The 251,480-nt window shown below is 37.3% G+C and overlaps 2 protein-coding genes across 4 annotated transcripts; both read right to left on the reverse strand.

Moving 5' to 3' along the window:
* Window positions 1–28,722: 28,722 nt before the first annotated feature.
* Window positions 28,723–163,151, reverse strand: LOC131038929 (V-type proton ATPase subunit a1). 3 transcript variants are annotated; one of them, XM_057971532.2, is made up of 18 exons: window positions 162,719–163,151; window positions 146,489–146,533; window positions 145,783–145,905; window positions 145,581–145,688; window positions 111,489–111,602; window positions 111,236–111,400; window positions 93,790–93,927; window positions 86,396–86,503; window positions 86,092–86,199; window positions 85,730–85,878; window positions 75,757–75,910; window positions 37,630–37,790; window positions 31,548–31,754; window positions 31,238–31,421; window positions 30,735–30,818; window positions 29,703–29,896; window positions 29,548–29,607; window positions 28,723–29,309 (listed from the first exon to the last, which is right to left on the reverse strand). In XM_057971532.2, exons 1-18 carry the CDS (start codon window positions 162,920–162,922, stop codon window positions 29,105–29,107), a joined length of 2,511 nt encoding a protein of 836 aa, XP_057827515.1. In that variant the 5' UTR covers window positions 162,923–163,151; the 3' UTR covers window positions 28,723–29,104. The 3 variants fall into 3 exon arrangements, with proteins under 3 accessions (XP_057827515.1, XP_057827514.1, XP_057827516.1); XM_057971531.2 differs by having other exon boundaries at window positions 111,236–111,409; window positions 162,719–163,150; XM_057971533.1 differs by having other exon boundaries at window positions 111,236–111,409; window positions 145,783–145,918; window positions 162,719–162,822.
* LOC131873914 (uncharacterized) lies at window positions 129,753–130,925 on the reverse strand. The gene is made up of 2 exons (XM_059217046.1): window positions 130,413–130,925; window positions 129,753–130,297 (listed from the first exon to the last, which is right to left on the reverse strand). The coding sequence occupies exons 1-2, from the start codon at window positions 130,902–130,904 to the stop codon at window positions 129,914–129,916; spliced, it is 876 nt and encodes a 291-aa protein (XP_059073029.1). The 5' UTR covers window positions 130,905–130,925; the 3' UTR covers window positions 129,753–129,913.
* Window positions 163,152–251,480: the final 88,329 nt, after the last annotated feature.

The following is a 251,480-nucleotide window of genomic DNA, read 5'->3' on the forward strand; positions in this document are numbered from 1 at the left end:
AGAAAGATAGCAATTATTTCTTTACCTCACGAGCATCCATTAATGATTGCTGGTAGACCAATGTTGGGAAGATGTCAATTTGAGAGCAATTGTTCTCATGCTCAATCACTCCTTGAAAAAAACTCTCTAGATTGCTTTTACAATGTAGTCATCATATAATGACACTATCATATTTGCTAATATGGTTGTATTCAATTAACCAGTGTTGGGAAGATGTCAATTTGAGAGCAATTGTTCTCATGCTCAATCACTCCTTGAAAAAAACTCTCTAGATTGCTTTTACAATGTAGTCATCATATAACGACTTTATCATATTTGCTATATGGTTGTATTCAATTATGTATTAATTGGTTGTCGGCTTTTGTGTAATTATAGGAATTAGTTGATAGACAACTGTATTGTGCTTGGCGAGTGTTGGGCTCTTTAAATAAATTGTGCATAGTTAGGGAAAGTAGTATGATCCTTGGTTCACCATCTTTGGTCTAGTTTTGTAAGAACTTAATGTGTGAATAAAGATATATTTCCTATATTTTTCATTATTCACGTATCAGTTTTATCAGAAAGGAGTAAACATTTGACACCATTGCTTTAAAAGAAATCAGGTTTGATATAAGATGTTCATGCCCATTAGACTCCAATAAAGGTAGGAAAAGACCGCAATGTGGTCAAGACTAAGAGATCAAGTGATTTTTAAGATTTATGTAAAATGTAAGAGAAGAAATGAGAGGCAATCAAAGAAGCTCTAGTAGTACAAATTTGAAGCCAAAGTCCTCAAAGCAAACATTCATAGTCAAAATGGTAGTCAAAGTTGTAGTTAGGAAAAAATATATCAAAACATTCAACCCGCTACAAATAACCATATGAATGAAGAGTGGATGGCAATAGCAAGAAACCTTACATTATTAGATGAAGTGTGGGTTGACCTTGAAGACCAAGTTTGGTGTGAAGAATCCATACAAGCGTTTTGTAGAGGTGGATTTAAGTACAAAATTGTATCACACTTTAGGCCAACTTATCAGCACAAGTGAATTTGAATATTTTTAACTAAAAATCAATTTTCATTAAACATATGAGTTAGCTAAATTCATTTAAGTTAGATACCTCTGCAACTTTTCCAACCAACTTTTTTTGGTACATGAATATGTAACACCACATTAAGGTCAATTTTCCAAATAAAAGTTTTTTTTTGTTCAAAAAATTTGGTGTTTCAACAATTCTTATTCATGTAACAATATTCAAATATTATTCAAGAAGAAAAATATAATGCATTAGTTAAAAATATTCATGTCAAGATGGTATGAATTTATTTCATTTTAGATAAATTCTTAAGTCAAAAGATGACGTCAAATGGAAACAATTTATTTTCAATACATACAAAATTTAATATTTATTTTAAAAATGTATTTATCAAAACTAAAAAAAGAATTATAAGTAAAGTTGGATGGATGAGCTTTGAAAATGAATATAGTTGACCTTTGATGTTTCAACAATGTATCTAAAAGCAATTGACAATCACAAAATTAATGAAAGTAAGACTCAAAATAATTATATTAGAAAAACATTTGATTTAGAGCAAATGAATACTTGTATCCTATTTGAGTTGCATATTTTGCCATTACATCAAAGTTAGATTAGTTAGATTAGAGTAGACTTAACAAGAAAATTTTAGAAAAGGTAAAAAATATCTTATAGTAGGTTGAATAGAAAAATAATGAAAGGAAAAAAGGAAAAAGAATTTTGAAATTGGAGAGGAATATCTAAGGTGGGCCTCACATAAGCAAAATAAAAATAATATTAAAAAAAGTTTAAAGCTCATTTTAATTTGGTAGAAAAAGAATAAATTGGAAAAATAATAATACCAAAGCCCCTTTATTTGTTGTTGTATGGCAACCCATAAGAAAAATAAGAGAAAAGGTAATTTTTTTTTTAAATCACCAATTTCCATTGGACAAGATATGCTAGAAGAGATTTCCAACCCCTTTTCATATAATTGTACAATCATTAGAGAGAAAAATCAAAAGATTATGATGATAAAATTCCTTGCTCTAATATCGTACATGTAATTTTTGGTCCTAAGGGCCAAGGCAAACCTTGATGGAGCAATTGGTTTTTGAAATAATAACAATCAAACTACAACACCACAAAATGACATGTCACACTTGCACCACAATGTGCACACTAGAGTCACATAGGACATGACAACATGAAGGTAATGACAAGAGGAACAACCTCACCAATGCATAAGAATGGTGGCACCAACAAAAGATAAACAATAATAAGGCAACTCAACCATGATGAACTGTCATGAGACAAAACAATACTCAAAGAACAATCAAGATTGATTGTTCTCGCATACATTGCAAAAAGATGGGACATGATAATCATCAACCTCCAATTCATACCTAGACACACTTCACACACAACACACTTAGAAGATTAACCCAACTAAGGACGCCTAGGAGACAACATTGCTTGACTAGATGAGAACACTATCCATTTATGAGACAAGGGGATATGATGAGGGCACAAGCTCCTCTAATCCACTCAACATGACCAAGGACAACTTCGAACGCCCAGGGGCTAAACTACACAAAGGTTGCCTAGTCAGAAGACGTAAAATATCGAAAGTCTATTTTTTTGGTATTTTCTACATCTCAAAAAATTACATTCTTAGAGCTCCTATGAGAAAAATTTGGGGTCCACACTATCATCGGTCACTTCAAATTGTTGCTATATGCAAGATTCGGAGGGAAATGATCTAGATCTATTTGAGCTCTTTTCAACAATATAAAGAAGTTTAATTTTCGACCATTTGACTAGGAGTTATGACCTTATGAAGATGGGGTAATAAAATACATTAGCTTGATAATTCAGTTTTGATTGTTTGGCTTTGATGGTTGGGGGTTTGGCTTAACTATTACCCCAAAGAATGGTAAGAGTTAGGGTGAATGCTGAACCTCTGACCTTAGATGCATTGTTTGTTTTTTGGACTTTGGTTGTTGGGGGTTTAGATTAACTCTTGCCCCCAAAGAGTTATGCTGGAGGCCTAACCAACATTTGATGCACCTTTGGCGTTTGGGGTATTGGGGGTTGGCCTCCAACCTTACCCTTGAGATTGTGAGGTATTATGAGTTGGCCTTCAACCTTACCCCTATCACTATGTGGGTGTCTGGGGTAGGCCCTTAACGTTTTCCCCAATGCTACATGAGTTGTTGGGGGTAGGCCCTTGACCTTTTCCTTGATACTACATGCGGTGTTAGGGTTAGGCCCTCAGTCTTTCCCCCAAACCTTAGGTGTCAAGGGTTAGCCAGAGGCCCAAACCCCAACCCCCAAAACATTTAACGAAAATTTTATTTTTAGAAGAAAGACTTTTCAGTGGTCGAGGTTCAACGATAAGCCTTACCCCTTCCACAAGTCTAACAAAGTCTTAAAGGTGATGAACCAATCCGTGAAGCATAGAACACTTAGAGTTTTTGTAATTTTGCACAACTTCGTGAGTTCCAAGCATGCACCTAACTCAAGCAAAATAACAAGTTTATTTTAATTAAGCCCTATTAAAGATTCCTATGTTCATTTTACCATTGCAAAATTCAAGAGTGAAAGTTAGGTATAAGGCCATTGTGCTTGGTACCAACATTGAGTCATGTAACTACTTCTAAAAAAGCCAATTTTCATTTATTTCAATTAGATTCCCTCTATGAGAGAGGCGGAGAGAGTTTCAATAATCAATATTACAATTACATTGTTTAGGACTCAAATGTCCTTGAACAAACAATTTACTTTAAAGAAGCTATCTAAAGTGCATAAGGGAAAGTGAAGAATAGAAGAAGCCAATGCCATCTTTGGTCCATAGTCCTTTGATCCCCTGTGGTGGTTTCCATGCTACCCTATCATGCTAAACTTGAAGGTTCACCCCACCATGCTAGGAGATAGTTACATGACCCAAACACTTACATAAAACACATGGGGAGATGGTACACACTCACATCATACACAAAGAATACACAACATCCATACAAGAAATTAAATCAACACCAACATAGAAAGGCATAATTCATCTTTTCATTGCTACTCAAACTACACTAAGATTATATGTTTGAGAGCCAGTTAGGCAGTGTCATCACATATGCTTGAAGGTATGGCATCACGCAAATTGAGTACACCTCTCATATGAACGAAGATATTTGATCTTACAAGTCCCACACTCCATGAGTAGGCATGTCTTTGTTGGCATGATTGGGATAACTGATGTAGATGAAGAATGATGACTGAACCGGTAAAGGACTGTTTGTGATGACATTGTGATGAAGAGATTGAGATTGCATGATTGGATGACTTTGATCAGTTATTTGTGTTGTCATTGATGACAACTGATGTTTACTATGTTGTATTTTGTCATCTAAGACTTTTTGGCCTACCAAAAATGCTTTACCGGTATTGAAGACAGTGAGCTAAGAGTTAAGACCTTAACCAGTAAACGAGGAAATGTTTTGATTAGATCTGACATTTGGTGATGATTGAAGTGTTGCGATTTGGAATGTGAATTTGTATCATTGTAATATGTATCTGACCGAAACCACATCATGTTTTGGTTATCGAAAATCATGTTTATGATTTCTGTTATATTTTTGCTAGGGTTTAAGAAGGGTTCAAGGACTGGTAAATAATTCTCTTATCTGGTAATGATTTTTGGTTTGGCGGTGATATACATCAAGTTCAAATGTTGGAGGTGACGTGGCACAAACCATGTGAAGTGTTTGAATGATGTTTTGGCGTGTTTGAAGATGGAATTTCTTGGGAATGTGCAAAGCGCTTAGAAGAGTGTTCTAAGGGTTTGACTTTGTATCAGATCAAGATGCAATGATCATTCAACGGTTGTAATTGATTTTTAATTGATTGTAATGATCCATATGATGATCAATGATGATCTGTAATGAGTTGTAAAGATCTGTGATGATCTATGTTGTAAGTCTTGGGTTTTGTAACCGATTAAGTTGTAAAGGTTATTTAGGTCAATACAGTTGATTTTTGTTGTGTCAGTGGTTTTGAGAAGAGTGTGAAGCTGAAACAGAGTATGAGATCTGCTAGAGTGTAGTAGATTTGGAGCAAGAATTGGATCTGATTAAGAAAACAGTTAAGTGCTATACCCAGATCATTCACTGTTGTTCCCTAACAGTTGCACTAGACAAAATCCCTTAATCGGGTAGGTCCTACCATGCCTTACCTTGTAAATCCTTTAACCGGGTAGCTCAACATTTGAGTGTTAAATCCTCTTGCGAGGTTGATCCTAACAACAGGTCAAAGCTCCTAACAGGGCTCATCATCTAAATCCCTTAACCTGGTGACTCCTAACAGGATCTGCTCCTAATAAGGCATCTTTGTAAGCTTCTAACTGGTCTAGGCTCCTAACAGGGCGCATTCCGAAAGAGTGCCCAATTTTTGTGGGTACCAATTCCCACTGTGGTTTTTCCCTATTTGGGTTTCCACGTGAAAAACATGGTGTTCATATGGTGAATGTTTTTATGTGTTGTTATGTTTTGCTTTCAATTTATGCATGTTGATGAACACTTAATGAGCAGTTCTGATAAATCGGTTTAACAGTTGGTTATCAGTGATTATCGGTAATGCTAAAGAGTTTATTACTGGTTTATGATTGATTTGGTGAAGTTTTGTAAGTTCAAGTTTTAAGTTTGAAATTGTTGTTAATACTGATTCACCCCCCTCCCCAGTATTAACCGGATCCTTTAAGATTAACAGTATTCCACCAATCATTTTTTAGCCTTTACAAGCACACAAGGCGTGAGAGTAGGCATAGATTATCTTGGTTAATTTATTACCCATGTTTCATTAGTTTCTAGTTTATTAAAGAGACTCTTCAGTGTGATTGCCTCTATCATATCACTTTGGGTTGGAAACACATTGGGGTCCACTCCCATAACCCTCTCCAGTACCTACATACTAAGCACATTTCCTTTTCCAATGAATGTGGCATAAAACCAACACAATTCACAATTTTCCCAAAACAAATATAATACAATTTCTTGTTTTTACATTTTTTTCACATCATAAGCCCAACATATTTCCTTCTGCAGTTTACAAAGTATACCATCATTCTCACATTATAAATCATCAAAATCCATCACAATTTTCCATAGTTCTCTGTTTCAAGTGCAGATTTTTTTCAAAAGTTTTTAGGCTCCTTTCTGTAAGTTTTCAAATCTAAATATCTTTAAACCTTCTTGGCTTCATTCATGTTTTGAAATATGATTTTCCCTTGTATCCTATAGTTCTCATGGTTGCCTTAAAAATCTACAACACACAACTTAATTTTTCTCTTCTTCTATGTAACAACCCAATCCACTATATGTAAAATTATTGTTATTTTTAAAAATTATTTTGAGTTATTAAGTGTTCATTCTCTTGTATGCTCTTACAATCACCCATGCACCAAAATAGGATGTTAATCTATCATCTATTCATCAAATCATGCTAGACATCCATCCACAAAAACATGATAGAGATTCATTCATCAAATTAGGATGAGAATGTGATGTTCCCAATTAGGAGCTAGGTCGGCTCTTTTTTTTTAGTGTTTGTTTTTTAAACAATTGATTAAAGCATTAAATAAAATTATCAATAAATATAATCATTTAATAATTTATAATAATGATTTTCCCTCAAGCCAACCTCCTAGAGCTGTTGCCCCCATATTTGGCCTACATAAAATTTGAACTTCAAATCGGTCTCAGTGTCGAGTAAAGATCCAATAGGTGTTTTTTCGAAAGCAGTGAGCATGTTGTCCAAGGTCATTGCTAGTCAAAATATGAAAAATGGAAGAATTTTGAAAATTACCACAAATTGAGGGAAATCAGTTGACAGTCGAGATCTAAACGTCATTTTGTATCATGTGGCCAACTTTCACTTGAACCCAGTTCATACTTTGTCATATTTTAAACCTTCAATTTTTGGTGTCTGTTGCCTAGAAATGATTAAAATCTCTCATTTTAGGATTTGTCATGAGGAGTAAATAAATTTGTTGGCTCGTTTCCCTATCATCAACGCCTGTTTCAAATTTCAGGACTTAACTCCCTAGCGTTTGGAAGATATGGTCATTTTTCTCAAGCCTGTGCATTAAATTTAAAATATATTAATTATTTTTCAAATAAATAATTTAATATTTAAGACTATTTTAATATTGTGGCCATTTCAGGGAAAAAGTTGTCTAGAATGTCATTTTCACCTATCCTTTATTCTCCTCCGTGGTCCATGGTTTCTGGAGGTCAAGGTCATAATCTTTCAAAGTAATGGTTAGAAATGCTCCATTTTGGAGCATTCTTAACCCATAATCATAACCTTTGTAAAAGAAGGTTATAAATGCTCCGTTTTGCAGCACTCTTAACCCATATTTCTAACCTCTCACAAAAAAAAAGGTTAGGAATGCTCCAAAACAGAGCATCTCTAACCTCATTTCGTAACCTTGTGAGCCCGCTTTGTCAAAAAGGTTAGAAATGCTCCGTTTTGGAGCATTCTTAACCTCCTCCATAAGAGTTATAAAAAAATGCTTCAAACAACAATATGGGCATTCATCAAGGCAACACTGGAAAACATGAATGCACGTCATGAAAGCACATACACTACATGTGAAGTGTTTGACAAAATGTTGCAGAATGCAGATCGTGGGACATCACCAATACACAAAGACATGCTGTGAAATGCGGATATGTGTGCAAAATGTGGAAGGTGTAGATAAGGAGAACAAGGAATGCTGTGAATTGCTTGACTGAATGCCTCACAGAAATGTGGTCTCATGGAAAGCGATGATCTCAAGATATTAGAAACTTCAAGCAAATGCAATGTGAAGGTTTAAATTCAAACTCCGCAACCTTTATCATCATTATGCCAGCTTGTGCTAAAATGGGAACTTTGGAACATGACATTGACACTCATCAAAGCATAACGGATAGTAATATTTTATCATATCTTATACTGACAATTATTGTTGTAGATGTATGCTAGATATGAAGGTATCGACAAGGTGTTTGAACCATCTGATGAAATATCTCAAAGTAATGGAGATTCATGGAATAGAATGACAGCTCTGTTGAAGAATTTTTGAAAACATTAAAGCAGATGCAATTGGCAAATATTAAGTGAAATTCCTCCACGCCCTCGCCTATTCCTTACCTATGCAAAATGGGAAAAATCGAACTAGGTTGAAGATACATTGGTTTTTGTTAAACGTTGGAGTTTGATATGCATGTAAACTGTAGAGGCAAAAGAAATATACCACGAGGTGTTTGGGAAAGCTTGTGTGTAGAACGAGGAGCAAATTTGTGGCATGCAAATCGTTTGACAGAATGCCTTAAAGAGATGTCACCTCATCACGGTGAGCAAAGACTGCAGGATGAACACCAAACGGACTTAGCATGGAATCTGCACGTTAAGCACTAACTGCAATAATCGCAGGATATACACTGAAATGTCGTAGACACTCATCAAGGTGTAAACGTTAGAAGAGTTTTCGTCAGCTGTTATCGTTGTAACTGCTTGGCTGGCCTGTACTCAAATCTGCTTGCCGTGAAAACCAAATCGATATAAATTGCAGAAAATGAAGGCATCGTTGGCACGTGAACTGCTTTGACATAATTTGCATGATAAATATTTGTCAAAAGACATGTGCATCATGGAGTAAGCATAACAAATGGCAGAATTACAACAGATGTAGTTGCAGGTGTTTTGGTAGATATGCATGCATTGTGGAACATAATCACAATGCATTGAACTGTTTGACAAAATATTTCAAAGAATGTCATCTCACGACATGGCATGTTTGACAAACTACAGAGGTGGAAGCATGGCCAATACCGTGAAGTGTTTGTAGAGCTGCCGAATATGGAAGCACAATGAATGCTACAAAATGTGGAAGTATAGACATGGCAAGTGAACTGGTTGACAAATACCTCAGATCGATGCCATCTCATATAATGTCATGACTGCATGATATACATTGGAAATGATGCAAAGGCTTTATAAATTTCAAACTAATACAATTAACAAGTTTAAAGCCCAATTCTGCATCATTCCCTGTGCCAGCGTGAGAATGGGAGGCTTAGAACATGTTATAAACATCCACAGAGGCTTGTCGATGGGAATATTTGTGTTAGATATTATAGTCGGAGATGCTCTGGTAGATATGAATGCAAAATGCGGAATCATAGACAACACGTGAATTGTTTGGCAGGATGTTTCAAAGAGATATCATCTTATGTAATGCAACGATTGTAGGAGAAGAACACAATATTTTGGTGAAAAAGATTTCGAAGCTTTTAATAAAATGCAAGTGGCGGGTATAAAGCCAAATTCCACAAACTTCGCTAGCATCCTTCTTGTTGCAGGTTAATGTCGCCATCTTTCTTGCCATACAAAATGGAAGCTTTAGAACAACGGTATGGGCATTCGTCAAAGAATAATGTACCGGTTTTTGTCATAGATTATTAAACTGGCCATTTCAATGGTAAACACATTCAAATGTGGAGGCATAGCCAAGGCACGTGAATTGTCTGATAGAGTGCTTCAAAGAATGTGGCCGCATAGGCAATGCACGTTAATGTTTGACAAGATACCTAAGAAATGTCATTTCATGAAATGCAATGGATGCAAATAGAGAAGATAGGCAGGATAAATGAACTATTTGGCAAGGTCCCTCAATATACCAAATTCATGGCCTTTGGAAGAGAAGTGGCATACACGTGAAGTATTTTACAGAATGTTGCAAATTGTGAGAGCATAAACAATACTGCAAAATGTGGAAGTATAGCCAGTGTCGTATATTGCTTGATAGAATGTCGTGTTTATAGAATGAAGATCGTGGAAGCACAGACTAGGCACATGAAGGTTCAAATGTCATCTTATGGAGTGCATTACATATGCAGTTTGATCATTATGCGTGTCAGATTGACCTTCATGCCCCAGTGGCTATTTTAAAAATGTCCTCAACTTTACTTTATGATAATAGTGACAGCGCAGTTGCAATTTGTCGGAAAGACATTAAATGGTATATGTTTTTTGTATAGGAGACAAGTCACACCTACAAAGATACATAGTCTTTCAGAGACTAGATTAAAATAAGAGGTACCTAAGGCTCATATGATAATGGTATGAAGAATGTCGAGTTGTATTTGATACCTAAGATAGGAGCCAAGGAAGACGGCTTCAAGATCTATTTACTCTTAATGGTAGAGGTGAAACAGGGGAAATAACACTCATCTTAGAAATCTTAATTTTCTTAAAAGGTGAACAAACATTGCATTTCATAACCAATCATGATATGAGAAGAATGAATCATCAAAATCACTTCGACTAATGCAGATGACAAGTTAAAGAGGATCACTTTAATTTCAGAGGATGCTCAAAGCAAATGATTGATATATTGTTACATCACACATACAATGTGCATGTCTAAGTGTAATGAAGTAGCAGTGTATGTCCTTAAAAGAAAGATGTTGGTGAAAGAATAATTTATGTCAATGATGGATATAGCTCAAGTTATGGATATTTGCAACACATTATCTTTTTCCATTCTTATGAAGAGGCTCAAAGTTTTATTTTCCTTTCAAATGAATATATATGCTTTGTATCCTTAAGTGACTAGATTCCAAGATGATTACAAGTGCGAATGAAGCAAATGATGATGGAGAACTACTTCAGCAAGATCCATAACTTGAAAATTACAATGTTTCAAGTTGTTCTTTTTGTAAATGTGACTTTTGTCACTCATTGTAACTAAAGGTTAGAAAGTAGACCTTATTTACGCAAAAGTAAAGTAGTTTCTAACTAAGCTCTTTTAGCATAAAAATGAGTTAGTTATTAACCTTTCCAAAGTTAGTTACAAAGGTGGTTATTCTGAGAAGCCTATAAAGGCAAGGCTATTTGGAATGTGAGGTTGGAATTCTAGGAGAAACTTGTAATGACAGTTTGATTTGCACTATGTATAGAAAGGATTTTGGACTTGTATATTTCCAAAAGGATAATGAAGAATACATCTTAGTTCGTGTGTTCTAAATGTATTCATGTGTTATCATTGCTGATTTCTCATATGTCAAATTGGTAGTCTTTTTATGCATATGTGATTTGTACAATTGATGTGATGATGCACAAGCAACCTTTGGTATCTCAGTTTGAATGTGTTGAAGTATCTTATCTCTTAGTATGTTGAGATTTGTCATTCTTCTTTATCATCATCTCATGGCTAAGCATATTATCTTATAAACTCCCCTTGTAATTTTTTGCTAATGTTGAGAAATCTTAGTTGATGGTCGTATGTCTATTGTTGGAGTTTCTATCTTTATTTCTTTTTAGTTTTATGTTTTCTCCTTTATGTACTTTCAGGTTAAAAGTACACAAAAATCCTAAATACCCCTATCATACGAGGGAGCTGCCCCTCTCAAACACAAAGGAAGATTGTGGTTTTACTCCAATCTCTCCAACTGTTGGAACGTTTGTCATTGCTCATCGAGCAAATATGGTTAGTTTCAGATAAACGACCACAGTGACAAATCTGTTTACCAACAAGACTGAATTTGAAAGAAACTATCTATATCTATATCTATATATATGAATCGAAATAGTAACTAAAGCATAGTGTGTTGCCTTCATGCTTCTCATCTGTGAGGCTAAGCAAGCAGATATCTAGAAATCAACATGACAAGGGGTCATCAGTGGTAAGGCTTGCGCCACACAACACAAGCAACTAACTAGTTATCGACTCCTTGTGGAGACTAGTATACAACATGTGAACACCAAGGATACAATGGTACTGCAAATTTGGAAGAGGTTATATTGAGTTGTGTGGAGGAGGCATGAGTTTCTTATATCAAAACATATCCTTGCAGCTAAGTTGAGTAGTGCTCTAGTAGGTACACATTGGGCATTCAATCATCCAAGGCATCAGGCAATACAAGGACACCAATATGAATATGCTCATATTTTCCTATATGTATTTATGAGTTTGACTATGTTTACTCTACCCTTTGCAAAAAATAAGACCTGCTCAGATTGTGTATGTGAGCTACATTAATGCTATGAATCAAGTGACTAGTTATGTTATTCTGAGTATTATATTAATCTGAAGAATTGATTTGAGTCTGAGAAAACTTAAATCCACCTTGAAATTTTGGCCTAAGCCCTCGGGGGATCAGACAATCCTTCTTGGACCCTTTGGAGTATACATATAATATATTTTATCTTGACATTTATGTTAAGAGTTTTCTTCCATTTCCTTAAATTAATAGTTCTTATTGAATGATTGAATTTTGTATTATTTATCAATTTAAGATAATACTTTTTGGACACACTCTAAGTTCCATTCTCGTAAGAACTGTGAAAATATATTTTGTTTTCATATTATCTATATGCCCTACTTTCAAACAAGATCAAGAAGTAAAATAAGTAGTTTTGTTTTGTACTTAAATTTGATGTTAATAATTGAAGTATGAAACCCTTTTTAATGCCCATTTCCCCAAACATTTTTATTGCTATTGTTACCCATAAAGGGAAGGAATAATCATGAGTAATTAGTCGCTATGATTGTTGCTTGTTTCCTAAATCAAATAATGGCTACTGCCAAATAACATCATCCTTGAAATTGATTGTAATTATAATTTCATTACGATGATTTAATATCAAATGAATTATCAACAAAATGATATGAAAGTCTATTGAATCTTACATTGGAGTTTTTTAAGTTTGAACTAACGTGTTTTGGTTCATTTGATTAATCTTTTTAGATTATCAATGTAAAGGAGATTATTTGATCCTTAGATTTATTATCAACAAGATGTTTCTTATTTTTTTTCTAACAAATTGAAGGGATGATGTCACAAACGTCGTTATTGCAGTCATTATTGTAGTTGTATTAGACTATAGATATAATAGCTCAAATGTGATGAAATTCTCTGCAAAATGAACTAGAGACACCATTTATAATAAACATTACTAATTTTAGTTTTAAAATTCTTGTTTAAAGTTATCTAAGAAATGAAAATAAAATAATAACTATTTTACAAAGTAAATTAAATTTATAGTAGTTACTTTAAAAATGAAATTATTTACTATTTATAAAATAAAATAAAACTAATATCTATTACTAAACTTAAATTATATTGAAAATAATCCCTAATTCACTACTCTCCATCTCCATCTCCATCTCTCCCAACAAGGATATGCTTAAATATTTCAAGGAATCTAGGCTCATAAGCATTGCAATTTTCTTTGCGTACTTAGACTTCAATTTGCTTCTTTCTCGTAGTTTTTTTGATGATTGGATTTCTTCTATTTGGGTTAAAAAGATGGGAATACATATTTCTTTTTGTCTAGAATGATATATAGAAAGGATTATTTAGGATTATTTCTGGTATTCTTTAAAAATCACAATATGCAAGATAAAGTTGTTTTAAAAGAATACTGAAATATTAATTAGTCTATGTTTCAAACCCTTATTGGGCTCCCAAGGAGAATTGTGAGGAAGTCTTGGCCAAGTCGACACCAAATTGGTTCGAAATAAAGAACTTTTCGCCTCAATTGTAAAAATTCATTACTAACACCTTCAAGCCCATTGGTAACGTCCTGCAAATTGAAGAGTTTAGAATGACTCTTTCCCATATCAATGCTAGAGTTCTAATTTCACTGAATCCAAATGTTGAGATTCCTAATATAGTTAATGTTCATATTGAAAACAACACTATAAATGTGAGGTAGAAGTTCTACGCACACTAAATGCATGCTTTTTGGGCAAAATAAATGGGCATCTTAGAAAAGATTGCCCAAAAACAAAAAACCAGGCCTCCAGGGGTGTTTAAAACCTCCAATGATAACCCACTAAAAATTACTCTTTGGTCATGGAGAACTATTCTACTCAAGTAAAGGACTCTAATATTAGAGATAAAATGGAACCCCAACCAATTCAAACTTACTATAATAACCTAGTGTTACCAAATGTTAATATGGAAGGTGATGATAAAGTTTCCTTGGAAGATCTGCAATTTGCTAGGGAGATAGAGGTCATCAAATCCCAGGGCTCAATTGTTCCCAAATCTAACTCGGAGGTTGCCTCTAGAAGGAACAAATATTATTATCCCTTGGGTCCAAAATAGACCCAAAAAATCACTCTAGAAACCCTACAAGAGAGGGCATGTAAAGTCAGACAAGCTTTAAGACCTTCCAACCAAGGTTTGATTGACTCAACACATGTCAAGGGCTCTAATCTCAAATTGGGGGATGAGGCTTTTGGAAGGGATTTGTTAATTTCATGTGTTAACCCTCTATACTCAAGATCTGATATTGGGGCATAAAATCCTCTACAAATCAACCTCCATTAAAGATGACTCTAAGAAGAGGAAGTTAAATAATATGCCCAAGACCTCTAATTTTAGCTTAGTTAATAAAATTCCTAAGTGTTTTGACAGGGTCTACAAGAACTAGAAGAACCCTCTTTCTCCCAATCCCTAATGAACTTGAAAATCAGTAGTTGGAATCCTCATATATAGAAGTATGTAGTGAGAGCCTTTTGCAGAGATGGGCCCTATTTAGATATTCTTTTCTTGCAAGAGATAAAGGTTGTTGACTTTCAAGGAGAAAGTGTCCTCAATTTTGTCTAGAATAATGTAGAAAGGTTTTGCCAAATCATGATAAGGGGAAAGGTGGCATTACCATTCTTGTCCACCCTAGATGGAATACTAATATTGCAAAATGGGGATCAGCTCCTTATAATAGACTGGTTTGGGTTATTCTAAATTTTGGTACTAAAACTATTGGTGTGTGTTATTTGAAAGCCTCAAACGACTATAGAGAAAGAAATGAACCATGGAATTGGATGTCAGATATTCTTCCTAGGATCCCATGATTGCACACTAGGGATTTCAACATGGTTGAAAATACGCATGACAAAAAGGGTGGAAAGGACTATATGTGAAAAGGAGTTGAATTGTTTTTGTGTGCTAGAATGAATAGAATTCTAAATCTAGTGGATCCCCTTAAAAGGTTAAGGGCATATTCTAACTCCATATGGTGTATATGGTGTAACAAGTGTTGGAAAATGTGCAAAATGTTGTCATTGATATCATCCTTTCATATGTGTATGGTGATGGATTAGTGCAGTCAAAGAGGTTGAGAAATGATAGATTGGTGTAGTTGAAGAGGTTGAGAAATAGTTTGAGATCAACATGTTTGGTAGAGATGGTTTGACAAAAATAGAGTCATGGGAACAACATGATTAAGCACAAGCAAGATATTCTAGAAGACAAGTTGATGTATTCATGACCTAAGATGACAATAAGATAGTCCATAAGCAAGGTATGTACATGGTTAAGCTAATTACACATTGTTCATGCTTTGGATGGGGGATGCAATCACATTTACTAGTGTCTACATGTTTCAAGAAGTTAATGAATATCAAGTGATTCTTCGTCCATACTTGTTGAGAAAAGTTGTCTATGGCTCAAAAAGTATATCTTCCTAAGGTAGAGTAACTGTATTTTTTGGTTTGCATTCCTTTGCATTGCAAGATTCAGTCTTACTGATTTGGAGTTAAGCTTGTCAATCTCTAAGAATCTTATTTCTAAGTTTTCATGTCATTGACCTTTCTATAGTAAGAGTTAGAATTGATTGTTCTCTGAATTGCAATATAATAGAGTTAAGTGTCCCAATAGTTCACCAAAATTCTCTGCATTCTTTCGACATGATACATATGATTATGCAAACATGGTGATATGATCAAAGAGGTACAAGGGTTCATCCATGCAAGTTTAAGATGTTTTGGTGTACCGTATTGAAATAGCCTAAGTGTTTAAGTGTCATAGTCAATCTAGGATGCTCTACCTTCATCAATTTAGTGGGTTTCTTCACTTGTGCCAACACTTAATGATCAGATACTTCATTAGAATGTGGATAGTCTACATTGCTCATATCTTGATCCACATGGTGTTTTTGATCTCTCCCTAATGGTATATAGGTGTATAGTTGGTAGTTTTGGTGGTGTTGTTGTTGATTGGGTGTATGGTTTGGTTTCCTTCATTTATAGTTTGATCCTGACTAGTTACAATTGCTTTGGATAATGTGTTGTGATTTTTGTGGGCTTGGTTATGCTTTAAGTTGACTCGTAACTCATTTTATACTATGGTTCATGTGTTTGAAGCTGACCTATGTTGCATCACATGTTTCATCTAAAGGTCATCTTAGAGCCAATCTAATTGGTGTTTTGAGATGTTGTGAAGGATATAAATAGAAGAGTAAATCATTTACGATAAGTGTCAAGTAAGAAGGATGGAGTAAGTGTGTGAAAAAGGGACCACCACATCCACATATGCCAAATGTATCTTTTATAGCAGTTCATGTTCTTGTTTTTCATTGCAATATTCATGTATCCTACTTCATATAATGAATCTCCTCAATAGGTCTATGTAACTTTGTATCTTTCTCAATAAGTCCATCAAGGAGAAGTGACCTCCCTTATGCAATGAGCCTTAAAACAATATTTTAATAAAGTGTTCATATAGTGTGAGTTAACTCTCATTGTGGTTTTCCCTCACTAGGGTTTAGACGTAAAAAAATTGGTGTCCTTGTGTGAAATGTTGTAGTGCATTCTTTCCTTTCTGTTCTTTTTTTCAGAAAATATGTTTTGATGTTTAACTTGAAAATGGAATTAATTAAGTTTAAGTAATAACTAATTTACCCTCCCTCTCAGTCGCCAAGTGTGTTCAACAACAACCAATCATTAGGTAAAAAGATTTATTGCATACTAGATAAATTCTATGGCAATAAGGAACATGTTTCTTTCACTAGAAATCATAATGGGGCTCTTGTCTCAATGTTCCCCTCCTTTATGTTTGACCACTCCCCCATTGAGATGTCCATTTGTGTTGACTTCTCTCTGTCTGCCCTTGCGTAGACCAACCCTTTTTCCTTTAAATTGAACTAGTCCTTGCTAAATGATCAAGTTTTTCTTGGGGCTATCAAAATTGCTATTACTCTATCCAAAACTTTGAATAAGAACCTCAATTCCATTAAAAAATGGTAGGGCCTTGCCATTATTTGGAAAAATATTTGTGGTATAGTTGGTAAGAAGAAGGATAAAGACAAAAACAAGGTTAAGCATCTCTTGCACCATAAACTACTTCTATCGGAAAGTCAATTACAATATACTTTTCCTAACATTCTAGGTGAAGCTATGTTAATAAGTTGTAAATCTCTCCTCGGGAAGATTCAAAAATTAATAATTTTAAGGTCAAAGAATTAGATCTAAGATGAATTGGTTGAAGGAAGGAGACATGGGTTCAAAATATTTTTTCAATCTGATTAAGTATAAGCAAAACAAATATGCAATTGGGCCAATTGATGTGAATGGGGAGGCCTTAGATGACACTTTCTTCATGAAACAAGCATTCCATTCTTTTTTTTAGAACCTTTTCTCTAGTGAGGTAGACTAAAGAGCTCTTGAAGAAAGGGAGTTTTGTATCATAGTGATCCCAGATAGATCTCTCCTAAAGATTCTTGGAAGCATGCGTTGATGTGTTGTTGTGGTTGTCATTGATGTCAAATTTGTTGTTCTAGACTGGTCTGAAATGTCTGTGGTGCAGATTTATCTTGTTGTGTTGTTGATGTTGTAGTTGTTCTATTGGTTGTTCCGGAAGTTTTTGGGTTTGGAATCTGTTGTTGATGTTGAGTGTTGTTGTTATCTTCATTGGATATAGTTTCAGTATTATGGATATGATTTTTATGTGGTCTGAAAACATCTTTGTCTTCTCCAGGTGTTGTGGCATTGATTATTGCTAGTTGTGAGATTCTATGTTAGACCTATCCTTAGGTCCGGATATAATTTATCGAAGCATGTTTGATATGTTATGGGTCTCACTGTAGTGTGGTGGAGATCCGGATTTGAGTTATGTCCATTGGAGAGTATGTTCTTGACCATTAATTTATCATATGGATGCGTAGCGTGTGGATATGTTGTTGGTTATTGTCTGGTGATTGCGGAGTGGTGAATTGATCTTTGGAAGATGTGTTTTGTTCCCCTCTTTCTCATGGAGTGGATCAATGTGTGTATTTTTTGCTCGGAAAGTGTATTTTGATTCAAGCCGACTTGGTTTAAGCTTTGATGATCTATCTTGTATATAAGGATCTTTATGATTGAGTTGTGCAAGAGGTGTGGAAGGAAAGTGTGATGAATATAGATGCAAGGATAATCAGTTTGGTAAAGAGAAGAAGAAGAGTTGTGTTCGAATGATATGCAAGTTGTGCTGAGACTATGACAGAGATTTGAGATAGAGTGTTGGTAGTTGAGATCAGAGTCGTGTGTGTTGATGTTGGTCGCTTGATGCAAAGTTCGAGGACAACTTCATGATCAGGAGATCCTTCTTTTCATATCATTTTTGTATCTTGCGCCATGAGCAGTTAGCCTTGGTGTGCAAGTCCGAAGTAGTGAGCTCTTTTCTTTGTAATCTAATATACATAGTGGATATATTTTGTGGGCAGGTTGTTGGCCATTCAGAGGAATTGATTATGTGTTGCATTGATGTCAATACTAGTTGTTTGGATGCTTTACCGACATACTTCTGGTCCTGGTAGGTTGAGTGGTTTCTGGTTAACTTGGATCCGACATGATCTGGTTAACTCCGGTATAATTTGGTGATAGAATTGGCTTGCACATAATGCCTATACTCATATTTGGTCAATTGGTTTCAGTCTGGTGATTGGATGATTATCCAGGTTACAAAAAAGATTGGTTTCTAGTTCCAGCGATGGTTTCACCGACAAATGTTTTTGTGGAGATCTTTGATGCATTGCGTAATTGGTGTTGGTGCAGCTTCTGATGGAGTTTCAGGATGATGTTGGTAATCTTGTTCAAGGCTTGGCATTTGGAGATCATTGCTGAAGCGTGTGGACCTATACTTGGTCCTGGTTGATCTAGGTTATGGACTGGCATTAATGTAAGGTTTGGACAAGAAATTATTGTTGTATTTTTGAGATGTCTTATGTGTTGGATATTATTTGTTTTAGTTTAAGGCCGACATGGTTTGTAATAATGTAATTGGTTTATTGTCTGGTAGCTGACCTGATTGTTTATGGCCGAGGGTTTGTATATATAAGATGTAAGATCTCATTGTAGATCATCATGGTTATTGTAAGAGGTCATGGTCAAGGAATGTAGTGTGCGAATATTGTAATATCATTCAAACAGAGGAGTTGGTCGATCAATGGAGATCGAATTGGGTTTGTAAGAGGATTTAATCCTCCGATATTGAGCTTAACCGGAACTGTACTCAGGCATAGGAGATGCTATCTTTTGCAGTTCAACACTTCTCTGGATTGTAAATTCACATACTTACTGCAAAAGTATCATTTGACTGTGGGTAGGCTTTCAACCATGGTTTTTCCCTTTACCGGGTTTTCCACGTACAAATCTTGGTGTTGTGTGGATGGCTTTTGTTCCATGATTATTGTCTATGCTTAATTGGATTAACTGTTATTCTAGTATTATTGTTTTAAATAGATAATGCTTTCGTAATCCGTGACAACTGATTCACCCCCCCCTCTCAATTGTCTTCCGGTTATCTAAACTGTCTAACAGTGCTCACCATGGTTTTTCCCTGTTTGGGATTTCCACATATAAATCTTAGTGTTCATTTGTTGGATGGGTGTTGTTGATTAATTGTTTATGTGTTGTATTTAATTTTTGTTTTTGAAAAATTCACCCACTCTCAGTCCTGCCTTGGGTTCAACAAAGATGTTAGGATTCTTGAGAAAAATACATCCCTTTAGGAGATTGATTGTACCAATTAGATCCATGGCTAATGGCAAGTAACCTTGGGCAAAATTACTAGAGGTGTTTGATGCTGCCTTTCACAACAACTCCATGGACTACAATATGAATAGGTGAATCATCAAGATGATTCCTAAAGAGGGGGATAGAACTTAAAGAAAAAACTGAAGGCCAATTACACTCTTAAATGTTTCATATAAAATCCAGGCCAAAATCCTTGCTAGTAGGTTGGCAGAGATTTTTCGGAAGAGTTGTTTCAGTTACCCAATCAAGTTTTATAAAAGGACGATACACCTTAGAAAAATTGATCACTAGATGGGAAGGAATGAATTAGGCCAAGCATGAAAATCAAAATGTAGCTATGATTCTACTAGATTTTGAAAAGGCCTATGATAGAATTGAATGACCCTTTGTGCTTGAAATGGTGAAAGATTTTGGTTTTCCCTCCAAATTTTGTAAGTGGATCAACATTCTTTTTAATGACTCCTCGACTCAAGTTGATGTGAATGGTGAACTCTCGGACCCCATATTTATTTATATATCTATTAAACAGGGATACCCTATAGCCCAAACCATTTTTGTAATCACTTCTAATGCATTCCATTATGTGTTAAAACCAACTTGATTTCTCCACCTATAAATGTCATAAGACTTCCTAATAATCAACAGTTATTGAATGCTTAGTTCGTTGATGATACTACACTTTTCATTGCACTCACCAAATCTAATTTTAACAATACAATCAAGAGATTGGAGGTGTTTTGTGCTACCTCGAGCTCCAAAATTGCTTCCCACAAATCCAATATCATTGGGTGGGCTAAGTATCTTATTTGGCTAGCTATAAAGGGTTGATAATGAGAATATTCCCATAAGGTGGTTAGATACTTGGGGATACCATTTTCTATTTACCCTTCTCTTGAAAACATGGGGGAATGGATCTTCTAGAAGATTGAGAAGAATCGCATCATGGCAAACTCATTTTCTCCCCTTAGCTAGTAGAGTTCAGGTGGTGCCTCCCATGCAATATCCATTCATCCACACGACTATTCGCTAATTGTTAGTTTTATAAAATTTAGAAAATCATGAGAGTTCTTGTTGTCTGATGGTAAACGTGGTAGGAAAATACATAATGTGAACTAGGGGTTGTGTTGCTTGTGAAAGAATTTTGGTGGTTTATGTTTGAAAGATTTGAAACTACAAGGTCTTGCCTTAGTTGCCAAATGGATATTTAGAGCCATAGAAGAGAATGAGCCTTGAAAAAATTTAATGAACAATAATTTGACCCTCTCCAAACCAAAAAAGGGAAAATAGTGGGGCCCCATACATCTACATGACATCTACTTTGACCAATTTGAGCTTAGAGCCTTTGGCCTTTTTGTTTTTACCTCCCTTTTCAACATCTAATTGTAAATGGGGAAGTCTTGGGAAAATCTCCCCCTTATTGTGCTCTTTACAAATCTCTCTAGTGGAACATTGCTCCTAATGGTAAACCTTTTGCTTTATCTCAAAGCTACTCTAGAAAAAAATGGTTCTAATTGGAGGTCTCTAGAATTCAAGATATTATGGAAAATAGTAGTCTGAATTATTTGGAATAGTTGAGGACCAAGTTTTCTTTGCCTACTACTCATTAAAATACCTACTCAATGATCCTAAAGGACCTGGAAGACTAGTTTCCTAGTAAATTCTTAACATAGGCAAATTTGGTTAAGTAGGGAAGATGAAAAGATGGAACTAAGCTTCATGATATTTTTGCTAATAAAATATACATGATGTTAATGGGTTCGAGACAAGTAATCAAATGCCTTAATTAGACTTGGAATTTGAATTGGTTTGACACCCACTGGTCCTATATTCTTTGACACATTTGGCAAAACTCTATAGAACCTAAAATTGCATGTTTTGTTGGTTATTTATTCTTAAAATAATTATTGTCAATAATATCTCGCATAAGTATGGTATTCCCACTACAATTTATGATCTTTGTGACTTGATGAAACTGAGCATCTATTTTTTTATTGCAAATTTGCTAACAGTCTATAGTCTCTTTTTTCTTAGGCAAATTATTGTTTGGAATGATAATGTGAGCTTTTCTTAGCATGAGATTTCAGCCAGTTATGTTGATGCATTTAATTTTGAATTGAACAAATTTTGGCTTATTCTTTCTAATCAAATTTTATGGTTTTTTTGGAAGAAGAGGAATGATGAGGTCTTCCAGGGCAAAACAAGACATCTTATTGAGTTCTATACTGAGCTCACTTTTCTCATTATCATGTTTCAAGGTTTTGTTGCTATGAAAATTCCAAAGGACCAATTTATGATTCTATTGAAAGAAGGTATTACTATAGTGTATAAAACTGAGATGAAATTTGCACACCTCTTTCTACAAGGAAGAAACAACTTGAACAAGGAGCTTGATTTGTTGAATAAGTATTTGGAGGAGAAGAAATTCACTAAACCCAAACTTGAAGATTGAAGTGGTTCATAGTCAATGTGGAGGGCATTGTGCAATGGAGTTTTTTTTGCCTTCTAGGCTATTTTGGAAAGTCTTCATTATAATTATATGTTGGTTTTATCTTTGAGGTTTTTGAAGAATCATTATAGTTGAAAATGGGGTTTTCTTTGGAGAGGGCGAACTATAGGCAATGGAGCGATTTCATAATCACTCATCTTATCGAGCTTCATTTATTACCATATTTGTATAATCTTGTTCCTTTTCCTAGCACACCTCGTGAGAATCTTATTTGGAAAGGCTATAGGGGTAAAGTCTTAGGAGTTATTTTTTATCATGTAGATGATGACATTTTGGAGTCACTTATTCATTTTGAGTGTTCTCATGCTCTTTGGATTCAAATTCAGGAGTTATATGGCGATCATGATACTCAACCATTCCTTGATGATCCTATTTATGATTCCGTTATGCCTCTTCATTCTTCAGAGAAGATAACCCATGTTTGTGTTCCTTTGGAAGATTTTGAAACTTCAGATGAGGTTGCAGTTGCTTCAAAGGTTCCCGATTCTTTGTCGGAGATAGTTGATCAGCCTTCACTTTCATTGACTCCTTATCCAAAGTCATTTGAAACCCACATCATTCCTGATCAACGAGATTATCATTGTCTTTCATATTTGGGAGAAACATTTGAGGTTTTAACTCTCCTATTTGACAATAGTTGTGACACATCAGTTGTCACTTCATCTTTGTCTTTGGAGCTTGTTCAAGTTCAGTTTCCATTGGTTTCTTGTTTGTCACCTTCTATTGTGATTGGGTATGCACCTGATTAGTTTTTAGTATCTTCATATTTTAAGGATTTGGCGACATATGAGTAGATTTCATGGACATCATCTTCTACATTTGGATTCCACTTCCTAATTCCTATCCAGAATGAGAAGCATTCTTGCATCTGTACTTGGTTTATCTTATTCCCAATGGGAGAATTGGTGTTTGTAGACATTGGACTATGTTTTCTTTTCAAGCACTCACCATTTTTCCAAGGCATTGTTCATTATGGCGAGTGGCGAGGGGGGGTGGAGGATGGGCGGGGAGTGGCTGGGGGAAGGGGCTATGTAGTATCCTTCTTTCCTTCTTATGGAGGGATCATTGCTTGTAAATACATGATGAATGTAGTCCTTGGGGGGTGTGATTGAGTCCTCCATCCATGCATCTTGTTTCTTTCTCTCATTTGAAGACGAGTTTTCTCCCATCCGGTTTTCTTTGTTTCTCCACTTATGAGAGATTTTTTTGCATTTGCATTGTACACAGGCACCTAAAATAGTTTTCGTAGTCAATACCCATATTGCATCTTGTTCATATTACATAATAATCTTCTCCTTAATTTGGACTTAAGGGGGGGTGTTGGAGTATATACGTGTTTTACCATTTACCTATGCTTAAGTTTACTTAGGCATTCAACATTTAATAATTAGATAAGTAAATATTATTTACCAATGTTTTCCTTGCATTTAATAATTATTGTTGGGTAGTTGTTGGTAATTGAACTCTATGATCAAGACATGTGTCCATATCATGTGATCTCCTACCTATCGCCTTTGGCTTTATAAGCAAGGCCTATGCACATTATTTCTCATCTCAATACAATCCATTATTTGGTGAAATAGCTTTGCTCCTCTCTTTTTGTGAAGGTTATATCGCAAGTTGTGTTCTTAGCAATGCATTTTTGCTCCAACACCTTTAGCTCCGACCAATTGTTCTTGAGGCTATCATGGAGAATGCTACAAACAAATTCACAACCTTACATCTTCCCTTTACCCACTGTGTGTGCCCATTTCTATCACTCCAATGTCTTTGTCTTAGCCTTTGGATGCTCCATGTTCGAGTGATTACTCTTTGCCTTTTGTGGAGTCAAGCTTGAATGGTTGTGCTTGCTTTTGATCTTCAAGGGATCCTTATTCAAATGATGGTGCGATAATGAGCTAACTTATGTGGTGCTCACATTCATATTCTGCATTTTTTCTAATACTCTTCATCCTATTTGAATTTTTTGCATAGTCTATGTCATCTCCTTGTAATTGGTAGCTTTTGATGTTTGACGGGTTCATGTAATTGGATGGGGGTTTTATGGTTCTGACAAACAATTATTTTGACTTTATGCCACAATGGGTATCAAAAGTCTAATGTATTAGGGATTGGCAACCTTCTATGAGTCTTTTGCTACTAAATATATCAGAGACAAAAAAATGGCATCATTTCATTTGAATTTTGAAGTCTTTAACAGTAGGGGTAATTTTTATAGGCACACGACAACTTCAAGAAAAGAAGAAATACCATTATTTTCATTGAGAGTTTTATGCTCATGTATTTGTCTATTTAAGAAAATCAATTTTAAAAGTTTTTATCATCTCAATCCTAATGGATCGGATCAACTCCTTCATAATGAGGGGTTATATATTTTGTCTGCTCTTAGCTCGAATTACTAAAACATGAAAACAAAATAAAAATTTCTAAAAATAAGAAATGGCAAAACCCTAGGTGGATTTGATTTGCAAAGGATCACCAAAATAATTCATTGAAAAAAACATTTATAAGTTCGAGATGGGTGTATAATTTATGAGGTAATAGGAATCTCACAACAAAATTATTTTTTTACTAGGACAAATGTAGGTGATTACAAAGCTTCACCATCCAAACCTTCATAAAGATTGAAAGAAAAAGAAACAACATTAAAAATGGATTAACAGTTAGATTAAATTGCATTCAATGAACAAATCATTTATAATTCATGGGATAATTGAAATTCTCACATAAAAGAAAAAATCTTTTTACTAGATATGGCCACATGTAGGTAATGATAAGCTTTCACCATCCAAATGTTGGGATCATAAAGAATGAAAGAGAAAGAAGATGTTACACAAATAAAATGGTTTGACAATTATGATTAAATTTTGTTCAACAAACAAAAAATAAATAAATTATAATGACGCGAACATGTCTACTCATCACAAACAACTCTATAATGCTGAAATTTACATTCAATTAACACTAACAAAAAGTTGTAGCAACAAACCAAGTGGCATATTCTTGCTAGAGAAGAAAAAAGACCATACTTAAACATGAGATTAAAACTCTTACAATAAATATTACATCACATTTCTATTTGTTTAATTACATTGAACAATGTAAATAATTGCAAGACAATTTTCATCTTTTTGTCTAGTCATAACCTCCAATTGTTTTGATTATATACTGGATTTAATTTGCCTTAAAATGTTAATAATTTGTAATTAATTATGAGGATTTGTATTTTATTAACAAAATTTGCAAACTAGGGTGCCAACTCTTTACAATCAAAAGCCCCAAAGGCAAAGAAACACAAGCCAAAAACATGCCTACTTATCATTTTACACAAGCCATTAACATACCACTAAATAGGCCACAAACAAATCACACGCAGTTACAAACAACCCATATCAAAAGTGGGTAGGACTTAAGCCCACAACTCGAGGAAGAGTTTGGGAAGAGGAAGAAAAGGCATTTTTCTATTGACTAACAACAATCCAAGCAATACTATCATCATGAACAACAATCCAAGGGGAAGCATGAGGTAAGACCCCCACAGATAACTTGTCAGCACATGAAGCAAAAAGTGGTAGAGAAAGAGCATCCTCCAACAAAGGTTGGCGTTGAACAGGGGTAACAAGCAAAGTAGGAAGCATGGATCAAATAGGAGGTTCCCCAACAAGGACCAAAAGCCATGAAGAGGTCATGTCAGCAACAAGAGGCACATCAACATCTTAGGAGGAATCATCATCATCTTAGGATGTCATCATAATCCTATGAAGAGTCATTAAAAGAAGAATCAAAAGCTTGGATAGTCAAGTGGTCACCATTAGTGTCCTTCCACCAAGTAGTGGCACCTTTACGACATGAGAGAACAATTAATTCATGACCAAGTGTCCATTAGAGAAGCATCAACAAGAAGAAGAGGCGTGGAGATGTCAATATTGATCAAAATGCATACAAATGTAGAATGACCCATGAAGGGAGTGGTATCATCAACCTTCAAGAAGCAACCAATAGAGTTGTCAATGGCCTTATAACAAGAATTCTCCCAAAAATGAAGGGGAAGATTGGGAAGACAAACCCACATCAGACACACATTGAGTGTTTTAGCAAGAGGATTAAAAGAAATTGCCCAAGGTTTGACTGAGAGAGAGTTTACTCCCCGAGACTGCAACTTGCTTAACACCGTCACAATCATCAGACAAAGCAAAAACAATGAAAAATCCCTTAGCACAAGGGAAGAGCTCATTGTTACCAAAAATTAAGAGGTTTGAAAAATCCATCACCCAACGATGAAGATTCGAGAGAGAAGGCCAAAGACCGACCAACACATCCACACACCAACCCGTAGTGTTTGTAGAAATCCACATTTTCCACATCTTGGCCACAAACCAGAACAAGGGAGGTCTTGGCACAAGGAAGAGGACAAAATTTTCCCATGGGAGGATGAGTAGTTGCAAATTTGGTAACACAAGAAAAGCTTCATCCACCAACTATAGAAAATGTCCTTGGAGGGGGGGACCCCAATACCCATAGCACCAGCCACAACTAAAGACTCAAGACCAACAAGAGCTAAAAACCCCTCACATGCAAGAGTCATAGCGATAGTATCACCAAAGAGGAAAGGGCCAACACCCACCGACAAAGAAAGTGAAGCCACCACCAAATCCATAGGGGTCCCATGCATCACAATCGTAAAGAAACCAATTGGGGTAGACCCAATGAGAGAAGCAGTCAAAGCGGAGCAAGGAGCAGCCACACCCAATGCAAGTGCACCTGCAAAGCGACGCAAGGGAGGCACAGGAAGACCCATAGCTAGAGCAAATGACCCAATCCCCACTAAACCGTGAGAAACCCCCACACAAGAGTGTGCAAGAGCAGCAAGCACATTTAGAGGGACATTATCCAAAACAAAGCCCACAGTCATAGCTGGAAGTGGAGTAGAAGTCGATGCAGGAGCAAGAGCTTTTTTCAAATTTGTCACAGGAGTGAGAGCCATCACAAGAGTAAGTGATATGAGATTATAATGACGATTTGTTACATTGCACGACTTACAAAATTTTATTGTGGGACAACCTTTACCCATTTAATTACTAATTAATTCTAAGAAAAATTAAATAACCTACTACATACTGATGTTAATACAACTTAATAGTGGCCACTTTTATCGGACCCAAAGAATGTAACTAGACCTTCCTAGACACTAGATCAACCTAACATGACAATATCACTCTAAGATCAAATGCAAACTCAATGCCTTGTCAATTGGGTAGCAATGTCCATAAAAAATGTCAAAATATCTCATTATTGGTAGATCAAATGCACAAACCATAGTTATGCCAAGATCCCACAAAGGACAAATTTAGCCATGATAAAAGGAAAAAAAAATGGAAAAGGTAATTTCCTCCTAGGGAGTGCATAAATGATGAAGCTGTGAGCAAATGCACAAACCATAGTTATGCCAAGATCCCATAAAGGACAACTTTAACCATGACAAGGTGATTCCTATAGGGAGTTCATAAATGATGAAGCTGTAAGCTAGCAATTCAAGAACCATCTATGTAGAAGCATTTTTTACGGTGCTATATATTGTCCCTTGGGACAAAATTTCTAGTACACCATTGAAAAGAGGTAATCTATGCCTCTATTCTTCTAAATTGGTTGTCTAAAAATTGATTACCCACAAAACCAAAACAAAACAATTATCGCCATGACATCTTCCAAAAATTGGTTGCTAGATTACTCAATCTAACTTATTTCATCTCATGCTAAAACGGTATCGCAAACTTCTACTCTAAAAGAAATGTGTTCTCAAACAGATAAAGCAATAATAAAGATATTCTATGTTTGAATAACTAATTGGAAACTCAAAATGTATCTTGAATAATAAAATTTTAATCCCTTTCTCAATGAGGTAAGTATGGTAGAGAAGCTGTTTACTTGAAAATTGGATAGCGTTCCCAGCTTAAGGATGTAATATTCTTTCTGCCCTGGTCATTTCTTCACTTACTTCATCCTAGGTCCTATCAAGAATGGAAGAAGAAAAATAAACATGGCCCAAGGAAAAAACAGGCTTAAATCTTCAAAACACATGCTCAGAATCAAAGTTTCCTGCATAAATCAACCACCCAAAACTGCAAAATGCTGACTACATACAAATTGTTTTAAGCTCGAATATCATCTAATAACAAGCATAAAACATTGGCAAGGAAAGTTATACATAGATTCAACACTATTTTAGATCAATTTATTGAGTCAGATTATAGGAGGCTATGTTAGTCCACATGTTGAAGAACATAGCTTTTGACAACTGTGCTCGGCATTGTATCCTATTATCATATAAAACTTATCTAATTTTGAAGAATATACATAAAACTCCGTTATACTCAGCATAGGAAAAATCAAATTAATAAAAAAAGAAATAAAATATGAAAATTGGTGAATACAATTTGTTTGATTACACGTGTGAGATATACTACAATCCGTCAAGTGCAACTCAAGGATGGAAGGTGAATAGCTCTTGTGAAGTCAGAATAGGACTTCACACTTTGAAATGTACTTTTCTCCGATTGAAGTTCCGATGAACAGTTAGAATTGGTTAGCAAGAATCCAGCAGACTTTCCCAACAAATGCTGGATCAAGGAAAAGAGAACAGCAACATCGACATAGGGCTTTTCACTTCTTATAGTAAAGAACTATTTTCTTGTGCCAAAATTACAAGAGTGAATAATACTTCAAAGGACACTGAAGATGCTAGTTATAATACAGCTAATGCATTACTCGTTCTCTTCACCAAGGGAAGTGAAAGAGAATGGATTGAACTTGTAACCATCCCCTTCATAAAATTTATTCTGAAACTCAACCCAGTGAAGACGCAATGAATGAAGAAGTGCACTAAGTGTTTCCATAAGAAGCAACACAACAACTGTTGCACAAGCAAACACAGCAAATCCAGCTATACGAATAAAGATGTTATCATAGCTGCAAATCATCACAAACAAAAAAAAATTTCTATGATTCCAAGGATGTCGATTAGGAGAAAAATTCTACCAGATTCAAATACAAATTACCTCCCATTAACCATATTCCTGTGATTTTAAAGATAGACTTTAAAAAGTATTTAAGTTCTTATGATTAATCAGCATATATTTAAGGCAATTTATCATCTGAAATGCAATGGACATGTTATATGCATAAGACAACTCATTCATTTACTCACCCCCAGGCAGATTGAAGCACTTTCTCATAGAAAACAGCTGACAACTCTGAGTGTGCCAAGCTGCAAGACACCTTATATCAGCCCAGGTACTCATGAAATATCTCCTTTCAGATACATGTTATTGCAAGTTTACTAATTAACAAATAGAGAGATACCTGAGGGCCCAAAGCCGAAGATAAGATGCAGTGTTTGATACAGCACCTAATACAAATTCGATTGTATGGATCATTTGGTGGACACAAATTTCACTGAAGTTGAAATCTTCATGTTCAACATCAAAGTCACGTTCCATGTCAAATGAATCTGTGTCTGAGCTGTCAAGAATGCCATATGCACGACCTTGAAGCCTCTGTATGAAATCAATAAAAAAAATTGGTATCCATTCTGGCTGGGACGGAAAATTACTCCCCCAAAATTAGCATTTTCCAAACCACATGTTGATGGATCTATTGACAATTTGACACACCATGAGGAGCAATATTTGCTCTTTATGAGGAAAAGATTCCCCTAAGGCTCAAGATTCTAGTTAGAGTTCTAACTTTATACTTAAAATGTTTAATGTAGTTGTTCCTACGAGGGCATACTAGAAACTGGCATTAGGAAATTAACGACCCTGAATCCAGTCACAAGTCTCCCTCATAGGAGCAAATACATTAAACATTCTGGGTATGTAGTCAAAACCCCAATGGAAATCTCAAGTCTTGGGCAAATCTTTATCTTTCAAGATAGCAAATATTACACACATTGGTGTTTCAAAAAACCACCAACTTCACTTTAAAAAAAAAAAAAAAAAAGTTAACTAGATCACACTAACCATTAATGGTGGTATTGGTCTTTTTTCTGCCATCACTTATACAGACTAAAAAATCTTGTATGTGCTAATAAAAACTCAGTATTCTGAACTTGCAAGAGAAATGAACTAGTTGACTACAAAGTACGGCATAATCTAACTTATTTATTTATCTATTCTATGACTTGCACATGCTGAATTAAGGACCTGTTTTTCTCAGAAAACAGCAAATTCCTCCTGTTTGCAAGAAAAGAAAATTCCTAATTGAAACATTCTTCTAAGAGAACAAGTGAAGAAGATCACCTAAAGAAATCATCAGAAAGGGGAAGGAAGGATATGATGAAAAAAAAAATTGCATAAGGTATTATTTGAAAATGCTTAGTCGATCAAAACGTACCAGAAGATGTTGCTTCCTTAAAAGAAAAGGTTTTGGAAGGAGCATCCAAGGCACTGCAACAAAAGCCAACAGTAGCAACAGGATCTGACAAGAATAAAATGATTCATTTAAAACGTCAAACAACCAATACAATTTTAAATTGACAGGAAATGTTTCAAAAAGCTTAATATCAGCCAACAGTAGCAAAAGGATCTGACAAGAATAAATGGACTGTGTTTGATGCAAAAAAGTCCTACACAGTTGAATCCAGAAGCAAAAGATACGAATCTCAATGGACTGGAAATCTAATCTCTCTAAAAGAATAAATGATTCATTTAAAATGTCAAACAGCCAACACAATTAAAATTGATGGGAAATGTTTCAAAAACCTTAATATCATGAGGAAAAATGATGAAATTATTTTGTAACTTGCTATCATCTCCATGCATACAGCTTTTTATCTCTAAACATATTTTATATTTGAGATATGTAATACCTGTGCTTTCCTGAGATATAAACTATACCTGTATGGGTCTCTGACCCCAAAAGAGTTGATTTTCACCAAGATCATCAGTAGGACTTAAGAACATGTATATCATTACATGATAAAGATCAGCTTTACTACCAGTGCACCACTTAATTAAAATGAGGAGACAGAGATATCCAAAGAGGCTATTCAGAAAAATCATCTGAGGAACAAATTGGTACCTGTAACATGGACGAGGGCATAAGTTTAAAGTTTGTAATGCCTCATGTTGCAATAGCTCAGAAAATTGTTTAAAATTTTAAATGATAAAAATGAAAAAGCAGAAACTATGTCCATATCATTCTTACCAAATATTAAGTGAATTGGCAAAGAACTTAGCATTGAAATAGCTCAGAATGATTCCTAAATTCATGTGAGCAACGCCCAACAAAATAGACATCTTCATTTTTAATGAATTTAGGAATGGCAGTTCTGTTCGACTACCACGCCACTGAGGATCAACACCAAAGGGATATGGATCACGATACTTAACCAAACCACGACTTGAAGCATCACTGCAGGATACAATAGTAATTAGCTTAAAAAAAACATGTAGTCAGCATTTCCATATGTATTGGCAATATGATAAAAAGTCCCACAAAATACTTACAGTATGACAGAGAAGTTTCAATAAATATATTTATCTTGGACTTGACATTTATCCAATACACAAACTAATTACCTTACAATGGATAATGGAAGGATTACAATGCCAAAGACCAAGTATCAAAGAGAGTGACTAAGGATGTCTTAAAGAACAGGTTGGCTGGTCATATATTCCATATGATGATTAGTCCTACAATTACAGGTCTAGACTATAAAGAAATGTGGCATATACCATCAGAGATTTGATGCTGCTATATCATATCATTTTTAAAATATCACATGATGACAAAAGATGGGAAGAATAAAAAGAAATGTTCAATAAAGAAAAACATTTATATACTATTTTTTATTTTTACAATTTGATGTCTATCGACAACTACTTTCAACAAACAAAACAAACAGAGACTACACTAGTCTCTATTATGATGCTTCCCTTCACTCTCCAGCCTCCCACCAGAATGAATTACGGGGTTTCTAGGACAAGGTCATCCCCAAGACTTTGGGACTAGGAGAAGCACTATCACCTACTACCATAAACATTCCTAGGATGCTCTCACACTACAAGGGCTGTTCTCCCCAACAAAGGGTGATCGTGTCCCTCTACCCTCAAAACAGAAACTATCAATTTATAAAAGAGCACTTTTTCAAAAATTGTAAGTGCAAACCCTCACCCTAATGTGCAAGGGGGGGTCACCAAGACCCCACATCCCCCAAAAGTTATAAATATAATAACCCTCACTTGAAATTGCCACTAACCAATTTGGAATTTCCATTGAGCAAGAGGAAGAGTCTCCGTCCACTTCAATCATCTTTGTCAATCATCATTCATCTAAGTTCGTTCAAAACTCAACTTTACATTCACCTTTTAAGTTCGATTGCTGTTTTTTTAGGGTTGCAATATTTAAATATCAACAAATGAAACATGTTTTTTTTTCAGTTTTTTGTTTTAAAATGCTGTTTTTATGTTTAAGGTTGCAAGTTCTTCTTTAGCTGAATGGAATTGAAGTACATACTCCATTATCTACTCAATAAAGCATAACCAATTGGCTAAAAAAAACCAAATGATGTTTTATATCCATTTCAACTTGCCTCCTATCACATATGTAAGATGATTGTTCAAGCAAAGGGGCAACAAAGAATTGGGATACAGCCCATGAGTCTACCAACTTGGATGCATCTATTATAGAACTTGTTAGAATCAATATAGATGATGCACATGATTTGCCTAATGGGAGTGGCACTCCATATGCTTGTGGTTCAAATGATGTTGAACCAAACGATGACCTTGATCTAGATCCTTTTGATGAGCATTCAAGACCAATGTACAATTTTGTTATTGCATTCATTTCAAATTTTGTAATTGTAATGTTTTTCATTTAACTCACCCTAGACACAGATGATAGACGACATAATGTTAAAATTTTGAACTATCAATTGACAGTTGTTATCACTTATCACTACCATTGTGATGAAATATCATACTATCAAATGCATTTACAATTCTATATATTTTTTAAAAGATTGCACACACACACAATACAACTGTCCCCAAATGCACCATACCCAAGAAAAAAAAATCATCATATCAGCCTACCAAAACTCTGTATCTGTACCTGACCCTATACCAAAACTGGCAACTTAGATTAAAATTTAAAACACTAACAAAATGAACAAGAAGACATACACAAAAGACTTGTCATTGAGAGTTTCAGATGGGTGCATCAATTTTGATGGGGCTGCCCCATTGATCTTGAGATGTCTCTAATGAGCAGAAGGTTATACTAAGAAGGGGGAAAGAATCAGTTATAACAACAATCTTTACTTTTTCAACTTAATAAAATGAGCATATTAATTGCATAACAACAACAACGTAGGATGCAACACACAATTTACATGGAAACCCTTAGAGGAGAAAAACACGGCAAATTACTTGCTTATATATAATAACCTTTGACATTAAGTTTGTAGGCTCTAACCCACATGAGACACAGATTCCCTCCACTCTTTGTACGCACCAACCTACTAGAGACACCAATCCCCCACCAAGAGTTTGTAGGCACCAACCTACTAGAGACACCAATCCTCGCACCTCAGCACCAACTCAGCAAGAGATTCCAAACTCTTTCACTGAGAGGCACCAACCTCTTGATCTATTAGAATAGAAGGCTCCGACCTTTGAAGTATAATATGATAGAAGGCTCCAACCTTCAAAGTACAATATGATAGATGTATGCAAACTTCCTCTTCAAAATTTCTGCACAAATCTGCTCATACCCCTGCTGAAGTCTTCATAGTACTCTTTCACAAATCATGCATAAGTTCGTTCCAATGTCTTCACAAAATGAGATCAAAAGAATCTCATGAATCTTCTCATGCATTTGATATATATATCTGTCATTACCTCTTCTTAATCCAGCCCTTCATGCACACAAATAATCCTTCATATGTTGCTCATAAGTCTGTTGTAGCATATCATAAATTTTTCTCTTAAATCTTCTCTTAAAATCTTCCATAAATCTGCTCACAAGCTCTCATAGATCTACTCACATACTCTCATAGGTCTGCTTAGATGATCTTCAATAAATGTGCTTATAAACTCTTATAAGTCTACTTATAAAATCTTCTAGAATATTGCACATAAATCGTTCACAAATTCCACATATATACTTCTTAAAAGTCTGATCTTCGTATGTTTGGATCTGCTGCTGTGTAGATGATATCACTCTTTGTTCAATCCACACTTTCCATCTCTCACACAATGCTCTCTTTATATCTTCCCAAAAGAGGCAATTTCATTTAGAGACATGTTTCACCTTTCAAACATAATTCTTCATTCCACTTGCTAATTGCATCTCTTCATTAATAAATCTGATTATGTTTGAATGATATATCTTTATTCTCCACTCACATCTCTTATTCCATTTCAATAAACTCAATTTATCTTCACAAGTCATACCCAAATCTTATATCTCTATGTCTTCATGAAAAGATGCAACTCTTAGGAAAGAGACAACCCTTTGAATGGGTATGTTCTTTGATAACAAACATCTAATGCTAATCACTACCTTCAAACATTTAATTTATCTTCGAATATTTCTTATGCCAATATATATCTTCACATTCCTATGAAGAGATGTGATCCTTCTTAAAGGAGATGACCACTTGAATAGTCATGACTTCTTAAAATTCTACTATAAATGCTTCTTAAACCTGCATAATCTCCTGTTCCTAAAAGCTTCACAAATCTGCATAAAACTCTTCTTTATAAATCTGCCATAAGTGCTTCACAAATCTGCATTTCTTTCTTCTAGATCTGCAATATTCTTCATATTATTTCATAATTTTCATCTTATTCTTCTTCAAGGGTGTGTTGTTCAAATCTGAATGATATTCTTTTCTTGCTACTCACTCATCTTCCTCTCCACATTTCACTATTGCCATTTATATCTACATATCCTTATGCCTCTTCATAAAAACAGACATCTCTTTGAATAGAGTTGACCTTTTGAAAAGACATCACCTTTTGTTAACAATTCTTTATGATGTTTGCTTTTATAATTGCTTTTGTTTATCTTCAAATCAATCTGATTTTATATCTTCTTAAATTTGAATTATCTTCATTGCAAAAAAGTTATTTTATTTCCCATTCATCTTCTATTTTTACCACTGAAAGATCCCCAGTTAGGTTATACTGAATTTTTCTGAATCTTATGCTGCTGTTTAGAGGTTTTAAGACTGATTTTCTAAAGGTTTTTGCTTAAGTTTGTTACCAGTAGATTGCATAGGGTTTACACATGAACAAATGCCAATGATCCAACACTTTTGAAAGCAATATGCAGAAATATAATTGACTGTATATTAATTTCAAAATTCTGATTTCTATTTCAGCAATATAACAACTTTCAGAATCAAGAAATTTATTTCACCAAAGCATAATGAGCATACCAGGAGTCCAACGCCTAGCTAGGAGAGGGTGTTTATTGAAGAATCTTGAATAGAACACAAAGGATGAGCGTCCAATGATGTCCAATGACTCCAATGGAGTTTATTTGCATCAACTATAATTAATAAAAACAAATATACTGAAACTGCTAAGATTTGTGCCTGGCCACCAGGCAAGATTGTTAAATTTACTAAGTTTTCCTCAATGAATGACTGATCTGAAGCCCATTTGTCATTTGTAGCCTGAAGAATGCATCAAATCTCTCTTGGAAAGTGTTGACAATGAAGAATACTCCAATTTCAAACCCTCTACTGAGATGTACGGCCCAATTTGTGCACCTAGAGGCCTGCAAGTGATACAGCCAGCAAGGAGAAGGTATGGCTGGCCCAAGGAATGGTACATCAGCCTTTAGGGGTTTCCAAACCCTCTTCAATCTGCAATGTGAAGTTTGAATCTGCTGATAGTACCCTCAATTGAAGCACAAATAGGAATCCTGTATGAATTCCCCACAATTATGAATTGGGTTGCCGTCCAATTCACTGATCCCCAAGGACTTTTCATTCCCTGAAGGCTGGTCTGCTGCTGAAAGCCATTTGCAGAGCTCAATTCTAAAATAGTTGATGTAAAAATGATTGAATGAATGACCAAAGAATGCCCAACATGTTACTTTAATAACCTCCAACCCTAGCCGTACCAAATAGGGTTCTCTTTATTGACATTTAAATGAATTTATTAAAATAAATTCCCATTTAGAGAGTTCGACCCCTTGAGGGTCTTATTCCTCATTAAATAAAAAACCACCTTTTTAAAACAACATTAAGTTGTCTAGGTGGGCGCCAAGGGGGTACTTTATGTTTTAATTTAACTTTATAATTCTTTCTTATAAAGTCACTTTATAATTTTATGATAAAATAACATGTACTTATAAAGTAAGCAATCCAAGCCCAAAAAATGGCTATGTAAAACCCCTTGCTAGCGCTGACATCTCCTAACCACAAGATTTGTCTACGGAGATGGAAATAGACAAATCTCTGCAATTGAGTGATCATCTAGGAAAGAGGGGACATTACACTTCTTAAATTTGAATAATCTTCGTTGCCAAAAAGTTACTTATTTTATTTCCCATTCATCTTCTATATATACCATTGCATGGTCTTATAAGAGAAGCATCCCATGCATGTAGAAAAGCACTTCTTCAAGGGAAACATCCTTTGTTAACTAATTGCAATAAGCTTATCAACAATCTTCAATACACCTTTGACATCAATGACAACCTTCTAATAATCTCATCCATACATCAATGATAATATACTTGGAAAACAAAATCCTTGACATGACTTCGACATCAATGACAACTTCATCTTTGTACCTTCCAACAGTCTCTCTCAGGTGGATGAGTCAGTTCACTTAGGAATCTAGGATGTCAAAACAGAAATATTTAATGCAGGTTATCCAGAATTAATACATGCAAAAACCTTTGACTATAAAAATGGTGCTTATACCATCCAAAATTTAAGATGTCTAGGATTAAGCTTCTAGAAGAACAATACAAGCTTGCTATTGGAAATGCTCATAGTAATGGAAATGGATATAGTAAAACCAGAAAATATTTGACATATTCTCGTCTACTACACCAAAGAAATACATGCACTTGTCCAAATGGATTGTATGTCAGTGTCAACCTTCAAAATGTTTCTTGTGCAATTAATAACTTTTAATCAGAAATAAACATTGATTGCAAAAATGGAGTTGTTGAAATATTTGAGGCATTTTAAGAGAAGAGAAGATATCATATGATACTAGAATAATCCATTAGAGACAGCTCAACATGCATGCTTTACCTGCAGGAAAGATCGTGACATCTATATGAAGATGGTCCAAATATATGGAAAGGAATTGAAAAGAATTCATTGTAGATAATCCCACAATAAATTGAGAACAATGCCATCATCAAAAGAATATAGCGGCCAGCAAATGCCATCTCCATAATGTCTCCAAGTTTCTGCCATACAAGAAAAAAGGTAACATACATTCACAAATTAGTAATAATAAACATGTGAGAGCAATCATATTTGTTATCATTTCAATCTACAAACTGAAATTATGACATAATTGATGAATTTAACCTAATATGCAATTTATAAATTATTCATGTTGCAAATTCATTAAAATTGACCAAAACAAAGATCCCATTGGCAAGAAATCTCTAGTTCAGAAACTGGAAATGGAAAATATAACACCTCAGGGAACCATGGAATCGGGAGGAAAACAATATCAAGGAATGGTTCTATTAGCCTAGTTTGTTGAAATTATTATAAAACCATTTTACCAGAATAGAATATGGTCATCATACCAAACGTTTGTCCATTGGCCATCTAACATTTTGGTATTCGTCTAACATTAATTCCTAACATGATCGAAGATTTGCCAAGAAAGTTTGGACACCTTGTATTTGGAAGGGAATGACGTTGAAGAAGTATTCATTGCCAGGCGCCTTCTTTATCAGTGAATACTTGGAATGATTATTGGGAAATATTGTTGGTGTTTGTTAGATTGTGCCCTAGGCGTTGGATTCCAGTTTATTTATTTATTTTCTAATGCATGCTTTCATGTAGGCATGGGATTGTGTTGCTGGGTGTGGGATTAATATTCAGGCCATTTTCCCTTTTCCCTTTATCATTGGCATGGGACTTGGAATAGTTGGGTGAATTTATATGCAGATATATTATATCATATGGTGGACATTTTATCTTTATACACAGCAACTAGCATATTTCAGTGGGGCGTTGGAAAGGCAAAGGTCAATTCAGATTTTTGAAGAAAAGGGAACTCTTTCTAGCTGCCATTGTTCTCTTGCTCAGGTGTGGAACTTCCTACTGCTGTATATGGTATATATTTCTGCACAAAGATAGACTACCTTGCTGATTGCTGTTATGAGAGTTTGGATGCTTGCTGGTAAGGAGAACAATAAAATATTATAGATTGAAAGGTTAGGCATGAAGGACCCTGTGCACTAGCAAGGATGTGGATAGGTGTTAGTTTCATTTGCTGTTGAAGATTGGAGCAATCTTTCACATCCTTTGCATGATAACTGAGGCAGTTCATCTTCAGATTTAATATGTCATCTCTGCAATGTAATCTTGCTGCTGTAGTTGTGTAATGCATTCATTTGGCTTCATCAAAAGAAAAAATATTAAAGCTAAGTCTGTGTATGTATTGGTGGAAACTCAACAATTAAAGGTCAGATCGAAATACTTTAACTGTTTCTCTTAACTTGCTATTTACATTTCACAGCTTATGTGTTGTTAAGTGAATAAATGCATATCTAGGCAATACTTGCATCTTGGCTTTCCAACTCAAGGCAAATTGATAACAAATGATTGGAGTCAAACATTCAAACTGAAACATCCCATAAATCAGAATAAGTAAACTCTTTGACAAATACCCAGTGGAAAGAGTTGAAGAAAATTTGGGTTTAAATCAGGGTTGCATATTACAGTGCATAGGTTGAATGATCTAGATTATGTTCATTACAACCTTCGTCTTCGCCAGACAGATTTTGGGCAATTACTTATCACCTATCACACTAGAGAAGGTTGATCCACAATCAGATTGGATCGCCAAGTCTGAAGATCCTATCTTTAGTGATAAGGACCTTGATTGGGTTGACCAGGTGGACAGAGAGGCAGAAATAGTAGCCTTGTCAAAGGAGACGGATAGAGCACAAGTACACACCTTGGATATTGGTATAAGTGTCACTGAGACAGGCAAATATGATTGCTGCACCATCATCCAAGACCTATTTTAGACACCCATGCAAGAGGGCCAAGTAATGGAGGCTCCTTTGAGTCATATACTTCTAGCTTTTGTTTTGATATTTGTTTGGAACTTTTCATGCCATGGAATTCATATACCATGAATTTTGTATGCATTTCACACTATTTATACTTATGTGATCACTGTATACATCTGTATGTCATCAGTAGCTTCTATTTGATGAGGTTATTGTGTCTTTAAGGTTTATTTATTAAAGGGTGCATGAAACAAGATTTTAATCCTTAAAAATCTTTGAATTTCCTGAGTTTTTCAATTTGTCGAATCTGGGTCAATAATCAATTTACCGAGTTTGAGGCGAGGAAGAGGATAAGTTTCTGATTGTTAATCTGGTTCTTGTAACACTAGCATACTTGACGGAGCTGATCATCTATGACAGACAATTTGATGAGCATGACAACCTCTCAATTTTTCACATCATGCTTGTCTTGGTCTTCCCCTGTAGCGGCAAGACGAGAAGCCGTGCCCAAAACAATCTAATCAAGGCAACGATACTCAAAAATTGCAAGCATCCTCTGCTTTGAGGTATTGTAGTTCTAGCCGGTGAACTTTTGGCTGCTTTCCAACATGATGTTGGTCAAAGATGCCATTCCGGAAACTGAGGTCAACTCTTGGTCAACCCTGTGAAGACACAAAAATCGAGGTAGAAGCTGCTGATGAAAAATCAGAACATAAATTTTTGGCACAAAGTTTGAGCACAGAACCAAAGTCGCAAAATTCTAGAAAATCTAGAAAACAAATGTTCTGAAAACCTAGAATAGTTTGCATGAAAACCCTGATTTTTCGATAAAAATCTGCAAAAAACCCTTATTGTTTGAGAAAAATTAGAAAAGATTATTGGTAGAGAAAAAATGGTTGATTTTTCTTGAAACCCAAAGCCAAATCAAGAACCAGAAAATCCCACCAAAAATCACGAAACCCAGAACGACGTCGTCGCAGGTTTAAACGTCAAAAAACTAGCCAAAACGTGGAATTTGAAATCCACGAAATCACGAACAAAAAATCGCGAAAATAATTTGCAGGTGTTTGCGAGAATCGCGTGTCGCAGAGACTGAAAGCGCCCAGAAAAAAAAACCACGTCACCCAGAATCCGAAATACAGAGAAAGTTGCTGCCAAAAACGAAGCCGGAGTTTTAAAATCACAAAAAAATCACGCAGTCGACAACACGGAAATGCAGATCAAGCCCAAAAAAATTGCAAACTTTGCATTTCAGCTAAAAATCACGTCGTGTTTTTGTCGCAAAATTTGTAGAAGAAAACAGTGCTCCCTAACCTACGATTTAAAACAAAATCGTGAAAAACCCTTTTTCTACATGCGAAAAAACCTTCACAAAATCGTGTGCCCTAGCCGCACAGGCACAACACACGAACACGACCTGCAAAAGAATAAATTTGCCCAAAAAAGAAACGCTCAATTCAGAAAAAAAAAAAATCATAAAAAAAATCTCTTAAATTTTATTTTTCTGGAAATTAAATCCAGGTAGGAGGGCATGAAAATTTTGAATGGCTCATCACCCGCTCTGATACCATGAAAAATAATTGAAAGAATTAATTACAAATATATAACTGTATATAAAGGAATTACAAGACTGTGTTCTAAAAGGAACGAACCGTTAATCTAAAGCTTCAACATGAAGCTAAAACGCTTAAAGCGCTAAATAAAGCTAAAAAGCTAAAATCTAAAAAGCAAACTACGTGTTCTTATAAAAGAAGCAATAGTATCACTTAACGAACAAAAAAGCTAAAAAGCTAAATGACCATTAATAAAAGAACTAAATATAAGTGACTAAAATATAATTAAATATTCTAATAGGATCAGTGATCAAATTTTGTTTCTAATTTAAGTTGTTGCAAGTTAATAACAATGTTTACTAACTATGGATTCAAAAAAATTCATTGATAAATTGTTGTGCAATGTCCTATTGCTATTTGATCGGAAGACATACATTTTTTCATGCACATTTAATCATTCGAGATTTTGAACCCTAACTTTGTAGTTTTAAAGTTGGTTAATTCGCTTACAAACCCTAGGCTCATTTCAGTGGTATTAGAGCCTTTGTTTCTGCCAATCTATGGGTGTGGAGCAGATTTATGTAGAGTGAACGTAAAATCAAGTACCAACAAAGAGAAAAGAGAAAGGAAAAAGCCATGGAGGAATGAGGAAATCAACATCTAAGAGGTCATTGGGAATGAAAGTAAAGAGTTGACCAGAGAATTTCAATCTGTAAGAGAGTCTACGGCAAAATATTGTGAGGACCTTGAGAGGAATGAATCAACAACGAAGTGTTGGGAGGCCTAATTCCAATGGTGCTAAAGGAAGTCACTCAACTAAAGATGGAGTTTCAATTCATCGTCTAGCCAAGGCATTCAAAGCCAATCTTTTGCATAAAGGAGACCCACTTGAAGAAGAGCTGTAAGTACCACCTAATTCCAATAATGGGATGGCAAGGTACCATGCTAATTGTAATGCTATGAGTCCAATCATCCACCATGACATGAAATGACATTCATGGAGTATTATGACATGAAAACATTGTAGTCGGCATGAATTGCCTATTGTTATGTTTGATAATATTTGTTATCTGCCAATGTATTAATTAATTGTATTGAGTGGGTTGTCATTCTCGGGTAGTTAATGTGTCGGTTGGTCAACGGTTGTGCTCCTCTCGGCAACCGTTGGGCCCTTTAAATATGTTGTGTACTGCCAAGGAAGGTAGTACGATATAGTTGAGTGAATTATAATCCTTGGCCGACCATCTCTAGTCTTCTTCTCTGTAATAATTGAATGTGCGAATAAAGATATATTTGATTGCCGTGTCTGGTATGCATTGTCATGAATATTATTATTTCCTATATTTGGTTTATCAAATTTAATAGCAAACATTTTGACGTCGTTGTCGTAAAAGAAATCAAGTCAGCCTCGAGTGTTTGATGCCCATAGACTGCAATAAAGGTGAGAAGAGGCTACAAGGTGGTCAAGACCAAGCTATTAGGTGATTTGTCGACCCTTGGCCAGAGGGAGCACAGGATGAGTTAGAGCCTGGAAGTACCAGAGTGTTGGGACACTGGAGGTGGACGTGTAGAGGGCGTGCGTGGCCGAGAGTGCAAGGAAAGCACCGAAACGTGGCGGTCGGAACAGTCCACCCAAGTCTGACACACCTGGAAGTACCTAGAGTGCTGGGGACGTTGGAGGTGGACGTGTATAAGGGGGCTTGAGCCGAAGAATCCTTCGGTACCTTCCGAGTGAAAACAATGATGAACACCTAGGAGAAGCAGAAACTTCGTAAATTTAAAGGGGATGGATCGGAGGATCCCGTACGACATTATAAGACATGTATAACAATATGTTGAGAATGATGAAAGAATTGAATGCTGAGAAAGGAACCAATAAAGAAAGTAATGAACTATGGTGTACTGAATGCAAAAGCAAGGGGCACACGAAAGGTAATTGTCCTAGAAATATGTTTTGTGAGATTTGTCAAGTGCTGGAGCATTCAATCAAGGAGTGCCCATACAATTTGAAGACGAGAAGTACACAAGTACTCTTCACACAAGGAGAGTCCACTCCATCGAAACCACATGATGCATTGTCAGGCAGTTATTGAGGGCAAAATCAAATGCAATATGACTCCAAAGGAAGGACATCCTATCATATAGTGCCAACAATGTAGTGAATAGGGACACTTTGTGAGAGTCTGTCAAAATAAGAAAGACAACATACAACTATTGTGCAAATGGTGTGGACCCAGAAATCATGAAGACACTAACTGCCCGAAGCAAAAGGGTATTAATATGTTGGATGTAGAGGAACAAGACAAGGCAATTTTGGCAATCACGAGAGCACAAATGAAGAAGATGATGTACCTAGATGCTTGTACGAAGAAGGAACAACTCCGAGAAGCCAAAGCCAAAGGAGAACAAGTGTCGTTGAAGGAACAAGTAATCTCTAATGAAACTGCAGGTACGTCATTGCGAGAATCAGAGAAGAACATAGTTCGGCAAGTGCTACAAACAACCATACCCATCAAGGTGGCAAACCTTCTTCAAATTATGCCATAACTGAGAATGGTAATTGCCAACATAGTCATCCAGAAACAATGTAAGCCACAAGAGGAGGAACTAATGGGAAAACCACCACCTGAAAGGAATGAGGCCAGTGATCCAATGTTGCTGACAGTGAACATTGGGAGGAAGCCCGCTGTTGTCGAGATGGAAATAATGGGCCAAAGGTTGGCAAACACCATTGTTGATGGTAGCTCAAGAGTTAATGTGTTGTTGGAGGACACTTGGAAATGTTTGGGAAAGCCGACACTCCAGCTCGACCTTCCACTTGGTAGGTGTCGTCCAGCATGACATCAAGTCGTTGGGAACATTGATGGCACAAAAAGTAATGATTGGGACACAACAATTTTTCTTGGACTTTGTAGTCATCCCATTACAAAAGAAGGCGTACGATGCACTCCTCGAGAGGGGATGGTTGATTACTGCCAAGGCAAATCATAATTGGAAGCATAATACACTCTCGACCGAGAGTAATGGGAGGAAGCACATCATCAACTTAAGGAACCAGGCGGTGAGTAAAGAATTGGCATCCTCTGTTTCAGAGTCTAAGGGTGGAGATTTTGGGATTGAGGGAGGACGAGAAACGATGGAACCTAATGACAAAGGGGTGCTCAAACTGGAAGATTGCTCTGAAGATGAGACACGTTCTCTAAATGGATTATTTCCCTGGCAGATGGAGGATTACGAAGTTTTCCACCCTGACTATAACATGCTACAGATTGGCGAAATTGAGGAAATGCAAAGTCCGTACACAGGCCAAGTTCGAACATTATGTACAAGAACAAGCTCGAGGGAATTGTATGGGGTTAGGCTATATGAGAAGGAGAAGAGAAGTTGGAGGAAGTTGTACGAGAGTGGAGGTGAGTTGTACGGACGAGGGAAGGGAAGAACGTACATGAGCAACATCAAAATGTCGTATGAAGGGAAACCGTACGAGTTGAAGTTGTATGCCACAAATGTCCATAGGGTAACTTGCAGTCCGTACAAAGAATGATCGTATGAGATGGTTGAGGAATCGTCAAGACAGTATGGGGAAGAAGTGTCAAGATCGTACGAGAACTTTACACCGTACAAGAAGCAGACTGGAAGGTTGTATGACAAGAAGAGAATGAAACCGTACAAGGAAAGGAGGAAGTCATACAGACGGGGACGAGTTGAGACCAAATCATATGCTGAAGGGATCGAGCAACTTGCCAGACCTGTCAACCTATACAAAGGGATATAGAAGTTTGAATCGACAAAAGTGTGAAACACTCTGTATGTAAGGAAGTCATACGGGAGAAGGGTAGTGTATGGAGGTGTGACACCGTACGTAAGGAAAAGCTTTCAGTTGTATGGTAAGAAAACCAACATGTCCTACGAAACAGGAATATACCCAAGCCGTAAGTGGAACCAAATGTGCTATGCCTACATCCTACCAAATTGTACGAAAGACAACCGTACGGAAGACAAAAGGTGGGAGAACCCATATAGGATGAGGAGTGGGTGGTCGTACGTGAACACCATCAACTCGTACATGAACAACAAAGTCGTACGAACATGGGCACGGGTGGAAGGTACTCCGTACGTGAGGAACATCAAACCCTATGAAGAGTGCATCTAGAATTGGTCGTACGTAAGGACAAGCCTAGGTCGTACGGGTCAGCCATTGAACCGTACAGGGACATAGGTGTGCAAGTCGTACATGGCGAAGAGCGGACCGTAAGTGTTATGTTTCAGACCGTACGTGATGCATACAAAGCTGTACTTGAGGTGAAGGGAGTCGTACATGGTCAAAAGCATGTGGTAGGAGCGAAATCTCTATTTTTTGGCTTCATCAACAATGTTTTTGGCGTCTTAAAAAATCACAAAAATCATGTGCACCATGGTGTTGCCCCTTGACCCCGCTGGGGGCGCTGCCCCCAAACCCCCATTTGATTTGCACATAGGAGAAGGTGTGAACAACATATTACAAACATGAAATGGACATAGGAGGAGAAGGTGTGAACAACAACCCGGTAGAGATATACAATAGTGTTTGGGGAAAATTACAATACCTACTTTTGATGGATTGGTAGGTTGTTTAACTAGAGCTTGGGTACAAAAATTGGATACACACTTCTCTTTGCACCCCATGTTTGAAGAAGAAGCCATCAAGTTCACCACCTTGCATCTTGAGGGTGTAAATCATGAGTGGTGGTACCATGGTATAGTGACCCAAGAACATGACTCAAACACTATCTTAGAAGAGTTAAGTCAAATTTTGATGGAGAGATTTACTAGGAAGGACCCAGAGACTCACTCTAGAGAGCTAGCACTGTTGGTTGAAAATTTTGTACACCTGGGGGATGTGCAAAATTGTGGCTTCAGCCACAGTGTGCGAGTATGATACTCTCCTAATTTAGGGAAGGCTCCCCCTATCTACAAACTAAACTAATCTAATATGGGTGAGACAACAGCCTTTCTTCTTCTTTCAAGAAAAACTATACTCTTTTCTCTTCACAAAAAAACAATAGCAATTGGAAATAAATAACAGCAAATACAGAAATGAGACATTTTTGTAGGATTTTTGAAACATAAAGGGCAGCAAAGTTTCCATGAAGGCACAAAGACCACCATCACTTCCCCGGAACGAGAAAACATAAATGAGAGCACAAAGTCTTCAACTATCTATTCTCCTATCAACCTTTTTAGATGATTTTCTACTAACTAAGAACAATATGTAGCAACTCAAAGTCTAACTACATGATGCACTTCACCTTGCATGCACAAGTCTTAAAAATAGAAGCAGCACAAAGTCTACAAGTTATCTTCCCACTTGAGCTTTTCACACTAGCTTCAAATCTGATAAGCAGCGCAAAGTCTGCAAGACCAAATATGAAAACCAAACATATAACTCTAAATACAATTAGCAACTCAAAGTCTGCAAGATTGAATTTAAATCCCTCTTGAACAATAGAAAAAAACTCACAATCAACTCCAGAAAATGTCGTCACATAACAACTTGAATTGGCACAAAGTCTCAACACAACTTGCCTCTTTTATTGAAAGCAATTTGATTTACATCTAAACTCAAAGACTTAGAGTGCACATACAAACTGGCAGAATTTTGTTGTATTGCCAAAAGATATCAATTACAATAGACCCCCTCAAGTATTTATATGAGAGGAGCCTTGAGAAAAAGGTGGGAGGATCCCAACTAACTTGAGAAATTCTCTCAACCACAATGACTTATTCAAACTACTAACTAAGACTTATTCAAAATTACAAGTCCTATTCTAAATTGACTTGTAATCAGCTTACTTGTAATTACAAAAGTGCAAGTGATAAACTTGCAATTACAAAATTGTTTTTTTACATGTAAACTTGTCGAAAGGAAAACTACAATTCTAAAACTTTTCTATGTGTTCGAAGACACGACTAAAATCATCCTCTGTTTTGAAAATTTTCATGCTGCTACAAGACACTCTGTGATCGAGGTGAATGACATCTTGAACTGGAACGAGAACTTGCACCTTTGATAGTCTTTGGGTCTTTAACCAATGAACTCCAACCTTTCAGATGCTTGGGGTAGTACTGGCTTTTCAGGAGAGAAGTTCTTTGCAAGGTTCAAGTAAGAAGCCTATCTTTATCTTTGTTAGCGGCATTATTGTACATGGGAATAACATTAGTTAATTATGTGTAATTGTTTTGGTTAGTTGGCAACCGAGGGGTGGAAGTTGCGGTGCGACGGTTGGCGCTCGCACCCCCTCGGTACCCTTTTATACTTCGGAATGTAACTTGTAAAATACACTTATTATGAATAGAACATCTGATATACTTTGTCTGATATTTACGGCATTATTCTGCATTAGGTTCTTTATGCCTTAAGTTATTCACCCGAGAGGGCAAACAGTCTTGAAAGCATTCTATGCTCTCAACCATTCATGTCACTTATTCATCTCCTTGTGTGGCTCCGTCATGATGTTTTTCTTTCTTTGTATCATCCTCCAATCTTGGAATCTGCTTGCAAAATAAGGCCCATGCCTTAATCCATTGATTTGGTAGGTCATTTGTGCAAACAAGATTGACAAAGGAAGGGATAAATTGATACAAAGATGGGCTCACAAGTGAATTTCGGGTTCTGGAAACTGCATTACATGTGTGGGAAAAACAAGAGCATTAACTTGCAATTGTGAAGAACAAACATGCAACTTCATTTGTGTAATGGAAAAACACAAGTTTGCACTTGTAATTGCATGCTAGAGACTCATTTTCAAGTGTTTTTTAGTACATTTTGGACCAATTTCGGGTTCTGGAAGGCTGACTACAAGTGAAGACACAACTGCAACCGGGTTTTAAAATTCCGACTGCAAGTAGACTTTAAATGGGAAAAATGAATAAAGGTGTAAAATGAATAGATGAAATGGAGTTTTGACATGAGGGGAAAATGGAAAGAATGATTTTGACCAGTAATGGCAAAATTTATGTGACAAGGAAAGACACATTTTCAGCTTGACAACTTTGGAAGAGGGGAAAAACTTCAATTTGTAATCAGATTTATAAAACCTGAAATCTTGCTTGGTCAAAACAAATGAGCTTAGGAGAAACTATAATGCTCCTATAAATAGATGAAGAAGCCAACACGTTGGTATTCCTTGGCAGCTAAAAACGGATTTCCATTCATCCAACTCCACAAAAAACGGCTTGGAAGGAGAGATACGTTTGATGTCAAACACTCTTTAATGAATGAAGGATGCAAAACGTGTTGCAAATGTAGCAACAATGGCGGAATATGGGCACCCAAAATGTGGAGCTTACACAGCAAAAAACGGAGTAAAAAATCCCCACATTTATGCACAACGTGTTTGCCAAAATTGTTGAATCCCAAAAACGTGGCACCAACCATCGATCTCCAGCAGCAAAGCAAGAATGTGGGATGGATTCAAGGGAATAATGCCACAAAAATCAGATTTGTGAGAGAAAGAATGCAGATCGGGTTTTTCATCCCCAACTACAAACAAATGTACCCTCCAAAGATGCAATTGGGTTTTTAAAACCCCTTTACAAGTTTTAAATTGCATTACTTTTCCTTCACTTGGGCAATTTCAGCTTTGAAAGGAAGAAAAGCAAAAAGAAATAACAAAACAACTTGTAATAGAGAAATAAAATCCCCATTACAAGTTTTAAAAACATAATGGTACATAAAGACTTGTAATAGGGAAATAAAATCTCCACTACAAGTTTAAAATAACAGATAAAAACTTGTAATAGGGAAATAAAATCCCTATTACAACTAAAAGGAATAAAAACATAAAAACTTGTAATAGGGAAATAAAATTCCCATTACAAGTAAACATAAGACCAAAAAAAACACTTTAAAAACTTAAAAAAACTTGTAATAGGGAAATAAAACCCCTATTACAACTTAAAATCACAAGGTAGGAACTTTTATGAGAAGCTACAAGTTCTCTAACTTCTCATAAAACTTGTAATTTTAAATTCACTTGTGATTTGTCCAAAAAGTTCCTACAAACAACTTAAAAGACATAAAAAGCAAGGGGGAAATAAAAAGTAAGTTACAAGTTTTAAATAAAGTGCACTTGTAACTGTTTAAAAATTTCCCTACAACACAAAAACAGAAGAAAACTCCTAAACCTACAATAGAAGGAAAATTTCCCACCTACAGTCAAGAAGAAAAAACCCGAAATTGAAGGAAAGACATAGCAAACGAACTCAAAACGCGATGAAATTTGGAACGTGAATCAAGGATAGACCAAAGATCAGTTCAGTTCACCAAGGAACAAAATTTTTGCATTGGGAAGCGTGCCTTAAAAGTGAAATCTTCAACTTGTAGTGACTGCTCGGAAACCCGAAATTGCACAAAAAGCTAGGAAAATGAAGACCAAAACTCACCAAAACTTGGACAATGATGGCAAAGACACCCCCCAATGATTTGACACTAACAAATGTGAGTTTTGTAACTCGTAAAACATGCCTTGGAGACAAAAAAAACACATTTAAACCCAAATTTTGTAAGGGTTGTCACATTTTTTAAAATTCAAAATTGAGGACAAGCAGCACAACTAAGGCAAAAAGGCACAGTGGAGCACTATATGGCAGAATTTCAAAGGCTATTAGTGATGGTTCCAAATGTAATAGAAAAGAAGCTTGTGGTTTGTTTTGTAGAGGGCCTATCTAAACCACTCAAGGGTTTGGTAAGGGCATTTGATCCAAATTCCTTGCAAGAGGCCATCAAGAGAGCCATAAATTTGGAAGATTTGGTGACCAAAAACAAATTCTATTCCAAGAATGCACCACTGATATAGCATAGGATCCTCAAAAAAGTTTCACTCCACCTAAGGCACTACCCCCAAAACAAACAAGGTTGAGGAGTCCAAGAACAAGCTACAAAGGAAAAAGAATATGCTTCACTTGTAGAGAGCCACGACAACCAAGGCACAAGCATTTGGGAAAAGGGACAAATACATTACATAGAACTAGTTTTCAATGAGGAGTCAAAGATGAGCTTGAGCTTAAGGTTGTTCTGGATGAGGTTGAGCATGAGGACCAAGGAGGAGAGCATCCTGGTAGCACAATTGCAGCATTTGCAAGAGCACCTAGATATCACTCTTTTCATGTTAAAAGAGTTTTACAAGGACAAAGGGTGACAGTTTTGATTGATAGTGGTGCCACCCACAACGTCATTGATGAAGGTTGGTGGATAAGATGGGTTTGAGGATGGAATATTTTGAAGGGTTTAATGTTATAATGGCAAACTGATATATTGTTCCATGCAACCAAAGGATTCAGCAGTTGGAGTTGACTTTAGAAGGGCATAATAATGTGCAAGATGACTTCTATGTGATTGTCATTGGTGAGATGGAGTTGGTTTTGAGAGTGCATTGGTTGCACTCACTTGATGAATACACACAGAATTATCAGACCTAGGAGTCTAAGTACATATCTAATGGGAAGAAGGTAGTTCTTTGTGGCCTTTCCAATGGGGGTCCTATTGTTGGTTTCAGCCAAGAGGATGAAGAAACCTTTCTGAAGAGACCAAGTGGCTTGGGAAGTAGAGTGGTTGATTGTAGATACAAGTCCATCCAAGAATGGCAGGTCCTACTATGTTATTTAGTCCATCTTGGATAAACATAGCAAGGTGTTTTGTGAAATTTCTCTTAGTTAACCACCGAATAGGGGCTTTTAGCATTTGATTGAGCTCGAGGAAGGAGCGAAAACCCTCGCCACTACTTACCAACACCCTAGGAGATACAAGGAGGAGATTGAGAAGGCGATTGAGGAATTATTGGACATGAGGCACTTATGATCTGGTTCTAGCCCATTTGCTTCATCCATAGTGTTGGTTAAGAAAAAAAATGGGATAATGAGGATGTGCTTTGATAATAGAGCACTCAGCAAAAAGACAATCAAGAAGTGCTATCCCATACCCAAGCTCGATGAATTGATAGATGAGCTCCAAGGTGCGGTGTGTATCATAACAGCTTGAATTTTCTCCTTAATCAAAATGATTTGAATGATAGGTAGCAAAAATACGTAAGTTGGAAGCCTATGATCTTATCGTTGATTAAGTTAAGGGAAAGAATAATGTGGCGACTGATGCACTGTCTAGGAAACCTTATTTCTGCTCTATGACTGATGTCTGCTGGGAAGGTTTCTAAAATTGCTAAATATGCCAAGAATGCTTTTACTATTGACATTTTGGATGGGAAGCTACAAGACGACAACTACAAAGTGGTTAATGAGCTCATCCTATAAGGATAGGGTGTATCTTATACCAAAATTGATAGTAAAGGAGAGAATTTGAGGGCATGTCATGACACACCACTTGTTGATCATCCAAGGTACTTCAAGACATATAAGCAAGTGACGGAGTGTTTTTCATGGAATGGGCTCAAAGGTGATGTTTTGAGGCATATTAGAGAATGTTCAGCTTGTCCACAAAACAAAACATATTATGCATTTCCAATTGGTTTGTTGCAGCCCCTACCCATTCCCAACTAAAAATGGGAGAGTACCTCCATGGATTTCATCAAAGGACTCCCAAAGGTGCAAGGTAAGGATTGTATCTACGAAGTTGTTGATAGACAAGGCTCATTTTCATGCTATATCTTCGAAGTACAAGGCTCCGCAAATGAACTATTTATTCTTTAGTGAGAATTTTAGATTTCATGGGCTGCCAAGGAACATCGTGAGTGATAGGGACAGAAGATTTATCAACTTGTTCTAGCAAAATATCTTTTGATCAAAAAGCATTAAATTGAGCCTGAGCACTAGCTCTCAACTCAAACAAATGGTCAAACAAATATTATGAACAAATGGATAAAAGGTTACTTGAAAAACTATGTTATAGGATAGCGAACAACATGGGTCAAGTGGCTACATCTTGGGGAATATTGCTAAAATTCTACTCACCACAAGCCCATAGCTATGACTCCTTTCAAGGCATTTTATGGTTATGACGCTATATCATTCATGGAATTGATTCTTTTGGATAGTAGAGTTCCAAGGGCTAAAAATTTGATTCAACAAAACTTGGATATTGTGAAAGCACTCAAGGAAAAGTTACAATAATATTCTGATTGCCACTGAACTAAAAGGGTTTTTGAAGTGGGAGACATGGTATTCTTGAGGTCACAGCCCTACAGACAATCTTCCCTCAAGGGAAGTGGAGCTGAGAAGTTGAAGCTCTCATTTTACAGACTTTATAAGATCATAAGGAGGGTTGGTGAAGTTGCATATGAGCTGGAACTCCCAAAGCACAACAGAATTCATAACATGTCCATGTGTCATGCCTTACCACTGCTGGATGACAAAGGAAAATTGATTTTGGAACCTGAGGCAATTATTCATATGAAGAAGAAGAGGTTTCGAAATAAAACATTCTAGAATAATGGTGATGTGGAAGAACTCACCCTGTAATGATGCCACATGGGAAGGAGCTCAGATCTTTGCTCACCTGAATCCAGTATTGCTTAAGGAGAAGAAATATTTTTGGTGGGAGGACTGTCATGTTCCCTACACCACCACACTCCAGTGACGTCTTATTTAAATCAAATAAAAGTGTTTTAAAATTTTTAAAAACTATAATAATAATATTAATTATTTTCTAAAAAATTATTTTTGTTGGGGCCGACCTAATTTTGCATGTGTTTTGGGTGCCAATGCTTTTGAGGCCGACCTATCTTGTTAGAGTGAACAAGTAGATAAGATGAGTCTTCACTCATTGGAAGGAAGGAAAAATCAGTTAAATCAGTTTATGAACATGGGCATATTTTCTCTAAGTAAATTGAGACAAAACCCTCAAGAATAACTCCAACAGGTCGGGATAAAGCCCTCAACCTGCTCTTTATCATTTGTTCATGTTTAAACTTTACCTTCTGTAATGTCCCCTTATGTAAATTCTATTGAATAAGGGACTGTTAACTCTCAAATTCAATTGCAAGAGACTTCTTTCCAATCAAAGACTCTAAAAATCCTTTATAAAACTTATATTGATGATAATTGATACCACTTAGTATAAAAATAATATATTATGAATTTATGATCTTCTTACAAATGATTATCCTTAGGAGATACAATTGATACCACTTGTCAATGAATATCTTATTGTGATAATCTTACTCACTTTATAGTAATCAAGTATTATGGGATGCAATGAATATCTTTGATATTCTTGTTGATGAAATAAGATGGAGTATCTTGCTGTCTCTAATATGAATATGGAAATTATGCAATGATGTTCTCTGATATACTCTGATCTGAAATTATGGAGCTATCTATGCTATTTCTGATATGATAATGTGAACTGTGCTCCAAGCCTCCTTTCAACACTTATAGCTGTTCCTGATATGGTGATATGAATGTGCTGTTGGGCGATACACATGCTGATAACATCATTATGCCTGCTGACTGTTATGCCATGGTTGACATAGCCATTTATTGCAGATTGACTTGCTTATCAAATCTATTTAATCCTTCTTTCAAAATGATGGTAATCGATGCTTGATCATGCTCCTTTTGTTATCTCCTCTTCGTATGATGGAATCATCACACAGTGATGATAACTGATGGATGATTGTTTGACTATATTACCCGCTATCTCTGTTATCTTCTCTTTGTATGATGGACATTATAGTGATGATATCAATAGGGATTTGTCTTCATATATGATCGATCCATATAAGAGTTCTTCATGAATAGCTGCTACGATATAAGTTTCTGTGTGACATCCACATTATGATCTATATGTAGATAAGATGAGTTATCAGCAAGGTTGTCATACTCAACATCATGTGGGCTCAATATATGAAAACATATACTTCTTAAAGTCTTCATTCCTTGATCATGTGAATGGGTGGATAGTAACTAAGCATATCAAATCACTTGCCCTCACTACTGCACCTTATTCTATGTGCTTACTTTGATGATTGATAGGAAAATCGTGAAGTCTTATGAATGAGATGATTTTCCTTGATAAGATCTTTATACCGATCTTCATAGCCACTGACTTTATTGATGCAAAACTAACTATTTGAACTTCTAGTTGTTGTGTCTAAAATGTGTAGATCTATTTACTAACTACTTGGAAGTGTTCAAGGTCTGCCACCCCTCAATCACACATATTTACTAATTTGCTTGTCATTTTAAGGATGGGGACATCACACCTGCATAAGGAAATAGAGTGGCATTAGGCAATTTTATTGGCTGATGGCAAGTAAGAAATTATCTAAATCATTCACCAGAGGATGGAAAAGTTGTTATTGTTGATTTATTCTCTAACCTGTGACATGGGACGAAAACCCTAGCTTGCAGCCCACCTCAGGATAGCACACAATCAGAGACAGCTTAAGGAGGCTGACTGGATAATCAGATCTACGACTGAAACAATCTCCTATTATCCACAGCTCAGAAGCAACCCTAAAGTTCTAAAACAATAGCAAATCAGATCTTAAATCTGCAATGTGAAAGCCTTATACCAAAAGCAGCCACCAGGTCCTAAAATAGCAATCAATTAGATTTTAAATATGCAACGTGAAAGCCCTGTACCAGAAGTAACCACCAGGTTCTAAAACTGCAGCAAATGAGATCTTAAGACTACAACATGAAGGCCTAATATGGTTCACCAGACCCAAACACCTACAGTAATAACAATAAGGAGGATTCCCGGAGCATAACCATTAGATCTCGACATCTACAGCGATTATTGAAGGGTATACACATAATTTTAGCCGAGGTCCATGAACTTGGGAAAGAGTATCACAGCAATGATCAACCCTAGTAGGTGTGATGACATCCAAGACACTCCATTCATGTAATAGAAAGATTTCAATCTTGACAACCTTGTATGATCTGGGAAATACATTTATTTCGTGCACACTGTGGTTAACTGCAACATACTTATGATTTGCACACTTTATTATTTGGGATTTTAAACCCTAGCTCTGCAGTTTTGAAGTTGGTTAATTAGCTTACAAACCCTAGGGTCATTTCATACGCCTTGAAATTCCTAATGTTCACATTTATTGTTTATTTTTTATTATTTAAGTACCCACATGGAAAAGGGCATACCACTTAAGGAGGCACTTTATGACAAATAAATCAGATGGAAAATTGATGCACCCCACATGGAAAATTGCATCCTAGTTGAAGTGGCACTTTATGCCATATTTAAATTGTATAATGATGTCATGTAAAAATATCTATTGTCATGTCAGATGTGTAAGAGCATTTATGACATGGTCAGATGTAAGGGATTCTCTGATGCATAAGAACATGAAAAAAGGGAGTTGATTGTGGGCTGAAAATATTGCAAAAAAATCTTAAGCAGCTTATGACACATCATAAAACATCTTTCCAAAGGAAGAATGAGTCCAACATCAAGCATCCAAATTTAGTGGAGTTCTGACATAAGATTTCATTGTATTTGAGGTTTGTTGGCGCACTATGATTAGTAGGCATTGGATTTTGCCATCATTTGGGTGCCATATTTTCCCATAGTTTTACTTTTAGCTAATGGTTTTGGAAACCATTTGTGGTTTTTTCTTTTGGGCTTCATCTATTTAAGAGATGCTTGAGATGCATTTGCAAGGGATTATGCTGCCAAAAGTTTTCCAAACATAGTTAGTGCTTGGGTGAAGAATTGGATACTGAGATATCATATTGTAACCACAGTGTTAATGTTCACTGAGAGTACACTGGGTGCTCCTTTGTTGTTGAGTTTTTTTTACAAAAGGGTTTTACCCAGGGATATACTATGTCATGTGTGATATGTATATGTTGCATGTTATTGCATGTTTGATCATCTTTCTAAAATCATTTAGATCCTAGCCTATTGATGCAGAGCATCATGGAAAACCAACTCACAACCAAGGATCTTACTGATCCAATCTGCATTCCAATTTGTTTATCACCAATTTCTTTATAATAGAGGCATAATCAATAGCCAATCAACCATATCAAACCCATCATACATTAGTTTCAAATAAACTCCTTCAATATCAACATAAACATCATCATTTCCAAGCAATAAATAACTCAACACCTTTGAAGCTATCCTCATAACAAAATGTTATCAATGCCACAACTCACAAAGCAACAACTTACCAATTACCTTCAAGCATTACCACATCTTACCACAACAATCACAAATTCCCCAAGATTCCTTTCACAACATCTCCACATGCTCATTGATTGTCACAAACAGCAACTTTAGACCATTGGTCAAAACAACAATATCCAACCATAAGACAACAAAATACACATCATTATCTTTGTTCTTGCACCATAAGAAACTTTATGGGTCTCATTAAAGCGCCCTCTGATCACCATCTCCAAGTTTAAGCCATCATCAACCTGTCCCTTCATTGTAGACTATCATTTCATGACAGTTTGGACTGTGAATCACATAATATCAATGCCAAACCTTCAAAGATCATCTACCATTCATGTTACGGGTAATATTTACTGTCCTTTTCACCAAATCAAATCTTTCATATCATCTTACAACCCTTTAAACATTAATCAAGACCCAAACAATGTATTATGATGTCCCAATTATGACAGTCTGATAGACCAGTACTCTGTTATTAATAACTTGCAAACCCAAAAATATTTTGAAGATTGCTTCAGTGAGACTGTAGCAAACTAGGTTTCTCAAATCATTTCAAAAAATCATCAAGATCCAATGGTTCATTTTCGAGTTATGCCCCCCGTATTGAGACCTATTTTTACTGTCATAAACAACTCAGAAAATTCAACATTTATCTTGCTAGGGCATAAGATTTCTTGTAATTTATACAACCAATCAAGATGAAACCAACTTCATATGCAAGAGAACTGAATTGACTATTAGAATCTAAAATATGAGAAAAATTGATCGGTTACATTAAGGGTTATTGTTGGTGTAATTAATTATTCATGTTAGATATTATTACACCTTACTCAAGTTTACTTAGGTACATGCATTTCGTAGTAGTTTGGGTATGAGACACTTGGGTGTTTGTGCCACATTGGGATAGTGTGTGTAGGAGAATTTCCACCTTTTATGGTGTGATCTTGTTACTACTTTATCATATCCACTTATTGTCGACTGATAATTCCACCTTCGGTGGGTGATCCACCTCATGTGGAATATTTTATTGTTTCTCCTACCTACCACACCTATTTCCTACCTACTCTTGTTTCTTATTGAGCCACATGTCATGTTTGTGTGCTCACATATCCATATAGCCTTGCCTATATAAGCAGGCTCATCTACATTGTTTGTACGGGCATTCATTGAACATCTTGTAATGATCCAGTTGATCATATTTTCATCTTGATAGAATACAGTTTATTCCTATCATCTATTTTGTCTCTATTATTTGTGCTTTCCATTGCCTCTAGATCTTGGCAAAATCTCACATGGTATCAAAGCTGGTCCATATCTCACATGGTATTTGAGGCATTAGAGTGCCATTGGTTTGCCAATTGAGAGAAATTTGAAGTTTGTTTTCTGGAGCTTTCTATTGCAAGTTATTATTGGAGTTTGTTGGGTCAAATCTGAGGTCACCATTGGATTGAGGAGGTTCGAGCAATTAAGAATCGCCTTTTATTTCGTCCAAATCGAACATCTGAGGCCAAATCTAGAGCCATTTGAAAGTGGAGGGTGGTGACTTGTCCCGACAACAATCTGCATTTTTGGAGCATTTTTGGCCAAAACTGTCATTGCCATTGCGCTCAGAAGGCCCAAAAACCCCAAGATCGACTATCAATTTGTCGAAATCGGCCTCCTTTACCCTGAGTTTCAAAAATCTCCCCTCCTGGCCCGTCGTACGAACTTGCAGGTACAGGTCTGAAATTTTTTTCATTTTTTCCGTTTTTTTTTTTTTTTTGGAAAATAAAAAATAAATAAATAAATTAAATTTTAAGAGGGGGCATTTTTGTTTGTTTTCGGTTTTTTTGGGCGAAAAAAAAAAATTTAACTTTTGGGGGGCTTTGTGCCCGCAGGCACTACGGGCAACCACAGGGTACCTGCGGCCCCATAGTGTACCTGCGAGTCACCGCAAGCATTCCGGCCCCGTAGTGTACTTGCGGGTGTCCGCAAGCAGTACGGCCCCCTCCCCGTATGGGGGGGGGTAACAATAATTTTGTTTTTTAATTTTTTAATAAGTAAATAAAATTCACTTTTTCTTTTTTTTTTAAATAAGTTTTTTTAATAAAAGAAAATAAACTTTTTTTAATAAGTTATTTTTTCTCTTTAATAAATTTTTATTAAAGTTTTTTTTTTCATTTCATTTTTTTTTTTAAATGACTCTCTCCTTTTTTAATTTTTTCTTTATTTTTTAATAAAGTTTTTTTATGGGCTTTAATAAATTGTTTTTCTTTAGATTTTTAAAATCTTTTAAAAACACAAATATCATGGAATAAGCAAAATTGGGAACAATTTTTTTCTTATCACTTCACACTTGTCTTGTAGTGCTTCCAACTAGCAGTCAAGGGGGGGGGGTTGATTTGCTCCTTTATATCTCTTGGCCACATCCCAATCGGAAGCGTCTTTTTCTGTAGTATTCTTCAGGGCTTTCTTGGTGGCATTATCTTCATGTTTCCAAATTTGCGCTATCATGTTGTATGCTCTTGCATGAGCAATGTTGTACGTGCACTATCATAAAGTGCCACACCTCTTTGTATCTTGTCTTTGTTGACTATTTGATGTAATCCTCATGTACACATAGATTAGGAATATCTTGTGAGACTTGGTGCATGGCTCCAGTTGAGACTTAGATTGTACACATTTGTGCATGGCTCCCGTGAAACTTAAATTGTACCAATATTTCGGTCATTTACAAGTATCCAGATGATGCTCAAAGTAGGTTGTCTCCATGCTTAATCTTCATTTTGTTGCAACAATTGATTCATTGTCATCAACTTGGTACCTGGTTTTGTCACACTTTGACATTATTGGTGCAACATTGGCTCTCTTTCTTCCTTATGGGGAGGTATTTTGGTCATCATCATTGGACCATCTTTGCAGGAGATTCGACATTTAAGGAGGGCTTCATGGTCTCTTCTTCTCTCTTATGGGGGGGGACATATTTTGTTCTTCTCATTCATCATTGAGAGCATTGTGTGCTTTCTTCATCTCTCTTTTGGGGGAGGGTTTTTTCCCATTGGGTTTTTCTCTTTGTCCCCACTTTGTGAGAGATTTCATTGCATTGGCTTGCATGCATTTGCATTTGTACATGGGTACCTAACATGGCCTCGTAGTCGGGACCCATCTTGCATTGCTTAGTTGCATTGTAGACTTAAGTGCATTCCCCTAAGTTGCACTTAAGGGGGGGTGTTGGTGTAATTAATTATTCATGTTGGATATTATTACACCTTACTTAAGTTTACTTAGGTACATGCATTTCATAGTAGTTTGGGTATGAGACACTTGGGTGTTTGTGCCACATTGGGATAGTGTGTGTAGGAGAATTTCCACCTTTTATGGTGTGATCTTGTTACTACTTTATCATATCCACTTATTGTGGACTAATAATTCCACCTTCGGTGGGTGATCCACCTCATGTGGAATATTTTATTGTTTCTCCTACCTACCACACCTATTTCCTACCTACCCTTGTTTCTTATTGAGCCACATGTCATGTTTGTGTGCTCACATATCCATATAGTCTTACCTATATAAGCAAGCTCATCTACATTGTTTGTACGGACATTCATTGAACATCTTGTAACGATCCAGTTGATCATATTTTCATCTTGATAGAATACAGTTTATTCCTATCATCTATTTTGTCTCTCTTATTTGTGTTTTCCATTGCCTCTAGATCTTGGCAAAATCTCACAGTTATGATCAAATCTTTTGCTGCAACCCTGTCAATAAGGGTTTTGTGACAGTTTTGACAAAAACCACTAGAACTTTCATTATAATCCACGATTGATCTCCAAACTTGCTTCAAAACAGAGATAACTCATTCCACAAAACTTTCCAATTGATTTAGGTGTCAAATGAATCCATACAATAAAACAATTATGCATAAATCAAAACTGGAACATGCCAAAACAAGGTTTGTTCAAGGAAATTATGAATAAAACTTGTCCCTTTTCATTGATCTCTATTATATTTACAATATAGGTGGTAAATTGGGATTGTAATACATCCTGCACTTCCACAACAATCCTCCTATGCACTCAACTTGACCAATATAAATCCTACTGCCCATCAACCCTCCAGGAACTAAAGGGACAGTCAAGGATTTTGTAGATTTATCAATACAATCCTCCCACTAACTGATCCACCACCTCAAACTCGACCATTTCAGCCTTTTATAAGATATTTGGCAGTTACAATGACTCAACCACCTTTAGACCAATCAACAGCGCTTTTACAACTTTGCAATACATGATGTTTTGCTTGACAACATTTAATGCCACAAATGACAACTTTGATGAATATGAACTCCAAATTTGTAAGACTTCACATGAACCTTCCAAATACATCAAAATGGACTTCAAATGACCTTTTACAACCTTTTTACCCTTTCATGACTGGTTTATACAAATTTGACCTCATAAACCCAATCAAGACTGTTAGAGGCAATATTGTACATGAAAATAAAACTAGTTAATTAAGTTGTAATTGTCTTGGTTAGTTGGCAACCGAGGGGTGGCAGTTGCAGTGCGACGGTTGGCACTCGCACCCCCATGGTATATTTATATACTTCCGAATGTAACTTGTGAGGGAGAACAATTATGAATGGAATAACATCTCTTATACTTGTCTAATATCTATGGCGTTATCATTCTGCATTACGTGCTTTATGTTCTAAGTTATTCACTCGAGAGGGCAAACATTTGGCGTCGTTGCCTAGATGTACTCCGGAACGGAAGACGCGGATGGCACACGGACACGATGGGCCTACCCGTCGGTGAGATGAACCCAGAGGCCGACGATGCTCACACGGAACAATCGGCGAAGGGGAAATTGAACCCTGTAATAATCTCGGCACAATGTTGAGATAAATTGTGGCCAAAAGGAAACATAACAAAAAGTTTTGTTTTTTTTTTGTGTACATGGCGTGTGTTTGCTATGTACGGAAGTGATTAATGCCCAACTTATTGAATAAAGATAGAAATTAAAAAGCAGAAACGGACGAGTGGGAGGCCGTGCAGAGGGCCTTGATTCTGGAACAACGTGTAGAACATAGACGGAGGCTGAGACAACTTGCTGAAGGATGACTTGCCGAAGGATGACTTGCCGAAGGGTGGCCCGAGGGGAACCAAGGAGGTGTCACGGAGGGTGTAGAAGCCGACGAAAATTTTTACGCGTCACCAGGACACCGTAGGGTGCGGAGCCACGAAGAGTTTCTGGAGGAAACAAGGTTAAGGAGAGATCTAGTCGAAGAGACCTGAGATTCGTTCAGAAACTTATCCCTTACACCACAAAGTGAGGATCACCAAAGGGAGCCAGGAGTGGGCGCGGGTGACAACGAAGAGGAGGATAACCCTACGGTAGGTGCCACACTCGGCAAGCAAAACACCGTACCTCCAGTCACCCACGCAGGACACACCACCGACACTGGAGGGACCGGAGGGAGCGGCGCAGGGGCACAGACACAGCCACAGCCACCTCCAGGAAGACGACCCCCATCGATGGGGAGTAAACAGAAACTGCCGAAGTTCAATGGCGACGGGAAGGAAGATCTCGTCCACCATTGTCGAACGTGCGAAACCATATGGTCAGCGAATGGTGTTACCGACCAAAATGAATGGGTAACACAATTCCCAGCAACTTTAAGGGGAGTGGCCATAGACTAGTACTCAGACATGGATAAGGCCAAAGTCGGCACATGGCCCGACCTGAAGGAGTTTGGGATAGAGTTCCGCTTCCTGAGAGATGACAACGAAATAGTCGCCGAGATCTATGGAATGAAGCAGAACAAGAACGAGACTATCCGAGCCTATAGTCGGCGGCTGAAGGAACTATTGGGAAAAATGGAGAGTCAACCAGCAGATGGGTTGAAAAAGCGATGGTTCGTGGAGGGACTAAAGCATTCCCTCCGAAAGAAGATGAAAATCGTTCCACCTACATCGTACGAAGACGCATACAATAGAGCGATGGATCGCGAGAGCGAGACCAAGACATCGAAGAAAAAGAAGAAGAAGGATAGCTCGTCCGAGGAGGATGACTCGTCACAGGAAAGCAGCAGCGACAGCAAGGCTGGCAAACAGGTCCAAGCGCCTCCAGAAAGACATGGAGCGAATGAGGAGGGAGTTCAAAACTATGAGAAGCACCAGTCGAACTGAAGGCGACATATGGTGCACTGAGTGCAAAGAGGAGTTGCATACAAAGGGTACTTGCCTGAAGAAAGCATTCTGCGAGATTTGCCAAGTGATGGGACACTCCATCAAGGAATGCCCATACAACATGAAAACCCGAAGTACGCAAATGAGCCAAGTGTTGTTCACGGAGCAGGCCACAACATCCGCACCAGCGGGTACGGCCCAGCAAATCAGCACAACGGCATCATCTGGAGGTTACCGGGACAACAGACGCAGCGGCGGAAGGAATAGCAACAATAACAATAACGGAAGCCGTATCCAGTATGACGCCAAGGGCCGGCCAATTATCCAATGTAGGGCCTGTAATCAGTGGGGGCACTTCGCCCGTGATTGCACGAAGGAAGCCACCCCTCAACACCTCTGTCGATGGTGTGGGCCAGGCGACCATGAGGACGCAAATTGCCCACAGGCAGGGGTTAATCTCCTCAACATTGAGAAGGCTGAGAAGACTAGTGAGAAAGAAGTACTACGATCACCCGCGCCCAGACGAAAAAAGCCACTTATCTCGACCCCCGTACGGAGAAGGAGAGATTACGGGAGGCAAAGGCCAATATTGAACGTGAGATGATGGCCGAACGACGAGACAACGAGGTGGCGAGTACATCATCCCCTACGGAAGCGGAAAATAACATCATTGGGCAAGTACTGCAGATGGAAGTACCTATAAGGGTAAAGGACCTTCTAGAAACAATGCCACAGTTAAGAACCGCCATTTTTAGTTCCATACAAACCACTGCGCAGGCACCTTTGCGTGCCACAGGGGCGGAAGTTCCGGTCAGCCCCTCGGTTGACCCAATGTTGTTGCCCTTAAATAGTGGTCGGCATCCTGCTGTAGTAGAGATGGGAATTCTCGGGGCTATCCTCAAAGACACCATCGTGGATGGAGGTTCGGGGGTGAATGTACTGCCAGAGGATACGTGGAAGAAGTTGGGGAAGCCAACACTATGGCCACCCACGTTCAACTTGGTAGGTGCAGACCAGCACGGCATCAAGCCACTCAGCACCCTGATGGCCCAGCCGGTCACCATTGGCACGCAACCTTTCATACTAGATTTTTTGGTAATCCCACTCAAGAAGAAGGGATATGACGCCATCTTAGGCAGAGGGTGGTTGGTTACAGCAAAGGTGAACCACGACTGGAAAAAGAACACCCTTTCTATGGAGAAAGGGGGGCGGAAGTACACCATTGATCTGACAACCCAGGTTGTTGACGAGGAACTGGCATCATCTTCGGAATCGGAGGATGAAGGAAAAGGCGACCCGAGGGACGAAGGACGGGGCTGCAGGGAGCCCAACGACGAAGGGATTCTCAAACTAGGAGAGTGCTCCGAGGATGAGGCAGGGTCATTGAACGAGCTGTAATGGACACCCCCTGTTCGGCACTAAATTTATGTCCTTTTTACTTAGTGTAATTTTGTCAAACAGTTGGCTTGCAAGCTGACTACTGGATTTTTTTGGTTCTTGATTTGCAATAGGATAAATTGGATAAATTGATATTTATTGTAAAGCTTTCAAAGTTTATTCAATATATAAAAAAACAACCAGACATATCAACTACCAAAAACAAGAAGATTAATGCTGATGGTATTTATTTAATTCCAACCCCAAGCATACAAATCAGATCTGAAGAATATTACAGACCATATGATAATAAACAAATTCAAACCTGAACTCCACGAGTATAGAACCTGCTGAAAACACTGTTCACACACTGTAGCTGCACTATTCACGGGACTGTTCACATTACCGTTCACGGCACTGTTCACGCACTGCTCACAGCAACTCATATATCTTCACTATCACCTTCAAACTGCTCCAAAATCTTCTTAAATCTGCCCTGTGAAAATCTAATGAACCCATTGTGTTTCCTAAATGAAAACACCATAAATTCTCTTGACTGTATCTCACAACAGCGAGAAGAATGTTGACCAAGAGGGATTTCGTCCTCCAAGCCCAACGAATCAGATTTCTCAAGAAATCCAACAACAAGATATTAAATCTTCTCCAAGCACACCCCAAAAGCCAACTCTCAACCTCAATTTATATCTTCCTAGATGCAAACACTTCATTTCCTAAATGTGGGATAATACATTTTAGAATAAAATATTATTTCCCACAATGTACGCATTAAAGGGAACTTTTAATATTTTAAACATTACTTTATATTCCCAACCTTATAATATAACGATAAAGTTAAATATTTAATTTAACTTTACACTTTATCGTTAAATATTAAAACATTGTTGATAATCCCTTTAAATCATTGTCGCCTTCAAATATTTTTTTACTGATAATTATGCCAACCAGAGAAACACTAAAAATTTCAAGTCACTGCTTGGAGACTAACTTACTATAAATAGTAAGTGTCTAGAAACCCTATCAGAGCAGCACCGATTGGCCTGAAACTGAAAACACCTAGGCCAAAACACCTCAGGATCCCACCAATGTCCTTGTTAGCCTTCGGGACCGTGTCAGAATAGGCTAACGACACCCCATATCATGTTGCGCTAAAAAGGGGACATTACACGAGCTCTTCCATTGGCAGATGGAGGATTACGAAATGTTCGAGAGCTACAGGCTCGAAGTAGAGGAACCAGAGCAAGCAACATAGGAGATGTACCTGCCGGAATACAGAGAATATTGGAAGGGAGACGCCCCAAACCTCGATGACGTAGATAATCCCAAGATTATTGGCAAAGATTGGAACCCTGTGTGGAAGGCCGCAGCCTTCAAAATCTTTATTATTCTTCTTCTTCTTATGTACAAGAAGGAGACCATGGTTGCCGTAGAATTTGTGGTTCCAGGTCTTCGGATGGCCATTGAAAATAGACTTGCCACCAACGGGTCCAAATTGAAACCCTACCACGCGAAGCACGCAAGGGACCTGAGAGGCCAGAAGGACACCCGAGAGGCCGGAGGGGGACCCGAGAGGATGGAAGGGGACTCGAGAGGCCGGGCAAGCAACTTGAGAGGCACGGGACCAATGCGGGAGACTCTTGGACGAGGAAAACCGAGAAGGATGAAGGGTGATCCCAGAGACAGGGGACCCGAGCCGAAGACTCTCTAGACAACTAAATTAGGAAATTGAAAAAAAAAAAAAAAATTATGACTGTACAGGTCTGTGCGGTAGTTGACCGTACGGCTTGAAAAAAAAAAAAGAGAAGAAAGCCACGGTAGAACCACCGTACAGTAGCACCACCGTGCGGTGGCAACACCGGCGGTGGAACCACCACCGACAGTGGGACCACTGTGCGGTGGCAGCACCGACAGTGGGACCACTGGCGGTGGAACCACCGTACGGTAGCACCACCATGCGGTGGCAACACCGACAGTGGAACCACCGTGCGGTGGCAACACCGGCGGTGGAACCATCGTACGGTAGCACCACCGTGCGGTGGCAACATCGGTGATGGAACCATCGTACGGTAGTGTTGACGTGTATTTTCTACACAATCATACACAGAATAAAATACCGACAGGCATCTTATCCTCTCTTGAGAAAATAGTCTCTAACTGCTGAAGATCTGCAAAAAGGATCAGTTAGATGGACTCCAAGGTTCTTTTAGTGGGGTCTCCACGTGTGGACAAGCTTTTTTAGTGGTATGATGTGATTTGCTGTTTCCTCCAAGGCGTCTTACGGATTCCAAAGGCTCAAAGATTTTACTAAACTAAAAAGGAACTTTCAAAAAATGGCAAAAGGATAGGGTTTAAGGAAGTCTAATCTAGCCTAACCCTATGAATGACTTAGCATGAATGAGATTTGGCAAGACTCAACCAACTTCAATTTTGCCATAAGATAACAACTCAATTGAAATTAGTGCGATCTTCTAGGGTAATAATGGTGTTCAATGCATCAAAGACCAAGGACACTACTACGAAGGTACATATCCTAGATACGAAAATGCTTGAAGGTTAAGGACTCAAAATGTTTTCCAGTCGACCACGCAAGGCGTTCCTACAATCAGCAAGAAGCTAGTGGTTTGGATAGCGAATCCTACCAAATATCAAATCTCACACTTAGTCTTTCAAATTAACAAACTACTTTGATTGAGCGTGATTCAAGTACATCCAACAACCATGAAGATAACTCAAGAAATTTGCAACAAAACACCATAACTTCAATATTTTATTGATTTCCAAGTCATCATATACAACAATTGCTTGAATTTCTCTCTTCAATACTCAATCTTGCTACAAAATAAAAATTGCTTCTAACTCTAATCTCTCTATTACATCAACTATTATCTCTCACACTTATTCACTATTAACTATTATCAAATGAAATGAAAAATGGGGGTATAAATAGCATCCCCAGTTACAATGAAAGGTCCAGATTGAAAGTAAATCAATGGACAAGATCATGACACCTAAACCCTAATTAGGGTTTGTTACAAATGACCTTTTTACTGAACAACATTAAATACATAGCCAAATATTAAATTTGGCACACAAATCTAGGAGGTATTAACCAATGAGAAATAAGATGTCATGTCATCTGTAACAACCTTTCATCTAGAATCTTATTCCCTTTCCAATTCTCTTTCTTAGCATATGCAATGAATTTTGTCACGATTCCTTCGATTTCTGTGTTTGGAATCTCGGGAAGATTCTTGATACTCTCTTCTAAGTGGATAACCTGATCAAATGCATCTAGAAGAGCCGTGTCCCAAGTAGGTTCAAGTTCCTTCGTTCTATCAATCAGGAGCATGGTGGCATACATCTGATCATACTGCTCATCTGTAACATCTGCGTCCTTGCGAAAGATGATCTTGATCCTATCCTCAAATTCTTGTAAATCCACATCTGTCTCGACCTCGATCCTTCTGCCAAGAATGGTACGAAGTACCTCAAATACTCTGTCCTGGATCGGATTGATCACCTCCTCAACTTGACCACATCTAACACTGATGTCCTCAAAGAGAACACTCTTTATATGGATTAAGGTTGACCACTGAAACAAACTGTGAGAATCACCTTCTAAGATCCTCTCTTGTGCTAAAATTCTTCTGGATGTGTGTCTTATAACTTTCAAGACAGGGATGACAACGTCCTTGGTATGGGCAAATGCAGCTACTGTTGCCATCAATCTGTGAATAATCTCAAGAACTTGGATAGCCTGATGGGTGATCTTTGACATCCTTGTAACAAACTCAATGGCCACCGTGTGAGATCTATCCATCCAACTACATGTACGCTGGACCAGGTTCCTGAATCTTTCTGCTTCATTGATTGATTGAAGGGGCAATGCCTGCAATGGTGATCTAACTGGATCCTGACGTCCCAAAGGTTCATTGATATGACTGAAATATGTCCTCCATGCACCGACCTCTCTCTCAAGCTTTCTATTCTTTTCTACTTCTTCTCTAAGCTTGTCCTTCAATGCCTCAAATGTGTCGGTGGCATCATCTAAAGTCTGCTCTGCTGTGGATGGTCCTAACTCAATAGTCTGTATATGATAGTCTTCTGCTAGGATCTCACCCTCATATTTGTCTGCTGCCGGTGTAGCTATCTGCAGTTTTCTAGATCCAGTCTCATCTCGAATCATCTTGGACATCTTTGTAGCCTTCTTCTTTTCTGTTGTCATATGTGAACGTCCCACGAGGCTCTCTAAATCAATTACACTGTCCTCGTCCTCAATTACGATCACCTTAGTCAATCTTTCCTTCAACCAATCTGGGATATTTGATCTTGTCTCTTGAACTTGAATTTCTTTATGTACTATTTCTTCTTGTCTGGGAGGAGATGTTACTTCATTATCATTATCTAAATCATAGTCTTGGAGAGATCCATCGGATGAAACATGCTGTGCCTGTCCTTCCTCCTGTCTATCATTGTGTACCATTGATTCCATGGACTCTTCCACTCGAATTGTTCTATCCTCTGGTCTGGAAGAAGTACCTGGTGTTTGATCTTTGTTGGCACCTAACTTTTTCTTGGAAGGCTCTTTCTTTTCTGATCTTTCCTTTCTCTTCGAACCTCTTGAATGGAGATTGCCCCTCACTGGCACATCGAAGGTTACCTTCACCTGAATTCCTAGGATTAGGATTGCCTTCACTAACACTGGCTCCACCTTTGGCTGGTTTCTCTTCCAAAGTAAAAGACATGGCTATGCTTTGTTCTCTCAACTTCTGATGCTGAACGTCTACCCATCTGCGAGTACAAGACAAGACTGGTGCCATCAAATCATCTAAATCCACGGCCTCAGGCTCATTCCAATTCAAACTTATTGTTTTGCTTTCTCTATCATATGAAGATTGGATGTGCCTGCCGTTGTCCTGAGCTTGGTCGGCCACTCTGTAAATCTTACATTTCCTGATGAAATCCAAAGGCAATCTAGAATGCATTTTTCGTTTCACTTCGAGATCGTCTAGGAGATTCATCATAAAATCTTCAATCTGGTGCTCATGTCTAAATCTTCTACCGACCGTCTCCTCTAAATGTCCATGTGGATCAAAACTATTCCTCCAAGCAAAAGATGAAAAAGGATACAAGGCTAACTCCTTCTCTGCGTCATCCATGGCTAATACATTAGGACATACCTCAACTGAATTACCCAACATAATAGGTACCTGAACTCCATTCTGATGTCTGTGTCTGAATGCCTTCACATATGCTGCCAACTGCCTTGTTACTTCAAGTAACACAATTCTGTCTGTCGGGTACCTCGGCAACATGTATGGAGGTAAAGGACATCCATACACTCTAATGTAAGTGAACTTGGGAAACTGAATGAACCAAGCACCGTACCTCTTGATGAATTCCTGGGCATCCTGAGATAATCTGTTGTGAATCCCTCCTTGCAACGTCCTTGTGATGTTCATCGTGAAAGTATCATTGATTAACTTGTAGTTCTTCCCTGGTGGATGATGCAAGTAGGTATAGGATTCACAAACTCTGACCTCGCCGGGTCCTCTTCCAATCACTCCTCTGTGAGGTAGTCCTGCGTACTCAACGCTCCTGATTAAGGCATAGATGACGTATGAACTCATGTGGAAGGACTTAGTAGCCCTGAGTCTTCTCAACTGTACGTCTAAGCAATGGCTAATTATCCTAGCCCAATGTATTGTACCCTTTCCTTGAACAATCACCTGGATGAAGTAAAACATCCATTTCTCAAAATAGAAGGCATGAGGTGCTCCTGTAACTCTGTTGAGCATGGTAATCAAATCTCTGTACTCTTCCTGGAAATCAATCCTGTGTGGTGTGTTCGGTACTTTGCTCAGACGGGGATGACTCTTAAGTAGCCAGTTCTTGTTAATTATGCTTAGGCAAGCATCTGGATCATCATCGTACACTGATCTGGCTCCTTCAATGCTCTTGTATATCATGTCCCTGTGCTCTGGAAGATGGAAGGCTTCACTTATGGCTTCCTCTGAAAGGTACGCCAAAGTGTTTCCCTCGTTGGACACAATTGTCCTGGACTGTGGATTGTAGTGACGGGCACACTCGATCATCAACTCGTGGCACTGAATGGCTGGAGGAAAACCGGCCGCCTTGATGATGCCACTCTCTATTATTCTCCGGGCGACAGGTGATGGCTTGCCGATGTAAGGGACCTCTCGAAACTTCTTTGTGCTAAAGTTCCCCAAGTTTGTATCTCCAATATTGCTCCATTTAGACACGATCTTGGTCTCCACTTCTTCGGTCTTCTGATCTTCTTTCATGAGAGCCGAGCGACTAGTGGATGCTCCCGCCTTTGGGGTTGCCATACCTACACAACATTTCATTATAAGAAATAGATTTTGCAATAAATAACGTAAATAAGAGAGATAAATTTTAGGAAACCTCATGATAAGTCTCTAGAGTCATCATTTCCTAAAATACGACGATTGAGCCAAGAGAAATTCAAGAATCAAAATTTGAAATTTGAAATATGACGATGAATGAATAAAGCAATAACAATTAAATCGCCATACCTCGATAGAGAGCTAACTCTAGAATGCAAAAACAAAATTTGCCTAGGCAAAATTTGAGGTATAAAGTAAACTTCAATATGATCTCCTCAAAATTGACTTCGCCACCTCTGGAGAGAACGTGATCTTCAATTATCGCCTTGGACGTGGTCTCAAATGGATCTTCAAGTTCGCACAAATAAATCTCCAAGTTTAGCACCTTCGACGTGGTCTTAGAAGGATCCCCAAGTTCGCCTTGGTGTGGTCTCCAAGTCCTTAGCAAATTCGCCTCAATGTATCCTCGAGTTCGCGCTTGGTCTTCAACGTAATTCGCACTCCACACTTGATGATATACTTCGCATCACCTTTGGTTTGGATTCGCACCACCCTTGATGTATAACGCGCCACCCTTTGGATGAATGAAATTCGCACCACCTTTGAACACACTTCGCACTATATTTGCCTCCTCTCAATTCGCATGAAGAAAGGTAAAAATGATTATGTGAAAAATGAAATCTCTCACCCCTTATATATAGCGCGTTCATCCTTCACCCCTTAGGCCGACTTGATAAAATAAAACCATTTTTTAAATGATTTGCAATGAAATGACAAGGCCGACTTGCCTAATTGAGCGCTCAAATCGATTTTTTATTAATTAAATAATTAATTATTAATGCCTTGCGTTTTTTAATTTGCAAATTTCGATTCTAATAAAGGCAAAATAATTAATAAATGTTTAACGCCATATTAAATGCTAAATAAATAAGATTTTCAAATTTTAAATCGATTAACATTTAAGGAAATTTGAATTGTTTAATTTGGCGCCAAAAATATGAAAATAAAGGGACGTACCTCATCGCTCTGGTCCCTTGGAGAGGGACAGGAGCGATCCATGATTTTGGTCTTGATTCTTGCGTTTTCAACGTTCAACTCCTTCATTTCCACGTTCCAAATCGATCATTTGGTGGTCCTTCGAATTTGAATTTCTTTCTTGTGCGAGCAAGTGCATCTCATGACCATTATCGCCCTGGTCCCTTGGAGAGGGACAGGAGTGATCCTAAGGTTTTTGCTTAAAATTCTCCATTTTGGTACGATCCTTTCCTTGTATCATCTTCCAAATGCCATTTAAAACCTTGTGCGTCCTTGTCTTAACGTGATTTTCAAAGAATATCATGTGTTTTGCCTAACATCGCCCTTGTCCCTTGGAGAGGGACAGGAGCGATCTCCATGTCTTCACGTTCATCTTGCATCTTTGACCTTCAAACTTCCATCGTAGGGCGAATAACATCTATGCTCATTCCTTTCGCGCTTATTCTATTTGTCTCCATTATGTGTTTGGACGTATTAAAGGGACCATCGCCCTTGTCCCTTGGAGAGGGACAGGAGCGATCCACGTTTTCTCCTTGACCTTGGCAACTTTACACTCTGATCTCCTTTGCGATGTCCTTCAAACGTCGTCCCTTACCTTGCTTATCCTCGCCTGGCTTTGATCTTGAAGGAACGTGAGTGTTATTAATAGCATCGCCTTGGTCCTTGTCCAAAGGACAGGAGCGATATGGGGCTTTTACATTATTTGGCGATGTTTGGACGTTCAACACTCTTGCAAATTATCTTCAAACGATGCCTTGGACCATATGCTATCTTAAGACGTCTTGACTTAGCTTGATCTTGAAGCAAAACAAGGAATCCAAAGCAAATCGCCCTGGTCCCTTGGAGAGGGACAGGAGCGATATGGTTCCTAGGTCCATTTTGGTGATTATTTGACGTTTGAAATCTTCATGCATCACCTTTCTACCTTTCCGTGGACCCTCTAAGACCTTGCGAAATCTTGTCCTTACGTAAATCTTGCTCAAAATGATCAATACATCTAACATCGCCCTGGTCCCTTCCTGAGGGACAGGAGCGATCTATGTTATATGGTGTCAATTTCTTCATTTTAACGTCCCTTGAGTGTTTGCGCATGATGGAGATGCCTTGAAATGTCCCTCGCCACCTTGTCTTGACTTGTGTCGACCTTGAACTTTGGAGGAACGACCTTGAACTTGCGTAGGGAGTATTATCATCATTGTATCGCCCTGGTCCCTTGGAGAGGGACAGGAGCGATCCTTCCCTTGTGGTCTTCATTTCACTTTGCTAGGTTCCAAGTTTATATTCAACGGACTCGTCCTTCTTCACTCTATTCGTCCATGCCTTGACATCATTTGTAACTTTGCAAGAAAAGCAATTATATCAAAAATCGCTCTGGTCCCTCCCTGAGGGACAGGAGCGAACTAGGCATTTAACACTGTTATGGATGTCCCAAAAATCTTCAATTTATATTCAATGCGTTCATCTCATGTTTTCCCTTGTTTTTGAACGTAAACTTGCCTTGACCTTTGTCTGGATTTTGCATAATGAAGGAAATCGCTCTGGTCCCTGGGAGAGGGACGAGAGCTACAAGGTACCTCGCCCTGGTCCCTTGGAGAGGGACAGGAGCGATTTGGTCAATATAGGTCATTCTCCTTCGTTTTTGCATCTCAAATTATATTCATTTGGCAAAGCATCTTCCCTTGGACGTCCTCAAATCATTAAGTTTTCGAAATCTTGCAAGGACAAGGCGAAATTTGAATCGTAGCTCCGGTCCTTCACTGAGGGACAGGAGCGATTTTCCTCCTGGAGGCATTTCTGTGCTCATAAAAATCTTCAATTTATATTCAATGGAAAGATCTCGTCGTTCTCCATCACTTCAAACGTAAAATTTGTCTGGACTCTGCAGGGACGATGAGATATTTGAAAATGAGCTCCCGTCCTTCACTGAGGGACAGGAGCGATTTTGCTCCTACAGGCCAAAATAACAAGATTTTTCACATTTTAACACTTCACGAGGCGAAAACAAATCAATTCCAATGCCCAGGATCAAAATTCAAAAAAGTCAAAATTTGGTCAAAATATTCAATTGGATAAAAATTCACATTTCACTTTCAACACTTAGACAAATTCAAGCTCTGCATGAACATTCCAATTGAAAATTAGACCATTTTGGCGAAATCATTGCATTCAAAATTTGCATTCTAGAAAAGAAGCTCAAAAGCTCTCAAAAAACAACTGGATCTTGGCTTGAAAAGGCAAAATTTAAAACCCTAAAGCTTGGCCCTAAATCCAGACGACCAACTGACTAACAAAACCCTAAAAACGAAAGCGAAAACGAGCAAAAAAAACAAGCAAAAAGAGGGGGTCCCCATTTGCGATGGGGCGATGTGTGAAATGGTCACAACAGGTAGTAACACCGACAGTGGGACCACCGTGCGGTGGAAACCACCGCTGCCGCAAGGAATAAGGGCGCGAAGCATGGAGACATAAACGCAGCACTGCACAAACAAACATAGCCATATGGTGGAGGGGTGTTGACCGCACGGGAAGGTGGTCGTACGATTGGAGGTGCCAGTGCTGTTGTTGACCGTACGGGGAGGTTGTATGGCCGGGGTGCCATCGGGGACATTACAGTGGAAAAAAAAAAAAAAAAGAAACGACGACCAGATTTAAAATCATTCGATGGAGTCTGGAGCCAGGACACTGGAAATTTAGAGTGGAGAAGAAGGGTTTTTGCATCTTAAATTATCACATAAATGATGTGCGCCATGGACTTTCGTATGGTTCTCAGGGTTGTAAATTGGTGTTGGCGGCGGGAGCGCACCTGGGGTGCTGCCCCCGGACCCCGCGAGGGGCGCTGCCCCTCGACCCCGTTGGAGGCACTGCCCCCAAACCCCCAGTTTATTTTTGAGCTACAGTACACTTGTTGGAGTTGGGCGAAGGGCATTAGAGATGTCACCGTAAGTGTTGTGGTTGTCCGTACTGTGAGAAAGAAGCCTACAGCTAAGCATTGGCGGGGAAGCCATAAGCCGTAGATGGTGACGGATTTGGAGGTTGGGAACAAACAGAGTTTGAGGAAAGGCATTGCAAGTCCGCGCAGTTGTATGACACCAGAGAGTTATTCAGTTCAGTTATCAGCCTTTGGGGAGTGTGATGGAGGATTTGAGGTGTCTCGTAGCCTTTGTGACAGAGGGTTGTGGCCACCTCCAGACATGAATGGTACGCTTTGAGCAACTCAGAGTATGTCTCGGCTGGACGTGAGGTTGCCTTGGTGGATGCACAGAGGGCTCGGGAGGAGCTGACCACTAGGTTGGAGGCAAGAGTAGCGTGAGACTTAGCTTAGCGTACCCAGGAGTTGGATGCCGAGAGGGCAGCACGGGTGGCTATCGAGGACAAATTGGCTAGGGAGACAGTATCATTTGAGTAGCAGTTGGTGGAGGCTGAGACTGAAACGCGTGTTTTGCAGACAAGTTTGGTTTAGGCACAGGAGGATTGTGATGTCAAAGGAAGCACTAATGGTGAAATCCGCACTTGAACATAGGATGGTAGCAGAAAAGGGTTTTCAAGCGAGGACGCAGCAGGTGTATAAGTTCCGGGCTCGACTGGCGTCAGCAGTTCTGTTTAATGTCATCTCTATTTTGTATTAAGTCATCCGGAGACGACTTCTTTTCTTTTGGGGGGGATGATGTTAGCGGCAATATTGTACATGAAAATAAAACAAGTTAATTAAGTTGTAATTGTCTTGGTTAGTTGGCAACCGAGGGGTGGCAATTGCAGTGCGACGGTTGGCACTTGCACCCCCTCGGTATCTTTATATACTTCCGAATGTAACTTGTGAGGGAGAACAATTATGAATGGAATAACATCTCTTATACTTGTCTAATATCTATGGCGTTATCATTCTGCATTACGTGCTTTATGTTCTAAGCTATTTACCCGAGAGGGCAAACAAAGACCTTATTAGGACAACTTGGACAGCTCATTACAATTGGCTCTTTTGGCCTTACATATGACCTATAATGACTCAAAATACATTAATGTGACCATATAAACTCAAATATGAGTGAAATGACTCATGGCATGATCTTTAACCTCCTGGTGTACTTTTGGGTTAGGTGCTCCTGCACCACCTATTTACCATTTCTCTTGTTTGAGGACTAAGTAGCAAACTGTCTAGTTGTATTTGGCCCCCTTTCAAAATGACCTGAGAAAACTGTCGAGTAAATGACAGAAAGATAATACTGGAACAGTTATATTGAAATTTCCAAAACATGCAATTTGCTAATTAGCAAAAGATAAAATAAAATGAGCACCTTAAATGGATATACAGGGCACATAAAAGCAACAAAGCACACAAGAGTTTTGTAAAACAAAGAAAATATTATACACAGGATATTCACAAGTGATCTCGAAAGTACATAAATGACCAAATTATTTCCTGCCATACACTACAATGTTACAAATGTTATTCATAAGCATTTAGGTCTATGATGATACAACTAGTTTGTAACATTATCACTACAGTACCTGTCGCCCAAGTTTCTTCTCCCTCAATATAAGTACCAATGTTGCCAGCAATAAACACAGCCCATGACCCCAATCGCCAAACATAACAGCAAACAAAAATGGAAATGTGATGATTGTGTATACTGCAGGATTTGCTTCTTGATACTTTGCCATGCTGCAAATTTAACAAATATGCACATATTAGTTTCAAAGGATTATCATGTCTTCTAAAATATTTTTGCAAGGGTTTTTCCAGTAATTTTGTAAAATATGCCTGATAGTATTTAATGTTAAATATCTCATATAAGAGAGAACAATTACATTCTTCTATTACTTGCATCAAGATCTTCAATCGCATACATAATATGAAAGTAAAAATCTAGAATGAAATTAATTTACCTTTTTCTTCCAAAAATACTTGCAGTTACAATTTGGAATCAGTCCTTTAATATTGTCAAGTATTTGATTGCAACCAATTTCAAAATCAACCAAGACATGACTTTTCAAAGCAACAAAAACTTAATTTTCTGTAGTGGTAAAACCATTTTTGGGCCAAACAAGGCAGAGGAATACATTTACTATTGCATCCATCACATAGGAAGAAAAGACAAATAAATGAACAGTTAATTATTGCCTTCTCCACTTCTATCAAAACTTTGAAGCTGTACCAAAGATGCCTTTTATGCAAAGACACACACATGGGACTTAATATACGCAGTGCATTGCTTGGTTACGATTTAAATGAGAAAGCTCTAGGCTCATACCAATAAAGATGTCTTCAGCAATAAATGAGCAGTAGAACTGGAGCTTATGACCTTTCAAAGGCTATTAGTTTTACTAGAAACTTCTCTTAAATGCTGAGCCATTTTTAAAGATCTCCAAACAAAGACTGATTTTTTGAATAATAAAAATGTCAATTTAAAATGAAAAGTCTGACTCGTAGAGAATATAGGATTACAGCAATCTCATCGCTTGCAATTTAAAAGGCTAGATAAGCTTTAAAATCCTAGTATAGAAAAACCTTTAGCCAAAGGTAGCCTTGAATTGTTCATTTTTAAGTGGTTTGTTGTCTCATTGTTGATACCAACCTTCAATATGTTTGTTTTTAACCAACTTGTTATCTCGCTGTAAAAACTGGAGCTTATCTGGCCTTTTAAAGGCTATAAGTCTTACTGAAGGCTTCTCTTTAATGCAATTGACCCATTCCTAAAGATCTTCAAACAAGGCAGACTTTTAAACAAATAAAGACGAGGATTTAAAATTGAAGTCTGACACATTGTATATGGAATTACAGCAATCTCATGTCTTATTCAAAATCCTTGTTGAGACAGACCTTAAGCCAGAGGTAACATTGATTGCTAATTATGTTTATTTTTTAGCATCTTGTGATCTCATTGTTGATACCAACCTTCGATAATCATTTTTAGATAAAGAGGATAACTGATGGTATTTTCACTCAAATACTGGGACTAATTATTTCCACAATAATGTGAGATCCATTTGGCAAAATGATATTTTCCAATTTACTATATGCAATTATTATTCATATTTGTATAGCATAATATTATCACTTTCTTATTGGTACATACTTGTTTGGGATTACACTTTTTAAAATAAGCCCCTGTCTTCCAACTATTCTCACTTTCTCATTTTTTCCTATTTTCTTTCATGTCTAGGGCCATTTTTTGCCCTAGTTTTTGCTACTGTACGTGCTATACTTTCCAGTTCCTTTGATCTATTTTTGGTCATTCATAGATATTGATATATTTCTTTCTCCAAGATTTACTTTTCTTATACAAGTTCTGACTTGCTCTCACAGCATCAGTTGTCTTAGTTTCTTTGATGTTTATTGTCACTTCTCAGTTTTCTGCTTGAAATTGAAACTGAAATTGGATTTATATTAATTTTCACAAACAACAAATAAAACTGAAAAATATATCAAGGAACAAGAATCAATGTAATTCACCATAAACAAGAAAAAGCTCCTTCTTGTACCAATACAAAAATGATCGTATTTAGTGTTTCAAGTCAAACTCTAGTGCTTTCTTGTTTATAGGCCATACTTGAATCTTTGTTTCAGTGATTCTCAATGTCATTGATGTCTCAAGTCAGCATACACACATGAGAAGAAGTTTTTAAGCACATCAAAGAGGGTGGGTACAACAATTTGGATATTAGAAAAGGCAATTGAGTGCCAATGCAGGGAAATGACCATTAGGGTTCCTGGAACACATCTTGGTGGAGTACTTTTCACAATTTCATGTCAGAAACAGGTGCACGGATGCTGCAAAGCATGCCTCGAGAGAAGAATAATGAGTTTCAACAACAAAAAATAGGCAAAAATGTCACTAAGAGAGCTTGTGGACATCCTTCTTGCAGTAAAATCACTTACATAAAAAAAGTGCATGCACTTTTCAATGTCAATAGCAATTATAATGCGAAAATCACTTAAGTGACTTGGAAGTGTACTTTTTCACTTAAGTGGTTAGACTCAACATCAAATTAGAAGAAAAAGTGCATTACACCCACTTAGGGCACCAAAAAAACCATAAGTGACAATATATAAGTTGAAAAATATAAGCAAAAAGCGCATTATAACTCCTGAAGGCATCCAAAACCACTTCAATGACAAACTGTCAAACTGAAAACATTGAGAAGTACATGACAAACTGTAAGGATACTCTAAGTCAATTAAATAAGTGTCAATGAGAAATTATAACAAAAAATGCAATACTACACCCAACATTGCCCCTAAACACTTGAATGTCAAGTTGTCATATAATAGTTTCAGAGATTTATAATGAACTATGCCTAACCAATTAATGATCCTTTACATAATGCAATACATATATGTTAAGAGAGCATAGAAAGAACGTAATTTTCTTACTTCCAAGTATGAACAGCAAACCACAAAATATTTAACAACAAGTATATCCTACTGATCCAAGTGCTCATATTTTGTGCTCCTTTACAAATGCATGTGACCCTTTGGGTTAATGTTCTCCCTACTCATCAAGGCTGTGATATTCCCATTATAATAATAATGCAAGGCCTCTTGTAAGGGCAATTCAATGTTTTTTGAGCACTAACACTAGTCTTCCCGCAACATCAAACAATACCTTCATAAACATATGAAGCCTTTATGAGCTTAATTAACAACAATATTCTTTGGTGCTTGCTTACTTTACGGCCTCCAACGTCACCTATTCTTGTTGTTTGTTGACTTCTATTTTTAATGCCCCCAACCTAGCCTTGTGTTTTCCTTTTTCTTAGGTAGCTATTGTGGTAATATTCTTAGGACTCCTTAAAAATACCTTTATGAGCCTGCATTGTCTTTTTCTTGAACTCGTTAGGCTTTCTCGATAGCTGAAAGGTTATTTGTAATCTTCCTAAGACCCACAGCATTCCCCTCGAACCATATGGCTCTAATAAAGTAGGAAGATGCTCTTATTTTGAATTTCAACACTTCAAAGGGACAGATTGAATACTTTAAAATCCTAGTGATATCAGGACATCCTACAAAATGCTATGCTATTTTCCAACTCCCACACCTTTCACCTTGGATGCACAACATTACATATAATAGTTGATGGTCTCCTTTATGATCTCATGTGCCCAATGATAGACTCCACGTCACAAGGGTCCCATGACTTCTTAGGAGTTCAATGATTCCTTTAAACACTTAGTTATCCTTCAAGTTGAAAAGAGGTATAATCTCCTGTTAGTGCTCCACATGCACTTTCCAAACACCTAAACTTCAAACTCTTGAGACAAGCAATAACATCCACTATAAATTATAAAGAATGAATTTTCTGAAAGTATACTTGTAATTATATCACTCTAGATTGATGTAGCAAACAATACTTAAGTAGAGGAATATTTATGCATTCACCTATTGCCCTTCAAATTGTCCAAAGTGCATGGAATGTGTAGAAACAATACTTGCAATAACTTTTCAAAACCTTAACCAACTACACTCACATCTTCAATCCAAACCTTTATAATTTGCATTTGCCTACAAATTGTATAAATTTAAACTTGCAAACCTAATAAACCCAAAAAACTTGAATAGACAAATCGTTTCTTTAAACGTTGCAAACCTTCAGCACACACATGAAATCTAAATGACTCCACCTGCAAATCGACTAGGGCAAATCTCTCACTACTAAAACCAAACTTCACCATAGGGGTTTTTGCCCCACGGCTGGAAAGTTGAACAGCAGCTCAAACTCCCACAAAGGGTTTCATCAAAATCAACAATACAGAATGACTCAGATGAGTCTCTTCAACACTTTTTATTATCTTCTCGAGAACTTTATGGAAATTAAATTTTAAAATTGTTTTTAAAAATAATAATCCTTTTTGCTCTATAAAGTGAATTTATTTAATTATTAACTTTTTTGGCACTTTAGTCACTTAAAATTCCCCTTACTAAATAATTAAAATAAGTTGTATTTTAATTTTTCTTTTTTGACAATTTAATTTTAATAATTAAAGTAATAAATTATTTTTCACACATCCAGCCAAACTGCACAAAATACAAAGATTGCCCGAAAGTCAATTTCGAACAATGCCAACCTTTTTTATAGCTCGTTGGAGATCAATCTTTATAAAATTTGGCACTTACCCAAAATAAAATATTCCTCCAAGAATTTTGGAATGCACTCAAAACAGAGAAACTACAAAACTTCAAAAAGTTCAAAAAACCTCAAAACTCCATCAAAAAACCAGAGCTTAAATTCACTGATCAAAGTCTCTTACTGAAACCAATAAGTCAGATTAGTGCCAATTCCTAGTTGGCATCTTTCAATTATTGCCCTTCAGCCTTGATTGCTGTCTTGAAATTCTTGATTTAATTTAATTGAATGCTTTTAGAAATTGTTGCCCATGATACGCTTTAATTTAATCTTAATCAACTTCCTCTATAGAATCACTGCCACCTTCATTTCAATCGCCTATGTTATAAGTTTAAAGGTTGCAATTTTGAATTTTATTAAATCTACTATCATGTAATGTTCCCTTATTTAATAACTTATAAGATAGGGACAATTAACTTGCAAAGATCAATTGCAAAAGACTTCTTTCCTCAATTTCACTATTAATACTTATAAATAATAATAATCAATACAAAAATGACTTTATACACAATGATTTCCACTTGATATAAAGTCAGTCTCACTGCTATTTCTGAATTAACAATTAGGTGTATGCGAATGATCTTGTTCAATATATGTGTGTGTGTGTGTGTGTGTGTGTGCACTAAGTCTAATATTACTTATGTTATGTATAGATGGATTGTCTCTGCTTTTCCTGATATGTCCGATGATGTGTATGCAATGATCCTCCTTATGAAAATAGTCATGTAAGCTGCTGTATCAGATATCCCAATGAGAATGTGCAGATGTTGGTATTGGTATCACCTTGCTGTGATACGTTGATGTTCCTGGTGTTAAGTTATATGATTGGTGCTGTTTCAGATGTATCACTGATTGGATTATGCACTCAATAATTGGGCCTTTGGCCTGCTCAGCACGAGCTATTCCAAATCTGGAAATAAAGGATAAAAATACAAATTCTACAATGATTGAGGGAATTAGTCCAATCTCCATCTTATACCTTGTTAGATAAAAGGGTCGCACCTCTTGAATAAGGAAAGGACATATCTCTTGCAGATCGGATCTCTTTATAACAAATAGATTTGTTATATAAATCGCAACTCTTCATGATGATTGGTTTATCTAATAATATTGATTAGTCTGGTATAATCGTTGTCTATTTACTTGCACCTTTCCTTTCATTGTATCTTTTGTGCTTAATGTTTATCAGTTAATGTTAATTTACTGTCTTTGAATGATTAGACACAGGTTCGGCAATCATTCCCAAGCCTTCGATGTCTAGGATGGGAGTATATTATTGTCCCATTTCATATAATGATCGCTCCTGCAGAATCACCTCCCATAAATGTTTCAGAATATAATCGGTATTCTTTCATATGTACCTCCCTTCTAATCTATGCACATTAATCGCTGTTTTAACCATTTTTATGTCCAATAGTGGATGCTCCGCAATAATCATATTGGAGATTGATCTGATTAGCTTTAGTGCTTGACTATCTTCTTAGTGTCTATCAATAGTATGTCTTTACGTAAGACTGTATTGGATGCATGAGGCTGCTCTGCATATTCCAGAATGGTGTATTATTTAACTATAATTATCTTTATGAGATCGTTAATTGCTGCTTGCAATCATCTTCTGTCTTGCATGGATGGTCAATCTTCTTGATATTGATGTGCCCTTAGTCTCTCTTATTCTGTTAATGATGTCCTTCACACATGATTTGATCTTTGCCTATGATTGATGTGGTGAATCTTACTTACAAATTCGTCTCCATGGGAGACTTCCCAAATTTGAATGGTCTCAGCAGGTAATGCTTATAGGAACTAATCTTAGAACGTTTGTGTGGATTTGGAGTTTGATGGGGACATTAGAGTCTCCCCTTCTTGGAGATGCTCAAGTCCACAAGCATGTTATAATGATTCCTGGATCCCAAGTAAGTATGTGGAACGATCCAACTCTCATTCCTTGCTTCATGAGGATGCCATTAAGACTATCAAACTTCATCAAAATCATCCCTATTTGTGTACCATCATGTTGTCACTGTGCTATTCTGATTTCAATAATTGGATTGGTACTGGTAGGATTGTTCAATGTTTGTTCCTTTACCATTAGCAATTGTCCTAAAATCATTTGGTCATCCATGGATGTCATACGGTAACTGTTGTAACTCAAACCTTCAACACTTGACCTTTGATAAAAGGATGGAATCTTCTCGAGGAGCCTTGTCCAAACTGCAATTCCTTGAAATCTGATGGGGGAATGCTTGGTGATAGCATCACTAGGATTTGCCTTATTACTCCAAGTTTGTCGCAATCCTTCCTTGTTGAGAAATGCTCTGGAGTCCCAGATTTTATGTTCTTCATTATTGTTATGTGCATCTAGATGAGTTTCATAAACGGGAATCGCCATGAATCGCCTAAACTCAGTGAATCCGAGTCCGAGTCATGCTCGCCGAGTCTCTGGGACTCGGACTTGGACTCGTCCGAGTTTGGCGAGCAAACTCGCCAGACTCGCTGAGTTGGCGAGTTTGGCTCAAACTCGCCAAACTCGGCGAGTCCTGAGCCCCAAACTCGGCTACTGCCTAGGTTAAGTAAAATGACAAATAAAAAACATTTTAAAAAGTTTTTTTAAAATGAATGGTCTCGTCTTTGTTCACTACAACCTCCGCCTGAGAATGAGAAAAAATATGGTTACAACATGTCAGCCAATAGAAAAATAGCTGCTCCTTGACCCCACAAGGGGCGATGCCCCTTGGCCCCACCTTGGGGGCGCTGCCCCCAAACCCCCGTCGAAAAATATGGGGGGAAACTGCGTCGATGGAAGTAGGGAAAATTTAACCTTCGAGTCTGACACTGATTGGATCGACCAGGTAGATATAGAGGCTGAGACTGTAGCCATGGCAGAGGAGGAGCGGAGAGCACGAGCACAGACAAGAGATTCAGAGGCAAATAGTGACACGGATGTTCCTGATGTTGGTGAACATGGCATGGTGTCACGGGGAGCGGCCATGGCTGTCCAATCATCCAGGTCCTGCCTTAGACGCCTTCGCAGGGGGTCGAGGCCGGAGGGTGTTGTTGTGCAGGCTCCTCAGAGCCATAGGCTTGTAGTTGTATTTACCTTTGGTATTTGTATGAAACATTTGATGATGATCATATGATGACATGGATTTTTTATTCCATGAGTTTTGTAATATTGTATACATTTGACAATATTTATATATCTATGTTTGTTATTTCCTTCAGCTACAATTTGCGTTTATGCTTATGTGATTGCTGTATACTTGTGTATGTAATCAAATGAGCCGAGTTTGATGATGTTATTGTGTCTTTAAGGTGTATTCAATAAAGGGTGTCTGAAACATGTTTTAAATCTTTAAAAATCTCTAAATTTCTTGAGTTTTTCACTTTCTCGAGTCCAGCCGAGTCTGACGCCGAGTCCCGAGTCCAAGTCTGAGCCGAGTCTGACGCCGAGTCCCGAGTCCGAGTCTGAGTCTCGTTTCTTTGGTTTCATCATTCCATTCAAAAAGTGGGTTGTCATAAGTTGTCCATTTCAATTTTAAACAAGGGATTATGGATAAGTTGAAGTTTATCCTTGTCCTCAAGACCAAACTTAACTTCTTCCAACTTTTCTTCCTCTTTGGGTAAAGTTTCAAGTCATAAAACTCATCTATGTTGATTGATCCCTTAATTTCATCATTCCCTCTTTTGTACTCATGTCCTTTGAAGTGCCTGGTTGTCACATCTATCAGCTTATCCTCTTCTTTATACTGATTCAAGGTTTCATAACCTCTAGATGTTCTTCTATCCTTGTTTACTACCTTCTGTATTTCATCTCTCCATACCTTCAAGGTTACATTTCCTTGTCTATCTACCTTAAAATGATTGGATTGGATACAAGAAGTGACTTCTGATTTACTTGTATTGGAGATATTTCCTTTCTCAACCCCTGACTTGGTAGCGAATGTCATGTACTCATTAGGATGTAGAAAAGGATCATGAGTGCCATTTCTGAATTCACTAGATAGGTTATCCTCAACACATGATCTTTGAGATAGAGTAAGTGTAACCTTATGATCTTCACGAGTCCAAGTATTCACATTATTTGTGATAGAGGAGTCACATGAAGAATCAACTGCTCCATGTGAATCTTGATGATCATCTATTGCTTTAGCCTCTCCTAGGGTTTCATGACTTGCAGCTGTCCAACTTCCTACACTTTCTTCCCTTGGTGTAATGACCCTCAAAGCTTCTAATGATACTTGTTGTGAAACTGTCGATGCCATTTTTGAATTGCAATCATTCATCTTTTGTTCTTCAAAGTATTCATGCTTTCTACTTTCCCTTCTTAGATCCAAGTGATGACTTCGTCATTCTTTAGGAGAATACTTCATTCTTAAGTCTATGTAGTCTCTTAGAGACATATCATGTTGCAATCCTCCCTTAATCCAATCTTGTTAAAATTGATCTTGTAGATCAATCATCTATTGCTCTTTTGATGTTCCACCTTAGATGGGGATCTCGAATTTGTTGTAGATATGTGTTTGGTTGGAGTTTGACTGTTGGTGGATTGAGGATTATTGCCTCCTTTGTTGCCATTTTTGCTTAATTGTTTTAGCCTGCCTAACAATTGAGTCAGTTTCTCTTGAGTGCTTTCATACTGAGCCATGGATGGATTCAGTCTATCCTTGAATTGTCCTCATTTTCTGCACTTCTGAAAGATTTTTCCACTGGCTGGCAGGACGTGTGTGTGTGTGTGTGAGTGTGTGCGTGTGCGCACGCGCGCGCACATGTGTGTGTGTGTGAGATATCACTTATGTGTGCACATGTGTGTGTGTGTGTGATATCACTTATGTTATGCATAGATGGATTATCTCTGCTTTGCTTGATATGTTCAATGATGTGTATGCATTGATCCTCCTTATGAAAATAGCTATGAAGCAATGTAAGCTGCTGTATCAGATATCCCAATGAGAATGTGCAGATGTAGGTATTGGTATCACCTTGCTGTGATGCGTTGCTGTTCCTGGTGTTAAGTTATATGCTTGCAACAATATATAAAGATGTTGTGTCTGATCTGGAGATGATAACATGCAACAATAAGTCGATTGTTGTTTCAGATGCAACAATCGACTTAATGTATATTTAATGTATATGTATGTCTATAACAAGGAGACTGTATTGCATAAACTCTGTCAATATATTACAGCTTAACACTTGCATTTCATAAAATTGTATCACACTCGAACCATTTGATAGAAAGCCTTCCATCAAATAGTGAGAAAAGAACAAAAAAGTTGGCACAGAATTTTACAAAGTATCTTACTTGTTCTAAAACCAAACCAAATATTGACTAATGATAAGGATGAAAACACACTCACCCATATGCATTGACAATTTCTTGGAAAGCATCCGTGAACTTGTTGGTTCTGAAATATGTAGGTGGCGACTCTGTTGTATCCATCATGTGGAATATAGTTCCAACTTGTGAGTTACTGTCAAGAGTTGCACGATGTAGTGCATCTTGAATCTGTTGCACAGCATGAGTGGTGCCTACTTTTAAAATTCCATAGATTCTATGAAATGGAAAATAATTAAACAAAATGATACAGGAAAAAGGCAAAAGAAATCAACAGTACCTAGACATTAAGAAGAAAATCAGTTTCCAGTTTGAATTGAAGTTTTGTTACATTTAAATAATCTGCTAGGAGTAATAAGAGAAAAAAGTAAAGTGGGAAGCCACCTGAGCTTTTGCAAAAATAGGGACCCAACCCACACCAACTAGGCACTTCTTAGTAACATCAACGTTGAGCATGTTTAGAGTGTGATAAATAGCTTTCTCCTTTTTCACCTGAAATATGCAAATAAATATACTTCAGGACTTGCCTTCCACATAACCCTTTTGTTACAATATGCTTGTTTGTTATTTTTGGTCTTTCTTAAATTTTCTCTTCTAACACAGATCAACTTAAAAGTTTAAAACACTGCTTTTCCACATTATCTCATAATTTTCATTAGTACTGCTCCATCAGAAATGACATTATTACCCAAATAATCCATTTTTCAAGCTGGTACCCAATAGTGATTAGAACATTATTTCGATGACGGATGCCAGCATCTACTGTTGTTTGAAGTTCAGTCAGCCTTTCAGAGACCTGCATACCATAAAGGTTCAGAAACAACTTTCGTAATGACACACCATGTTCCATCCATATATAGGTATACTAGGAAATTGACAGCTTTTTTCTATTTCAATTTTTACAACAATATAAACTGTATGTGGCATATTTGGCTTAGAGATTCCAAGGGACTTTTTCAACATTAAAACAACAAAGCATAATCATAGCTCTTCAATCATGCCATTGAAAACACTCTTCTAGTGTATATAGCTGAATAATTGTGCACTGCAAATGTATCTAATTAACAGATAAAAGATAAAACTCCTGACACAAAAACTCCAGATATTAGAATGGTCTTAGCTTCATCAGCCAAGAGTAGAACAAAATCATCCCAAGGCTATTTCACCATATATCATCTCCACAAGCATTTAGCATCCTCTAACACAGAGGCCACTTACATCACATTCACAGAATTTGTGAAGCTTAAAACACCTGTTCGATTATCTTTCTATTGACAATCCTTCTATTTCAACATGATCAATGCTCCTACAGCTGGATTTTCAAACAGCCCAGTGTGGCAATGCTATGATCCGAAACTATAAGTATATCGATCAGAATTTCAACGTGTCATAATTGCGCTATCAAATTGCATCAAGATTTGACCCACGTGTATTAAGTTATCACTATGGTGACCAATTTCCATAAGTAATCATTTCTTAAACATCTTTTCACATCTCTGATGGTAAAATTCACAAGGCAAAGGGGACTACAAAGATCAACTAAGCAATGTTAGACCAGATATAAGATATGAACACAATAAACTAGGGACTCTCACCCCAAACCCTATTCTGATTTAGTAAAGGTTGCAGCCTGATAAAAATTGACCAGGGAATCAGTTCAACTCCTATATCATCCAGCATTTCCTGATCAAAAGAGCTCTTATTGCATGGTCAACCTCCCTCAAATTCATTTGTTTTAAAACCAATTTTCACATTATAAAGACAGGACACAACATAAAGAGCATTTTATTTTAAGAACCATGTGTTATTCAAGAGGCATCTCTCAAACAGGAAAATATCGTTACCCATCTCTAGAGAGACATTTGTGCTAAGGAATCCCATGAGGCTAAGACGAGCTTAAAAGGCAAGTACAGATGAAGTTGTTTTGGTCATATGATAGTGATAATAAAATAAGAGTAAATGACCATTGCAAACTGATGAATTTTGGAATAACATAACTGGAAATGTACTCTAGTTTGAGATTGAATCATTCAGGAGTAATCTAATAGTGGGACTTTGAGGATGGTGCATTATCTCCATAGGTCATCTCCAACAACATTTGGCATGGAATATTATACGCATAATCAAAAAATACAGATTGTGCATTTATAATGCTTGAAGAAACCAAACTGCAATCCCATACGTAAAGGAGAGACATTCCAACCACAGAGTGCAATGCCCACGCATATTAGTTGATGAAGTTGGAACAAAAGAAGGATGACAAAGATTTTGAATTAGATGTTAATGTCAGACATATTCACCTAGGCCGTAGATTTCCACATTGCTCTTACTTGTTCTCAGAAGATTATTGCACTTGAATTTATGTGATGAAGGGACCCAAAGAGTATGAGGAGTGTTATTAAAGTCATATTAGAAACATTTTCAACAAAGAGTGGAAGTATTATGACTAAGCTTTGCACCACAAGAAAACTAATTAAGAAAGGTACACAGAATTTCTAACCAATTTCTTGTATCCTTAATATAGAAGCACAACAAAACTCCAATAGATGTGGTCATCATGATGATCATATAGATATGGATATTATTTTATAAATTACCAAGTTCCTTAACATACGTGATAATAGATGTCAAAGCTCCAGAGTTGCAAGTCACAAAAACCTAGCAGCTTCGTCATCTCTTTAGTAATTGCCTTGGTAAAACTTTTGGCCTTATTTTAATGTGCAGTACCTCAACTGTATGCAATAATCCACACTTCCCTATTGAATTGGCATTACTGTCACTTCCGGGCATTACTATAATTTCTTTATTTATTCCAACATCTCAGTTACCTAACAACTCTTTTGTTCAATTTTAGATTTAAAAGAAAGACGAAAGGAGTTGAGTAAACCAGTTCTCTACAAAAGATTAGATTTTTTAGAATTCTAGAAGTAAACATTTTAGTTAAATTATAAAGAATCAATTATGTTGTATATTTTTTTAAACACAGATGATTTAAGATAAATTTACAAAGATGTTGTGTGAAGCCTATTTCTAAGTTTAGTCAAGTCCCAGACCACATTGGCATAGAAAAAAACCTCCTCTGATGATAGAAAAATTGTCAGCAATGTTTTGAGTGTTTATGAAAGCCTACAAGAAAACCCAAATCCCTTTTAGTGATCTGTGTTATCTTTAAGGTTAATGTTAACAATGCCATGTCAAATAACTGCCTCCTCTTATCTGTGCTACCATGAATCGCATTGAAACATGTAAGAGATTGTATGAGGTTTGGTTCAATGCTGTAGAAAAGATTTTAAGTATGCATGGAGAGTTCTACAAGAAGACAGTGAGGAGTTCTGCCATACGTTGTGACAGATGACAGTCCTAAGTTGACAGCGTGCCAAGAGATCTAGAGGATAGCAGACAGTGTTAACGCAGGTGTTTAAACCAATGGATATTCTACAGCATTATCATGCAAGTGGTTTGGTGTTCAAGGTCCATGGTGAAATGTGATAGTGTTAAAAGAGTATGCATAGCAAAGACACGGTCATAATAGTCATCAATACCTACACAACTCTCAAACATCAAATATCTATTAAATCCTTTTGATAATTTTTTGCAATCATCATTTAAGGGCATTTGTGAATTTTGTGTGAATACATTCAATCAACTAGGTGAGCTTTTGTCCACAAAATTGATTGCCAAAGGGTTTTTGTCCTTCAACAAAAGAATGAACTAAATTCAATCTCTCCAAACAGGGGTTTGCAAAAATAAAATGCCAAGAACGCCTTTCCCATCCATTCTCCTCTTTACATACCTTTTTCGAAAATAATAAGATATTATTTTCCATAACGTTTTGTTGCCTTGCTTAATTGACCTTTTAATTTTATTTTATTTTCAAGCCCAAAAATAAGTGACTTTTATTTCTCAATAACAATCCCCCTTTAAAATAATTAAATATAAGTTGTCCTCTAATTTTCAACAACTCATATACTTAATCATTTAATTATTTGATTATTTTTCGCACAACCACCAAAGTTACAGAATATATTAAAATTAAAAATAGCCCAAAATATGAATTCTGTCCAAACCACCAAAACCTTAAGAACATAAAATATCCATCTATATTAAAGTGCTCTCCCAAGACGACTGAGTTCTCAAAGACATGTGGAGTACTCCCAGAATGTCAGATCTGCATACAGAAAGTACCTTTATACTTAGCTTGGATCTAGGAACTCTATACCATAGTCAAAATACCATTCCAATAAAGTTGGTGCTCTCCAAGAAAGTTGGGGGTTTCCAAGGATGTTGGAATAGACCAAAAAAAGGCTATAAAACCCGGGACACGTCCCCAGCCTGAAAACCCCCGTCCCAGTCTCGGGGACGTTTTGGGGACTTGGGGACGGCCAGGGGACGTTTCCCCCCCCCCGTCCCCAAATTGCCAGAATTTAGAGGGGACTTCCCCAAAACAGGGGGGACGTCTGCCCTAGCTGTGGGGGACATCCATACGTTCCAGGGACGGCCAGACGTCCCCCACATTTAGGGCTATTAAAAAATATTAAAAAAATAAAAAATGTCATATTTTCAATTTAATTTTTTTCATTTTCTAACATGGACCCCTATTAATTCAAATTGTTATTAAAAAAAATTAAAAGGCAACATTAATTAAATTTTAAATTTATTAATTCATATTATAAATAGAAAATATTAAATTGTTAAATTAATTGTTAAACATTTAAAATTTTAAAATTAAATAAATAAATTATAAATAGAAAATCAAAATAATAAAATATCAATTCGTAAGTTCAAACAAAAAAACTTAAAACTTAACGATATAAACTTATAATATATATGATTAAAACTTAAAACTTAACAATATAAACTTATAATTGACAATGAAACAATATGGCAGCAGTGTAGCCTTTGGGCATTTTGTATGTTATTTCTTTAATATCTATTATGATATGCATATTGACAATGTGAATGAATTGAAATTCTGAATTATGAGTGCATATTGAGTATTGAGTCTATTGACAATGTTGTATGTTCAAATTTTACATTCTAAAATGTTTTCATAGTATCATACACATGCTATATCCATGTTTTCATATGAATACTAAGTTACCGGTACTTCCTAGTTTGCTCCCAAATCCGGATACGATACGTACCGGATTCGGATTCGCCATGGAATCCCTGTGGATTCGAACAGGGTACTGTTTTTTTTAACCTGAAACGTATCCGCGTTTTTAGACACGAACCCCGACGCATCCGATGTAGACGTGGCGATTCCGTAGGGTTTTTTTTCCGAATCTGCACGTGCAAAAATGTCGAAGGTTTTTTCACATCGTTTTAAACCCTAAAGTTAAAAAAAAAAAGAAGAAACATCCCACGAAAGCGCAGGAGGAGGGCACGGGAGCCACGAAAACATAGGAGGCCGCCACGGGTTGCACAGGAGGAGGCCGCCACGGGTTGCGGGTTGCACAGGAGGAGGAGGCCGCCACGGGTTGCGGGTTGCACAGGGGGAGCCACGACAGAGGACGCGCGAAGGAGCCAAGACGGGAGGCGCCATTTCAAGCTTGCAGGTAGGTTGTTAATTTCGAAATTTTTATAATAGTTTGTTAAATTTTTTATTTTTATTATAGTTTGAATTTATTAATTTTAAATCAATTAATAGTTTGTTAAATTAAAAGTTAAAAAAAAAACCTAATATAAATTAAAAATTACAATTTTCGATTTTTAATATTAAATAATAAAAGACTAAAAACTATAAAACTATTTTAATAGGTTAATAATTTATTATTCATATTTAAAATAATAATAATTAATAAATTATTAACCTATTAAAATAGTTTTATAACTTTTATTATTTAAAATTAAAAATCGAAAATTGTAATTTTTAATTTATATTAGGTTTTTTTTTTAACTTTTAATTTAACAAACTATTAAGTGATTTAAAATAAACAAAGTTCAAACTATAATAATAAATTATAAAACTATTTTGCTAAATGTTAAATATATAAAATTAAATTTAATAATTTATTTAAAATGAAAGTGAAATTATTATAATATTAATTATGAAAGTAATAACAACATTTAAATTTTTACAAACTTCTAAATTACACAATAAGTAATTAAATATACCTATTTAAAATTTTAAAATAAATTAAATAATAAAACTATTTTGCTAGTTAATAATTTATTAGTTATTATTATTTTAAATATGAATCTTCTACTTTTGAGGTTCTTTTGGGGTAGGACCTTAACTATCAGTATTTTATTATATATCACACCTCTTAATGACTAGTGTGGATGGAAATACATCCCTGAGACAATGTGCAACCTCTGCAAGTGGCCAGGGGGCACCTCAAATCTTTTATTCTTCCACCCGGCTTAGAGGATTGGCCACTTTTCACCATTCATGGTTCAGACTACATGATCAGATGTGGCAGGAAGACTCTTGAGATAAAAAGGCTTGCTATAAAAAATTTCAACAAAACAAGCAGTTCAGATATGAGGACTTCCACAGGTAGACTCTTGAGATACAAGAGCTTGGTATAAGAAATGTGAACCAAACAGGCAATGCTTCTGAATTTAAGGTTTATGTGAATATTTTTTAGAACATACAGTCAAAGGAAAGTCATAAATTAGCACAAAAGATGATCCAAATTAAATACACGCCGAGGTAACAGACCCCAAGATGGGACCCAACATTTCAGATCCTATAAAAAGAGTGGATTTAATGTTACTAATTATTAGACTAGGAGATATATCAAAAGATGATTAATAACTAAATACATGCCTAGGTAACAGACCCTAATTGTTTGATGGGGAGCAAAAGATTTAAACAGATGTAAAGAAGTTTGATAAAATGATGAGGATTGAAACTACAGTCGCCAGGTGATAACTCACAGCTGATTTGCAAGAAGATAGGAAATACAGAATGTCTTGAATCAACTACTGAATCTATTACTAGAGGCACACTCCTACTTTTAACCATTACCAGGTCACATATAACTATGTTAAATCACTTAGCGAATGAGAAAAGCACTTAAAGAGAGAAAGAGAAATTAGACACTGAGATACAAACCCACAAATAACAGCCAGCCCAGCTCATGGAAAAGTTGTTTCATAAGAGCATACAAAACAAAATATCCTAGCGGCAGCTGAACCACATAAGCAAGAGTATCAGAAGGTAAGTCAATGACAACAAATTTATGGAAAAGCCACACCAGCTTTAATATTCGCTGGAGACACTGCCAGGGCACACTAAATTTAGTTGTTTGGTCAGAGTTGATTATTTTATTAACCTCATAGACCATGCAGGAAGTGTTAGAGCAATTATGTCAGTCTAGTGTTTCTACAAAACCTACCCCTGGTATTTGTTTTTCACTAGAGTTAGTGATGACATCAACATCAGCAAACTCTGCCACAGAAGCAGCAATCTTAGTGCCACCCAATTGTCTCACAATTTCTTCAGGGAGGGCAAATGCAGAAGGCTAAGGAGTACTTTATTATGTACTGGAACTTTAAAACTACGATTGCTTAACAAACACTACCAATGCAGTTCAGTCCGGGTTGCCCTTCTTGAATGATCTTTTATTTTTATATATTCTTATTTGTTCTCATTTTTGAGATAGCTGTGGTCCGTGGATAGCCTATTTTATCTTCATGTCTATTGGCATGTATATTCATTGTATAGCATATTCTTCTTATACATGTTTACTGTTCTGAGCTCAACCATGAAGTAGTGAATAGTCAATGTTTCTCTCTGGCAAAAAATTAAAAATTAATAAATAAATAGTGACTTTTTTTCACTAAGGTACGAGTCAAAGTTATAAAATTGAGTTCAGAAGTTTATCTCCTTTATACAATTGGGAACATTTACCCTTGGCATAAGTTATGATTTCTTTCTGGATCAAACAAAGAAAATAATCCTACAAAAACTGTGAAAATTATTATTTTTCCTAGCCAAAATAATACACAACTTACCTGAAAAACAATTCATATGATATTCAAGTAAGTTTAAAATTAACTACCAAAAGTATTATTGTCCATGCCAGCAAAAATCATGAAAATACGTACAAACTAAAATGTACATTAAAATACCTCAACCATAATTTGCCTTTGTTGACTAGCATCTTCAGGAAAAGGATAGCGATTAGCTCCAAATGTTTCACATATCTTTAGGATTTTGGTCTTAGCACGATCTCCAGAAAAGAAAATTACAAAAACAACTTTTGGGACCTGTAAGAATATTTCCAGAAGACTTAGTAGGGCTATTGAATCTTTGTAATTCGAATAGCAGGCAAGTAGCATGCAAATTTCACCTAGCCCTGTGCAAAAATAAAAATTATATTTATTAACATACAACAAGCCTGCATAAAGGTGATTCTATGATAAGGGAAGATAATGCTTAACGCCAAGATATTAAAAAATAAAAAGGGATGACTACACCAAGATAACCTTAAAATTATTTCATCAACATGGAATACATAGTACATACTCACATAAGAGAGTGATATATATATAAATACCAATAAGTTTGTAAGGGTGCCCAACTAGAGAAAGAAATAATAGATAGATTCCTTTAAACAGTGGATGATGTCATGTAACTTATATAACTGAGAAAGAAAAATAAGCAATTGAGTGCAAATAATTACTTTATTTACCAAATGATGTCAAGGGTTACATTTTCAAAACAAACCTTTTGACTTGCTGCTTAAGTAACCCATAAAATTTATAACTTATATTTTTATAATCTACTAAGTTATAAATTTATTTGTGTGCCACTTTAGCAGAAAACAACTCCTTATGCTTATAATTAAACAAAGAAGAAATTTCATCTTTTGCCTCTAGTGAACTAAACAATAGTTGAAGAGGTATGGCATATCAATCCCATTATTGTCTTTGTTAGATAAATAATTAAGGAAATACTATTTTGTAAACATAACTATAAGGTATAAGATGTCACAGACTTGCTATATTCTCAAGGATCACTGGAAAGACACAAACTTGTTTAAAAATAAATTATCTTGATTTTATAATGTATAGATTGTGGACCAAGAGCTACCAGACCAATTACTTCTTTGAGCCCATAATGCTGAAACCATTAACTGCCTTTTGCATACAACTGATTCAAACACACGAGAGGACATAATGGTTAGACAATCCTTATCCTTGTGGTCCTATTGGTGTGTTTTTTATGCATGCACAACTCAGAATAAAATACCTAGAGATATCCTATTCTCTCTTGATCAAAATCCTCTATGTGCTAAACAGATTGACTGTGTGATCACAAAGACGACTCCAAGGTTCCAAATTCAATGCAGATAGTCTCAATTGGTTCGTTGTGAAAATGTTGGTAATCTCAAGGGGGACTTACACAACTGTCCAAGGAGCTTTAATTGATTTGAAGATTATGCTGATTTTTTTAAGTTATCTCTTCTGTTTTAGGGGACGATTTTCGAATAAGTTCTACTTCTACTTGGATTTGAAAAAAAAGGCAAAAGATGAGGGTTGAGGAAGATGTGAAAATCAGAGATTCACTGGTAAAATATGAAGTGTCTATTAACTGAGAAAATATTGCAATATATAGGAATAACAAAGCAATATAGATATTAAAGAAATCACCTACTTCTAACTACCTACAACTGTAGACATTTAAGATGTCTATCAACAACTACCTACTAACTTGACCATTAACTATGTAGATATATATTATTCTAACACCCTCTCTTAATGGTCAATCTGTCAACAACACTAAGTTGTCCCTTGAATTTGACAAATTTATCCGGGCTTAGAGACTTGGTGAGAATATCTGCAGTTTGATCCACTATCGGAACATACTGCAATTGAACTGATTCGTCTTCTACCAGCTTGCGGATGTAGGGACAATGAAGCTCAACATGCTCGGTACGTTCATGGAAGACTGGATTTTTGGCCAATTTGAGCACCCCTGGATTTTTGGTCAATTTGGCCAGTTCAATATACAAGGGAGAAGGACCTACTTGCGGCATCTACATGTCAAAGAGCATCCTCCGGAGCCAAACTGCCTCGCATGCAGCCTTGACTATTCCCCGGTATTCGGCTTCAGTCGAGGAAAGAGCCACGGCCTGTTGCTTCTTGCTGCTCCATGTGACAGCACTTGTACCCAAACTGAATACGTACCCAGAAGTGGATTTTTTGTCATCCACTGATCCTGCCCAATCTGAGTCAATATAACCAATCAACTTTGGATCGTTGCATCTGCGATACAGAATGCCATAGTCTAAAGTGCCTTTCACATATCGTAGCACTCGCTTCGCTACAATCCAATGATCAACTTTTGGGGCCATCATGAAGCAAGAGATGTAGGTGACAGCAAAACTAATGTCAGGTCCAATGGCAGTGAGGTAGATGAGGCTGCCTACTAGTTGCCTGAATTCAGTTTCATCTGCTGCAGGTGAATCAAACTTGGCTGATAACTTCAACCCTTTCTCCATAGGTGTGGAAGTGGTTTTACAATCCTGCATTCGAAACTTGTCAAGCAAATTGTGGGCATACTTGGACTGTGAAATAAAGATACTGTCATCGGTCTACCATACTTCAACACCTAAGCAATAATGGAGAAGCCCCAAATCTGTCATGTCAAAAGCTTGGCACAAGTCCTGTTTGATGGTTGTAATCAAACGTGTTGAATTGCCAGCAATGATCAAGTCATCCACGTAGACAACAAGAAAAAGGATATCATCACCGGAAAGTTTGACATACAGATTAGTGTCAGAGGGACTGCATTGAAAACCATGTTCAACCAAATACTGATCAATCTTGAAGTACCAAGCCTAAGGCGCTTGCTTCAGGCCATAGAGGGCTTTTACCAATCTACAAACCTGATGTTCCTTACCAAGGACCTTGAAGCCAGGAGGTTGAGTCACATAAACTTCTTCCTACAACTCACCGTTGAGGAATGCACTCTTAACATCCATCTAGTGAACTTTCCATCCAAACTAAGTTGCAATGGCGAGAAGAAGACGAATTGTGCTCATCTTGGCAGTAGGAGCAAAAGTCTCCTCGTAGTCAATGCCCTCCCGCTCTGTAAATCCCCGAGCAACCAATCTGGCCTTGTACTTATCCAAAGTACCATCTGCATGATACTTGACTTTATAAACCCATTTACAGCTGATAGGTTTCTTCCCAAGAGGAAGATCATAACGAACCCAAGTGTTATTCTTCAAAAGACTGTGGTATTCTATCTCCATAGCCTTTTCCCTCTCAAGAATGCCTTTAGTCTCGGAATATGTCTACGGCTCATGGATGTTGTGGATGTTGGCCATAAGTGCAAAGTTGACTGTAGTCTGTTGCTTTCTCTTTTGGCGAACTGATCTATCCTCAAGAAGCTCATCATCACGAAGATCTCCTATTGTCTTGGCCCACCATTTAGTCCTGAGGATAAAGTACCAACATCTGGCATTGGAGGAGCAAAATCCCCTGGAGTTTCCGGAACAAAGTCATCTAGATGCGAATCCTATGAAAAATCAGGTGATGCTGGATCGGTAGATTCCTCATCTTCAGAGTCAGAATGCTTTGAAGCCCTCCCATCATGGGAACCAAGAGGAAGACAAACTCTAACATCAAAAGTCTTCACAGACTAAGTCGCAGGACTAGGAGTAGTAGAAGGCATAAATGGACCAATAGTCTCATCAACCATAACATCACGACTGAAAATGAAACAATCTATCTCCACATCAATCAACCTGTAGGCCTTGTGGTTGTTTGTAATATCCCCTGTCCAATGGATGATTGAAACAAGGTATATTTTGCTAGTAGTTTCTGATTTCAATCATATAATCTGCTGATATGTTTGTTTCAGACTGTGAAAAAGATGTTAACAGTGACTATGAACAAATATAAGTGTCCTTTATTGTTTGGAAACAAGTCTAAATGCCTATACAACTATCTTGAGAGTTCAATACCAAGTTAGACCTTTAGAATGACACATAAATAACACTTTCAGTCAACTGACATTACATCAAACACTCGGTATGCGTCCTCAGATAATAGATATAAAGAAATATAGGCTGATTGCAAACTTCTTGTTCATATAATGAATCAAATTAAATTCCACATGGCAGCCTAATGACTAGATATAGGTAGCTAATGAATGCAAGGACTGTCATAGATGGACGCCTTTCAGACTTCTGAGAACTCGCAACCTGCAACTAATCTTATACATTCATACTGAAAATTCACAATGAGAGTTTGGAAGAGAACCTGGACTAATCGTCTTATGGATATAAGCATGAAGTGATGACAAAGACACTCCAAAGTCCAAATCGAAGCTCCCCACAGTCTGCTGCAGTGTACAGGTCTGAGAACACAGTGAATGATAGCAGATTCACCCCAAACTTTCACCTAAAATGATCGCCTCAATTGATAAGAGAGATCGCCCCTCTCAATATGAAATTAAAGAGCCATATAAACAAACAGAAAGCCAAATCGTAGCATATATCAGTCTAGCTCGATTTTCTGATTGGAATTGCTCAGAAGCCAATCTTCTATTAACCTCCTTCCAAACTGCCACTAAATGAATCGCCTTTCCTTATACTCCCAATCGCCTAACTTAGAAGTGATGTATGAAGCCCTCTTCAGGTGATATAAGCAAAATCGTGGTTGGAAGACCTTTCACTTCAGACTTGGAAATAGGGTGACCAGCATGTGTAACTCCTTCACAATGCCTCCTTAAAATGTCATCAAATGGATCGCCTAGGTCTCCTCTCAACATCGCCCACCAACAAATGAAACTTCAATGCTACAAAGATGTATGACGAGCAAATCTGGTTATAGCATCAACAGTCCGGCAATGTGTTTCAGACTTGATCAGCAACCGATCCTCACTCAAACACTCCATCAAATAGAAGGTATGGCACCACTCGAAATCTGAATATAAACCTGTGTAATTACTGAATTAAACTCAGTGCAGATCGGCTCCAATAAGCCAAATTGTTGAAGACATGTGGATGCCGGAAATGTCTCCAATGATTAGCCCAAATGATACGGGCCTTTGGCCACCAATGAAGTCTAGGTGAGATGACAGAAATATCACCTCCTCAACGCAACCCTTCGAGAGATCTTTCACCCTCTCAGTTATGCTTGCCAATGGGAGTTTTTCGTTCCCAAAAACCCTTAGTCTACAGACACCAACTTGGTTCTACAAAACCAATTCAATCAACAATTCATAATCCAAGTCTGCTTTCCTTCTCTTACCCTCTTCTATTTAACCTTTTCCATAACCCGTCATGAGACACCTTCTAGAAGGGGGTAGATATACTTTATTTATTTTTAATAAGTGACTATTTATTTAATATTTTATTTTTATACTTTAGTCACTTTTAATTAAATATAAAGTCACTTTTTAATAATTAATTAATTTTAATGACTTTATAAGAAATCAATTTAATTAATTTCTCCTTATTACTCCTATTAGCCAAAAGGCTAAAATCGGGGACATTACATTGTCACTATAACCAATAAACATAAGTGTTTGGCTTTTTGAATCCAGCTTCGCAGTAGAACCGAAGACTTTCAAATGGCCCACTTTAGGCTTACGTCGTGACCAGGCTTCTTCTGGAGTCATCTTCCTAATGCCCTGTGTGATGACCGGTTCAGAAGGTAAACTATAGTGTAAACTGCTTCAGCCCAGTATTTCTTAGGAACATTTCTATGCTTCATCATAGAACGTGCCATTTTAGTAATGGTGCGATTTCTACATTCACCGACACCATTCTGCTGAGGGGTGTATGGTATGGTGAGTTGGCACTTAATGCCACATGTAGCACAAAATGTAGAGAAGTCAGTGGAACAAAACTCCCCCCCATTAACCTTAGAGTGACAATCTGAGAACCCGATTCTTTCTCAACTAAGGCCTTATACTGCTGAAATGTACTAAACACATCTGATTTATTTTTCAGAAAATACACCCACATTTTACGACTGAAATCGTCAACAAATAACAAGAAGTACCTGCAACCAATAACAGAAGGTGTATTCATTGGCCCACATACATCAGCGTGAACAAATTGAAGTACCTTGGAGGTTCGCCAAGAATCGCCATCCGAGAATGGTGTCTTATGCTGCTTCCCAGCTTGACAGGCTCCACAACTCCGTGATTTTGAGTTTGGATCTCAGGGAGACCAACAACCAAACCCTCCCAAGACAGTTGAGAGAGATAGTGCATGTTTAAGTGCCCATAACGCTGATGCCAAAGTGTTCTAATGGATGTACTCCTAGCAGCCAGAGCATGCTCCTGAGAATCACCAAAATCAGAAAGTCTATACAAACCATGATCCTCAAGTCCCATAGCGATTGTAGTACGAGTCTCCCTATCAACAATGCTGCAGGTGAACGAACTGAAGACAACATCTAATTGAGGAGAATGCCTCATGATCTAGCTAAATTAGAGGAGATTATGTTCCAAGCCTAGAACATAGTAGACATCAAGAAAAATTAAATTTCTACCCCCTGAGTGAATCTGGACAGTGCCCTTACCAACAACTGTGTACTCTTCTCCTCTAAAGATTACTGAATCCAAGAATGGTTCAAATTTCGTGAACCAATCTCGACGATGAGTAAAATGCAACGAAGCCCCTGAATCAATATACCAGGCATAAGAGTGTATTGGATTTGTTGTTCTCTTGGCCATAAAAGCATAGAATGTAGATTCTTTCTGCTCAAAGTGCTCTGTGACATTTGCCTTTTGTTGAGACCCTCTCTGCTTCTTTTGTTCATAAGTTAATCGAATTCAACACTCGGCCTTCATGTGACCAAACTTATGACAATAATTGCACTAAACGTTCTTCTTCTTCTTCTTGTCCTGAGAAGAACCAGAGCCTTTTGGCTGAGAAGATTGAGCCTTCCCTTTGTTCTTAGTAGAAGATTTGGCAGAGAACGCTTGCTCGGTGGAGGTAGAACTGGTACTACTTCCAAACTATTGTTGCCACCGATCTTGCTGTAAAAGCTTGTTACAAAGATCGGGAAACTTCAAATCGACGTCAATGGAAGTGATATTGAGTGTTTCGATGAAATGCTCATACGAACATGGGAGACTCTTCAGAGTAATGACCACCATATCTTCTTCCTCCATTTTTCAACCAATAGCTTCCAGCTGGTCACGAATATCCTTGATCTTTGTCAGATGCTTCTGAAGAGATGTTTTCTCATTTATCATGATCGTGAAGAGCATATTCTTGAGAAAGAATGCATGGCTCTTATCTGACATTTCATGGAGATCTTTCAGGTGCTTCCAGATCTCAGCAGCTGTCTTGTCGGATGGCACTTGGGGCAGTTGTTGATCGTCAGGCTGAAAGTTTGATGAGCATTACCGCTTCATGGTTGCACTCATCCCATTTGTCCTAGTCTTTTCTAGTAGTGGTAGGACAAGAGATGGTGCCAAGAACAACGTCTGCCAAGTAGCGATATTCAAAGATAGTCATCATGTGCTACTTCCAGGTATAGTAATTCTTCCTGTTGAATTTTTGACTGCCCTCGAGCAGAATATTCGTCAGAGACGCCATCAGGGAAAACTAAGGTCAAAGTTGGTTGACCGAATGATGGCACGAATATCAAGGCAGGAGATGCATGAAATCGCGTATAAGCGATGCATGCAAGAAAACAGAGGCAGAAAATAGGCATTGATTTCAAGGCAGATTTTGAAATTTTTGGTGGCACGGATTCCAATGTACAGATTTCTGAGCACCCAGAAAAATATTACAAGAACCCAGATGCGTTTTCAAAAACCCACAAAAACCAAATAGCATATTTTTGAGAAAGCCTAGCCGCAACAAAGATGTTGAGAGTTTGTAAAAACCCTAGTCGACAGAAAACAGGTTTGAAACGAAGCGTGCCCAAAACGAACGGACAGATCACGCGAAATAATCTACAATAGTCGCGAATAGAACTCACACGAGCGCGGGTGGAAGCAGAGAAAAAAATCGTAGGTTGCAGAAATATTACTGCCGCCCTCCTAAAACAAATACGTACACCCGCACAGAAACAAACCCGCACATAGGTCACAGGCACAAAATCGTGCAGAATTAATGGACGAAATCGCGTCACGCCTAGAAGAAAATGCGTCAAAAACACATGCGAAAATCCCCCGACAAACGCGAACACAGGCCGCGAAATCGCATGCAAACCCTACACACTGCGAGCACACAGAATAACGGACATAGGGGGTAAAGAACACGGCTTGCCCGAAAAACGAAAAACGCCCACAAAAAAAATACAGATTTCAGGTCGCGCGTGGAAGAATAGAACAGACACATGCACCAGAAAACGCAAACGCACAGATGTGGGTGGGAAAAAATTTCCCAAACAGACCCACAATTTTTACAAATGCAAGCTCGAAAAACAAAATTCTTGAAAAAAAAAAATCAAACAATTTAAGATACCCGCTCTGGTACCATGTGAAAATCAGACATTCACTGGTAAAATATGAAGTGTCTATTAACTGAAAAAATATTACAATATATAGGAATAACAGAGCAATGTAGATATTAAAGAAATCACCTACTTCTAACTACCTACAACTATAGACATTTAAGATGTCTATCAACAACTCCCTACTAACTTGACCATTAACTATGTAGAGATATATTATTCTAATAGAAGATAATTCTAACCCTAAACTATTCCTATGAACTAAAGAGACGGAAACTGCAAATGCGGAATTAAAATCACTTGTAGCTTCGCCAAATTCAACAACTAAGCAAGAACAGTGCAATCTTCTACGAATTCTCAAAAGATTTTCATATTACTTTCATTCACCAACATTTTGAACAATGAATGGAGTAATAGAAGTTAATTTTGAAGTATTGTTTCAGACTAACTTTGCACGACAATTGAAAATCATCCAACCATCAAAAGTATGAACACGCAATTCCACATTGAGCAGTTTCCATCAAATCCTTCATTCAATTTAATTTGTAAATAAAATCCTACTTTAATGAGAGTAAAGAAACCATGCTAACTTGCAAAAGTAGACAAGATTCACCAACAATTGAACAATGAATTATGTCTTTGCAGTTATGAAGTATCACTACAACAATTTCTCCAGTCTCTCATATTGAAATAAATGAAATGGGGGAAGGGTTTATATAGGCACCCTTATTACAAAGCAACAGCCTGGATTGATTTAAGATCAATGGCCAAGATTATTCAAAAAAAAATCTAATTAGGGCAAACTATTGTAGTAATCCAGATTGGACCAATAAGAAATGAACAACTAACTAATCTAGCTTTCTTCTAGAAGCAGGTATCCCTTATCCTTTTCCTTTGTAGCAAATTCAACGAATCTGGTCAATATGGGGCCCAGCTCATCCATTGGTACATGTAGCAAGATGTCAAGTTTATACTCCATCAAGTCCATGTCATCATCACATGTGGCAAAGGTAGTCGCCCAATCAAGTTCAAGCTTTTGAAAACCACCTTCAATGGTCAAGAAAGAGGTTGCCTTGCTGAAATGTTGTTCTTGGATCAGATTTGAAGAAATAGAAAAGTTGTTTTGGACTTTGGCTTTCAATTTTTCTACCTCCAAGTCTTTGTCTCAGACTTCTTCCTACTCAGCAATCATGATGTACACCTTGTCCTGAATAGCCTTGATTGTCCCCTCAATTTTGGTAACATCATGCTTCATCTTTTCCAAGACCTCTCCTTTGGCTACCAAGGCATGATACCATGTATTGAAATCATAGAATGTTTTGGCATCAACTACCTTTTCTCTAATTAAAACTGGGTTAGGGACTCCCTTCAATGCCCTCAAACATGGTATTGTTCTCTTTCGGATGGTCTGGAACTCATCCCCAAATTCGACTATGCACTGAAATTTGAATAGGAAGGAAGTGACTTGTCCATGAACTTGTGCTAGCTCCTCAACAAATTCGGTGGCTCTTGAGTTGCTACCTTCATCCCTTCGAAATTTTCAACTGACTCCTAAGGGAGAATCAGTGGTGGAGCAACTGATGCTTCCTCTTTGTTGATGGGATTTACCAGGTGTTGGATGTAACCTTTCAATAGTTCACTTTCTGCCTTGAATTTATTTTTCTTTCCAAAATCTTTATCTAGCCTTCCTTTGATGTTGTTGATAGTCATGTCCGACTCCTGAACTTCCTACTCTTTTGTAGTATGACCTATGTCCACATCCATCACCTCATATTCTTCAGGTGCAATGTCTCCTTTGGATTTATTAACTTTAGAGGTAGCCCCCTGTACTGTCCTTGTGGGGTAAGGAATATGGTTTGCCTTCTTCATTTCTACAGACCAGTTCAGTTTGGCTAAGAACTCTGTTGAATTGTCCACTAGTTGGACTTCTACAATAGTCTTTTTCTTCATTCTTTGCAATAACCAACTTGGCACTGTTGGCTGCTCAATGTCATTGTCCTCCTGATTCTCTTCATTTTCTTCACTCTCTCCAATTCCTTTGAGGGCGGAAATCATTCCTTCTTGAGAACCCTCTTCTGGAATTTCAGCTTCAAAATTTTCCAAGTCCGGACCATCAGGAATGGTTTGTTGGATTGGTTCTACGTTTTGTTCTTCTTGAACTGGAGGAGGCATTTCCCTTTCAACTCGTTGATTATTCACAGCTGGAGCTTTACCCTTGTTTGTGGATGATCCAATTTCTTCTATCAAATAAGGGATGACTGTGGAAGTTGCTTTGCTTGTTTTCTACTTCTTATGCTTTGAACTTCCTGCTACATCCTTATGTCTCTTAAGATTCCCACTTTTGGGCCTCTTTGTGACCTGTGTTGTCTCATCACCCCCGAAAGAACAGAATTCCAAGTTCTTCATTAAATCATAGGTTAAGACAATGTTTTTCCCTTTTAGCTTGAGAACTTGCTGCTCTACCCACCAGTTGGTAAACTTCATGACTGGTCTCATCGGGGTATCTAAATCAGCGAGCTCGGGTGCAGATCAATCCATCATGGGAAGGGGATTGTCTTTCTCCCCCTTATAGCTTGACTGAGTGAAGATTCCATCGTATTCTAGTTGATCTGGTATTGGAAAGAGGTCTAGTGTCCTGATCATGTTGACTGGTAGTCTAGATAGCATTCTTTTCCTTACAACATACTCATCCTCAGCATTTGCCCAAAAGTCTTCGAGATCAATTTTGTGCTTGTACTTCTTTCCATTCACCCTTTTGATATGGCGATGAGGATCAAAGTTGTACCTTGATCGATAGAATGAAAATGGGTACCACTACATTTTAACATCTGCATTCTCTGTTGCTTGGGTTGACGGACATGATTCTATCATCCTTCCAATGCTGAGGGGAAAAGAAACTCATGTCTTCTACTTAACTCTCTAGATTTTTGCAAACGTAACTAGTTGCTTGATGACTTCAAGCAACACCATCCTATTTGTTGGAAACATGGGAAGTTTATAAGAGCATCCTGCGAATCCTTGGCTTCTCAAGTATGTGAATCTAGGGAATTGGATGTACCAAGACCCGAACTTCCCAATCAGCTCCTTTGCTCAGGTGTCAGTCTCTGATGGATGCCTCCTTGGAATTTCCTAGTGATATACATGAGAAATGCATCGTTGACTCTCTTGAAGTGGGATTTTTCTTGTATTTGCAACAGTGGATAGCAATCATATGATCTAAACTGGCCTTCTTTGTTTCCCACAATGCCCTTGCATACCAACCCTCGGTATTTGAAGCACCATGCAAGTATATAGATGACGTAGGAACTCATATAGAAAGACTCGGTATGTTCCAAGTTCCTTAACTATTCATCAATATTATTACTAATTATCTTTGCCCAGTCTATCATCTTCACACCTGAAGTGATTTCATCAATGAAAAAGTACATCCAAGGTTCATATGTAGAGGCCTGAGGGTTTCCCATGATCCTGTTGAGCAAAAGGACTAAGTCTCCATACTCCTCAATGAGGTCAATTCTGGCGGGTCTTTTTGGCACTTTGGAGTGGTGTGGTCTTAGTTTCAGGAGCCATTGTTTATTGAGTTTTTTGGTGCAAGTGATAGGATCAGCTTCAAAGATGGCCAAAGCTTCGTCCTTAGTCTTGAATATGGTGTAATTGTAGTTGGGAATGCCAAGTACTTCTTTGATTGCATCTTCCACGAGGTAAGCTCAAACTTTGCCATCGGGAGCTACAATTTGCCTCTCCTAAGCATTGTAATTCTTCGCACATTGAACCATCAACTCAGAACACTGTACTGCTGGAGGAAATCCCAACTGCCTGGACAATGCCATTGCGCATCATTTTCTGTGCAATTGATGAAGGAAGGTGATCATCCGTCCCGTACATCCTCTTCGTGAAGTCTTCAATATCAACATGACCTAAGTCAATGTCACTGACTTTCTTCCACTTCGAAGGAAATTTGGATTCCATCTTCAGGCCCTTGTTGTTGAACTTCATCTGGACTTTTGTTGACATCTACTATCTGCAATATAGATAAATTCATAAGTTAGGAGGGACAAATATAATGTCAACTTTACATATTTCGAACAATAACTCTGATTTTCTGATTAAACTTTGAAAATCAGACTCAGAATCAGATGAGTATGTTCTGAGACACGAAAATCAGAGCTGAAACAACTAGGAATTTGTGAATTTTATGCCTAATTTTGAACTCAGAACTGAAAACTAGGTCTAGGAGTACTCAGGAAACTTAAAATCAGACTCAAAAAACTATGAAAATCTTGAAATTTAGTCGGATTTGAGACTCTAGAGGTGGAAATCAGATCAATGGAGGCTCTGAAAATCAAAATCAGACCTTACACAGATTCTGGAAATCCAAAATCAGACCCAGAAACTATGAAAATCTGGAAATTTAGCCTGATCAGACTTCATGAAGGGTTTTAAAACTTAAAATCAGATAGAAAGGTCTAAGAATTAAGAAACAAAGTCTGATTTCAATGGTTTCTGCCTCTCAGACACAAAAGCAGCCTTGCACCATGGATGAAACTTGAAAATTTGGTGCTAGAAAACCCTGCAATGGTCTGATAATAAAGAATTTAGAAAGAAAGAAGGGAATTTGTAGGTCAAAATCTCAGAATTCCGCCCTTGAATTGCTTCAGACCTGCAAGAAATGAAGAATGTCAGAGGATACTACTGATCAACCTTCAAATGCCTTGAATTCTCCTTAGAACTTCTTAGAACCTGCAATTACACCCTTAAACTGCCTAAAATACTTGAAAAGATGCCTTGGAAAGTTCGAACTACACAAGGATAAAAAGAGAAGTGTGAATAATGAAATTGCCCAGGCTTATTCTTATAGGAAATTTGAATTCTCCCTTTGGGTGTTTTTTTGTTTTAATGAATTTTCAAATGGCAATGCACTTAGCCACAATTTGGCCTCCAAACCGAACTTTCCTTGTTTTATTGTTTTTTTTCATTTTTAAACTTCTTGCAATTTCCTATTTTTCATCCATCTAAAAACCTTCTCTCTATGGCAAATTTAGCTTTCATGTGGTGAGTTTTATGCTTTAATCCATACTTCCCATTCTCAACTTGGGCGAATTTTGCTTTCCTTGACTTTGCATTTGAATTACCTCCATCTCTTTCCTTAGGCGAATTTTCACATGGGATGAGTTTTTGTTTTTTTGTTTTTAAATGCACCTCATCAATTTTCACTTCCATCCTAGGCGAATTGCTTTTCCAGCTTCATGTTGACTTTGCCAGATTCAAAAACATTTGAATTTCTCTTGGATTGAGCGAACTGCACATGTGCCTAGCTTTATTGCTTTAAACCACATCATCCTTAAACTAGGTGAATTCCTCTTGCAAGCTTTGTGCTTTATTTCATGCTTTAATTATTTTTTCTTCTCTATTGCCAAAACTTTCCTTTTTCCCAGCCAAGGGCGGACTTGGCATGGGGTTAGGGAAGAATTCCACCTAGCTAGGGCGGACTTCATGGTGCCTTAGGGATTTTTGCAATGCGTCTCCACTTTACTCTCCCAACCCTTAGCATTATTTCTACCCCTTTTCCTTCAAAATGCTAACACTTACATCAGATTTGTCATTAATTTCTTGAGCTGCCTTCACATGGTAGGGCGGACTTGGGGTCTTGCCAAGGAATGTTGCCAATATTGGTCATACTTAACCAACCTTCTTACCCCCCTAAAACTTGATCACTTTGACATTTTTCATTAGGGTGGACTTGATAGGTGCTTGAGAAATTTACCATACTTAACCAAATTTCCAACTAAGTGCCAACACTTACATTTTCTTTACCTCTTCCTAAGGCAGACTTAATGATAGCTTGAGGAACTTTTAAATGTGCCTAGCCAGACTTTGGCATGAGATTTGAAACATTACCAAAGGGGTGGGCGGACTTTGCCTCTAGCCAAGGAAGTCTACATCACCTTGAAGCAAGGAAGTTTGTATCATCTACCAAGACAGACTATGATCAGATTAGATGTTGCTGTCCCTGATATAGCTTGAAGGAATATGTAAATGAGGTATCCAATTGGCAGAAATGAAGAGAGAATGCTGCTCTTTCTGATGTGTTACTGTGTGATGTATGCTTAGAATCTCCTTCCTTAGATTTTAGCAATAATGCTATAAGAGCTGTGTCTGATCTGACAAATGGAACTTATGCTGATAATCACTAACGGTGATGAGATATGATTGCTGTTTCTGATTGTTACTTGAAACTCCTGCGATAATGGTGATGTTTCTGATATGCACTTCGAAGTATGCAACCATACTGCCAAAGGCAATGAATGTTCAAGAGAGCAGATCCGCTAGGATAGAAATAAAAGACAAGACAAATTCCAATGTTGTTTCGTTGAATGGGTTCAAACTCTTTTATGAATCCTTGCACGATGGGAAGGGTGGCCTTCTAAGAGATATGTCTCTTCTTAAGAATGCCTCTCCTTAAGCAATGCGCACCTCTTCATGGCAAGTCGGTTTTATCATCATAACCACCATTTAGCATTAGTATCCCAAATTGCTGTTTATGACTAATCATTCGATTAGTCAACTTCTTCTAAATATCGACTTGCTTTGGTTTTGTAGTGATACTTGGTAATGATCGAATGCTTATATGCCAATACTAATGATCATTGTTATCTCCTAATTGCTGCTACACTAATTCTTATCGGTTGTTGTCTATTGCTTGGTCTAATGGCTCGAACATGGTTCATGGGGAATTGATATTCCTTCTGCCTTCTTAGCGCAAAAATGATAATGGTGTAGGTATACTTATCACTGAATCCTCCTTTGATGGATGGTTTAGTTCAGATTATTTCCATGAACTATCTGATCCTCTTATATGATGATATGCTTGATAAGGATGTACTGTAATATCCCTTGGCTAATCTGACCCTGTTTTTGCTTATTTGAACCCCAAGGAATATTGTCAAACACTTGGCATACAATGTTTGAAGCCGCTGTAGTGAATTCTTTATTTGTCTTCTTTAGGTTTGTAGGCTGCAAATGAAGTTATGGAAAGCTTCTAACAATGCAAAGTTGTTATAGAAATGATATACTAGCTGTTTTAGACCTTTCCACACATATGTAATGACTGAAATTAACTAGTACAGTTAGTTGACATTAAGACAAACACTTGTCATGCATCCCAATGTATACCTACAGCCATTAGGCATTTAAGCAAACAATTGGCATGAAAGCTAAGTGGCTGATCAATGTTGAATGTTACCATGAATGTGGAATATGCAAATTATATCTCCATTAAACATATGCAACCTCCAAGTATTTCATGATATAATCATAATAGAAAATGATGCAATGAAGTAATGATTTTCTAATACAATGACCATAGATAGAAAACCTGGTATTTCAATGGCTGCCTTGATATATTGGTTTGATTCTCCTCATATGCAAATCCCTTGTCAAATATATATAGCTGTTCAACCTTTCTAAATCCCCTTCTATAGAACTCAAACTACTGTAGCACACTGTTCATGCGCACTGTTCACGGCACTGTAGCGCACTGTTCATGGCACTGTAGCGCACTGTAGTCTCTTTCAATCTGCAAACAAACTCTGAAATAAACCCTCCAATCAGCTCAATATTGACTTCTGAATGAAGCCAATTCTCACAAGCATAATCAGATGATATTGCACACCCTCTATATGCTGTTACAATGAAGAAGCCACGCTCTCCAATGCCGACAGGCCTTGAATCCTGCAGAAACCCTTGGTATTCTACACTTCAATGCTCCAGAGAAACTTCAATCAAAAACTCCAATCACATAATCAATCCCTCTTCTCTTCTTTTCAAAAGCCTTATATATATTTCCCATGAAGGTTCGATTTTCTCCAATAAGGCATTAAATCAATTAATGATATTAAATGACATTTAATGATATAATATTTTCACTTTGTCATTTAATATTTCACCTTGGTAAAAGAGCCACAATTAATTAATTAAATGGTCCCCCTTAATGATACTTGGACCCTTACTTAAGTTATAATATAAAATTATATTATAACTTAATAATATAAGCTCAAAACATTAATGTTTATTTAAACTAAATAAACATTAATATGTCCATTAATACTCAACATTTTTAAACGCCGTCTGAGCTGGGAGCTGACATGATGAAGCTGCATATGACCATACCCCTTTACTAAATATAGAAGGGGTCCATCTCTAACATCTCAAACTTACTATAAATAGTAAGTATAGCAAATGAAGTCCAAATGATACCAAATGAAAGCCAGATCGAAACACACTGAACTCTGGAGCTGATACAAGCCTCGGGAGACCCTCTATCCATACTCATTAGCCTAAGAGGGTCAGAATGATAGGCTAATCACCAAAAAACCATGTCTGCTAAAAATGGGGACATTACATGTACTTTGTCAGACATTTATGTAGAATTGCATATAATCATCTATACCAGTTATAAAAAGAGTCTTCAAATCAGCACTGTTGTTACAGTAATGTTAACACTTAATATTCTGTTAATTACTCAATTCATGTTTTTTATCTTCAATGACCTCTAAAGCCTTGACTATTTCAGGAGATCTTATTAATCAACAGGCTTAATTACTAGATCCTTTGCACTAATTAAGAAGCTTCTATGTATGTTCTTCATTGCTGATAAATTCTTTTGTACTGACTAAAATACAGGCAGGTACAAGGAACAAGAATCATTAATTTCCTAACATATGTATACATTTGCAAACAAGTCAGTACATATTGACTAAAGTATTAATGAAGACACAGAGTGTCATGGAACAAATTAATTGTTTTATTCAGAAGAGAGAGAAAAATAGCTCCCACAATGTCATGTTGATCATTCAAATTATTTTTACATTTATGATATTCCCATGAATCATTCATTCCAAACTATTTGTACTATGTATAAACTTGTGGATTGAGTGAGGTACTAAAGAAGACACATAGGAAATAGGCATCACAGAACAGATAACTGTAGCATTCACAAAAGGAAGAAATATGCATTTCAAAATCTCATGTTGATCTTTTGAATTATCTTGATACCAATCTATAATATTCTCACAACACTAGCATTTAAATCATATAGTGATTACAGATATTTTCTGCTCTAACAAGAATGTGAATTTACCATTTCGGACAATACTGGATCCTTTACATGTTGTTCAACTGCCACCTGCTTAAATAACATATTGCCCCTTGTAGCCCGAAAAAGAACCCTTTCAAATGGTACAACCTTGGCTGTGGGAACAAGTCCAGAAACAAAGCCTAGCCTTCCTTGTCTTGACATACCAGCCTGTATTTCCTGCAATGTTATTGGTTAATCAAGGGCAAATGAAAAGAAAGAATCATTTAAGGAAAATAATTTCTACTAGCTCAACCACCTGTTCTAATAGCAATGGACTGTCCACAAATTCATCTCCATTATATGAAGCTTCTTCCATTTCTGTTTGATGAGCAACCATATTGGTCTGAGATTTAGAGAGGAACATTCCAGCCTGAAATGAAATACATAAAGATTTGAGTAAAGCACCCCTATAATCATCCACAGCTTGCAAATCAATGTCAAATCTGTCAATAAATGCTGTAGAATCAGGCACCTTAACTCTCTATACTTAAGATGGGTCAACACTAGAATGCAAAGAACTCAATTTTATTAGAAGAGACATTTTAAAAATAGTATTAATAATTTTTATGAACACAGAAAACCACACAAAATGTTCTCACAGGAAAGAAAGGTCCTCATCTATGGCATTGCTTTATTGTGGCTTTTAATAGAGATTTGTATTGGTATGATCATTGTAAAAAAAATAAACTCTAGTGATACTGCCAAGCTGCAATGCCCCCTTTTATAAATTCCCTAGTGTTTGCCCTAAAATCACAATTCCAAGTAAAGAAAGAAATGAAATAGAATTAGAGATATCATTTACTAATTAAATTGTTGAACAAGATAGATCCTGGTTGAGACCCTGCAATCATGTTATATAATCATTGAAAGCATAAAACCATAAAAGAGATCTTTCCTACTAGGGTTAGGAACTTTATCTTAATCATCTTATATATCTAATTCATTGATGGAGTTAACCATAAAGGGTTAGGATAAGGACGCATGGTAGGGTGCCCAAATCAATCCTCTACCCTAGGCCCAAGAGCAGATATACCATCCCTCTTGGCCTCATGTAGCCCTTTGCCATCCATTTGAGGGGGTGTACCTAGTGAGGAATCCTATCGCATTTCCCATTCTTCTTGCCACCCTTATTCTCTTCCCTATGATTGGAACTGCTTAACCCAATAGTCAACCATGGTAGAGGTTTGAGGAGAAACCACATTAGGGTGCCCGGAGTATCCTTCCCTTCTAAGCCCAAGGATGGTGCACACCTTGCACCCCCTTTGCCTCATGGGACTATCAGTCGTCCACCATGAGGAGGTGTGCTCAAAAGAGGACCTCATAACAGTTCCCCCTCCTTGTATGCCCTCACTATCCCTATCATGGTTGTTTGAAACATTTAAACAAATATATGAGGAACCCACATTATTGTCTATATTCTATATATAAAGGATTATATAATAATATAATATCATTAAGTTAGATACATATCATTCATATGTCAGTAATTATACATAGAATTGCATCGTGCTACGTACCACAAAGAATAATGATGTCACTCCTTGTAACTTAATAACAATTCTAATCTGATCTGATCGCCAATGTAAGGTCACTGGATGCTTTCGATTTCTTCCTTGGTGCCTTCTTCCATCAGGGTTTTTCCTCTTTTACACCTTGACGTCTCTTTGAGGAGAGACAGCCTTTTGGAGTGGCTGCCCCTTTAGAATGGTCGTGCCCCTCTCTTAACTGTCCCTTCAAGTTCAACCTTTGATGACATCTCTTCATCACGTTGTCTCATTTATTTCTTAATCTGCTTATTTCATTCCTTTTACTAAGTTTATCAATTATTGCTTTTGTGATTGGTATACAATATCCTAATCACTGAGTTCGTTAGTTTTCTGCTTCTGTGATTTTCTTGGATACTAATCTTGGTTGTTGTTAACACTTGATCACTACCCTCTATAAATCCAAAATTGATTTGCTTGGATACTAATCTTGGTTGTTGTTAACACTTGATCACTACCCTCTATAAATCCAAAATTTGTGTTGTCTTATAAATAAAAGAAATTTTTTGTTTATTAAGATAAGGTTAATATCACTTCTTGGGCAGGGGCATGACAGTTTGCCCTTCCCGAGATTGCTAGTCCTCGAGTAATTTAAGGTTTGGGTGCTCGAAGATCTCTGCTCCTTTCCAAATGGCATCTTCCGTAGGTAGACCCTTCCATTTAACTAGGTACTCCTCAATAGTTTTATTTCTTAATTTCTTTTCTTGCATATTTAGGATGGTCTCTGGTTCCAAAATCAACTTGCCTTCTTCATCTAGTGGTGGCAATTTCGAACATGGGGAAATATGTTGTCCCACTACTTTTTTGAGGCGAGACACATGAAACACATTGTGAATCCTTCATGAAACACATGAAACACTCGTAGGTGACTTCTATTTTCCTCAAAATTTTGTATGGCCCATAAAACTTGGGTATAAGTTTCTTGGCCTCACATATGGTTGCAATCTTAAAAAGACCAAGTCCTCAATTTCGAATATCTGTTTGGTTCTTTTTCTATTTGCGTACATTTTTTGCTTCTTTTGTGCTATGTAGGTTGTCCTTAAGTGTATTCATGATATCCATATTCTATTGTATAAAATCTTTAGCTCTTGGAACACGACTCTCTGTGAGGATCAAATCTCCAAAAGATGTTTCGTATCCGTATAATGCTCGAAAGGGACTCATCCCTATAGACATATGGTGGGTGGTCTTGTAATAATACTCTTCCAAATGTAGACATTTAATCCATGCATTAGGTTGCCCGGTGACGTAGTACCTTAAATATCCCTCCAACCATTTATTAGCAATCTTTGTTTGCCCATCTGTTTGTAGATGATAACTGGTATTGGGGATTAGTTCTACTCTGGCTATTTTGAATAGTTCTTGCCAAAATAGGCTAAAAAAAGGTTTTCTTAGTCGCTTACAATATTTCAAGGTAGACCATACAGTCTGAAGACTTCTTTAAGGAAAACATAGGCCACTTGAAGGGCTCTAAAATCTGTTAATATGGCCATGAAATGAGCATATTTGGTTAGATGGTCTACCACCACATAGTTACAATCTTTTCCTTGTACCTTAGGTAGTCCTATTATGAAGCCCATAGAAATGCTTTACCACTTCTAATTTGGTATGGACAGGGATTGAAGAAGACCTGCTGGGAATGTATGTTCTTTATTTCTTTGGCACACCATGCATTCCCTAGTATGTTTTAATACATCTCCTTTTCAACCTTTCCATGAGAATCTTTCCCCAATTTGTTTGTAAGTTTTGTAGTATCCTCCATGCCCTGACAAGGGGTTGCCTTTTTATTTTTTGACCCTAGGGTGATGTATATTCTATTTTTGTAGAGGATGAGGTCATCAATGATTGGTGTTGAGACATGGACCAGCTAGGACTCGAACCTAGGACCTTCCATACGCTGCTGGAGTGCTCTACCACTGAGCTACTGGCCCCTCTTGGACCAGTCCATCATCGGTCCGGGTGTAGCTTATTTCCAACATCAACACCCCCCCTTAAGCCACACCTCTCGTGTGCTTGGGGCTCCTAGCCTGGACCTGGCTCTGATACCATGTTGAGACATAAACCAGCTAGGACTCGAAGCTAGGACCTTCCATACGCTGCTGGAGTGCTCTACCACTGAGCTACTGGCCCCTCTTGGACTAGTCCATCGTCGGTCCGGGTGTGGCTTATTTCCAACACCAACAATTGGTATCTTTCATCTTGTACCTTTCCTTCTAATATATCACTTGAGAATGCATCCTTAGCATATTTTGTAATTATGGATGTTTTCCACTTTGTGGATATTGTTGTCATGGAACCAAGGTGAGGTCTTCGTGAAGAGCATCACCTACAACATTGTTCTTTCCCTTCATGTACTCGATGTCAAAATCATATGCTTGTATCTTGCTTACCCATTTTGTTGCCTATCATTCAAATCCTTTTGGTTTAGGAAAATCTCAGACTACTATGATCAGTTTTCGCTACAAATCTCCCACAGGTTAGGTATTGTTTGAATTTTACTAAGGCATGCATGATTGCTAGCATTTCTTTGTCGTAAACAGTATAGGTTCTTTCCATTGTTTTGAGTTTTCTACTTTTGAAGGAGACGGGGTGCTTGTTTTGCATTAACACCACTCCAATGCCTTCTCCCAACGCATCACAATTCAATTCAAAAGGTGAAGAGAAGTCTGGTATTGCCAAAACAGGACAGGAACTCACTACTTCTTCAAGTCTCTCAAAGGTTGCTTGTGCTTCTTCATTCCAAGAAAATGCCCCTTTCTTGGTTAAGTCAATTAATGGGGCAGTCAATTTTGAAAATTCTTTGACAAATCTTCGATAGTAGCTGCAAAGTCCTAAAAACCCTCTAAGGTGTGTTAAAATTTTTGGTTTTGGCCAACTTCTTATGGCTTCAGTCTTCTCCTCATCAACATGGATTACTTGAGCACTAATCTTGTGCCCTAGGTACAAAATTTCTTTCAATCCAAATTCGCACTTGGATAGTTGGCAAATTCGCACTTCATCTGTGTCTTAAGTGCTCCTCCCAAGTTTTACTATAGATTAAAATTTCATCAAAAAAGACCAAGAGGAATTTCCTTAGCTGTCCCCTAAAGATGTGGTTCATACATGACTAAAAAGTGGCTGGGGTGTTTGTTAGCCCAAAAGATAGGATAAGAAATTCAAAGTGACCAAAATGGCATCTAAAGGTTGTTTTGGGTACATCTTCCTCCCCTAGTCTAATTTGATGGTACCCGGATTGTAGGTCAATTTTTTAAAAGTATACTACCCCATGAAGTTTGTCAATTAGTTCATCGACTCAAGGGATGGGGTATTGACTTTTTATTGTCTTTTTATTAAGTGCCCTATAATCAATGCACATTCTCATGGTGGCATCTTTCTTTTTTTTAAGTACAATAGAAGAGGCAAAAGGACTAGAGCTGGGTTGGATATAACCCATTTCTAACAACTATTTTATGACTTTTTTCAATTTCTTCTTTGTATCTTCGAGGATGCCGATAGGGAGTGGTAACAACAGGTTTTGCCCCTTCCTCTAACTCAATAGAATGCTCAAAGCTCCTCTTTGGTGGAAGTCCCGAGGGGATGTTACTAAAGACCTTCTTATGTTTGTTCAATAGTGGTTGTATGTCAATATGAATTGTTTTTCCTTTGGTGGAGGATTTGTCTAGAATCAAACATCGGGTGGCCCATTCTACTTGTCCATGCCTAAGAGTTCTCTCCATTCTTTTGGATGAGATTTCTCTTAGGGACCCAACAGATAGTCTTCATAAAAGGACTTTTTGCCCCTTATGCTCAGAACATATTTCCAATTTTGGGATTTCTAGGATGCAATGGCCCAAGTGTAACCATAGGGTACCCAAAATCACATCGATATCCCCCATAGTTACAATGTAAAACTTGCCTTTGACTAGAAGTTTACCCAAAGTGATGTTTAGTTGGGAAATTTTCTTTGTACATGTAGCAGATCCATCAGCCAAGGCTACCTTAAAGCCTTTAAAGTATTTTGTTTCTAACTTTATTCTTGCAACCAAGTTTTCATCAATAAAATGGGGTTGCTCCACTATCTATAAGGGCTGTCACTTTTTAACCCTTAATAACATCTCGGATTCTGAAAGGATGATGCTTGGATGCCTTTGAGATAAAGGCCAAGGTTCCATATTCCTCTTCCTCCTCATTGCACCATATTTTCTTGTTTGAATTTTCTTCTCCTTCCTTTCTTGTTTCTTTATTGGATATTGCTTCAATACTATGGGCTTGGCTTCTTTTCCTACATATATGTCCTAATTCCCATTTTTCTTTGCACTTGTAGCACAGGTTTTTCCTTTTAAGGTCTCTTCAAGTGCAAAAATGTCTAGGCTTCCATATATCTTTGCACTTTTTACAAATGTGTCCACATTCCCATTCTCCCTTGCAATCAAAACATAGACTTTTCTTTCAAAGCTCTTTCCAATCGTCTTTAGAAAGGAATGCTCTCTTACACCTATCCTTCCCATAGAAGTGCTTATCTTTTGATGTCACATTTTTAGAGTAGCCCCTTTTCTTTGTTTTGATGGTATCAAGACATAGAGCTTTTAGGATTGCGTCTTGAAGGATAGTTGCATCTTGAAGGGTAGTAAGATCGAAGGCACTTAGTAGTCCTCAAATAGATTTTGTTTGACCTTCAATCAATAGGTATGTGAGTCTTTTTTGGATATTCCTGGAACCATGATAGAGAGCTTTTGGAATTATGTCACATAGTCCTCCACAATCCTTTCTTGCCTTAGTTGAGTAAATTCTTTGAAATACCTCTCCATGTGTTTTTTATCAAATCTCTCAATGAGTTTGTTGGTGAAGTCATCATAGGATGTTATATTTTGGTGGCCTTGTGTAATAAACCCATGGTACCACTACCACCAATCATGAGCAACCCCTTCTAAGTGTAGCATGGTGATTTTGATGGCATCCTCCTCCACCATGGGGTTGAGAGATGGGTATGTATCTAATTTTTGTACCCATCAATGAGCGGTGACCTTACCTAACCCATCAAAATTTGGAAGAGTTATTTTTCCTAGTTTGTGATGTAAGATTTTGTTAGGTTAACACCTTTCCATTCTAGGGTTAATCCTTGATCCTCCCTCACAAAATTCTCTAAATGGAATGTTTCTCCTAATTTCAAGGTTGACTCTTGAATATGATTCAGCAAGATCCTCTAAGATTTGATTTGGTTCATTAATTTCTTGTTCTTCTCTAGTTGGCCCTTCTCTAGGTATGAAAGGGGATCTAGTTACCCTTGGAGTTTATGGAACCTCAAAGTGTAAAATCAGGTTTCTTAAGGACATTCCTAATTCCAAATTTCCAAATCCTCATCATAGGCCAAGGTTCCTAAAAGATGTTCATCAACAGAGTCTCCATCAATAGCTATATCCTTCAATGAGTAAAAAGTCCAATAGATGGAGTCATATGAAAAGTGCTCAAATGGAATATGTGAAATGCATATGATTGTTGATCAAGTGAAAGAAGGATGTTTGAAATGCTAACCCTAAAATTCTCATGGTTTATCATAGTGCTTATGACTAACTTGTGATTGTAGGACGAATGAGACCAAAGGGGAGCCAAGGATGAAGGATCATCCAAGGGGCTAATGATTTGAAGACTTCAAGATATTGTTTCCAAGTGTGCTACATGATTACTAGGAAGAAATGGGGAAAAACGAGATCAAAATTCTGAAGATGATGTCTTTCTAAAGAAGATTGAGAATAATATATGAGGTATCCTTAAGAAATATTTTGTAAAATCTGGAAATGAAGAACATGCTACAGAGCTGGAGATAAAGTGTGGAGACCGCTATCTTGAGGGAGAAAAACCCAGCAAATAATCTCTTATATATCAGATAAAGAAGTGCAGAATTCTGCATACAACAATCAGGCCTTATACAGGGCCAAGTCTCATACAACAATATATATGTCTCTTCTCTTGAATGAATGATTATACTTCTTGAAGAATTCGATCTGCTGCTAGAAGGATGCAAACTTCTGCTGCTGCTTAGGAGAGGTGAACTTGAGAGGATGAATTGTGATGCACAAATGAGAGGACTTGATCTTCCTTAAATACATAACTAGGCAACCTCTTCTCTAGGTCGGCCCCCTAGAGAAAATACAAGATATAAAATACTAATTGCCCATCAAGGCCAACCTGCCTTGGAAAACATTTCATTTCATTTTATTTAGAACACGAAGGCCGACCTGCCTTTAATTAAGAGAAAATAGCTCCCGAAGCTATAAAACACTAACACTCCCTCTTAGCTAGGGAAGTATTTTCCAGATATCCTCGTCATGGACTCTCTCAACATGACACCCATAATGGCTACACCCATTTGTAAAAAAACAAATCTCAATATCAGAGACGTACAAGAGTTCATCACGGAGTCTCTCAAAATGATGTCGTCATGGAGTCTCTCAACATGACGTCCACAATGGCTACTCCCATGTGTGGAAGGAAACACATGTTCAAGTGTCCATCACAGAGTCTCTCAACGTGATGTCGTCATGTAGTCTCTCAACATGATGTCCACCATGGCTACTCCCATGTGTGGAAAGAAACACAAGGGTTCATCATGGAGTCTCTCAACGTGATGTCGTCATGGAGTCTCTCAACATGACGTCTTATCTCAGTCTCAGAAATGAACAAGGGCTTGCACCTCATATTTCTCCGTCTCAGAGAAATATACACTGCAAGGGCTTTCACCTCATATTTCTCCGTCTCAGAGGAATCTTCATGATGATGTAACTCCCTTTGAAGCTCCAAGGACTCGCATCAACCCACTAACCTCCTTATTCAAGATTGCCTGCAATGCTTGCTGTAGACACCCAAAATTGTCCAGTCTAATTAAATAAATATTTTATTTATTTAATTATCTAAGCCTAATTCTTCTATTAATTAAATAAATCCTTATTTATTTAATTAATTCATTTATCCTCTTCTAGCCTTATTTCTCATTTAAATAAATACATTTATTTATTTAAATTATCCTTTTCCTAAATTAAATAAATATTCTTATTTATTTAATTATCCTACTTCTTCTATTAATTAAATAAATCTTTATTTATTTAATTAATTCATTAACCTTTTCTACCCATGACACATGTCATTCATCTCTTAATTCATACACTACCTACCCCTCTCATTATTTTATTATTTCTTTTACCTACCCTCTAATCATAGCCGACCTCCTTTTACACCTCTCAATCTTATCCCTCCATTTCTTATTGTGTCTTCTATATAAGGAGATGCTTCCTTCATTATCAAACCCTAATGAGCTAACTACTTGATCAATTGACTACACTACGATCCTACTTGCAACCACATTTCGTTCTTTGTTGAGCTCTTGTGCATATAAAATTTGAGAGCAAATATATCAAGCAAGATCAATGGAGATAGGAAGAATGGAGATCAAAACCCTATTGGACATGTGATGGTATAATCTTTGTGATTTCATGTGATTTGCATTGTCTTAGGTAATCTTCATATGTTATGGTGGATCTTTGTTGATTGTTAGGCTAGGGTTTTGTGGTTGAATTCATTTAGCCTTTCACCATTGTTGTTATCCATTTTCACCATATACACTTGCCTTAGAGGAACAGTTTCCAATGCACACCTCCGACACTACTGTCTTGCAAGAGTTCAGGATTGTCCTTCATCTTAGATCACCCTATTCTGAATAGGTTTGCGGAGCTGCCAATGTCAAATCCCGATTGACTGTCTTGTGTGATTTTGTTCTCTGCAGTTGAGAGAAAAAAAAAAATCAACCCACTTAGCTGATATCTTCACTTTTTCTTAGTAAGTCACAGAACTCCCTCTTGATCCCTACCTCAGAGATTGCAAAGAAATCCTCTGGAAATGAACTCCCCTCCTTTGACTGATCTCAGAACCTTAATCCTTTTCCCGGACATGCTCTCAACTGTCTTGAATTCTCGGAATTTAACTCCCTATGAATGACATTTCCTCCTCTTTGAAGAAACGGATCGCAATGACAATCTGTATAGGTTCTTCCTCTTCAAGAGATGTCTCCAATGAAGTTATGTGCCACCAACTCAGTCCCATGGCTGCAAGCAGTGTCTCCATGTTTGTTCATTTCTTCAGCCTGCGTGACTTTCTTATAAGATACATCAAGCTCTTTCTCCCTTGAATTCCTTATGCAATCTCTCATCATCCTTTTGCTCCTCGAACCGTCTTATCTCTTTGTTGTTGATACACCAATGAGATAGACTTGTAGATTTGTCTCATCTTCGCCACCTTCAATGTTGCCATCCCATGCAACCGACCTCATATTTTCCAAATCAAACACAATTCAGCTGCTTTAGCTCTTCTTTCCAGCTCTTCATCTGAATCTTGCATCTTGTCATAGCCCTCAAGCCACATTTGAAGTCAGCATCTGTCTTAAGGTCTACTATCCAATGTTGCAGGGCTGAATGACAGAGAAAATTTCTCTCCAACACCTTCAGACTCACCAAGAATAGCTCCCAAGATTGTTCAATAACATCAAACTCACCTAGCAGCATTCCAACACTACCAAAAGGTAAGGATATAACAGCTATGAGTCTGATAATGACTCCCAATGACACGGATCATCACCAGCCTAGCCCAGCAATCTTCAAACAACCTCTATCTACCAAGGATGGACAAGGAACGGGTCTGTCATAAGTTTTCAGTCAAACATAGGTTTGTACGGCACCCCTTAAGGCATCCAAATCCTCCAAGAAACAACTCCAATCAGCTATCAACGATTTCCCATGCCCAGCTCCACTTACAAAACCATGCCAGCTACAAACAATGCAACAAACCCTTTACAGACGAGTCACTCAGCCACAAGGATCACGATGAAAAACAAGTTCAAATGATTTCAAACCCCTCATCACAGTGTATGACACACTCCTTGATCCATCGTTTGCATTGCATCTTCAAAATGCTAATGCACTTTATAATTAGTAAAATCGATATAGGAAGCATTGCCAATAGAATGACAACAGTTGAAGCAACTATTGACAGCCACCTGGCAATAACTTTGTCTAAGCCTGAAAATACACGAACTTGCACCAGCACTGCCCAGAATGTTGAAATAGCAGCAAACTCCAGGTCTGATGCAATCTCTTTTCCTATAGAATGAAACGCCTGGAATCTCAGAGCCTATGAAGCTTTCACCAGAGACTGAGAAGTGTCAGGATATTCATGCTCAGCCACCACTTATTATCTTTGCCAATCATAGTAGTGATGCATAGAAACCCTACAACCTATAATGGCAGGTCTATGCATAGCGTAGGATTTAAATGGTCCTGCAACCTTCTTCTAAGTTCCCATGACCTCCAGCAAAGGTTTATGGGGGAATGTCTAACTGAAACGCCGCCTTAATATCAACCAAATCTCTGCACCAAAGTAAACCATATTGCCACATGCACCATTACAACCTTCTCTCATGAGTGGCAATAGCAAACAATAGACCCGCGACCCTTCTGAAAGCTGCTGAGGATTATATATAATCTATAAACTAGTTGCACTAGTTTGTATGCAGAAATTATTCTCTCTTCTTATGAGCAATATTCACATTCAAACATAACTATGGCACTCACACATTGTGATAGATAACAATATGCTAATAATGAATTACTAACCTGAATGCCTTCCTTAAATTGGTACACCAAACTCAGCTTCAAACCAGTTGTGGAGCACATAAATTGCATTATACAGTCATAACTTGCATCGCCCAGCTCATCATATTTAATTCCAGAGTCGGGCGGCTGACAGAAAGAGAGTTTACTCGCCGTGCTTATGGCATTCACATTGCCCAATCAAACTAGCATTTAATTGGAGTCTTCGACCTGTAATATTCTCACGCCTAGCAAGGTAAATTTCACACCCAGCTCAGATAAGATTGTGCCAGCAGATAGAAACAATAACGCCCAGCATATAATTTAGTTGTGCCAGCCATACTTATGCACTTCGCTGAAAAACTTCATTTTTGTATTAGGACAAAATTCGAACCCCACAAGGCGCCCAATCTTCCCTGAAAATTCTTTCAACTCCAAAATTCATAAATTTGTCTTGTTCACAATAGAATTTGTTCCTACAAACCCTTCCGAGCAACTTTGTAAACCACCAACATTGATACACCAGCATAGTCTCTGTTGAAACTATCAGCAATCAACCAGACAAGATCTACACCACCGTGGTTGATATTTTCGGTGAGGTTTTTCATCCTGAGGAAGTTCTTCCTGATCCTAAGTTCCTGATTTTTCTTTCACCTTTGATCCTTTTGTTCTTAGCCTCCTTCAGCAATCGATCTCCCACAATATTCACATAGGATTAAATTTGCAAACCCTAACCCTAGATCTAACCTGGCTCTGATACCATGTTAGTTTTAGGATCAGAAATGTAAGCAATCAGAAAATGCAACACATAAGACAATGAACACGATGTTTACCCAGCAAATAATCTCTTATATATCAGATAAAGAAGTGCAGAATTCTGCATACAACAATCAGGCCTTATACAGGCCCAAGTCTCATACAACAATATATATGTCTCTTCTCTTGAATGAATGATTATACTTCTTGAAGAATTCGATCTGCTGCTAGACGGATGCGAACTTCTGCTGCTGCTTAGCAGAGGTGAACTTGAGAGGATGAATTGTGATGCACAAATGAGAGGACTTGATCTTCCTTAAATACATAACTAGGCAACATCTTCTCTAGGTCGGCCCCCTAGAGAAAATACAAGATATAAAATATTAATTGCCCATCAAGGCCGACCTGCCTTTGAAAACATTCCATTTAATTTTATTTAGAACATGAAGGCCAACCTGCCATTAATTAAGAGAAAATAGCTCCCGAAGCTATAAAACACTAACAGTATTTGCATAGACAACTAATAGAACAATCTCATCTACTAGTATCCCATCTAACGTCAAATTGGAACATAACCAATTATCTTTTTACTTATCTGTTCCTCTCTGTTAATGAGTTTGACAACAAAACATGCAGCCTTGAAGGATTTAGAAAGAATTTAATAATCAATCTCACTTGAATATACACAAGTCAAGCATGTTTTTATTAACTCATGCTTGTATATAATAAATATGTATATATATAAAAGGCACATGATGATTCCTATCCAATTACCCATGCTAACAAAGGTTTTATAATGTTTATTATGAATGCTTTGTCGATGTTATCCTATGGATATTTAAAATTTTCTTATATTTTAAAATTTTCCTTATTTCAATAATTGTCCCCTAAAAAATACCCAAAAAAATCCCCATATTTGAAACAGGGACAACGGGGGTAAAAAATGGCCATAAAGAATCCCCATACCAAAAAAAAATCTTGCCATCCCCTGTCATCCCTGTACCAGAAACTTGGGGGAGCATAGGAAAATTTGTCTTCGTACTAGTGCACTCCTCATTACAGGATTTGATGTTTGGTTTGAAACACAATTTCTCTTCAATTATGCACACCCTAATACATGTAGCTCTGTTTTGCACTCTACCGTAAGATAGACAAACACCTAAATATTTGAATTTCTTCACATTTGAAGTGTAAACCTCCAATCAAAGATGTGCACATCACATGTGAAGTTCACTTTATCATGTGCATGCCTGAATATTACAAGTTGCTTTCAAATTCTTTGTCATCTCATACACAAGTGCGCACCGAAGAATAGCAATTTCTATTTTTTAATTTTGAAAACAAGAACCTCTGATAAAGTGCATGCCTACAAAAGCAAGGAGCACTTTCCAATTTTGAAACTTTGTATGCTTCATAGAGGATTTTGACCTTTGAAAATTATCTTTCTCGTAATAAGATGGCATTGTTTGGTGATAATCTTTCATTTTTGCTTGATGGAAATTAGTATGACCTAGATGCTTCCTTCCATGATCTCTACAATGATACAAAAGAAAGACGACAAGAACATTGGACAAACAAGACTCTTATTGAAAAGACGAAATTCAGCTTGATTTTAGCATCATACAAAAATTCATATGGGTACAACATAGCCAGGTTAAAAATACAAATATGTTAACTAAGACTTATGTTTAATAAGTCCATGTTTTAAATTTTTGTTTAAGTTTACTAAGACAAACAATATTTTAAATGTTGTCCTTGAAGATTTTTGCTCATCTGATATTGATGCAAAAATACCTAATTTTAAACCCTCGTCATTGGCATTTTGTCCTATCAGTGCTTCTAGGTGTGAGTGCAATTGGAGGAGATTTGACGCCATTGACACAAAAAAGCATGATTGATTAACTCAAAAATGCCTAAATAACTTTGTTTTCATGCAGTACAACCTTCATCTGCATGCCAAAAAGATTGATGGGCAAAAAACATGTGAAGCAATTCACCTAGATGACATTGATTCATATTTAGATTCAATTGATGAGGATGTGGAGCCAAGAATTCCACAAATGAGATCACTAATTTGGAGAGGGAGATAACAAAATGGGCAGAAAATGTAGCAGCACATGAGGAAGCAAAAAGCAAGGCATCACTAGGGGCACCATTGGATGTGCATGATAGCCTAAGGATGATATTAATCCTCAGCAGGAATTATTACCATCGAATTCTGTAATGTCCCCATTTTTGGAGAAGAATTGATTAATTAATTTAATTAGTTAAGTTGTCCAAATAATTGTTATTTTTCATGGATTTTTTCATCGATAGCTTAATTAATTATTTTAAATAATAATATTAAGTTAATTATTTATAAATTTATCAAATAAATTGAAAAATAAAAGATGACTTTATATTTAATTAATTTAATAAAGTGACTAATTAAAAATTATATTATTATGTCACTTCTAGAAGCTTCTGGATGTTGGGGTGAAAAAGTATTAAAGGAGATCAAGTGAAGCTTCAAGGCAGCTTGGATTTGGATATTGTTTTGATTGGGTTTTGTAGAACCGAGAGGTGTCTGCAGACTTTGGTCTTTGGGAACGAAAACTCCCATAGATGGCATAATTGAGGGAGTGGAAGGCCATCCGAGGGGTTGCATTAAGGAGGTGATACTTCAGTCATCTCGATTGTGCTTAATTGTAGCCAAAGGCCAACGTGCTAGAGTAAGATTTTGGAGGAGACAAAGGGAGATATTTGGGTGTGATAGTCTTCATTGTTTGGACTACATATATGCTGATTACACCTTGTGGTTTACTGAGTTTAACTCAGTCATTTTCAGACCTGCCACGGCTAAGGTGAAACCCACAACTTTGCTCATAGGAGATTACATTGGCATCTATTCATTGTGGGATTCAAGGCGATGTCATCTTAGAATGTTTTTGAAGGTGAAGACGTGAGATGCAGGGGTAAACTTAGATCTGAAGCAGTTCAAACTACATTTACCATTACCACGATTTTGACAAGATCTTCTTGTTTGGGCAACAAACCTAGCATTGGATGAAAGCGCTATCATTGGGAATGATCAGCGATAAGGTTTAGAGATTGAAAGAGATCCTACATGCTGGTAATAATTTGTTACCAATCTACAGACCTGCAACAGTCGGTTGTACCCTCGAATTGGCTTATTGTGTTGGTTAGAAGCCATCGAACTCCACCTTTGAAGGTAGCGCTACATTTCAAAGGAAGCATCAATCATTTTTAGGAGGTGAGAGAGGACTTAGAAGCTGATAATAATTTATTATCAGACCTTCATTTGCAGCAGGGGCGATTCTGAAGAATAATTCAATTTGGCATTTGTGAGGGCTCCAAAACTTGGATATTGATTGCTTCTTCAATCTCAAGGCAAGGCGATTATAATCAAATTCCTTTTGGCATCATTCTCCTTTGAAATTTCAAGTTGTATGCAGACCACCATGGCTGCCTTGTGTCTTCAGACATTCTGAGTATTCAGTGATAGGTTGCTAGGACTTTGGATACATGTTAGAGCATTGTAATGAACCTATTGTCTCAAGAATAAATAAGGAATCTAAGTTTGCATATCAATTACTCATTATCCTTTGGTTTCATGACAACTGTTTGATGAAATGACAGTCAGCTGTAAGTGTATGATTTGCTTTCAAAACTGGTGTAATTACATTATAGACTAGTTGCACCTTCATCCTAGACGTTTATATACCTATTTAGAAGTTGATTGCAAATTATATCTCAGTTGTTCTTAGTGGTTAATGCTCCAAAACTCAGTCTGAAACTTTATGACAGTCAAGTGCCAAGTGTTTAACAAAATATATCTAGCTTAGAAATCAGATTTCTCATCATAATCAGCCAGAGATATTTCAAATTCAGGGGCACCCACAAAGCCACTTAAAAAAATTTGTGAAATTTGTGAAATATTACTGCGGATTTATAATTTATAATCAAATTGATATATCAAATGACACTACGATGTGTATTGAACTCATTTTTTTAATCTCTAAATGAAGGAAGAACAACTTGTGAGTTTTATAAATTTAGTTTTATACCTGTTTTTTAAGATTGCTTTGCAAATTTATGTGTTTTATGATATTTGGAAATTTTGGCTTGCCAAGCATTTACTGAGTCCAAGTTTTTGCAACTATGGTATCTCATATAGTGATATCTGGGTCAAATATATTAATGCCTTGAGAGAGATGATACTATGGCTACCCTATTTGAAGAGATGAGACTAAAAACAAGTAGGAGAATTCCTACTAAAACTTCATAGTTCCAGATCCAATCTCCAGGAAAAACCTAGTGCCTCGTTAGAGTGCTTGTTAGGGAGCATCACTTTGTAAATTTCTCATCAAGGTGCTATGTTTCTTTGTGGTCCCATTGACTATCTGAGCTTGTGGAGATTAATACAATCATTTCATTTCATTTTTATTTTAACTACTTTCACCTGGTCCCTTTTAAGCTAGCTAGAATCTACTCTATGCTTAGCTTTGTTTGGGCTCTATTCTCCCAACCATGGGGATGCCAACATGAATGTATTCAGTTTGTAATGATCTTTTCTCAAATACCCCTCCATACAATATCTGCCCATTTTGCTTCAAGCTATGCCATCCTATGTAATTAGAAGCATATAGATTTGGAAAAAATGTGGCTTTCCTTGAGGGTTTGTGTTGTGAAATTTTCACACATCGCCCCATTGCAAATGGGGACTCCCACTTTTCACTTTTGGGGTGGTCGTTTTGTTAGCTTGGCAATAGTTTATTGGTTGTTAACCTTTACTTATGAGTGGAGGTTGGTTCTGTTAGTCCAGGATGAAAAATTGAGGTCAGGTCACTAAGAGATGTTAAAGTTGCAAAGTCGCAAATGTTGTCATTTAGCAAGGAATATTATCAAATGTTGCTAAGTCATCAAGTATTGCTAGGGATGCTAGACATCTCTGATTAGGGTTTGACAATGTACAAGCTAGAAAGGGTAAGATCGCTTGTAGTTCCATTTGTAGTTCCATTTGGAACTGCAAGCATATCATTTCAGGATCCTTAGGATCGAGGAAGTGAGAATTTGGTAGAATTTGATTAAGTTGTTCAATTGTGCATCTTCCTAGGTACAATGGGCTCAAAGCTGAATTTATGCAGAGGCATATGTAAATACTGCCATGCTTTAGGTTAATGCAAAGGTGATGCAGAGGGTCAGGGGTTTTAGGTGATTTCAAGAAAATATGTTTTCAAATGCTTCACACTCCTTGTAGTTACCTAGTGTTTCCAAGGCACCTTAATGGTTTTAAAAGGGAAAATCTCAATCCACTCTCCACAATGACTCCTAAGGTTGTTAAACACCTATTCCAACCCAATCCAACAAGATTCAACTAGTTTCAAAGGTTCAAGTCTTCACCATGCTCTTAAACCCCACTATGTCTGCTACTAGCCCTAGAGCCTCAATTAGGCCACCTGAGGCTGAAATAAATTGTTTTCTCCAACTTTTCCCAAATAACTCCAAAAAAAAAAAATATTTTCAGACACCCTTTTCAGCTTACTACAACATATCAAAGATTTAGGGTAGGTTGTTTTGGACCGTGCCTTTGCTGTCCTAAGATTGGGGCAAATTTGCTTACCAAAAACCCAAGTTTTACAAAGCAAGTGTAAGAAATAATTCCTCCCCAATATTGAAACTCTCAACAGTGTTTAGTTATGCCTCAAAACTAAGTAATATTCAATAAAATTGGTTCTATGTGCTCTTTTAATGTGCAAACCCCAAAACCCTCACCATTAGGCTCCAAAACCGAGGATTTTCTAATTAAGACCTTTCCAATCACTTCCAGGGCTCATTCAAAGTCCCTACACCATCTCCTTGGTCATATTAACCAACTTCAATCATCAAACTACCCTCTCCAAGAGGTAGATCTTCTGCTGCTATAAGTTTGCTATGCTTCCTACTCACTTCTCCCTCATCAAACTCATGGTGTACACCTGTTAAAACACACTTCCTGCAAATTTTTTGGTTAGGATCATAATGTACATGTTATATAGAGCCTCCTCTATGAGAAACAGGACCTTACATCCATAGAAGGGCTCCAAATTGCATTTTGGGCCTTCAATGCCAATGATACAACTCCGAAAATTTTAGGACAGTCAGCACAAATGACAAAATCTGAGCAAAACCTGCTACAAAATCATTCCAAATCACTTATTACAATGTTTAATGACTGCCCAAGGCTTATACCATGAAAGATCAATCACTTTCAAGCAACAAAACACAAGAAATTGCAAGAAAATGAAGGTTTTACTAAGTTACTGGTTCCGGTTCGGATTCGGGTTCGGATTCGGGTTCGGGTTCGGGTTCGCGGATTCGGCAAAAAAAAATAAAATTTGGGTACGGGTACGGGTTCGTCCGTACATATATATATATATTTTTATTTTTTTTAATATATATATATATATGTTCAAACTTCAAACATCAAAATTATATATGTTCATAGTTCAAACATACAAATATGAAACATCAAACATACAATGTAACTTTCCCATACAATGATACATAGATGATAACAGATAAATCATAAATCAATAAATCATAAATCCATAATTGCCAATGCCAATAAATATTCTGATATTGATATATCATAAATCATAAATGTAATATCATATTCATAATTTGCAAAAAAGATAATATTCAAGTTTCAAGTTTCAAAATGTGAAAATGTCATGACACAATAAAGTATAAAGTTAAACATTCAAATTACAAGCCATCTATGGGATTTAAATTCCATATTCATCTTCATCTGAAGCATCCAACCCAAGCCCACGGTCATCAAGTGGTTCAAATTCAGCATCAATTGAACCAATATCAAATGGAATGCCACTCCCACTAGCTATGTCTCTCTCAAATTCCATAACCGCCTCGTCTATAGAGACTTGGCAAAGTTGTGCAACTGTAGCATCTAAATCAGCACACTCAGGGGCTAGATCCCAATTCCTTGTTACACCCTCACTATATTCAGGGTCCTTATGTGACAACAAACGAAGGTTGGAGTGTACGTAGACCAAATCCTCAGCTTTCTTTGCACCCAAACGATTACGTTTGACTGAGTGGATGAAGGAGTATGTACTCCAATTCCGCTCAACTGAAGAAGAACTTGCAACCTGTTAAAAGTTAAAACATAATTAGAAATTTATAAATTAAAATTATAAAATAAAAATATGATAGCATCAAATGGAATTGGAAAACTATAAAAATAAAAAATAAAAAGATACATACTTGGGAGTTAAGTTTAATTGCAAGAGGCTGCAAGTAAATGGAGCCTTGACCATGTACATACCACCACTCATCAGCATCCATCCCATATCTAGCATTAAGAGCTACAACATCATGATTTTTTGCAGATACAAATTGGCCAAACTCCCTCATGACAATATTTCTTGTCTCCTCATCTTGATATATCTTTTTAAAGGCAGCCCTATAGCCAGAAGCAACCTCTGCATCTCTATATGGTGGCACCCTCCTTGGTGTTGCAAGCATCTCTGCACTATAAAATTTTGGCGTCAAAGCAAATGCTAAGAGATGTAAGGGGGTGGTCATCTTGTTCCAACGGTCAACAACAATTTTTTGCACGACTTTGAAAAATGTTTCCGTTGGGTCATTTTCTTTTCTATTTATTACTTCTTTTATTTTTTCCACCATGCAATCCATGCCATCATAAATCTCGCCCAAACATGGGCGATCAGTATCAGCATACCTGATCATGCTCATGATGGGCTCAGTGAAATTCAAAACATATTTCACATCATCCCACCATTTCTCACTAAGGATCAATGCTCTTACTTTTAGAGCTCTTTCTGTGTGGAACTGCTTCCATACACTCCACAAGCTGTTGATGACCATAGAACTCAAGGCGTCTCGCACCTTCAGAAGTCGTCTTAAGACGAGCGTGTGAGATGCAAATCGTGTTTCAGCAACCTAACATGACATAACAAAATACACAACATATATCAAATGCAAGTCTATAAAAAATACAAATTTAAAACTAAAAAATTAAAAAATAAAATTTAAAATTAGTAATTATAAATTACCTTCAACAACTCCAACTTGGAGAAGGTCCTGAAAATGGCTTGTGACATATGATGATTAGTCACAAACATTTGAATCTCCTCGCCCTCCGCATATAGTTTTTTCACCAAATCAATTTGTGTGCCAAGCTTTTGCATGATTAAATTGAGTGAGTGTACTGTGCATGGTGTCCAAAAGATGTGACCATATGTAGCCTCCACTATAGTCCCTGCTGCCCTACAATTTTTAGCATTGTCAGTTACAACTTGGACAACATTTTGAGGCCCCACCATGTCAATGCATTCTATCAAGATATTGGCAATGAAACTTGCATCTTTCACTGGCCCCTCACAATCCACTGCTTTCAAAAACATTGCCCCTTTAGGACACGCTGCTATAACATTGATCAATGGCCTATTTTTACAATCTTTCCATCCATCAGAAACAATGGTCACTCCTGTTTCCTGCCATGTATCTTTGATGACCTTCAACTGTAACTCTATGGATGCTTTCTCCTTTGCCAATAAGGTGGTTCTCACCTTTTCATACCCTGGACAAACATAATCAGAAGGTGTATTGCAAAGAGTATGCACCATGTCCCGAAAGTAAGGTGATCTAACAAGGTTGAAAGGAAGCCCATTGCCATAAAGGCAACGTGCAATTTTGGAATCTGCAATCTCTCTCAGTTCATTTTTGAAGGCAAAATCCAATGGGCCTCTTTTCCGTGAAGCCACAACATTCTGATTCTCTACTGCATCAACTGGTGGGTTTTGCATGAAAGGATGTGAACCAGCTGGTCTTGTGGAGCCAATGCTACTAGAAGGCCTCTTAGACATTGAGCTTTGATGGACAAGAGGATGATCAGTCTTTGCTTTGCTACTTCTCCTATCAGCTTCCTCTTGTTCTCTAATATATCCCAAAACTAGAGCTTTTGACAGCGCCTTGCCATCTGATCCCTTACAAAATTTTATTCCATGCCCAAGGATGAAACAAAGGTGGCCTTTCACTCGATAGTATGAGCTGGTATACTCAGTGCCACAATGGTTGCATTGCCAAACAAAACCCCCACCACCAGAAACTGGCGTGATCATTGTTGTATAATGCCAAAGTGGTGAATCTTGATCAATTTTAAAGGGGTATTTTCATTTCGGACATTTGCAACTGAACTAGAGCTTGCACTTGCACTTCCAGTTCCAGCCATTATGTATGATTATATGAATAGTGCACCTAAAATGAAAAGAGAACGCACAACATTATTGAAAAAAATTATTAAAATTTTGGTATTATAACCCCATACTATGCATACAAAGTGTAAAAAAATATACAAGACTTCTTTAAAAAAAATTAAAAAAACTTTAAAAAACTTTAAAAAAAAATTTAAAAATTTGAAAAAAACTTGGAAAAATTCTTGAAAACTTGAAAAAAATTCAAATTCACTTACCTTTAATGGCTAAATCCTTCTTCTCCAGTGATTCCTATGCCTTTGATGCGTGTCTCACACCTTCGTAGTCGTCACCTTCGAAGAAAAATACAAAAACTAAGAACCCTGATTGTAGAGAAAAAATCTTCAAAAATGCAAGTAGAATAGGTTGAATGCATGTTTTGATGCATGAAATGCATCATAGAGGGGCGGATTAGGGTTTAGATGTAATTAGAAGATTAAAAATATTTTTTTTTATTGTTTTTAAATGCTTGCTAACCCGTGGGCACCGTTTTTGGGAACCCACGGGCTTGGGTTCACCCGGGTCCTCCTGGGTTTGCCCTGGGTCCCACCCGGGTCCTGCCCAGGCGGCTGGGTTCCCTGTGGGTCCTGCATGGCAAGACCCACAGGGAACCCAGCCGCCTGGGCAGGACCCGGGTGGGACCCAGAGCGAACCGGACCAGGACCAGGACCGAGCACGGACCAGGACCAGGACCCAACCAAAATAGGGGAGAACCGGTATCACAGAGGTTTTATTCACTTTTTCTGTTAAATCCGTACAACATCCGTACTGTAGCATCCAACCACACCAAAATGGAATTCCAAGGTTTTCTAATACCTTCCCCTAGCTTCCCAAACCGAAATCCATCAGTTATTCATGATTAAAATGCTTAACAAACAAGTTTTTAGCTTTTCCCCCCAAAATGACACTAGCCACTATTTTCAAATTTTTGAATTTAAAACTCTTATGAAATGGACTTCTACCCCAACCTAATGACTTCTAAAGGATCAAAATGATTTATCAAATAGGTCTAAACACCTTTGAGACCCTTCCCAATTCTATATCCATGAAACCCTATATTTGGTCCTATGGCCTTATTAGGTCCATTAGGACAATTAATCATTACATTAGGATCATTACAATAAAATGCCATAATTGGCTTCAAGACATCATAATTGAGTCTATTAGACCCATACACCTCCTTGTCATGCTTCCATGGTGTCCTCCAAGTTGTCTTCATGCCTAGTGCCCCTGCACCATACTCCCCACCAAACAAAGAACTCTTGTCCCAAGAGTGACCAGTCTTGTGCCAACCACTTAATGATGATGTCTTCTGATTTTCAATAGGGAAAAGGTACTCTCCAAAGGTAATCTTCCTCCTGCTACAACCTGCATTCACTTTACCAAAAACATTAGTATCAAAAAGCTGATTTTGAGTCCCTTGTCTAGGACCTTGTGTCTTCACCTCTTCTTGCCTCTTCTTATCATTGTTCTGATCTGATATCATCTGCAAACTCAGAGGTTTAACCACATCTCTCTTCTCAATCACCGGGCAATCAATACCCCCAACTCTTATGCTATTGAAACTACAACCATGCTGCTCCTTAAGACTGCTATTTTGCTGCAACTTTGTTTTGTTCTTCCAACCGGTATCATTGTCCTCTTTACCCTGCTCACACAACCTGATTTTGTCTCCAAAACAAATTACATTATGCTCATACTTCTCCCTACAAGGCAAAGGTGTTAAACAATATCTCTTACTACCCTTATGCACCAAGTATGTATTTGTATATCCATCATGGATTATCCTCCTTAAATATTGCCATGGTCTACCCAATATGATATGGCCACAAGTCATAGGTATAACATCACATAAAACATGATCATGATATGGACCAATTGAGAAATCAACATAAGCCCTCTGACTAATCATTACATGCTGCTCTTGACTAACCCAAGTGGCATTATAAGGATTAGGATGATCAAATGTTTGCAATCCCAACTTAGAAACCATATCAAATGAAACAAGATTATCATGTGAGCCAGAATCAATAATCAACTTACATATCTTACCCTTACTCAAGCATTGTGTCCTAAAGATGGATACCTGATTTGATGTTTGCTGCTGCAATTTACCTCTTCTGATCATAAGAAAATCTCCCTCTGTTATAGGATAGGCTTTCAATGGTTCTTTGTCTTCTTTCTTGTCTTCTTCTTCACATGTCAAATGAACTCTTCTATCTTTGCCTCTATCAGCTTCATCCCATTTAGGACATTTGAAAGATGGATGTCCAACTTCATTACAATGGTAACACCTACCTGTGAATACATGTGATCCTCTTCCACTACCAAATCTACCTCCTCCACTATAACTATAACCACCTCTTTGTTCTAATGTAGACTCTTTGTCCTTATTGTCTTGTCCTTGTGATTCATTTGCAGACCTTCCTCCTCTTCCTCTCATGGATCCTCTACCTCTTGTGCCTCCTTGTCTCTCTTGTTTTCTCTTCAACTTCTCCTCAGCCCTTATTGCAAGTTGAAAACAATCTCCCAATGTTTGTGGAACATTCAACCCAATCTCATCCTGCAAATTATATCTTAGCCCATTCAAATACCTTGCTACCTTTTCATCTTCATCCTCTACTCCTCCTCTAATGCTCAGTTTATGAAATTGCTCTGTGTATGTCATCACATCCATGTCTCTTTGTTTCAAGTTTTGTCTCATCCTCTTTGTTTGTATAGCAAAATCTGATGGTAGAAATTGTGCCTTCATCATTGCTTTCATCCTTTCCCAACTTGTAATCTTATTCAATCCTCTTGCTATCCTCTCAGCCTGCATACCACTCCACCATGTTAATGCTGTTCCCCTCAACTTTGCCTTTGCAAATTTCACCTTCTTGTCATCATCCGTGTCTTCCAACTCAAAGTAGTTTTCTAAGGCCTCTATCCACCCTAGCACTTCCTCACTATCCATTCTTCCCTGGTAAATAGGTAAATCAACATGTCCTTTCATTACTCCACCTTGTACTGCCTTTAGTAGTCTTACCAACCTCTTCTCTTCAAGGTCTACTATCTCTTCCCTATGCTCTTCATGCCCACTTCCTTCATTATGTGAGTCAAGATGTTCATTGTTTTCATCCACCCTAGGTTGTTCTCTTTCCTTCTCTAAGGCTTCTATCCTTGCAGATAGTTGCACTCTCTCCCTTCTCTCTCTTTCTCTTGCTGCTTCAAGTTCTCTCTTTTCCCTCTTCTCTCTTTCAAGGGCTTCCTTTAACTCTTCAATTTCCCTAGCCATTTGATTCTTCGGTGTCATCTTGTCAAAACCTTCCCAAAGAGATCTACTCACTGCTCTAATACCAATCTGATGCAGAGGGTCAGGGGTTTTAGGTGATTTCAAGAAAAGATGTTTTCAAATGCTTCACACTCCTTGTAGTTACCTAGTGTTTCCAAGGCACCTTAATGGTTTTAAAAGGGAAAATCTCAATCCACTCTCCACAATGACTCCTAAGGTTGTTAAACACCTATTCCAACCCAATCCAACAAGATTCAACTAGTTTCAAAGGTTCAAGTCTTCACCATGCTCTCAAACCCCACTATGTCTGCTACTAGCCCTAGAGCCTCAATTAGGCCACCTGAGGCTGAAATAAATTGTTTTCTCCAACTTTTCCCAAATAACTCCAAAAAAAAAAAATATTTTCAGACACCCTTTTCGGCTTACTACAACATATCAAAGATTTAGGGTAGGTTGTTTTGGACCGTGCCTTTGCTGTCCTAAGATTGGGACAAATTTGCTTACCAAAAACCCAAGTTTTACAAAGCAAGTGTAAGAAATAATTCCTCCCCAATATTGAAACTCGCAACAGTGTTTAGTTATGCCTCAAAACTAAGTAATATCCAATAAAATTGGTTCTATGTGCTCTTTTAATGTGCAAACCCCAAAACCCTCACCATTAAGCTCCAAAACTGAGGATTTTCTAATTAAGACCTTTCCAATCACTTCCAGGGCTCATTCAAAGTCCCTACACCATCTCCTTGGTCATATTAACCAACTTCAATCATCAAACTACCCTCTCCAAGAGGTAGATCTTCTGCTGCTATAAGTTTGCTATGCTTCCTACTCACTTCTCCCTCATCAAACTCATGGTGTACACCTGTTAAAACACACTTCCTGCAAATTTTTTGGTTAGGATCATAATGTACATGTTATATAGAGCCTCCTCTATGAGAAATAGGACCTTACATCCATAGAAAGGCTCCAAATTGCATTTTGGGCCTTCAATGCCAATGATACAACTCAGAAAATTTTAGGACAGTCAGCACAAATGACAAAATCTGAGCAAAACCTGCTACAAAATCATTCCAAATCACTTATTACAATGTTTAATGACTGCCCAAGGCTTATACCATGAAAGATCAATCACTTTCAAGCAACAAAACACAAGAAATTGCAAGAAAATGAAGGTTTTATTCACTTTTTCTGTTAAATCCGTACAACATCCGTACTGTAGCATCCAACCACACCAAAATGGAATTCCAAGGTTCTCTAATACCTTCCCCTAACTTCCCAAACCGAAATCCATCAGTTATTCATGATTAAAATGCTTAACAAACAAGTTTTTAGCTTTTCCCCCCAAAATGACACTAGCCACTATTTTCAAATTTTTGAATTTAAAACTCTTATGAAATGGACTTCTACCCCAACCTAATGACTTCTAAAGGATCAAAATGATTTATCAAATAGGTCTAAACACCTTTGAGACCCTTCCCAATTCTATATCCATGAAACCCTATATTTGGTCCTATGGCCTTATTAGGTCCATTAGGACAATTAATCATTACATTAGGATCATTACAATAAAATGCCATAATTGGCTTCAAGACATCATAATTGAGTCTATTAGACCCATACACCTCCTTGTCATGCTTCCATGGTGTCCTCCAAGTTGTCTTCATGCCTAGTGCCCCTGCACCAAAAGGGAGACTTGAATCCCACCCTAGGTTGTCCATAAGTAGGAGCAATATGTGCCCATGATGTACACACCCCTATGAAATGCACCCAAAGTATTTGAGATGATCAACTCAATCAAGCAATTAAAGAATCTTGAAAGTGATAATTTCTTAAAATTTGACTAAGTACTGGAGAAGTCACTTGGATTTTTTGCAAGTACTACTACATAATTTGCCCATGCTAATCCTATTGATTTGTGAAACCAACTATGCATCATGCACTTAAGATGATTGATGACTAATCTAGCCTATGACTTTTGTGCAAACATCCTTGCATTATGCGCCCTATGTTGTGAAGTAGCATGTGTATGGTGCGCCCAAGTATCTTCACCCCCAAGCATGCTTAAGTGATCCTAAGACAACACATTTGATCAAGATGCCATTAGGTTCGGAAGCAAAAATGTAAAATTTTATCTAAGTGTGGGTATGGATGCACAGTGCAGTACCCCATGTATTTGGGGCCCATGTTGTGCATTGTTGGATGTATTTTGTGCCCAAGATCATGAGCCTCTAACCTTACTCAACAATGACCTAACCAAATACACTCCAAGGGCAATTCAATCCATTAGTTATAGTGTCAAATGACAACTTCACAAAATTTGCCTAAGTGTAGAGGTGAGCGCATAGTGCAAGGTCACTTGCACAATGCGCCCAATGTTGTGCCCTCCTACATGCAAATTGTGCCCATGTTAAGACTCCTTAGGGCACCTCCAAAACAATCCAATGACCAAGTCAAATGTCAAACTCTTCCGAGAATGGCTAGGTTGGCAATGAATCATGAGTTCAAAGACAAATCCCATCAAAACTTGGCTAAGTCTAAGGATGGGTGCGTTGTGCAGCTCCGTCTGTATTTTGCGCTCAAGTTTGTGCATGACAGGGTGCATTTTGTGCCCAGACAAAGAGGGATCAATTCCACCAAGTCTTAAAGAAAGCTTAGCCCAAGGTGATTAGGGTGGTAAATTTAGAGGGAGCAAGGAAGTCAGCTTGATGTTTGCAATGAAAATTTGACTAAGGGTTGGAGGTCTACTTTGTGTGAACACTCAATGTCTAGTGCATACCCTCATGCATTTGGCACCCACATTGTGCATGCTTACATTTGTGGTGCGCCTAGGTCTTCACATCTCAAAACATCCTCAAAGTGATCCCAAACCTAATCTAAATGCACCCAAGGCAAGAAATTAGATCAAGAGGCTATAAGTTTGATATCAACATTGTGAAATTTTGCCTAAGTCCTACCTAGGGTGCATAGTGCATACCCTTGTGCATTATGCGCTCCATGTTGTGCAAGGTCACATGTAAAATGCACCCATCATGATGAGGGTAGGGAGTCAAGTTAGTTTGAGAACAAAACAAAAGGAAAGGATGATCAGTGCTTGCAGCATTCAAAACTCAGAATGGCAGAATTAGACTTGAAAACCTGAAAAGTTGGCTAAGTATCAAACCCTCTTGAGCGCATTATACACTCCCAACTGCATTTTGCGCCCAGCTTGCTGTGCACTTGACCATGCACTATGTGTTCAATGCCATTTGTGCATGTGGCATTGCATTTTGTGCCCAATGCAATCTGTGCAGATCACACTACACAATGCACCTGAAAGGTAGAAGGAAACACATGATGAAAATTAAAACCTAATCAAAGGTCAAGATTGGACATGAAATCAGGAATTGGCTCATCATTTCACCATCATTTGGACTATATATCAGATTGGAGGTTGGCAAAATCAATATCAAGTGTGTTTGATGACCTTTTGTTTGTTTTGCAGGTGACTAAAGAAGAGGAAGAAAGCATAGGCTGTGGATCACACCAAGGGAAGATAGCATCAAAGCCTTCAACATGATAGAGAAGATTCACTTCATTACAACACAACCTCAAAGATTCAGGACATTCAAACATCAAAGGAATCAACAAGAGCATCAAAGGTCTAATATGCAAGAGAGTGAAGGTAGTGAAGGAAAGGTAACTACAACATGAAGAAGTTGAGTCTCAAGCACAAGTGGCCTTACAACAACATCAAGGTTGAAAGCTTCATCACATAAGGAGATAAAGATGCTACAATATGGAGGAGAGTCGACATGAGGAAAAGACCTTATTACAATCTTGAATTTCCTCCAAAACTCCAAGAAACATTGCCAGTATAACAAGCAAGTAGTCCAAGACAAAGGCTTCAAGATGAGAGGATCCAAGATCATTGCAAGTATGGAGAGTTAATGCATTACACAAAGAAGAAATTGTTTGCCCTCTCGGGTGACTAACTTAAAACATAAAGCACGTAATGCAGAACAATAACGCCATAGATATCAGATGCAATATATCAGATGTTATTCCATTCATAATCGTCCCCCCCGTCAAAAGTTACATTCGGAAGTATATAAAGATACCGAGGGGGTGCGAACGCCAACCGTCGCACCGCAACTACCACTCTGCGGTTGCCAACTAACCAAGACAAGTACAACTTAATTAACTAGTCTTATGTTTGTGTACAATAATGCCGCTAACATCATCCCCCCCAAAAGAAAAGAAGTCCTCTCCGGACGACTAAATACAAAATAGAGATGACATTAAACAGCACTGCTGATGCCAGTCGAGCTTGGAACCCACACACCTACTGCGTCCTCGAACCCATACACCTGCTACGTCCTCGCCTGAAAACCCTTGGCTACTACCATCCGATGCTCAAGTGCCTCTTTGACATCATAGTTCTCTTGTGCCTAAACCAAACTTGTCTGCAAAACATGCTTTTCAGTCTCGGCCTCCACCAACTGCTACTCAAATGATACTATCTCCCTAGCCAATTTGTCCTTGATAGCCATCGGCGTTGCTCTCTCGGCATCCAACTCCTCGGTACGCTGAGCTAAGTCTCACGCTAGTACTGCCTCCAACCTGGTGGTCAGCTCCTCCCGAGCCTTCTGTGCATCCACCAAGGCAACCTCACGTCCAGCCGAGACATACTCCAAGTTCCTCAAAGCGTACCATTCCTGCATGGAGGTGGCCACAACCCGCTGGCACAACCTTCAGAACCACACGAAAGTCCATGGCGTGCATCATTTCTGTGATATTTTATGATGTCAAAACCCTTCTTCTACACTCTAAATTTCCAGTGTCCTAGCTCCAGACTCCATCGAATGATTTTAAATCTCGTCGTCATTTTTTTTTTTTTCACTGTAATGTCCCCGACCCCAATGGCACCCCAGCCATACAAACTCCCCGTACGGTCAACAACAACACTGACACCGGCAATCCTGCAGCCACCTTCCCATGCGGTCAACACCCCTCCACCCGTACGGTTGTGTTTGTTTGTGCGGTGCTGCGCTTATGGCTACGTTGTTGTGCGCGTCTCTCCTTTTTTTTCTCTTCTTCTGTTTTTTGTTTGGCGTGGGCTGCGTGTCTTTCTTCATGCATGAGTTGCATGGTGCGGGATTTTTATTTCTTCCTTTTAGTTTGCGCGGCTTTAACCCGCGGCGGCGTCCACCGCACGACGGTGGTGCCCACCACCGTTGGTGTTGCCACCGTACGGTGGTCCCACTGTTCGATGGTTCCACCGCACAGTGGTCCCACCGTTGGTGGTCCACCGCACGATGGTTCCACCGTCAGTGGTCCCACCATCGATGGTCCACCGCACGGTGGTCCCACCGCCGGTGGTCCACCGTACGATGAGCCTCCTTTTCTCTCCTTTTTTTCATACGGTCGTCGTACGGACCACACGGATTCTTTTTTATATATATATATATATTTTTTCCCAGTCGTACAATCAACTACCATACGGACCCATACGGCCGTACGTTTTTGTTTTTTTTCCAATTTCCCAATTTAGTTGTCTAGAGAGTTGTCGGCTCGGGTCCCCTGTCTCTGGGATCGCCCTTCATCCTTCTCGGTTTTCCTCACCCAAGAGTCTCCCGCGTTGGTCCCGTGCTTCTCAAGTCACCTGCCCGGCCTCTCAAGTCCCCTTCCATCCTCTCGGGTCCCCCTCCGGCCTCTCGGGTCTCCTGCGTGCTTCGCATGGTAGGGTTTCAATTTGGATCCATTGGTGGCAAGTCTATTTCCAATGGCCATCCGAAGACCTGGAACCACAAATTCTACGGCAACCACGGTCTCCTTCCCGTACATAAGAAGAAGAAGAATAATAAAGATTTTGAAGGTTGCGGCCTTCCACACAGGGTTCCAATCGTTGCCAATAATCTTGGGATTATCTACGTCATCAAGGTTTGAGGCGTCTCCCTTCCAATATTCTCTGTATTCCGACAGGTACACCTCCTCTGTTGCTTGCTCTGGTTCCTCTACTTCGAGCCTGTAGCTCTAGAACATTTCGTAATCCTCCATCTGCCAGTGGAAGAGCCCGTTCAATGACCCTGTCTCATCCTCGGAGCACTCTTCTAGTTTGAGAATCCCTTCGTCGTTGGGCTCCCTTCAACCCCGTCCTTCGTTCCTCAGGTTGCCTTCTCCTTCACCCTCCGATTCCGAAGATGATGCCAGTTCCTCACTAACCAACTGCGTCCCGAGGTCTATGATAAACTTCCTTCCTCCATTCTCCGTAGACAGAGTGTTCTTCTTCCAATTGTGGGTGGCCTTGGCTGCCACCAGCCACCCTCTCCCTAAGATCGCATCATACCCTTTTTTCTTTAGTGGGATTACCACGAAGTCCAAAATGAAGGGTTGCGTCTCGATGGTAACTTGTTGGCCCATCAGTGTCCCGATGGGTTTGATTCCATGCTGATCTGCTCCGAGCAGATTGAATGTAGATGGCCACAGCGTCAGCTTCCCCAACTTCCGCCAGGTTTCTTCTGGAAGAACATTCACTCCTGATCCACCATCGACGATGGTATCGGTTAGAATGGTGCCAAGGATACCCATCTCCACAATGGTCGGGTTCCTTCCAGTGTTAACTGCCAGCAGCATGGGGTCTATTGCAGACCCCCCAAGAACATCTGTGCGGTGGTTGGTATTGGTGCGTGGTTGGGAGAGATTATTCAGCAACGTCGTTCGTAATTGAGGCATTGTCTGGAGGAGGTCCTGTACCTTCACAGGCACCTCCAGTTTTAATTTTAAAATTTGATTTAGTATAGCATCCTCCGCCTCCGATCGGCTGGAAGTACTCGCCGTACCCTTCGCCTTCACCCTTTCTCGTATCTCTTTCTCAACTTCTTCCCGTGCTTCCCGTGCCCTTCGCTTCTCCATCTCCGGGTCAGGGCACATTGCGTGTCTGGCTTGGGCGCGGGTTACGACCAGCACTTCCTCTTCTTTGGTTTCCTCGACATTGAGCAAGTTGACGCCGGACTTCGAGCAGGTGGCGTCTTCGTGGTCTCTCAGTCCGCACCATTTGCACAAATATTGTGTGGCCTCTCCCTTCGGGCAATCTCGGGCGAAGTGCCCCCACTGGGTGCACGCTCTGCATTGTACCATCGGTCGACCTTGGGAGTCGTATTGGATCCGGCTCCTTGTGTTGTTATTGTTGTTATTGTTGTTATTGTTGTTTCGTCCTCCCCGCCGGTTATCTCGGTAGCCTCCCGAGGTTGCATTGTTATTCGCTTGTTGGCCCCTACCCGCTAGTGCGGACATTGTGGCCTGCTCCGTGAACAACACCTGGTTCATTTGCGTATTCCGGGTTTCATGTTGTATGGGCACTCCTTGGTGGAGTGTCCCATCACTTGGCAAATCTCGCAGAATGCCTTCTTCGAGCAAGGACCCTTTGTGTGCCCCTCCTCTTTGCACTCAGTGCACCATATGTCCCCTTCAGTCTGACCGGTGCTTCTCATTGTTTTGAATTCCCTCCTCATTCGCTCCATGTCTTTCTGGAGCGCTTGCACCCATTTGCCAGCCTCGCTGTCGCCACTGCTTTCCTGTGACGAGTCATCCTCCTCAAACGAGCTATCCTTCTTCTTCTTTTTCTTCGATGTCTTGGTCTCGCTCTCGAGATCCATCGCTCTATTGTATGCGTCTTCGTACGATGTAGGTGGAACGATTTTCATCTTCTTTCGGAGGGAATGCTTTATCCCTCCACGAACCATCGCTTTTTCAACCCATCTGCTGGTTGACTCTCCATTTTTCCCAATAGTTCCTTCAGCGGCTGACTATAGGCTCGGACAGTCTCGTTCTTGTTCTGCTTCGTTCCATAGATCTCGGCAACTATTCATTGTCATCTCTCAGGAGGCGGAACTCTATCCCAAACTCCTTCTTCAGGTCGGGCCATGTGCCGACTTTGGCCTTATCCATGTCTGAGTACCAGTCTATGGCCACTCCCCTTAAAGTTGTTGGGAACTGTGTTACCCATTCGTTTTGGTTGGTAACATCGTTCGCTGACCATATGGTTTCGCACGTTCGACAATGGCGGACGGGATCTTCCTTCCCATCACCATTGAACTTCGGCAGTTTCTGTTTACTCCCCATCGATGGGGGTCGTCTTCCTGGAGGTGGTTGTGGCTGTGTCTGTGCCCCTGCGTCGCTCCCTCCGATGCCGGTGGTGTGTCCTGCGTGGGTGACTGGAGGTACGGTGTTTTGCCTGTCTAGTGTGGCACCTACCGTACGGTTATCCTCCCCTTCGTTGTCACCCGCGCCCACTCCTGGCTCCCTTTGGTGATCCTCACTTTGTGGTGTAAGGGATAAGTTTCTGAACCGATACCGGGTCTCTTCGACTAGATCTCTCCTTAACCTTGTTTCCTCCAGAAACTCTTCGTGGCTCCGCACCCTACGGTGTTCTGGCAACGCGTAGAAATTTTCGTCAGCTTCTGCACCCTTCGTGACACCTCCTTGGTTCCCCTCAGGCCACCCTTCGGCAAGTTGTCTCAGCCTCCGTCTATGTTCTACTTGTTGCTCCAGAATCAAGGCCCTCTGCGCAGCCTCCCACTCGTCTGTTTCTGCTTTTTTATTTCTATCTTTATTTAATATATTGGGCATAAATCACTTCCGTACATAGCAAGCACACGTCATGTACACAAAAAAAACTTTTATTATTTTTCCTTTCGGCCACAATTTATCTCAACATTGTGTCGGGATTATTACAGGGTTCAATTTCCCCTTCGCCTCTTGCCATCACGCTCTGCGTCCCACGACGATTGTTCCGTTTGCGCGTCATCGGCCTCTGGGTTAATCTCACCGATGGGTAGGCCCATCGTGTCTGTGCGCCATCCGCGTTTTCCATTCCCGAGTACATCTAGGCAACGACACCAAATGTTTGCCCTCTCGAGTGACTAACTTAAAACATAAAGCACGTAATGCAGAACAATAACGCCATAGATATCAGATGCAATATATCAGATGTTATTCCATTCATAATCGTCCCCCCGTCACAAGTTACATTCGGAAGTATATAAAGATACCGAACTGCGTAGTCAACTGAACTTTTGTGAAAACTTAACTTCTATCACTTCATGCTCATTGTTCATGTGGTTGATGTGCATTAGTGATATGAAAATATTTCGTTTATCCTTAAAAAATTGCACCAGTTTTGTGTAGTTGTTCCTTGATGGCGAAACAAAGCTTAGTTTGGTCACACCTAATCAAGGATCAGTTCCTACATTTTCAGGATTAGATTAGCTTTCTTAACCCTTAATTCCTTTTTCTATTTGTTTTCCAAGTTAAGTCTTCATGTTCCAGCAAGATTCATGCAAAACTTAAGTCCCCCTTGTGATTCTAGCAATATCACATCAAATACACTAAGTCTATCCATGAATAAAGTCAAGACCTAATAGTATAAACCTTAGAGTCATCTCATTTGATCACGAAGCTTAGCATTTGAGAGGTCTTTGTTCAAGAGAGGATAGAATACATTGGTATTTTATTTTGTGTTCGAGGTGCATAAAAACACACCAACAATTTGTTGCAAAAAATGTCACATTAAAAGAGGTGTAACTAACCACATATTTAGTTCAGCATCATTGATGACCATTTCATTTCCAACTTCACAAATCAGTCTCAACTTCTTGATTACCTAGGTAGAATTGTAGAAATTTTCATCTTGCAAGTTACACTTTATCTTCCAAAATCTATCATACAACTTCTGGCTTTTGGTCTAGATCCCCACAGGCCCACAGAGTATTCAGTTATAAAACTAAGACCAAGATTTGTATTTGAAAAACTGCAATCACCCACTGATAATATTCCAACCACTGTTTTTTCTGTCAATAAACAAGTAATCACTATAAGGAAATGATGGGACGGTACAATATCCAAGCTTACCTTTTCCAGCACCAATGTAAACTCTGACAACTCACTATAAGTACGCTGCAATTTCTCATTGTTTGCATTTATTTCTTGAAGTTCTGCCTCATACTCAGCAAGTTGTGCCTGCAGACATGTAAGGTACAATATTACTAACGACTACAAATATGTTATAGTAATTCTCTTACAATAAGTAAAATGAGAAAATCAATTTAGATACCTCCAGGTCATCAAAATCAATGTCCATTTCAAGTAGAGGCCCATCTGAAGGACATAGACCAGATTTACTTATTTGCTCTCTAAAGAAATGCAATTTTCTCAGCATCTCCCCACAACGTTTAACCTGCAAAACACGCCTAGAGAAATTTCTAGTGAAGTTGCTCGTAGATGTTTTTACACCCCACACAAAAAAAAAAAAAACTGTGAGGCACTTACTTTTATATACAAAATATTTACTCAAAAAGAATCAATGGTTAATAACTAACTAAAAACCTTCTTTTGATGTTCAACCCTAACATCAGATTTTAATTGACATACAGTCTTTACAGTCTAGACATAAAAATTATTTCAGCTCCTACTGCCTAGCTACATGCAAAGAGTTATATAAACTTTTAAGCATGTATTAGCACTATAAGAAAGGACTTAGAACTAGTCATCCCCAAAACTCAGCCCTTACTGTCTAGCATGCGTTAGTCTGGCCATCCTGTGTCACCCCCAAAAATGGCCCAAAAAAAAACTCATCCCCTAGTGTCTCCATCCCAGAAACTTGGGGTAATATGGTCATACACCTTGTTTAAAAACAGCTCACATGCATTCAATAATCAAAGACTATCAATAAGATTTTCAAAGTTTACCAGATGCCAAATTCCAAAATAAATCTTGATATGCACAAGAAAGATATGTAGACTAAGAAACAATAAGCGTACCTGATTAGCATAGGTAAGTTGAAATGGACTCTTATCTTTATTCAACTGTCAAAACAATTGCAGAGAACAAAATAAGACTCTGAGATTTTCATGCTTCCAAATCATAAAGGAATAAACTTAACTCCAAATAATTGATAAATGAAAAATGTAGCATAGAAACACACAAGCCTAACAAATAACAGAGCTAGCAAACAGAAACAACATCACACACATGATTATGATATTTCTAGTACTTTCTTTGCAATGAGAACAAATAAAGTAATTAAATAACAAATGGTTGCTATTACCATGTCTAGGTAAACAGGAAGTAACTTAATATCATCTCATAGCATTAAGAAGATTCCATCCATGTCACTATCCATGAGCATATCCTTTGGCAACAAGTAATTTCTATGAAGAAGCACAATGCTGCATACTCATGAATATTTATAAGGAAAGCAAATCAATGTAAATGCTTCAACTTGCTAATAAACTTGTTAAGTTAATATTTAATAAAAAAAATGCTATGTTATATCTACTATGTCTTATTTGATAACAATATTTTTAGTTAATGTGAAATTGTCTATGGCCAAAAGAGGCATTCTCATTCCTATGCCCTATCTATATAAATCCACTGGTCTTCGTTTGTGAACATGTATTAAGTAGATTAAAAATCATCTTCGACCAAAAGAGGTGTTTTGATTCCAAAAAAAACTTGCACCACTAAAACTAAAAGCTTACAGCTAAAAGAGAAATATATTTTATCGGAAAACATGTAATGTTCAATCTGAAACTCTAAACCTAGTCTTAATCACACAAAGGACAAAACACTGCAAGCACTGAACACAACAACCATTTTGGAGACTTTGATGAAGCACCTCCACCAATTCTCCTTGCTCACCCAAGAAACACCAAATTGACTCCATCAATGGATCTCCTAACTATCAAACCTGCAAAACCTTTGTACAACATAAGAGAACATAAAATATTCCCATCCTCCATTCACAATGAGAGAACAACTTTTCTCTAGGAGTCCACATTTCCTCCGAGTGTGTCAAAATCCCTCCCCTAGTGCTGCATATGAGAGAACAACTCTCCTCCAAGAGTCCATTTTCCTTTGAAAGTGTCAATATCCCTCCTCCAATGTACAAAAGAAACTGAACCATGGTGAATACATTAACTGCACCCACAAGTTCTTCTGTGAAATGACAAGTCCTCCCTTGCTCCAAGAAGGAACACAAATGTGAAATGGTGCTTCTCATGCAATGTATCATCTTTGACTAAGAAGCTAGCTTGAGCTGATAATAATCCTCCATCCTCTAATGCCTCCAACCTCCAATCTAATATGCTTAGTCCTTACTAGCCAAATGCTTCCAATAAGATAGCCCTGAGAAAAACAAAATCCCAAAAAGGAAGAGCTCGAGAAAATAAAGCCCTATACCTTCAATTGCTCTAGCTTATTGGAAGCCTCTAACAGGGTCATCTGCAAGTTGAAGCCCCAGCTATTGCAAAAACCCACAAAGAATGCATTGTTAGCAATCTTTTGCTTGATCTTCTCGAGCAACAGCAGCTTGGCCGCCACAATCCTTTATTTTTCAGTCTTTCATGTTTTCTTTTAAAATGAAACATATTGTTGTTGAGTCCTAGAGGATGGCTAGCAGTTCCCTATCGTTTCCAACGTTTCCTCAAACATCCATGGGAATGTTTCCTACATTTTGCAGATTTTGGGGATAGTGGGGGGACGTTTCACCTGTCCCCACATCCTCCAGGCATTTCTGAGCGGGGATGGCACCAATGCAGCTGGGGACATGTTGTGACCTTTTCACACATCGCCCCATTGCTAACGGGGACCCCCTCTTTGTCGGCTTTCTGCGTTGTTAGGTTAGGGTTTTGGCTGCTTAGTGGGCAATTTTGCGTTTCCCGTGCTCCAGTCTCGGAGTTTTGATCATGCCTAGTGTCGTCTAGGGTTTTTGAACTTATAGGATCAAGTTGCAAACGTTGATATTTTAATGATCCTAAGTTTTGCCTAAGTGTTTGACCTTTCGAGTGTTAACGTGTTTTTAAACACACGCATCAGTGATTTTAAAGTGCCAAGGTATTCACAGACCTTTTGGAGTTGTTTTCTCGCTCCTAAGGTATTATTTAAGTTGATTTCGCACTTTATTCCAATATTTTCCTAGTGTTTCTCTTATATTTTTGGAAAATTAGCCTAAGTCCGGTCAAATTTAAAGTTTCTAAGCGATTTTGAGTGGTTAAAATGATAAAATCCTAAGGGAAATTCATATTCTAGGGGTTAAAGGGTCAAATTCCATGCTAGAGGTGTTTTTCCCCTCACATTTCAGACTACCCAACCCATTCCCCCACTCAAAATCCATACTACACATGGGTTTCCCCTGGAATCCACACTGGCTACTATTTTCCCCCACTGTTTATCCATACCCAAGTCGAATTTCCCCTAGAAGTGCTAAAATTTGGCTAAGTGTCAGGATTTATCCAGACTGCCATTGATTTTCCACCAGGAGTGCGGGCTGAAGTGCAGACAACATTGAGGATGATTCCATGCCTGGATCGATTTTCCACCAGGATTTTTGTGACAACTAAGTGTGGATTTTTGTCTAGATTTTCATCCAGACAGAGGTCGATTTTCCCCTGAGAGCATTTGTAAGGATTTTTGTCCGGATTTTCATCCAAACAGGGATTGATTTTCCACTGGGAATATTTTGAAGAGTTTCGAGTCTAGATTTTCATCCAGACTGAGGTCGAATTCCACCAGGGAGGTTTTTTCCAAGTTAAATGAGTTTGGAGTGTGGATTTTTCAATCCAGACTGCCATCGAATTTCCCCTGGGAGTGATTGTTTGCAAGTGTATTTTTGTTTGGATTTTTGTCCAAGCTCATATCGATTTTCCCCTGGGAGGTTTTTTTGTGCATTTTGATGAAGTTATGCATGGATTTTTGTCCAAGCATATATCAATTTTCCCTTATGGGGAATTTTTTGACGATTTTAATGATTTTTAAAGGGATTTTTCAATCCCAACCTATATCGATTTTCCCCTGGAGGCTTAATTTTGATTTAAATTGCAATATTTTAATAAAGAAGCCCCATTTAATTGTTTTTAAATAATTATTAATGATTATTTAAAATTTAAAAGCAAAATTTAATAACTTGCAATAATCATTTAATATTTGAACCTTCTAGAAGCAAGTTAGGTTTTCACCAAGCAAGTATTTATACAAGTGTTTTATCCCGCATTGCTTGTGTGGTGAAAGTGAGAGGTGAAAGCAAATATATGAGAGGAGACTTAGCATTATTTTATTATTATTTCTGTCAGGTGTCTCCATCAAAGCGATTTTTCTCCAAGTTGGGCAAATTTTTAGCAAGGCGTTTTTGTGAAGTGTGGGATTGAGGATTTATTTTCTTCCATTTTTTCCAACTTGCTGATCTATTCCCCTTGGCTGCCATTAAAGACCAGTTTCAGAATTTCGATTTTGCTAAGTTTGGCGATTTTTTTCAAACTTTAGCATTTCTTGGTGAAAATTGGCAATTTCATGTTTGGAGACTTAGGCGATTTTTCCTCCACCATTTTGCTTGTTGTTCAGACCTTCATTGCTGCAGATCCAAGCTGCCATTAACAACATTTTCAGATTTTCAGTTTGGCGCCATAGTTGGAAAATTTCGATTTTGCTTGGGAGGTGATTTGGTGCCATATTTTGGTGATTTTTATTCATGCTTGGTGGCTGCCATCATTTCCAACTTGCTGATTCGCTTCAGATTTAAGGTTTGCTTCAGATTTTGACCTCCATTAATGGCTGCCATTAATTTTCAGACTTAAGTTTTTATTGCCCAGCCAATTCCAACTTAGGCATTTTGCATTAGGAGGTATTTTGTGGAGTTTTCTGTGCATTTTTTTGACCATTTTATCGTTGTTACAGGTCTGAAAACTCCATTGTTAGGCGGTTGTCCTCATAAATTTTCATTTCCAGCCACCTAACCATTTTGGCGATTTTGCTTGGAGATGATTCCTTAGCCATTTTTCATCATTTTCAGGGATTTTTGACTAGTTTGCAAGGTGCTGGTAAGTCTGAAGTATTCAATTTTCAGACTTGTGCTCAAAAATTAAATTTTTACCAGCCACACTTACATTCCTGAATATGACTGTTTTGGTCATTAGAACTGATTTTAAACTGATGCGCATTTTTCAAGATTGCAACATGTTTTAAAAGTCTAATTTTCAGGTTGTCTTCAGAATTGTTGACCTCCATTGTTGACTGCGGAAGGTGTCTTCAGACATTCATTGTGTGAAAACACAACCTTTCACACCTTTCCTTAGTCATCATTTATCCGGTTACTCCTTTGCATTTTAACTTGCATATTTTCTAAGCATAAGGAGGTATTAATGAAATGGAAGGCTTCCATGCCTTGTGTTGTCACACTTTGAACTTAATTGCTAAAATTTACCAAGTGAATGGATTATTTTCCTGACTCCATGCTCTAAATTAGCTAAATCTTTAGAAAGTCGGGAATTTTATTAAAAGAACATTATTTATTTTCCTAAGTCTAACTTCGAGCTTCGTACAGGTGCGATGTCAAAGTCGGGATATAAGGAAAGGAAAAAACTATTGAAGATGCTCGAGATTGGATTTTATCCAGAGCTTAAGATTTCATCCAGATGGAAGGAGATCACTGATACAAACATGCATTTCCTAGACTTCAATCAGATGCAGCGTCGGATGTTCAGAGTCAGAGATCAAGTTCCTTTCCCAGCATATGCGAATGTTATGAAGAGTGGCATTTTCCATGCCGCTGGATTTCCAGTCCATACAGTGCAGTGAGCTTATCCTAGAGTGTGCGCGATGTTACGATCGGCTCACAAGAATGATCAAGAGTCCTAAGGGCGTTGTCATCGCCTACCTTGTTGAGGATGCTATTACAGAGGTGTTCGGAATTCCACGCGGAACAGACATGAAAGATGTGACCAAGGAGGATTATGCAGAAAGATACATGAAGAAGATGGGTGTATGCAAGAATTTAATTAACAAAGAGTGGATGATTGAGCCTAGGTCTCATCATTCCAAGGCTCCCAAGACACTTATGTGCATAGATTTTATGGAGGAATATAGTGATTTGATATTCCTACTCAACAGAGTGATGGGGATGCCGCAGGGAGCAATATTTGATGGATGGATGTTCTACTTCATCCAGGATTGTCTTAGAGGAACACTAGTGAATTGGTCCAAGATTATAAATGACAACCTGGATTTTCAGCTGAGGAATGTAGAGTGGTCCAAGTCATTCGCCATGACTTCCTACCTGGTGTACCTGCTTGCACGGTTTGTTTCATACAGAGGATTAATATGCAAAGGTGAAGTCGGGAATGGGCAAGGACAGTTCAAGAGTCATGAGTGCTACCCCCAGCTGAGCATGTATAGAATTGAAGACTATAAGAGAGTGAATGATGCATTCACTATGTACATCACACGGATGCTGCAAGGCGGAATCCATAGAAGATTGTCCAAGGAGGCAACAGAGTTAATAGAAAAGTATGGATCGTGGTATATACAGTTTCCCATTTTCACATACCTAAGGATTCATGGGTTTCAATCCGAACCCTACAGACTTCCTAGGTATCCAGCCGACAGAATGATATTGTTGGAAGTGGTGAGACAACTTCTAGAGTTCGATGTTATTCAGAGAGAGAAGCACAGGACAGGCATGACATTCCCTATTTCAGTTGGGAAGACGTCAAAGGTTTGCCAGTCCGCCATAGCCACCAGCACTGCGAGTGAGGAGCTTATATTCTATCGATTTGCTACATATAAGAAAAGAGAAGAATGTGGTCCAAAATGTCAATGGATTTCATGAGGAAGTGTGGACTTTTCCTCATTCCTGATCAGGTATTAGATGATAGAGATCATACACATCCACAGTATGAGAGTGAAATGAAGAAGACAATCCTATTGCCTAATTCGTCAGAGTCAGAGGAGATTGACCTAAATATATTGATGAGAGAAGTCTTGAATTTCTCCCGCCTATGGGTCAATATACAAATGAATAAGTTAGTTGACATGGGTGTTCCCTTCACTTATGAAAGGATGAAGCCAGAAGAGTCTACTTTCGAAGATGATCAGAGGATTATCAGTGATGTTAGGATTCATGCAGACGAAAAGAGTCAAACTCCCAAGAGAAGGAAGAACACGTCAAGAGAAGTCAAGGCCAGAGGGAAGAAGATTGAGGAGGTGAAGAAGAAACAGAAGACTATCATTCCTCCACTTATCATTCCTTCACCCCCTCCCAGTGTCTCATCAATCAAAGTGATTGAAGTAATAGAACAGAATAAGGAGACTCAGCAGTGTTCCAACACAGTGATACTACCAGAGAATATTCAAGAGTTCCATGCCACAGCGACATCTGCACCTCCTGATGAGAATAATGATCAGTCGGAATCCCCTACTATCCTTTTGGAAGTTAGCTTGGGAAATGAGGTATATGATTGGACCAGGAATAATCCTGATGATAATGATGATGTTATTTCGGCATTGAAAGGACTTGATCGAGAAGTATGTCTCGATGATGGTATGGAGATGGCTGCTATTCCTGAATGGCTGATGAGAAGTATGGAAAAAAGTAAACAAATGATAGAGGTGCAGCCTATTGATGATATTGATGACTACCTAGCTAGGAGTGCTAAGGAGAAGGAGCCCAAGAGAGCGGAGATTTTATCGCACATAGCTAGAGATGAGACAAGAATGCGGATTGCGCAGATTGTTGTTCCTATTGCAGGCGTGATAGCAGACATTGCTACTCCTATAGATTCCCAGATCACTTCACTCACCCTTGGTCGTACATCCAGAAAGTAGGAATTCCAGGAGATTGGTGAAAACCTCCAGGCAATCGATGCAAGGTTAGGCAGAGCGATTGCGGAGAATGAAAGGTACAGAGAAGAGAATATCAGACTTAGAGAGTATATTGCAGGGACAAGGCGTGAAAATCCCACCCTTATTTCCCCTATTGCAGTTGACCATGGAATACATTCACACTGCGAGGTAGCGAGAGGTACACACTCAGAGGTGGAAAAGTGGATTGAAAGCACAAGAAAGCAGGCAGACGATTTCCTTACTCAATTTGTCCATGCATATGATAGGACAACAGGGCTTGTATTCAAAATCCAGTATTTGGAGGGAGTTTGGGAAGAATTCCGACCTATCCAAGAGATGACTATTCCACGCCTCCAGGCTTTGAAGAAGATTCCTGATTCCACCTTGGTCAGCGAGAACATTGTGCACAATGGAGACAGATACGATTTCCATGGCTGGTATTGTTCATTAGCCATGAAGAAATCGACTTATGAGAACACCCAATCGAGTTGTATGGAGATGGAAGGATTAATTCAGGACATTCAGATGAAGATCCTTGCCTCGATTGAGGAATTATTGGGTGTTGATGTTAGTGATGCTAGTGGTTTACACTTAGCCGAATTAAGAGACAAGATGAAATTTATGTATTTTTGCCAGTTGGACTTTTTGAAGAAGAGTCAAATAGACGACTTGGTCTCTTTGTTGATTCATGTTCATAGTTTGCAGAAGCTCATGCCAGAATGGGAGAACACTTTGAATGCTTGCTCGGATTCACTGGACGTGATTGATTTACAACAGGATACCTTGCCTAGCATTTCCATGGAGGAGTTCGATTCAGTATTGGCTAGATTCTTGGAGTATGCTAGGAGAGAGAGAGAGATGCAGGGAGGAATCTTCTAGAAGATTCCCTATTTGATGACTAGGTATCTTTTCATTGGGCCATATGTTGGTAGCACCATTTTTTATGTAACCCTAATTAGGGCAATTCTAGGGTTTTGTTGGCATGATCTCGACCATTGATCTTAGATCAATCTTGGCCATCCACTTTGTAAGAGACTCTATATATGCCTCCTTGTCTCTCATTTGTAAGAGAGAGTTTTTGTAGAATTGTTGGTATATGCTACAGCTATTTGAATCCTAATCATTGTTCAATTGTTGGTGATTTTGCTCTTCAAGTGTTGTATTTGCATTCATGATTCTCAATTCCTCCAAGTTAGATTAGAATTTAGATTAGAATTTATTTTCACGTATGTTAGCTTGAGTGGAAGATTTGTTGAATTTATTTGTGTGGAATCCTTAATCCATACCACTAGCCTCTTGCCGCTGGTAAGTGCACCTTGTGTGGTCAACTACAATTTGAGTAAGCATAACTTCAACTATTACTCGTCCCTTGACAAGCATCAACTGTTTGCCCTCTCGGGTGAATAACTTAAGACATAAAGAACATAACGCAGAATAATGTCGTAAATAGCAGACAAAGTATATCAGATGTTCTATTCATAAATAAGTGTCTTTTACAAGTTACATTCCGAAGTATAAAAGGGTACCGAGGGGGTGCGAGCGCCAACCGTCGCACAGCAACTTCCACCCCTCGGTTGCCAACTAACCAAAACAATTACACATAATTAACTAATGTTATTCCCGTGTACAATAATGCCACCAACATCATCCCCCCCAAAAAGAAAAGTCGTCTCCAGGCGACTTACAAAAATGGAGATAATGCAACCGATACAATATACATATCTGAAAGACTAGGGAGGGGGCTGAGAAAGCGTCCCTGAAGCAGAAGTGTGAGATGTCGGTGTCTGGTCCGCCAAGCGGGCGCGGAGCTCATACACCTGCTGAGTGCGTGCAGCCACATCTCGTTCCGCCACCAGTACCTTCTCTAAAGTTGTCTTCACCATGTGTGCTGCTTCGAGCAACTCCTTCTCTTTTGTATCCACTGCCTCCATCGCGCAAACCAACCGAGTCTGCTCGACTGCCAGACGAGTCTCTACCTCGGCCTTCGCTGCCCGGGTCTCAGTCGTCTCTGTGCGGGCCATCTCTAGCTGTGCCAACAACTGCGCCCTCTCGGCTGCCCATGAGGCCTGTTGACTGGCCACCTCCCTCTCCAATGCTACTCGGGCAACCTCCCTGACTGCAGACTCCTACTGTGTACGCCTCAATGTATAATAGGCATCCCGGTAGACCTGCTCGATCTCGCGGACAACTGCCGTCACCCGACTCTCCACAACGGGCTGACGCAGCCTCCAAGCCTGGAGCATCTCCTCTGTCTCCGCAGTCGGCCACCCCTGAGACTCAAAGCAGGTGACCCGGGTTCGTTCCCCGACAACGGCGCCAAATGTTTGCCCTCTCGGGTGAATAACTTAAGACATAAAGAACATAACGCAGAATAATGTCGTAAATAGCAGACAAAGTATATCAGATGTTCTATTCATAAATGTCTTTTACAAGTTCATACATACACTCTGCCAGTAACGTGGCCCAGTCATATACGATGCCATTCATCAGCCCATTCATCAGCATAATCTGAGGGAGGGCAATGTCTGACGCCCTACCCGACCCTGTCAATCTACTCTTGATGACATCCATAATGCATCTCCAGTGGCCCTCTGCAACAAAAGTCTTACGGATTCCACGACTCTTCGTGGCTCTAGCCACGCTGTCCAACTCTGTTGTCATCAAATTCCAGGAGACTAATTTAATCCACCTCTGTTACCGATGGGTACGCCTGTGCCAGCATCTGGAGTAGGCGGCACCTATATTCCGGCCTTCGGGCAGAGCCACACACCTGTAACACTTGGTCCCCTCCAGCACGAGCACCAGGGAGCACCATCTAGCCCAACCACAGCGGCACTTACCGAGGACATGGCAGAGTGAGGGACGGAGGAGTCACCGCATCGAGTAGTGGTCGTTGAAGAGCAGGGGCCGACGGAGGTGGAGGATACCGAGCCTCACGTGCGGTTGGACGTCGTGGGTAGTGACGCTATGGTGACTGTTTCTGCTTCGTTGTTGGAGGAGCCGACGACAGCGAACCATCCCCCGGTCACGGAGATGCGTGCTGACCTCGAGGCTATGCAGAGCTGGCTCACACAGCGGTTTCAGATGACACTGGCACAGCCGGAGGGAGCTATTGTATTCTCACCGTGTCGAGAGACTAGAGCGGAGGTAGTCGACTTGGATGACTCGTCAGGGGACGCACATGGACTCACAGTTGGGAACGAGGCGAGGGAGGTCGCCTCTACTGGGCACGCACCAGGAGATGGTGCACCTTCGGTGGCGGAGGCGGTACCTTCACAGCAGGATACAGCAGTGACCGTTCCACCAGGGACTTCACAGCCTTCGGCACAGACGGGGGAGGATGTTGAGACCTATCTCGCTGACATGGCTGATATGGTGACGAGGGGTAGGCGGGTGGTGGCCGCCGCCCAGACACAAGCATTGCAACAGGTGGTGGTGGAGCTAGAGCAAGTCTTACAGTTTATGCGGGTGGGCTGTCCAACAGCCTTTTCTACCTGCTTTGAGTCTCAGGGGCGGCCGACTACGGAGACAGAGGAGATGCTCCAGGCTTGGAGGCTGTGTCAACCCGTTGTGGAGAGTCGGGTGACGGCAGTTGTCCGCGAGATCGAGCAGGTCTACCAGGATGCCTATTATACATTGAGGCGTGCACAGCAGGAGTCTGCAGTCAGGGAGGCTGCCCGAGTAGCGTTGGAGAGGGAGGTGGCCAGTCAGCAGGCCTCATGGGCAACCGAGAGGGCGCAGTTGTTGGCACAGCTAGAGATGGCCCGCACAGAGACGACTGAGACTCGGGCAGCGAAGGCCGAGGTAGAGACTCGTCTGGCAACCGAGCAGACTAGGTTGGTTTGCGCGACGGAGGCAGTGGATACAAAAGAGAAGGAGTTGCTCGAAGCAGCACACATGGTGAAGACAGCTTTAGAGAAGGTACTGGTGGCGGAACGGGATGTGGCTGCACGCACTCAGCAGGTATATGAGCTCCGCACCTGCTTGGCGGACCAGACACCGACATCTCACACTTTTGCTTCAGGGACGCTTTCTCACCCCCCTCCCTAGTCTTTCAAATATGTATATTGTATCGGTTGCATTATCTCCATTACTCTCAATTCTTAAATCAAAACATGTCTTTATTAATTCATCTGCTCAAGTACAACTCGTGTCAATGACACTTTTATTTGAAAATAAGAAGTTCACGGTTCAATTCCCTCCTGGCCTGGCGCCATCTCTTTCCGTTTCCCGTTGGCTATTCTCTTCGTAGCGTTGCAGGATTTGTTGTCATCGCTCTTCCTGGGCAATCTCCTCCAGGCGGGCCTGTTGTGCCAGCGATGCCTGTGCAAGCAACCAGGGGAGGTGGTTCATCAACCGGTTTACTGTCGGGCTAACCTCCAGCGCTGTCCACACGGCACTTGGTGGGATTTCTGCCTCCGCCGCTTCTCGTCGAACGTATGTCTGAATGGCGAACTAGAGCAAAATTGAAAATTCTCGCATTGCCATGTCTTCTCCTGTGTAAAGTTATATCCGCGCGTCATCGGCCTCCGGGTTTACTTCACCAACGGGTAGGCCCATTGTGTCTGTGCGCCATCCGTGTCTTCCGTTCCCGAGTTCGTCTAGGCAACGGCGCCAAATGTTTGCCCTCTCGGGTGAATAACTTAAGACATAAAGAACATAACACAGAATAATGTTGTAAATAGCAGACAAAGTATATCAGATGTTCTATTCATAAATAAGTGTCTTTTACAAGTTACATTCCAAAGTATAAAAGGGTACCGAGGGGGTGCGAGCGCCAACCGTCGCATAGCAACTTCCACCCCTCAGTTGCCAACTAACCAAAACAATTACACATAATTAACTACTGTTATTCCCGTGTACAATAATGCCGCCAACATCAACTTGGATGGTGTCAACGTTTGATGGTGATAGCCTAAAAATCTTTTAAGTATACCTTAGACGATTGCACTAAGCTTGTGTCAATACCTGATTGTGAGACCTGGCCTGGTTTGATTCCACTTTATCCATTCATCATTTCCTGCATTCCTAGGCTTAGAATAGACTTCCTAAACCCTATTCCTTTTGTCCTTTTTTTAGTAAGAAGTAAATCCAGAGCCATATTGATAAATCTTAAGTTGTCAGCACACCTATTCCGTATCATTCATGATAATCCAAACATTTGCGTAAGCCCCTAAGTGAAACACAGCAATTCACATCAACCATTGAGTTACCCACTCGTCAAGACCTGACATGTAGAAACCTTGGAATCATTTTAGTTGATCTTATTCTTAGCATCTAAGGTGATTTTGTTCAAGAGAGGGTAAATTACCTTGGTATTTTATTCTGAAATGTTTTGTGCATAAAAAACACATCAACAGGACACATCCCTGAATTACATTGTTGTTGATTGATACGGTGTTATAGTGATATAGAAGCAATTGTGAAAACGTCACCATTCCACAAGATCCATGGCTTGATAGCTTCCCATGCTTTATGAATGTTTTGGCTAAAAAGTTCTTTAAGATTTATCAAGGGAATGAAAGTCAAGGCCAATTCAACTTGGTCTACCATAAAGGGAACCTACAGAGGTACAAGTCATTAAAAAGACTTTCTAATCTTCATTGCCACCACAAGCACTCACAATCCATTTTGCACAAAGCACAATTCCCTATCAATTCACATCACTAAGCCGTAGGCCACCAAAATCTTGTGGAAGACAACATAAATCCAAAGCCACTATGAAAACCCTTGTTGCAGTCAGAATTGGCCCAAAAAAAATGACACAGTAGACTTTCTAGCTTGGGTAAGATGCCTTAGAAGACACCCAAGAGAGTAATAAACATGCATGGCAACAAGAACTTTGGAGCAAATTTGGATTTTACCAAAAATTAAAACCAGCTTGGTAATCTAGTATGCTAATTTCTACTCTTGACTCCATCAATCACATATCGTCAAAAGCATAGATGGGCAAGATTGAAAGGCAAAGGGGATCCCAAAAAAATTAAAAACCTTCCTATTGTTAATCTCCAAATGGACTAGGTGCCTGGCTCAATTGGCAAGAACTTACTATGGTAGGCACGAGGTCCAATCTCCCCCTAGCCCACATGATACCAAAGGCCGTGTCGTGCCAATGACACTAATAACATTAAAAAGTTTACCAAGTGCACTACAGTTTATAGGGGGGATACATGATTCTTGCAATCTTAGAAAAAAGAAAGAAAAAAACCTATTTGCTTCCAAACATATAAAGCCAAATTAAGCAAAGGAGTGATGGGTAACCTATAAAATCGAGTTTTACTTCATTGAATATTGGAGCAAAAACTCAAGCAAAAAGTGGCAAGAAACTTAAACACTTGCTTAATGTTGTCTTAATCCTCAATAAGAGTGACAAAAGAGTTGTCAACAAAATGACCATTGACAAGATAATGGGTTTGTTGCCTAAGAGGGGAATTCCTTTGGCATGTCTTTGTGAAATGTAAAGAGACATCCAAATCCTTCAGCGGCCAACAGATAGGGCACTGGCACAAAAGGGCAGCCATGACAAATAGATCGGAAGAGTCCAAATTGCTCAGATTGGATTCTATTCACAATAAGGCAAGAAAAAGCAACAACAAACATTATCTTAACCATCTAAAGAAAGTCAATGCCAAAGCCAAGTGTAATGACTATGGCCTAAATGAAAGGCCATCCAATTCTATCATAGGCTTTCTCAAAGTCAATTTTGATAAAATTTGCTTGTTGGTTGGACTTCCTAGCTCATTCCATAACTTCCCAAAAAACAATAATGTTGTCTACGATAAATTTGCTCTTAGCAAAACCATTTTGCCTTGAGTGCACCACCAACAAGAGGAGATGTCAAATACAAAGCATAAAAGCCTTCCCAATGATCTTGAAGGAGACATTCAGCAAAATAGGTCCTCAATTGCATATTAGCTCAACATATCTAGCCTTATGTATGAATTTAATATAAATTCTGTTTATGATTGATGACTTGAATGAAAAATTTTAAGATAAACCTTGTGTGAATTAGGTCCCACATCATCCCAAAGTATTTTGTAAAATTTGAATGGGAAACCATCACAACTAGTCACCTTATCATTGGCAATGCTAAGAATGGCCAAATGGAGGTCCTCCTGAGAAAGGATTTTGTTGTAAGCCCTTAGTTGAGTGGAATAAAGAATACGAAGGGCTACATCCAAACACTGCTCAAGTGCCACCTTATAAGCATATGAAGGATCTTGGCTTTGAAAACATTTTTGTACAGTTGAAAAAGGCCATTAAAAATCTTGAGATGCTCTAAAATGTGCTTATTTGCTTCCCTGATAGCATCTTTTGGGCTATATTACATGCATGCAAGGCTTGGAAAAATCCTTGGAAGCTTTATTGCCAAAATTCAACCAATGAAGTCTAAATTTGATTTGAGTTAATTTGGTTGTCTATCATCAACAACCTACACCTAGTGGCAAAGTTTTGCCACCTAAAGTTGCAAGGGTTTGTGGAAGGGCACCACTTCAAGCTAAGAAAAGAGCCAGTTGAGCCCTAAAGACATGGCCACATAAGACTTGTGGCCAATTCCAGCCAATAGCAGCCTTAGATCCTCAACATCAGGCAGTGCAAGTGATGGCATCATGTCACACTTCAAACATGGCACTGGGTTCCAAACACGTTTGATATGAGCAAGCATGGGCCAATGTTTAAGCAATGACATGTTCAAGAACAACTGTGTTTTCTCAATTTTGGGCTCCTGAAGACCCCACTCCACCCAAAAACAGATTAGGGAGTATTCAAAAAGTGGAATATCCAGCATGTGCTCAACCGGAAGAGTACAATAGCTAGTAAAAGAGAAATATAATCGTGTGGAATAATTGAACAATCAAGTGACTTCATTACTCTTTCCACCAACCACACAAGTTGGACCAAGTGTAACATACCAAAGATGTAGTTTGGTGGCCAAGATGAAAGACCAAACTGTTGTGCATATAAAACCATGACTCCCTCTCACCAGCTGCCCATCTCATTGGGAGGACACCTTGTTTGTCTAACACCATCTCAACCATATTATAGTCAACAATTCAGACCCACTAAGCCTCAAGGAATTCATCTACAAGCCACCACCCAAGAAGGTTCTTTTCAACTGCATCATTCAAGGCATAGATATTGACAATCCTAACAACTTTGTTGTTGATGTTGTCAATTTTCACTACAATAGGGCATCCAACAACTCCGATATGAATGAGCTGGGTTAGCATGATGATAATGTGGCACAACCATGTTCACATATATAGAGAATATGGCCCTTGCTTACCAGATATCCTATTACAACTAATTACCAATCCAAAAATAACCATCCCAGCAAATTCTCAGGTAGAAAAAAAAAATTGCTCATTTGTTTTAGAACATTGTCTATAACATCTTATTTATGCAGCATTGCCATCCTTCAAGCACAAAAAAGTTCAATTTTATTTCATTTAAATTCAATTTCTTATTTTTTTTCTTTTACTGATTTTAACACTTGTTTTGGTGAATAAGTTATGAAACCGGACAGAGAGTGTGCCTACAAAGGAGTCAACTACCAATGGAAAAAGAGACTCAATCTTGTCATCGGTTCTGGTAAAGCCATTCAAAATCAATTTCATTTTTTACTGCATTATATCGGCTCCTAATTCTAGCAGACACAGTGACGTTGTCATGAAATGACTATATAAAACATTTGAGCATGACCCATGTTTACAAATTCTAAGAATGCGATTAAGCTTGCCCCATACCACGATAATTGCAAACAATAACCTCGCTTAAATTTAACCAAAAGAGAAAAAATTCCAATTCCATTGTTCAAACATCACGACTAAAGAATCTAAAAAATTCAACCCTCCAAATTCTCATAGGGACATCTTTAATGTCCCAATTATTTTAATTGTTTGTCTATTCCACGAATTTTTGAAGCACTACCCCACGTTGAGCACAAAATAATTATTAATAATCCCACTAATTTCATTTTAGTCTGCAATAAGTCCGCTAATAACTCTACCATTCATATGGTGGTGTTGTTCTGTAACCTGCAGGAACGTAATGTTCCAAACTTAACCTAGGCAGTATCAATTCCAAATAACAACTAGCACAAGATTTACGAAGAAAAAAAATCGCAATTCCGTTTTACATGCAACAAACAAACCAAGATCCAAGGAGAAAACAGCAATTCTAATAAATTCTCATACGGACATCACTTTCTTTATCGAGACAATTTACAAATATTCTCAAGGGAAACCAGTTTTCTGTAGAACTACCCTCCTCGATGGATACAATATTCAAATTTTATTCCATTAAATATGCAATTTCATTTTTCGGATCCAGGAGGAGAAAATTAATTAATAAAACAATGAGGAGATCCAACTTACATTCTTGAATTGCAAGCAGCCGAGTTCTCCCAAGTAAGTAATTGACCTATGGGCAGACTCCACAGGGATAATTAACTGCACCATATTCATTTCCTCTGAACGAAATTGCTCTACTGCAGGTAAATTCTCGAGAAAACTCATTCTATATCGCCCTCCAGCTACATTGGACCCCCTACCACGCGGATCCAGTATTTCAAACGCCATTGAAGAAAACCTGTAAAATCAATCCTAACCAATCTAGAACAGAAATGGATTTGAGTCTTTGAGGTTTCAGTCGGGATTTGATCCCAGGAAGGGCGAAGGCTTCGCTACCTCTATGGCAATTTTCATTGTGTATTTATACTATAAGATTTGTGTTTTGCGTTCTGTTGCTTGGTGGCCATTTTTAAATGAGCGTGAGCACAAAATTTTCCTGCGTGGATTCTTTTATTTCATTGCTTGTCTTATTCAGAATTGTTTAATAGGACTAAATTAAGGTCAAATGAATTAATAATATATTTTCATTCGATGGATCCGTTTGTGATGGAGAAATGCAATTAGTAGTTTTGTATTGAATAAAGTTAGTGAGGTTATAGTGAGGGTAATATTTGAGTTTGTTTAGATTTGATAGCTTCATGTTACACTACATTGTTTCAAATATTAGTTATTTGTTCATTTCAATTGGTAATAGTGGATAGAGTTGTCAAAAGAATTAATATATTTTATTTTAATTAGTAAAGATATTGTAAAGAAATGAAATATCTTTTTGTATAAGATTTTGAAATAAATTAATTAATAAATATTAACAAACAGATATGTAGAATAAAAGTTAGAGATTGATTAAGATTTTAAAATAAATTTTCAGAATATTAAATATAGAAATTTTGTTAGAAATTTAATGTAAATATTTTGTGACATATGTTATAAAGTGATTCATTGTAGTGTAGTAAATATGGCGATTCCTAAACAAATGTTTTAGAATTTGTAAAATTATTGTCTATCACAATGGGTCATGTTCATGACTATAGAAGTGACTTGTGCAACTAAAAAAAGCTTATAATTGTAAATTTAATCCCTTGCTTAAAGCTAGTCTCTATAAAAAAAAACTATGCTCTTCATCAACTCATCTTAATCATTGTTTGTGTTTATGCATAAAAGTTATTAGGTGTGATCAAGACCAAAAATATGTTTCCCTTTGGTCAAACCCCTAAAATACCAATTTAATGGCTTTGTATAAAGATTGATAATAATAATAAGCATTAATGCAGTATACCTAGGATACTATGTAGATATCAATGGTATAAATATAATGTAATAAATAATAAAGCATTTATTGCTAAGCGTAAGATGTGCATTGAATATTTGCAAGATGTTCTAAATGAAATAGGCTTTGTCCTTAAATATGACACCCTAACATGCAACTTAACATGTATAATCTTTCAAATCAACTCAAAATGACTAAATAGAGGGATATTTTAGGCTAGGCCTAAGATTTTAGATTTGGAATTTATAATATCAAGGGTCATTTTCATAAATTGCACACCTAACGAGGATTGTTGGCATCCCTGTGAAACTCAATATATGTGTCTCTTATTAATATTCTTTTGTTAGTCGATTCTCGCATTTGTCTACAAATTCATTTAAACTCATGGTACTTCTAGTTTGTCTACAAAATTTTATCCAACCATCGCATTTTCTAAGAATGATTATGAAGGGAAAACATGGTCACATCAAGCTCAAGTGAGGAATAAATAATTATGATCTTCATCGACAAATTAAAGAAGAGAGAATAGATCAACAATCGAGAAAAACTACCTAGTGGGGAAGAGGTCTAAGAAAATCCAGTCATCTTTCTTAAAAGAAGATTAAAATAGAAGAAAAACGTACTTTTAACTTCAAGGAAATAGAAAAAAGCTAATTAAAGCATACCAAGGCATATAAAGGGTCCTAGAAAAGTGTAATTTGCACTTATATTTAAAGGACTTAAATTAAAATGGGGTGCACATTTGGAGTGTTTGTCACTTTAAGACTCTACCAAAGAATTCAAGATGGTAAATAATTTAGTAAACTACACCCAACAAGTTACAAGTAGGATAGTGTTAAGTAATTGACATCAAACATGAGGGAGGTTTTGTTGGATGAAAATTTTGTAAATTCGACGAGGCTTACAAAATGTGGATTTTCACCACAGTGTGTGAGACAATACATCTCAGAAGACAAGATATCATCTCTCCTATTTATAAGGGAAAGCTCCCCCTTTCTACTGCAATCTATATATATTCTTAATTTACCTGATAACTTTACACTAATTTCAAGGCGATACAATAACTTAGTTCTCTTTTTTTTAGAACAAGTATTTCTCTAATTCTCTATATAGAATAGAGCAACAAAACAATTTTAACTTGTTGTAATCTTAAAAATATATGCTAACTGGAAGCAAAGTGTCAATGAAAGCGTAAAGTCTTTCGTTGCTTCCTTTTCTGAAAATGACTTAAGAGACGAGTCTTTTTTATATAAAGAGCTCAAAGTATCCTTCAAATACTCAAATCCTATCAATCATTGTAACCCAAATATTGATATATTGTAAGCACAAAGTCTCCCTGTAATGTGGAAAAATGGTGAATGATGGATCAAGAGGAAAACTACCCTTTCCCTCCAAGGAGAGATGAGAGTTTCACTATTGATTACCCTTCAAACATTTTTCACCAAATTACATTTGGAAGAGGAGAGGAGAAATCACTGGATTCAACCTTCAAAGATGAAGATTGAATTATGAATGATGAAGATTGAATTCTAAATGAAATGGAAATGATAAGTTGATCCCATCTTCCTTATTTGAAATGGAAAGGAATTGATTAAATTATGTAGTGCAAAAGTGACAAAGAATTGATTATAACTTGAGATCGGAATATGGGATGAAGTTGTGCACCTGGATCTAGCAGTAATATGTCGAGACAAAGTCATCCTGTGAATTTGAGGAAAAGTTGCACACGGTCCTCCGAAAACTCCACAAAACGAAAAGGGTTTTTCTGCCTCTACAAATGGAGCCCAATTCTGAAAGTACAATTACGCACTTGCAACCTACACATAGAAAAGAGAGGAAAATGGGTTGGGATTGGGGGTTTGCCTTTAGGTCAAACCCCAGTTTTAGAATTAACCAAGTAATGAAAGAAAGTACTTGCAAGTAGCTGTAAATGAAAGACTAAATTGTAAATCACCTCAAGGGAGGTTGTGATAGCAATGCTGATAGAAACGCTTGTGTGGAATCGAATGTTGGAATCAATCTCCTCTTCAATGGTTGAATCCTTGACTTGAATGCAACACCTAGCCTTGAAGGGAGACTTGAGAATGCTCAATGTTGGAAAAGAATGCTTGAATGTTGGAATGCTCGATCGCTTATGCAACATGACCTTATCCAACTTTGACCTATCCAACCTATGCAAATGAGAGGATGAATGTCCCTTAAATACATGTTAGTGGATTTAATTTTCGTCACAGGCCGACATCGGGGGAGTTTCCCTCCCAATGCACAACCAACAATGCAACCTTAGGAAGGGTCCTGCCCCGAAATAGGGCAGGGATAGGGGTGCCACGCCCCTGTCCTGGGAGGACAAGGGTGCCACTCCCCTATCCTACCCCTTTCTCCAGGGCAAAGTGCGGACAGGGTGATGCAAAGGCCAAGAAAGAAGTTGTTTCTAAGGGTTGAGAAATCTCCAGTCTCCAATCAGGCTAGAGGATTCGATCTCGCGTACATGAGGACCCTAATGTAATCAAAAATTGCTAGGGTCACAATTTTATGACACTACACTCCCAAATATATCACAAAAGATTTCCACTCTAATAAGATAACTTAACAAAGCACATAGTCTTCACCTTGTTATCCACTTAATACATTTTTTTAAATAAGATATCATAACACAAAGTCTACAATATTTTACGTTATCTCTTTCAACTCAAATACTTTTCACAAAGAAATATATAATCTCAAAGAAAGTAGAAAAGAATGGCATAAGAACATTCCCTCACACAATAGAGTAGTCCCAAAACAAAGATTGGGTGCAACTTCTTTTCTTCTTTGATTAAACTTCTTGAATACACTACAAGCTCAAAAGATGTTTCAACGTATTAGCCAAAATATGTTTATTACAAAAAGATCCCTCATATATATAGAAGAGGGATGATGCACACAATCAGGGAAAAGTTACAACTAATTGTGACTAAATCAAGGTAGAAACATATATTTGACTTAGGACACGTGCAATCCTACATGTTTACTAGTGCATACATAGAATGACACATGAGATGTCGATAGCTTATTCAAAATGACACTAAGAAAGCATAAAATAATCTAAGCATAATTATCTTCATGTTGATCTCGTTCCTAGAATTGTTCAAACTTTTGTAGAGAATTTTTCATTTGGACTCCATCGGGTCCCTGAGTATGACCGGTGATGACCTTGACCCGTGTAATAGAATCTCCCAAATCAATGCAACATTTCTTATGTTTCTTCAAGAGAGAATCCAAGAAATCCATAATGAACTGGAGATCAACCAACTTTTCTATAGAGGACAATGAAAAGTTCTCTCTCTCAATTTCAGCAATTAGCAACAAACTAAATTCTTTGATGATTTCATCAACATCAAAAACTCTCTGATTTTCATCTAAGAAAGTGAAAGGAATTTTCAATACTTTATCAACAATCTCTTTCTTTCTATCCATACATTCCTTCTGAACATTTCTTGGGTCTTTGATAAGTCGCTCCAGAGTATTCATTGATGTTCCAATGCTTCTTATTGCTCAACATACATATTTCGAGAAGGAATGACACCCTTTTCTACAAGAACATCTAAGTTGAAATCTTCAAGTTTCAACCATGTATCAAAGTCCTTCTCTTGTGTTTCCAACTCTTGGGAGAAGAGTTTTATAGCTTTGTCCACCTCAATTTTCACAGTGTCAAGATTCTTAACTATGGTGATAGCTAAAATTAGGAGTCGTGCTCCTTGATTGATCATTCTATCCATCCATTCACCCATTGCTCTGATATGTGAAGTTTCTTGCTCGTCTCTCTTTTGACCTGTTCATCCAATGATGAAGTCACTAGTTCAATTGCTTCAGGGGACTTGGTCACCTTGATTAGAACAATAGTGAGTTGTTCAACCTGTCCTTTAAGTTTATCTTGCTTGATTTTGTCCTCATCATAGATCTATCAATGAGAGCATCTAACATTGTTTGAATATCTCCTTTGACAAAGTCATGAGTTTGCTTACCCAAATCAACCCTAGTAATAGTATAATCTAAGTCCTAAATTTGATCAATGTCCTTATCAGCAGGAGGAATGGCAATCTCTGCATATTTTTTCTTAGCCTTGTCTGTGTTTATCCTTGATAAGGTCTTAGCTTTCTTGTTAGTCTTAGGTTTGGTGGAAATGAGCTTACTGAAATCAAAATCATGTAGAGAAATGACTTGTTTCTTCCTCTTAGGAGCGTTGGAGAACAACCATGGTGGTAAGGAAGAATCATCATCAACACCTGTGACTAAAGCTTGAGAGGGATTTGTTTGTTCTTGAGAAGTAGTAGCCACAATAGGTGAAGTTGTAGTAACAACGATGGGAGGATTTTCCAGAGATGACTCATTAGGTCTAGGACTAGCCTCTATCATAAATTTGTCAAAGTCATCTAGCATGGTGGCTAACACTTCAGACAAATTTGGAAAGGTGGAGAAAACATTCTTAATATTGTCATGAGGGGTGTCCAAGGTAGACTCATCGGTACTAGTGGAAGGAATATGAACAACTGTATTAAGAGTAATATAAGTTACAGTGGATCCAAAACATTCAGAATTAATGGTAGAAACAAGAGCATGAATCATGGTTGAGGAAGAAAGAGATACCTGGGGAAGGGACTCGTGGGAATTATCTGATTGAGAAGTCTTGGAAGATAGTGGTAATCCATCTTCTTCATATCATCATCATGCTATTCATTATCCTCCTCCTCACCTTCAAGTTGATCAACATCAATGGGATTTAGATCAAAAGGTTCACCATCCAAATGCTCACCTTATACCTCAGGCTCTTTCGCCTCCTGAACACTTGAAATGGATGGTTCTCCTTGGACTTTTCCTTCGTTATCCCCAACTATGAATTTCTACTTTGGAACCTTCTGAGGAGTAGCAAGATCTTGTTTGTTCTACTTTTTACCAATAGGTCTAGCAGTGTTATCATCAATACTAGTAGAGAAAGGCTTCAACTAGATTTCTTTGCTATAAATCCAAACATTAGTATTTGCAAGAATACTTTGGAATCTTTATTTGATGGATGTAGCCTCTATCCATGACCATTGAATGAGTGGAAAGGGTGTTGAAGAAAAATTCTTTTCTACATAGAAAAGATCTAGAATATTACCATCATCTTCAAGATAATCTGGGATATCTGCAAGATCAAGCTCTCTGATTTGGTCAACTGTGAGCTAGCAATAATCAAATTTCCTAATATTGTGCTCTATCCTACAACCAATGCAAATGTCTTCAATGCGATGTACATGGACATATGCTTTATTCAATGTATTCCTCTTTCCTCTATAATTAAAATCTCTCCTCACCTTGAAGAATCTCACAGTTACTCTTCTCATTTATTCTTCCATTGCCCTTGCCTTGAAGATTGATTTGATAGAGCATCCACCAATAGTCAATGAGAACTTTAAACCTGTATTAGATGAACCAGATTGTGCTCCATGTACTACCACCATTTGATGAGCTAAATCTATCAAGACAATTTTATCTGATGGATACCTTGGGAGCATAAAAGGTTCACCATTAAAGCATCCCACCCTAAGGTAGGTGAAGATACGGAACTGTAGGAACATACATCCGTACTAATTCACTACTTCCCATGCATGATATGATACTCTTTTATTGTATACATATTTGTTTAGCATGCACATGTGATAGCCAAAGAATGCATCATTCACCCTTCGAAAATGATGAAAACTATTCTTCAATACCAATTGGGAATAGTATTCATACACAACGACTTGCCTTTTGTCTCCTGATGTAGACAAACCTGGTAAATGCCTCATAGAAGCCATTATGTACACCAAATAAGATGTCATGTATAACTTGGGGGTAGTTAGTACCTTAGTTATATGCTCACATATGGCATCACTTGTTTGCTTGCCCCAAAATATCTTCTCCTTATTTTGCCTAATGAGATGGATGTATTGATACATCCATTCATAATAGGTATTTGAAGTAGGAAGTCCCTTCACCCTGCTTATAAAAGTAACCAGACATTGACCTCTTCAATAAGATCACTTTTGTGAAAGGTTTTTGGTGTTAGGGTTTCAAGCAGATCTGAAGCAAATATGAACTAACAATTATATGCAGACTTAAATACAAAAGATAAAGAAATAAAATAGGACACAGATAACATAGAGATTTAACATGGTTCACCCTGAATGGGTTACGTCCACCATACACAACCGTCCAATCTTTCTTATTATCCAGCAAAAAAAGTACATCAACCTTACAATGCCTTAAGCATCCCAGCCGCTTGTAACATGCGTTTTTAGGGCAAAAACTAAGTCAACCTTTTTAAGGATTTATTACAAGATACGTGTTGAGTGTACAGTACTTTGTTGATCAGTCGCCACATTTCAACATTTGGCCACTTGGCAATTGTAGGTCTTGAGGTCTTTAACCAATTGTCGTTCATATTCTTTCTACACTTATCTGAATTCCTTTCATGGTAAGCATGTGTCGATTGCATGGTGATATTAGAATACTTTTCAATGTTTGGACACTTGAAGATAGTGTCAAATAAGTCTTCATCAAACCTGATTATCTTCTTGCCACTAGTATCCTTCACGCTTCTGCTAACAGGATCAAAATGATTTGCAGTCGCGAGAACAAATTTAGGATCTTGAGTGGACATTGGGAATGTTGAGACCAGATGAATACCATTATTTATAGTAGGCTTCATCTTATAGTATGAGGGTGGATGTTGAATCCTCTTGAGAAATTCTACTAGGTCCACATGACCTATTTCAATATCCCTTATATGATCAATATTTGAGGATACAAATGAAGGTGGGAAGACTGGATGTGAATCTTGATTCTTTAATTTCATGGTCTTCTTGCTTGGAGATGGCTCTATCATCTGTACAAGAATAACATTGTAGCATATAGAAATCATCAATACTTGAGAAGAACAATCATCAATTATTTTGATCATTTGAACTAAACAAGATCATGCAGTTACAAAAACCCTCATTGTATCATGGTAGAACAAGTGTAAATTAGGCCTACGAACCCTACTTATATGTGTGTGTAATTAGTGTAATTCGAGTTCATGGGCTCAATTTACACATAAGGTTAAGTGTGTCTCAAAGGTGTAGTCCACGTTCATATTTAATGTACCCGAGGCAATTAGCTCACAAAACCCCTCCGACAAGGTGAGAAGACCACAAAGAAGGCATATGGTGGTGTTTGTGCCAGTCGTACAGTGAGGTTGTGCCAAGCCGTACGATATGTATGGTCTATGATGATACGGTTGGTGATGGGTGTACAGCTGGGTGTCCAGTGGTGTTGGTCGTACAGTGGTGCTAGGTCGTATGGTGAGTGATTGTCCATCGAGTCCCACCCCTCAAGCCCTCCAAACTTTGGCAGTTCGGTATTGCATGGAGGAAGGGTAATGGGAGGAATTATTAATATTCTAGACACAAGAGACTCTATTTTCAGAATGGAAATTTGCATATGCAAGAGAAATTATATTGATAATGTATGCACAACAGATTACTGAATAGAAGCAGAATAGGGTGAGGAGTTACTCCCACCAAAACTGCAGATGCCAAGTAGGGAGGATCTTCCACCTCCGAAATGGCTGACAACTGAATTCCAACTGGAATTCGCACATACAAGGAAAATACCAAATTTGCCTACCTACAACAATGACTAACTCGGCCATATATATAGGCCCCTGGAAAGTTTCCCGAAGGGTTACAAATGGGCCAACACCAAAAAAATTATAACTAACTAATTAAAAAAAAGGGCCCGAAATATATTATTAAATACGAGGTCATACAATAAATTATTTAAATTGACTATTTAATTATATCGGGGACATTACAGTCCTCCCAACCCAAAAATTGCTTTCCCTCAAGCAATTGCAGACTCTGATGCTCCTCGATCTGTTCGCTCTCCCAAATGATGTCATCATGTCTGAAGATTGCCTCCATCCATCTAGCTGAAATTTACCTCACGCCACCATTGGAAATTCCCCTTAGTACCACCTTCTTGCCATCCACTTCGAATGATAATTCCATCTTCTTGAAGCTTTGTGTGTACACTTGTCAAGGGTCTCCATCTATCGAATGCCCAAGTTGACATTTGTATCATCCAAATCAATCACGAAGAAATCGTGGTTCCCCATGGTGATGATGAGTTATGGAACCAGATGAGTACATGACAATAGATTTCCTCCCACCACCTTGACTTCGAACCCTTCATGATCTTCTGTATGCTAACACCTCCTGGTGATGAGTCGATAGAGTTGAGAGTGGCCCCACTGTCCAACATGACTATGACTAGTTACCCTAGGAGTGTACCGCAAACCCAAAACACACTGCATTCTGGAGTGCTGGTCGGAGCGGCAATGGCACCTCCCCTACGGACCAGAGTGTAAATTCTCCATACATGATTTATGTTTTCCTTAGCCTTCCCCGTGCTTTGTTGACCATCTTCCTCATTCTCTTCTTCATTGTCAGACACCACTTCAATGCTTAAGCATCGGTGCCCTGGTTCCCATGACTCCTTGCAAGTAAAGCAGAGTTTCCTTCTCCTAAGTTTTTGCCTTGTGGCTTCTTTTGGGCTAGGGGTGGTTTGTCATCCGAGTAACTCTCAGAGGAAGAATATGAGGTAGTCATGTCACACGCCTTCTTAATCACTTTAGAGAGTGTGATGGGGTTGAACCCTTTCACCCAACCCTTCAATAGTTCCATCAACCCGTCCATGAATAAGACCACCAATCTCCTCTCCGAGATACTTGTTACCAACACGGATAGTCTCTAGAATTATGTAATGTAACTGTCCACCAGTCCAGATTGCTTCAGTTGAGCCAACTCTTTGAAGTTGAGTTCAGGATCTCTTCCGTCAAAATGGTCTATAAGCCTCTCCATGAATGGCATATGAAGTTATCTGATCGTGGTCGAGGGTGACCATTCCATGATGCCACCATTCGTGAGCAACTCCTTCCAGGTGAAGTGCAACAAATTTGAGAGCCTCATCTTCACGCATCAGGTTAAGTTGGAAATAGGTATCTGTTTTTTGTATCCAATCTCGTGTCGAGGTTTCTCTAGTCCCATCAAAAGGTGACAAATTAATCTTACCAACCTTTTGTTTGATATCATTGTTATAGTAGCCATAGTAGCCACAACTTCTGCTGCCTGAGTATTTCATCTAGAGATTGACATAATCCTTAAAGGATATGTATCCCTCGAGGTTTGCATCCCTCCAATCTTGATTCAATTGTGCTTACAATTCCTGGAAAGTGGGTTCTTGCTCCCTACGCAGTGCTTCAGTTCTTTGGGGAAAAGTTGGCATCAACGGTCAGGAATTTGAACGTTGTGGGATTGACCTTCCAGTTATTGAATTATCGCTCCCTCCATTTGTTTTTCCCGATTCCAATTGACTCAATGTATCTTCCATGAGTTTTTGTCGTTGTTTCCCTCTGATCATTATTTCCTTGAGTTGAGCTTGGCTTCTGGTTAGCTCCCTTAATAGAGCCATAACTTCCTTGGCAGGATTATGTGGTTCCCCCATTCTATCGGCAAAATGGTACCTGCTTCTGGTGTACACCTGCATCTACTACCCGACAAGCTGGCAAAATCACTAGCTCTGATACCACTGTAATGTACCCGAGGTAATCAACTCACAAAACCCCCTTCAGCAAGGTGCGAAGACCACAGAGAAGGCATACAATGGTGTTTGTGCCAACCGTATGGCGAGGTTGTGCCAAGTCGTACGATAAGTACTGTCTTTGACCGTAAAGTTGGTGATGGGTGTACAACTGGGCGTACGGTGGTGTTGGTCATATGGTGGTGTTGGGTCGTATGGTGAGTGATTGTCCATCAAGTCCCACCCCTTGAGCCTTCCAAACTTCGGCAGTTCGGTATTGCACAAAGCAAGGGTAATGGGATGAATTATTAATATTCCAAACACAAGAGACTCTATTTTCAGAACGAAAATTTGCACATGCAAGAGAAATTATATTGATAATGTACGCACAACAGATTACCGAATAGAAGCAGAATAGGGTGAGGAGTTACTCCCATGGAAACGACAGATGCCAAGTAAGGAGGATCTTCCACCTCCAAAAATGACTAACAACTGAATTCCAACGAGAATTCACACATACAAGGAAAATACCAAATTCGCCTACCGACAACGGTGACTAACTCAGGCATATATATAGGCTCCAGGAAGTTTCCCGAAGGGTTACAAACGGGTCGACACCAAAAAAATTATAACTAACTAATTAATAAAAAGGCCTAAAATATATTATTAAATACAGGGCCATACAATAAATTATTTCAATTGACTATTTAATTATATCAGGGACATTACATCGTAGACCTGAACTACACTTAAAAAAATAAAAACAAAGGCTAGGTGTAGTTTGGATATATGAACCCAAACTACACTTAGGAAAAACATATTCTTGGTGTTGATTGGATCTATAGGTCTGAACTACACCTAAACAGTGCTTTTGATAGACCAAGTGTAGGTTAGACCTATTGGCCCTTCATACACCATGTAAGGGAGGAGCGAGGTTGTGAAGTTCGGGTTTGTAAACGCAGACACCACCACGGAATGGTGTGGTTCGAATTTACAAACCTGAACTTCACCAAACACATTTTGTAAAGGTATATGAACATAATGTTATTCGAGTTCATCGAACCAAACAACACCAAGCCAGTGGTGTTGTTCGGGATGAAAAACCTGAACTTCACCACTACGACAAAGGATAAAACAAATGATATTGTTCAGGTTTATAGACTCAAACAACACCATGTGAACGATGTTGTTGGGCCCAATAAAGTTGAACAGTATCACTCACATGGCATATGATGCAGAGTAAGGTGGTATTGAGTTTATGAACCCGAATACCACCCACAAATGATGGAATTTAGATTCATAAACCCGAATACCACTATGGGTAGGGCATAGAGAGGCAATAAAAAGATACGAAACTTGAAATACCATAAAAACAATGTGGTTTGGGTTTACAAACCCAACCACACCAATGGGAGACATAGATGCAATTCAAAAACAAAACACCCTAGCTAGGGCACAAAACAAAGAAGAGTCGAGGAAAAACCATAAGAAAAAAGGAACGTACCAATAAAATAAAGAGAAATCCTACAAATCGAAGGAAAAGAATGCTCCACGTATTCACCTCAAGCAAAACAACAAATCAACAAGAATAAATACGAGCCAAAAAGACTTAAAATGAAATATAAGTCCTAAAACAAATTAGCAAAGGAGACATTAATTCCACATGAAGTGCAATTAATAGATGCAAAGCAGGTTCATGAACCCAATTTGAACTTATGGCTAGGTCGAGTTGCATTTTGGGTTCATGAACCTAATTTGCACCTAAGTGCAAAAGAAAACAAAGAGAAGGCGTAAATCGGACCTACGAACCCAATTTGCACCTAAAAAGTCAAAACGGTGTGAATCAGGTTTATAGGTCCGATTTTCACCTTGAACTTTTTAGGATAGGAACTTGCTAGTAAATCTAACACAATTACTGCACATGAGATGACAGTAACATCTTGAAATACGTGCATAGAGATTTTTAAGTACAAATGGGCCAAAAATTTGCAGGTCACCCCTAATTTTTTTATTTGGGGATAGCAGGTTTAAAACATCAAAAAAAGTACTCTTTATTATGGCAAAAGTCACCTATTATTCTACACAACTATAAAAAACGTGGCAATAACATCGATGATATTTTAAAATAGGCCAATTAAAATATGTTGATCCCTAAAGTTTACACCTATGAGGACACAACCTTATGGGAGGTCCAATGAATGGGGGACTAAATGTGCTTCCTTGGATAGCCTTCAAGATTTTAGAAATCAACTCTTGAATTTTCTTTTGGGAGGGAAAAGGGATAGAAAGAAACATAATAACAATTTTACATCTAAGGCAAAGCACCAAAGCTTTTTGCAATACTTTTAAAATCTACTTGCATAATAAGAAATATGCAACTTCTGAATCATAAGCACAAAACATCACTATCTCTTCATTATTAGAAAGAGAACAAAATGCATAAGGTCTTATAGACACAAAACATAATATCTAGATATTTATGGGAGAAGCATCTATTAAGGCTTGTCAGAATGCAAATTTCTCACATATTTCCAATCAATATCAATTTTTTAATTCCCAACTCACCAAATGACATGATATGATATCAAATTACAAACACTATAGACAACAAACAGAGTGTAACAAATGACTTGATAGTCCATACATTCAAATTGAAATCATAAGAGTTAAAAATTAAGACAAGCTATTCTACTCATAAATGACATAGAACTTTAAATCATTCAAAATAGGTGAACTAGGCACAGTCTAATATGCTTCCTTTCATTGATAGATAAGATAAAGCCAAAGTCTAAGTATATAGTTAAAGATGGTGAAACCTTAATACATAATGCTTCTGAGCTTAAATAGAACATGAATTATCTAACCACTAATAAAAATGCAATTGAAAGAGGCTATGCATATTTATTGTGTGTGAATGCCATCATGAAGATCATTGAAACCATTCTTGAACCCATCATTCCCTTTCTAGTATTTCCTCCTTGTGCACATGGTAGTGGTGCCACCTAGACTAATTCACCATCTTCAATGAAATGGCTTTAAAGATCATTACCTTCTTTTCCTCATTCTTCTATATTGTTAACTTACTTGCATGTTGGGCACATGGCACATGGGCAGAGCTCATTAAATCCTCATCTTTTCCTCCCTCTAAAAAACTTGCAAGGGTGACACTTGGCGACCTCCAAGGTGAGTGCCTCGAAAAATAAAACTTTATAATAAGAGTGTGTGAGGTTGACAAGTGGTAGTTTTGCATGCCTTAAGAGAGCTTTGGGTCATGGTATTGCAACAAATTATGTTAGGCCGCCAAGTGGCGTATCTTGGTGCGGGCTCATTGAAATTAGGATTTAGTCCCTAGGCTATAAAAAGTCAACATTAGGAAAAGATAAAGGTTGTAAACCTTAGAAAAATGATGACTTTAATGACAACCTTGGATTGATGTAAATGAATCTACATATTTGGTAACTCCTTAGGGGTTCTCAACCTACAGAGAAACAAACTCAAAACTCTGATTCACGAAAAAACTATGCGAGACAAAGGAAGAGCCAAGAAAATGAATTCATAATTCCTCAAGTGCAAATTGCAGTGGTGCCCTATCTGCCTAATATGGTTGAACGTGTTGTTGAAAACACCACAAGACTAAGAGTAGGGTGAATCTATCCATACCTTAAACCAATTTATCTTTAATCCCTTAAACTCAAAAGCACAATTATCTTAGCTTTGCAATAATGAAACATGAAACCACAAAACACAATACATAAGAGAGCACTGAAATTATGTGGAAAACCCTAAGCATGGAAAAACCACAATGTGAATAACTAATCGCAATGTTTTAGGCTCAAGGCCAAGCTAGCTCATTGCTCCTGATTTGGACTTGCAAGACCAAGGCACACAACCTGAGGGAAAGATACAATAGCCTTGCAATATTGAGATGCACATTCCTAGGACAAGATACAATGGGCTTCCATTATTGAATCTCACTTCTCTAAGGCAAGATACAGATTTATACAAGCTGCCAAAAGGACACACTATCTTTTGGTAGGTATATTAAAATGATGACTTGAAATGAACAAGATCTCCTACTCATGAAACTGCCCTTGAATCACTCTATCAAGCGAACAATATCATGGCAAACACAACTCACACATTCACTGTCTCAAAACTCTATCACACTAAAAGATATGATCATCAAAGAACATCACAAATTGAAATTTACACGTCTATTTCTCCACATATGCTTGTGCATAATTCACAATCAATTCATGCACCAATTCACACTTTTGCACACCTTCATATACTAACTTATTCATTAAAACCCTCGACTAGGTCAATCACAGGAATATACATAAATTTCACTAGGTCAACCATCGAGAGCAACTACACCAAATGTGGTCCACCCCAAGAGATAAAGGGGACCTAAATACATCAAAAGAAGTCTTTCAAAGTTGATTCCAATGAACCACACACACTAACACATCCCCCAAAGTTAGCAACTAACGTAACATGTAGATAAACAATAAAACACGTTAACCAGTCAACCCCAAAACATCATCCAATGCAAATTACTCACTATGGATCTTCACACGCTATGGTAAGACCCATAAAAACACCTTAACTCAACCTCCCATGCACATCTAAACCAAAAGCATATGATCCAAATAAGATAAACCAATTGAGACAGACAAAGACCAACACAACTAACTACACCGAACAACATAACTTCACTTGTTATTCAAACCAACTCCAAAAATATGATCTAGAACACCTCACAAACAATATTAAAATTTCCTCCAAGCTGCAACACATTAACCAACACTATAGAGCAATGTGGAGCACTCTTTGAACCAGTCTTGACATACAACCTCGGCGTCAGCAAACTATAATAACCAACTTCAACACCTGAGCAACTGAGAACCTAAAAACATGATAGTGCAACATCCACTGAACATTGACATTAAATTTAAAACCACAAGTCATTATCTTCAAAATTTGGAGGAATGCGAAGCAGTCTTCCATAAATATTTCAAATACTCTTTCTTGCATATTGTGGCTTCCAATACTATCACCTTCTTGAAACACCCCATTCTCACTCAACATTACCTCTAGCCAACATAACAACATCCAAACACTCATTTTTGGACTGTACCATAGGCAATAAACAAATAGACAATAATGACCACAACTGCACTGAAGGCATGACTAGAACTTCTCCTTCACCTTTGTCACCACTACACACAATCATAGACAACACAAACTCATCTTCACTTGTGGCATAAATGACAACACTGGACAAGTTTGACATCAATGACATCACACTCATATTTGCAACAATCTCCTGCTTTGTCATTGATGGTATCACTTGTACCCCCAAAATAAAACTTCCCCTTTGACATCAAGGACAAAGGGCACAACACTACAAACCTGATCTTTGTGACTCTTTCTTCCCATTCTAGGTATAACTCTAATATCTGCAACACTCCCTCTAACAAGGATATCTCTCTTCTACAACCATTTTCCTACAACCAGGAAATCACAACCTTTATTACTCCCCCTAAGAGAAACCACAACATTAATCCAAGTGACAAAGGATAAATTTTCATTCTCCCCATAGAATGATGCACCACTTCTATGCTTCTAATTTGAGGGAGGGTTAATAACCCCTAACTTTTGCCAGACATGCTCAAAGGCATCTTTTGATAGTGCCTTGGTGAATATATCTACAATCTAATTCTTCGTAGGCATATATTCTAGTTTGATTTCCTTCTCTGCAACCTTCTCTTTGAAGAAATGATAATGGATAGAAATGTGTTTAGTTATTTAATGCATTATCAAATTCTTTGAAATGTTAATTACACTTGTATTATCACACATAATGGGAATTGACTCATCATACATCACTTTGATATTTTTAAGAGTTTTCTTTATCCACATGACTTGAGTGCAACAAGATATTGTCGGAATATATTATGCCTCTCTTATAGATAATGACATTGAATCATGCTTATTGCTCAACTAAGAGACCAATCTCTCTCCCAAGAAAAATAAACCACCACTTATACTTCTTCTTTCATCAACACATCCAACCCAATTAGCATCAATGTAATCTTTCTAATAGAAATCATCATCCTTCTAATACCACAAACCAAATCCAGAGTCCCTTTCAAGATTTTAAATATCCTTCTCACTGCTTGATCATGAGAGTCTTGAAGTAGTTAAATACAACAATCCACCAATCATAGATTTATACTTTTTTATCAACTCCTGAAAATCCATCATCCTTGTTCAAATGATAACCAATATCCATAGGAGCTCCAACTGGTTTACAAATTTTCATACCAAAATTCTTCAACATCTCCTTGATGTACTTGATTTGAAAAATAAAAATACCATCTTCTAACTATGCTACTTGAAGACCAAGGAAAAATGACAACTCACCAATCATTGACATCATAAATTATTTTTGCATTTTTTATGCAAGCCTTTTACAAACATCATCATCTCCTCAAAAAATGATATCATCAACATACACTACCATTATTAACAATTTATCACCTTCAACCTTAAAATAAAGATTACTATATGTTGTACCTTTCCTAAAATTCTACTACAACAAGTATTTCTCCAACCTTGCATACCAAGCTCTAGGAGCTTTCTCAAGTCCATAAATTGCCTTCTTCAGTCTGCAAACCACATCCAAATCTTCTAACAACTTAAACCCATCTGGTTGTTCAATGCAAACTTTTTCTTAAATCTCTTCATTCAAGAAATTTGACTTGACATGCATCTAATATACGTTAAAGTTATTATATGCAACAAATACATTAAACATTATTCTAGTTTCCATCTTATCCATTGGAGCAAAAGTCTCCTCAAAATCTATACCTTTAAATTATGAATAACCTTTACAAACCAGTCTTGCCTTGTTCCTTGTGACTTCTCCATCTTTATTCAACTTGTTCCACAACACCCATTTTGTTCCTATCACATTCTTTTCCACCAGTCTAGGTACCATTTCCCATGTCTAATTCTTTTTTATTTGATTTAGCTCTACTTCCATTACCTTCATCCATCCATCATATTTGCTAGCATCTATGAAAGTATTTGGATCTACCTTAGATAAGAAACCAAAATTTGCTTGTTCACCAGTCTCAACTAGTCTTCTCCTTATCTAAACTCCTTTGTCTTTATCTCCAATGATCTAATCTTCTGAATGGTTATTTTGTACATACTTTACATATGTCTTGGTTGCTTCTTTAGGTTATTTCTCTTTTGTATTTGACTCTTCTTTATCTTCTACGTCTTCCTTCTCTTCCATGACAATAGGGGCATCTTCTATCTTAATCTCAGGGTCAAGTGGAACATGATACCATTCTTCACTTACCCTAATATTTGTACTCTCCACTGTCTTCTTGAACCTTTTGTTGTAACGCCAATATGCCTTGCTCTTTGTAGAGTATCCAAAAAATATTCTTTCATCTAATTTTGCATCAAACTTTCCCAAATCCTCTTCATCTCTTTTGATGTAACACTTGCTTCCAAAGATCTTGAAATATTTGACAGTATGTGATCTTCTATGCTATAGTTCATAGGGTGTCTTTGTGTGATTCACTCTTACTCGTACCATGTTAATAATATATACAATAATATGCACAACTTCTTTTCAATAATCATTAGATAGGTTAACATATTTTAACGTAGTTCTAGACATTTCAACAAAAGTCTTGTTCTTTCTTTCAACAACTCCTTTCCATTGTGGAGTCTTAGGTGCAGATAATTGCCTCCTAATACCATGCTCTTCACAAAATCTATCAAATTCATTTAATGTAAATTCTCCTCCTCTATTAGACCTTAAACATTTGATCTTAGCTTCTAGTTGAATCTTAACCATATATTTGAATACCTTAAATCTATCTAGTGCTTCTGATTTTTATTTTAAGAAAGTAACCCATGTCATTCTAGAATAATCATCAATGAATAACATAAAACACCTTTCAACATTTAGTACTCTTGTCCCTATAGGTCCTGTAAGGAAGTTAAGTAGCAGAACAACTTCCTACACTAACCTTGAGAGGAGGGCTATACAAAACTTTTACAGATCGTCACAACAGTTATATAAACTTAACATAAATATTCATAAACAACATTCATACCACAACACAATGATTTACGTGGGGAAAGCCCTTTTGAGAGAAAAAACCACACTCCAAAAGCAGCTCAATATATTATTCAACAATCAATTATAGATTACAATATACTTACAGAGCAAGCTCTTCATAGGAGTACCACTAATCAGAGATTCAGAGGCAACTCAATATCCATAAAACTCTTACACACAACCTCTATCTCACACACCTCATATACAAGAGATACAATATAAGAAACCGTTAAATGGTATTACAAAACCATGGGCAAAAACCACCCAATAAAGTATAGCTGACCTTATCTCCAATCTAGATGCCTTATGACATGTTAAAACACACATCAACATGTGTCCCTCCCTTTTACAACTCATTTATGTGTCTGATGCATTTTGTATTTCCTATTTCAGGAGTCCAAACATATGGAGGCCATAACTTGTGAACAGTGTGTCCTATTGACAAACCATTTGAAGCGTCAGAAAGCTCGCGAAGTGCTTTATCACCTTGTAAACCTCTATACCGTTTACGACCACTTTTCAGGGCATTTCGGAGGGTATATAGTCCCCAAAATTAAGTTTAAACCTCTAATCACACCCCTCCAAAATGAAAACTTTGATATCTTTAAAACTAGTTGTGATCTTGCAACGAAACTTTACCCATGCTTATCTAACCAACCAAAAGCTTCTTGGAGAATTTTGCACCATTCTATGCTCAAATGAAAAGTTTCTATATATAGTTACCTCTTGTAAATACAAGGTTGAGACACCATTTTTCCAACTTTCTCCCACTTGTCGAACACCTTGCAAGAGAAAAGGGAGTATCAACACAATAAATTAATTGCTAGGGGCCATAAGGCCCATAGACTTCGAACACCATCTGAACTTCTTTGTGCTCACACCTTTAGTTCAAGAATCTGCAACATTCATCAAATTTTCTACCTTAACCAGCTTCACCTTGCCATCTTTGACTATATCTCTGACAAAATGTTACTAAACATCAATGTGTTTGGTCCGAGCATGAAATGTCGGGTTCTTAGCTAGGCATATCGCACTTTGTCTGTCACAATAAACTTTACTACTCCTTTTTTTATTCCAATATCTTAGCACAATCTCTTAAGATAAATGGCTTCTTTACCAACATAAGTAGATGTTATATGCTCTGCTTTTTTAGTGGATAAAGCAACCACAGCCTGTCGCTTACTCATCCAACTAATTGCACCACCAAATAAAGTAAAAACATAAGCACTAGTGGATCTTCTGCTATCAATATCACTTGCCCAGTTTGAATCCACATAACCATAAATATCAAGGGAAATCACGTCTCCAACCAAATTACCATGATAACACAAAGAATACTCTGAGGTACCCTTCAAATATCTGAAGACTCTTTTGACTGCATCCCAATGAACTCTACTAGGATTAGACATATATTTGCACAAAACTCCCACTACTTGGGTAATGTCAGGTCTAGTACAGACCATAGCATACATCAAACTTCCAACTACACTCTGGTAAGGAACTCTGCTTGTGTCTTTCATCGCCGATGGGGATCTAGGACAATCTGCAACAGATAATTTCATTCCAACTGTACAGGGAACACATAATGGTCTACAATCTTGCATATTGAACCTCTCTAACACTGAATTGACATACTTACTCTGGCCTAGCCATATCTTTTTGTTCACTCTATCTCTTATAATTTCCATCCCAAGAATGTGCTTTGCAACACCAAGATCTTTTATTTCAAATTTAGCAGAGAGCTGAGACTTTAGTTTTGAAATCATACCTTTACCTTTACCAATATATGACATATCATCAACATACACAATGTACAGGAAAATATCACCATCAAATTTATAATAAACACAGTGATTTAATTTATAATGCTCAAATCCAAAGCTCAACACATATGTATCAAATTTGTGGTACCACATCCTAGGAATCTGTTTGAGGCCATACATAGATTTCTTTAATTTACAGACCATATTACTTTTACCTTTCACCACATAGTGCTCTGGTTATATTATATAAACATCCTCCTCCAAATCACCATGAAGGAAATCAGTTTTCACATCCATTTGCTCAACCTCTAAATCATAAGCAACAACAATAGAAAGAAAAAATCTAATGGATGTCATTTTTGCAATAGGAGAAAATATCTCACCATAATCAACACCCTCAACTTGAGAGTAGCCTTTTACAACCAACCTCACTTTATACTTCTCAATGCTTCCATCTGAACCAATCTTTTTATTGAACACCAATTTACAACCAACAGGTTTCCATCCTTCAGGCCATAGTACGATCCCATGTGTCATTCTTTTTCAAAGTTGTCATTTAATCTTCCATAACAATCTTCCAAGATTCTGCCACCACTAAGCATACTCCTAGCCTTCGCCATCAATGTCCTGTTCATTTTTCTGCAACTCCATTTTGCTGTGGAGAATACGAAGTTGTCTTATGTTTGTTAATGCCACAGTCTTTATAGAATCTATCAAAATCATTAGAGAAAAATTCACCGTCATTATCAATCCTCAAACATTTAATTTTCTTTCCAGTTTGCAACTCAACCATTGCTTTAAATTCTTTAAATCATTTGAAAACTTTAGATTTACCCTTTAGAAAATATACCCATGTCCTTCTACTAAAATCATCAATAAATGAAACATAATATGTGGATTTTCCAATCGAAGGAACATCTACAGGACCAAACACATTAGAATGAATCAGATCCAAAAACCACAAATTTTATGAGAACTCGAATAAAACTAAACATGGTTTTGTTTTCCATAAATGCAATACTCAAAGAAATCAAAGTCAAGATTACAATCATTCAAACATTCAACAAGGTTTTTATTTTTCAAGGTCCTTAGACCCTTGTCTCCAATGTGGCCAAGCCTCTGGTGCCATAACATAGTCTTCTCTGCAGGTAACTTTGTTTCAGAAGAAAGAGCACCCTTAGGTACCCAAAATCCATGTCCATCTGCTGAAGGTGAAACCCTCAAATCTTCTGACGAAGTATCCACAAATTTACTTTTTATAGAAGTGCTATTACACTCAATAGTGTATGCCTCTAGCTTATACAAAGTGTTGAACCTTACACCTCTAGAAATTACCATAAGACCCTTAATCATCTTACATCCTGCTTTAGAAAAGACTACTTGCAAACCCGCATCTATCAGTTTGCTCACAGATAATAGATTTCATTTTAATCCAGGGATATGAAGCACACCATTAATCCTTTTTATTCTACCATTAGAAAACCTGATTCTAACTTTACCTCAACCAACAATGTCTAAATGTGAATCATCACCCAAGTACACCTTACCTCCATTAAATTATTCATATTCAGATAACCAATTTCTATTGGAATTCATATGAAAAGATGCACCCGAGTTAATTAACTAGGCATCATTACCTGCATGAGTCACCAAAGCTGCAATGAATGCATCACCTGTTAGAAATTGCATGCAAAAAATATCAATTATATGCAGATAAATATTAAACACATAAATAATAACAACAAAGAGACAATATTTAATGTGGTTCACCCAATCTCGAGATACATCCACCAAACAAAGAGTCCAATATTATTATCCAGTAAATAGAATTAAAAAATCAATTATAACAAACAATCCCCTGCAACTCAATACCGCTGCAAAATGATATAAAATTATCTGTAGAAAACCCTAACCCTTAGCCTTTTTTATCAAGACTTATGTCAGTTATTAAATTAGGGTTACAACATGTCAACCAATAGAAAAATAACATCTAACGCCTTTATAAAATAAGAAGTCTTTTTGGTCGCATGGGGCGTTGCCCCTTTCCCTACCCTGTATTGCGACAGGGAGCATGCAAGGTGTGTTGACCCTTGACCTTGCAAGGGGAACTGCCCCTTGACCCACCTTGGGGGCGCTACCCCCAAATCCCTGTTGAAAAATATGGGCGGAAACCACGCTGATAGAAGTAGGGAAAATTTAACCTCTGAGTCTGATTATGCTCCATATTAAAACATCACCATCTTCCTTCTCAGACTTAGAATTAGAATCAAAATTCTTCTTTTTCTTCTTCTTTTCTTCCTTGCAGTCCTTACGGCTATGACCTGGTTTACCGCAATTCTAGAAAATGACTTTGAACTTTCCAAGAGATTTTGTTCTCCCTCTGGATTTGGACTTATTGCACTACTCATTCTTCTTTCCTTTCTCCTTAGGTCTTCCACGAAAAATTAGGGCTTCCTTTGAAGTGATGGATACCTTCCTCCGCATCTCTTTACCAAGTAGGGCACCTATCATATCTTCAGACTTCAAAACAAGAGAAGTATTACTGATAGCCATAACAAGAGAATCCCACGAATCAGGCAAAGAACAAAGCAAGATTTGGCATTTCTCTTCTTTGTTCATCTTCACATTGACATATACCAATTGAGACACCAACATATTGTATGCTTCGAGGTGGTCTGCAATCCGTCCACCCTCTTCCATCTTCAAGGAATACAATTTCTTTCTCAAGAAAATTTGATTTAATAAAGTTTTCGCTTGATACATTTCACCAAGCTTAGTCCATAGATTCTTTGTAGAGTTTTCTTTGTGGACATTGATCAGAACAAAGTCTACCAAGCATAGTTTGATTAGATCCTCGACTTTTTGGCCCATAAAATCATATTGAGCCATTGCAATAGGATCTAAGGGTCTTTGGACATTCGCATCAACAACATCCCACAGATCTCGATCTATTAGCAGATCTTCCATCTTCAACTTCCACATCTCAAAATTCATTATATTAAATTTACCCACCTCTATTCTCCCTGACAAACTTGCCATCTGAAAATTCCTACAACAAGATCAAAAAGTGTCTTTTGCACAAGCTCCCACTCAAATCTGGATTAGTTCAAAAAACCCAGCAACCCACAACTGAAACCAAAGGTGATCAAGCTCTGATACCATTTATAAGGAAGTTAAGTAGAAGAACAACTTACTACACTAACCTTGAGAAGAGGGTTATGCAAAAATTTTACAGATGGTCATAATAGTTACATAAACTTAACAGAAATACTGATAAACAACATTCATACCACAACACAGTGATTAACGTGGGGAAAACCCTTTCGGAAGAAAAACCCCACACTCTAAAAGCATCTCAATATATTATTCAACAATCAATTACAGATTACAATATACTTGCATAGTAAGCTCTTCACATGAGTACCACTAATCAGAGATTCAGAGGTAACTTAATAGCTATAAGACTCTTACACACAACCTCTATCTCACAGACCTCATATATAAGATACAATACAAGAAAGCATCAAATGGTATTACAAAACCATGGGTTAAAACCACCCATTAAAGTATAGTCAACCATATATCCAATCTAGATGCCTTATGACATGTAAAAACAAACATCAACACATGCCCCTCCCTTTTACAACTCATTTATGTGTTCGATGCATTTTATATTTCCTATTTCAGGAGTCCAAACTTTTAGAGGCCATAACTTGTGAAATGTATGTCCGATTGACAACTGTTTGAAGCGTCAAAAATCTCGCGAAGTGTTCTATCACAATGTAAACCTATATGCCATTTATGACCACTTTGTTAGGGAATTTCAGAGGATCTAAAGTCCCCAAAATTAAGTTTAAACCTTTAATTGCACCTCTCCAAAACAGAAACTTTAATATCTTCAAAACTAGTTGTGATCTTGCAACAAAACTTTACCGACATGCTTATCTAACCAACCAGAAGCTTCTTGGATAATTTTGTACCATTATGTGCTCAAATGAAAACTTATTGTAAATAATAGCCTAGTGTAAATGCAAGGTTGAGACGCCATTTTCCCAACATTCCGCATAGGTTGGTATGAATGAACTCCAAAGGTCTTGTAGTAGAATACTTCTTGTTCTCGAATTTGTTCATTGTTTATTTTCCCATCTAACATTCCTTACATATTGTATTGGCAAGTTAATAATATTTCACAAACCTCTCATAGCATGAGTAGAATTGATCTTCACCATGTTGTCAAAGTTAATATGTCTCATTCCTTTTTTCCACAACCAACATTGAGTACTCTATGTCGACAAACAACTACTTTCTTTGTTTCCCTTTACATAATTGACATTACCATTTGTTGTTTTACATTCTATAACTAACCTTCCAGAACCTCCTTTTTTATCTCACATCTAAACCCATGAAATAAGAGCTTGTAGCCTTTATTGTACATCTGACTCAAACTCAAAATATTATGTCTCAAACCTTTAACATAATAAACATCATTTGTCTTATTCTTACTATCAATGGATATGGTTCCTTTGCCAAAAATAAGTGCAACCTCCTAACCAGCGAAATTCACTAATCAACCATCATAATTTTCAAAGTCTATGAATTTCATTTTGTCACTATCATATGATTTGAGCATCCAAAATTCTTTATCCAAGGTTTACATTCCACTTTTGTATGCAGTGCAGTCATCACAGTAATTGATGCTTCACTATTCTTCTCATCATGTAGAGTACCAGACCTTTCACTATCCTTTTCTTCTATGGCCAAAAATAATGATTCATCATCCAAGTCATAAAAATATTCTTCCTTAGAGGAATAGGTCTCCATTGAAAAAAAAACTCTTCTTTAGGCTTAGCGTTGTCAACTTTTTTTTTTCATCTCTCCTATAATTATCCTTCATCTTGTTATCATCATTTGATCTCTTATAGTTATCTTTCTCGAAAGTACATCTAGCAGCATAACAACCAATTCTTCCACAATTAAAACATTTGAAGGGACACTTACCTTTGAATTTTTTGAATCCTTTCTTTAGTCTCCTCGCAAAGTTTACTTCAATATCATTTAGATCATTGCGTGTTTCAGGTACATCTTCAATCTTCTTGGTGGCTTTGAATGTAACTTCTTTCTTGACATTATTTAACTCCTCAAACTTTGATATCTCAAATTCATAGAGCGACTTATAGAATTGATCCATGGTATATGTATTCATGTTATGGCTTTCTTCCATAGCATAAAAATTATATTTATAAGATCTAGGCAGTGTCCTCATCACTTTTCTCATAACTTCATTTTGTTTCAATTCTCCACCATTACCTCTAATTTCATTTACTATCTCATTCACTTGGTGTAGGTAACCTTCACTATTCTTATCTTCAAACATCCTTAGTATCTCAAATCTATACTTAAGATTTTGCACCTTGACTTGCTTAGTCTTCTGATCTCCTTCATAAATGTTGCTCAAATTATCCCCAATTTCCTTTGTAGATTTGCATCTCATGACCTTCAAGAACTATGAGTCACTCAAACTAGTGACAATTTTATTGCTTCCCTTGACATTATTTTCATGAGTCTTGACCTCATTTGGTGTAGAAGGACCACCATTCAGACCAATATAACTAGTCTTAATAATATCCCATATTCTAAGCAACATAGAATTCAAATGATATTTCATCCTCACCTTCCAAGAAGAATAATTTGTGCCATCAAAATTTGGTCTTTGAAACTAATCTCTTGGACCATCCCAGACCTTCCCCAACCAGATAATCTTATCTCAGAAGAACCTCTCTTTGATACCAATCGTTGGACACACCATAAGACTGGGAGGGCAGTGAATCAGTCTAGACCTTAAACCAATTTATCTTTAAACACTTAAAATTAAAGCCATAATTATCTTATCTCTACAATAATGAAACATGAAATCACAATACACAATACACAAGAAAACACCATATTTATGTGGAAAACCCTAAGTAGAGAAAAAATATTGTGAGAATTACAATCACAATATGAATAATTGAATGCAACATTTTAGACCCAGTTCCTAGGTAGCTAACTACTCCTAATTTGGAATTGCAAGAATAAGGCACACAACATTAGGGGAAGATACAATGGACTTGCATTATTGTGATCCAGAATCCTAAGGGTAGATACAATGGACTTATATTACTAAATCTCACTGCTCTAGGACAACATACAAATATGCACAAGTTGCCAAAAGGACACACTATCTTCTGGTAGGTATAAGGAAATGATGAATTGAAATGAACAAATCCATGTATTGATTGTGAAAATTCCCTTGAACCACTATGTCAAGTGAACAATATCATGGAAAACACAACTCACATATTCGTTCTCTCAAAACTCTGTCACACTGAAAGATATGATCATCAAAGCTCATCACTAACTAAAATTTCCACTTCCACTTCTTCACATATTCTTGCACATAATTCACAATCAACCCACATCATTCCATGCATCAATTAACACATTTGCACATATTTAAATATACTAGCTTATTCATTGAAACCCTCAACTAGGTTCACCACATATAGAATATACATAAATTTCACAAGGTTGGTCATCAAGAGAAACTACACCAAATGTAGTCCACCCCAAGAGATAAAGGGGACCCAAATACATCACAACAAGTCTTCCAAACTCGATTCCAATGAACTGCACTAACACATCCGCCAAATTCGACATAAAAAGTAACGTGTAAAACAGTGAAGCATGTTAACTAGTTGACCTAAAAAACGTCATTCAATGAAATTATTCAATACAGATCTTCACACACCATGGTAAGACCCATAAACAACACCTTAATTCATTCATTAATGCATATCTAGACCAAAAGAGTATGATCTAAATAAGATAAACCAATAAAGTCAGCCAAAGACCAACACAATTGACCATGTCGAACAACATAACAACATAACTTCACTTGTTGTTCAAACCAACACTGGAAATATAAACTAGAACACTACATGAACAATATGAACATATCCTCCAAGCTTCAACACATTAACCAACAATTTGGAGAATTCTCCAAACCAGTCCTAACAGATAGCCTCACTATTAGAAAATTTTAATAACCAACTTCCACACTTTAGCAACTAAAAAACTGAAAACATAATAATGCAACATCCATAAAACATAGACATTAAATCTAAAACTGCAAGTCATCATCTTCAAAATCTAGAGGTTATGCAAGAATTCTTCCATAAAGACTTTACATACTATTTCCTACATATCGTGACTTCCAATACTATCACCTTCTGGAAACACCTCATACTCACTCAACATCATCTCCAGATAACATAACAACATTTGAACACTCATTTTTAAACCATAGCATAGGCATGGATAGATAAAAAAAAAAAGACCACAACTGCATTGAAGACACAACTGGAACTTCTTCTTCACCTTTGTCACCACTACACACAATCATAGACAACACAAACTCATCTTCACTTGTGACATCAATGACAACACTAGACAAGTTTGACATCAATGACAATACTAGACAAGTTTGACATCAACGATAACACACTTATATTTGCAACATGTGCAACTGCAAATCTGTGAAGGCCTGATAAATATCAATCATCTCTCAAGAAGAGATGTTAGATAAAATGATTCACGCAACCTCTATATGGAAATTTTGTTGTGCCAATATTAGTTCAATCTCTGTGACATTAGGGTCGAGGCCTAAATTTTGTAAAGAAGATTGGTCTTGTTGTCTTTCATCCAACAATTGTTGCATTTGATTTTCATTCAGTACCATCTCATCTATTGAGAAAGGATATAGGAGACCTAGCTGGATGAGTTGTTTTATTTGACCCTTCATGTGTGTCATAGTGAGCTCGAGGATATTGAGGTAATATCTTCTATTAAGACTAGTTGCATTACACTCAATAAACTCATATCTTCATCTCACTGCCAATCTTCAGTTAGTGATGCATGTGGCAACCCAGGTGTCATTATTCAAAATGTATAGTTTTTAAATTAGCGACCTTGACTTAGTCAACTTTAGGATGATCCTCTACAATGTTTGTTCAACTGTCAACCCCACTTTGTGCTTAGCTTTTTGTCATATACAATAAATTGGAGGGTTGGCCTCAACAAAGCAATAAATATTGAAATCTTGTCCCAATAAGAGAGATACAACCACTTAAGCATTGAGAGAAAACAAGGTTGTTGAGTAGGGGCAGCCAATGTGGCATGTAATTGTTAAATTTGTTGATCCTTTTTCCCAATTTCCTCCTACAATTTGTTGATTTATGTCAAAGAACCGAAAGATTCTTGGTGTGATTTTGCCAGTTACTCGTTTCTTGTTTGTAGAGTTGACTTATTTTCTTATTCCATTTCTCAACATCTACCAAGGCTCTAGCCTCTAGTAGTTCCTTCTAAAACTGAGATTCTTTACCTTGTTACTCTTGTTTGTCCTATATCTGCATACATATTGTGCTGGTGAGTTCTTGCTCCACTTTACTTAATTCTTGCATTTTGTCTTGCAATTGCCTCTCCACCAATACCCTAGCTTCCTTTTCACTTTTTACTTGGCTCTATGCCTTAGTCACCTCTTTTTATGAGGCAATCTTTCGCTATTTATTCTTTCTATTCAAGCTAACCTAGCTACTTGATAGCATCTAAAAGACCCAAATTGAATTTACATCAATTCTTGTTCTTTGGCTCGTTCTCTCACTTTCATGTTTTCTCTTTCTTCATTGAACCTTGCCAAGTTATCCTTTAATTTAGTTTGGATATTAACCCTTTTTGCTTGTTTAGATTGGAGATTTATAGAATTCTTATCCTCAAGCTCCTTTCTAAGGCGTGCAGTATTTGTCTCTTTCACCATGACTTTTAACTTAAATCTTTCCAATGCACCCTTGATTTATCGCAACTCTTTCTCTTGCCTTTCTAGCCTTTTTCTTACTCTAAGGAAATTAGAGGTTAGTACCCTTTGTGTTTCTTCCATTAATTCCACCTTATCTTGAGGATGAACCATCCTCATGTCAATTTTGATGGCATGCATTGTATGGTCCTTCAAATGCATTTGGCATTGAGGCTTAATTACATTAGGGATCTTTGACACCGGTATCATCTAGTGACTCTTCTTATCAAAGAGTGTATTCATCCTTGGGGTTACCGGTTGTGCATCATCCCTCATTCTCATTTATTGAGCTTTCACTACTCAAGCTTGCTTCATGGTATTTGCTTGAATTTCCAATTTAGAGGGGTAGGATATGTATTGCCCCACAAAAGGGATACTAGGGGGACAACCAAAATGAATGGAGATCATAATTGCCTTTGCTTGACATCTAGAGCATGTTTCCATCTTTAGAAGGCTCAGGGTTTGTGGAGAGAATGGTGGAATGCTCTGAAGTGCATGTACTACATCTAGAGTTCCTAGGGTAACAAGCACAGAGGAAGTGCTTAAAGAATTTAGTGACATCGTAAAATTTGGGGGTATCAAAAACACTAAAAATGAGTAAGGCATCACAGAAGATGATGTTGACATAATGGGAGTTCACATAGCTAATTAAGTGCCTATAGGAGTTCATATTAGTGAAGTGGTGGCACTATTAGAAGGTTGGGGTGATACTAACACAATTTCAATTGTGATCTGTGTGGTTGATGAAGAATTGGAGCCAACGAGAAATTAGAGGCGACTATAAAATTTAGAGATGAGGATTGTGCTGCTACAACTTGGAAAGGAAGAGTAATGGAAATGGAGGGGAAAGTAGTAGCTAAAGAATGGGGGGCATGGATAAGATAGATTTTGAAGTGATTGATGTTAGTGATGTAGAAGAAAGTAGCTGAAAATGAGTTGATCAGACCAAATATTAAGATGAGAAAATGGGAGAAACTTAATTGTGGAACCATCATCGGGGCCTAGGTGAACATCATGAATTCTCCTTCTTCTTCCTCTAGCTCTTCAGATAGGATCAATCTTTCTCTTCTCCTTTTCTATCCAGGTGGCATTACTGAAAATCCTTCTCCCCTTGAGGCTAAGGAAACCTAGGGTTGCCTTGATGGGGTAGCTTTCCTCTTTTATATATTTTGAGTCTGTTGTTGAGTAATTTCCCTATAAACCATTGTTGTTCATTGAGGCATGGGACCTATGGGCGACCTCTCTTCTAATTGACGTTATTGTCTTGATTGGCTTATGGCAATAGCCACTTCTTCAGATGAACTTGGATGTTTTGCTTCTTGTTTATCATAAAAAATCTTATCATTTAAGGGTTGGACTCATATCTAGAATACAAATCTTGGACTTCTTGTTGATACATCCAGAAGGTGACATTTTTTTTATCATCACTCCTTGCCAATTATATCAGATTTATCCTTATTGCTTAAGGAACTTGACTTGATGGGTTTATATTTCCCCCCATCATATAAAAACTTAACCATGATGGCCTTGGAGTTGAGGGCACAAATGCCAAGTCAATACATGTATTAGGAGTTACCAAAATTAGATCTCAAGGGCCAAGGTTTTGTTAGTCACATGTGTAGGTAACCTAAAAGGTTTTTTTTGTAAAACCATGCACCTTTAGCAAAGTAAAGTCTAACACATAAAACCAATCACACAAGGGTTTACTTTATTTCAGCCATATAATTTGATAAGTAGCAAACCTAGTAATAGAGTCTATACAATACCAATCTTGGAGGGTTGAATTAAAAAATAGGTTAGAAAAATAATTAAAATCATGTGTTCTTGAAAACACACAAATCCATATGGTAACTGGTTTTTTCTTTCCTGGTGCGTCAAATGCATCCAAGCGCATATGCCTTTGGAAAATTTTAAAATTATAATGTAGGAGAACATTGACTATAAAAGAGAAATACTTGAATACAGATGAACTAAAATAATCTTGCATTTGCTCGGTAATAATTTCTACAATAATTTCTGCAAAATCGTAGGAGGCCAACTCCCTCTGTCTTCTAAGCTAGAAACTCAAACCCATTTGGAATTCTTCCACTAACTCAACATTATTGAAGCCATAAATGAAAGCCAACATTGAAAATATATTTTGCATGTCATCTTTAATTTTTTTATCCTTATTGGGAAATGGAGAAACAACATTTCATTTCTACTGCTATTTGTTTCTTTGTTACAAAATGAAAGTGTCATCTCTCCACCCAACTAGTACACCATTCCATATTTTTCTATTGAAAGTCTCTATTGTTGTTGGGTCATAGGAAATGCAAGGCATATCTCTAATAGCATTTGGATTGATGACAAGCTTCAATCCCCTTCTTTGGATGATTCCTGCATACTTGTTAAAATTCATTGCATAAGTATGTATCAACTCAGGGCATAGATACACGAAAATTACCATGTACTACAAAAGGCCACAATGCGAAAGTCTAAAATATAGAGCTTCCTTTCTATTTTCTCTTACACTTTCCAACATTCTTCACATAGCTCCTTCACAAATGCTTTTCAGATTCATTTACAACTCAAGATCTTGAATTTGGTCAACAAAATCCTTTACCAATGTTGGGTTTTTGTGATTTGTTTACTGCACAAACCTAGTATGTTATATCACTGGCCTTTGCGACATTGGTGATGAGGCATATGACTTTTCTCCATAAATATCTACATATTGAATTGAGGTTGTAACCCCTTCTGTTCTTCCACTTGAAGATGCTCCTCTTGTAGTCATTATACAAAACAATCATCTGCAAACACACCCTCTTGTGATTATTAATACCACTCTTGAACCTCAGGTTTTCAACTTTACTAAATTTGCACCTCAATGTCTCTTTCCAACTTTACCCCAATTTATCTTTGCTTTTACTTGCTCACCAATTCATAGAATGAATGCAAAAAATGGTAAAGATGATATTTCTATGGTAGTTGTAAAGATAGTTTGTATGAATTAAATCTAGTTCTTTTTTAAAACACCTACAATCTAGGAGGATGTACATACAACTCGTTGCATGACCATTTAAAAAAATGATGCGCTCAAAACAAAAACAAAATTGCAATAGACAAGCCTTACATTTAATTTAGTTTTAGAAGTGCTCAATTAGTGTAATTTCATCTAATGATTGCAAAGGAAACACCATAGAGGGAAAATTTGGGTAGGACACCTAGCAGCTTGAAAACAACATACCTCACAACTTAAGCAAACTAACCTAATATTTACAAGTCTGAAAGGATGGGGCATTTAATAATTTTTTTAAAAATGAATCCCATTAACTAGGATTTGAAGGGAATCCCCTTTGAGATCTTCCAACTCAAAAGAATTACTTTCTTTGCACTTAATAATACAGAAGGGACCTCTCCACAAGGCATCAAACTTCACGTGTTGACCTATCTTGGCGACACACTCATTATATTTCAAAACTAAATCACCCTCTCTGAACTTTAAGTCTAATGTCCTTTTATCAAACCATCATTTGACAAATTGTTGATAGATTTATAGGGCATCAAAGCCCTTTTATCGACATTCCTGAACACTTAGTAATTATGCCAACCTCACATTCATGGCTCCATCGTTGTCTATTTCCAAGGATTTAAGTAGTTGCAACACAAGGATCTCCATGAAAATTGGTAGCACAACCTCCTTACCATACACCAATTCATAGGGAGATGTCTTCAAGAATTTCTTAAGTGTGATGTAATCAACCCATAAGGCTATTCGTAGATGTTTATGGCAATATCTCTGATACTCTTAACCTATACACTTAATTAGCCTAATTGGATTCTTACTAGTTGACTTCGCCAACCCATTTCTTTGCAAATAATAGTTTGATGATATCTTGAGGAATATTCCATGCTTGAGTGCAAACTCTAACATTGTAGATCAAATAAAATCCCACATATTATTAGAGATGATAGTTTTGGGAGGGCCAAACCTGGTTACTAGTTTCTCAAGAAAATTAACTATTTCATTTTTAGTAGCGTTCTTCATGGGCACTGCTTCTAACCACTGAGTGAAGTAATATGTTGTAGTTAAAATCCATTTATGTCTAGTGTTGAATGTAAGGCTGATCATCCCTATAAAATCTAAACCTTGTTGTGCAAAGGGTTCATCAATTTCAATTAGATTTAGAGGCATAGCATATTTTTTCCGTTTTTTAACAAACTGTTGGCTTTTTTGACATTTTTTGAGCAGTTGATGGCTATTTGTAAATAGGGTGGGCTAGAAAGAACCCATGTGCATAATTTTAAGGGTTGTAGTCTTTCCAAAATAATTCCCTCCCACATAACTATTATGCATCTCACCTAAACCCTTTCCGCTTGTGTTTTGTTTACACAACGAAGGAGAACACCATCAAAGTTCTTTTTAAAAAACTCCCCTTCAACCAAAGCATATCCAAACCCTTGCAGCCTATAAAATCTCGTTTTTAATGAAAAAAAATTAGACAAATATCCAATCTCTTGAGAATGCAAATGGTTTGACCAACACCAACTCTTAAGCATTTTTTATTGTCGTGAACTCATTTTCTTTAGCTAGGTATTCACAAATTCCTCTTCTATAGATAAATTTAGTAGGTCAAATCTCCACATCATACTCTAGGATCTTTATGATCCATTTGGATCTCTTTTTTGTGATTTCCCCTTCCATTATATATTCTTCCACACTTGAATGTGCTACATATACCAATACCTTGTTTCCCGCAATCAAGTGCCAAAACTACTTGAGGCCCTTGATGATGGTGAAATCCTATTTATTTACAAAGTTATACTTTGTTTCATATCCCTTGAGGTTCCTAGAATGAAAAGCAATTATCTACTCTTTGTCTTTTTGGGTTAGCACTACAACGATGGCATGTTCACTGCGATGAACATACATGATGAAATATTTTGAAAAATATGGATTGACTTATGTTGGGGAAAAGGCTACAACTTCTTTGATTTTCTCAAAAGTCTCTCTACCTTCAGAATTCCACTTGAATACTTTCTCTTTTCACAACATGATAGTGATTAGCCTTACCAATACAATGAAATCGAATATGAATTTGCTTACAAAATTTGTCCTTCTAAGGAAAGACTATACTACCTTTTTATTTATAGGTAGAGTTAATTCTGTGATAGCCTTGACCCTTTCAGGATCAATGGAGATCCCTTGTTTTGACATGACATATCCAAGGAGTTTCCCTTGGGGAACTCCAAATATACACTTCTTGGGGTTTAGTGATACCCCAAACTCTTCATACTCTAGACAAACTTTCACTAGATGATCAAAATGATCCTCTTTTTTATTTGAGAGCACTATAAGGTCGCCTAGGTAAATAAGGATGATCAAATTAATTAAATCCTTAAAGGAAATATCCATTGTGCATTAGAATATGTCTCTAAAATTTGAGAGGATGAAAGGCATCTTGGCATATGCAAAGGTTCCTCACTTTTTGGTCAATGTCGTCTTATGTTGATCGTCTTCTTTCATCAAAATTTGGTTATATATGGAGAAACCATTGAGCAACAAGAACATTTTGAACCTTGCAACTGTTTACAATATTTTCTCCATAGAAGGCAATGGATAATGGCCCTTCAAAGATGCTCTATTCAAATCCCAAAAATCCACACAAAAAAAAAATGTCCCCATTTTTTCTTTTGAACTAACACCAAATTAGATACCCATGTGCTATGCTTGATTGGATATATAATTTAGGAATCAATAAGCTTATTTAATTCCTAACCCATAAGAGACTCAATCATAGGGTTAACCAGTCTTTATTTCTATCTAATTGTATTAGCCCCTTACACTAACTTTATAATGTGTCGAATAATGTCACAATCACATCCTCTTAGATCATCAGAAGTCCATGCTATGACTCCTTCGTGTTTATCAGATAATGATATAAGTTAGCCTTCATCTTTTTAGGGAACCTCTTTTCCAACCTTTGACTTTTTGCCATTTTTGACTTCAAGGTCAATGTAATCGCCTTTGTCAATGACAAAATGTAGACATCTAAATTAATTTAATTAAATGTTTAATTAATTTAAGCCTTTCTACATAATTAATTAATTTAATTACGTTATCCTTATTCCGCTTCAAATTTAATCAACTTTATCACTATAGCCTGATAATTAATTTGTCAATAAATTAATTATTTCTCTATTTTTCTAAAGTCATCCGAGTCATTATTTCTTCTAATACCCACTTAGTTAATTAATTCCAATCAATTAACCTAACCAGTGTGATTCCTACAAATCACTTTCTCTAATCCTCATCTAGCCTAATATATTCTTCTATAACCATGCTTATCATTATACCTCAATTTTATATTTCTCCACCCATTCTCTCTCCCCATGTTACATCCTCCTAACTTTCCCACTTGCACTCTAATATTTCATTAAATCACCTAATCACTCCTTTTAACCACTTACACATTCCTAATCCCCAAGATTAGGAATAAGTCAACCATTTTCCATAAATGGCTTTCCCCTCTCACTTTCCAAACCTTAAATGCACCAACTTTGGTCATGTCAAAGGATTTCAAATCCTTTGCACATCCCCATTCCCTTTCTTCCCAAGGTTTTTTTCCTTCCTTTATCCTTTATTCTTCCCATGCATCCCTCATTTTTTGAATTAATTACTCTCCTCATTCCCTAAGGAATTTTATATTCCCTTTTCCCTTCCCAATGTACTTGGGGATCTCTTCCCCATGTACTTTGTTGGATGTGGAGACAATAAATGCCTTTATGACAAATCTCTTGAATCCCACACCTTGTCCTTTCAATCCTCTCCCACCTTCTTTCAATCTCCACCCTCCATTTCAAATCAATCTTGGCCCTTCATTTGGACCTCCTCCAATGTATAAATTGGAGTCTCATCCCTTCACTTACATATCCAACTTTGTGCAAACTTATTATGTCTATTTGAGCTTTATAAATCATCCATAGCACCTTTATTATGCCCAAATCACTCCACAGTTAGCCAATTTCCATCAATCATATCATCCATCGATTAAAATACTTTGTTGTTGTGTATTGGAGAGAAATCCACATCTAATAAAGGAGTAAATCCAATCAAGTGGAGCAAGGGCACATTTCCACTTCACCAAAGGCTCAATCCGAGGGAGGAGAAGAAGGTCTAAAGGTCTCATTTGCATGTTTTAGGATTTATTTATGTTTATTATATGCATGTGAAAACCCTAACCATTTTCTTGTCTCCATTTTGGCATACTTGGTGGGACCCATGTCCCTAGAATTTGATCTTTTTTGGCTCGTTTTTAATTTTTTCTTCGTAGGTACTCACAACAGCATCTCTGACTACACTTCGACATCTTCGACATGGTTTCGGCATCTCCACAAGGCTTGTTTGGCATCTACATTTGAATTTGAAATTTTCCTGCTTACTCTGTTTTGTAGGTTTCTAAATCGGCGTCTTCATGGTCTAAATTAGCATCTCTATTTTTATCTCTTTTCTGTCTATTTTCTTTAATTTAATTGCATAAAATCCAATAAAATTCACATATAAATTTAAAAAACACCAAAAAATTAGCTAGTTGATTTCACTTTCCTTGTATTTAGTTAAATATTCAAAATTATAATAGTAAATTTACCTTTTTTTAGACTAATTAGGAAAATTTACAAGAAACTGCACTTCGATGCCTATGTACACATTAGCGTCTGCGCTGTAGAATGACGTCTCCGCCTATCTGCTTTCCCTGCTCTCTATAAAATTTCAAATTTTTTAATTTTTCAGCTAACAGTTTATGCAACAAACCTTGTTTCAGTGTCTGTGCATACGCCAATGTATGCGTTTGACCTTTCGACATCTCCACAAGTATACATTCCCACCCATTTTCAAATTCAAAATTTAAAAACTTTCCACATTTCTTTATGTTTTCTGCATTAATGCTTTAAACCGACATCTACGCATACACTAGCATTTGTGCAGAGTTTGACATCTGTGCCTGTACTTCGACGTTTGTGCTGGAGTAGTAGACTTTAGGTATTATTAATCAAATTTTGGTTTTGCAGCCTTTTTTCTTCATTTGTCCTAGAAATTTGTCAGACTACTAACACTTTTCTGCAGCACGCTTGTCGAAGACCATTTGTTTTATCACTAAATTAGTTTCTTTTCTTGCATTTTAGATTATAAAACATTTCATTTGGTCTTATAAAGAACATTTGTATTTTGTGATTGGTGTGCTTGCACATGTGTAGAGTGGACCCATCGTTGCACCAAGTATCCTCTCCCCTCACCTTCATGGACCTTGGGTGAAGAGAAAGGTGATCAATAACACTTGCTTATTATTTTCATAGAGAGTTACCTCTTGGGGGCCTCATCACTCCAATGGAGTAATTCAAAATTGGGACATGTTAGGGATATCATCTCTCCCGACGCGATCTTGAGAGGTGCCTTTCGAGCCACTATATGAAAACCCTGGTCAAATGACCATTATGTTGAGTGAATTTGACATATGTGGAGGCCTTCTCTGCACTAATAAGCTCAGTTAGATCCTTGAGTGGATTGCTTTGTGGAATCGTTGTTGGACTGCACCTGTCAAAAAATTAGTAGAAACCTTGTTTTAGTAGCCCAAATCCCTACATTTGATGGTTTAGCGTGTGTGGATCGTATTGTTAGTGTTTTTTAGCTTTAGGAGATATTTTCCCTTAAATATATTTAGCTCAAGGCAGGTTAGTCTTTGTCTTCTAAATAATTTTTTTACTCTTCTAGGTTGGCCCTTGAAAGAAAGATCAACTAGCTTGTATATATAGGAGTAGGTGTCTCCTCATTTTATTATCATTCAATCTATTTCAATTCAAATATCTTCAACAGTAGGTTCGCCCTTCAAGAGAAGTAGATTCAACTTCAAGAGAAGAGTTAAATATTTGTGCATCTAAAGAAATTTCACTATATACAAGTGCAAATTGATTGTATAATATGCACCCTTTCTATGGCCTGATTGTTGAGTGCTATTTCTGCACTTATTTTTTCTGATTATAAGAGAATATTTTGCTGGGTTTTTCTCCCTCAAGTATGAGGGTTTTGCCAAGGTAAAATATTGTGTTCATTATTCTATGTGTTGTGTTTCTTCTTATTGCATTTGTGATCCTAAACTAGCGTGCCCTGTAGATACCCCTTATGTACCCATTCAAGCGGAGTCAGGAATCTCTCGATTAAAATATCTTTGAATCTTCGAGGTAAGAGAATTTGGTATGCCCGAGAAGTGAGTGTCATGGTGGGGGAGCTAGTGCTACCAAAATCTCTATCTGTCCGCTTTTTTGAGGTATTCTATTGATGCGGGGGCCCATTGAATGGTTTCCACTTCCCAGCCTAGGTTGTATGTTTTTCATGTATCTTCATTGTGCAAACCAGTGAATTATTTTATATTGGGGTAACTTAGGCCCCACCTCACATTCACGCTTGTTATAAAGCGTTACCTTGGCCAATGTGTATGTCATTGTTTGATTTATCATGCCAAGAGTAGACAAATTCCACACTTATCAATTTTTTTACTAAATTTCACTCATGCACCATAAAACCAAGTCCCTCAAGAATCCTAAAAAGTCCATTTATCACCAAGTCAAGAAGAAGCCTAGCTATAAACAAATCCTCAAGCATCACAAATTCTTGTATATTAATTGCAAGCTCTTATTGAAACTTCGTACCTTCTTGTATTGTTTCCAAAATTATCTTTATGGTTACAACAATGAGTTTGGCGAGGAACCTTTGAGAACCCGTGCTTTCCATCAGAGATCAGGATTGTCCCAAAGCATCAATAAGAGTGGTTGCATCCCATTTTCCAATTTGTCTATGCCCAAAATCACTTATCGAGTCATCTCCTATCTAGGTTAACCTTCATTCCATTCCTTCTCTTCAATCTATCCTTTCTTTCATAACCATTGCCATGTTTTTCATTTAAGGACTTACCACATCAATCATCAAACTTAATCCAATCAATCAATCAAATCAACCTCCCAATCCAAGATTAGCACTTCACAAAAGTCTGACTTAGACCTTCTATCATTAATAAAATCCACAATTGGCTTTGTGCTTGGGAAAGAATCTATCTCAAGTATATTGTCTATTTGATCCTAATCATTTGGGTTGATCAAAACCGTAATCATTTGCCCTATTTTGCTTAGGAACGAAGTCTATCCTAAGTAGAAAAGGGCTTGATCTAATACAAGGTCTGAGTTTGGCCTAGCTTGGTTTATTACCTCACTTTGTGTCCCTCCCAATCTATGTCCTAATCCAAGGGCTAAGATATCATCCAATCCATCTCATCCTAATCCATGGACCATCAAATCATTTTCAATCCAGCCCAAATCAAATCAAATCCTTGCTAAGTCCTTTTCATCACTTTTCTCACCAATTCCAATTTATTCCAAAATCCCTTCTAGTCATTTTCATATTTCAAGTTACCTGTGTATGGTCTTGAATCACTCTCAAAAAGTGAAGATGGCCATCAAAGGCAATGAGATGCCTAAAATTAGTCACCTCTTTGATCAAGATCCCCAACAAGAGGAACAACTCATTGATCAACCTGAGCATTCCCCACGTTTACAATCCTTCATAGAGGATCCTTAAAATCAAGAGATGATGGAAAGATTTTTTAAAAATAATCCTAATGGGCTTGTAGCTCAACTGATCACTCAAGGGGGGTGTTTGCCCCCCGATTTTGACCGATCTATTCTTCACAAGCCACCCGAAGGTGACCTCGAAGACCGATTTGTTCTCGATGCTCTTCTTTATCTACCACCTACAACTTCTATGCTAGCAACTTCCATACCTTCAAATTATATTGCCCTGAACACTTCTAATCCACCCATCTCTCAACCTCCTAGGTCATTCACACCTCTTCACAATTCCCTCAATTACATCAACACTAGCCTACCTCCTATCATATCACAATCTCAAAACACTTCTCAACCTACCACTTGATTTTATCAATATATTGGTGGTGTTATCTTGTCCATATCCAACCAAATCCGAGGGTCTAACGCAGGTCATTACATCCCCCATGTCCAAAATCAACAACCTGACCTTATAAAAGAAATTCAAGACAAGAAGGACCTTATCAATAATTTCAAGGATGGGACTAATAATAAACCTTATACTTTCAAAGAAATATGTCCTTGTCCATATGATCCTTCCATTTCGGTCGCCCCATATCCCCCAGGTTTTGAAATGCCCAAATTTGAAATATACAAAGGCAAGGGTGACCCAAGAGACCACGCTCGTGAATTTTATATCCTTTGTCAGGGGTTCTCCTATAGTGATGTCTACCTTAGAAGGTTTTTCCCTAAAAGTCTTAATGGAGATGCCCTCACTTGGTTCTCCGCCCTACCCCATGGCTCCATTAAATCATTTCCAGACCTTGTTGAGAAATTTGTGTCCAATTATGCATATAACATTGAGAATAATGCTTCTATGATGGACCTATGCAACACAAAACAGAGGCCCAGAGAAACCTTTGCAATTTTTATTCAAAGGTGGCGACATCCTATCAAATAAATCCCTTGGGACATACCATATTCATACCAATTTGAGCCATTTCAACGTAATTTGGTACCAAAAATGTCTCATGCCTTGACATGTCAATGCTTGGACACATTTCAGCAAATCACTAAGAAAGGCCTAGCCTTAGAGCATGTCCTCTTAGAGGAAGGAACATTGAAACCTTATCAAAAATATAATCAAGGTTCTTCCTTGTATAATGACAAGCCCAAGTATTGGTCCAAAAATAAAAATGTCATCAATGATGGAGTCACCAATTCCAAGCATGTTCAGACTGTGACCATCCCCACAAAACTCACCACCACCAATAAACAATTAAACACTCAACCTAACCCCCACAATCAATCCCAACATCACAATAATCTCTCTATCCAAGTTTGACCTCCCCATTCCAACAATCAAACCCAGTGCAGATACACTTCACTTGCCAAGCCCATTGAGGTCATCTTCCAAAAGCTTGTCCAGGTTGGTGTTGTTGTCTTTCCAATGACTCTCCATTTTGATGCAAATCAACCAAAACTCCGATGGTATAATGAGAATGAATATTGTGACTACCATCATGTCAACGATCATGATACACACAAGTGCATGAAACTCAAGAATTACATTCAAGACCTGATTGATAAGGGTGATGTTGAGGTTGCAATTACTAACCTAAAAATTCAAATGAAAAACTTAAGATGTACCAGGATCCCTTCCTGAAGCATGGTAAGGATAACTATGACTACACCAACTACGTTTTCAGATTTGACTCCTTGGTAGGTTGCATAGAGCCCACTAATACCCATGTCAATATTATGACAATCCAAGGAGCAAAACTCCCTTCCACTCCCTGCATACCTAGGGTAACCATTCAAGGTTTCCCTCCCCTGCAATCATCAAGAGGACCCTCCCAAGGTAAGATAGTCATTCAAGGTGCCTCACCTTCCACTTCATATCCCCAGAATGACTGCAATGTCACCACCCATAGAGGGAGAGTAACCATTTAGGGAGGTCCTCTTCCCCCACCTCCGTAAGCCCCCATGTCATCTACCCATCGTTATGATATCCTTGATCACCTCGGTAAGATGCTTGCATAGATCTCCATCCTAGAACTCCTTAAGACTTCACCCATTCATAAGGAGATACTTGAACAAGCCCTTCTGGAATCATGTGTCCCAGATACCACTAATATAGCCCAATTCCAAGCCCTCATTGGCAACCTTTCTACGTAGCACCATCTTATTTTAAAATCTAAAGATGTACCATCCACTGATCCATCCCACAACAAACCCCTTCACATTGAGGCTATTGTTCAAAAACATAAAATCAAGAGAGTTATCATAGATGGTGGATCTAGCTTAAATCTCTGTACATACAAATTGATTAAACAACTAGGTATCTCTAAAGACTTGGTTGATACATGTGGTAAGATCAAAATAAAGGCCTATGATGATGCATAGAGGGTCTCTAAAGGCACTATAACACTACCTCTTTAAGTTGCGCCTGCAACAGTGGAAACTACAAGTTAAGTCTTGGACCTTGATCTCCCCTACACTATCCTTCTCAGTTGACCATGGATCCACTCCATTCAAACTGTTCCATCCATATATCATCAATGCCTTAAATTCCCTTACAATGGTAGAGAAATTATAATCCCGGTTGATTTGCAGCCCTTTCAATGTTGCAAACTCCTTGAAGGGAAACACCCTTATCATTGCCCACTTAATACACTCGTTTTGTCACATCCATATGATCCTTCAAACATCGCATCCACCTTATCCCAACCCAAGATCAAGGTTAAGATAATTGACAACGGTTGTGGAGAATACACACTTCAAAATGCACTCTATGTGGGTCACCTCCCACCCTCTCCTAATTTATATGACAAACCTAAGGAAATTAAGATCCAAAAGAAACCCACCATGAAATGCAAAAAGATGACCTTTTAGTAGTAGGGCCCACTTGATGAAGAGAGATTGGAAACTGATGTCACTTTGTGGCTATACCGAGAAGAAGCATCTAAAGCATTAGAAAATATTCCCAAATATTTGCATCCTAAAGCATCTGCTATTGTAGACAATATGGGCTATAAAGGACATGGTATATGACCTCAAGAACAAGGAAGAAAACAACCCATCTCTCTAATTTCCTACAAGAATAATAAGGGCTTGGGTTACTCACCAGTGCCTAAGGTCACTATCACTAGTGCTCCAATAGACCCTCCTTCTGAAATCAAAGACTTCGATGAAGAGGAATTCTGTGAAGTGCCTTTTGAATACCTTAATGACCTATTTAACAATGCCTACGTTAACACCATCACCCCAATCACCCCTTCCACCCCATCACAACTTCAACTCGTCCACCATGAACTTATTAATTGGGACCAGTGAGGACCACCCATTCTTGACATCTGTGTTGAGGACAATTCCCTCTTGGAATTACTTACTATGCGAGACCTTGAATACCACACATCTGTGAATGGAATCCATCTCAATAGGGAGGCATACTTTGGTAGTTAGGTCAACTCCCTTAGTCGCAAACTGCAAATAAAAAAAAATCACGTCCCTTGGTGAAAACCTGTCCAAGGCACCTTCAGACTCGGAAAAAGTAAAAATAAAGGACATATCTTCTAGTGAAAACCCGAATCGGGCACTAGAAGATGAGGGACTTGTCATCCCTACCATGGTTCCCCCATATCAGGAAAAATCCCCATTGCTAATTGCAGAAACAGACACTATCAACATGGGTACAAATGGCCATCCAAAGAATGTGCTTATTGCTAAGTCTCTTACAGATTAGGAGAGATACAATTTCATAAGGTTCCTAAAAGAGACAAAAGTGAATTTTGCCTAGTCTTATGGTGACATGTCAGGGCTTGAACCAGATTTGGTAGTACATAATCTTGATGTTAGACCCAATGTTAAGCCTGCCAAACAAAAACTTCGCAAGATACATCCACAAGTTTCCCTCCTGGTTAAAGAAGAACTACAAAAAATGTTGGATGTTGGATTCATCAAACCCATTGATTATCCTCAGTGGGTTTCAAACATTTTACACGTCGACAAGCCCACTGGGGGCGTAAGGATTTGCACAGACTTTAGAGACTTCAACAAAGCATGTCCAAAAGATGATTTACCCTTTCCAAATATAGATATGATTGTAGACCTAACCATCGGGCATGAAATGCTTTCCTTAATGGATGGATTCTCTAGATACAGTCAGATAAAGATCACTGAAGAAGACCAACACAAGACACCATGCACTACTTCTTGGGGCACATTTTTCTATCAAGTCATGCCCTTTGAATTAAAGAATGCAGGAGCAACTTATTAGCAAGCAATGACAACTATCTTCCATGAAATCTTGCATGACATTATGGAAGATTATGTGGATGACCTCCTAGGAAAGTCTAAGACACGAGAAGAGAACATTCCTATCTTGAGAAAAATCTTTGAAAGACTGGACAAATACAAACAACACCTCAACCCTAAGATGTGTGTCTTCGGGGTCACGTCATGAAATTTGTTGGGATTTATAATCTCTCGCAGAGGAATTGAAGTACACCTAGCCAAATTCAAAGCAATAATGGAAATGTCTCCTCCTAAGACACCCAGATAGCTTCATAGTCTCTAAGGAAAATTTCAGTCTATCTGTTGGTTCATCGCACAACTTGTAGACAAGTGTCATTCTTTTGCACATCTTCTATACAAGGACACCAAGTTCAAGTGGTACTGTCTATGTCAGAAGGCCTTTGATAACGTAAAATAATATTTGGCCTCCTCTCCAGTTTTGATGCCACCTATACCTAGACAACCCCTTTTGTTGTACATATCATCAACTGCAGTGGCTCTAGGGGCATTATTATCACAAACATTTGATAAAGGAAAAGAGCATGCAATATATTACATCAACTGCACTCTTGTGGGATACGAACCCAATTATACTACGATAGAAAGAGCTTGCCTCACAGTAGTCTTCAACACTCAAAAACTCCTTCACTACAAGCATAACAACAAGACTAAACTCAACAAAAATTGCTCCCCTCAAGTCCTTGTCTAAGGCTACGCTCACAAGACGCACAACAAAATGGGTCATGCTACTAAGTGAGTTTGACATTGAGTACGTGGACATGATTTAGCAATAAAAAGACAAATCATAGCTGATTAGGTTGGTGACACTCCACTTCAAGATGACCACCCCCTCATAGAAGAATTTCCTCATGATTCCATCATGACTGTCACACAATCAACCCAATGGCATTTATACTTTGATGGCTCCTACATGTAACACAAATCAGGGGCAAACATATTGTTGATCACACCTCAAGGATATTGCATTATGAAGTCATACAAAATAGCTTTTTCACACACAAACATAGTGGAGTATGAGGCTCCCATCACATGACTTCATTTGGCTATTTGATGGAAAATCATAGAATTGCAAGTCTATGGTGATTCCCAACTTGTCATAAAATAGGTTAATGATGAGTATAAGACAAAGGATGACAAGATACTTCCTTATCGTCACATGGTTGAATACTTCAAGCAACATTTCATCTTCATTAAGTTCGAGCAAGTTCCTAGGATTAACAACAAAGTTGTTGATGTAATGGCTACAATTGGTTCCCTCCTATAGATGCTCACAAATAGTAAAAAATGTGAATTCTTGGTCGAGCATCTTTTAGTACCAGCATATGATGTCCCTGGATCAGAAATGGCATGTGTCCTTGTTGGTTTTGATTCCCCGTGGTACCACGAAACCTTTTCCTACCTCCGAGATAACATCATTCCCCCTCATCTCACTAAAACTCAACAACAAACATTCATCTGTCATTGATCTGCTTGCTACTATCTTAGGTAATACCTTATTTCGAAGGCACTTTGATAGAACTCTCCTAAGGTGTTTAGACAAAGAGGAGGTTGAATAAACACTACATGAAGTGCACAAAGGTATATGTGAAGCATAGTCAAGTGACTTCACTCTGGCTAAGAAACTCTTGCACACCAGATATTGCTGGCTGACAATGGAAGAAGATGCTTATCACTATGTGAAGAAATGTATCCCTTGTCAAAAGCATGGTGACAAGATTCATGTGCCTTCTCAGGATCTGCAGTCATTTATCAAACCTTGGCCCTTTTCTCAGTGGGGGGTTTGATCTCATAGGAAAAATCCATCCCACCTCATCCAATAGCCACAAGTTCATAAGAAATGCCACTAAATATTTCACCAAGTGGGTGGAATCCATACCACTTACTTTCACCACTCGGAAACAAATCACCAAGTTTATCTTGAATTATTTAATCTGTCGCTATGGAATCCCTAAATTTATCATTATAGACAATGAAAAACTATTCAAAAATTAGGATGTCAAGAATTATGTCAGAAGTTCACCATCCAACATCACTTTTCTACCCCATACTACCTACAAGGTAATGGTCAAGTTGAGGCTTCAAATAAAATTCTTATCAAGATCCTCAAGAAAATAGTTAATGAGGCTAGTCGTGATTGACACTTGCAACTCCATCCCGCTCTTTCAGCCTACTGCACAAGCATTCACACCCCCAACGAAGCAACTCCATACTCCCTAGTAATCGGTTCCGAAGTTATCTTACCCCTTCAAGATCCCTTCACTCTAAGTATCATTGCAGAACATCCTTCCTGATGAAGAATACAGGGTAGCCAAATTATAAGAGCTGGAACTACTGGATGAAAGGCGTCTCAAGGCCTTAAATCACCTCTAGGTATATCAAAATTTTCTATGACTGAGCTACAACAAGAAAGTCAAAACCCAAGAATTCAACATTGGTGACCTGGTCCTTATGGAAAATCAGAGAAATCTTCAAGATTGTGAGACGAAAGGCAAGTTTGAGCCTAATTGGCTTGGAACCTATTTCATCACTGCAAAGTATGGATTAGGAGCCTATTAATTGGCTACACCTAAAGGAGATCATTTGGATGAGCCCATAAATATCATGCATCTGGAGAGATTACATGCCTAGTCTTCAAAGGTTACCAGTTTTCAAATATCAGAAAAAATAAATCATAAAATCATAAAAAATACAAAAAATGAAAAAAGCAAAAAAGTAAAGAAAAATCAATTCGTCCATTAATGAAAACCACTTTGTGGTGCTATGGGCAAGTACCTTTCTGAAAACTTGGTTTCAGGCGCCAAGGTAAATAAGTCAAATCCACTCTTTTTGGACACACATCCCCCTTGCTTTCATTACTCCCCCCCTCCTGCCCAATATCCATATTTTAGTAATGTAAGCCATTAATTCGCCTCCAGTCCCTCATCCGTCTCATCCCCCCGTTTGACATTATTTTTATTTAGTCATGTAAGCTATTAATTCGACAACTAGCCCATCAAATCTGGTCCCCTTAACTATGTAGGTCCCTTCCATCTTGATCGCCCACATCATTCCCTCACACTCGCCTCGCACCCATGAGATGATGAGCTTTCATTCAAGCTATGAATAAGGATTTGTCTAGTACACTGAGCTTTCCCCTGCTTTCTGACCGTATCCCATCAAGTTGAGCTTCTTCTTGACTTATGCAAACATCCATCCATATCATGCTAATCAAATCTCTGTAATCAGGGCCCATATCCGCATCCACTTGCACCTCCATCTACTATGTTGCCTAAATCAGTTCCATCAATTGCTTTTGCCCATCGGGATGCATCCTTCCCATGTTTGGCATAATCCTAGTCCTACTCTTGGCAAGAGATGTCAGCAAGCCATGTGTATGTCGATTGCATGATTTGGTCTTTTTGCTTTTATTTACATATTATGTCCTATGACTACTCCTATCTATGGATTTCATGATCATTCTATATCTTGGTATGTCTTGGGTTGGTGTATATTGGGGAATCTTTTGTGGTATGGCGTATTTGACAATTTCTCTTGTACTATCCTGCAGTCTCGCATTTACATCATCACGATGTTTGTGAGCCTATGTGCATTGAGATACCTATTGTCTGAGAGTCTAGTCAACACCTTGGATCTTCACAACATCCCGATTCCTATAATCAGTGGTGCAGATTTTTGTTGAGATTTCTAATTGAAATTGAGGTTTGAATATTAATTCAGAACTTAGGGATTTTTATCTACACTAAGCAACCCTTCTTGAACTAGAAGCTACATTTAATTATCAACCCAGGGATGTGAACTTGGAATGAGACAACAATATATATGCACTATGGAAGCCTTCTAAGTTGTTATTTTAGTTGTGTATAGCAAATAAACTTAGAATAATAAACTGAATTGAAAACATGACAGACAATGCTAGAAATAAAACTAACTACATAGCAGTGGTTGTAGGAAGACTGGTTATTTGCAATAGTAGTGGCTGCAAGTTGATTGTTCTAAAACTAGTGAAATCAAATATGCTGAAAATGAAACCTATCATAACCAACTCACTAATAAAAGTAAATCATAATGAATAAAAATACAAACTATTGCAAATCTAAACTATGATGAAATCACAGTTCCTCAAGTGGCCCTTGTTTGAGTTGCTTAAATATGTCATTAGCATTTCCTCTTCAATAGACAAGCTTCAATGCTCAAATAACCTTCTTATTGCAAATCAAATATTACATGGACATATATCAGACTTGTTGATTGAAATTCGATACCATTAACAAGACTCAACACTAACTGGATACTCTCTACACTATTCTCAACACTACTTTCAACACTACTTACTCACAAAATCTCAGATTTATGCTTGAGGCTTGAGAGTTGGACTAATTACAAACTCAACAACTTATTAAAAATGTCATTTATCCTAGGACAAAAAGGATATGACTTATTCAATTCATGACTGGTAATAAAGATTAAACTAACAAGAGTTGAGATAGTTCTAATCAACTTCAAACTCTACAACTATAAAATACAGTCATGGATGAACATGTGTACAAAACATGTTATAATTATTTAGGAATCATCAAATATTGTTTCCACAAGATTCTCCAATTTTAATTGACTTCAATAACTCCAAATAAACAAACTCACGAAGAGGTAAAATAGTCCAATTTGAATTAGAACTCAATCCTTAACTACTGCCTGGAAATCTACCATTTTGTCTCAGTCAACTTCTGGTGAATTCTTCTCATTAACCATTATGCATAATATCAAATGGTTTAAACAATTTTTAGATATCCTTTTAATCTTTCCAAATCATTTTGAAAGTTTAAATTTCGTTAAGAAACGAGTGAGATATTCCCGTTTTACTGAAAGTGGTCTTTAACCTTTTCTACACTTTCAGTCAACTGCTACATCTGTCAATTGCCAAGTTGCTCCTCCTTTCTTCTAGATGTATGAACGACTGAAAACACTCAAAAAAAAATGTTAATCCTTCTTAAGTACTTTACATTCAATAATAACAATTTATTATAATATTTTACCTTTATTTAGCATTAACTAGATAAACACACATATGCATATCAAACACCATTAATCCTAGTTAATGCTACACAAAACCAAGGTAATTTTTTTGAAATGACTTGGAAGGACATTATAAAAATGAGATAAAGTATCATAAAACATGAAATAATATGGTCAATTTATTGGCTCATCAATTGTCCTTGCTAATATCAAACTAGGTTTGCTCTCCACATCTACACAACAACAAAACAACAATCCTCCCATCCCTTTCCATCATTCCCTCATCTTGGAGACTTCAATTTATTCATTTCCCCTCCCCCTTTTTATCTAGTCCCATATCATTGTATTATGGTTGGATCATTACAAAAAATTGTTCATTCCCATCCCATTGCACTTGCATATACATATAGGTTATTATTGCATTCATATTTTGCATTAGGTTATTTCATACAGTTTAAATATCATTTTAGTTGCATTAGGACCTGGCATACATCTTAAGGTTCATTGGCATTATCATTGAACCCATGACTTAGGTTAATTCCTTAGCAAAATCCATGCATTTTATCATTATCATTTAGTTGCCTTATCATTCACTATCATATAGTTGCATTCATTCATTATCATGTAGTTGCATCCATATTATCATCTTCATCATCATTTCATGTCATTTTTCATTATCATTTAGTCACATTCATATTATTACCATTCATTATTGTAGATGTCTAAAAATAATTAAATTAATATTTAATTAATTTAAGCATGTCCACATAATTAATTAATTTAATTGTGTTGATCCCCTTCCTCTTAAGGTTAATTAACTCAATTTTAATTAATTTATCACTATAGTCCAATAATTAATTTGTCAATAAATTAATTATCTTTCTTCTAAAGCCCCTTAAGTCATTGATTCTTCTAAATCCCTCTTAGTTAATTAACTCAATCATGTGATTCCTACAAATCACTTCTTCTAATCCTCACTTAGCCTAATTAATTCTTCTAGAAGCATGATTATCATTATCCCTCAATTTTATATTTTTCCACTCATTCTCTCTCCTCTTATCAAAACCTTCTACCTTATCTACTTGCCCTCTAACCTCTCATTAGCTCACATAATCTCTTTCCTTAATCATTTGCACAAAATCCTAATCATCATGATTAGGAGAAAGTCAACCATTTGCCATAAGTGGTTTGTCCCCTCCTTCCAAAACCTTAAATGCACCTAATTTGAAAATGTTAAAGGATTTTCAAATCCTTTGCACATTCCCATGCCCTCTCTTTCTAAGGAATTTTTAATTCCTTTTCCCTTTTCTTTTCCTCATGCAATCTTCTGTTTGAGAATTTTTAATTCCCTTGTCCCTTCCCAAGGAATTTTTAATTCCTTTTATTATTCCAATGTGCCTAGGGATCTCTTCGCCATGCACCTAGAGTGTGGAGACAAGGCACATACCTACAGACATTTGGGAGTTGCTTGGTCCTCTGAACTTGTTCATTGTGGTTTATTTTATTGTAATCTTTGCTTGCAATAGCTGAATCAATTTCCTCCACACACACACACACACACATATATATATATAGAGAGAGAGAGAGGGTTTTCATTGGGTCAAACCTTGATTTAGGAATTAACCTTGAAATTGGAATGATAATTGAAATGGAATTGAATTGCAGTCTAATGCTTTCCTTTTGAGGAAAAAGGTAGATATGAATTTAAAAGCTTGTAACTGAAGTTGATACCTTGATGAAGATTGCTTAAATCCTCATGCCAAGGGTTTAGGATGTCATGTAGAATGTCTTCATGGAAGGTTGATCATGGATGTCATCTTGAATGCTTTAACTTGACTTGAACTCTCCTTCAATGTTTGACAAATGCTTGATTTATTTCTCACTTGAGTTGAATTTTCTGGAGTGTAATTGAGAGAGATCCATCCATCTATCTTTCAAATCAAAGGGCTAGGCCTCCTTTTATACTTAAATGTCCAAAAATTATTTGAATTTTTGGAGTAGGCCAACACGAGACCTAAATTCTTGCCCAATTGAATTGATCATTGATGGGACCAAACTTGGGTCCTGTTTAGGAGGACCAGTGGGCCCCAACACCCTGTTCCTGTTAAACGGGACTCAAATTCGAATAGGAGTTAGAAAGGGAGTTGAAAATTCATATTTTTGAAAGGTGTGAGAAGAATCAAAGTAGACATCAGGCAATAAAAGACAAAACGAGAAGGTGAGGACAAAATTATATGCAGATACAATTTACGATGCTACATTTAGACGCCACTTTAGCCGAACTATGAGACTACACCCATACTCATGGTAAAGTACAAAGTTTTATTAAAAAAAAATCACCAAGATACCAAAGAGACAAGACACACATGAAGCAGAAACAACATGACTATACTAGCCTAGTAAGATTTGTGCTTACTATGAGTCATGAAAAAGAAAATTTTGAAATACCAAATTATAAAGAAAAAGGCTCAATTTTCAAAGTAACTTGATTATTGAATTGAATTGAAAATATATCATTGGTGTGTGCATAAATTGTAACATTGAGTGGAGTATATGCCCCCACATTAAAGTAACTGCGTATGCCTTATTGAGAGCAATAGGTCTAAGGTAGCATGCATCCAAAAGACAAGCATGTTACCACACTGATATGTCTCCAAGAAAGGACAAAACAAAGGCTAATGGTCACAAAAAATATATGATAAGGAACATAAGAGATCCACTAATTGTAGGGTCAATAATGCGCTTGTGATAAATAATGTATATAAAAAATAATTGTATTAAATTGACCTCATCCCCCAAAAGTGGTGGAACTACAAACACAATGGAAGAAGATCACATGAGATAACAAACAAATGTCTTTTTGAGTCAACAAGGAAGATACCAAAAATGAGATCTCAACGCTTTGCATTGTCCCCAAGTAGACAACACAAAGGCACATTTACAAACAATAGCGTAATATAGATACGACATACATAAACATTGAGATACAAATAGAGGAATGCCATAATAGATTAAACCTCTTTATTACCTTAAACTAATGGAGTAACAAGGGTCATCCAAAGAGAACCTAACATAACACCAAAAACATATCAAACAACACATCACAACGAAAGCACATTATGAACAAGCAAACAAACAAAAGAGAGTCCACAATACAAATGAAGATATTTAAGAATAACATCAACCTCCCAATCTTGTTTAATATCATTTACAGATAGTGGAAAAGATGAAATAAGAGCCACAACAAGTATGATAGATGGAGCTATTGCAAGTTCCAAACAAGGACAATGCTTTAATAATTAATCACTTTGTTTGACACTAGGATCTAGGATTTTTGCTTTTGAAAAATGTGAAGATAACTCATGATTAATCTCAACAAGCTCATACATATCATCAAAATCATCAGGATCATCAATGTTAGCATGAACAACACTATTATCATCATCTAAATTAATCATAATAAGATCTTTAACATCGAAATAAGTTGAACCATCATTTTTCGTGAGCATTTTTAACCAATGTATTTGAGTTGAACTTCCTCCCTAGAGTTAGGTGAAGGTTGGACAAGTGGAACCAAGTCAACATTTGGTGTCTTCAAGGAGGAAATTGTTTGGGAAGCAATCTCATGAGCCTTAGCATGACGTCTTTATCAGTGTCCTCTCACAGAACAATTCCTTTTAGTTTTAGTTAAGATTTGTGAAGGTCGAGGATCAATCAAAATAGGCTTATTTTCTTCCCTTATAGGGGGAGGAAAAAAAGAAACCCCAATAGGTTGAGACATACATTATTCCAAGTGCTTTCCTTTATATGATGTGTGATTATGGCATATATATGAGGAATAGAAGGAATAGGAAGAAGACTAGGTCTAGGATGAGGAAGAGGAATATCCATGGGTGTAGGGTCTCTAAGTTTTCTCAAGGTCAATATCATCTAATTTTTCCATTTTTGGTAAGATAATAAAAGGATGTCATCTCTAGGCTTTAAAGGCTCAAGATGTTTAGGCCAAAAGTAATCAAGAGTGAAATTTCCACGCTTTGTTGTGGGTTGGTAAAGGCTATGAGTAATTGTTATAATAGTGCCATTATGAGGGAAATTCAAACATTTATGAATTATAGAAGGAATAGATTTCATGGAATAGAGCTAAGGATGTCCCAACTTCACATGAAATTGATCTAATTTAGGAATAATAACAAAGGTGACATCTAAGAACTTAGTACCAACCTCAACAAGAAGAGTAATAAAACCAATAGTAGGGCACATAAATCATCATACACCTTAACCATAACATAAACTTTATCATATGTTACTTGATGCATTTTTAAGTAAAAATATGTTATTTAGTAATCACATTCATCATGCATACCGAATAAATGAGAACCCCTCATGATAGTTTGTCTTTGGTCTTCATAGTAATTTATAAGGAGTGATCACGTACAACAATAGTCTCATCAGGATCAAAGGTAATGCATAGGCCTCTTCTAGGTTTAGGTTTTTCAATGAGGCTCACAACATTGTTAGATTCTATAACAAGGTCATCTAGGTTTAGGTTTGTCAATGAGGCTCACAACATTATTAGGTTCTATAACAAGGTCATTAGGGAAGAAGGCAATTGGCTCAGACTCAACAACATTGGTAGAATGAGAAGGAAACAAATTGGAGAAGATTTGGATATTTTGGCTAGGAGGAGCTACAAAATTATTCCCTTTGTCATTCATACCAGCTACAAATATAGCATTGTTATCAATAAAGTCTTGTATCTTATGCCTCAACTGGTAATATTTCTCAGTGTCATGACTTGGTTGACAATGATATTGACAAATGACTTTAGGATCATGGGAAGTTGGTAATGGTTTATAAGGGTCAATTGGTTTGATGGGAGGAAGTTGCAACACATTAGCATTCATCAACTTCAACATTATACTTTGCAAAGACTCAGAAAGAGGAATTTTATTTTCTAAAGTATTTGGATAAAGGGGATACACCCAATGTTGTGGCTGCCACTTGAGTGTTTATGTTATCATTTATCATAATTAAATTTTTTGTTTGTTTGAACTTCATAAATTATTGTTGAGTTCTCTCATTATTATCAACTAGAGCCACTGAAGAAGATGATTCAAATTTACACACTTGAAGTTGATAATTATGAAGCACTACACACAATTCCATGAAAGAAGTAAACTTAGAAAATATAATCTTATCTCTAATATCCATTTGTAAATTAGAAATAAAAATTCTCTGATCATGATCGAGCACATGATAAGTAATTTGTGAATGCAAATGTTTACATCTATCAATAAAATCAATCTCTTTTTTTTAACTCCTTGCTTACAATGAATCAAATCAGTCAAAGCAATCTTAGGACCAATGTAATTTTGAAATTGTTGAATAAAATCATTAGCCATTTTTTGAAAAGAAGTAATAGAATAAGGAGACAAAGAACAATACCATTGGAAAGATTTATTTTTAAAGGTTTGAGTAAATAATTTTGCAATGAGTCTTTAATCGTGAGAGAAATAACTACATAAGTTTTGAAATGTCTTCACATGAGTCAAGGAGTAACCTTTTCCATTATATAACTCCAATTGAGGAATTTCCACATGTTTAGGAGGAACCACACAAACAATCTCATCAAATAATGGACTCGCTACATCAAATGTGCGAACACTGAATTTGGATTGAGTTAAAGAAGCCAATTGGTGTTATAAAGATGATATAGTTTGAGCTAGGTTATTGATAGTTTCTTAAGTGTGGTTTGAAATTGGACATATTCGATTGTGATGGAGGAGTAATATTGTTGTAAGCAAGTAGAGGTTGAGAATAAGGAGGGGGAACATTATGGTATTTTGGTATGGGAAATGGTTGTGAAACAAATGAAAGACTCAAAAAAGGAGATATGTGAAAATATTGTTTAACAGGATTGCCCCCATGACTAACATGTGTAGGATTAACATTTTGTGTGGAAGTAGTCATGATAGAAAATGTAAATGTAGGCACACTAGGCAATGATGTAGGCATGAATAGAATGATTAACCTGGCTACTAGGTTGAGAGAAACCAAGAAGTTTGACAAAACTTTTTATTGCGATAATAATGGTATCAATGATATGATAAATTACACACAACACATCCACACCTATCTTGTCACTTTGAACCATTCTCTTCAAACCTTCAATCAAGGGGATTGCCTCACTTTTCAAATGTTCTTGACCCATCCATTGTTCAAGATTATCCAATTAATTGTAAAGCTTCTCTAATTGGTCACTAGTAATCCAAGTTAGTGAGTCATCCTCATAATGAGAAGTATGAGTGGAATGATTTTCCATGATGTGAGGTATATCATGTGTGGGATTAGAGGAAGCACAAAAAGGAAAATAATAGTTAACTAGGGCTCCATATCCTTAGTATTTAAACCTTAGGAAGCCCCAAGTATTTAACTTATTCTCATTGGAATATGGGATGTAGTACTATGCTTATCTTTTCGTATTGTAAGCGGGTTTCGGGTCCCTTAAAACCTGATTTTCCTTAATAAAAAACAAAAATCATACACAAATAAGGAAATATTGAATGTAAAGACTTGAAATGTAAGATATGATCAAGCAATACAATTTATTTGTAAAATGATTGATTAACCAATGAATTAAACAATGTGAAGTATGATATTGAACACTAGATGCATCTAAATTTGAACATAACATGTCATAGCATTTAGATCCGAGCATACAATTAAAATTATGCAACCCATAGATCAATTTTAGAAGAATAAATTAGGGTTTATACCAATTTAACCTCTAATTTTGAGTAATTCAAGTGCATATAGGATCTATGAGTGTAAATATGAATATTTAAGTGCATATGAATTAGATCTGAAAATAAAAATCTGAATTAATGCATACATCAATTTCATTAAAAATGTGAAGGCTGGAAAGTTAGGGCTTCACCAAAATATAGGTAAAACCACTAATTTGACGGGGTAAACCCTTTAAATTAAAAAAGAGGAATGGAAACCAATAGATCTAACCATAATTCAATCAAAGACAGAACTGAGATGTTGATTGGATTCATGTGTTTGATTCCTCTTTTAGAGTTGAAGTTGTATTTGAATTGTAAAGTTGGATCTAGATCAAATAACGAGGAATTGAAGCAAAACAACAATGAAAGAGTGTTCTAGTATTCAAACAGAGTTGCAAACATAGACCTGAGAAGGGAAACTGAATTGGAACATGTAGATAAAAGTCTAGGCCGAATTGTTGGGACCAGGAGCATAGGGTGTCTTAGTCCTACAACTTCCAAGAAGACAAGAAGGCTATTTTTTTTGATTAGGGAGACACACAAAATCTACTGTTAGAAGATCGAAGAAAATTCTCAGGACTAGGATGGTGGGACTCACCCGGTCCTCTACTTTTCACGCCTGTAAAATTCAAACTTGTTCGTCGTCATTTGTTTTGTTATAATCTTCAATTAGAACACCTAAATCAATTTGTTCTACACAAAAAGAGAGAAAATGGTTTGTGATAGGGGTTTTCCTTGGGTCCCCAGTTTAGGAATTAACCTTGAAATTGAAATCGAATAAAATTATAGAAAAATGCTTTCCTTTTGAGGGAAAAGATAGATCTAAATTTGGATGCTTGTAATTGAAGTTGATACCTTGATGAAGCTTGCTTGAATCCTCATGCCAAGTGTTTAGGATGTCATGTAGAATGTTTTCATTAAAGGTTGATAACATATGTCATCTCGAATGCTTGAATTTGACTTGACCTCTCCTTCAATGTTTGACGAATGCTTGATTGATTGCTCACTTGAATTTAATTTGCTAGTGTAACTGACAAATATCTATCCATATATCTTTCAAATGAGAGGGTAGGCCTCCTTTTAAAATTAACCATCCAAACATTATTTGAACTTCTAGAGCAAGCTGACACAGGATCTAAATTATTGCCCAATTGAAGTGACTATTGATGGTACCAAATTTGGGTCTTGATTAGGAGGACCAGGGTAGTCAAGGTTCCTTGGTCTTATTAATTAGAACTTAAATTAAACCAAGGGTAAAAAAGGGAGTTAAAAAGGTAGATTTTTTGAAAGTGTGAGAAGAATCAAAGTAGACATCAGGCCCTGAAAGACGAAATGCCAAGGTGAGGTCTAGTGAGGATGAAATCGTATGCAAATACAATTTACAAAGATACAAAGGTCGTGTCCACTAACTAGAGCTTCATATTTGAATTCATTATTTCTGCATGCAAATTGGAAGTGAAAGGTCTTTAATGTTTGGTCTCTAGTTGGAGAGGTTATACAAACACTAGCTCCAAAACCAATTTTGCATCTTGCACCATCAAAGTGTATAGTCCATAAGTTGGATTCATGATCCCAATTGATTTTAGAAACATACCCATTTTCTTTAATGACTTATGGAATAGGTTGATCTTCATCATAGATCACATATGTCCCTAGACTGGTAGCGTGATAGTTTCCAAAAGGGTCACTATCTATAAATTGATCCAATAGAACCTCCTCTTCTACATTCCTATCTTTAGTTATGTTTTTTTCCTCCAACAACTCAAAACAATACATTTCATTTTTGGAGAAGAAAGTATGGGTGGGTTTTAAATTTATTATAACATCATTTTCTATATGTTCGAAGTGCAAGGGATCTGATAGTACTTTCAACTTGGACCCATACTTGGTTCTTAGGATTAAGTGGGACCAATCAAGAGACATATAACTGTTGGCAATTGACACTCATCCGATGGATACCAATGCATGTATAATGGATTATGGTTGTCATTGATGAAAAATCTTCATGGAAATCCTATCCAGTAGTTATGGATTTCAGTAATCGGTAGAGGGAGTGGTCCGGTAATCTATCACCGGTATTTCAGGAAAGTAGAGCGCTTTTGGTCCATAATCTTTGAGGTGATTTCGATGGTCAAATTCGTGAATGGGATGATAGGGCCGACATGTAGAAATAATTTTGACATCATTTGGTTGATCCGCATATGTTTCAGAGATCCGGTCTAAGCTGACACTTGGTTACACGTTGCATTGCACAATATTGATGGCCGACTTGATGAATGTTTCATTTTACTATTGCGGATATATATGACTGATGTAGAAGATCTTTTTGAGGTATGATATGAGTGAGGAATGAATGAGAAATATTTTTGGCATAGTTTCATGTGCACATTCTTGATCTGGTAGCTGACTGAGAAGCAGAACATGGCAGAGTTACAGAGTAGTTATAGTCAGACTTTTTTCTCTTAACTGAAAATCATCCAAGAATTGTTTGATGCTATTTTGGAGTTCTAAAATTGTAGTTATCATTGTAAATGATCCATAAGTTAGTTTAATTTCCATATTGTAATTGAGCCTTTGGTTCTAGGCAGTGTGCCTGAATGCAAGTGCATTCCCCCTATGTAATATTTATGTACTCCTGATCACAGTATATGAATATTGTGGGTTCCAATCCCACCGTGGTTTTTCCCTTTCTGGGTTTCAACGTAAAAATCTTAGTGTTATGATTTTGTGGTTGATTATCTTGTGTTCCTGCATTTTACTTTCTTGCATTTTTTTCCAGTGGTCTGAGAATAAGTTAAAAAATTTATTTATCGGTCAAACACTGATTCACCTCCCCCTCTCAATGTTTCTTGATTCCAACAATTGGTATCAGAGCCTAGTTCCTCCGAAGAAGCCTAACCACTTGAGGAAGGTCTGAGAGATTGAACCAATGGATTTTGGTTGGTAGAGACAACTTTGTGTGGCACTTGAGGATCTTGATGCAACAAGAAATGAAATAAGTTCCTTAAAGAGAAACTCGAATGCAACTGAAGACTTAATTAATGATTTGAAAGATCAAGTCAACACTTCAAGAGACTAGAGAAAAGAGCTGATGGACAAGTTCAAGGAGAAACAGGAGCAAAGCATTGAAGACCAAAGAAAAACTGAGGAATGTGAAAAGATTGCTGGAGAGAATGTTGTATTGAAGAATGAGATGTAATCCATTGTGATGAAGCTGACTAAGGAGATTGAAGACCAGAAGAAGAATGAAGAAAGTTTTACTCAATCGTTGAAAGACAAATCAGATGAATACTTCAGGCTTACCTATGAGAATGATCAATTGAAGCTTGAGTAAACATAATCAAGGAATAATGGTCAAGAACTTGAAAGACAAATTGTTTCCCTAAGAGATGAACTTGCTACTACAAATGAATACAAAGACAAATTTAATGCTAGCTCAACAAGGTTGGATGAGATGCTGGATAGTCAAAAACATGGAAAAGACGTGAGAGGACTTGGATATGAAAAAGGAGAATCCTTTGGTTCTGGACAAAGCAATGCAAAGCCTAATCATTAGAAGAGAAAGAAACCTTTGGTAAGACAACCTAATGCTCACAAGTTCAACGGTAAATTTTTTGTTTGTAATAAATTTGGTCATTTGGTAAGTCAATGTAGAAATAGAGCCAATCAAAATAACTCATCATTCTCCATTAAATGTTACAACTGCAATAAGTATGGTCATAAGTCAATTGAATGTAGAAGTCTCAAGAATGTCAGATGCCATGCGTGTAGTAGATTTGGACATATGGCTAATCAATGTAGATCTAAAGGAAATCAAAGCAATAACAAGGCTAGCCAGAAGAACAATGTTATTTGCCATGCATGCAACAAAACCAGTCACATTGCAAAGTATTACAGAAGCAAGAATATGAACAAGAATGCTCCGATAGACAAGAACAAAGCCGATGAAAAAGTCAAGGCAAAGGTAGAAGAGATCAAGAATAAGAATGAGAAGATGTGGGTCAGGAAAGATGAATCCAAGGCAGCCAGTGGATCTGCACCTGAATTCAAAGCAAGAACTTCATCTGGTAACTAAGGCATTCGGCCTTAGGGGGTGGAATCTTCATGCAAAATCTTGCAGAACCCTTTAAAGAGATCGGTGATCGATCAAGGTTGATTGCATATGTTTGGAGATTATTATCTGGAATTCATCATACCGATCTTGGAATCCAGTGGATTGGATTATGTTGAACACACCATCTGGTTGAACTTTATGTTGAAAAGTTAGGGTTTGCAAAGTTAAAAAGGGCAAAATGTGAATAATTTCTCATTGTGAGCGAAGAGTTTAAGCTGCAGAGTGAGGCGAACCATATTTCAAGGTGATTAGAAGGCTTGAGGTGATCCGACAAGAAGTTCTTGTGCATCCGACAGAAAAAAAGGTATTTACCGAAGTGTGTTCATCCTTTGAGCCCGAAATTTTTGAAATAGAATCTTCTTCTATCGATACACCTTTGGTAGTAGAAATTTCTGAACAAGCAAGGCCTCAATTCAAAAGACATCCATTTAAATCTGTTGAGGATGATCCCAATGGTGCTTTTTCATCCATACCATACAGAGTTCTACACATTGACGATGTTAGGGCACACATTCTCTAGACAATTGAGGAAACTAGAAGTAAGGATATCCTAACCTTGTATACTAAGCACATAATGGATCAAGTTGGAAACCCTAAACTAAAATATGCACAGTTATAAAGGAAGGGTTTCTCACAGTTTGCTCATTTTACGACGTTCGATGAAGATGAATGGGTAAGATACATTTTGAGCCGTGTCCATGATGAATTCATATGGCTGGACATACCTTATAAGATAACCAAGTAGGTCATTCATGCAGCCACATGCCTACACCAAACCAATGGAAAACCTAATTTGAGGAAGGTAGCAAACACAACCGTCAAAAAACTAACCGGTACTCAATTTTACAACAGGTCAATGACGATTGATGATATCTTAGAGCATGATGTTAAATTTGCATCAATGATTATTGGGTACAAAGTTTATCAGTCTAGCAGGTTGAATTCGGTCTCCAGTACTACAATATATGCAGCTTATCAGATGGTGAAAGAGGACATGCAGTATGACTTGTGCAAATTTCTTCTTGAAGAGCTCCTGAGTAATTTGAAGAAAATCAAATCAGACAAGAAGCATGTTTTCAAATTTGGTTCATTGATTGTTTTCCTAGCACTATACTTCATGAGTGAAATCCATGAGACAGGCAGGGTCCAACAGGCATTTGATTTATGGGTAGCTACTCAGATCAAACAAGGTTTGCAAAGAATGGGAAATAAAGAGAATCAAACAATTTCCCTATGGAGTTTCTTCAAAACTTTCCAAGGAAGAATGAAGAATAGGGAAAGGATCCCTAAGGAAGTAGTGGAAAAATATGCAGATACTATCTGTTTCATGGTTGATAAGGACCAGTGCCATATGGAGGTAGTAGAGCCAAGGACAATATGGATAATGCCAATGGGCTATGAGTTTGATGCTCAAAATCTTGAAAGCTATTCTCAACATCTTTTGAGAAAACCGATTGACACTCAAGAACCAAAATTTGGCACTTTCAAAGAAAAAGATATGGAATTGCATAAGATGCTCACTCAGTCCGAAAGGAAAAGAAAGGTAACAAAAATGGCCAAGGTTGTGGCTGAACAGATGGGCTTTACCAGAGAAGGTATCAAGAAAGACAAGGAGAAGAAGGCTTAGACGGAAGTAGAGGAGAAATCAAAGAAGCCTAAGATTGAACCAGTTCCCTCCAAGGAGACTAAGTCTTCTCCTGCTTCAGTGAAGCCATCTCCTTAATCAACAACTAAAAGCTCATCCAACAAAGGAGTACTGAAGCAGAAAATGAAGCCAAAAAAAACTTATGTCATTGTATCTCTTGTTTCATCCGAGACAGAGTCAGATGAGGAAGTAGAGAAAGCAAAGAAGAAAGGACAATTTATCAAAGTGGTTAGGAAACCATAGTCTGGTGGTGCCCAACAAAGCAAGAAGACAAAATCAAAACCTGCTCTAACTAGCAGGCCTAAAAAAGGAAGAAAGCTAAGGACAAAGCTTGATGTAGATCTTGAATCAGGCAAGGTGGAACGTAAACATACCATCATTCCACCATTGACTGCAAAAGAATTCATAGATGAAATAATTATTAATAGTAATCTCAATAATATTAGTGCATACTATGAAAATATTGATGAGAATGAGTAGAGGTAAATTGAGGAAGCTATTATGTTGCATTTTCATAACTTCAACAAATCATTAATTGAGTTAGAACATAGTATTCCAAAGGATCTATATAACATTCTTGATGCTAGAAGGCTAACTGCAAGTCGAATAGATAAGGAAATGAAAGAATGTGAGTTGATCAATATCAATGCCTGTATCTCACAAGAAGAAGTTGATAGACTAATGGAGAAAGCCAACAAGAAGGAATTTTGAAGCAAAAACAAAGTAAACAGGCTTATGATTGGCAGGGTTAAGGAAGTCAGAAAAGAAATTGAAGAGATGTGGAAAAGGTATTTAAAGAACAATCGAGTTTCAATCAACCCTAAGTTTGATGATGGATCTCAGAAGGAAGATACTTCCCCTCCGGAAGTACAGGTAGGTGCTCCTAGTAATCAAAAGGATGAAACTTAGACAGAGGCAAATCCGGGAGATCAGGCCAAGTTAACCCTTGATGCAGAGGATAGTCAAAATCCTTCGGTTGACAAGGACAACCCGGAGATGGTGGAAGGGAAAGTTGAAGAAGCCAAAGAGAAACCAAAATATGATACTGCACCAAGTGGTGACATCCGTGCAAAGGTTGAAGAAAAAGAAAAGGATAAAGGAGAGGCATATGATAAGGTCGAAGAGGTGGATAAGGGAAAGCAGAAAATTGATGATGTCCCGGTGATCATGGCAATTGACACACTGAAGGACAAAGGGAAAAGGATTTTACCTCAAATATCCATCAATTTTGATGGACCTCTTAACATTGGACAAATGTCTCCGAATAAAAGGTTGATGATCGTTGCAGCAGTTCAGGCTCAAGCTAGTCAGTACTTGGTTAAGTCAGAGAGTGAGGACAAAAAGTTAATTGAGATGTTTGTAAGTGTTTTGCATAAGGTGGTACCAGAACTGTGATTAGATCCAAATTCTAATCCCTCTGACAAGCTATTACAGTTTATCAATAATATCAGTACCAATTTTGAGTCATTGGAAAAGGAAACCACCAAGCAAGTATTGGACAGATTCAAGGAGGTGCATATGCAAACATTCCAGAAGATGATTGAAGATGACAGGGTCAAATTGAACAAAGGACTGCAAACAATATCCAAGGCATTGAGTGAAGGAGGAAAGATCTATAAGTCATGCCTCATATTGCCCAAATTCACATCAGATATAGACAAGCAGATTAGTTTGCCAGGGCAAGCTTGATGATATATCTCAGTCGTTTGATTCCAATGTAGCCCTTACCAACAATATAGAAGGAAAAGTGATGTCTCTAATTGATCAAATCTCGAGCCTAAATTTAGAAAAGGACAAAATACTGAGGCAAGTTGGTGAACTCCGGAACCTTATTACCCCCCAGTTGGCCACCATGTTGAGCAACAAAGTAGATTGCATGAAATCAATGGCACAACTAGTTTTGACAGACTTGAAAGATGTGGAGATATATGCTTATGTTTTCAGTGCTTTCATCACAGTTTTGGACAAGTCAAAGAATGGGTGGGATACCCACTTAGTATTTTTGAAGACTCTTTTTGCAGATATCTTCAAGTATGTATAGAATATTTGGTATATACTCTTGTATATAAGTTTTTGAGTAGCACTACAACTTTGGCATTGCTGTCAAAGGGGGAGAGTAGAGTAAAAAATGTATAGGAAATGATACAAGTTTTTGGTTGACACAAGTTATTTTTTGATTTTTTGGTGTAAGGGGGAGCCTTAAATATTTTGATTCGGTATATAGGTTAACTCAACACTTAGTCATTTTTCATGAGTGTTGCCATCAATGCCAAAGGGGGAGATTGTTGTAAATTGACACTCATCTGGTGGATACCAATGCATGTATAATGGATTAGGGTTGTCATTGATGGAAACTCTTCATGGAAATCCTATTCGCTAGTTATGGATTTTGGTAACCGATAGAGGGAGTGGTTCGGTAATCTGTCACCGATATTTCAAGAAAGTAGAGCACTTTTGGTCTGGAATCTTTGTGGTGATTTCGGTGGTTAGATTTGTGCATGGGATGATAGGGCTGACATGTAGAAATAATTTTGACATCATTTGGTTGATCCGCATATGTTTTAGATATCCGGTCTAAGCCGACACTTGGTTACACGTTACATTGCATAATATCAATGACTGAATTGATGAATGTTTCATTTTGTGATTGTGGATATATATGACCGATGTATAAGATCTTTTTGAGGTATGATATGAGAGAGTAGTGATCGAGAAACCTATTTGGCACAGTTTCATGTGCGCATTCTTGATCTGGTAGCTGACTAAGAAGCAGAACAGGGCAAAGTTGCAGAGCAGTTATAGTCAGACTTTTTGAACTTAATCGGAACTCATCCAAGCATTGTTTGATGCTATTTTGGAGCTCAATCATTTTAGTTATCATTGTAAATGATCTGTAAGTCAATGTGACTTCCATATTGTAATTGAACCTCTGGTTCTAGGTGGTGTTCCTGAATGCAAGTACATTCCCCCTATGTAATATTTATGTACTCTTGATCACAGTATATGAATATTGTGGGTTCCAATCCCACCATGGTTTTTATTCTTGTATATGAACCTTGTGTTCCTGTATTTTACTTTCTTGCATTTTCTTCCGGTAGTCTAAGAATAAGTTCAAAAATTTATTTACCAGTAGAACATTGATTCACCCCCTTCTCAGTGTTCCTTGATTCCAACAATAACTACCAATCATTGATGTAAACTATTAGAATAAACAAAAACTGAAGATATGGGGAATATTGATTATTACCACCTCTTGGGGTACTATGATAATTGAGCAAGAATACAAAGTTAGAGGGATATCCTTAATAATTCCTATAGCTTGAACCTTTTGACCATCTAATTACATAACCCCCTATTTAAAGCCTCATATTCCAACGTAAGGGCTTCAACAATTTGTTTTGGCATAATCGTGGTTCTAGCTCTACAATCAATTATGGAATTATGAAATAAACTTTCTCTTACAATAAGAGTCAATAAAAAGGGCATATGTTTTAACTTACCTATCTCTTCCTTCTTTTGATAATCTTTTGAGCTAGTGAATGTTGTAGAGCTACCCTTGTTCACCGGTAATTGGTGCTTTTCCTTTCATATGATCCTCTTCACAACATTTTCATCTTGCACCTACTTTTCTTGACCTTCCAAAGCTTCTTTCAATAATGAATTTTTCTCTAGAATAGCTAAGATATCCTATAAGGATACATTAGTAGGGGATTTCTTCTTCTGCTCCAACACATTGAGTGAAGCAAGGTGTGATATCTTAAATTCCTTTATCTGCCTAGCATGTTTTCTCCTAGATTTTGAAACCGTTGCATTTGTATAGGAGGTTCATAAATCTTTCCATAAGTAACTTTAGGCCGCCGCACTTGAACTATAGGTTAACCAATAATCCTTCGCTTTAAGTGAGTATTATAGTCTGATTATACTTGAGGGGCCTTTGAAATGAATGCCTCATTGGTATACACAATGTTTTCCTCCTCCATCCAAGAGAAGAGTGCATTATCTAGAGCAATGTCAACCCTTGATCAATGACATAACCTACATTTGAGTAGTAAACATTGAATTATCTATACCAAGGGACACGTAGGCATAATATCTAGTATTAGGTGTAACACTCTGAGTATGCTGTTCTTCCACCTTGTGTCATTGCATGGAAAACATCAGACATTTGAATCATTTGCTAGATTATTCTGACTTGCGACCAACTCTCTATTTTTAATAGGTGGTATTGCTTGGAGGGGAGTAGGATCATGAACAATCTAATATAAGGGATGAGGTTGATTACTTGCTTTAGAACCTCCTTGATACTATTTTTTTCTAAAAAAGGTGATATTTTTCCCTAATAGCCTTGATACAGTGATTTTGGAGGCATCACTTATTGGTGATTGATGTTGATGATCTCATTTGAGAACATTCACAAAAGTTCTTCATGTCACTTATTTCTACAACCAATAATGGCAATGAAGCATCATTACTTGGTTGAGAATTTTTAAAAATATACATTAATTGAGGAGGTGCAAACATGCTAGGAGTAGATGCTACTAGAGATTTAGCTATTATTTTAGGAAACTCTAGCATAGGTGGCCTTGGCAGGAGTTTTCAAACATTGATCAAATTATTTTCTACCCTTATTGGGCTAGATCATATGCATGAGGCAAAGTATTACCTCCTAACAATTGGATCATGATTGATATGTCTGGATTAAAAGATTTGAGGAAGAATGTAAACTCCATAGCTAGAGAAGGATGAGTTGTTAAAGGAATTATTTCCCAAGTCCTGTGGAACTAGGTGTTAAAATCTGTCACTACCCCTTGTGAGGATCTCTTGATAGTTATCAATTGCTACAACAAGGATGAGTGATCCCCATTTTCAAAAAACCGTCAAAGAAACCATCTACAAGTGGATCCCAATTTGCTACAGAATTTGGACTTAAAGATCTATATCAATCTTGTGCTTTCCCTTTAAAAGAGCCAGCAAGCAACTTAAGCACAACATTTAATTTTCTGGCATTATGAACTATACAGACATTGACTACATCTTGTAGGTGTTCAATAGACATTTTGAAATCTTCCCCATTGAATTAGGGTAAAGCCTTTAATGCGAAAGTAGGGATGGGGTCCCATTGAAGCAAATGAGCAAGAGAAATCAAAAGACTAACACTATTCCAAGTGACAAAGTTTTGGGGTATTGGATTAGCCATTTGTGGTTGTGTTTGTCCTTTCACTTGAGTTTGCATCATGACTAACCTAGAGGCCTTGGCCTGGGCTACGATCACTAAAGGAGATAGTAGAAAACATAAGATAGTATTCAAATCTTTCTGCGAGAAGCATTTATTAAGGCTTGTCAAAATGCAAATTGCTCAAATGTTTCCAATCAATATGAATTTTGTAATTCTCATCTCAACCAATGACATGATATAATATTGAATTAAAAACACTATAGACAACCAAAAGAGTGTAACACATGATTTGATAGTCCACACATTAAAATTAAAATTATAAGAGTCAAAAGTTAAGACAAGTCATTCTACTCATAAATGACGACTTTTATAACTTAGCCTAAGACTATTGTAGATGAATCTACATAATCAAAATCAAAATCATTAAGCTCTATGAGTACCTTTTCCACCTGAATTAAAAGATTAGGATATAAAAAATATTACAAAATTATTAGTAAAGTGTATCTAGGATATAAGGCATGCAACTAAAGTTTGAGAACCATATTAAAGGTGACGTGATAGGAGAAAAACGTGTCTAAATATGAGCATCGACTTAAGTGAACTCCACTAACACTTAAAGGGTATGAAAAGGTTATATATATGCATAAATTCTTGATGGTATTACACAAAAGTCCCTTCAAGCACACCTTATAAGTGGTTGTGTCACATAAAATTTTCACCATCCTCTATATAGCATTAAAATCCTAAGGTAATTACACATATTTATGGATTTTCCACCTAAAATTTTCACTTAATAATATAAAATAAGTCAAAATGAGTTTGTGATGTGCACCAAGAGTGAAAAGTGGTAAGTTGTGAGAAAGTTCACATAAATCAAGCTTAAAATATAGTCATAATGAAATAATTTTGGGCTACAATGAGGAGGTCATCTTTTAGATGTCAAGTTGTCACCATGCACAATTTAATTGAGGTGTTCAAATTATTACCCATGTAGCATGAAAATGGAATCAAGTAGTTTAAGACCTAATCCTACTTTCATACAAACATTGGCATGCGAAAGAGCCTAAGGAAGTGATTCAGTTTGACTTACTCTTGAGAAAGAGAGTCAAGGAATAATTTGAGGGTTTCTATTCTTTCGCTGATATGAAAGGGAATGTATCAAATGTGAGAGAATGCCAAACTAAACTAATAGGATGAATGGAAACCACTAGAAAAAAAAAATAACAGTCTAATACAGAAGCAAAAATGATACAAGTACAGATTTGGAAATAGGAATCTGATGTGCAATTGATACTACAAATTGATCTTGATCTGAGAGAATTGGAACACTGGGTGCTTTGGTTCCAGTGACTGGACTGATCTGAAAACTGCAAATCTAGAAATTGAGCTTGTCTAAATCTTGTATGTCAAATTTACAACTAAATAAGGGAGGACCAGGGCATGGGCACTTTGGTCCTTGAGGACTAAAGCGTGGTCACCCTGGTCCCTAGGATCCAGGTCCAAATTCTGCAAATGGGTCTGTGACAGTTGGTTGAGATCTTTCAAAAATTGTTTGCTTAGACGAAAACCTATAATTGCACTTGCAAGATCGAAAATGACGTGTTTGTGGCTATATAGGGTTTTTTGTTAGTCAAACCCCCTTTTTTGGTGATTTTCACCTCCACAAAGAGCCAATATTGTATTATAAAGTGTGTATGCCCTAGAATCTCATGTGTTTGTAAGATTCCTATGAGCTAAAATGCAAACTAGAGTTTGAGCCTATGTTTTGAGCAAAAAACCTAAGATAAATTTAATATAATGCTTCAAATTACAAATTTAATGTAGATCTAAAGTAATAATGTAAATCTGAAAAGTTGATAATGTATAGAGCTGAAACTCACATAGAGATATGAAAATTACATGAAACCATACCAAACCCTAAGGAGAGGTACAAGCCAATCAACAATCGGTGATCTCCTTATTATTCTTCAATATCTCCTAAAGCTTCACGAATGATGAAAAGGTTGATGAAGACTTGATGAATGATGAATTTTTTGATTGTAGACTTCACATAAAACCTATACTTTCACTTCACAAGGATCTCCTTCAATTCTAAATTTTGGAACCTCAAATAAGGGAAAGAAAAATCTATATATATGAAACCATAACTTTAATTTTGATAATAGACCCACTGAGAATTAATAAAAATTGACAGAAAGCAAAATTTGAACATTATAATACCACCAAATTAAGCTCCTGAAATTCGAGGAAAAAAGTATGGGACAAGAATGCTAACATTCTAGTCCAGTCGACTTTTTCCCAATTTTTTAGGGATGTGTGATATTGTGATTATTAAATCAAATCCAACACGGTAGGTCAATCCAAGGTGTTTAGATATGCAAGAATGTGATTTGAAGATTGAAATAAGGACATTATTAGGATTATTTTAAAATGAAATAAAAGGGGCGCGCTTAGGGTTAAGAGCCCAATTTTATGATATGTGAATTGTTGAGAGAGGACTTTAGATTTAATTAAATTAATGATTAAATTCCTAAAGGAGCCTTATAAATATAAGATGCAATGGGACACACTAAGGTGGGTGCCAACCTAAGCGTGGAATTGGACAACCCTAATTAAGGGTATACAATTTATGATGCTACATTACCTAACAAAGGTTCCCATGAGATTTGATTACAAAGAAATGGCACTAATGACATCCATATTCTAAAATTTAGATTGTTTAATCATTATTGATTGATGTGGGAAGAAAACGATTTTGTGGTGGTAAGTTTTGGGCTCTGCAACTTCCTGGGTTCGCTAGATTTGATTGTACGAGAGGGGTATGCGTCTTCAAATGTGGAGGAGTGTAGGCGGCCTTCTCCACGTGGGTTAGTATCCTCTCCCTTCTCATTTATTGCCCACATTTATTTCTTTGTTCTCTCCTTCCACCCTTTTGTCTTTTATACAAGGCTTCTCTCTCCATGCGAGATCTCGCATGCTTGGTCATTGATGTCAAGTGAATCAAGTGGAGACCCTTCGGCTGAGGGCTCGACTCCCACTAGATCCTTTAAGTCGGCCCTCCTATACTTAGACAGTCATCCCATTTTTGAAGTGGCCAAGTTAGAGGTTAGGGCTTTTGAATCTTCTACACATATTGATGGGCTCAATGGAAAAGAAGGTACGCACCCTACCCTTTATGTTTCTTCCCTCTTCGTAACTACCAATTTGTCTATGTTAGATGCTATAAACAATGAAAATAACAAATTAAAGGATATTGCCATTTTTTTGGTAGCCAGGGACATTACTAATTATCCGGCCCGCAAATTCATGGATGAATGGCTTAAAAATATATGCATTAAGAAATTAGGTTTAATTTTTTCTTTCTGCCACATGATTCATAAGGGATTATTTATATTTTTTAAAGATTCTAAATCTCAGGAACAGGTGATCATTAAAAAGTTTTGATCGATTGGAAAAAGCACTTTTAGGGCCATCGAATGGTGTCCTGAAGCGGTTAGCAACGAGATTTTGGCCCTATCATGCCCAAGATGGATCATTATCAAGAATCTCCCCCTACTTTGGAGATTCATCCCGCAACTCCTTAAACCCGTTGGTAGAATCATTAGGATTGATCACTCAACTTCTCGAGTTCCACATCTTGATGCTCGGGCTCTCATTACGATAGACCCAGGAAAGGATATCCCCAAATCCATCAAAGTTTCGATGGACAACGACCCTTTTTCCTTCCCTATCAAGATCCTTGGAGGCATGAATGCCTGCTTCCTCTATAGATGCGAAGGACATTTGTGTAATTTCCCTCTTCTTGGCAAGCACAATCTTAATTCTGCTACCAAATTTTTTTTTGAGAAATCATCAAATAAGAACTACTCCTCTTAACTGATGGCAAAGAAAATGCCTATTCTGGAGAAACTCAAGGATCTTAAGAAATTAGTTGCAGAAGCAATTGCCAAACCTCCAGACCCTCCCCCCTCCTTTGATGTAAATATGGATATAGGGGGCTTCAATGTTCACTTGCCCCCTCATTATGCGCTGGAGGTATCTTTGGCCCAGATGAAGAAGGATTGTATCAACCCTACCCACCTGTCCAAATTGAGGAGGATGAGGGTAAAAAATGCTCAGCAACTTGTTTTGGATATAATGAGGACCCCTCATAATCCCATGACGTTTGACTCAATGACCGAACAATCCCCCAAGCCTGCAGGCCCTGAAGGTAAAAGTTCTTTTGTGAAATCTATGATTAGGGATTTTGAAAATAAGACTAATTCTGTAGATAAATTGATAGAAGATAATGATAATAATGTAAAAAACAGTGTTGATATTAATGTTGGAAATGTTAATAATTCCATTGTTAATATTGATAACTAAGATAATGCTATTGTTAATCAGAATGTTAATAATGATAAGGGTTATCGGATTAGTGAAAATCTAACCCCTGCATTTGACCCTCACCCCATCATTTGTGAGCGTGAGGTTGTCAATATAGAAGTTATTAAAGATAATCCCATTGTTAGAAATCAAGTGTCAGGTCCTTCCAAGGCACATACCTCCGAACATTTCGAGAGAATCAGAACGAACCCTCTGTTTGAGGATTTTGATGGAGATCAGAGATCCTTGTCTAGTGACCAAGCCAACACTGAGGACCTCCCCCCACTGTTGGAATATAAAGAAGGGGATTCAAAACACGGATGGTGAAGGTATTTTATAGTAGTTAAAAGAAAAAGAGGGAGACCAATAGGAAAGAAAAAGGTCTCTCCCCTCCCAAAGAGGAAAAACAATAAAAAAGATTTTCCCAAATGCTTCAACAACTTTACAACTGCCAAGGATACCATTGCTTGAAGAATTTATCATGGATTTAAAACTCATCTCCTAGAACATTACGGGACTCGAATCCCCTAATAGAAAACACATCATCAGTGCAGAAATCTAGACATCCTTCTCCTGCAAGAAGTTGAAGCTTCCAAATTCCTCTTTGATGTTAATCTCACATTCACCTGGAAAGAGGCAAATCATTTCACCACCAACCATGAAAAAGGTAGAGGTGGTGCAGTTATTATGGTTAATAGGAAATGGTCCTCCAAGATCAATGCTAATGGTTCCTCCCCTCGTAATAGAGCAACTTGGGTGATCCTAGAAATAGAGGTTTGTAAAGTAGGCATCTGCTCTATTTACGTCCCTAATGATTTCAGAGACAGAATTGAACTTTGGAAGGGGTTTTCTAGTCTCCCCAGCATTCCTTGAATTCTCAGAGAATACTTTAACATGATTGAGAATGCAAAGGACAAAATTGGATGGCTGAACATGGAATGAAAGTGTGGAGAGAAACTATATCAGGATAGGAAGAAATCTAGGCTTCACCTCTTTGATCCTCTTGAAGGAAGAAAGAAAGAGCATAACAACATTTGGTACACATGGTGCAATGCCCAACAAGGATCTAAGAGGATCTATTCCAGACTTGATCGGTTTTATGCAAACTCTAATGCTTGTACCTTCACTCCAGGCTCTTCAAGATGTGTGGTTAATGTAATGCCATACACCCTCTCCGATCACCACCCCATTGTGGCTCAATTTGTTGTTAATTCTTGTCTAGCCCACCAACCCAGGAGGCATAACAATTTCATACTCAATACTCAACTTCTAGACAATCAGGATATTTGAGATGCACTCTACATTGTTAGACAAATTAACAAATGGAACTCCCGAAATCAGTTTGCAATAAAAAAAATGGAATAGGGATGTGGAATGTTGGAGAACCCTCTGTTAGACCTTAGGCACCAAATTTGCTAAGGATGGTAGGAGGGAGGAAAAGAACCTCACAGACCAACTCCTTACTCATGAGGCTCTTGTTCAGCAGGACCCCCGTAACTCTGATCTTTCCCTACTAGTTGCTCATACCTAAGACAAGCTCAGGAACCTCCAGCACATGAAATCTCAAGGAGCCAAAGTCTGAGCTAGACTTAACTGGATGCAATTTAGTGATAAGGGATCAAAAAAATTCTTCAACATGCTTAGACAAAAGAAGCTTAAGGAGAGGGTGGACAAGATTTGGGATAACGATATTGAGCTTACTAACATTGAGGATATCAAGAGAGCATTATTTCTATACCATGAGAACCTATTCACTTCTGATTGGGACCCCACCCAGACCTATCCTTCTCTCAATCAAAGTAAAACACTCATTCCCAAGAAATTTTCAGAATTGGATGTAGAAGCTCTCAATAAATCCCTCAACATTGAAGAGATCAAAAAATATATTATGAGCTTGAGTAATGACAAAGCCCCCTGACTAGATGGGCTCCTTGTAGAGTTCTACAAAGTCAACAATGATTGGACTTCAGAGGACCTTCTTCAAGTATATCAAGAGGCTCTAGCTGCTAGGTCATTAGGTGCAGAGATCAATAGGGGGATCATCAAACTGATTGGAAAGGATGGAGACAAATACCTCATCAGGAACTAGAGACCTATCACTCTCCTTAACTCTCCTATAAAATATTAGCCAAGATGTTGGCTCTTAGATTAGAAGTGATTCTTCCTAAGGTCGTTAGAAACACTCAGACCGTATTTATCAAGTGAAGATACATCCTGGAAATTTGATTACTAGTTGGGAAGCCATGAACTAGGCTAAAACCGCCAACCAGAAAGTTGCCATATTCCTTATTGACTTTGAGAAGGCATATGACCCTATAGAATGGGGGTTCTTACTTATGATGCTTGAGGCCTTTGGTTTCCCTAAAGGGTTCTGCCAGATGGTGGAAATATTGCTAGAAGATGCATCTACACAAGTAGAAATAAATGGATCTCGCTCTCAGATTATCTCACTCAACAAATCTATCAGACAAGGATGCCCCTTAGCTCTTGTACTTTTTGTGATTATTGTTGATGCTATATTTTATCTACTTAAAGAAACCTCATGCTCTCCTAAAGTGAAGGGTATAACCCTTCCCAACAACATGGATTTGTGATGCAGTCATAACCGGTAAAACCCTCAAAATAGAATTGATCGGCTTATGTAGCAAGAGTAACACAACGAAAGCAACAAGAAAACATAGCAAGATTATAGAAACAGATCATATTATTGTCTTAGAACCTCCAACAACTAACCAGTTATCATCATACAATCATCATAGAACATCTGGTAGTTAACCAGTTACATGCAGGCTACAAGCCCGATACAATCCAACCGGTTCCCTCATAATCAACCAGATCACTAATCATCAATCTCAATCCTTATTCTGATTTCTACTTCCTTTGTCTGACAACTGATTACATAATACCCTATATATACCCTCTAGAACATATTCGGGTCAGCCACAAAATATTACATTTACCAATACAGGAAAATGAAACGTGTAACTAGGTCAGCCCTAAGAATGAAAGAGATTCTACCAGAAAATAACAACCAAGAACTACGGATCAGCAGGAAGGTCGGCCACACACGAAACAACATCAGACAAGAATCCAAATAGATCCACACGCCAAGAACCGCTTCAGTAATGAAGGAAGACTAACCAGTAAGAACAAGAACTGTCCTGGAACCCAGAAACAGTCAAACTGGGAGCGATAACTAACCGGAAAAGAATCCAAATGGACTGAAAATTTGGAATTAAGCACATGAACTAGCCTGGAAACTGAAAATAGGATCTTCAATGAAAAACAAGCAACTACTGGCAAGAACGCATAAAAATACACACTGAACTGAAAGGAAACATTTTTGGTTGATGCAAGATTGCTCATAGACCGGGGATGCTCCTACATCAATTTGGTAAATGTCCAATTCGTTGATGACACTGCATTCTTTCTGCAACTGGAAGAAGAAAACTTTAATTCTCTATTCTATAAATTAAGAAAATTTTGTGAATCTTCAAGAGCTAAGGTTTCGGCTCCCAAATCCATACTGCTGGGATGGGATTAGTCCTCTCCTGAATGACTCTCCAAATTTGAATTCCAATGGGGTGGGCCCTCCAAATAGGTCAGATATTTGGGAATTCCTTTTGTTGTTAACCCATGTCTGAGAGAGATGTGGTTGTGGATCAAAACAAAATTGGATAACAAACTCAACAAATGGAACAAAGTATACCTCTCTAGAAGGTAGACTATAGGTTTGTCAAAAGATCTTATCCTCCTACACTCTGTAATATTCCTCAGTGTGGATGTTTTGTAATTATCAGATCAATGATGTTCAGAAGGTCATCAGACACTTCCTCTGGTCCTATGGTAAAGGTAACAAGAAATGACACTCAATTAAATGGAGTTGGTGTTGCTTAGATAAGAAAATGGGTGGATTAGGGTTGAAAGGCCTGAGACTTCAAGGCATTTCTTCAGCTGCCAAATGGATATTTCAAGCCTTGGAAGGGGATGAACCATGAAAAATACTTGTAAAAAACAATATTAGACTCGTTGTACCTGAGCAATCCAAGGGTTGTAAGCAGCTCCCCTTCGTTGACCTGATTGATGGCAGGATTCCTATCTCCCCAACAGGATCCTCGGTATTTAAATCTATATGGAAAGCCTATGAATCCACCAGGCACCTGATTGCTAACAATGGGATTGTGGACAATGATAACACTATTGCAGGTGAGAAATCGATTTGGTGGAATCTTATTCATAAGGATAAACCCTTGGACCTCATCCAGGGGTGCTCAACAAAAAAATGGGCTCTCAAAGTCATCAAAACCTTCAATGATATTATTGCCAATGGTGCTCTCTTCCCATGATACATTCTTCAGCAAAGATTTTATATCCCCTCCTCCAATTGGAGGACTTATGCTATGGTTAAATCTGCTTGTGACAAGGTGGACTTATCTAGGCCATGTGTTGTGAAGGAGGACATATCCTCCTCCTACACATGGATGGGTGACCCCCCTCTGCCCAACATCAATGCTAAAGTGATTTATAACTCCTTACTCTCTAATGATGATATTATTTTGCATCTTAACTTTGTTTGGAATTTGCAGTACTCTAAAGATGATTGGCAGAAGTTGTTCTCTTGCCACTGGCACTCCATCACTCTGCCTCAACAAAAATGCTTCAAATGGATCCTTATATTGCAGAAACTACCTATTAAAAATCTGCAAAATGAATCGCTCATGTGCCCACTTTACAGGACTTCGGAAAAAACTATGCATATTTTTTTCAATTGTCTCTTTGCCAGAGAAATCTGGAACATGTTTGGCATTTTCTTTCATAATGGTATCACTCATGTTGATATTGTTCATGGTTTTATTAATGGCGTAAAATTTAAAGACATTAATTATTTCTAGTCTATATTAACCTGTGAGATCTTATGAATTATTTGGAAATGTTATAATGAGGCTAAGTTTCAGAATAAGGATAGGGTGCTTACTGAGTCTCTCAGGAGACATATATATCATAATGTTGCTTCGTAGGTAACGCTAATTATGAAGATCTCAGAAGAGAAGTTTGATAGATTCCTAGATGAAGGCTCCGTCCAGGTCTACTTTCATATGGCTATGCATGGTCCAAGTACATCAATGACCGATCTGCATTTACCTCAGCTCTGGGTACCACTATGAGGGAAATCTATGACTACAGAAGACCGACACAACAACAACACTTTGCTGCTACTCCCGTCATTTCCCAAGAAGCCAAGACTGCAATCTCGATGGAAGGTCCTCTAGGATGGGCATCATGGCTTGATAATTGAAGAGAATAGTCATTCACTGGTCCTTTTTTTGATGTCATATATTACATACTGCAATATATGTATCTCTTAGATTACATATCTTATGATGTATAGGACATAGTCTATAATTTTTGTTAATACTCTTTACTCACTTGTACGTGATGTTGTAATGTGTCTCATGGCTTAAAAGTCTTGATACTCAGGATTTATGTAGACTCATATATGTAATGTTTCATACTTTATATTTAATATATAAAAATCTTAATTGATTGATGGAATCATTAGAAAAGGTTTTTAAATTAAGATTTCAAAATTAGATGATTGGCATATCATAAAAAAATCCTCGATTATAGAGACTTGAAGTATAGTTTTAGGTTGGTTGTCATTAGTGAATTCATCATGGTCATAGTGTTTTTTATAGCTATCAAAATTTATGATAGTTTTGTCATATTCAAAGGTTCTAGAGGGTTGGATAATTTAGGTTAAAATTTTATTCAAATTTATATAGGTTATTTGCATGCCAATTTTAAATATTTAGCAACAATCACATCAAACAACTATCAACATCAATAGTGGTTATTCTAAGTGATAGGTATGAACTTACTTTAGGATTTATATTTAATTCATTTTTTATAGAACTAGTTTGTTCTAAATTAGTTTTATTTCTTTCTTTCAATGGGTAGAGGTTAGATATATTCAAAATAATTCATTTTGGATATTTAAGCAATATTATTGTCCTTATAAGCTACCCTTTGTGAGCCTATTAATGGTTGCTTTGGAAAAATAAGTTGGAATGTTAGTGTTGAACACATAGTAGGATTGAGAGGGGGGTGAATTAGTCCAAGTCTCTAACACAAGTTTATTTTGATCTATTAAACTTCAAACCATAGCTAACATATTACTTTGATGAAATCATGGAAGCACAAAACACAATCAACTCATGAACACTAGATTTATGTGGAAAACCCAAGAAGGGAAAAAAACACAGTGAGAATCACATTCACGATATAGATATAAATGATTACAATGATTAGGGTATAGGATGCGGACCTCACTACTCCAGACTTGCTAGCTAAGGCGCACAAACTTAGGGCACAATACAAAAGGCTTGCACAACTAAAACTCACTGCTTCAGGGAAAGATACAAAGAACCACCAAGAGAGACACATTGTCTTTTGACAACAATAGATTAACTGAAAATTAATAGTATCTCCTGATCATAAAATTGACTTTGAACCTCTATGTCAAGTGTCCAATATCATGACAAATATATCTGACCACAAACTCTATTACCGAACACTGTTAAAGCTCTTCTCAACTAACTTTCACACACCTTTTTCATCAAACCTGTTTGTATATCATTCATATCCACATCACATAATTTCAAACACATCCCACACTTTTGTACACTTCAAAACATACATTTACTCATCCTTATATACAAAGATATTCATTAAAACTCTCAACTAGGTCGACCCAAAATAGAGTATATAAAATTACATAAACTAGGCCCTCCAAACCAATAATATCCAATATGGTCCACTCCAAGAGAAAGAGGGCACCCAAAATCAACACCACACATCCTTATAAGTTGATTCCAATGAACCACATACCCTAACACATCTTACAAAGCCAGTTCAAAATGAAACATATAGATAAATAATAAAACTCGGCAACAAGTTGGCCCAAAAGCATCTTTTAATGCAAATTACTAAATGTGAATCTCCACACACCATGATAAGACCCAAAAAAATATTCTAACTCAACCTCCAATGCATATCTGAACCAAAAAAGCATGATCCAAACAAGATAATCCATCCAAGCACACTAAACCGACATAACTCACTTGTAGAACAAAAAAAAACAATAGAGATTTGAATTGGAACAATACACAAACGAAATAAGTATGATCTCCAAACCACGACAATTGAATTCATATATTTGGAAGCCACTAAGAAAATTTTGGACCAGTCTGACAGACACTCTCATTGTAAGAGAACAACAACAACTAATCTCATTATTTCAACAACCAAAGGACCTGCAAACTTGATAGTACACCATTCACAAAACATTAACATTATATCCAAGTTCACACACCATACTCTTCATAATCGAGAACAAAACATTCTTCCACCATAGGATTAAATACTCTTTCCTACATATTGAAAATTTTGCTACACTGATCTTTTGAAAACCCCTCATGTAAGCACAACATCTTCACTAGGCAATATGCCAATATTTGAAAACTCAATACCAGACCAAATATACCATTGAACATCTGCTACAACTTTATATAACTTACTGTAACATCAATGACAACAAAACCTCAACTAAGATACCAATCAAAATCAACAACACCAAGAAGAACATATTGACATCATACATCTTTGATCATTTTCCACAAAAAACTCAACTAAGATGCCAATCAAACTCAACAACAACACCAATTTTTGACACCCTTAATCAACAGTACAAAATAGAGAAACATGCATCTACTTGCATGACAAAATAATGATATCTCACTTGTCACCAACTATCTTTAATAATAATTTGCACAATACAAGACTATATCTAGATCAGACCATATCTGGTCCAAGAAGTTTGAGATCAATGACAACATAACTCAGATTTCAAATAGTTAGCTGAAGTCACACTGATGCTATGGAAGCTATGATTCAATTAAACTCATTATAATTTTGATTGGATGTTTGTAATCTCAAGAAGTGAATTGGTAGGGGATTACATTTAGTCAAGCTTTGCATTGGCAAGATCTAACTTTCTTAATTGTACCCTTATATGTATTTAATTTTTTTGTTTCATTAAATCATGCTATGTTCACTCATTTAATTCTCTCTTATTAATGTGAATATATTGATCTTGACTTTATCTATTAGAAAGCACTATTTTATTCTCCATTCAAATATAGATATCATAGATGAGAAGTTAAACTTTTTATTTTTGACAAATTATCCTCTTTGGTGTCCAAAAATATCACTACAAGGATTGAAGGTCGATATTCTTGTACTTAAATTTGGAGTAAAAACATAGTTTGTTAGTAATTTATCTTTCATGTAAAATGATTCATTGAAATCTTGTATAGTATACATACTTGTGAAATTATGTCTAGTTATAGTCTAGGTTTCATTTTAGGTTTATATAGATCCAAAATGAGCTTTTCCTTATAATTTGAAGAAAGATTATGTTGCATGCATTGTTGAATTTATGTTAGCTCACAAGAGAAAAATGAAGATGCTAGCTATGGATTTGACTATGGGAAGAGAATAGGATAAACTAGTGATCATGTCTAAAACCTAGGAATGAATATAAATGAGATCAACTTAGGATCAAATCATTTGTCAATGTCTATGCAAATATATACTTTTTTACTCTAGTCATTGTATTAGGGACAAAAAACTAAAAGTGGTTCCACAATAAAGGGGAAAATTGCAAGGTATGTAATTTTTACCATTATATTTATGTGAGCAATCATGGTTTATGTTAAAATAAAATCAAGTTAAATAAATTAAAATATTTCAAAATTCATAAAAAAAATGAAATCTTATGGATATAGACACTGCTTTGGTATATGTTCCCTTGCAATGAGTGCTCCACTTGAAAATCCTATTGGCATAAAAGAGAAAGATGATAATATAGATGTAAGTGAGTAGGGAGTACATTTTACAAGGTTTTAATGGCTAGTGTGATAAGCCCATAGAGTAGGTATAAGGTGTTTGTATCAGTTAGTACCATACCTGTCTACCATTTTTCACAATATTTTTGTAATTGTATTAATGGAAGCTTTTCCTTTACCTATACACTATGGATAATATGGAGAGGATAAAATTCTTGAATCCAACATTCATCTAAAAAAATCTTCATGTCCATATTTTTAAAAGATGTTTCATATGTATGATAATAGTAGAAGGTAATACAAAATGAGAAATAACATTATCCATAATATAAACACAGATATTATTAACTAGGTTGTAAACTTAAAAGGGATGAATTCAACTCACTTTATGAAATAATCTATATCAATTTTTTGACATCCTCATTATTAAGTATAAATAGATTGAGAAGCTATAGTATGCACTCAACTGACTTCAATTAAGACTCGATGCATCTATCTCCTCCACCATAGAATAATAGGTGACCAACTACCTCTAGTATTTATCCATACCATATAATATATGCCTACTTGAAATCCACTTCAATTAATCAACACTCATTTCAAGGCGCATTGGTCTAGTGCACTACACCTGATTCTTGAAAGTATTGTAGCATGATTGGCTATCCACCCCTAGCTATGGATAGCCCTAATATTTAGAGGGTGCAATAGGAAATTAAAGAAAGGGGGTATGGCCAATTGAAGAGTTCGAGCCAATGTATAATTCCCAATATGGAAAATGATTGAGGAGAAGTAAAAGGATCAAACTCATGAGTTTGTGCATATTTAATATTTTTATGATTTTTGACATTATAGATATTTTTAAATAAAATTATAAATATTTTTCCATCTAATTCTAGTAACTTCTTGTTGATAATTTATCCCAAAATTTAGAATTATTGTTATGGACTCCTATGTGAGTGCAACTGTCCTAAAATTGTCCTTCATTATTCTACAATTTTTTCAACTCTCAAGGTGGCTTCAGTAGAGTCATAGACTAATAAAATATTTTTCAAAAATGATCTGTAACAAGAGTGGTCTTTCAAGAATTAAGGTTTTGACTTCCTCCCAAGATAAATCTTATTCTCTCTTCTCTACTTCTAAGGCATTACCCCCTATCTAATTCCCCCCTTTAGCATATTGACATTAATGGCAAGGAAACTCAATGGTCTAGAGGTCTAACCCATTTAACTTCTATGATTGAAAATTGTCTTCACCATATAATAATAGACTTAGGGTTGAAGGTGTTCCAAATTTTTCATAATAGATATTGATATCAACCCTACTCTATGAAGATAAAATAGACTATTATCTCTCCACTCAATCCTTCTCCTAATTTTTTATATATGATTTTTTTTAAAGAATTCTCTTTAAATTAGTACATGTATTACATAATGAGACCATTTTAGCACATAAATGAATTATATTTTTCACAAAAAAAAATATATAGTAAGAATAAGGTGGTTGAGGAGGAAGAGTGACTCATACAAGCCAATTTAATTAATGAATTTCAACAATATGTCTTTCCTCCATTAGAGACTCTTCGAGAAAACTATTTGTATCCCAACTATAAATGAGATGCCGAATAATTTCACCATTGCAAGATTCCTTGTAGAAATTTGTTTATTTAAGAAATTACTAAAACAAGTATGTTTACAAGTTACTAGCATGATTTGGTGTAAACAAATTAACAATGAAGACATAACCTTGTATTGTGAATATTGTTTTCTATGGGTGACTTAACTACAAAATTCTTGATGTCTTCTTACGTGGATTGTTGACCCACATCTTCAAAGAAAGACACTTGGTGGAGAGGGCCTAAATATTGTGTAATAAGATAACTTGCATAAGAGAAGAATATAATTGGAAAGGTATTACAAATACTTGACAATTCTTGAGAAAAATAACCCACTTCAAGGGGGAAACATTCAAAAGTATATAATAAGAACACAATTTGTACTATGATGATAATAAACTAATCACAAGCTTCTAGATATACGATACATATTCCTCGTATCTCACCTAAGACAACTTAACTACCTACATAAATGATCATATAACTTAAATTAAGAGTTATGCTAGCTATAAGTTAGCTATACATATCTTGATAAAGTCAATGGTTTAAGAACAAAACTTGCCCCCACTTCATAGAAGCATTATCCTTGGAATTGATCAATTGTGGATGCTTTTGCATAAAACCTTCAAATTCCCATGTTGAATTTGTTACCAATTATCAAATAATTGATAACTCTTACAACTCTGGATTGATACAAAAAAGAACAAAACCAAATTAACACACACAAAAAAAAACCACATAAACTAAAAAGCAACTAAAGATCACATCCTCTAGTTGAATAGGTCGGGTACTCTCCTTCAAGAGGGATCTAAAAAGCAAATTTATCAAATAACTTTCGGCTTAATTCTCATTTAATGGGCCCTTAAAGAAGGTAAACTATTAATTATAGAGTTTTCTTGAAGGGAAAACATAATGACAAAAAATCTTCCTCTCATTATTGAGAAGTGGGCTAGATATATATTTGGCCTTATTCCTCAATAGAAATGAAAGATAGTTTAAAAGATAGACAAATTTTTCAGTCAAACTAAAAGTTACAATTACAATAATTTGAGATAACTACAGAAAAAACTAGATTGATCTGTAGAAGGTTAGAGCTCGAGAAAGACACTGGAATGGAACAAGGAGTTACATAATGGATGAAGGCGATTTGAAAATTTAGTAAGCAACGCCTAAAAGAGGTGAAACTGTAGTTATTGTGAACCAAAATATTGTACTTCAAAATGGAACTCGAATGCACACTATATAAGTAATAACTATAACAAAAGAATGTCTGAATTTTAAAGGGGAGCCTATCTCCAAAGGTGTCAATGACTCCATAGTTTGGGGAGTTGTTGGTAAACAGATTTGTCACTATGAATGCTTCTCTAAAACTGACCTTATTTTCCCAAAGAGTAGTGATAAACGTCCCAACAGTTGAAGAGATCGTTATTAAAAATAACAATCTTCCTCTACATTTGAGAGTGATAGTTCCCTCGTATGATGGGTTTTATTTGGTATTTTTGTGCACTTTTCACTTGAAAGTATGAAAAGGAGACACGACAAAACAAATGAAAAAGGATAAAATAAACCCCAATAGAAGACATACAAACACTGACTGGGACTTCACAAATGATAACAATTACAAAGGGGGTTTCTAGGATAAAGCATGTTTTCCTAAGCAATGACGATGAAAGGAGGGTGACATATCTCAACATACGAAGAGATAGGTAACTTAACAAATTCAAGCCAAGATACCAAAGCCTAATTGTATTTTGTTGCATCAATAAGAAAGATTATAAGCATCTCAATAGATGCCTAATGATTTTCATGAAGACAAAAGATATCACTAATTTGGCATACGAAAAATTTACAATAGTAACTGAGAAGTACATCTAGAACATACGAGCTAAACACATTATTTATTTATCTCCATGAAATTATACAATCTCAAGAGCCCTTTTGTACAAAGTGTAAACACAAAAATCATCAAAGTATTTCTCTAATAAATTCTCCAAAATTTCTCCTTTTTAAGAGTCCCCACTTACAGTACAAGGTTTAAGCTTCACAATAACGACCTTGTAACTAACTTTATATTTTGAGTTAGAAACTACCCCATTTTTGCCCAAAAAGAGTTTAATTAGAAACCTCTTCACTTTAGTGAAAAAAGAGATTGGAGGTGTACTTCCCGACAATTCACGGGCTTTGTCTTGGCTCCCACATTTTGCATGCATGACTACCAAAGCATTTGACGCGAAGTTTCTAAATGTTTTCAACAAATGCATTTTCCGTACATCATGCAATCATTACATTTCATTTCTTGAAATGATATCCCTCTCCCTCGAGGTTGACAAATAGCTCACGCGCCTGTCAATGCTTCGAGGGCACTTGCAACAATAACATCTGATAAAATTCCCATATGCTGTTTTGATACTTTCATTTCAGCGCAGACGTCAATTGCATTTTCTTGAAGGTTAAATCTGTTTTTGTATAACATGGTATTATGCATTCCATGAAATGGACTGTATTCTCTTCCAAGCTTCCAATTTTACGCACATACAAGTTTGATGAAGCTTGGAATGTTCTAAAACCATTTTACAAAACAACGACATTCCATTGCATGAAACCTCTTGAGGCATTCTCTTCAAACAGATCAACATACAAAGTCTATACTTCCATTATATGCATTCACTTCGCATGAAACCTCTTGAGGAATTCTGTCAAACGATTCAGGAGCTTTGTCTGTGCTACATTTTTCCACTACTTTCTTTGTGCATTCTCTTCAAGCCGCTTTGTCAAGAGTTCTGGAACGTCCTCTATGATAATACAGTTTGCATGCAAGTGTGCCAGAGCATTTTGCACCTATAATCTCTGACAAGAATATCCTATTCCTGATGCTTTGAGTGGATGGTCGTAACCTTTGAGGCGGCTTGTCAAACAGTTCACTTTGACTTTCTTTATGCTTTCACACTTGGGTGCGTATCTAACAGCATTTCCAACTTTAAAATCTGACGAAAATTCCCCTTTCCATTATGCTTCGATGCATGTCCATAGTTGTTTCAAAGCTTCTATGGCAAAAAGATTAAATCATCTATGCGGGGCTTTCCTTGTTGAGGCATGTTATGTTCCAATTGCTAAGTTATTTAAGGAGGTTAGAAAACATGAAGATATATCACTAGTCAAAAATGACACTAGGTTGGATGAATAAATGGAGTATTACCCTACAAGACTGCTTGAATAACAATGGAGAAATAAAAAAATACGTACAAGAAAAATTCAAAGAAAGCATGTGCGCAGGTGAGTTGGGGAGGAAAAAAGAATACTATATCAACACTTAGATAGAAAACTGGGAGATAGATGATACCCCAAGAGGAATGGGAAGATAGAAAGTGTAGATATTGCACGTAAGGGGTGGTGGAGACCAAATGGCATTACATCATGGAGTGTCTAACTACAATGACATCTGGAGTAAGTATGTTGAGACACTAAATGTGAACACCTTGAGTAGTCTATTTGACGAAGAAAAGATACCAAGAGTTGTAGATTTCCTAATCAAGTTACATAACAGAAGATCCAAGATGCAAAAGGAGAAGGAGAAAGACGTTTAACAGTTTGGATTTGTTTGGGCTTTGCATGCCTTATTCGCTAGCTATATGTGGATCCCATATGCTATTTGGCCTCGTGGACGTCATTAAAAAACACATTCATTCACCTGCCAATTGCATTCATTTGAAAGCTTCTTAAAAAAAAGTTGTGAATAAATCACCGAACAAGGAAGTTAATAGGTTATGGAAAAATGAGTAATGGGTGGGTTCACTAGTTAAGAGGATAATCACTTTGAATTTATTTATTTTTTCCCAAAATGGAATTACCCTTCAAGTATTTTTATTTTAGTTTAATTTAAAATTTTCTTATGTTTTCAAAGTGACCCTCATTTTAAGAGGATCCCATTTTTACATATTTTGTTTCTTTACTTTAATATTTTGTACTTTACATTAATTTAATTTTATCTTTATAATTTATTGTTATTTAATTTAAAAGCATTAGAATATATCAAATATTGAAACATTGAAGTATTAACTACAACCATCAAAACATTGAATTATTAACTACAACCATCCACCAATCCAAAAATTTGACAGTACTAACAATAAAAAGTGCCAATGCTTGATACTGACTTACTAAAAATAGTCAATATGGGAAAACCATCCAAGTTAACTCTAGAAAGGGGCATTGCGAACAACTCAATCGCCTAAGCTCAAAGAAACACCTTTAATTAGCCTATGGGAACCCACTAAATAGACTAATGAACCTCCAAGTTGAAGTGCCTAGGAAGGGGACATTACATGTTATTTCAAAATTCTTCTTAGCAACCTACTAATCTGATCACAAATTTATTCATTAATTGCAAAGTAATTATTGTTGCACAATAAGTTTGCCAAACTCCATTTTCTATTCCACAAATTCTACATATTCATAATTCTTATAAGCATTAATTTTATATCTTATTGCAATACCTAAGAAATGAGATTGTCTTATAAAGTCAACCATTTTTGTATCTACGTATAACAATAAAAATAACAGTATCATCTCAAAGAGGGGTTTTTACCTTAATAATTGTTCTAGATTGGCATGTTCAATTTAGTCCACCAAAAATACTTCTTAGTATTCATACAATGTTGTCAATGAATCTATAGCATTGAATTAAGGGTCCTCAACAATTGCCATCTTATCCTCCATGTCAAAAACAAAATGATATTCAAAATTGAAATGTTACATCTCTATGTCAAAGTTAGGGATCTTGGGTAATTAATAGCCCTCTAAATACCACGATTAACCTTATTATATCATGTCTTAGGTTGACATTCAACAAATCTAACATTGGCTTTAGTTTGTACAAGGGGAACACCAAAGTCAACAAAGGGCCTTAGAAAAAGTACATTCTTTAAAATGTAACCTAATGAATCTTTAAGGTATTCAAGGTAAGATTCAATAATATGGATAATTGAAATGAGTGAGTCAAATATCCATTAGTAGAAGTATATGTACGATAACTAGGAAACATCAACAATTGTGGTAATCAAAATATTAATTGCACAATGTGCGTTGCTAGGTCCATGAAAAGTCCCTACACTTGGTTGTGAAGCTTGCATGATTGATTTTTGGTTGTGAAGCTTGCATGATTGATTTTGACTTATCTATAGTGGTATAATAAGATTAAGTAGGGATTTTCTTATAGGCTTTTACGAAAGGATAGATGTGTGATTTCTAGGTATGTCCAATAAAAATGGCTTCCCCAAGCCTCATGCTTGCATATCCTCCCTCATTGGATGGATGAATTCTATATTGATTCACTTTCATGAACTATATTCTAAGGCTAGATGTAAGCGGTAGGAATGATTTCCCACAACTTTCTACACTTACTAATGTTAATGCCATTATAATTGTGTTGCTTTTAAAGGGCATATGACATAGCATGTTAACCCTCTGAGGATGATTGAACTTGTTGGCTTTTTGTAGCATTCAAGGAAGGTACTAGTAAAGTAGGACTAATCCCTCCTAAATTGAGTATGAATCTCTCAATTTGGCCTCCCTTCAAGAGAGGCTTGATCTTTCGAGGTATGAGCAAAAATTTTAAGAGGCATTTCACAAATTTAAACATCTACATTGGTTGTAAGCACCCAAGAACAAAAGAAAGGATATGGATGGTTAATGAAAAGAAATAAAATATAAAATAATAATTTAACCTTCAATTTAGATCTACATACATTTTCCATGCACAAAAAACCAAACAAAGCCAATAAACCTAAGTCTTTAATATTGCTAGAAGATGAATTGAAAGACAATATATCATGTGAAAACAATGCACACTGTCTTTAATATTGCAGGAAGACGAGTTGAAAGACGATATATTATGTGAAAAAAATGTGCTATGCACATGATTAGTTGTTCTGAAATAGTTGTCTTTGATGGTGCTCCCTTATATTCCATTAAGAGCTTGGTGTGGTAGAGGTTAGACCCAATCAGGATCGTTAAACATCAATCAAAAATCTCCAACAAGCTCTAGTTGCTCCACATGAGAAACAATAATATGAGAGAATATAGACCAAAACAACGGTAAGTCATATTGTTTACTTGGGCATAAACGACGATAAACACAAACAATAAAAATTGCAAAGAATAGAACAACTGATTAAAACATGCTCACAAATCTGAAATAACTTCACAACAAGCCTTTATGAGCCTTGCATGGGTTCACCATAGATGCTCGACAAGCATGACAGAAATTAATCTCATAAATTCTGATCTCTTAATCTGCCCTTCTTTGCTATAGGAATACGAATGATATTCTCTTAATCTGCTCTTCTTTGCTTTTGGACTACGAATGAATATATGAATAAATGATCCTCAACAATCCTCTATTTATAGATCTCCAAGCGCCACTTTCAACCAATATTATTATCCCTTCAATATTTACATCCCTTCAACAAGGTCTGCCAAGGGAGCAAATATAATTAATTCGTTTCAATTTATTTCTTCCAAAATGGGCGTCATCTTCCACGAGGTCGACCCTTGCATAATATATATGTTTTCATCTGATTTGTGCTT

The sequence above is a fragment of the Cryptomeria japonica genome, chromosome 3 (genome assembly GCF_030272615.1).
Source record: "Cryptomeria japonica chromosome 3, Sugi_1.0, whole genome shotgun sequence".
Taxonomy (NCBI): domain Eukaryota; kingdom Viridiplantae; phylum Streptophyta; class Pinopsida; order Cupressales; family Cupressaceae; genus Cryptomeria; species Cryptomeria japonica.

What these genes read in the sequence shown, in the direction of transcription:
- LOC131873914 (XM_059217046.1), bottom strand. Translation starts at nt 130,904, where the DNA reads ATGAGCATGATCAGGTATGCTGATACTGATCGCCCATGTTTGGGCGAG. An exon ending in CAATTAAACTTAACTCCCAA is followed by an intron (nt 130,298 to 130,412) that starts GTATGTATCTTT and finishes AACTTTTAACAG; the next exon opens with GTTGCAAGTTCTTCTTCAGT.
- LOC131038929 (XM_057971531.2), bottom strand. Translation starts at nt 162,922, where the DNA reads ATGGCGTTTGAAATACTGGATCCGCGTGGTAGGGGGTCCAATGTAGCT. An exon ending in GCCAATTCACTTAATATTTG is followed by an intron (nt 31,422 to 31,547) that starts GTAAGAATGATA and finishes TCCATGTTACAG; the next exon opens with GTACCAATTTGTTCCTCAGA. An exon ending in CTTCGGCTTTGGGCCCTCAG is followed by an intron (nt 29,608 to 29,702) that starts GTATCTCTCTAT and finishes GGTGTCTTGCAG; the next exon opens with CTTGGCACACTCAGAGTTGT.